Consider the following 288,358-nt stretch of genomic DNA (forward strand, 5'->3'; position numbering starts at 1 on the left):
AAATGTTTCTGCTTTCACTGGTTCTTTATTAAGAAACCAATTTCATTGAGCTGCTGCCTTCCCAACATTGCGAGGGTCACTGTTTTGGAATTGGGTCTCCAAACAACAAACCATTCTAGCACGCATTTTGCACTTTCAGCACTTTCCAAGTGATTTATTACATAGTTGCTGAAAAAATGAAGGTGCTACTTAAAAGTGCTGAGGATAAACATTCCATTGATACTTTTAGCTCATCCTAGGCTTTTGAAACTAAAATTAGGGAACTAAAATACCCAGTGTTCAGATACATTTTATCATTACTGAGAAAAGTCTGGTAATGCACTATCGACCCCAGGCTCACTTGACTAATGATGCGGTCATACTTAAAGCTGTTGCAGAGAGCATTTGGCAGTCGAGCGCAAAAAAGCTTGTGAACATGAATGTTTGCCATTTGTTCGGCTTAAACATCTTGAATCATATTGTTATTTTTTGTTATGTATTCACATTCAAAATGCTGAACATTGAACATGTAATTTGAAAGTGCCAAGGTCACAGCCGCAAAGTACAATCTTCAAAGATTGAATTATGTGAGAAGAATTCAAGGTGTTGCAAAAGTGCAAATTTAAATATTAAATTTTTTTATATTATTCAGATAGTAGAGATATTATAAACACATCTGGTACCGATGGCAAAATGACAGTGAAATGCATTCAGAAATCATTTTCATTATCGCTTGAAGGCAGTTGTGTTTTGCTGTATATCTAGTGTTTTAAATATCTGACAAATGCTGGTAAATGGTGCTCAATTAAAGAAGCTTTCAGATAATAATTGTTCAGAGATTTATTGTACGAATTACTGTACTGAAGATTCAAGTGCCCCACCAATTGAGCCCTTTTTTGGTAAAGGGTGATGCAGCACAGTCACGAAGAAAAACTTATTTTTCTCTCTTTAAAGATCTGATGACTCAAGGTAGACAATAATTAAGAATCTCACCTCAGTCTCAGAGCACGCTTCAAGTTCTGGATTTCACTGTAATGTCAGAAGGAAGAACAAAATCACTGAGAAATTTTCAATGCATGAAGTTTAGAATTCTGGATATTTCTTTGTGCTTCAATGATGCATTTTGAGATAGGAACAGGAGTAGGCCATTCAGCCAATCAAGTCCATTCCACCATTCAATTAGATCATGACTGATCTGTATCTCAACTCCATTTACCCGCCTCGGATCCCTATCCCTTGATACCATTACCTAATAAAAAATTGTCGATCTCAGTCTTGAAAATTTTAAGTGAACTAGCATCCACTGCCTTTTGGGGGAGACAAGTTCCAGTTCTCCCCTACCCTTAGTGTACAAAAGTGTTTCCTGATTTCACTCCTGACTATCACTCCATCATAAAGTCAGAAGTGGGAATGCTCGCTGATGATTGCACAGCATTCAGTTCCATTTGCAACTCCTCAGATAATGAAGTGGTCTGTGCCTGCATGCAGCAAGACCTGGACAACATTCAGGCTTGGGCTGATAAGTGGAAAGTAACATTCGTGTCACAAAAGTGCCAGGCAATGATCATCTTCAACAAGAGAGAGTCTAACCACCTCCCTTGATCTTCAATTATATTATCATCATTGCATCCTTCCATCATCAACATCTTGGGAGTCACCATCAACCAGAAACTTAACTGGACCAGCCACATAAATACTGTGGCTACAAGAGCAGGTCAGAGTCTGGGTATTCTGCAGCAATGACTCACCTCCTGACTCCCTGAAACCTTTCCATCAACTACAAGGAGTGTGGTGGACTTGCCTGGATGAGTGCAGCTCCAACAACACTAAAGAAGATAAACACCATTCAGGACAAAGCGACCCACTTGATTGGCACCCCATACACCAGCTTAAACATTCCTCCACCACCAGCGCACAGCGGCTGCATACCATCTACAAGATGCACTCGGCAAGGCTTCTTCGGCAGCACCTCCCAAACCCACAACCTCTACCACCCAGAAGGACAAAGGCAGCAGGCTCATGGGAACACTACCATCTCAGTTCCCCTCCAAGTCACACACAATCCTGACTTGGAAATATATCGCCGTTCCTTCATCATTGCTGGGTCAAAATCCTGGAACAGCGGTGTGGGAGTACCTTCACCACACAGACTACAACGGTTCAAGAAGGCAGTTCACCATCATCTTCTCAAGGGCAATTAGAAATGGGCAATAAACGTTGGCCTTGCCAGCAATGCCCACATCCTGTGTAAGAATAAATAAAATAAAAATCTCTTGGATGGCCTAGCTCTAATTTTAAGATTGTGCCCCATTGTTCTGGATACCCCCACCAGTTAAGTTTACATGGATGGATTTCTTCTTTCCACTTCTGGCATCTAGGTTACATCAGGCATGAATCAGCCAAAGTGGCTGGACATGGTCTGGCCCAGAGCAGGTTTAGGTGCTCAGTTTGAACATGGTATCAGTTGTGGTATGAATGCCGAAAACTAAATTGTTCAAATCGGAAGTGGCAATGTCAAGGAAGATCAGGTTTGTTGCTGTTGGTCAAGAATAGCTTAATTGTGGCACTAATAAAACCAAATTGAAGATCCCATTATTATCTGTCTATGTCACAGAAAAAGACTAGGATTATCTTTCCATGTTGCGTATTGAGAGCACACTGCCTTTATTGTTCATCACAGCAGCAGAGAGCATAATCTAAAAATACCCTTAAATTCTGCTGTAAAGTTTGACTTTCATGGTCCAGTTTGCTACCTATGAATAGCACTTCTAAAAATAAAACAGATGCACAAATGAAATAACATGAATAATTTTATTTTAATTTTTACAAATATTTAAAAACTTTGTGTAATTCTTTTAAACTGTTATGGTCACACCATCCTGCAGAAACATAGACCCATCATCACATTTAGACACACAAGAACATCCTTTAGATTGTTATGCTAATAGTATATCACGGCACTCTTTCATTAAGTCCTTGAATTCATAATCACGCAAACTCAGCAAATGTTTCTCTCAGTAAGAAAATAAAACACTCAGCAGCTGTGGCTACAACCGTTTCAGTGATGATAATAATAAACATGAAAACCAAGAACAACAGCCATGAGAAAGCTATGACATTCATACAGCAGGTAATAGGTTTGAGGAGAAAAAGATCCTCTGTGATTTGGTGGAAAGCTTATTTTAAAATTTTCAGAAATAAAACTTAGACTTTTTTTATTCACTGAAACCTTGTGTAGGATTTACAATCTGTCCTGTAGAATCCCTTCAATTCTATCCACACAAAACACAGTTTGTCATATTAGCATACACAATTATAATCGGTTGTGCAACAGCGGAGTAATCTAAAGTGTGCTGCAAACTTTATATGGCACCTGTCAAACAGATTAGATGATGACATTTGTCAGTACTGTTTTTTTTAAAAATAGAATTATTTATTTCTGTTATTAAATGTGAGGCACACTTACACAATATTCAGTTGCCCTTTCATTATAACTTAAAAAAATGTTTAAATCTCCTCCATCATGATGGCAAATCTATTACCCTAAGTTGTTAAAATATATTTTTTATGTTAAGTATTTGCCAGGTTTCCTGTTTCAACTTATAATCTTTTTTTCCATAATGTTTGGTTTCTAGAAATAAATTCTGGAAAGATTATAAAATTATGACATACAAAGGGCTAGAATATAGAAATCTCTGCCACAACCCATTTATTGAAAAGAGTCCATGAATTCTATTAGATAAATGCTTGAAGAAGAAGAATGCTAGAGGATATTGAGCAATTGAGTGGGATTAGACAAGATGTGCAGAAAAACACTGGTGCAGACTTGATGGGCTAAGGGATCTATTTCTGTGCTGTAACTTTATATGATTTGATGAATAGATTCAGATATTGGTTATTACACTGTCATGTTACCTTAAAAAAATATGGGACTGATTCAAAAAATGTATAAAGAATCCCATGTAGTTTTTAAATGGGGCAACCAAACATGTATTTTGATACATGTTTAATAATAGCCCAGCCTTCAGAAAGTTCCATCCAAGCATTGCCTTAAAAATTTAGAGAATTTGCCAAATCTTCTCCTCGCCCTCCCTCCTCAAATGAAAGGAAGCCAGACATTCAGTATAGTTTCCAAGTCCTGCTGGAATCTTTGAGAAACTTGGCATATATAAAGCAGATGTTTACTCCATTTTTGATAATATCAAGCACACACTACACAAGTCAAAAAAGTAATACTGCTTCATTACCAGAAAACAACAAAATGTAAAGAGAATACTTTTCCCATTTTGATTCTACTTTTACTCCCCAAGCAATAAATACACCAAAACTTCACAAATCATATTTACAGAGAAAAAAAGTTACAATAATTGAATACTATTTTATTTTCCAGCATTATGAAATTCAAAAATTCAATACTGCAAGATAGTGATGTAATAAGTGTTTATTTGTATGATAATTATATGAGCCTGTTTTTATATAAAATATAGAAAGCATAAAACTAATATATCATTAGGGCAGTGAACCTAAACCCTGAGGGAATGTTAAGAAGATTTTTTTTGTCTTCAGCAGTTGAAGTTACATCACACACAGAGATTGGAATTGGTCAGCTGTCTAATAATATTGGCAGAAGTGAGTGATTGTACAGCAACCAGGATATTAGTTTATCAACATGACAAAGACCATCTTTCTGTGGAATTAGAATCAACTATTGCACCTACCTTCACTGTCTGACAGTTGTGTGAGACAATAATGCCAGCTGGTGGTTTGAAGACCAGAAATACAAGAATATTTACAAGTCTCTTCTTTCAGTGGAGGATACTTTCTTCCAACTGTGTCACAGGCCACGAATATATCCGGCATGTCCTTCATTTCATCTCATGCAAAATAAACGATTGGGAAGTAACAGGGTGGTATTTGACGATGAAAATAACTTTCAGTGCAGACTCAGCTGAGCTCTTCCATTAAAGTGAAAGGAGAAAGTTCACTGTCATTGAAATCTGCATCACTAACAGGCACTCTCGGTTGTCCTTTAGGTGTATGTTTCACCTGTTTTCAAACTAATGATTTCAATGTCATGAAAACTCTTTCCATTAACATATTCACTATTGGATTCATGATTATACAGACTTCCATGTACTTCTGTAATAGATGTTCCAGTGCAAGAGGTAGAACGCAGGCCCTCCGAGTGGGTCAGACTGTTTCCAAACTGAATGTTGTACTGCACCCAGTGGCGTCTTAAAATAGCTTGAACCTGTCACAAGAAGAGAAAGAGATTCACATCACTTCTGTCACACCAACCTTTGCTCAGTCATCTCATCTCAATTTTTATAGGATAAATCTCGTAGAAGTTGGTCGGACTATTTGTTTCAGAACAGAACAGACCAGTTCAGATGCTGAATTCAGTCCACAGTTACAGCTAACAATTTCATTTCAAGAATAGTTCTCGAATATTATGAAGTCATTACACCATGAACAACACACTTTGAATCTCCTTTAACAGCTGTTTGGTCTTTCTTTTGTTTTGTGTAATGGTGGAAAATTTTGGAATGATTTCATAAACTGAACTTTGGGCTGGATTCTTGGTCTTCTGCTGCTCTTGTTAGTGCTCCGGAGGTGCGACAATAGCTGTGATAAGCAGATCAGGGCGGGCAGCCAGCTTCCAGTGCCCCGCCAGGACTTTCGGTGTCAATTTCGACCGGGCGTGGAGCATTACCACCCGGAAGAGGCGAGCCAGTATGCAACGCCCCTGGTTGCAACACCAGCTCGACTTTTGGCTGCCGCACGATCCATAGGGTTCCATGGAGCGCCCTGCTGGGACCGCATGTGAAAGCAGACGGTCCGAGCTGTAGCAGCAGCAGTGATGTAAGTAATGTCGACCTCAGGTGAGTGTGATTGTTTTTTTATTTGCGATTTATGTTGGCATGAGTTATTTATTGGGAATGTTTCTGGTGGGTTTTTATCAGTTTTTTTTCCCCCCAGACCTCTCAGAGCAATCCGAGGCTGGCCGTTTAGCGCGGGATTTTTGCTTGCTCAGTCAGCCTAGTGCCTAGAGAATTGTGTAACATCTCCCTGATAAAGTGCAACATCCCCACCGACAACTGGGAGCCCCTGGCCAAAGACCGCCCTAAGTGGAGGAAGTGCATCCGGGAGGGTACTGAGCACCTGGAGTCTCATCGCCGAGAGCATGCAGAAATCAAGCGCAAGCAGCGGAAAGAGCATGCGGCAAACCTGCCCCACCCACCCCTTTCCTCCAACGATTATCTGCCCCACCTGTGACAGGGACTGTGGCTCTTGTATTGAACTGATCAGCCACCTAAGGACTCATTTTTGGAGTGGAAGCAAATCTTCCTCGATTCCGAGGGACTGCCTATGATGATGATGATGATGTAATGTCTCCCTTAATGCTCTGCCTCACACTCAGGGCCCAGCTGTTGAATTTTTCTGATTGAGGCGCAAACTGTTGCCGGGCGCAAACTTTACCGCCCCGCCCCCATTAATGTCCCAAAATGAGCAGAACCAAAAATCCAGCACTTTATCTTGTCTATAGCACAAACTCCAGGGTGGAAATGTTTTTTTAAAAAAACACTAAATCTTTTTTGTTCATTTTTACTAAGGATAGTTGGTGTGTAACTATTAGAACTACTAAACTACATTTAAACCACTTCTGGATTTAAAAACCTCCAGGATTTCTACAGCCAGATATTGCAATGAATGATTAATAAGCAAGAAAATTGTTTAAAAAGAATAATGGAAAACCAAATTGTATATTTTGATTCTATTAGACAAACTTATAATTATTACATAAAGAAAATGGATGTGATGTTTTTACATTCCCTTTGGCCCTATAAACACATGTTGACGTTAATTAAGATAATAATAATGAGTGGTTTCTCACTGAAAATTGTAAATGGGCTGATACCCATTTTATCATTTTTGCCAATATTCGTGCTCCTGAAAGTGATGGAGTTGCGAGCACATTTTATGTTTCTGTACCAGTGGCAAAACCAAAACACTCATAGGTCAGCTACAGCATGCGTTACACACAAAATGATGCTCTCTCTACTGGAACAAGTATATCACAAGAAACAATCACAACTACGCTGTCTCTCTAGAAACTGTTCAATTACTCCTGCACAATCCAGATTTTCCACCAGGTTGATAATGCCATGGATAATTCTTTCCTTCTGGAATATGGCATTCCAACAAATATTTTTCTCAGAGAAGCTCAATCTTTGCAGAACTTTTCTTCTAAAGATGAAGCAGGTTGGATGGAATTATGATGGATCCGATGTACAAGGTCTGTAGAAAGAGGGGACTTGTTGGGCCCAATGGTCTTTCCTCAATTATGTTGCTAGAAATTGTTTCTGAAGGAGTATAATATAATATAATATAGGAGTATAATAATAACAGCATCACAAGATGAAAAACATCATTACCTCTCCATTGAAGAAGCAGAATATTGTTGCCACCAATAAGCCCTACAAAAGAAAGACAAGTAAAACATAATTTCATTAGCAGATACCAACTAAACAGGTTAAATATTGCAGCCTAGATTTTCTGTCTGCTCCCAGTCTATTTTTTGACGGACCTGTAGCAGGTTGACAGGGTGGAAAAGTGCTTGAGGATGTGCTCACTGCATCCCTGCCTCCTGGCACATCTCCCACCCATTGCCGGATCAGGTGGCCTATATATCGGCAGTTAAGAACGTAAGAACATAAGAAGTAGGAGCAGGAGTAGGCCATATGGCTCGTCAAGCCTGCTCCGCCATTTAATACGATCATGGCTGATCCGATCATGGACTCAGTTGTATGGAAAGCAGATGCAAATGAGGGAAATATGTCCTTCAATGACCTTCTCAGCAGTTACATCATTTTAATGTTGGACACAACAGATTTGTGTCAGGCTCAGTATTCACTGGTCAGCAGAGAGTGGCTGGGTGCAAGCATTCACAAAGTGAGGCCATGCACAGGCTAAAAAGGAGGACAGTGACTGTCTAGGCTCATACATGAAGAATGGCACATGGTGTGAAAGTGGATAGCAGCTAGCAATCATGGTACTGTCTGTCTGCCTGTATCAATTCTTTGAGGAAAGGAATGAGTGATTGGCACTCCAAATGAACAAGACTTCGCCCATTTGTAATCTCAAAAGGGGGCAATTTTAAGCAAAATAAATGGTGGGAAAAGTTAAAGTATTAAAAATCTGAATCCCAGCCCCAACCCACCTCCAACCTGCCCACATTCGGAGGCGGGACAGGGGTCTAGCTGGCAGCCAACCTGCTGCTAGAAGGCGGGTTGTCGCTTTGAATATGATAATGAGGCCTGGAAGCCAAGGATTTAATCTGCTATGCAGATTTAACTGTGGCCGGCTGGGGTTCCCGGGCCTCAGTAGCTGCAACGAGGCGAGGACAGCCTTGGAGAGCACTCCTGCTGGACCACGAAGAGCAGGAGCGCTTCCTCCCGGCCCCCAAATCCCACCATCAGCCAGCCTCGTGCAATCACCACCGGCTCCACCTCCCGGGTCTGGAATCAGAACCCCCCAGGAATCGGAACCGCCCTCCCCGAGAATCATAACTCCTCTCCAGGATCCAAACTCCCCAGCGGTCTACCGGGCCTGCTCTGGAGGGTCAGAAAATTAAAATTCCAGCCTTAAGCTCCAAAGTATCACTGCCACCAACAAACTCAACAAAATACAAAATTACAAGTTAACATCATTTTACTGGTCAGCTCAATCAGAACAATTAAATGGGTTGGATGGAAGGTGAGGCCTTTTAATAACTGTAAGAACATGTGTTTACCTGTGTCAAAGAGTGGGCGAAATTTAGAATTCAACAGAGGAGGACTAAGGGTTTAATTAAGAGGGGGAAAATAGAGTACGAGAGGAAGCTTGCAGGGAACATAAAAACTGACTGCAAAAGTATGTGAAGAGAAAAAGATTAGTGAAGACAAATGTAGGTCCCTTGCAGTCGGATTCAGGTGAATTTATAATGGGGAATAAAGAAATGGCAGACCAATTGAACAAATACTTTGGTTCTGTCTTCACGAAGGAAAACGCAAATAACCTTCCGAATGTACTCGGGGACAGTGGGTCTAGTGAGAAGGAGGAACTGAAGGATATCCTTATTAGGTGGGAAATTGTGTTAGGGAAATTGATGGGATTGAAGGCCGATAAATCCCCGGGACCTGATAGTCTGCATCTCAGAGTACTTAAGGAAGTGGTCCTAGAAATAGTGGATGCATTGGTGATCATTTTCCAACAGTCTATCGACTCTGGATCAGTTCCTATGGACGAGAGGGTAGCTAATGTAACACCACTTTTTAAAAAAGGAGGGAGAGAGAAAACGGGTAATGACAGACCGGTTAGCCTGCCATCAGTAGTGGGGAAAAAGTTGGAATCTAACATTGAAGGTGAAATAGCAACGCATTGGGAAAGCAGTGACAGGATCGGTCCATGTCAGCATGGATTTATGAAAGGGAAATCATGCTTGACGAATCTTCTGGAATTTTTTGAGGAAGTAACTAGCAGAGTGGACAAGGGAGAACCAGTGGATGTGGTGTATTTGGACTTTCAAAAGGCTTTTGACAAGGTCCCGCACAAAAGGTTGGTGTGCAAAATCAAAGCACATAGTATTGGGGGTAATGTACTGACGTGGATAGAGAACTGGTTGGCAGACAGGAAGCAGAGAGTCGGGATAAACAGGTCCTTTTCAGAATGGCAGGCAATGACTAGTGGAGTGCCGCAGGGCTCAGTGCTGGGACCGTAGCTATTTACAACATACATTAACGATTTAGATGAAGGAATTGAGTGTAATATCTCCAAGTTTGCAGATGACACTAAACTGGGTGGCGTGTGAGCTGTGAGGAGGATGCTAAGAGGCTGCAGAGTGACTTGGACAGGTTAGGTGAGTGGGCAAATGCATGGCTGATGTTGTATAATGTGGATAAATGTGAGGTTATCCATTTTGGGGCAAAAACACGAAGGCAGAATATTATCTGAATGGCGGCAGATTAGGAAAAGGGGAGGTGCAACGAGACCTGGGTGTCATGGTTCATCAGTCATTGAAAGTTGGCCTGCAAGTCCAGCAGGCGGTGAAGAAGGCAACTGCTATGTTGGCCTTCATAGTTAGGGGATTTGAGTAATGGAGCAGGGAGGTCTTACTGCAGTTGTACAGGGCCTTAGTGAGGCCTCACCTGGAATATTGTGTTCAGTTTTGGTCTCCTAATCTGAGGAAGGACATTCTTGCTATTGAGGGAGTGCAGTGAAGGTTCACCAGACTGATTCCAGGGATGGCTGGACTGACATATGAAGAGAGACTGGATCAACTGGGCCTTTATTCACTGGAGTTTAGAAGGATGAGAGGGGATCTAGTAGAACCGTATAAGATTCTGACGGGACTGGACAGGTTAGATGCGGGAAGAATGTTCCCGATGTTGGGGAAGTCCAGAACCAGGGGACATAGTCTTAGGATAAGGGGTAGACCATTTAGGACTGAGATGAGGAGAAACTTCTTCACTCAGAGAGTTGTTAACCTGTGGAATTCCCTGCCGCAGAGAGCTGTTGGTGCCAGTTCATTGGATATATTCAAGAGGAAGTTAGATATGGCTCTTATGGCTAAAGAGATCAAGGGGTATGGCGAGAAAGCAGGAAAGGGGTACTGAGGGAATGATCAGCCATGATATTATTGAATGGCGGTGCAGGCTCGAAGGGCCGAATGGCTTACTCCTGCACCTATTTTCTATATTTCTATGTTTCTAAAGTGGAGGATTGTTTGCTTATATGAAAGGCAAGTTTCAAATTGCCTACACCTGAACCTGAATCTCAATTCGCTCAGCATCCGACGGAAACTTTTGTGTTCATACTTCCTCATTCTGATGCTTAACCGAAACCTGTTGCAGCATATGATGACAAAATATGGTGAGGAATGTCACTTGGCCTCGATGTCGAGGATATATTTGAACACAATTTGCTAAAAATGCAGACGATTAATTGAAGAGTTTGTTTATTCTTTCCTGTTTGGAAATATAAGGCATCGTGGCAACACCCTCGCTCCAAACACTGGCACCTGCTTGACTACGTCATCGTCCGAGCCAGGGATCGCAAGGATCTGCGCATCACCCGAGCCATGACAGGAGCTGACGACTGCTGGACGGACCACCGCCTAATCCGATCCATCATCAAAAATAACATTGCCCCAAAGCAGAGGGGACAGCAGAAGCAGTTCCTCAAAAAAGTTAATGCCGGGGCACTTAGATACCCAGCTAAAAGAGCCCTATACAGCCGGCGCCTCACAGCCAATCTGGCGTCCCTTGATGACCCTGAGATGCTGAATGCCCATAGCTCTTGGTCTGCCCTCCAGGCCTCTATAACCAGTGCCTGTGAAGAGACACTTAGTCACTCAACCAGAAAACATCAGGACTGATTTGATGAAAATGATCACGAGATCGAAGAACTAATAGATCGCAAGCGCAAAGCATTTCTGAGCCTCAAGCAACAACACAACTTGGGAGCTGCAAAACAACATTACAGATGGCTCAAGGCTCAGGTCCAACAAAAAGCCCGGAACCTAAACAACAGGTGGTGGATGGAGAAAGCACAGGAGAAACAACAACTGGCCGACAGCCACGATATGCGAGGATTCTTCGCTGCAGTCAAGGCCACCTACGTTCCAAACTCCCAAGGCCCCACCCTACTCCTGGCCAAGAACGGGGAAAGACTCAACAAGGACACCAAGGCTGTCAGGGCCCGATGGAAGGAGCACTTTGAAGATCTCCTCAATTGAGACTCTACCTGTGAGTCGAGTGTTCTCAACTCCATCCCTCAGCATGCGACCCGCCACCAACTCAGTGAAACCCCAACGCTGCACGAGGTAGGCAAAGCCATAAAACAGCTCAAGAATAACAAGGCTTTGGGTGCGGATGGAATCCCTGCTGAGGGGCTAAAGTATGGCGGAGAGGCACTGTTGGCACGGATACATGACGTCATCTCTCTCATCTGGAGGGAGGAGAGCATGCCGGGAGATCTGAGAGATACAGTGATTGTGACCATTTTTTAAAAAGGGGACAAGTCCGGCTGCGGCAACTGCAGGGGAATCTCCCTGCTATCAGCCACTGGGAAATTTGTCGCTCGAGTTCTCCTTGATCGTCTTCTCCCTGTGGCCGAGGAGCTCCTCCTGGAATCACAATGCGGATTTCGTTCCCCACGAGGCACAACAGATATGATCTTCGCAGCGCGACAGTTGCAGGAAAAATGCAGGGAGCAGCGCCAGCCCTTATATGTGACTTTCTTTGATCTTACAACGGCCTTTGACACCGTCAATCGTGAGGGTCTATGGAGCATCCTCCTCCATTTTGGATGCCCCCAAAGTTTGTCAACATCCTTCGCCTGCTTCACGATGACATGCAGGCCCTGATCCTTACCAACGGATCCATTACAGACCCGGGGTCAAAGAGGGCTGCATCATCGCTCCAACCCTCTTCTCAATCTTCCTCGCCATCATGCTTCACCTCACAATCGACAAGCTCCCCGCTGGAGTGGAACCAAACCACAGAACCAGTGGGAAGCTGCTGAACCTACGCCGCCTCCAGGCCAGGTCCAAGATCACCCCAACCTCTGTCGTTGAGTTGCAGTATGCGGACGATGCCTGTGTCTGTGCACATTCAGAGGCTGAACTCCAGAATATAGTCAATGTATTCACTGAGGCATATGAAAGCATGGGCCTTACGCTTAACATCCGTAAGACAAAGGTCCTCCACCAGCCTGTCACCGCCGCACATCTCTGCCCTCCAATCATCAAGATCCACGGCGCGGCCCTGGACAACGTGGACCATTTCCCATATCTCGGGAGCCTCTTATCAACAAAGGCAGACATTGATGCGGAGATTCAACATCACCTCCAGTGCGCCAGTGCAGCCTTCGGCGGTCTGAGGAAAAGAGTGTTTGAAGACCAGGACCTCAAATCTATCACCAAGCTCATGGTCTACAGGGCTGTAGTAATACCCGCCCTCCTGTATGGATCTGAGGCATGGACGATGTAGAGAAGACCCCTCAAGTCGCTGGAGATATATCACTACTGACACCTGAGAGACCCTGGCCGAAGACCACCCAAGGTGGAGAAAGTACATCCGGGAGGGCGTTGAGCTCTTCAAGTCTCAACGCAAAGAGCATGAAGAGGCCAAGCGCAGGCAGCGGAAGGAGCGCGTGGCAAACCAGCCCCACCGCCCCCTTCCCTCGACGAATGTCTGTCCCACCTGTAACAGGGTCTGTGGTTTTCATATTGGGCAGTTCAGCCATCAAAGAGCTCCCTTTGGGAGTGGAAGCAAGTCCTCCTCAATTCCGAGGGACTGCCTATAATGATGATGTCCTGTATGATCCTTGTAAACGTTTAGTGCTCGCTTGCGATGTGTCTTCGTACAGGGTTGGGTGTGTGTTACAACAAGCAAACGAATCGGGGACATTGCAACCAGTCGCTTATGCATCCAGGAGCTTGTCCAAGGCAGAAAGGGCCTACAGGATGATTGAAAAAGAAGCTCTGGCATGCGTTTACGGGGTGAATAAAATGCACCAGTATCTGTTTGGGCTTAAGTTCGAGTTAGAAATTGACCATAAGCCGCTCATATCGCTATTCTCAGAGAGCAAAGGTATTAATACCAATGCCTCTGCTCGCATCCAAAGATGGGCGCTCACGCTGTCTGCATATAACTATGTAATTCGCCACAGGCCAGGCACAGAGAACTGCAGTGATGCTCTCCGTCGGCTATCATTGCCCACCACCGGGTTGGAAATGGCACAGCCTGCAGATTTGCTCTTGGTGATGGATGCATTTGAAAACGAAAAGTCACACGTGATGGCCCGCCAGATCAGGACCTGGACCAGCCAGGATCCTTTACTGTCCCTTGTAAAAAACTATGTCCTCCATGGGAGCTGGATCCCAGCGGAGATGCATGAAGAGATCAAGCCGTTCCAGCGGTGCAAATACGAAATGTCCTTACAGTCTTTTGTGGAGTAATCGTGTGGTTTTGCCTAAGAAAGGCAGGGAAACGTTCATACGCAACCTACACAGTACTCACCCAGACATAGTAATGATGAAAGCTATAGCCAGATCCCATGTGTGGTGGCCCGGCATCAACTTAGATTTGGAGTCTTGCGTGCGCCAGTGCAATACTTGCTCTCAACTGAGCAATGCACCCAGGGAGACACCGCTAAGTTTATGATCATGGCCCTCAAAACCGTGGTCTAGGATCCAAGTTGACTTCGCTGGCCCGTTTCTAGGCAAAATGTTCTTGGTTGTTGTGGACCGCTTATTCAAAGCGGATTGAGTGTAATAATGTCTGTAAGCACATCCACTGCCACCATCGACAACCTACGAGCCATGTTTGCAGCACACAGTCTACCTGATGTCCTTGTCAGCGACAACGGACTGTGCTTCACCAGCGCTGAATTCAAGGAATTCATTACCCGCAATGGGATCAAGCACGTCACATCTGCCCCGTTCAAGCCCGCATCCACCGGCCAGGCAGAATGGGCAGTCCAAACCATCAAGCAAAGCTTGAAACGCGTGTCGGAAGGCTCCCTGCAGACCCGCCTGTCCCGAGTGCTGCTCAGCTACCGCACCAGACCCCATGCACTCACCGGGGTTCTCCCAGCCGAGCTGCTCATAAAAAGGGCGCTCAAAACAAAGCTCTCTCTCGTCCACCCTTATCTCCATGATCACGTCGAGGGCAGGCGGTATCAACAAAGCATGTACCATGATCGCGCAAATTTGTCACGCGATATTGAAGTCAATGACCCTGTATTTGTACTCAACTATGGACATGGTCCCAAACGGCTTGCCAGCACTGTCATAGCCAAAGAAGGGAGTAGGGTGTTTCAGGTCAAACTCGCAAATGGACTAACTTGCAGAAAGCATTTGGACCAAACCAAACTGCGATTCACAGACAGCCACGAGCAACCTGACGAGGACACCACCAACTTCGACCCTCCGACACACACACAAGTGGCAACCGACATCACGGTTGACCATGAAGCTGAACTCATCATCCCCAGCTGCCTGGCAAGGCCAGCTGCGCAGCAACCCAGTGAAGAACCAACCAACTCACCCACACCTGCATTTGTACCGAGACGAACAACGAGGGAGCGAAAAGCCCCAGATCGTCTCACCCTGTAAATAAGTGTACTATTGACTTTGGGAGGGAGTGATGTTATGTATGCAACCCTATGTAACCAGCATTCTACTGGCACAAGAGGGCGTATCTGTTGGAGTCCCAAGGGATCCCAACATCGCTTGGGAGCACTGTATATAAGCAGGCCACCCATGCTGTACCAACACTCTGGGGTTAGAAAAAAGTGACTAAGGTCACACTTACTCACATCTGCAGTACTCAATCACATTACTTTATTCTGGACATAACACCGCCCAAGAAGATGCACCGCCAAATAAAAATAAAATAAATATTTACCTATCCATTGTCAGCTCCATCCTTTGATCCCCCGACGTGCGGTGTCCCCGGCAGGTTTTTCTGCCGGTGCACCCTCTGAAGACTGTGTGAGGCCGGCGGTGCAGCTGCCCTTAAAGGGGAGCACCCACTGTCGCAGCCGCAACGCAAAATTTTTTGTCGGCCAACTTGCTTATCGGCCGGCAAAATACTGCCCCCGGTTTCGGCCGGGCCGGCAACAGGCAGCCTGGCACCCCCTCTTCGGTGCTAGGTCACTGGCCCGGCCGAAACCCTCCCTGGTGGCCCAGTGGCCAAAGTTAAAAAAATGATCGAATCTCTCCCCTTTAACGGAGAGAGAGCGTGGTGACACACAGGCGCTGTGACGTCACCACGTTCATTGACAGCGGCGGATGGCCCCACCCATCAATTTTCAACCTGGCTTTGACGCTAAGGCCCACCCCATTATGATCAATTTCCTGTAGGACTTAGAAAAAAATTCAAAGTCCTGAAAATGGATCTACTCACCGCACCAAGAGTTCCAACAGTGAGTACCAGTTAAAAACTCAAAGGTGCGCCAGCTTTCTGGTGCTCCTGAATTTCAGCCCCACTGACAAATGCCTTATATTTTTGCTGTACTTGAAGGAGTCTCGAGTTTACGCTCTTAAAAAGGGAACTTGCCTACTACCACTAAAACAGCAAAATTAAAGTGAGAATATGGAATCTTGCGTGATTTTTACATTGTGCTAAAATGCTGTCATATTCCTCAAACGGTTGTATTATTTCATTGGACATGCATTCGTTCTTAGCCTTTCTGTGTATGACACAAATTACAAGTTAAAAAATGATCCTTACCTGATAATGCATTAATATATGCATCACATAGTCATAGACTTCTTCAGCTATTCGGCCGTCTGGCTTCCATGGGACCAGCACAAACTGGATCCCAAGCAGTGGAACTAATATCAGGGTAGCCCTGACAGCCTTCATGTAAAGGTTTGACTCTGTTCTGTGTGTGACTTTTAACTTTGTTATAAGGACACGGACAATGTTCAGCAAGAAAAACAAGTTTACCTACAGAAAAGAAAATGGATGTCAGTTAGGCCTTTTTCGATGTAACCATGTTCTGCTATCCGGCTGTCTACTTAATAGTTTCTTCGGCCCCAAGTTTCCCCAGGAGTTGCTCCAAAAAAATAGGAGCAACGAGTTTTTTTTGGATTATCTTAAAAATCGCAATTCTCCCCATTTAGTTTGCTCCAGTTTAAGTGAGTTAGTTCAGTTTCTTTTTAGTTCAGTTTTTCTTTTTCAAAAGGGGGTGTTACCAGCCACTTACGCCTGTTTTGGCCATTTAAGCAAGTTTAGCCAGCGAAAAGTTACTCCAAACTAATTTAGGCCAGCATATGTGACCACTTTTGTACGCTCAGAAAAGCCTTGCGGATACTTTAGAAATCAGCATAGGTAGCCAGAGATGTGGGGGTTGGGGGAAAGGGAAGTTAGAGGATTTTCCAAAGCACTAAAAACCTTCACAACAACATTAAAGAAACATAAGTACATTTAAAGCACCAAGCACTAAACAAAGCAGTACATTTAAAGCACCAAGCACTAAACAAAGCACAAAAATAAGTATTCAATAACAAATAAAAAATACAAGGAAACTGAGAGGACCTGCACCAAGACTTATAAAGCACTAAACAAAGCACAAAAAGTAATAAGCAATTAATTAACAAATAAAAAATAGAAGGAAACCTGCACCTAAAGCAGCAAGACCAAAGTAATAAGCAAACAATCAATCAATAACAAATAAAAAATTGAAGTCCTACCTTTATGTGAAGGGAAGGCAGTAGGCTGCTGATGAGCGAGTCCATTCGGCCAGTGCTAGGGGCGGTAAGACACACACCGGGAGGCTAGGCTCAACGCGGCATCGGTGAAGGGGGGAGGGCGGAGGGAGAGAGTAGGAGGGGGAGGGAGAAAGGAGGAGGGGGGGGAGAGGAGGAGGGGGTGGGGGGAGAGAGGAGTGGGGGGAGGGAGGGGGGAGAAAGGAGGAGGGGTGGAGAGAGGAGGAGGTGGAGAGAGGAGCAGGGGGTAGAGAGGAGGAGGGGGGGAGAGGAGGAAGGGGGGGAAGAGAGGAGGAAGGGGGGAAGAGAGGGAGAGGGGAGGAGGGTGGAGGAGGATGGGCCAAGGGAGGAGGAGGGGGGGAGGAAGATGGGAGGGGGGAGAGGAGGGGGAGCGTAGGGGGGAGGAGGAGGGGGAGAGGTGGGTGAGGAAGGAGGGAGAGCAGGGGAGAGGGGAAGAGGGGGGAAGAGGAGGGGGTAGAGGGGGGTGAGGAAGGGGGAGAGCAGGGGAGATGAGGAGGGAGGGGGGTAGAGGAGGGGGGTAGAGGAGGTGGGAGGGGGGTAGAGGAGTGGGGGAGAGGAGGGGGGTGGAGAAGAGCAGGGGGGAGGTGGAAGTACCCTCTTGATCAAATGGTACAAATCCTCTGGAAGGTCTGGAGCCAGCCCCTTGGACTTCAGTATCCTGAGGATCTTGTTCCCAGTAACAAAACGCACCTGGGCAACACCATGGGAATCCCTTAGGATCACACCAATCTGCGATGGGGTCAAGCCCTTCTTTGCCAGCTTGTAAATCTGTTCTTTTACATCAGGCACTGTTCCCTTGCAGGTCGCGGCGGGGAACCCATTCGTCCAGGGCTAGGGGCGGCGTGCTTCGGGCCCCTCCCACACAATCTGCAGAGTTTGTGGGGGTGAGGAGCTACTGCACATGTGCGCACACTCTAGTGCGCATGTGCAGAGTTCCCGGCCTGTTTTCAGCGCTGGGACCTGGCTCCGCCCCCCACTGGATGTGGTACACTACGCCGAGGCCGAAGACGTCCTGAGAAGCGGGGCAAATTCTTCGGTAAGTTTTAGGCGCGGTTTTTGTTCTAAAAAGTCGGCGCACCTCCGGGGGGCAAACTTGGGCCCTTCATACTTATGTTAGTCAATCTCCTTTTTTTTTGCTTGAGCTCTATAAATAAAGTGTACTTAGATGTCACTTAAACTTACCAGTAAGGCAGCACAAATAGGGCCATGAATTATGTACAGCAGATGAGTTTCAGAACTAATCCAGCAACTGCGCATAAGAAACAAAATTTAAAGAATAAGTAGACTGTAAATTTAAGGAATAAAATATAATAATTTTTGTTGAAATGTATAAATACCTATATATATGTATACTAAATCACTTACTTATCATTGTAATATAAGCTTCTGGCTATTGCATGTATTGTGGCAGGAATAAGTGGGAACCCTGTAAAATAGAACATTAATTAGGGTAAGTGATCAATGCTTCCCAGAGTGTAGATGTTTGACTATAACATAGTTGCTTTTGCTGATACTGTTCCCTGAAGGTTGTAGTTGGCAGATTGCAGTTTCCTTTGCGTAATGTAAAGTTAATAGATCACTGCCTAACTCATTAACCTTCAGAAATGCCACTGGATACAATGATAGTGTTTCCATAGAAACAGCTCATGACCCATTTCCTCGAATGTTGCATGGATATCAATATGAAAAATGGACATTTTGATATGCAGGCAGCTTAAATCGGTTTTGCTGTGTCGTTGCTCAGGTTTTCAGTCAGGTATGATTTGTGTTACAGAAGTCCTAGTGGCTACTGGCCACAGGTGATGCTATAGCCCACACTGGGTGGATTTTGAGCCCTTCAGCCCATCGGAGACGGCGGAATTGCCCCAGAAATGGCGAGGAATGACTTTCCACCTCATTCCCGCCATTGCTGTGTCCACAGCAATCTTCCCCCAGACCTACCACTGGGCGGCTGGAGTACAAGCCTGAGTCAGGAGGTAGGTCCCTTTAAAATCCAAACACTGTGACGTACATTAGGTCCTGTTTGCCATTTTAGGAGAGTACTAGGCAGAGTGTGTGCCCAGTATCAGCTGGCAATCCAGCCAAAGAGGGGCCCACATTTGAGTTGGCCCCTCTTTGTGCTCCTCTTTGTTGCACAAAACCAGCTCTGGGTTGCCCCCTTCCCAAGATTGATTCCTCTCATGGACCAACATTTTTCCAGCCTGGAGGCTGGCTGAGCTGCCCAATATTGGAGTAGTCAGAGCTGGAGGGCACCCCGGGGTGCCCGCTTTTCACCCACAGCTGGCTGTTCAAATGCTAATGAGAGCTGACCTACAAAGTGGACTGGGCCTCCCACCAAGACCATAGGGCGGCTGCCAGCCAAAGTCCATCCAAAGTCCATCCAGAGTGAAAATCTACCCGCTATGTCACGATGCTAACTTTACCCAAACATTTTCAACTCAACCTTTAAACTCAGTTCAGATGATTCGGCAGGCTAATAAAATAATCAATGCATGAGTTGAATCAATTACGCAATCACTCTCTAATGCTGCAATCATGGGGGTTGAAATTCACCTCCGCCCGAAATGGAGTGCACCTTTGGTTTTTTAAAGTTTTTCTCCACCACATGGGTTGCGGCGGAGATGCCATCGATATTCAGCACTTGGACGTTTTTTTTGGTCGGGGTGGAAGTAGTTGCGGCTGAGGGATGGAAGTGCCCTTACAGTGGGTCGGCCACCCTGATCACTCATCAACGCCGTGCTAATGACGTCAGTGCATCGCTGTTAAAGGGGAGAGCCGCTGCGAGGCTCGGCATACTTTTACGTTAGGTCCACTGGGACAGCAGGGAGAGTTTCAGCTGGGCCAAGAGGGGGTGCCGGGCGAACCCGGGGGCATAATTGTCGGGCCAACCTGGCAGTCAGCCGATGATAAAAAATAAAATGGCATCGCCGGTAGTGCCACCTCCCCTTTAAGGGCTGCCGCGCCGGCAACCAATGAGAAGTGCACTGACACAAAAAGCAGTCAGGGGCTCCGGCTGCCACTCCCGCGGGGCAAATCCGCAAAAAGGATATTTCCCGTGAGGCAATTTTGGGAAGGTGTCAGTAAGGGGTCGGCACATGCATGTCATGGTGGGAAAACGGGCAGAGCAGTCCCCTACACTGCTCCAATCTTGATGAAGGGCAATTTACCAAATGGCGGCCGTCCATGGAGAGTCGGTGGCCATTCCGCGCCATCCGTTGCTGCCGCTTTCAGGCAGCCAGAGGCCTTATCAGGAGGTGCAATTTCGGCCCCATGATATTTTGTGCGTTACTTCTTCCATAATTTTTTCTACAATGCTCTGTACAACTTCCCATACATGTAAAACAATTTTAAAGTACCCTTTCCCCATGCTAATCATCTTAATTGGTGTTTCACAATCCTATTATTACTTGCATTTAGTGAATCTGTATTTAATTTAAATTAAAAATGATCATTTTCAGAATCGCATGATTTTTCTTAATACTACTTGTACTCAATTAAAATTTGCAAATGCATTCCACAAACATTCCTGCAATGCAAATGAATACTTTAATACATGTTACATTTGACATATAATAAAATGACTGACATTGCACAAGTCACTTCACCACTGTACTGAGTATTCAAAAATACATACCCCATCCGAGAAGATAATACCACAGCAAGTGTTGTTTCTCAGCAAAGACGGCAACAACAATCAGTGTGTGAAGGTAAATACCTTCGCACAACATCCAGAAGTAATTGCAGCCCATTAAGTACAAATGGACGAACTGTGACACTTTACAGCTGACCTGCAAAGGACAAGAATGAAATTTGAAGTAAGACTGTGCAGGGGCACCTCACAGTGCACAAGCTGCATCTGAACTTTGAGAACCAAAGTCGGATTTTACTCCAGCACTAAATATAGAACAGGTTTGCAGCGGACCATTTTATTCAGAGAAGGCTGCGATGATAGGAAGCAGCCAGTGCTATTCAGGCAATAGTTCTTGCTTTATAATTAGCTAATGTAATGCAATGGGTCATAGTTAATTACATAGTGCCAAAACTGGAAAATGTTATGCAATTAACTGGGCAGCTCAATTAAACAAAGAGGACGACCTAAACAAACAGCAGGTAAATTTACCTTCTCTGCATTTCCATGCAGCCTAGCAACACATGGGAGCAATTCTTGATTAGGTTGACAGAAATTAATCACGGATGGTAGAAAATATGGAAACATAGTACATGGTAATGGTATTTTATAAATGTGGCTTGTGCTCATTTAAAATAATGCTTCACCAGAAATACAGGGAGTATAATATTTTCTTATATTATGGGAAAGAAAGAAAACATATGTGGTATTAAAAAGAACTACAAAGAAAATATAGTAGTAAGAGGTTAGATAACCTTATGCATCCATGTCCACATTAAACAGTAAAGCACCAGTGACTACAGAAAACAGGCCAAAGATATAAAAGTTCATATCCTCATGAACTGAACTCTCCCTATGCATAACAGAACATTTTGCAAACAAATGGATTATTTTTGAGAGAGTAAATATTCTTTGAACAGTAACACTACAAATAAATTTTAAAATCAAATTGCTCCTTCAAAACAAGTCACTTCTTGATTTGATTTGCATTTGTTGGCTTCCTATCTTTTCCTTTCGCTGTGCCAGAACTACTGATTTAATCTTAACTCTTTATGTACAATTCACAAAGCTGTTGGTATTGGGTTTTAATGAAAATAAACATAAATATGTTCAAGCAGATGTAAGAGTAATCTGTTGTTTCACTCAGACATGGTTTGCAACCCAAAGTTAAAAAATAACCAGTAAAGTGAAATCTCGCAAATAACCCGTAATGAGGCCGTTGGCAAAGCAACCAGAGAGTTGGGGAGAAATATTTTTACTCAGTGAGTTGTTATGATCTGGAATGCACCACCTGAAAGGGTGTTGGAAGCAGATTCAATATTACATAGAATTTTACAGCACAGAAACAGGCCAGTCAACCCAGCAGGTCTAAGCTTGTATTTATGCTCCACATGAGCCTCCTCCCACCTTACTACTACTCATCGGCATATTTAATTCTTTGCTCCCTCTAGCAAATTCCATATCTCACCACTCGCTGCGTAAAGACGTTTCTCCTGAATTCTTTATTGGATTTATTAGTGGCTACCTTATATTTTTGGCCTATAGTTTTAGTCTCCTCAGCAAGTGAAAACATCTTCTCTACATCTACCCTGTCAAACCCCTTCATTAAGTCTTATATCAGGTCACCTCTCAGTCTTCTCTTTTCCAGAGAAAAGAGCCCCAGCCTGTTCAGTCTTGTTTTGCTTGAGTTGATTTGCTAGCACTAAATGAGATTTCCCTGGACCTGCTTGCAGTTATAGGGTCACATTACGTAGAATCTCAATTTTGCCTGAAATTACTAAAGTTAAGATGTTGCTACTCATCTTGGCCTCTAACCAGCAATTTAGAAAAAGCAAGGCAAACTTAAAACGTGGAAAAATTGATTATGCAATAGTAACTTTCAAAAGGGATTTGGACTTGAAAGGGAAACATTTGCAGGGCTCTGGGGATAAAGCAGAGGGAGTGGGACTAATCAGATAAGCTCTTTCAAAGAGTCACAGTGGCATGATGGGCTGAATGGCCCCTTGTTGTGCTGTATGATTCTATCATTCTGTGAGATCCAGCTTACAAACACATTTATCTAATTTGAAATTGCTAATTTCAGATTGGAACAACAAGATGAACATTGTGAAAGGTATACAATACTCAGTAAACATTCACTTATGAAGAGAACATTATTTTTAGAAGGGAATCTTATCCATCAGCAATATGTACTAATTTTCATACTATAATTAAAAAATCTTTAGTTGGTTGAAAATGCATTTGAAAAATATTTTTAATGAGGCAATCCACAAAAGGAGCTAGATATTAAATGTTTTTTTTACCTCGAGGAGTAACTATAGGTTTGCTTCAAGAATAGTTAGTAGTGTATTCATTCACTGTTTTATCTGGTTAAAAATTGATTAAAAGTTGTAGGGATATTTACAGATATAAAATCATCTACAACTTCTATTCCATTAGTGGTAGGGAGTATTATCTGTGGAATACAACTGTTAGTTGTGTAGATTATAATATTAGATTAATATCCTAGAGCTTTTCTTGAATTATCGTCAGGGATCAGAGAACATTCTTTTTTTTAAACAGATATTTTTCATCATATAAATTGTACCAGTGATTATTCAGGTTCATGAAATTCAACAACTGTGGAAGATTTACAGCAATACAGATCATACACTGTCAGTCAGAAAGAGACGATTTGGCACTAAAAAGGGTTTTTTCTCATTTGATACTTTATGTTCGAAGGTGTCACCAGATTTTTCTATTTGACTTGTCAGCTAATTGGGACTTTCTGTTTGTTATCTACATACTCACTCAGGAAAGGAGCTGAGTTTCAGAGCTGTCACCAGTGGGAATGGGATGGGAGCAGGCCGACAATGGCAGTTCACCACTTACTCCCCCGTTTCCGCTGCCATCTGGCCCACTTCCATTTTGCAGTGGAAAACAAGCAAGCCCTGCTTCTGCACGAAACAGGTGGGAGCTTCCTTAAATATTCAAATTGGGGTCTTCCCTGGTTGTAGAGCCCTGATGCACACACTCTGCCCGCTGGTACTTGTGTTGAGTGGTCTAACCAGCAGTCCTTAAAGGATACTGCTCAAAAACTGGTAAATTTAAGATTTGTAAATTATTTTTGTGGGATGGGGAAAATCAGCATTAATGCTCCTTCTAGCCTCACGAAAACCATTCTCCATGATGCATGACCCTCCATAGTCCTCCTCCAGAATTCCCCCCACCCCATTTACCGACCTATAGCAGTTGGACACCATGATGGAGCCTGGATATCTGTTCCTCAACAATCAGTGAGCAGCACAAAATATGTGAGTAGCTCGCTGATGGTTTGGAAACGTGGTCCAACCGTGAAAACTTTACGGTCTACCATCCACCCAATGGCATCAATCTCCTGAAAATCAACCCTTTAATCTTCCCCTTAGGCACTAATGCCTTGTCAAAAGGCTTAAGGATTGAATGTTGTATATAGTTGCCCTATAAGCACTTTGTCAGATGTCCCTTTCTCCCAGTTGTTAAATTCTTCTCTACACCAGGTATTACTGCAGTTCACAGCAATTATCAGATGAATACTCACTGGATTACTTGCAACAAGTTTCTGATTATTTGCCACAGCTGTTAGCCAGATGATGGTGATGATGGAATTACAAACAAATGAGAAAAATAGATTTTTATGAAGCGTTATCCTCTGGCAACTTAAACTCCTATAAAAGAAAGGAAATAAATTGCTTTATGTTGGTATTAAAGAACTCATCTCAAACATTGTCATTGTTCTATGAATGTAACATTAAAATTAAATTGCTCATACCTTGCATTGCATTCAGACTAACTGCAGCCTATCTATATCTGTCAGCTTCTACAATCCAGCCTATGTTGATTTTAACATTGAAAGGACCAAACTATCCTTTTCAATTCCAGCCAGAACACCACACCCTAACCTCTGATTGTATCCCCTGTCCCAGTTGCTTGTTCATGTTGAATCTATTGGTATGCAGCCTCAGTGTTGTGTTTTCCCCTATGCTGAAGATCAATCCTGTATCCTATTTATCACCCAGATCACTTATTGCCACATCCCCGATAACTCCTGCCCCTGGCCTAACCACGCCCCATTGCTGCTGGAGCATTTATCTATGCCTTTGTCACCTTTTGCCTTGACTTTGTCACCATATATAAATTCCAACTCATCCAAAACCCTACACCTACATTCTATCCCACACTAAACCCTCCGTCAATCTTCATTGGTTCCTTGCCCCCCTTGCACTGAATTCAAAATTTGTGTCCTCATCTTTAAATCTCTCCATGACCTTTTCTCTACCTCCCTCTACAACCATCTCCAGCCAATATTTTATATCAATAAGGCACTCTGTGAATTGTGCATAAAATACAGTTTAAAGACTGGAACAAAATATTAACAGTAAAAATATATTAATTCAAGCTCTATTCGTCAAACTCACAGGTTCACCTTATTGAGGGTTAAGCTCATTTAATGGCTATAAAAAGGTTACCTAGGAGCTTGCTACAATGGCCGTTTGCAATAACAGAGGCTGTAATAATGAGGTAATTAGCAGAATTTTGCAGCAGCAAGCATTTATAGTGCTGTGATAGCGCCTCTTTCCTTCAACGCTGTTCTTCAAAGGATCTAAGTCATTGTCCGGAAACATTTTTTGTTTATACTTTCAACAGAAAACAAATCAGTTTCATAAGTGACTGTCAGAATTTTACAAATGGTTTTCTGTTACGTTTCCTCTGTAAATCTAGTTTAAGGAAATGGTGTCCCCAGATAGATCTAAGATAAACATCATTGTTTTCAATGGGAGTGAATAGTGACCTCTGACTCTTCATTGAGATGAGATTATTTAAAAAATAAATGTGGGGCCTTGGCCTGTCATTTTTTCCCATATATATTTTTTTTAATTATGACTAGTGCAAAGTCTTAACACTCTTCAGTGCCCATCTTTAATAATACCCATGTAAACTCAGCCAGATGTTTTATATTTTAGTTCATTTTCCCATTTCTTCTGTCAGACTGACTGCAGCACTGTTGTCAAGTAGCTATGGCGTAATTTATGTTTCACTTACTGTAGCTGACAATTAAAGATGTACTGCAGCATTTCTGACTATTTACAGGTCTTGAACAGCAATTCAGAGTCATTACAAAGCTTAACAGTAAACCATTCTGTAGGGACCATGAAGGAACAAACTGGCAATCTTTTCATGCAGTAGTATTAATTACTGTCAATATTGATATATAAGTCATATAATCATACATTAAGGATAAAACTAATATTTTTAAATATTACTAATATTTAGTTTCTAGGACTAGGGTAAACGTTTGCTACAATGGTCGTTTGGAATAACAGAGTCTGCAATAATGAGGTTTCAAGCAGAATTTTGCAGCAGCAAGCATTTATCGTGTTGTGATTGTGTCTGTTCGCTTCAGTGTTGTGGATCACTAAGGGATCTAAGTCATTGTCTGAAAACATTTTTTGTTTCTAGTCAAAACTAACCTGCATTGTACATAAGGTTGATACTTAAATAACTGTAAAATAAGAAAATGACATGTACTGGATATTATGCTACATAAAAAAACAGTTTTATATTTGAATACTACCTGTATCACGATATTAGCTGACCCTGTGCTTTAGCAATGTATAAACTAGTTGGCTAGTTAAACTGATTCTGTCATTTTAACACATCATAGTATTGTGTGTTCTGACTTCAACATCGATAAATATCCATATTAAGCCTCTTTTGCCAGTAACATGAACAACTAACTGTACAATACTTACTTGAAATGAAAGAATATGCCAAGAGAAATCAGCAATGAAGCCATTGACAATCCATGCCCAATCACAGCCAAATACAATAAGTTCAATGCTGTCTATTTTGGGGGAAAAACAAGAATTTTTAATTATTGATTATTGATTAGGAATAAGATCAGCTGCTTTTTATTCTCCAGTTGTACCTTTACAAAGTAACAAATTGGAGCTAGAAATTATACCTTTAGTTTTTCCTTTGTATGTGCATTACACTGAGTGTAGTTTGTCCATGTTCTGTTACTGATTGGGTGTCGAAACCATTTTCCACTTTCATCACAAATCTTTATTGCTTTTTCTATTTGAAAAACAGACAGAATAAATATCTCCCAATAAAGTAAGAAAGATCAGACAAAAACTTTCCACTGGGTTACATTGCATGAAAATGGAATTTTACCAGGATGGAGCGCTGGAAACTAATTTTAATCAGCATGCAACACTGCAGTACGAGGGAATGTTTACAGGTATAATGTGCATGTACAGTTTGCTACAATCAACTTACGGCTTGTAAAAATAAGTTACATCCACATTTGTTCTTTCCACCTGCAGTATACCTCATTGACACAGAGGGACTTCCATTAATTATCCAACAATGAATGACCTGAAGTCACAGATTAAATGTCTTAGCCTGTGTTGTAGACTATTCATAAAAATTGAAAATGAGCTGATCTAAATGAGCTAAATGGATATGATTTTCCCAATTTTCTATCGGGTACCTAATAATAAATAATGTTACAATACTTGCATTTATAAAAACCCTTCTCATGTTGAAATGTATCATCGCACTTCACTAAATTAATTACTTTTGAAGTGCAGTATATAGGCAATCTGTTATTATGTAAATAGTTAATTAAATGCTTTTTCCTTGGTTTGTATTCGTTTTACAGATAGTTCCATTCAGATTTCTCACCCTTTAAAAGAGCAATTTCTCCTAAGTTTCAAAGGTGATTTTCCAATAAAAATGATTTCTTGCTGGCAAATGAAATTTACCGTTAAGAGGATCACCAATAATACATTACAATTACAATAAAGACCACAATTTTACAAGCAAATTCATGGCACTATTCTAGTACTCAAATTATTATCAAGCCCAAATTGTGCTCCTTACATAATCGGGAATGGTATGGTCATCCGGTCTTTCTCTGCCCAACATTACTGCAAGTGTATCTCATGCTAACTGAAGATTCTGGGTTGCATTGCTATCTCTGTTAGAGACCTATTTAATGTTACTCATTAGGAGTGAAATCAATGCCTGTAGCAACAATTCAACCCTGGCTTACAATTTTTAACATGCAGAATGTTCACCATTATACAGGTTTTGCTGTAATATTAAAAGAACTGTGTTATAATCAAGATGAAGTCTAACACGCAAATAACTAGCAAAATGTACTTAAATAAAATAACCACAATCAATCTGTAGGATTTCCTTAACTCGGATAAACCTTCAAGAATGTGATCACGAAAATACGTGAGACCCAGGATAAAATACTCGGAATGATTTAGTAGCATTTGAATTTGATATTAGTCATCTGAATTTATAACTATGCTCAAAGATATAGTGCAGCAGTGTTGAATTCAAAGACCTGAGAGTTGCTTTGATGCAAATGAAAGACATTAGGGCCATCTTCCCATTCTCCTTTAGTTTCATAATAAGATTTAATCTATAAAGGAACTTTGACCTTACTACAGTAAGCAGAATCTGTCACATTAAGTAATATACTGTGCCCCATCTTCTCAAAAGTCAACACAGATTTGGAAATTGTGTCCCTGATCATTTTTTAATTGATTTTTGAGTATCATTCAAAATAACAAAATAGTGTGTTTCTCTTTTTGGAGATGAGTTTGAATTGGAATTTTGGCGAGAATTCATAAATGCTATCTCCTTTAATGTTATTGAACGTACTTGCCCAGTGAGAGTAATACAGGCAATGCACCAGTTCTACAATCATGGGATTGGCTTTAATCATTGCCGCAATAGCTATGCCTATAAGTATTCAGGATGAGATTTGTCAGCGTAGCACTATTTGTGCATTGAAATATTAAAGAAATTGGATCACTTCCTATGGTGCACATTTCCTTGCTCCTCCAATTTCAATGCAATGTGTAAAAAATACCTTGTAGCAGACTAAGGTGGCAACTGAGCCTGGATGTATATACATATGAATTATTCAGGCTTATAATGTGGTATTTAATAACATGAAAAATGCACTTTATTTCAGGTACTTTATGTGAAATGAGGGCAAAAGCACCAACACCTTGCATTTATATAACACTGTTAACATAATAAAAACATCCCAACGCACTTCACATGAGCATTATCAAACAAAATTTCACATAGAGCAAAATAAAGATATTAAAAATGGTGATCAAAAGCTTGGTCAAAGAGGTAGGTTTTAAGGATCGACATAAAGGAGGAGAAAGAGGTAGAGAAGCAGAAAGGTCGAGGAAGGGAATGCCAAAGCTTCGGGCCTAGACAGCTGAAGACATCTGGTGGAGTGTTAAAGATCGGGGATGCGCAAGAGACCAGAATTGGAGGAGCGCAAAGATCTTAGAAGGTCATGGAGACAGGCAGTGCTAATATTCTGTACATTACACTGCTCTAAAAGATATTTGCTCACTAAAGGGTTTAATGTGCTCGTAGCACACTGATTCTACATTAACAACAACAACATGAATTTAAATGAGTGTTCACTTGAAAGAGAGACACAAGTTTACTCAGGATAGGTCTGTTATGACTATGACAAAGTATTCTCCAAGAGGTAGCAACAACTGTGGTGACGGGAGGAGTTGGAAAGTTGTAAGACTCCTGGACTGAGTGCAGTTTGTCGAATTTTGCGATTGGAGGCCAGTCAGCTTACTGGCCTGACTCCTGACCTAAATTTTCCATGTGCAAAGGAGTCTAAGGGAATGTCGAGGTAGACCTAATATTGCAAAATTCTCACAGCCCTAACCCTGTGCCACAACCGCAGGTGGCCTGTGCCACAGGCATGTGCATACACAATTTTTGTTAATCACAGAATTAGGGATTATAAGTCAAATTCAGGTCAGCAATGCAGCTGTGGATTATTCAAATTTGGCCAAATATGCAGGGAGCAACAAGATCCTGAAACGACCACTTCACAGATGTGCCCCTGGAGACCATTGTGGATAGTGTGAGACAAAGGGGCCAAAATTGCCCACTGCTGGAAACTGGACGCACGCACCCCATTTCTAGTGTTTTTACTGCTGTGGTGGATGAGGTGACCTCTTGAGTGAAATTCCATTCTTTGGCTTTTTTTCAGCAGACCGGAAGTCTCTCATAATGGAGACGGTTATGTGGCGGTAAGCACACTAGAAGGGCGGAAGTTAGAGGGGGGGTATAGTGTCCGTCGCTGTCAGTCATCAGCATAGTGCTGATGATGTCATCATGGCACCATGTCACTACGGTTCTCCCCTTCACTTAAAGGGGAGAGCCTGTGTGATTTTTAAAGTTTGGTCCACTGGGCCACCAGGGAGGCTTTCAGCCGGGCTAGCAGCCTGGCACCCAAGAAGGGGTGCCAGGCTACCTGTTGGTGGCCCGGCCGAACCTGGGGGCATAATTGTCGGCCTGACATGGCAGTCGGCTGACAAAAAATAAAACATGGCAGCAGTGGCAGTGAGTCCTCCCCTTTAATGGGAGATGCACCACCATTTCAGAAGGCCACAGCCTTACTGAACCATCTGAAAAAAGTAGCTTTTGTCACCTCCCGGCGGGAGGAAGATTTTCTCGGTGGAATTTCACCATCGGCGGGGGGGGGGGGGACATGATGCACTTAGCACGGATCGGCAGCAGCGGAGCGGTGGGGGGGGGGGAGCAGGTCACCACCGGGATACCGCAGGAGCGGAATTTTGATAATGGTGGCCATTACACAAAAGGTCGGCGGTCATTGCACTCCACGGCATGACCGCCAATTTCTGGTGGTAACAGGCTTAAGGAAAGGGGCAATGTCAGCTGTAAAGTGTCCTCTCATGTTGGAAGGGGGTCCCACTAATAAATGGGTCAACTAATTTTTCTGGCTCGAAAATTGTGACAGAATCCACATCCCCCAGTTTGCCAACTTAAAATTGATCCTCCTGGATTGCCAAACATTGCAACATATAAGATGCTGAAGGGGATTGACAGGGTAGATGCTGTAAGATCATTTCCCCTAGCTGGAGTGACTAGAACAATGGGGCATAGTCTCAGGTTGGGGGGTCGGCCATTTAAGACTGAGATGAGGAGGAATTTCTTCACTCAGAGGGTTGTAAATCTATGGAATTCTCTATACCAAAAGGCTGTGGAAGCTGAGTCTATTCAATGCTGAGATAGATAGATTTCTGGGGGAATCGAGGGATAAGGGGACCGGGCGGGAAAGTGGAGCTGAGGTCAAAGGTCAACCATAATCTTATTGCATGGCGGAGCCGTTTCGCAGGGCCGTTTGGCCTACTCCCACTCTAAATTCTTATGTTCTTATTTTCGTATCATTTGGCCTTTCCCATGATCCATCCACCAATTTAAATATATTTAAATAAGGGCCAACATGTTGCAGCTCCAAATTTACTATGTTCATGCTTGCCACGTACTAGGAATAAGTTAGAATGGGAAATATAAGGTGCAGCTGTCACCGAGATCAGCTAAGGCTAGCGGAGGTGCCTTTATCTTTTGAGCTCAGTCTTTGAACTGAAGATTGGTGAAAGATCGTGATGGCGATTACTGCAGCTAGGAATGATGAAGTAATATTTTCCGTACCTGATGGATCGAAGTCTTGGAAATAGTCTGGGCAATGCTGGACAGCCACTGTCCCTGGAGGGGTATCCTCCCAGCACAGCCACCCGTCCCAGGTCCTGTTACAGGCAATGCTTGTCTCTGATGAAAGAAAGGCATGTTTGAAATGCTGTAATAAATACGAGAGAATGTTTGTAATGCATTGAGATAATTGGCTGGCAATTTTTTCCTAACAGTAGTATTGAGACAAATATCATTCTTTTCTTTTTGAAAAAAAATAATGTCTTCATGAAAATGTGTTTTGCTAAGCTTTGATATTTTACATAAAATTACATAGATTTCTACAGCACAGAAACAGGCCATTCAGCCCAACAGGTCTATGCCGGTGTTTACGCTCCACATGAGCCTCCTCCCACCTTATTTCATCTCACCCTATCAACATATCCTATTCCTTTTTCGTTCATATACTTATCTAGCTTCCCCTTAACAAACACAAGGGCAATTTTTGGTGGTCTTGTGGCCATGTGACAGAACTTACCCTATGATGTGTTGGTGGATGTCACATTGAGATGTGTTTATGACAAAATGGCTCATGGCTTTCCTGGTTGTTTTTTCTTTACAAACAAAAAAAATGTTTGCATAAATCCCTCATAAGAGTAAATAAGGAGAAACTGCTTCCACTGGCAGGAGATCAGTAACCAGAGGATACATTTTTAAGATAATTAGCAAAATAACCAGATGGGCAACGAGGAGAACATTTTTTATGCACCGACTTTTTGCAATCTGGAATACACTACCTGAAAAACTGGTGGAAGCAGATTCAATAGTAACTTTTAAAAGGGAATTGGATACATACTTGAAAAGGAAAAGTTTGCAGGGCGATGGGGAAAGGGCAGGGAAGTGGGACTAATTGGATAGCTTTTTCAAAGATTGAATGGCCTCCTTCTGTGCTGTATGATTCTATGATTCGAACATTTTTTTACAAGTATGAGAATTAAGTATCCTTGCACCACTTCATCAATCAACGTCAAGATAAGGCAATGCACAAACATGCCTTTCCCATTATTTCTCACTGCCATCAGCAATTCGAAACAACAACAACAACAACAATAACTTTTATTTATATAACACCTTTAACATAGTGAAACATCCCAAGGTGCTTCACATGAGTATTATGAGAAAAAATATTTGACACCGAGCCACATAAGGAGAAATTAGGGCACATGACCAAAAGCTTGGTCAAAGAGGTAGGTTTTAAGGAGTGACATGAAGGAGGAAAGAGAGGTTGAGAGGCGGGGAGGTTTAGGCAGGGAAATCCAGAGCTTAGGGCCTCAGTAACAGAAGGCAAGGCCGCCAATGGTTGAGCGATTATAATCAGGGATGCTCAAGACAGCATATTTAATAAATATCTTCATGCTAACCATCGGAATGCTGAGGTGAAAAATGTTGTAAATAAATTGATTTTCAAAATCTGTTTTCGGTTTCTAACTGTTTGGAGGCAGAGTCCTAATTTCTATGGTCATCTGTGGAAAGGGAAAACGAGTCAGGATACTTGGCCCAAAAAACCGTCTGTTAAATTTGCTGACAAGAGGCCTGGCACAATTACAGACCAACATGTAGCGAAACACAATAGCAAAAAACGCAAAAATAATCCCATTCAGCATACACATGCTCACTGCAGTTCTTGTAAAAATGGTAACCAGTATCATTAATGCTAATAAAACACCAAGTAAAGACAATATAAATCATCTAATCAGTAAAATATAAATCGCTTATTCACTAAAATATAAATTGCCTATTCACTAAAAGAATAAATATTTAATTAATATTTGAAAGAATAAAATGTATTTATATTTTAAAGAGAATAAAATCATTTTGCTGAGTTCTGATGTAAGGTTCATACCCAAGACATCATAGCATGTCTTTTATCTTTTCAGATGTTGACTGATCTAATCTGTTTTCCCAGAATTTTCTGGTTTTATTTCTGATTTCCAGCATTTGCAGTTTTCCCTTCTTATTGTCGGAACACAGGGGCCAAGTTTCGGCCTGAGTTGCTCCTGTTTTTTTGGAGCAACTGGTTTAGAATGGAGTATCTTAGGAATTGCAATTCTCGGCATTTAGTTGCTCCAGTTCTAGTCAGTTCGAACAGTTTCAGTTTGGAACAGATTTATTTTTCAAAAGGGGGCGTGTCCGGCCACTTACGCCCGTTTTGAAAGTTTAGGCAGTGGAAACTTACTCCAAACTAACTTAGAATGGAGTAAGTGTAGATTTTTGTACGCTCAGAAAAACCTTGTCTACACTTAGAAAATCAGGCATAGGTTACAAATCAGGTGTAGGGAATGGCGGGGGGTGCGGTTTAAAGGGAAGTTTACAAACATTAAACATTTCAGTTTTACAAATAAAGAGCCATTATCAATAATAAATGATAAATACATCAATAAATCAACTTAAATCAACCAATAAATCAATCAAAAAAAATTAATAAAAAATTTTTAAAAATTTAAAAATGAATAAATAAAACATTTTCTACTTCCGAATGCAGCATCAGGAGCCTCCAACAGTGTGCTGGGGTGCCCCGCCCCCCGCCCCCCAAGTGTGTCTCTGTCAGTGTCTCTATCTCTCTGTCTGTCTGAGTGTGTCTCTCTCATTCTCTGTCTGTCAGGGGGGGGGGGAGGGAGAGGGGGGAGTGAGGGAGGGGGAGGAGGGAGGGAGGGAGAGGAGGGGGAGAGGGAGGGAGGGAGAGGAGGGGAAGAGGGAGGGAGGGAGAGGAGGGGGAGAAAGAGGGAGGGAGAGGGTGGGACGGAATGAAGGGAGAGGAGGGGGAGAGGGAGGGAGGGGGAGAGGGAGGGAGAGGAGGAAGGAAGGGAGGGGAGTGAGGGAGGGGAGTGAGGGAGGGGGCGGAGGAAGTGAAGGGAGGGAGGGAGAGAAGGGGGGGTGTGGGGAGAGATGAGAGGGAGGCTGAATGGGCTGGGCCCGGCCCAGCCGGGCCCAAGACTTCCGGCCCAGCGCCGGATTTACAGGTAGGTGGCCAGGGGTCGCGTCGGGGGGGTGGGTCGGGTCCGGGGGGGGTCGGGTCCGGCAGTGGGGTGGTCGGGTCCAGCGGGGGTGGGGTGTCGGGTTCGGTCCAGGGGCGGGAGGGGGGGGTAGTGGGAGTTGGAGTCAGGTCGGGTCGGGCCCGGTCTGGGGGTGGGGGGGAGGGAGCAGGGTTCGGGTCCAGTCCGGGGGCGGGGGGGGATTTGGGTCCGAGGTTGGATCAGGTCCGGGGGCGGGGGATTTGGGGAGCGGGGGTCGGGTCCGGTCCAGGGGCGGGGGGTGGTGTTGGGGAGCGGGGGTCATGTCCGGTCCGGGGGTGGGGTGGAGCGGGAGTCGAGTCGGGTCGGGTCGGGTCCGGTGGGGGGGTGCGGGGTGGGGCGCGGGGGTCGGATCCGGGGGTGGGGGGGGGCGGGGAGTCGGATCGGGTCGGGTCGGGAGGAAGCAGCCTGATCCACACAGCCCCAGTGAGGCCATTCGGCCAGGGCTACGGGCTGCGTGCTTCGGACCCCTCCCACACAGTTTTGGGCGCCTGGAGCTACTGCACACGCGTGCCCACTGTAGCACGCCTATGCAAAGATCCCGGCACTGTTTTCAGCGCAGGGACCTGGCTCCGCCCCCCCCACTGCTTGTGCTGCACCGCGCCCAGCTCCAGAGGACCTGCAGGGAGCCGGAGAATCGGTAATTATTTTTTAGGTGCACTTTCTGGCGCGAAAAACGGGCGTCCAGGTCGGGACTGCGCCGTTCTAGGTGCGGCCTGAAACTTGGGCCCCCAGGAACAAGAGTAGGTTGTTTAGCCCCTTGAGCCTGCTCTGCCATTCAATTAGATGATAGCTGATCTCCACATAGAAAATAGATGCAGGAGTAGGCCATTCGGCCCTTCGAGCCAGCGCCACCATTCAATATGATCATGGCTGATCATGCAACTTCAGTACCCCATTCCTGCTTTCTCTCCATACCCCTTGATCCCTTTAGTCATAAGGGCCACATCGAACTCCTTTTTGAATATATCTAACGAACTAGCCTCAACAACTTTCTGTGGTAGAGAATTCCACAGGTTTACAACACTCTGAGTGAAGAAGTTTCTCCTCATAGAAACATAGAAACATCGAAAACAGGTGCAGGAGTCAGTCATTCGGTCCTTCGAGCCTGCACCACCATTCAATAGATCATGGCTGATCATTCCCTCAGTACCCCTTTCCTGCTTTCTCTCCATACCCCTTTATCCCTTTAGCCGTAAGGGCCATATCTAACTCCCTCTTGAATATATCCAATGAACTGGCATCAACAACTCTCTGTGGTAAGGAATTCCACATGTTAACAACTCTCTGAATGAAGAAGTTTCTCCGCATCTTAGTCCTAAATGGCCTATACCCTTATCCTAAGACTGTGTGCCCTGGTTCTGGACTTCCCCATCATCGGGAACATTCTGCCTGCATCTACCCTGTCTAGTCCTATCAGAATCTTATAAGTTTCTATGTGATCTCCTCTGATCCTTCTAAACTCCTGTGTATAAAGGTCCAGTCTCTCCTCATATGTCAGTCCCGCCATCCCGGGAATCAATCTGGTGAACCTTCGCTGCACTCCCTCAATAGCAAGAATGTCCTTCCTCAGATTAGGAGACCAAAACTGAACACAATATTCCAGGTGAGGCCTTACCAAGGCCCTGTACAACTGCAGTAAGATCTCCCTGCTCGTATACTCAAGTCCCCTAGCTACGAAGGCCAATATACCATTTGCCTTCTTCACCGCCTGCTGTACCTGCATGCCAACTTTCAATGACTGATGTACCATGACACCCAGGTCTCATTGCACCTCCCCTTTTCCTAATCTGTCTCCATTCAGATAATATTCTGCCTCCCTGTTTTTGTCACCAAAGTGGATAATCTCACATTTATCCACATTATACTACATTTGCCCACTCACCTAACCTGTCCAAGTCACCCTGCAGCCTCTTAGCATCCTCCTCACAGCTCACACCGCCACCCAGCTTAGTGTCATCTGCAAATTTGGAGATATTACCTTCAATTCCTTCGTCTAAATCATTAATGTATATTGTAAATAGCTGGGGACCCAGCACTGAACCTTTCATTTCACCACTTTATCTCCATATCGCTTGAAACCCTTACCTAACAAGAAGCTCCAATTGTTCCAGCATCCATAGTCTTTTGGAGTGGTGGGCGGGGGCACAGGAGAATTCCAGATTTTGACTACCCATTGTTTTCTTTATTTTGTTGTTCCCAAATATGATTATATGATCTGACTCAGCAGAAGATGAAATTTGGAGAACGTAATGTTGGTTTTATACAGCTGACAAGCAAAATCAATCTTTGAGTAGTTTTAATGTGTAAAAGCAATTTTTTATTCTTATTCTTTCTTGGGATATGGACATCAGGAGCAAGGCCAGCATTTATGCCCATCCCTAGTTGCTTTGAGAAGTTGATGGTGAACCTGCCTCTTGAACCGCTGCAGCACAGTGCTGCTAGGTTGGGAATTCCAGGATTTTGACCCAGCAACGAAGAAGGAACAGCGATGGTGTGTCAGTTTGCGGGTGGGGAGGGAAGGGAACTTGGAGGTTTCCATACATCTTCTGCTCTTGTCCTTCTGGGTGGCAGAGGTTGTGGGTTTAGGAGGAGCTTTCAAAGAAGTGAGTAACAGATGCCAGGAATTTCCTTGCTGCCGTAACTTCACTAAAAGTACAGTGAAAATCTAATTTACATGTGTAACCGGGGCTTCTGATACATCAATGAAGTGGGAGCAGCTCCCAGGAAATTCTCATCTCGAGTCTTTGGAATTGCAGTACCACTGCCAGAGAGCTAGTCATCCTTACAACTCCGCCATGACTTCTGCCAAAACAGATTTAGCATTTGGACCAACAATCTGATATAAGAGGGACAACAATCTGATATAAGAGGGACAACAATCTGATATAAGGACACCTATTCATAGCACATATGAATCTACGATTGTGCAGCACCCTTTCACACTAGCACACTTTTTACAGTCTTTGAAAGCTACAGTAACCAGAACTGAGAGATGTATGAAAGGCATTGTTATATAACAGTCACCAGTTTATGCTCCACACTGTCAGCTCCTCGGAGCTGACCAAGGAAATCAGAGGTCTGTGCCAGCATGGGCATGTTCCATTAAATGGCATTCTCATGCCGGTTAAGGTTTTAATGGCTCCTTACTAAAAATAAAAATGAAGGTTAAAAGGTTTGCTTTCCACCAATGATAATTGTACAGCCGCTGCTGCAAAGCCCAAGCTATGTGAGACTACCTCCCTTAGCTGGCTTCCCACCTGTTCCCTAGATTTGATTCAGGCAGCCTCACGCATGAGTTATATAACATAGCTGAAAGCACTTCCTATTGATGCTAACTCTATCGTAGAAATAGCCTGCTATATTAATATTAACTCCTCAACCATGCCTCATCCCACAAATTTTGAAGATAATCTTAACTGACCACTTTAAATTGCAGTCGCATACCTTTAATTTATCATCAATGACTGGATAGCTTTACGGCCAATGTAAAAATTTAAGTAGTGTCAATTGAGCAATGGTTGAGTAGAATGTGCTGCTGGCAGTGAGCATAACCCTGAATATAAAAACAATTACTGACATATTAGAATTGTATGCAAAGTAGTCACTTCTTTCTTTACCATTTTCTTTGCACATGGGAACCTGCATAATTTTTTGGTAACATTCAAACTGCGCAGTCATTATTTTTTGCCTGGTGAAGCCGACTTCATGGTAGCGTTCCACTGATGCACTGCTTGTACTGTTCTCGGTCACGGCTGCTGCAAACAGCTGGAAAAACAAATATATTGTTCCAGACATCATAATATGTACAGATCTGTGGAGGTGACAGTTGTTAAATTGTACTCTCATCAAGTTTTCATGCATCTCTTTGTCAGCAGAAACGTAATTTGTGCTCAATAAGTTAATTTTTTGAGAAGTTGCGTGAGTACCAGGAAATTGGCTTATTAGTTTGCTCTTTAAGACATCAGACTGTCAACCTGCCACCCCCCCAACCCCCATCAGCATTGCCCTTTTCAATGGACAAAAATAATGTTATGTAGAGATTACTGAGGGAATTCCACAGGCGTGTTGTGCCGTATTTCATTACTTCAGATATACAGGATGCACTGGCACAAATATGAACATTCGGACATCTGGTTACTAGGTAACCTCTCCTGAACAGGTATATATAAAGCTATAAGTCCATCATAACAAAGACATTGGTATTTACGGACAGATTAAAAAATGCTGGTAATGGAGGAGCCAGGGCTCAATGCATGTTTTCACAGTAAAGCTGGTGTATAAATAATGTGCATCACCTATATAAGCAATCTGTACCTTCTGTACAAATGATGCAAAGCTCCCATATCATATGCATATAACACTGACTATATTTGCATTGAGTGTACCAATGTAGAGTTCATGAAGCTCAAATGAGAAAAGCTAAAAAAAGGTTTTAATATACTTGCAAATTGGTTTATCTCCAAAAAGTTTTAAGACCTACCTTTGTAATGGAAATAAAGAACAGAATCCGAACCACCAGGTTCCCTTCCATTTAAAATATTGTCCAGAATAGTTCACTATTGAATATGGCAGCCTGTAAAAGTGATACAAAAAATAGCTTGAGTGACAAACAGCAACTGGAACACATTAAAATAACACTCATCTCAGAATAGGGATTCTACATTTTTCCTGCTTGATATCATATATCATAGGGATTCTACATTTTACCTGATTAATATCATGATACTGCTCATGCAAACACCATGAGCTCTGAATTGCAGTTTAAACTTCTAAAATATGCAGAATAATCTTTTTCTCTTTAAAATTCAGGTCACTTTGAACTTGCTGCCACTTGTCTGTTTAAGGATACATTTATATTGCCACTTATGATGTGAAGTGCTTTCTGTTTCACAGCAATGCAAAAGTGACAATGTAACTCCAGGTTGGGTCCTGATCTGACTCCGGAGAGGAACAGTGCGAAACCTTGGAAGAGACAATCTCACATCACTCAGGCTTGACACTTGATGGAGTGTAATTGCCATGTGGCGGAGTCTATCTGGATTTTGAAGTTGCTGCCTTGGACCCCCGGGCACTTTTTAAACTCATGCAGAATTTTAAATGTTTTGAGAGTCCAGGCATTCATACCTGCACTCTTCATAATTTTAAAATTTAACAGTCCGACATAAATGCATGTAAGGATACAACAGGGGAAGGCTATATAAAAACTTCATTGCTGACTGGAATTGATACACAACTATTGCTTTCAGGCTGATATAAATACACTCTCAGACAATCCTAACACAGCAGCAGAGCACACCATATATTGTCATGCTAGATAAGTATCAGATTTCGTTATTTTGAAATTAATTTTTTCTTGGTGGCCAGTATAGTACAGCAGAATAGTATGAATTCAATCCAAGGCTGTAAGCTTGGTGATCTAATAGCGGTTGTCCCCTGCTACACACACATCTGTTTTTGTCTTTCCAAGAATCCCCCATACTCCCAGTAATCATAACATGCATATTATAAAATCCACTGCATAATCCACATCTCCCACAGCTCTTTATGACCAAGCCAGTAATGTATGCACCAGTTTGCCACAGTCCCTTTGTTCCGTAGCAGCTAAAAGCAAACATTTTTATTTATGTTACATTCTAAATACATAGGCACATGCCGGCTGCATCCCAAAAACATCTTGCATATCTAAAGAAGAAAATTTGAAGCATTTATAATTACATGTGCTTATTTTACACAGTATTCCCAAATTAGATACTATTTTTAAAAATATCTTGTAAATCGCAGAGGATCAATAGCATATTTTTAAATAGGACTATTATTGTAAACATCAGAAAGTACTCCACAATGTGTGACTGATGCGCCAACAGCCAATCCTCTTCCCAAGCAAGTCTGCTCGAAACAAATTATGCTATTCATAAGACTTCTTAAATAAATGGTCATTCACAGAGTTTTTTCTCTGCCTTGTTAATGACAGAGACTAACTGCTGATACTTGGCTCATTTTGTAGCATTCTTGCCTCTGAATTAGAAATTTGTGGATTCAACTTCCCCCGGCTTAATGTTAAGAAATCAGCAATGGAGATCACATACCCATAAGTGTAGGCCTTGAGGTGTATTATTATTCTGTAGATTTTGTTTCCCACAGAGCCCAATTCTTCCCCCACCCCACAACCTTGATCTACACGTTGCATTTGAAATGCACGTTTCATCATAGGCAGTCCCTCGAAATTGAGGAAGACTTGCTTCCACTCGAAAAGTGAGTTCTTAGGTGACTGAACAGTCCAATACGGGAATTACAGTCTCTGTCACAGGTGGGACAGATAGTCATTGAAGGAAAGGGTGGGTGGGACTGGTTTACCGCACGCTCGTTCCGCTGCCTGCGCTTGTTTTCTGCATGCTCTTGTCGACGAAACTCAAGGTGTTCAGCGCCCTCCCGGATGCTGTTTCTCCACTTAGGGTGGTCTTTGGCCAGGGACTCCCAGGTGTCAGTGAGGATGTTGCATTTTATCAAGGAGGCTTTGAGGATGTCCTTGAAACGTTTCCTCTGCCCACCTGGGGCTCACTTGCCGTGTAGGAGTTCTGAGTAGAGCGCTTGTTTTGGGAGTCTTGTGTCAGGCATGCGAACAATGTGGCCCGCCCAACGGATGCATGTTTAATGATCCAGTCTTACATTTCATGCTTGGCAGATATACATATATAAATATTTTTAGATTAACAACTGGAGACCATTTTTTGTCGATATTATCTGGAAACTATTTACTGCATAATGCAAACGACACGGCGGATTGTGTATTGTCCATGTGACATTAATGGTTTCTTAATTTAGCCACAGACTGAGGAATCATCTCTTCATTTACAAGCCAAGTTCAACCCTTGAATTTGTAAAGAATTTATTGGGTTTCCCACGGAGCCATTTTTCAATTGTAGGTAAGTTATACTTGAGTAGGAGCTCTCGCAATAATGGTTCAATAAGTAGCATATGGAGGGAGTCATCGGAGAACTTGGCTGCAGCCCTCTGCCTCTGTGCAGTCATTGTCAGTGTTTGTAGCACTCCAATGTTGTAGTACACTGACAGCACTATGTTAGATTAAACGTCAAATCTCCATGGTCCCTTTAAAGATCCTGGCTGAAATCGCATCATGAATGATGTCACCAGACCTGCTTCATTTAGTTGGGCCGAGTAACGCACTGGGTGGGCTTAATAAGCCCTCTTAACATAAGTTCATTTTCAGCAGTGGGATGGAGTTAGTAGCGGGGTCGCAACCCGCCATGCTGGCCGCCCACACAGGACCCGCCGAGGTAGGTAAAATACCGACCTTAGTGTTTCCATCTAGTCAGTCTCAACGCTCATGATGGCACGCCAAGGGGTCTTTAGTGGCCTGGCAGCAGGTTACCCACTCATGCTCTTGTTCACAAAAGCTGGGGTAACCCACAAGGAGAGAAGAACGGAGGGGAAATTGGTACATTTCCTTATCGGAGGGCAGCGTACCATCAAAAAAGCTGTTAAATGTAATTAAAGATTAATTTCACATTAATAGAATAAATTGGCAATGAACATGCATTCAAAATACTTATGGGGTAGGACTAGTTTACTAGAATCTAACGTAATTTATTTCCCAATTTGAAGAGTCAAGGTATTTGGCATTGGTGTTGAAGAGAAACAAATAATAATTGGTGTGGGTCGAGGAAGAGCAGCTCATTTATAGGGTTAGCTTGACATTGTATGTGCCTTTTCTCATGCTTATAATTGTATGCTTTGGTGGAATTGATGAGTAATTCCAGCAATGGCTCCTGAAAAAAACAAAGCAATACCTCACATGTGGTCTATAACTTACTCTGCCGCTCACTTACAGTCTGTGAAATGGGAAAATATTTTTCAACAAATGTGCTAGGAGTTACTATTTTTCACAGCAGGAAGGGACTTCTGTAAGATGATAAAATGGTTTACATTCTCAAAGGGAAGCTTTCCTGTTGCCTTAATATTTCTTCCAAATAAGAAAGGGATATTGTGGAAGCCAGGAGTTGGCCTCTGGACCATGTTTGAATCAGTGTGAACATGCCGTATGGCTAACTGGAAGTTCTGCTCTACATCTGATTTGACAACCCAGCCTCTTGCTCCATCAGAACTGCTTGCATTATGGGTAGCAAGTGTCAGGCACAGGAGGGATCCTTGAGGTTGTACAAATGGCTTGCCCCATTTGTACAGTGTGGGCTAACTCTCCACTTGCCTTCAAGAAGGAGCTGGGCTGGTTCTTGGCTGGGGCAGAGATCATATTATATAAAAGGTAAGGGGATTAACAGATAACAAACGCATGATCAATGTGATCTCCTGGACTGGTTTTGATAGCCTGAGGGGGTCGGAGAGGATTTTCAAGATTTTTTTTCCTTATTGGCTTTTTTGTTTTTTGTTTCTTTCTATTGTTTTGCCTCGCCTAGGGGAGTACATGGCGGGGAGGGGGGAAGTGTTTAGTCATGATGAGCCAGACATCATGGGCTAGACTTTCCACTAAGATCAATATCACCCCAAAAATTGGGCGCTATTTCTGGCCTTTGTGATTTTTTATTTTTCAGAATCGCTGGAATATCGCCCATTTTTTTGACCGCTAATTGCGGCTTTTTATTTTGGCCAATAGCCTTATCGCTGTGAAATGGGACTTAGGATGTGAAATAGGCCGTAGCGATGTATTCAGTCATGCAAGGTTGGTGTCCATAGCAACGGCCATTCTGCCCATGCGCTTTTCTTTTTCGCAAATAACTTTTCCTGCGATTCGGGAGGTCAGGGGTCATCTGCGCATGCTCAGAAGACAAAGGGAGGGAGAAAGAGTGTTTGTGGTGGAAAGAAGAGCTTTTGTGAAGGAAGGAGTGAAGGATTGGTGATTTGTCAAGCGAAGGAGTTAGTTATCGTCAGAAATATATCAAAATTTATGGCGATGTCACACGAAGACTCGGTGGAGAGTGTGCAGGAGGTTGCGGGGAGAAGGAGGGAAAAACACTTTTCCGACGACGCGAATAAGGCATTAGTCCATGAGGTCGAGATGCGATGAGGCCAATTAACCCGGGATGAGCGTGGGAAACCTCCACCCCGGATGTATCATAAAATATGGGGCGAGATCGCCGATGTAGTGTCCTCGGTGTCCCACGATAGGCGTGAAACCGACCAGTGCTGCAAGAGGTGGAACAGCCTGGTTGTTTCCGCAAAAGTAAGTATTAAATAGATTTTAAATTGTAATGATCCATTGAATATGTAAATCTGCTGGATTGTAATGAAGCTGGATAATCTTGCGTATCTTCTCTACTAAGATTTGGACTGGGGTCGGAACCTGCGCCCTATAAGTCTAATTTTGGTACCGTTCCTTTTTGGTTAGGCTGGTGGATGGGGCACGGCTGAGCATTAAGGGGTCCGGTCACCTTTACCCAGACTGTGTCAGTCTCTGCAGCTGCTGTCACTCACTCAGAGACCCAGCTTGAACTGGGGGAGAGCTGCCCTGGCTCACTGTCTGCCCTGGGGCACTTTGGGACATTAGCTCCAGCCACATGGAGATCTTTGAGCACAGCCTATGGACAGGTTGCCCCCTCCCATAACAGTTCTGTCATTGCCGAGCTCACCAGTGATCCTGATTCCCCCCCCCCCCCGGGGACCTCCATCAGGTCAAATAAACCACCTACCTCCCGTCAGGTGCCGAATGCAACGGGCCGCGGATGGGGCTCTTACTAGAGATTGTATGGAAGATGTTTGGTGTCAAAGGATTAGTTACTAAAAATGGTTATTAAATATTTTCTCTAAGCGTAGATGTTATAACGATGCATCTATTGTGGATACAAACCGTATTAGCATATAATGTTAGAATCTGTTGTCTTTCCGTAATAGTACCTCGTCAATTAGCTTATGCCATGCTCTTGGCACATTTGCAGAGGAAGATATCTAAGAATCAGGGAGAGCAGAAGCATACTGGAGGAGGCCCTGCAGAAATACTCACTCTGATGGACTTAGAGGAACATGCTGCAGCATTAGTGGGCAGCCACAGTCGCTCTGCCACCCGTGGTGGTGCAGATCCCGCTGTTGTGCCACGTGAGTAATGTGTCAAGCAGTGGTAAACCAGTGGTAATTTAAAGTAATGTAACGGCATTTCATTATAATATATGAATGATGTCATGTTATGCATGCAGCTTCTGTACTACTCTCAGGTTAACAACATAAGAACATAAGAAATAGGATCAGGAGTAGTTCATTTGGCACCTCAAGCCCACTCCACCATTCAATAAGATCATGACTGATCTGATCATGGACTCAGCTCCATTTCTCTGCCCGCTCCCCATAACCCTTTACTCCCTTATCGCCCAAAAATATGTCTATCTCCGCCTTAAATATATTCAATGACCCAGCCTCAACAGCTCTCTGGGGCAGAGAATTCCATAAATGTACAACCATATGATGTAATCATATGTAACATCTCTCGTTCATATTTATTATAGTAGTGTTGCTCCTCATACATATGCCAGCGCAGCGCAAGCATTCTCATGTTTACCCTTCTGTTCTAATAACTTCAATTATGTTTTGCAGGTCCCGAGACTCCTGAGGGGCAAAGGGAGGCCGCTCCACGAACACCTGTGCCATTGCAGGTGATCATCACCACGGGTGCAGAGGAGACTAGTGAAGAGGAGGAATTTTCATTGGTTGTACCTGCGGCCATGTCTTCATCGACGGATGAAGTAACGGGGCCAAGCAGCTTGCAGCAGGTGACTCCAAGGCATACAGTGCCTGCACCGACCCCAAGGAGATTGAGTCAGTGAGGTAGGCATGTGCTGCAATGGGTAGATCCTAACGAGGACATGGTTGCACTGTCCAGGGAGAGCGCCAACATAGGTCGAGAGCTCCTCCAGGCGATTGGTAATTGACCGGAAACACTGGCGCAATGTCCGCACGAATAACGGAGGGCATGGAGTGGATAGTTATGGCAGGGGGCCAAACGACTGATGCTGTCCATGCTTTGCAGCATGCGATAATGTCGGGAGACGGCACTGCACCCCAAGTTGCCATCCCACCAACCGCCCGGACAGATGCGAGTCAGGAAGAAGAACTTCCTTCTGGCTCGGAAGGCGTTTCTTCTGAAACATCTTCTCCTCCAGCCACTGAGGAATTCTGCCAATGTGACCCCCCCGCCTCCACCCCCACAGCAGCAGGCCTTGAGGTTCCCTGCTGCAAGACGTATTGGTCCCGTTACTCGGGGATTGAAACAGGGGCTTATTAGAAGGGGGGGCGTCAAGGCTCAGGAAGGAGGCGTGGTCGTAGGTAGGAAGGGCAGGGTGTTGTATATAGTTGTTACTTCTTGTTAAAAATACATTTTTGTTAAATGTTCACTGTTACATTATTGTTGTGTTAAAAATATTGTTGAATGTTCGGGGTTGGGGAGGGGGGTGTTATACATGTTTGATTTTAAAATTTTCACATTCGTGTTTAACTATTAAATTATTTTGTTTAACTTTACAATTATCCTGAAGTGTCTTCGAATAATGTAAGGTAAAACATCAATTCAATGGTTGGATACAATGGCCAGGCCAAGCCAGGCAAGGATGAAATGTAACGCAATTGTAACTCTCACCAATGTAAGTTCATGCAAAGCGTTCATTTATGAGCTGCTGACACAAGAATATTGCAGCTGCGTAACTAACAAGGGGATTTTCCAGTTTGTGGAGGGGAGTGGGAATATGGGTTCATCGCCAGCCTGATTGTCCACCCCGAGGTCCTTGTCATCCTCCTCCTGGTCTTCCTCTTCTATCTCCCCTCTCTCCTGTGGTGGACCGGCAGTCCCATCTGGCAATTGTTGTCCTCTCCTGATAGCTAGGTTATACAGCATACAGCACACCACAATGAACTCAGCAACCTGCTCGGGGTAGTATTGTAGGTTGCCTCCTGAGGGGTCCAGGTATTTGAAGCGCTGCTCAAGCATTCTAATTGTCTTTTCGACAATATTGTGTGTAGCTATTTGGCTTTCATAGTAGCGCTTCTCAGCTTCCGTCTGGGGCTTATGCATGGGGGTCATGAGCCAGCATCCCCCAGCATCCAACCGTGACCTTGTGGCTGACTCTTAAACAGGTCAGAGACAGTGCTCTCACGCAAGATATCTGCAACATGGATGCTGCCTGATAAATTTGCATTTACTGTCATGATGTTGTGGTCGACAATGAGCTGTACATTCAGGGAGTGAAATCCCTTTGGCTTCCGAAACATCTCTGCATCCTGTAAAGCTGCTCGCAGGGTGATGCGCGTACAGTCTATTGCTCCCTGCACCTTGGGGAAGCTTGCTATTCACAAGAAACCCAAAGCTCTCTCAGTCTGTGCCTCCTTGGTCATAGGGAAGCTTATAAAGTCCATCCTGCATGCATAAAGGGCTTCAGTCAACTGTTGAATGGAGCAATGTGTGGCGTGCTGAGAGATACCGCAATTGTCGCCAGCTGAGGCCTGAAAGGAGCCCGATTTGTAGAAGGAAAGTGCCACAGTAACCTGAACCTCAACGGACAGTGTGGTCCTGATGGTGCTGGTTAGCTGCAGATCTCCCTTAATTAGCGAGCATATCTCACCGATAACCTCCTTTTGGAAGCGCAGCCTCCAAACGCACGTGTTATCGGACAAGTTCAAGAATGATCGCTTTTCCCTGTAAATGCATTGGGTGTAACATCTCCTCCTCTGCAGCAGTCTGCCATCTCTTTGATTGGGCACATAATGCTCTTCAGTATACCTTCTCCCATCTCTAGTCTGCAGCATGTGATTAGTAACCTATACTGGTTGAGAAATTATAGGCCCCATCACTATAAATGCCCTTAATTTGTCCTCAACAGATACAAATGTGATTAGATGATTGGCAAGAGTCAAATAGGCATTAAAGTCACTCACAAATTGATTCTCCTCATAAGCACTTGAAGCAGCCTTTCAGTGCAGATCCTCCGACTTTCAAAATGGCTTCCATAGTGCCGGGTACTGCCGAGAAATGCCGACTTAAGGTCAGATGAGTGCAGCTTTTTTTCAGAGACTTTTTCCCTGGATTCTGGGGAGGTCCCAGCAGATTGGAAAACTGCAAATGTAACGCCCCTATTTAAAAAAGGAGTCAGACAAAAAGCAGGAAACTATCGACCAGTTAGCCTAACATCTGTGCTTGGGAAAATGTTGGAGTCCATTATTAAAGAAGCAGTAACAGGACATTTGGAAAAGCAAAATTTGGTCAGGCAAAGTCAGCATGGATTTATGAAAGAGAAGTCATGTTTGACAAATTTGCAGGAATTCTTTAAGGATGTAATGAACAGGGTGGATAAAGGGGAACCAGTGGATGTGGTGTATGTGGACTTCCAGAAGGCACTTGACAAGGTGCCACACAAAAGGTTACTGCACAAGATAAAAGTTCACAGGGGTGGGAGTAATATATTAGCATGGATAGAAAATTGGCTGACAAACAGAAAACAGAGAGTCGGGATAAATGGTTCATTCTCTGGTTGGCAATCAGCAATGAGTGGGGTGCCGCAGGGATCAGTGAAGGGACCTCAACTATTTACAATCTATATTAACAACTTGGAAGAAGGGACTGAGTGCAATGTAGCCAAGTTTGCTGACGATACAAAGATGGGAGGAAAAGCAATGTGTGAGGAGGACACAAACAATCTGCAAAAGGGACATAGGCAGGATAAGTAAGTGGGCAAAAATTTGGCAGATGGAGTATAATGTTGGAAAGTGTGAGGTCATGGACTTTGGCAGAAAAAAATCAAAGAGCAAGTTATTATTTAAATGGAGAAAGATTGCAAAGTGCTGCAGTACAGCGGGACCTGGGGGTACTTGTGCATGAAACACAAAAGGATATTATGTAAGTACAGCAAGTGATCAGGAAGGCCAATGGAATCTTGGCCTTTATTGCTAAGCGGTTGGAGTATAAAAGCAGGGAAGTCTTGATACAGCTGTACAGGGGTATTGGTGAGGCCACACCTGGAATACTGCATGCAGTTTTGGTTTCCATATTTACGAAAGGATATACTTGCTTTGGAGGCAGTTCAGAAAAGGTTCACTTGGTTGATCCCGGGGATGATGGGGTTGACTTATGAGGAAAGGTTGAGTAAGTTGTGCCGCTACTCATTGGCATTCAGAAGAATGAGAGGTGATCTTATAGCAATGTATAAGATTATGAGGGGGCTTGACAAGATGGATGCAGAGAGGATGTTTGCACTGGTGGGGGAGACTAGAACTAGAGGGCATGAAATTAGAATAAAGGGCCGCCCATTTAGAACTGACATGAGGAAAAATGTCTTCTCTCAGTGGGTTGTGAATCTGTGGAATTCGCTGCCTCAGAGAGCTGTGGAAATATAGAAACATAGAAAATAAGTGCAGGAGTAGGCTATTTGACCCTTCAAGCCTGCATCGCCATTCAATAAGATCATGGCTGATCATTCCCTCAGTACCCCTTTCCTGCTTTCGCTCCATACCCCTTGATCCCCTTAGCCGTAAGGGCCATATCAAACTCCCTCTTGAATATATCCAATGAACTGGCATCAACAACTCTTTGCGGCAGGGAATTCCACAGGTTAACAACTCTCTGAGTGAAGAAGTTTCTCCTCATCTCAGTTCTAAATGGCCTACCCCTTATCCTAAGACAATGTCCCCTGGTTCTGGACTTCCCCAACATCAGGAACATTCTTCCCACATCTAGCCTGTCCAGTTCCGTCAGAATCTTATGTTTCTACGAGATCCCCTCTCATCCTTCTAAACTCCAGTGAATAAAGGCCCAGTTGATCCAGTCTCTCCTAATATGACAGTCCAGCCATCCCTGGAATCAGTCTGGTGAACCTTCGCTGCACTCCCTCAATAGCAAGAACGTCCTTCCTCAGATTAGGAGGCCAAAACTGAACACAGTATTCCAGGTGAAGCCTCACTAAGAACCTATACAACTGCAGTAAGACCTCCCTGCTCCTATACTCAAATCCCCTAGCTATGAAGGCCAACATACCATTTGCCTTCTTCACCGCCTGCTGTACCTGCATGCCAACTTTCAATGACTGATGTACCATGACACCCAGGTCTCATTGCACCTCTGCTTTTCCTAATCTGCTGCCATTCAGATAATATTCTGCCTTCGTGTTTTTGCTCCCAAAATGGATAACCTCACATTTATCCACATTTTACTGCATCTGCCATGCATTTGCCCACGCACCTAACCTGTCCAAGTCACCCTGCAGCCTCTTAGCGTCCTCCTCACAGCTCAGACCGCCACCCAGTTTAGTGTCATCTGCAAACTTGGAGATATTACACTCAATTCCTTCATCTAAATCGTTAATGTATATTGTAAATAGCTGGGATCCCAGTACTGAGCCCTGCGGCACCCCACTAGTCACTGCCTGCCATTCTGAAAAGGACCCGTTTATCCCGACTCTCTGCTTCCTGTCTGCCAACCAGTTCTCTATCTACGTCAGTATATTACCCCCAATACCATGTGCTTTGATTTTGCACACTAATCTCTTGTGCGGGACCTTGTCAAAAACCTTTTGAAAGACCAAATACACCACATCCACTGGTTCTCCCTTGTCCACTCTGCTAGTTACATCCTCAAAAAATGTCAGAACATTAGTCAAGCATGATTTCCCTTTTATAAATCCATGCTGACTTGGACCGATCCTGTCACTGCTTTCCAAATGTGCTGCTATTTCATCCTTAATGATTGATTCCAACGTTTCCCCACTACTGATGTCAGGCTAACCGGTTTATAATTACCCGTTTTCTCTCTCACTCCTTTTTTAAAAAGTGGTGTTACATTAGCTAGCCTCCAGTCCATAGGATCTGATCCAGAGTCGATAGACTGTTGAAAAATGAACAACAATGCATCCACTATTTCTAGGGCCACTTCCTTAAGTTCTCTGGGATGCAGACTATCAGGCCCCAGGGATTTATCGGCCTTCAATCCCATCCGTTTCCCTAACACAATTTCCTGCCTAATAAGGATATCCTTCAGTTCCTCCTTCTCACTAGACCCACTGTCCCCAGTACTTTCGGAAGGTTATTTCTGTCTTCCTTCGTGAAGACAGAGCCAAAGTATTTGTTCAATTGGTCTGCCATTTCTTTTGTTCCCCATTATAAATTCACCTGAATCCAACTGCAAGGGACCTACGTTTGTCCTCACTAATCTTTTTCTCTTCACATAGTTATAGAAGCTTTTGCAGTCAGTTTTTATGTTCCCTGCAAGCTTCCTCTTGTACTCTATTTTCCCCCTCTTAATTAAACCCTTAGTCCTCCTATGTTCAATTCTAAATTTCTCCCAGTCCTCAGGTTTGTTTCTTTTTCTAGCCAATTTATATGCCTCTTACTTGGTTTTAACACTATCCTTGATTTCCCTTGTTAGCCACGGTTGAGCCACCTTCCCCGTTTTATTTTTACTCCAGACAGGGATGTACAATTGCTGAAGTTCATCCATGTGATCTTTAAATGTTTGCCATTGCTTATCCACCGTCAACCCTTTAAGTATCCTTTGCCAGTCTATTCTCGGCAATTCACGCCTCATACCGTCGAAGTTACCTTTCCTTATGTTCAGGACCCTAGTTTCCGAATTAACAGTGTCACTCTCCATCTTAATAAAGAATTCTACCATATTATGGTCACTCTTCCCCAAGGGGCCTCACACAACAAGATTGCTAATTAGTCCCTTCTCATTACACATCACCCAGTCTAAGATGACCAGCTCTCTCGTTGGTTCCTCGACATATTGGTCGAGAAAACCATCCCTAATACACCCCAGGAAATCCTCCTCCACTGCATTGCTACCAGTTTGGTTCACCCAATCAATATGTAGATTAAAGTCGCCCATGATAACTGCTGTACCTTTATTTCACACATCCCTTATTTCTTGTTTGATGCTGTCTCCAACCTCACTACTACTGTTTGGTGGTCTGTACACAACTCCCATTAGCGTTTTCTGCCCATTGGTATTCCGCAGCTCCACCCATACCGATTCCACATCATCCAGGCTAATGTCCCTCCTTACTATTGCATTAATTTCCTCTTTAACCAGCAATGCCACCCTGCCTCCTTTTCCTCTCTGCCTATCCTTCATAAATGTTGAATACCCCTGGATATTGAGTTTCCAGCCTTGGTCAGCCTGGAGCCATGTCTCCGTGATGCCAATTACATCATATCTGTTAACTGCTGTCTGCGCAGTTAATTCGTCCACCTTATTCCGAATACTCCTCGCATTGAGGCACAGAGCCTTCAGGCTTGTCTTTTTAACACACTTTGCCCCTTTAGAATTTTGCTGTAATGTGGCCCTTTTTGTTTGTTGCCTTGGGTTTCTCTGCCCTCCACTTTTACTATTCTCCTTTCTATCTTTTGCTTCTGCCTCCATTTTATTTCCCTGTCTCCCTGCGTATGTTCCCATCCCCCTGCCTTATTCGTTTAACTCCTCCCCAACAACACTAGCAAACACTCCCCCGAGGACATCCCTAGGAAACTGGGACATTAAATAATTTTAAGACCGAAATAGACAGTTTCTTGAGTGATGGGGGGAAAAGAGGTTATGCGGAGCGGACGGGGAAGTGGAGCTGAGTCCATGATCAGATCAGCCATGTTCTTATTGAATGGCAGAGCAGGCTCGAGGGGTCTTATGGCCTACTCCTGCTCCTATTTCTTATGTTCTTATGAAATGCTGAAAGTTGCGGTCGCCGATAATCTGGGTGATAATCGGACACAAGTTTCCATTTCCAGCACTATTCTCGGCCTTGCATGCGGGTGACATCATATTCTTTTTTAAAAATGTAGGCCGGGCGATGCAGCACATTCCTGTGTGCTGAAAGTTGGGCCAACAATAAATGGGTGATATCGGGCGCTCGATTCCACTTTTTAGCAAAAATGGGCTATAGCCTGCATCTCAGCGCTCATATGGGCGCTAAATGGGTGATAAATGGGCGATGATGTGCTGAAAGTCTAGCCCCAGGAGTGTGGGGTGGACTTGATGGACCAGCTGCTCTTTTCTTGCCCATCACTTTTGTATGTTCCTTTAACCAATTATGTTCATAACCAATTAAGGAACTCCACAGTTAAAACAAATGCTGCATTTTGTTTATTGGATGTAAATACGATGGAAATAAAGATTACAAACCAAGGCTGAGATATACTCATATCTCAACAATTAAAGGGGAGGTGGGGAAGGGGAATAAAAATAGTATTCTTTCTAGTCGATCGCGTGGTCCCATGGAATTTCGTGGCAGCCGGTAACAGTGACTGGCTGAAAAATTGGAGACACAAACACCCTGAATTTCCCCCACTCAATGTCTACACAAAAAACTAAATAATAGTGCCCGGTTCATTTTAAGTATGTGACAATTATTCCGAAGCTACAAATGATTCTTTAAGATGATTCTGTACAAATATCTGTTCCATAGACCATTGTTCTTTGTAGTTTTCTGTAATGCATGGAAAGCAGACCACTTTAGCCAATTCTTCAGTGACACTAAAAGCTTCACAGAACACAATGTAGAAGTGTTGTCTAAAGTCAGCTGGATAACTACCAAAATGTATAGATTACAGCATCTTGGTGAATGTGTTCCATCAGCTCCAAATATCAGTATTATTGGGCTCAATTTTCCCCAGTGATTTGCGGAGTTTTTTTGGCACCCGCCACTTTTTTTTGCCTAAATTCAAGTTTCCACAAAGGTTGTGTGCCAGCGTAGCTCACTTAGTTACGATTTTTTTAGGTTCGTTTTTTTTTGTGTCACAACCTGATGTCTGTGCCAACTTACATTTTTCCTAGGATGGCGTATGTGACCACTCTCAAAAAACCTTCTGGGCACTTAAGAAAAGGCAGCGCACATTAAAATATTGGCGCAGAAAGATGTCATTGTTTTTAGGCGACGTTTTGGAGGGAGTCAGGAACACATTAAATTTGCATCATCAAGCTTAATTATTTCAAACTTAAAATGCAAAAAATGGAAGTTTAATGTAATTCTTTAATTTTGGATTTTTTTCAAAGTGCCACGGCACAACCGAACGTCTCTAAATCAGGTTCTAGGGTCGGAGCGTTGACTGGCAGAATCGCTCCCTCGTCCAGACACAGAGGGCTCGGGGCCCGGCTTCAAAAGAAGCCCGTGGGGGGTGGGGATGTGTAGATGCCAAACTGAAGGGATGGGCAGCTTTACACTATGCAGCAGCATCGAAAGAAGCCCAGGGGGTGGGGGCACGAGGAGGGATGTTTGCTGATCCCGTGTCTGGGTGAGGAAGCGACCCTCGAGCCCAATGATGAAACGCTCAGTCGGTGGCAGGGTGCTACTTGAAAAAAATCTAAAATTAAAGAATTGCATTCGACTTCGTTGCCCCAAATGTCCTCATTTGAATGCCTAGCTTCCCATTCTAAGCAAGCCTATTGCACATGCGTAGACCAGGCTGTGATCCATACTAGGGCGGCGACCTTGGGAAGAGAGAGAACAAGGAAGCTTGTCCTGCTCTTTTGAACTTCTTGCAAAGGTACAATTTAATTATGGGGACAACACTAACAACACTCGTGCAAGCCTTCTGCATGATTGTGCTGTGGAGGAGATGATTGATTCGACGTCATCGCATGAGGAATCTCAGAGCACATAGGATGATGGGCAGGAGGCCTTACCTACATCGGGCATATCAAGACAGGCGTTCATACCTGCACCAGAGTGATGCAGACTGTGTGAGAAGGCTGCGTTATCACAAAAAAGTTGTAACTGAGATCTGTGAGTTGGTCAAAGCAGACCTGCAACCTAGAAGCATCAGGAGGACTGCTTTGTCAGTTGAAGTGAAGGTTACAGTTGCACTTTCATTCTATGCATCAGAATCATTCCAGGCCACAACTGGGGATGTGTGTGCCATTTCTCAACATGCAACATATATCTGCATTCGGCAGGTGACTGCTGCCCTATATGCCCAGAGGAATGACTACATAAAGTTCCCATGACTGCCCAGGCAATGCGTGAAAGGGCTGTGGGCTTCCCTAGGATTGCTGGCTTCCCAAAGATACAGGGCTGCATTGATTATACCCACATTGCCTTGCGAGCACCTTTGGAGGATTCCAAGATGTGCAGGAACAGAAAAGGCTTCCACTCCGTTAATGTACAGCTCGTATGTGACGACATGCATCGCATCATGTCAGTTGATGCATGGTACCCTGGGAGCACCCATGACGCGTTCATGCTACACTATATCTGCCATGTTTTAGCAGCAGCCAGAAGTGCAGAGCTGGCATCTGGGAGACAAAGGAAACAGCCTAGCCACCTGGTTCATGATGCCTGGACGGAAGCTGGCTGGGAATACAGCATGTCACACATTGCGATGCGCAGCATAATAGAGAGGACCATTGGCATCTTGAAACAGCATTTCCGATGCCTGCACCATTCCGGAGGCCTACTTGCAATACTCCCCTGAGATTGTCGGTCAGTTCACTGTTGTGTGCTTCATGCTGCATAACTTAGCCATCATGAGGCAACAGCAGCTGGTAATAGAAGACCCAGCTGAGGTGAGAGTGGCTGATGATGCGGAGGATGATGCAGATGACGAGGAGGAGGAGGAGGAGGAGGAGGAGGAAGAAGAGGAAGAGGACAAGGAAGCCATGCAAAGACCTGAACCCAGAGCATGACGGCATAGGAGAGCGGGCTGTCGTGCCCCTTTAACGATTGCTCGAGCCTTGCGCCAGCAGCTCATCTATGAATACTTTTCTGCCTGAAGGCTCAGTGGCAACTATTCCACATGGACCATGTTTACTGTTTGGACCTGTTCCATAATGTTGTGTTGCCTTAATGGACCAGTAATGGAATGATTCTTTTTTACTTCAAAAAGTTGTGTTAATAATGGAACAAATAATGGAGATGATTCAGTTATAATTTAAAATATATTTTATCCAAAAGTTTAACAAACATTTGTTGTTTCTATGTTTCTGTGTTTGTACTTAACTTAACTTTAATAAAAAATATTCTTGTATCATACTTAAAGGTTTTCAATTAAGATCACTTACAAACTTTAAGATCACTTAAAGTTTTTAAGTGATCTTAGAGTTTGTAAGTGATCTTAAGGTTTGTAAGTGATCTTAAGATCACTTACAAACTTTTATACTTGTAAATTTACATAACTTACAAAAAACTTTTAATTTGTTTACAACAGTAACAACAATAATAATAACAACAGCAGCAGCAAAGAAAGGCTGCACCCATCTCTCCTCAAACTTATTCTAAGACCACCCGCTGTGCTTGGTCTTGTTGACTCCACCCCTGCCCGCACACATTGGCACAGCATTTCTCGGGTTGGTACCAAGCTTATTCTTTTGAATATTTCGGGTAATGCGCACTTCTTGAAGGGGGGTGAGGGGGCAGGCAGTAATGTGGACGGTCCGGATTGGGTCTCTTCAGAGACTGGTCTGGGAATTGGAGTGGGAGTGGCAGTTGATTCTGTCAATGGGCACGGTATCTGGGTATGTTCACTTATTGCAGCAGCTAACTCCGACATTCCCTCCCTCATGTGCCCTGACAGTGTCTCAACTACCTCCAATATAACCTCCCTCATGTTCGCCGACAGTGTATCAGCTACATTTGACATTCCCTCCCTCATGTGCCCTGACAGTGTCTCAACTACCTCCAATATAACCTCCCTCATGTTCGCCGACAGTGTATCAGCTACATTTGACATTCCCTCCCTCATGTTGACCAACAGTGTTTCAACTACCTGTAACATTCCCTCCCTCATGTTCACTGACGGCGCATCAACTACCTGCGACATTCCCTCCTCATGTGCACCAGCATGGTATCAGCTGCCTGTGACATTCCTTCCCTCATGTTCCCGGACAGTTGTTCCTTCTCCCATCAGTCCCGATACCTCATCACCCACCCCACTGATAGTATCCAGGAGGGATCGTGTAAGGTCATTGCTCTCCGCATTCATTGCCATTATTTGAACCACATATGTTCGATCCTGCACCCCAGGAGAGCGCTGTCGAGCTTTCCTTCCCCTCCTCACCCTGGGTGTGGCTCGCTGCATCCCACTGGGACCCGCAGACTCAGAGAGTAGGACCCTGAGTGTGCCTTGCTGCATCCAACTGGGACCCGCAGCCTCGGACGGTGGGGCCCTGGATGTGCCTTGCTGCATTCCACTGGGACCCGCAGCCTTGGATGGTGGGGCCCTGGGTGTGCTTCGCTGCGCCCCACTGGGACCCGCAGCCTTGGACGGTGGGACCCTCGCTGTGCCTCGCTGCGCCCCACTGCGACCCGCAGCCTTGGATGGTGGGGCCCTGGATGTGCCTTGCTGCATTCCACTGGGACCCATAGCCTTGGATGGTGGGGCCCTGGGTGTGCCTCGCTGTGCCCCACTGGGACCCGCAGCCTTGGATGGTGGGACCCTGGGTGTGCCTCGCTGCGCCCCACTGGGACCCGCAGCCTTGGATGGTGGGGCCCTGGATGTGCCTTGCTGCATTCCACTGGGACCCATAGCCTTGGATGGTGGGGCCCTGGGTGTGCCTCGCTGTGCCCCACTGGGACCCGCAGCCTTGGATGGTGGGACCCTGGGTGTGCCTCGCTGCGCCCCACTGGGACCCACAGCCTTGGATGGTGGGGCCCTGGATGTGCCTTGCTGCATTCCACTGGGACCCGCAGCCTTGGACGATGGGGCCCTGGGTGTGCCTTGCTGCATTCCACTGGGACCCACAGTCTTGGACAGTGGGGCCCTGGGTGTGCCTCACTGCGCCCCACTGGGATCCGCAGCCTTGGACGATGGGGCCCTGGGTGTGCCTTGCTGCATTCCACTGGGACCCACAGTCTTGGACAGTGGGGCCCTGGGTGTGCCTCACTGCGCCGCTCTGGGACCCGCAGCCTTGGACGGTGGGGCGCTGGATGTGCCTTGCTGCATTCCACTGGGACCCACAATCTTGGACGGTGGGGCCCTGGGTGTGCCTCGCTACGCCCCACTGGAATCCCCAGCCTCAGACTGTGAGAAAACATGGAATATCCCACCAACACACATACCTCTCAGGAAAGGGCCTGGCACCTCAATGGGCAGCACCTGCACCTCCTCCAGAGTGGGTACAACAGTGTGGGCTTCATCCATCACCTCCCCCTCCCCCTCACCCCCATACTCTTGGTCTGGAAGGTGGGATTGGAAAATGTTCTCCTCTTCAGGCTCGTCCGCTTCTGACTCTTCTTCTGCATTGGCTTCAGCCTCGTCGAGGTTGGCCTCAAGTTCTGCAAAATATAACAGAACAGACAAATGGTTAGCAGCAGAGGAAGGGGCAGGGTGGCATGCACACAAAGTGCAGGCAGCAGGGTCATTTGAAGGACCATGATGAATGAAAGCACATTGCATCAACCGAAGCATCGCTGACGGAAACATCCCCATAAACCGAAGCATGTCTAGCCCATGCAGTACTTAACATGTAGCAAAGCCAGACTGTGGAATTTGCAGGACTTACTGTCTCCCTCGAGTGTCGGCCCAGCTTGTGCACTGGTGGTTGCTTTTCTTCAGGCAGGACACATCAAGGTAGCGACCCTGTCTTCCAAGTGTGTCAGTGGATGCAGATTTGCCGGGCCTCCTCCTGTTCAAGTTCTTTCCCTTTTGTTGTGTGCCACCTTCCTCTGCAAAGATGAAAATATAACTTTTTAGAGAGGGTGTCTTTCTGCTGGATGGGACATACAGATGGTCACATTTACAATTGCAATTTCACTGAATAAATGAAAATATTAGTTACACTAACGACTTTACCAAGGTCCTGCTACTTCTTTTTGCACTGGTCTCCAAACCTCGGGGTGTTCACCATTGCACAGTAATCTTCTGCAAGTTGGTTCCAGAGTTTCTTCATTTCTTTTGGTTAAACTTTGATGTGACCTCTGCTGGTGTTCAGCTCGTGCCATCTGGCCTCAATTACATTAACTAGTGCCTCCACTTCATCCTGTAAGAAATTCTTGGGGCTAGAACCTCCACTTTTGAGCTTAGCGCTCAAAAATGGGCGTTATTTTCGGCGTGGGTGTTAAAAAAGTATTCAGGTCGCCGGCTTCTTGCCCATTCTCAAAACACCTAGTTTACATTTTTGAAAATGGGCGTTACTGCGAGCGATATCAAATGGGCGGTAGCGTTAAATTTTTCTGACCTTCTGCTGTAAAGTGTGGCCGTCCTTAGCAACGGCATGGCAATGCTCCATTCCCGCGATTCAGGAGGTCAAGGGTCACCATGACATGCACAGAAGAGGAGAGAGAGAGAGAGGTAGCTCAAAGGGACTGAAAGCGTGTGTGGCTGTGGTGTGTGCTTGTTTGGCTATTGTGGGAGGAACGATGGAGATTCACCAGCAGCAAAAAGCCCACTAAGCACCAAGAACATAGTTGGCACCGAGATTTTGTCCAACAAATAACATATAAAATGGAAGGAATAGAGGAGGCCCTGGAGTTGATAGCTAGGAACACTGGTGGCAGGGGGCTCCCAGTGGTCCCGGAGCGCCGCACTGCACCCCAAGGTGCTGCACCCCCATTGCCAACCACACATGAAAGCCAACAGCAACATCTTGCTTATAGCTCAGAGCATGCTCCCAATCTCGGGACCATCCTCTCCCATATCTATCTAAGGAGCGCATTGGCCGTCGTCCCCTGCCCCCCAACGAAGCATCGCCTGAGGACTCCTCGGCCAGGCGGCTTGGAGTCAGGAGAGTAAGGGTAAAGGGTAGCAGTGGGGAGGAGAAGCCGGGGGGCGGGGGGGGGGGGGGAAGGGAGGGTTGGTTTGTACAGAGATACTGATGATTTCAGACTAATGTTCAGTTTAAATGTTTTTTATTTAACAAAACCTTGCAGCACATTGGCTCAGATTGCTGCACCATTGCACGCTGGTAATTGCTTAATATCAAAAGGTATAATCACACTTAACTTCAACTTTAACTGTCACCAAGGTGATGCCCACCATTGATGTATGACCCGCACACCCAGCAGTGTGTCAGCCTTGTAAGTAACACCAATGTTCTTTCAGGCAAAGTGATCATTGATGAGCTCCTGACATAAGGCTCTTGCAGCTATCATGCCACCAGGCACCCTTTCATGCGGTCTACAGGGGGGGCGGGAGCATGACGTCAGCATCAGCCTGATTGTCTGGGCCGATGTCAGCATCTGCCTCCTCGTCCTCCTCTTCCTCTCTTTGGTGAGGTGGACTGTCAGGCTCATCAGGCAATTCTTGTCCCCTCCTGATAGCCAAGTTGTGTAGCATGGAGTGCACCACCACGAATTGAGCTACCTGCTCAGGGTGGAGCTCGCCTCCTGAGTGGTCCAGGCATCTGAAGCGCTGCTTCAGCACGCCAATGGTTTTCTCAACGATATTGCGAGTTGCACTGTGGCTCTCGTTGTATCGCCTCTCGGCCTCGGTGTGGGTGTCACGCAGTGGGGTCATCAGCCAGGCGGCGAGGCCATATCCTTTGTCCCCAAGCATCCAGCATTGACCTTGTGGCTCATTGTTAAACAAGTCAGATACAGTGCTCTCACGCAGGATGTGCGCATCGTGGATGCTGCGTGGAAATTGAGCTTTCACAGTTAGTATAATTTGCTGGTGGTCAACAACCAGCTGGACATTCAGGGAGTGGAATCTGTTACGGTTCCTGAAAACCTCAGCATCCTGAAAAGGTGCCTGCATCGCGATGTGCGTACAATCTATTGCTCCCTGGACCTTGGGGAAGTTTGCAATTCTGGAGAAACCTAAAGCCCTCTCACTCTGTGCCTCCCTGGTCATAGGGAAGCTGATCAAGTCCCTCCTGTGTGCGTACAGGGCTTCAGTGACCTGTCTAATGCACCAATGTGCGGCATGCTGAGAAAGTCCGCAAATGTAAGCCAGCTGTGGCCTGAAAAGAACCCGAGCCATAGAACGACACTGCCACGGTGACTTTGACCTCGACGGACAGTGCAGTTCTGATGGTGCTGGCAGGCTGCAAACTGCCCTTATCAGCTGACATACCTCAGTGATAACCTCTTTGTGGAAGCGCAGTCTCTGAAGGCAGATGGTGTCGGGCAAGTTGAGGTAAGAATGCTTCTCCTTGTACATGTGGAGGGGTGTAACGTCTGGTCCTCCTCATCTGTCTGTCACTTCGTTCATTGGGCACATAATGCAGTGCAGCGTTCCTTCTGCGATGTTGAGTCTGCTGCATGTATTTGGTCACCAAGAGAGGGTGAGAAAGGACAGGCCCCATTGCAGTAGCTCTCTGTTTTCCACCGATTGCTCACTAACGAGGAATGTCCCTACGAACACACCTCTTCAATTCCAATCAGTCACAGTGTGGTCAAGATGTTTTTAGAGATGTTCACATCAACTCCAACAACCTGCAGAGTATATCCGAACTCCACCGAGATTGAAGCACAGCAGCCTTTTAAAGGATGCGACATGTGATCTACAACATGGCGTCCATAACGCTGTGATTCATCCCGGTTAGTTCCGCTTTTTGTGCACGGTTTTTTGAGCGAGCGATATTGTGGGCGAAATGTGTGCGAGGTAGTGAAATTGACGATGGGCGATCTCCATGGCCGCTACTTTGGATAAATATGCTCTTTGCAATAAAAAACAGTCGGCAGGTGTTTATACTGAATCTCGGCGTTAATTCCGTGCAGAAAGTAACGCTGGGCAATATTATGGGCGTTGAATTCGCCCATCCTGCTGATTCCGCCCCAAAAAAGTGGGCGGGCGCTAATATTTCTTTTCAGCATTAAGCTCATGGGGAAAGTAACGCTCGACAATAAGTTTCCGAAAAATGCCCGCCAGTTTCCATTTTGTGCCAAAATGGGCAATATCTGGGCGTTATATGTCATTTCAGCGGTAAAATGGGCATTAAGTGGGCATTAAGCAGGCAAAAAAAGTGGACGTTCTAGCCCTTGGTCCTTGAGCCGTGTTGCATCTTATATTCAGCTCTGATTTTTCCACTGAGAATTAAAGTTCTCATACACAACTGGCTCTTTAAAAATGGCCGAGTGCAGACCCTGTATTGGGCATGCGCGCCCATAGCAGTCACGTCAAAAGCATCCTTTTTTTTGCGCATGCGCAGAAAGGGAAGCATCGTTTTTTCGGCGCCGACATTAGGCTCCACCTCCTCAAAGCTAAAGGACAGTCTGCGTGGCACCAATTTCAAAAAAATAGAATGTGGAAACTTGCTGGTTATTTTTTTGGAGTAGTCGGGGCCAAACGGTTTTCAGTTTGACATTTAACAGCTTTCCTGATAGATTATAAATGAGTTAATACAATGGAAAGCTTGATTTTATTAAACACAAATGTCATTTTTTTATTCCATTACTGCTAAAATGTTATAAATGGAGGATTATAGCTTTGTGGAGCATTAAAGGGACATTATCTCTTTTTATGGTTTTAGGACTTTTCTAAACTCATGCCCCAGATTATTTCAGCTCGAATATTTTAGATCTCTGTCATGGCTGAGTCCCATCTCCTTATAGAATTGAAAGTGTCAGTCCTTGCCTTGAGATCCAAGTAACCTTTTGGTAAACATCCAGGAAATATAAACAATATATGTGTCTGGTAATTGCTTTCAACTACTGGATCTCTAATGCCATCAGAGATGGGGTCTTTGACACCAACTCCTGTTTTCAAAATGAAAAATTATTATCCCAAATCATCATCATCATAGGCAGTCTCTCGAAACGAAGATGCCAAAAAAAGATGAGTTCACAGGCATTTCAATGGAGGACCCAATATTTCAGGTCCTGAACTATCCCAAATACAAGGATCCTGAATGGCGGGGATGCTTTAATGACCTCCCCCATCTTCCCATTGTACATCATTAATAGTAATGCTTTTAATAGCTGCTCATTAACACACCAATTCCATCGTTCCCATACCAATCTCCTCCTTGTTCCAGCAGCACCAGCATTTATCTGTGTTAAAAACAATGGTTGTGAATTAACTGCTGATGTCTGGTCAAACATTAAGAACTAAAGCAAAATACTGCAGATGCTGGAATCTGAAATAAAAACAGAAAATGCGGGAAAAACTCAGCAGGTCAGGGAGTATCTGTGGAGAGAGAAACAGAGTTGATGTTTCAAGTTGATGACCCTTCGGCAGAACTGGAAAAAGTTAGAGATGTAACAGGTTTTTAAGCAAGTGGAGGGGCAGGGGAAAGGGGGAGGAGAGGAATGAACAAAAGGGAAGGTCTGTGGATAGGTTGGAAGGCAGAAGAGATTAAGAGGTAAAAGAGATGATAGTGCATGGCAAAAGGAGATGGTAATGAGACAAGTTAAGAAACAATAAGGAGTCGAGATAGGGTGTAAATGGAGATGGTGGAATCATCAACAGCTGTCCTGGGAAAGAGTAAAAGAAAAGAAAAAAATGGACAGAGGTCATGGTGTGAAATTGTTGAACTCGATTTTGAGTCCAAAAGGCTGTAAAGTGCCTTATCGAAAGATGAGGTGCTGTTCCTCGAGCTTATGTTGAACTGCATTGGAACAGTATAAGGGGCCGAGGATGGAGAGATCAGAGTGGGAGTGGAGCGGAGAATTAAAGTGACAGGCGACCAGAAGCTCGGGGTCACACTTACAGACTGAATGGAAGAGTTCTGCAAAGTGGCCCCCCAATCTGCGTTTGGTCTCCCCAATGTAGAGGAGAACACATCGTGAGCAGCGAATACACAATACTACTTTGAAAGAAGTACAAGTAAATCACTGTTTCACCTGGAAGGAGTGTTTGGGGTCGTGGACAGTGGGAAGGGATGAGGTAATAGGGCAGGTGTTGCATCTTCTGGAAGATGCAGTGGGAAGGGGGGTGGATGTTGAGGGTGATTGAGGAATGGACCAATGTGTCATGGAGGGAGCGGTCCCTTCGGAATGCTGAAAGGGGAGGGGAAGGGAAGATCTGTTTGGTGGTGGGACCACGCTGGATGAGGCGCAAATGGGGGAGGATGATTCATTGAACGTGGAAGCTGGTGGGATGAAAGGTGAGGACAAGGGGGACCCCATCGTGATTCTGGGAGGGAAGGGAAGGTGTGAGAGCAGAAGTGTGGGAAATAGAATGGACACAGTCAATCAATCAATCAATCATAGGCAGTCCCTCGAAACGAGGATGACTTGCTTCCACGCCAAAAAGGGATGAGTTCACAGGTGTGTCAATGAAGGACCTAATATTCCAGGTCCCGAACTACATCCTGAAGGGTGGAAGATGCCTGTGCATTGATTTTTTTAACATGTGATGGCCGTTGCACACCAGCTACCACACGGGCTTGACAGAGCTAGGTCTTGGTTCAGTGGCAAGGATTACCCAAGACGACTGAGACCTGCTCTGCTGCACGGACCAAGTGTGCACACAATCGCAGTGTGGGCAGGCCCGTGCTGCCCCTGGGCCCTCACCTCTTCTGGCCTCGAACTCACGCCTCTCCCGGGTCCCGATCACATCCCTCGATAGTCTCTTGCCGCTCCTTCGCCCCGACCTCGCCACACCTGCTGTATCTGCCCACGCTCCACTCACCAACCTGGACCTTGATGACATCCCTCTTCGCTGCCGTTGCCCTCCTGCACCAGCTTGCGCTGTATCTTGTGTGAGAGCGCAAGCCCGCATTTCTGAACTCTTTGCTTCAGCGCAGTCTGGAGATCGAAAGGGTTAAACGTTGGAAGATTCAAGATTGGATTAAAACAGGCTGCTAGAAGATATGGTGCATTTTAGCCATTGAAATGAGTAGCTGGTCATTGTCTGTATGTTAATTATTTGAATACCTTGTTACTATTTGATGGCATCATCTGTATGTTAAACGATGTTCAGTATTTGGATGTAACTTGTGACTATAATAGTAATTCATGACATTGTCTGTATTTGAGTACCTTGTCAGAGTAGGAATCGCAGGATAGCTCAGATGAATACGTGGCTTGAGGAGTGGTGCAGAAGGGAGGGATTCAAATTCCTGGGAGATTGGAACCGGTTCTGGGGGAGGTGGGACCAGTACAAAACAGTCGGTCTGCACCTGGGCAGGACCGGAACCAATGTCCCAGGGCGAGTGTTTGCTAGTGCTGTTGGGGAGGAGTTAAACTAATATGGCAGGGGAATGAAAACCTATGCAGGGAGACAGAGGGAAGTAGAATGGGGGCAGAAGCAAAAGATAGAAAGAAGAAAAGTGAAAGTGGAGGGCAGAGAAAACCAAGGCAAAAATCAAAAAGGGCCACGTTACAGCAAAATTCTAAAGGGGCAAAGTGTGTTAAAAAGACAAGCCTGAAGGCTCTGTGGCTCAATACAAGGAGTATTCAAAATAAAGTGGATGAATTAACTGCACAGGCAACAATTAATGAATATTATATAATTGGCAACACGGAGACATGGCTCCAGGGTGACCAAGGCTGGGAACTCAACATTCAGGAAGGATAGACAGAAAGGTGGGGTAGCGTTGCTGGTTAAAAAGGAAATTAACACAATAGTGAGGAAGGACCTTAGCTTGGATGATGTGGAATCTGTATGGGTGGAGCTACGGTATACCAAAGGGCAGAACACGCTAGTGGGAGTTATGTACAGACCACCAAACAGTAGTAGTGAGGTTGGGGACAGCATCAAACAAGAAACTAGGGATGCGTGAAATAAAGGTACAGCAGTTATCATGGGCGACTTTAATCTACATATAGATTGGGCTAACCAAACTGGTAGGAGGATTTCCTAGAGTGTATTAGGGATGGTTTTCGAGACCAATATGTCGAGGAACCAATTAGAGGGCTGGCCATCTGAGACTGGGTGATGTGTAATGAGAAAGGACTAATTAGCAATCTTGTTGTGCGAGGCCCCTTGGGGAAGAGTGACCAAAATATGGTAGAATTCTTTATTAAGATGGAGAGTGATACAGTTAATTCAGAGACTACGGTCCTAAACTTAAGGAAAGGAAGCATCGATGGTATGAGACGTGAATTGGCTAGAATAGACATCCCAGAACACTTAAGGAAGTGGCCCTAGAAATAGTGGATGCATTGGTGATCATTTTCCAACAGTCTATCGACTCTGGACCAGTTCCTATGGACTGGAGGGTAGCTAATGTAACACCACTTTTTAAAAATGAAGGGAGAGAGAAAACAGGTAATTATAGGCCAGTCAGCCTGACATCAGTAGTGGGGAAAATGTTGGAATCAATTATTAATCATGAAATGGCAGTGCATTTGGAAAGCAGTGACAGGATCGGTCCAAGTCAGCATGGAATTATGAAAGGGAAATCATACTTGACTAATCTTTTGGAATTTTTTGAGGATGTAACTAGTAGAGTCGACAAGGGAGAACCAGTGGATGTGGTGTTTTTGGACTTTCAAAAGGATTTTGACAAGGTCCCACACAAGAGATTGGTGTGCAAAATTAAAGCACATGGTATTGGGGATAATGTACTGATGTGGATAGAGAACTGGCTGGCAGACAGGAAGCAGAGAGTCGGGATAAACAGGTCTTCTTCAGAATGGTGGAGTGACTAGTGGGGTGCCGCAGGGCTCAGTGCTGGGACCCCAGCTATTTACAATATATATTAATAATTTAGATGAAGGAATTGAGTGTAATATCTCCAAGTTTGCAGATGACACTAAACTGGGTAGCGGTCTGAGCTGTGGGGAGGATGCTAAGAGGCTGCAGGGTGACTTGGACAGGTTACGTGAGTGGGCAAATGCATGGCAGATGAAGTATAATGTGGATAAATGTGAGGTTATTCACTTTGGGGGCAGAAACACGAAGGCGGAATATTATCTGAATGGCGGCAGATTAGGAAAAGGGGAGGTGCAATGAGACCTGGGTGTGATGGTACATCAGTCATTGAATGTTGGAATGCAGGTACAGCAGGCGGTGAAGAAGGCAAATGGAATGTTGGCCTTCATAGCTAGGAGATTTGAGTATAGGAGCAGGGAGGTCTTACTGCAGTTGTACAGGGCCTTGGTGAGGCCTCATCTGGAATATTGTGTTCAGTTTTGGTCTCCTAATCTGAGGAAGGACGTTTTTGCTATTGAGGGAGTGTAGCGAAGGTTCACCAGACTGATTCATGGGATGGCAGGACTGACATATGAGGAGAGACTAGATCGACTGGGCCTGTACTCACTGGAGGTTAGAAGGATGAGAGGGGATCTCATAGAAACATATAACATTCTGACGGGACTGGACAGGTTAGATGCAGGAAGAATGTTCCCGATGTTGGGGTAGTCCCGAACCAGAAGACACAGTCTAAGGATAAGGGGTAAGCCACTTAGGACTGAGATGAGGAGAAACTTCTTCACTCAGAGAGTTGTTAACCTGTGGAATTCTCTACCACAGAAAGTTGTTGATGCCAGTTCATTGGATATATTCAAGAGGGAGTTAGATATGGCCCTTATGGATAAAGGGATCAAAGGGTATAGAGAGAAAGCAGGAAAGGGGTACTGAGGTGAATGATCAGCCATGATCTTATTGAATGGTGGTGCAGGCCGGAAGGGCCGAGTGGCCTACTCCTGCACCTATTTTCTCTGTTTCTATGTTAAATAATTCAGAAAGCAGTTAGCTATGATTGTCTAAATGCAAAGAAATAAGAGTTCAAAGGCTTTTTAGGTTTTAAGGGATGGAACTGGCTTTTGTCACACACACACACACACACGGACACCAGTGACACTGGAATCTCGAATTGTGTGTCACTGCTTGGAGAGCTGCCTCTGCAAGCAGAGAGTTTGTTTAGTATGAATGTCTAAATAAAAGACCCAATCCTGCCTTTACTACAACTGAATGTGTGTGTAATTCGACGTTTAAAGCAATGAAGCGAAAAGAGTAAGACAGCCTTACAACACCTTGCAGTGGTACGCTGCCACACTGTCCAGGGACCGCCGCTCGCCGCTCCTTTTATGGCTCTGACCATCCGCTGATGGTCTTTCGCTGCCACAACAACCACGGTAGAGGTGAATCCTCGGTTAAGGAAAAAGGAAGACATAGCGGAAGCACTGCTATGGAAGGTGGCATCGTCAGAACAGATGCGACGGAGGTAGAGTCGCTGAGAGAATGAAGAGTCCTTACAGGAAGTGGGGTGGAGGAAGTGTAGTCTAGGTAGCTGTGGGAGTCAGTGGGCTTCTAGTAAATGTTTGTCAATAGTCTCTCCCCAGAAATGGGGACAGAGAAAACTTGAGGAAGGGTAGGGAAGAGTTGGAGATGGACTATGTGAAGGTGAGGGAAGGGTGGAAATTGGAAGCAAAGTGAATGACATTTTCTCGTTCAGGGCCAGAGCAGGAAACAAAATCAATACAGTCATCATTGTACTGGAAAAAGTGGTGAGGGAAGGGACCTGAGTATGACTGGACAAAGAATGTTCCACATATCCCACGAAAAGGCAGGCATAGTTAGGACCCATGTGGGTTCCTATCGGAACACCTTTAATTTGGAGGAAGTGAGTGCAGTCAAAGGACGAGTTGTTCAATGTGAGAACAAGTTGAGCCCGGCGGGGGAGGGTGGTGGTGTATGGGGACTGGTTGGGCCTCTGTTCAGGGAGTATAAGTAAGTTTGTAGTACATGTGTAAAATGAAGTGCGATCCATGAACTACAGATTAATACTATAAGTATTGCTCCTGAAAAACATAATGAGTTGCTCAAACCCACCCAGTAATGTTTGTTTATTTTCCTCATTGAGTGATTTAGACTTTCATAGAGTTTCTTCTTGACAGACTTTCACAGATATTTCTCTTGAGAATGTCTGGTTTACACACACAAAACATTTTTTGAATGTCAGTCTATGCATTTGAGGACGAGTGTCTTGTGAATTCGACCCTGCTGATTGATGACAATATAGAAAGACCTTGGAGAAATCTTACTGGAGTACCAGCAGGAAAGTCAGGAATTTCCCATGGCCTAATGCTCCAACAACCTGAATCAAAACCAATTATTTTAAATAAGCAAATATCAAAGAAATATCCATGAAAACACAATCCCTCCATTTAGATCTCTGAAACACTTTAAAATACAATTCAGCTCAATTTTATATTTTGTCTGGGTTATGTGCAATCCTTGCATGACTGAAGAAGTTGCACTATTTTACAAAGTGCCATTAAAAATAACACGTGCCTTGACATTGACTACCTTCACTCTCTAATTCAATTGTATTACATATTGTAAACTCATTCAATTTAAAATTCTCTTCCTATTCTACAAAAGGCCTCACCTCACCCTATCTCTGCAACCTTCTCCAGCTCTATGCCTCTGTTCTTACTCTCTAGAATGCCCGCCTTAAACATCTTGTCACCTTTAAAAAGCTTCACAAAAATTAAGTTTCACTCATGCTTCCAATCTCTCCTTTCCTGGCTCCACCTCTATTTACTTGTGTCTATATGTAAAGCACTGCGGGCTGTTTCTTTACATGAAAGACACTCAAGGGCTGTTTCTTTACATGAAAGACACTCAACGTATTCCTTGCTTCAAATATAAACCATGTCAGCTGTGGCTGAGTTGGTAGCACATTCTCTGGAGTCAGAAGGATTGTGGGTTCAAGTCCCACTCCAGGGGCTTATGCACAAAATCTAGGCTGACACTCCAGTGCAGTACTGAGGGAGTGCTGCACTGTTGGAGGTGACGTCTTTCAGATGAGACATTAAACCAAGGCCACGTCCGCTCTCTCAGGTGGACGTAAAAAAATCCCATGGCACTATTTCGAAGAAGAGCAGGGGAGTTATCCTCGGTGTCCTGGCCAATATTTATCCCTCACTCAACATAACAAAAACAGATTATCTGGTCATTATCACATTGCTGTTTTTGGGAGTTTGCTGTGCGCAAGTTGCATTTCCCACCTTACAACAGTTACTCGACTCCAAAAAGTACTTGGCTGTAAAGTGCTTTGAGATGTGTGGTGGTCATGAAAGGTGCTATATAAATGCAAGTCTTTTTTCTTTATGTTTGCTTTCATGCTTTTATGTTTACACTTACAGGGGCAATTTATGACTGTGCAAACAACTACATTTGAACAGATGCGCTGGTTTTACCTGATTCATGTGCCATCCAATAACTTGTTTATCTAATTCAAATGTTCAGAAAAACATCGGTTGTACAACTGTTGGATCTGAAAGCTGCTAAACAGGCTGTTGTTTATGTGTATGGTTTAAAGATTTTCTACCTCATGCTTGGTTGGGGTTTTTTAAAACTTTTTTTGAAAATCACTTATTTGCTTGTTTCTTGAAGCTGCAGTTACATTTTAAATCAAATAAAACAATGGTTCACCGGCCCTCATATTGAAATGAGAACCAAAAGGATTTTTATGGGACTCTAACGTTGTGCTTGTTTAAAAAAAAGATTTTGCAAAAAGTTTTTGAAGTAAGAATAACAAAGCAGAAATATAAATAAGGAAGATGAAGAATAAATGTGCAAAACAGAAGTCAAACACTACGGATGCTGGAAATCTGAAATAAAAACAGAACATTCTGGAAATACCCAGCAGGTCAGGCAGCCTCTGTGGAGAGACAGAGGGCTGGAATTTGATGAAAGACTGCCACCATCGGTACACCACCCCAAAAAACACTAAGATTATTAAATTAAGACTGACGGAAAATTAATCAAAAAATGGAAAAAAAATTCACCCGGTGGGAAAAATCGGCGTTCTACGTTGATTCTCGGCGGAAATCCCGAGCCTCATCAAATTTAGACTGAGGCTGCAAGTTGGGCCTAGGGAGGGGGGGAAAAACAAAAAAAATATTTTTAAATAAAATAAAAAATAAAAAATCGGAAAACATTCTCAGGACCCTTTTCCACTGAATCGCTGTAAAATAATTTTTTTTTAAACTTTAACTTACCTTTTTTTGAAGGGTTTCATACCTAGCACCCAGCTGGTTTCTCGTTTTTTTTCTGCTCACCTACGGGTCACCACTTTGCCCAAACTTGGGCGGTAGTGCTTTTTTTCGGCTGTGTATGCCAGCGGTATCCCTAGTGGTATTTTGAAACCGCCAGCGGAACACTTTGACCAAACTCGCACCGGGTGGTTTTATGCTGAAAACGAAGAATACCGCCGAAAAACCCGGCGGAAATGCTCACCAAATTCCAGCTCAGAGTTAACGTTTCAGATCGATGACCTTCTGATGAAAAGTTAGCAAACTGAAATGGATGCTGCCTGACCTGCTGAGTATTTCCAGCATTTTTTATTTTTATTCAAAAAGTACACACATCTACCTGTCTCACTCTTCATTTTCGTGCAGCTTCATCCTTTGTCTTTCTCACTATTGTGAGTATCCGGGAGGGCGCTGAGCATCTCGAGTCTCATCGCCGATTGCATGCAGAAAACTAGAGCAGGCAGCGGAAAGAGCGTGCGGCAAACTAAACTCCCACTCACCCTTTCCTTCAACGACTGTCCCACCTGTGACAGAGACTGTAATTCCCGTATTGGACTGTACAGTCACCTAAGAACTCACTTTTAGAGTGGAAGCAAGTCTTCCTCGATTTCGAGGGACTGCCTATGATGATGATGAAAGTGTGAGTACTTTTACGCAAAATTCATCTTTAACACAATTTTCTACATCGACAAATGTTTTTACATGTGGAGTGCCCTCTATGTTCGAGTAGATTTAAAACACTTTACGAGTAGCATTTGAGTATTGGATTCAAGGACACAGAATAATATTCCAGAACAATTTTTTCAAGGTTGCTTGTGGTTTAAGTAGTGATCTTGTAATATTAATCTGATGCTATCTCTACGTGGCACTGAATTGATTAGCATCCAATTTGAAAACTTCAGCTAAGGTTTCCAGGTCCAATTTCAAACAAAGTATGACAGTCCCATTATTCCACTCAATTTTCTCAGCAACCCTTCAAGATACCATGCTCTTTAGAGTTTAATTATTTTTGTCTCAACAGAGCATTTGGATATCACACATCTGTGATTAATGGATGCAAAAAAAAATGGTGTCTGATGTGCAGTCCTCCCATTTCTAACCTACAACCTTTCCCTCTTTTGAACAGATTTAACAACTCTCATTCATTTGAAGTGAGACATTTTGATTGAAATATTTAATCTATTTTAATGTATCATCTAAAAGTACGCTCTTTTCCACATAGCTAGAATACCTCTCTTGGCCCTGCATATGGAGATAAGTGGAACAGGAAGCTGAGGAAGACCACGGGATCGCTGGATAAACAATGTCAAGTGTGACTTATTATAGAAAGGCTTAGAGATGTTTCAAGCGGCCAGGTTAGTTCACAATCAATAACAGTGGAGTGGACTAATTCGGTCCCATCATACTGCTGAGCTGACAGGAATTTAGTAGTGCTGTAATAGTAGTACAGGGAACTGCATATTTGTCATTTGATCATAAGTCTTACTCCTAACTTCAAATTATTGTCTCACAGAAAATATTATGAATATCTACTGAAGATAACATGAGAGATTACAATCAAACCTGTTAAATAAAGTAATATCTGTGATTCTAATTTCAAAGAGATAAAGTCCAGTACAGAGCCGGAAGCTTATAATTTTCAGCTGTTATTAATTCTTTTAATTCTTTTCACTGGCTTCAACTGAAAGAATCTAACTTATTTAAGTTTTTGGTTCATTTAAGCAGAATCATTACCATCTAGGAGAGGAAAAGAATGACATATGAAGATAACATTATGGGGTGAATCTTCGGAGTCTCCAACACAGCTAGATACCTTGTCCGCTGCCACCATTTATTGTAAAATCATGATTTTCCAATATGCACTCAGAAAAATTAGATCATATGTAAGTGTCTAGCTGACACGATTCGTTTATGTGTTAATGATATGGTTACAATGCAAACTCCATTGTCGCATTTTAGGGTTGATTTAAACTACTGGCAAAGGATAGGTGGACTGCTCACTGCAGCACACATTGAGTGACAGTTGAAATCTTGAGGGGGAGGGGTCAACCCTGGGAAGGGGCCTCAGATGTGTAAGCAGTGACCACACCAATAAAAAGTATAACATCTCCGAGACCTCTTTATGCCAGGCGGAGGGAGATCAAAATGGACCTTGTGTGTTTATCTGTGGTAAGATAATAGCTTCCTGACAGATTTACAAAAGCGTTTATTAAATGGTGTATGCTAATTTTTTGACAATTCTCAAAAACCCCAGTTTTTTTAATCTTAAAACAAATGAAATGTATGGTTTATATGAAATTCCACCTTATTAATATTTGTGTTACTTATCAATGTGATGAAGTAATTCTGTCCATCCAATGAAAAATCTTATTTAAATTAAATAATTTTTACTCTTAATGCGTCATCTCACTATTTCTCTTTCACAGTTGAGCTGTTTTTAATTTTGTCTTTCAGTTTGCGCAGTCAAAAACATTTTACCCACTATCTTTATAAATCTGAGCTAATTGCTGTCAGAATATATGAATTTCCCAAGGTATAGGTTTCCATGGAACCAAAAAGCTCAAAATCTACAATAATGGTGTATAAATGTGACCATTGCAATAATCTAGGGATGTACAACCTCTAAGAGGACTGTTCTGTGATATGTTAAAACACTGCTTCATATCACTCTCTGGCTAGGGAAAACAGAGCCTACTGATATCTGCATGGCAGAAAACATTTAATATTAACAGTCAGACAAAATGAAGTCTAACAAATTCCCAGGTGATCCAAGCCTTGTTTCACAAGGGTTCCAGTTGTTCTGCTCTGGTGCAAGACTGCCTTTTTGAGTTGGCCTTATGCTACAAGTTTAGGCAACGTCACCATCAAATTATAATGTACAGTTTGTGTTGACGTCAAGATTCATATCAACACAAAATGTATAGTATAGCTGTCTGTGATCTGTGGATATGTTTTCACACTGATATCATTATATCAATAGGGCTTCCACTACCTACGATAGAATCATGTAGGGGGGGAAATTTGGGTCATTTGTGCCTCCCGGGGGTGCTAATGGGGCGCAAACGACTTTGCGACCGGGTACGGTGCCGCTAACGACTCCCACTAAATTCAGTGGGAATTTAGCGGCAGTGCTATGATGTTGCACCCCAATCTCCTGCACCCGAAGATCATGACGTCATCGCCGAGTGCAGCGCCCCATTAGCCTCCCGGATCCTAAATTGGGTATCGCCCCTTGAAACTGCGCTGGCCGATGACAGCAACAGTCTCAGTAGAGGTGTACCAGGCGGACGACTGTTAGTGGGGCGAAAGTTAAAGGGGAGTTGGCCAGCTGCTCGTCAAAAAAATGTCGGCTTTGTTTTGCACACCGCTTTGAATGCGGCGTCCATGCCACAATCACTCAGTCCGGCACTCTACTTGAGTGAGTACCGGGCTGATCGCGAAGCACGCCCATTCCCCAGTGGTCCAGGTAGGTGTGTATAAAAGCTGCAGAGTATGCAGATTGGGCCCTTCCCTTTAATTCAGGGAAGAGCCCCTCCTACGCAGCAGCGCTATGCTGCTGAGCCGTGCGCCCGCTCCCGAGTAAAGGAAGTGGATTAGGGGCGGTAACCCCAATTTCTCGCGAGAGGCGCGACGTCTGCGCCTAGCGCAAAGTCTTGTACCTCGCGAGTGTTACTGCCCCCAAACGGGGCACACCCAAATTTAAAGCCCATAGTCTCGACAGCTCCAGAACAGTATGAAGTTGTAAATTAAAGATTTTGTTTCTATGGCAATGTTAGCATCATTGCAAAGCCCTTTTCTATTTTGCACTGATGCTAAAGTTGTTGTCTCGAGTAGGTCTTGATAGATGCAACGTGAGAACTCGCAGGCAAGATACACTCACTCTATTTGGGTTTGACAAAGCTACCTGCAGTTAATTTAAGAGTTTAGCTGATGTCGGAGCTAATGTCCTTGATTGCTAAATGTTTAAATTAAACTACTGGGAAATAGGCTCTGAGCATGCACGGTTACAGGAAAACAGCAATTTGAGCTATGCCTCGCTGGGGCCCATACTGCAACTATCAATCTGAGACTAGTCGTTACAGTATATATACAGCATACGTGAAACATTAGACAGCACAGTGAATATCTTCTGAAGTTGGCAAAGAGAAGAACACCTGAACTTTATTGTATAATAAACGTAGGGAGAGCTCTGACTGATTGTCTTTGATTAATGTCAACTTGACCCTAATTGCAGAGCGGAAAAGTGGTCCATTCCCCTTACCTTGATTATCACATGCAAAAAAAAAAATCAATAAATAAACTGCTGAACTCTACAGGAAGCTCAATTTACATTTGATTATTTCTTCACAGAAAACACATCTGTGACGCACTTGGAATTTTCAAAAATCAGAATCAACAATTTGTGAGTGAACAAAAGGTCAGAAAGTGTTTTAAAGTTGAATGGCATATGGAAACTAATTGCTGAGCTACATGGCTACAGATCACTTAAATTTAGCACCATCTTATAGATATGTAGGATTCATTCTTGTGACACGAAATGAACTCACGTTTGTTAATAAGAATTATCTGTCTCTCTGCATCTGACTCCTTGCAAACAAGCCCATCTCTACGGGCCCAAGTTTCCACAGGAGTTGTTCCTATTTTATTGGAGCAACTAGATTTTTTTGGAGTAGCCTAAAAATCGCAATTCTCCACATTTAGTTTGCTCCAGTTTCAGTGAGTTAGTTCAGTTTTGTTTTAATTTAGTTTTGTTTTTCAAAAGGGGGCGTTACCAGCCACTTACACCTGTTTTGGCAATTTAAACAAGTTTCGACAGCGAAAAGTTACTCCAAACTAACTTAAGCCAGCGTATGTGTCCATTTTTTACGCTCAGAAAAACCTTGCGGACACTTTAAAAATCAGGCGCAGGTAGCCAGAGATGGGGGGTGGGGGGGGGGGGGCGGGAAGGGAAGTTAGAGGATTTTCCAAAGCATTAAACACTTCACTTTTAACAATAAAGAACCATCATCAATATGACAGTGTTATGAAAGGAATGCTAGTTTCTTTTTAATCCCAAGCAGCGAGACTGGACAGGGTGTAGGTGCTATCAGCCTGATTAAACTGAGTAATTTTAGTAAAGATAGCTAGATATTAAAGTACTGGAAAATTTTTTAAGATTCTTTTCTCCTCCCCCCCGCCTTGTATCAAAACTCTTTACACTCCCCTGCCCCCATCAAAACTCTTCTTCTCCCCCCTGCCGGATTAAAACTTCCCCCCCCCACCCCCGCCGGATCAAAACTCTCCCCCCCCACCCCACCCCGAATCAAAACTCTTCCCCCCCCCCACCAGATCAAAACTCTTCCCCTCCCCCTCGCCATCAAAACTCTTCCCCCCGCCACCCCAATTCTTCCCCTCCCCCCACCGATCAAAAATCTTCCCCCCTTCAACCTGTCTCTTGTAGCCCTCAGCGCGGGAAGGCAGCGGCCGGCCTGTGCGGCAGGTCACTCAGCCCGGGATTGGGACAGCATGCTTTGGGCCCCTCCCACACAGCCTGCAGAGCGTCGCAGAGATTCGGGCTGCCAGGAGCTACTGCGCATGCGCGCAAACTCTAGCATGCATGTGCAGAGGTCCCGGCACTGCGCCGAGCCAGAAGACATCCCGAGAAGCTTGTAGAATTACAAGGTAAGTTTTCGGCACCCTTTTTATTCTAGAAAGTTGCCGCACCTCAAGAGTTTTGATATGGTGGGGGGGCGGGAGGGGCTGGAAACAGTTTTGATAGAAGGGGGGGTGGGTGCGCCGTTCTAAGGGTCGGTGGAAACTTGGGCCCTGTGTATTTGAAAATGTATATCATGGCTCTCAATCCTGAGGTTAACTGTTGCACACATCTGTTTTTCATTACAGTTGAAGTTTAATGATGCTTCAATGTAACAATATTATGATATGCATAGTTTATAGTTAATGAGCTTTAAATAACATGCTAAAGACATAGGCTGGAGTTAAAATGTATAAAAATTCAGCTTGTTGGACTGGGTGTAATTCTGTAAGTCTGATGTAATGCAAAAGTAAATTTCGAATTAATTTCTCATGTACATCATTTTAAATTTAATGCTTATTGAAAATAAAACTGTCCAATATGTCAAATCATCTCTAGGATAGGCAGTCTGCATTCATGTTTTACACGGGTGGTGAATTCAGCTGATGCTGGAGAACCTGCCTGCTATAAATGATTGTCCCTGTTAATCATCTTGTAAAAGCCCAGGAGCTAGATCAATACAAATGTTTACAAAATTGAATCAGCCACTGATGACACAGTGACAACAAAAGGAATTCAGAACCAAATCTGGTGTATTTGAACTCAGAAGTCCAGATGGACACCTGGGTTCCCCAGTGTTTTCAAGCTATCAGTCGTGGCTCAGTGGTGGCACTGTCACTTCTGCATAAGATGGTTGTGGGTTCAAGTCTCACTCCAGAAACTTGAACACATAATCTTCATTGCAGTACTGTGGGAGTCTGGCCCTGCACTGACAGAAGTGCTGTCTTTCAGATGAGACGTTCAACCAATGTCCCACCTGCCCTCGTAAATGGATTTAAAAGATCCCATGGCACTATTTGAAGAAAAGCGCACTTCCCCTGTGTGCTGACCAATATTTATCCTTCAACCGACATTGCTAAAAAATGATTATTTGGTTATTATCTTATTGCTGTTTGTGGGATCTGGCTGTGCACATATAACTGCCACATTTCCTACATTACAACAGTGACTACACTTCACCAAATACTTTATTGGCTGTAAAGTGCTTCAGGACATCCTGAGGTCATGAAAGGTGCTATATAAATGCACATTCTTTCTTTCTATTTCTTTCTCTCACTGATGTTGCTGTTTCTACTCAGTATATTGGGCCCAAGTTTCGAGCCGTGCCTAGAACGGTGCAGTCCCAACCTGTACGCCCGTTTTTCGCGCCACAAAGTGCGCCTAAAAAAACCTCCAGATTCTCCACCTCCCTGCAGGTCCTCTGGCCCTCGGCGCAGCGCAGCAGGAGCTGTAGGGGGCGGAGCCAGGTCCCTGCACCGAAAACAGTGCCGGGACCTCTGCACATGCGCGCTACAGTGGGCGCACAAGTGCAGTAGCTCCAGGCGCCCGAAACTGTGTGGGAGGGGCCCGAAGCACGTAGCCCTTAGCCCTGGCCGAATGGCCTCGCTGGGGCTGCGTGAATAAGGCTCCTCCCACGGCCAGCTCCTGCTTCCTGCCGACCTGACTTGACTCCCGCTTCCCGCCTCCGGACCGGACCCGACATCCGCTCCCCCACGCCCCCCGCCCCCGGACCGGACCCGACACCCGCTCCCCCACCCCCCCGCCCCCGGACTGGATCCGACCTGACCTCCTCCCCCCGACCTGACCTGACCTCCCTCTCCCTCCCTCCCCCCGACCCGGACCGAACCGAACCGACCTCCCTCCCACCACCCCCCCGACCCGACCAATGCCACCTACCTGTAAATCTGGTGCTGGGGACGGGCCTTGCCCGAAGTCTTGGGCCCGGCCCGTTCAGCCTCCCTCCCCCTTCTCCTTCTCCCCCACCAATCTCCTTCCCCCCCACCCCCCAATCTCCTTCCGCCCCCCCCAATCTCCTTCCCCCCCCAATCTCCTTCCCCCCCATCTCCTTCCCCCCCAAATCTCCTTCCCCCCCCATCTCCTTCCCCCCCAAATCTCCTTCCCCCTCATCTCCTTTCCCCCCATCTCCTTTCTCCCCCTTCTCCCCATTATCCCCTTCTCCCCCCTCCCTCTTCTCCCCCATCCCTCCCCCTTCTCCCCCATCCTTCCCCCTTCTCCCCCCTCCCCCTTCTCCCCCTTCCTTCCCCCTTCTCCCCCTTCCCTCCCCCTTCTCTCCCTCTGCTCCCCCCCTCTCTCCCTCTACCCCCTCCTCCCCCTCCCCTCGCTGTCAGAAACACAGACACTGACAAAGAGAGAATGAGAGACACACAGACAGACAGAGATAGAGACACTCACAGAGACACACTGAGGGGGGCATCCCAGCACGCTGTTGGAGGGCTCCCGGTGCTGCAGTCGGTAAGTAGAAAATGTTTCATTTATTGATTTAAAAAAAAATTATTTCTTATTAATTTTTTTTGATTGATTTATTGGTTGATTTATTGATGTATTTATCATTTATTATTGATGATGGCTCTTTATTTGTAAAGCTGAAGTGTTTAATGTTTGTAAACTTCCCTTTAAACACCCCCCCCCCACCATTCCCTACGCCTGATTTGTAACGTATGCCTGATTTTCTAAAGTGTAGACAAGGTTTTTTTGAGCGTACAAAAATCTTCACTTACTCCATTCTAAGTTAGTTTGGAGTAAGTTTTCACTCACGAAACTTTTAAATCAGGCATAAGTGGCCGGACACGCCCCCTTTTGAAAAAAAAAATTCTGTTCCAAAATGAAACTGTTCTAACTGACTAGAACTGGAGCAAACTAAATGACGAGAATTCCAATTTCTAAGATACTCCGTTCTACACCAGTTGCTCCTAAAAATCAGGAGCAAATCATGTGGAAACTTGGGGCCATATTTGCTAACCTATGTTTATCCTGCACTAATGGTCAGAGTTCAATATTTTTCTTGTGTGATTCTGCAAAATGATAAAACATCTAAACACATCCAAGGTCCACATTAAAACAAGCCCCAACGTGGAATTGCACCTTTAAGTAAAAACAGAATCCCTTCAAAGCATATACTCGTAATATCCGCACAAAGCTGTACAGTAACTAATCTGGTATAAACTTGTTTGGCGAATCAGTAAAGTTAACAAAATCATACACATTCTATGGGGAAAAGTTAACAGAACATTTTCTAGACCCATTTTACAAAAGGCACAAGGGATGTTTCAGAGGGATTTTAATCACTCTACCATTGGTGGCTATACATTCAGCTGCCCAGGCCCTAAACTCTGAAATTCCCCCCTCAACCTCTCTGCCCCTCGACATCTCTTTCCTCCTTTGAAATGGTTCTTAAAACCTACCTCTTTGACCAAGCTTTTGGTCATTTGCTCTAATATCTCATGTGGCTCGGTGTCAAATTTTGTTGAATAAAGCTCCTGTGAAGTGCCTTGGGACATTTTAATATTCTAAAGGCGCTATATAACTCCTCACATAATGAAGCAGTCTATGCCCGCATGCAGCAAGACCTGGACAACATTCAGGCTTGGCTGATAAGTGGGAAGTAATATCCATGCCAACCAAGTGCCAGGCAATGACTATCTCCAACAAGCAAGAGTCTAACCACCGCCCCTTGACATTCAACAGCATTACCATCACCGAATCCCCCACCATCAACATCCTGGGGTCAGCATTGACCAGAAACTTAACTGAACCAGCCACATAAATACTGTGACAACAAGAGCAGGTCAGAGGCTGGGTATTCTGCGGCGAGTGTCTCACCTCCTGACTCCCCAAGTCTTTCCATCATCTACGAGGCACAAATCAGGAGTGTGAGGGAATACTCTCCACTTGCCTGGATGAATGCAGCTCCAACAACACTCAAGAAGCTTGACACCATCCAGGACAAAGCAGCCCGTTTGATTGGCACTTAATCCATCACCTTAAACTCTCACTCCATCCACCACCGGCATACCGTGGCTGCGGTGTGTACCATCTACAAGATGCACTGCAGCAACTCTACTAAGACTCTTCGGCAGCATCTCTCAAAGCCACAACCTCTACCACCTAGAAGGACAAGGGAAGCAGGCGCATTGGAACACCATCACCTGCAAGTTCCCCTCCAAGTCACAATCCTGACTTAGAAATATATCGCCATTCCTTCATCGTCGCTGGGTCAAAATCCTGGAACTCCCTCCCTAACGGCACTGCGGGAGTACCTTCACCAGACAGACTGAGGCGGTTCAAAAAGGCAGCTCAAGGGTCACATCCCAGGAACTAATAAAAAATAATATATAAATAAAAGCTGTTGTTGTTGCTATTGCTTTATATGAGAAAATGAGTAAGGGCAGTCAGGTGGATCACTTTCTTATAGGAACAACCATATTCATAGGATGGGATATTATAGAGGGCGCAACATTTTATCACAAATCACACTTCAAAGCATGAAACATATGTGTGATATAATATGTAATAATAGGCTCCAGTCATACAATGATAACATTCACTCCGCAACTCAAATGAGTGTACACACCGATTATTTATTTAATGGTTTTCTCTCATAGTCATTACATTTTTCATTTTCCCTCAAGAAACTGGTTATGACATTCAGTGAACCTATCTGCCACAAATGCATTGTGTGAAGTGTTTTGACCTGATGAGGCATGATATCAAAATACAAGTATCGATATAATGCCGAACACCATTTGGCCCTGCAGAAAGCCAGCACAATATTTCTTCCTAATTTTGCTTCTGAAATACAATTTACAATTCATAATAAACTTTAAATTGCTGAGTGTATATTGATAGCAGCTATTATAATGCCATTATATTTTCCAGTCGGAAAATGTTACCTTACCCCACTCTGTTGACAGACCATCCAATGACAACAGTGTAGAGAAAAAGTATCAAAATAAAGGTGAATAATGTGAATAAAACAATATAAAACCAAGCAACATGATGTTGTCACAGTTAAAACCAAAATTTGGTAGCAAGAGTTTACATAGTATTCAAGTTAGTGATATCTGTGATTAACTGTTAAATCTAAAATTGTCCCAGGTCTCTGTGACTTTACTGTTGTTTCATGTTCTTGAGTTGTATTGTCACTTTTAAACTGGAGTGCTTGGAGTTTCGGGTATTCTATGACTTATAATCAACAGATACAGACCATGCTGATATGAAACAGAGCTGAATTCTTTGGACTGGAATTCATTGATAATCTGCAGAATCCACGATCAATGAATAGCTTCAGATTCAAACCAGAATTGTCCTAAATTTACTTATATTGCATATAAGGTAAGCTGTGTGTAATACAGGTTTATGTGCATTTTAAAAGGCTAACATTTCTTTATTTACAGTAAGGATGTTGTTAAATAGAGAAATGTGCATTCTAAATTATACACATTACCTTATGTACTATACTCAATACCTTATGTATGATACACAATAGAGGTGTAAAAGTTTTCGATTGGGGAAAGGCAAATTTTACTAAGCTGGGATGTGATTTAGCAAAAGTGGACTTGAAGGTAAATCGGTGTCAGAGCAGTGGGAGGCATTCAAGGAGGAGATAATGAAGGTCCAGAGCAAATACGTTCCCACAAAGAAAAAGGGTGGGACTCCCAAATCTAGAGCTCCCTGGATGTCAAGGAGCTTACAGGGTAGAATAAGGAAAAAAAGGGAAGCTTTTGTCAAATACCAAGAGCTCAATACTACAGAACGCTGAGAGGATTATAGAAAGTACGGGGGTGAATTAAAAAGGAAATTAGGATAGCAGAGAGGACATGAAAAATGATTGGCAAATAAAATCAAGGAAAACCTAAAGATATTTTATAAATACATAAAGAACAAGAGAATAACTAAGGAAAGAATAACGCCTATTTGAGACCAAGAAGGTAACCTACGTGTGTAGGTGGAAGACATGGGTATGGTTCTTAATGAATACTTCGCATCTGTCTTCACAGAAGAGAAGGATGATGCAGACAGTGTAGTTAAGGAGGTGTGTGAAATATTAGGTGGGATAAATTTAGAGAGAGGAAATATTCAGAGGTTTAGCATCCTTGAAAGTAGATAAATTGCCAGGCCCGGATGAAATATATCTTAAGCTGTTAAGGGAGGCAAGGGAGGAAATAGCGAAGGCTCTGACTGCCATTTTCCAATCCTCTGTGGCTACATGCATGGTGCCAGAGGACTGGAGGACTGCTAACATTGTGCCATTGTTAAAAAGGGAGAAAGGGATAGACTGAGTAATTACAGGCCAGTCAGCCTAACCTCAGTGGTGGGAAAATTATTGGCAAAAATTCTGAGGAACAGTATAAATCAAGGAGAGTCAGCATGGATTTGTTAAGTGAAGGTCATGTCTGACTAACTTGATTGAATTTTTTGAGGCGGTAACAAGGACAGTTGATGAGGGTTGTGCATTTGATGTAGTCAATATGGATTTTAGCAAGACCCTTGAAAAGGTCCCACATGGCAGGTTGATCAAAAAAGTAAAAGCCCATGGGATCTATGGGAAAGTGGCAAGTTTTTTTGACTGGAAGACTGTTTCTACTGGGGTTCGACAGGACTCAGTACTCGATCCCCTGCTTTTTGTGGTATATATCAATGCTTTAGAATTCAATGATTAAGAAGTTTGTAGATGATACAAAGATTGGCCATGTGGTTGATAGTGCAGAAGATAGCTGTAGACTGCAGGAAGATATCAGTGGACTGGTCAGGTAGGCAGAAAAATGGCAAATGGAATTCAATCCTGAGAAGTGTGAGAGAGTGCATTTGGGGAGGGCTAATTAGGCAAGGGAATACACAATAAATGGTTGGATACTGAGAAATGTAGAGAAACAGAGGGACCTAGGATGTCCACATATCCCTGAAGGTAGCCGGACAGGTTGATAAGGTGGTTAAGAAGGTATACGGGATATGATCCTTTGTGAGCCGAGGCATAGAATATAAGAGCAGGTAAGTTATGCTAGAACACTATACAACACTAGTTAAGCCACAGCTAGGATGCAGCATACAGTTCTGGTCACTGCATTACAGGAAGTCTGTAATTGAACTAGACAGGGTACAAAGGAAATTTATGAGGATGTTGCCAGGACTGGAGAATTTTAGCCATGAGGAAAGATTGGATAGGCTGGGATTGTTTTCCTTGGAACAGAGGAGGCTGAGGGTAGACTTGATTGAGGTGTATAAAATTATGAGGGGCCTAGATTGAATAAGAAGGACCTATTTCCCTCAACAGAGAGGTCCATAACCAGGGGCATAGATTTAAAGTAAATGGAAGGAGGATTAGAGGGGAGTTGAGGAGAACTTTTTTCACCAGCGGGCACTGGGAGTCGGGAACTCACTGCCTGAAAGAGGGGTAAAGTACTTGGGATATGCACTTGAAGTGCCGTAACCTGCAAGAGCAGGAAAGTGTGATTAGGCTGGATAGCTGTTTTTCGACCAGCGCAGAAATGATGGGCCGATTGGCCTTCTTCTGTGCTGTAAATTTATATGATTAAATGGGGGAGATATTGGGGTCGTTTGCCCCTCCCATTAGCTCCCCCAGACAGGGCGCAATGACTTTTCGTCGCATACGACACCACTAACAGCTCCCGTTAAATTTCACGGAAGTTTAGTGCCAGCGGCAGCCGGTAGCGCCCTGCTCCGCTGCACCAGTGATGATGTCGTCATTACCGTGCGCGCGACCCGTTTTCGTCCCAGAGTAAAACTCGGTATCATCCTCTGAAGCTGCGCTGAGCAATGCTAGTGACAGCCTCGGGGGCGCGTACATAGCAGCCAGCCGCTCGGGGGGTGCTAGTTAAAGGGGAGGTGGCGTGCACATGAATAACAAATCAGTCAACTTACTTGTCACAGCCCATTGCCTCCTTGAACGCGGGGTCTGTGCCACGATCTGGCAGCCCAGCACTCCACTTGAGTGTCGGGCTGAGGACAAGGCACCCCGCTCCCCACAAAGTCTGAAGTTTTGCCCTCCCCTTTAATGAAGGGGTGGGCACCTTCTACAATATAGCACTACACAGCCCAGTGCATAGCGCTGCACCTCACTTACTTCGCTCCCGCCTCGTTAGCGCCCAAGAGAGGAAGTGGAGCACGTTTCCTGGAATTACACTTCCTCTCGGGAGCGGTAACCCCAGTTTCGCGAGCGGGGACCTCCGCACCTGGCACGAAAAGTCCCACCTCGCAGATGTTACCATCCCCAAACAGGGTGCTACGTAATTTCCTGACCTATGATTCTAAACTATGTACAGTGTATAGTTTATCTTGAATATTCTATATAGCAAATATGTGTACAATATTTTTTATACCTGTAGAATATAGATGTAAAATGGGCAACAGAGAACAGTTAGTTCTTAAAGGCATATCGCTGGAATCTTACAATGGATGTTGAACATTACGGAATGCAAAATAACAGGTTTAAGCACTCGATGCTATGTTGTCAGACCTTATAAAATCTGGTGAGAGAAATTATCCCAAAAATGCGACTCAGAATACCAATGAAGTGTGTCAAAAATGTATACCTGCAGTAGTTTCATAGAAACATAGAAAATAGGTGCAGGAGCAGGCCATTCAGCCCTTCTAGCCTGCACCGCCATTCAATGAGTTCATGGCTGAACATGAAACTTCAGTACCCCCTTCCTGCTTTCTCACCATACACCTTGATCCCCCGAGTAGTAAGGACTTCATCTAACTCCCTTTTGAATATATTTAGTGAATTGGCCTCAACTACTTTCTGTGGTAGAGAATTCCACAGGTTCACCACTCTCTGGGTGAAGAAGTTTCTCCTCATCTCGGTCCTAAATGGCTTACCCCTTATCCTCAGACTGTGACCCCTGGTTCTGGACTTCCACAACATTGGGAACATTCTTCCTGCATCTAACCTGTCTAAACCCGTCAGAATTTTAAACGTTTCTATGAGGTTCCCTCTCATTTTTCTGAACTACAGTGAATACAAGCCCAGTTGATCCAGTCTTTCTTGATAGGTCAGTCCCACCATCCCGGGAATCAGTCTGGTGAATCTTCGCTGCACTCCCTCAATAGCAAGAATGTCCTTCCTCAAGTTAGGAGACAAAAACTGTACACAATACTCCAGGTGTGGCCTCACCAAGGCCCTGTACAACTGTAGCAACACCTCCCTGCCCCTGTACTCAAATCCCCTCGCTATGAAGGCCAACATGCCATTTGCTTTCTTAACCGCCTGCTGTACCTGCATGCCAACCTTCAATGACTGATGTACCATGACACCCAGGTCTCGTTGCACCTTCCCTTTTCCTAATCTGTCACCATTCAGATAATAGTCTGTCTCTCTGTTTTTACCACCAAAGTGGATAACCTCACATTTATCCACATTATACTTCATCTGCCATGCATTTGCCCACTCACCTAACCTATCCAAGTCACTCTGCAGCCTCATAGCATCCTCCTCGCAGCTCACACTGCCACCCAACTTAGTGTCATCCGCAAATTTGGAGATACTGCATTTAATCCCCTCGTCTAAATTATTAATGTACAATGTAAACAGCTGGGGCCCCAGCACAGAACCTTGCGGTACCCCACTAGTCACTGCCTGCCATTCTGAAAAGTACCCATTTACTCCTACTCTTTGCTTCCTGTCTGACAACCAGTTCTCAATCCACGTCAGCACACTACCCCCAATCCCATGTGGTTTAACTTTGCACATTAATCTCTTGAATGGGACCTTGTCGAAAGCCTTCTGAAAGTCCAAATATACCACATCAACTGGTTCTCCTTTGTCCACTTTACTGGAAACATCCTCAAAAAATTCCAGAAGATTTGTCAAGCATGATTTCCCTTTCACAAATCCATGCTGACTTGGACCTATCATGTCACCATTTTCCAAATGCGCTGCTATGACATCCTTAATAATTGATTCCATCATTTTACCCACGACTGAGGTCAGGCTGACTGGTCTATAATTCCCTGTTTTCTCTCTCCCTCCTTTTTTAAAAAGTGGGGTTACGTTGGCTACCCTCCACTCGATAGGAACTGATCCAGAGTCAATGGAATGTTGGAAAATGACTGTCAATGCATCCGCTATTTCCAAGGCCACCTCCTTAAGTACTCTGGGATGCAGTCCATCAGGCCCTGGGGATTTATCGGCCTTCAATCCCATCAATTTCCCCATACAATTTCCCGACTAATAAAGATTTCCCTCAGTTCCTCCTCCTTACTAGACCCTCTGACCCCTTTTATATCTGGAAGGTTGTTTGTGTCCTCCTTAGTGAATACCGAACCAAAGTACTTGTTCAATTGGTCTGCCATTTCTTTGTTCCCCGTTATGACTTCCCCTGATTCTGACTGCAGGGGACCTACGTTTGTCTTTACTAACCTTTTTCTCTTTACATACCTATAGAAACTTTTGCAATCCGCCTTAATGTTCCCTGCAAGCTTCTTCTCGTACTCCATTTTCCCTGCCCTAATCAAACCCTTTGTCCTCCTCTGCTGAGTTCTAAATTTCTCCCAGTCCCTGGGTTCGCTGCTATTTCTGGACAATTTGTATGCCTCTTCCTTGGCTTTAATACTATCTCTGATTTCCCTTAATAGCCACGGTTGAGCCACCTTCCCTTTTTTATTTTTATGCCAGACAGGAATGTACAATTGTTGTAATTCATCCATGCAGTCTCTAAATGTCTGCCATTGCCCATCCACAGTCAACCCTTTAAGTATCATTCGCCAATCTATCCTAGCCAATTCACGCCTCATACCTTCAAAGTTACCCTTCTTTAAGTTCTGGACCATGGTCTCCATCCTAATGCAGAATTTCACCATATTATGGTCACTCTTCCCCAAGGGGCCTTGCACAATGAGATTGCTAATTAATCCTCTCTCATTACACAACACCCAGTCTAAGATGGCCTCCCCCTAGTTGGTTCCTCGACATATTGGTCTAGAAAACCATCCCTTATGCACTCCAGGAAATCCTCCTCCACCGTATTGCTTCCAGTTTGGCTAGCCCAATCTATGTGCATATTAAAGTCACCCATTATAACTGCTACACCTTTATTGCATGCACCCCTAATTTCCTGTTTGATGCCCTCCCCAACATCACTACTACTGTTTGGAGGTCTGTGCACAACTCCCACTAACGTTTTTTGCCCTTTGGTGTTCTGCAGCTCTACCCATATAGATTCCACATCATCCAAGCTAATGTCTTTCCTAACTATTGCATTAATCTCCTCTTTAACCAGCAATGCTACCCCACCTCCTTTTCCTTTTATTCTATCCTTCCTGAATGTTGAATACCCCTGGATGTTGAGTTCCCAGCCCTGATCATCCTGGAGCCACGTCTCCGTAATCCCAATCACATCATATTTGTTAACATCTATTTGCACAGTTAATTCATCCACCTTATTGCGGATACTCCTTGCATTAAGACACAAAGCCTTCAGGCTTGTTTTTTTAACACCCTTTGTCCTTTTAGAATTTTGCTGTACAGTGGCCCTTTTTGTTCTTTGCCTTAGGTTTCTCTGCCCTTCACTTTTCCTCATCTCCTTTCTGTCTTTTGCTTTTGCCTCCTTTTTGTCTCCCTCTGTCTCCCTGCATTGGTTCCCATCCCCCTGCCATATTAGTTTAACTCCTCCCCAACAGCACTAGCAAACACTCCCCCTAGGACATTGGTTCCGGTCCTGCCCACCTCCCCCAGAACCGGTTCCAATGCCCCAGGAATTTGAATCCCTCTCTGCTGCACCACTGCTCAAGCCACGTATTCATTTGTGCTATCCTGCGATTCCTACTCTGAATAGCACGTGGTACTGGTAGCAATCCCGAGATTACTACTTTTGAGGTCCTACTTTTTAATTTAGCTCCTAGCTCCTTAAATTCGTTTCGTAGGACCTCATCCCTTTTTTTACCTATGTCGTTGGTACCAATGTGCACCACGACAACTGGCTGTTTTCCCTCCCATTTCAGAATGTCCTGCACCCGCTCCGAGACATCCTTGACCCTTGCACCAGGGAGGCAACATACCATCCTGGAGTCTCGGTTGCGGCCGCATTAACGCCTATCTATTCCCCTCACCATTGAATCCCCTATCACTATCGCGCTCCCACTCTTTTTCCTGCCCTCCTGTGCAGCAGAGCCAGCCACGGTGCCATGAACTTGGTTGCTGCTGCCCTCCCCTGATGAGTCATCCCCCCCAACAGTACTCAAAGCGGTGTATCTCCTGCCATGACTTAACCCTTAGATACACTTAAATTGGCAACAACAATGTTAAAAGTTATTGACTAATATAAAAAGAAAAAGAAAAACTACTCACCAATCACCAGCCAATCACTTACCCCCTAGGCTGTGATGTCACCTTTCTGTTTCTTTCTACTTCTTTTTTGCCTTCTCCCTGTAGCTGCACCGGCACGCCTCACCAACGAACTCCCGACGCCTCTCGCGGCCTTTTATAGGCCTCCGACCCCGGACTCACGCCTCACCAACGAACTCCCGACGCCTCTCGCGGCCTTTTATAGGCCTCCGACCCCGGACTCACGCCTCACAACGAACTCCCGACGCCTCTCGCGGCCTTTTATAGGCCTCCGACCCCAGACTCACGCCTCACCAACGAACTCCCGACGCCTCTCGCGGCCTTTTATCAGCCTCCGACCCCGGACTCACGCCTCACCAACGAACTCCCGACGCCTCTCGCGGCCTTTTATAGGCCTCCGACCCCGGACTCACGCCTCACCAATGAACTCCTGACGCCTCTCGCGGCCTTTTATAGGCCTCCGACCCCAGACTCACGCCTCACCAGCTTGGTTCCACAATTTGCCACTTGTGTTGCTGAGATTTCATCAGTTTATTATACTGCAGACTTTTCAAATATTATTGCATTATAAGTCAATCTCTGCTGAAAGTGTGATTGCTGAAGTATGGGTCTGAGGCATAACAGGAACAGGAGAAAGGCAGGACTGTTTAAATCTATACTGGTTGCACTCCTGTGGCATTGCACATGAGCAGTCAGGACCAATATGAATTGTTCAGGCCAAACTGGAGCTTAATGTAACCAATGTGGGGGAGGGGAGGAGGCAAATAGGAGAGGGGGGAGAGGGGAAAGTGGGGAAAAGGAGTGGGGAGAGGCAGAGGAAGAGAAGCAAGAATGATGGGGAAAGAGGGAAGGTGGGAGAGGAGTTGAAGTAGAATGAAGGGGATGGAGAAGACAGTGGGGTAGGAAAGAAGAAAGGAGGGAAAGAGCAGGGAACAGCAGAAGGGGAGAGGAATGGAAAAGAGTCAGGGAGGAGCCAGATGGTTTGGGAACAGAGGAGGAGGGGAGCTAAAGAGGAGTGGCGGGACTGAAAAATGAGCACTGGGAAGCCTTCAAAGAGGAGATAATTAGGGTATAGACAAGACACATTCCGATGAGGTGGAGAGGAAGCGTATCCAAAGCTAGAACTCCCTGGCTGACTATAGATATAGAGATGATTATGAAACAGAAAAATATTTATGATAAATGTTCATAATGCAATAGAGAACCAAGCTGAATACAAAAAGTACAGAGAAGAGCTGAAAAAGGAAATAAGAGAGGCAAAGTGAGTTGATGAGAATGGATTAGCAGGTGACATGAAAGGGAACCCAAAATATTATGGGGCTAAATTAGATAACCCACAAAAACAGGCATGGGGATCATGATAGGTGATTATTCCATGCCAGTTCATCGCGATGAAGACAGCACATTAAATTTGTGCTGCCTGCTGTTTGAAATTATTGTTGTGAGTATTCAGCACGACCTGTGCTGTTCATTCACTGCATCAGCAGAGCGCCTGATATCGCAAGTGGCTGGCGCTACTTAAAGGCAGCCGTTTCCTATTAAAGGGGAGACACATTGTGGCTACAAGAATAGGTAGAAGTTTTTTGAAAAGCGAATCTGTGCTGTGATACTTTGAGGAATGTTGCACTCCCTCTATGGCAATTATATCCTTTCTTAGGTAAGGAGACCAAAACTGCACACAATACTCCAGGTAGTCTCACCAAGGCCCTGTATAACTGTAGTAAGACATCCTTGCTCCTCTACTCAAATCCTCTTGCAATGAAGGCCAACATACCATTTGCCTTCCTAACTGCTTGCTGCACCTGCATGTTTGCTTTCAATGACTGGTGTACAAGGACACCCAGGTCCCTCTGTACATCCGACACTTCCCAAGCCATCACCATTTAAATAATACTTTGTCCTTATGTTTTTCCTACCAAAGTGGATAACTTCACATTTATCCACATTATACTGCATCTGCCATGTGTTTACCAACTCACTCAACCTATCTAAATCACCTTGCAGCTACTTTGCATCCTCCTCACAACTCACAATCCCTTCTAGTTTTGTGTCATCAGCAAACTTGGAAATATTACATTTGGTTCCCTCATCCAAATCATTTATATATATTGTGAATAGCTGGGGCCCAAGCACTGATCCCTGTGGTATCCCACTAGTCACTGCCCATCACCCCGAAAAGACCTGTTTATTCCTACTCTCTGTTTCCTGTCAGTTAACCAATTTTCAATCTATGCTAATACATTACTCCCAATCCTATATTCTTTAATTTTGCAAACTAACTTCTTATGTGGGACTTTATCAAAGGCCTTCTGAAAATCCAAATACACTACATCTACTGGTTCTCCCTTATCTATTCTGTCAGTTACATCCACAAAAAGACTCCAGTAGGTTTGTCAAACGTGATTTTCCTTTTATAAATCCATGTTGACTTTGTTTAATACCATTGATATTATCTAAGTGTGCCGTTATCACATCCTTTATAATAGACTCCAGCATTTTCCCTACTACTGATGACAGGCTAACCGGTCTGTAGTTCCCCGTTTTCTTTCTCCCTTCTTTTTTAAATAGTTGGGTTACATTTGCCACCATTCAATCTGCAGGAACTGAGCCATAATCTATCAAATTTTGGAAGATGACAACCAATGCATCTACTATTTCCATGGTGTGATATATTGACAGAGCACAGCACACACAGCTCCTAACATGGCAGGCAGCTCTCTCGGAAGCCTCCGGAATCTGCCTGGTTCTGTTTAATTATTAAGTCTGCAGTTGCAGTACACAATACATCCACATCCACAGTGTGGAGCTACAAACATTACAAGCTTACAGACATTACACTTTTCCCTACTTAATGAAGAAGTTATTATAACAAACATTATACGTAACTTTCATGTTTATACATAACACAGGATATAGAGTTATTTTTTTTTCCATATTTACAAATTTAACTTTACCATGTGTTTTCTGTTTCAAAGGTGTTGAATCTAAACTCATTCGAGGCTCATCCTGAGGAACGTTTTCCTCCATGGAATTTCCTTGATTTTCATTTGAATTCACTCTAACTTCAGGCTCTTTGTTTTCTTGACTCGGACTCAGACTTTCATTCTGATTCTCTCCTGAATTTGTTTCCAGTACATTGGATTTGGGATTTGCTACTGGTGTATCAAAACTATCTGATGAGTCAGAAATAATTGAATCATTCCCACCTTCAACTCCTTCCATGTCTGCAGGTAAAATATGATCAATATGAACAAATCTAACCTGTCCATTATCATACATCTTTACCAAATATGTGCGAGGACCACATATCTTCACCACTCTTCCTGGTAATCACTTTAACCATTTATGGTGATGGTTCTTCACTCTCACCTTCTGGTTTAATTTCACACTTCTCTCTTTTACTCTACCTCTATAATGATCCTCTTTCTGTCTTAATTGTGTCTCTTCTAAAGCTGTGCCAAATTTTGTTTTAACAAGGAGAATCTGGTTCGTGGCTGTCGTTTGAGAAACACCTCTGCTGGTGTTCGGCCCGCGGTTATATGAGGAGTATTTCGATATGTAATCAAAAAATTAACCTATTTGTGATCCAATGACAACTGTCGTTTCCTTGGATTTGGATCTAACATTTGTTTTATGAGGGCACGTTTTACAATTTGTACAGTGCGCTCTGCTGCACCATTCAAAGTAGGATGGTATGGTGGAACCTTGGTATGTTTTACACCATTTTTGCTTGTGAATTGTGCAAATTCTTCTGAACGAAATTGTGGTCCATTATCCGAAACAATTTCTTCAGGGAGGCCAAATGAAGAAAATAATTTTCATAAAATGTCCAATGTTTTACTTGTTATTTTCCACATTGGAAATACCTCAACCCACTTTGAATGGCTATCAATCACAATGAACAATTGTTGCCCTTCTAACTTAGCAAAATCAATATGTAGCCTTTGCCACACCCTGGGAGGCTATTTCCATGGCTGTAATGGTACTGATGGTGGTTGCTTGCTTACCGATTGACATGTCGTACACTAACTCACGATGTACACTATATCTATATCTTTATTAAAACTTGGCCACCATAAATAATTGCGTGCAAAACTCTTGGTCAAGCACATTCCCAGGTGCTGGTCATGGAGGTCTCCTAATAATTTGGACCTGAATTTATTTGGTATAACCACTCTTGCATCCCACATGATATAATCTTTATCGACTGATAATTCATTCCTTCGAATGAAGAATGGATGTTTACCTTTGTCTGTTACCTGGTTTGGCCATCCATTTTCAATGTACACATACACCTTTGACATCACTGGGTCACATTTGGTTGCTCTACCAATCTCCTCAGCTGTGACTGGCAGTTCATCAACGTATGAAAAATAAAACACTTCTTCCCTATCGGTGTGACTTGTGATGGGGAAGGCAATCTAGACATTGCATCAGTATTACTGTGATCAGCTGATCGTCTGTATTCAATGTCATATGTATATGCTGACAAAATCAAAGCCCATCTCTGCATTCGAGCTGCAGCTAACGTTGGAACTGGGGACTTTGGATGGAGGATTGCTGTTAGGAGCTTATGGTCCGTAGCAATGGTAAACTTACGACCATACAAGTATTTGTGAAACTTCTTGACCCCAAAAATTAATGCCAAAGTTTCCCTTTCAATGTGCGCATAATTACTCTCACTGGCACTGAGAGTGTGTGAAGCAAAAGCAATTGGTCTCTCCTCCCCATTACGTGATACATGAGAGATCACTGCCCCAACTGCATAAGGAGAGGCATCACAGGCTAGCTTAATCTCCTTGGATATGTCATAGTGAACTAACATGGTGCTCTCTACCAATTTGCTTTTACACTCCTTGAATGCAGTATCGCTTTCTTTTGACCACTTCCAATGGACCTGTTTTTTCAAAAGTTCTTTCAGTGGAGATAATACTGTAGCCAAATTTGGTAGGAACTTCCCATAATAGTTCAAAAGACCCAAGAATGAACGAAGTTCAGTGACATTCCTGGGAGTGGGTGCATTTCTAATTGCATCCAATTTTTCCACGGTTGGATGTAAACCATCTTTGTCTACTCTGTATCCTAAGTACTAAACTGAGTTTTTAAATAACTCACACTTACGAGCAGACACTTGTACTCTGTGCTTCTCTAGCCGTTTGAGGACTTCATTCAATATGTTATTATGAATTTGCCTATTTGGTGCTGAAATTAGTATGTCATCCAAATAACATACTACCCCTTCAATACCTTGCAAAATCTGGTTCATCACCCTTGGAATATGGCAGGGGCGGAAGACATTCCAAACGGTAGCCTATTAAATTGATATCGGCCTAGATGAGTATTTATAGTCAAACATGACTTGGACTCCTCATCTAGTTCAAGCTGTAAGTAGGCATTCATAAGATCCAGTTTTGAGAAGATCTGACCACCTGTCAGTGTTGTGAACAAATCTTCTATATTCGGCAATGTACTGGGGACATTGCTCTCTAGAACCTGGTTTACGGTTACTTTATAATCACCACACAATCTTACCTTACCATCGGACTTAGGTACAACAACAATGGGTGTAGCCCAATTACATCGATATCTATCTTACAAATAATGTTCTCAGTCTCTAGTCTTTTGAGTTCTTGCTCAACTTTCTACTTGAGTGCATATGGTATGGAACATGGCTTGTAGTAAACCGATCTAGCATCATTCTGTACCCTGGCACTCGCCTTGAAGCCTTGGATTGGACTGCCTGTTTCGCAGAGCACCTTCGGAGACTTCTTGATAACCTCATCCGTTGATGAAAATCTCGCTTCCACACAGAAAATCTTACTCCAATTCAGCTTCAGTGAGCTCAACCAATTTCTTCCAAGTAAGGCAAACTTGTCTCCTTTCACTACTATTAGAGGCAAGTTCTGAAATTGATCTTTATATTTCACCGGTACGGTACGACCTACCACAGGAATTTTCTCTCCCGAGTAGCCTTGCAGCTCTATCTTGGATTTCTCCAGTTGAAAATAAAACAATTTGTCGCGGTATAGTGACTCCGGTACTACACTCACGGATGCACCCGTGTCAAGTTCCATTGGTATCTTGAATCCCGCAACATCTATGTGGATCTTGATGCTTTCCGAATCGCTGTCCGTTAACCTTGTGCTCCTGATGACGTGCAACTCTAACATCTCCTCATCCTGTTGTTGTTCTTCCATGATATGTAGTTTCTTGGGATTTCTACTCATAGCTTTGAACGCTGGACTCATAGCTTTGAAAGCTGATTTACCCTTCAGTCGGCATGCCTTCACAAGATGCCCAGTCTTCCTGCAGAAGAAATACACTGCCTTCATGTATGGACAACTTTGAGCAATGTGTTGTCCCAGGCACCTATAGCACGACTTCGATGCTCTGTTAGAATTTCCAGTTTCTGAGACTTTGGGCCCCCACCATCTTTTACTTTGAACCTGCAGGTGATTTACCTCGGTTGACTGACGACCGTAATCATTATTTAGTTCTCGGGGATATTGTTCGGCCATGCTCATCGATCTCGCTGTCTGACAAGCAATCTCAAAAGTCAAGTCATCCGTCACCAATAACTTCCTTCTTATCGCATCATTTTTCACCCCACAAACAAAACGATCCCGTAATGCTCGGTTTTGAAAGTTTCCAAATTACAGTGCATCGATAGCTTTTTTAATGCAACGATGTAATCACTGATATTTCCATCAATCTTTTGATTCCGAATCCCGAAACGATAGCTTTCAGCAATTTCTAATGGTTTGAGGTTATAGTGCTGCTCCAGCTTCGTTAAAATCTCTTTAAGCGTTGTGTCCTTTGGCTCGTCAGGCACAACCAGATTTACAAGGGTTTCGTACAATGCTGGACCCGCCTCCGATAAGAAGATTGCTTTCTGATGTTCCAACACAGCCCGGTTCTGGACTGCATTGTCTGGAACTTCGATTATGTTATTTTCAGTGAAATACATTTCTAGCTGATCCACATATGCTTTAAAATGTTCCTGGTCATGTCTATATTCCCCCAAATGTCCGATTGCACCTGCCATTTTAATCTCTAGCTGTTCACACCGTGTGCTGTATTTTACCTCGGATTTTGTAGCTTTTTTCCAAATACAGAAACTTCCAAAGTCTCTCTGTCAGCTGGCTGAATCCTTCCCCAACAAAATTTAAGCTTTAAATCATCTGAAAAATCCCATCTTATCGCCAAATGTGATATATTCACAGAGCACAGCACACACAGCTCCTAACATGGCAGGCAGCTCTCTTGGAAGCCTCTGGAATCTGCCTGGTTTTGTTTAATTATTAACTCTGCACAATACGTCCACATCCACAGTGTGGAGCTACAACATTACAAGCTTACAGACATTAGACATGGCTACATCTCTTAGTACTCTGGGATGCAGACCATCAGGCCCTGGGGATTTATCTGCCTTCAGTCCCATTAGTTTCTCCAGTACTATTGTCTTACTAATTATAATTTCCTTTGATTCCTCTTACTCACTAGACCTTTGGTTCCCGAGCATTTCTGGGACATTATTTGTGTCCTCTTCCGTGAAGACAGAACCGAAGTATTTATTTAATTTTTCTGCCATTTCCTTGTTCCCCATTACAAATTCTCCTGTTTCTGTCTGTAAAGGACCTACATTTGTCTTCACTAATCTTTTTCTTTTTATGTACTTGTAGAAACTTTTGCAGTCGGTTTTTATGTTCCTTGCAAGTTTACTCTCATGCCCTATTTTTTTCCTCTTAATCAATCATAACAGGAGGCTTCAGGAAAGAACTGGAGGAGGACAAGCGCGCCTGTACATTTTAACCCCCATGGAGGAGACAGTTGTGACCATCATTGGAAGGGGCATCGCTGAGGCTGTGGCCATTGGCAGGGCTGGAGGGATCGATGATGAGGGTATCTGCAGAGCTAATCCTCCTTCTCTCTTTCCACTTCTTTCACAACCCACCATTTCTTCTGACTCACAGGGTGTCCATGGTTTAATCACTCACTTCTTACTTTCTCCTCTCCCCTCAAGAACTGGAACCTTCCCAGTCAGAGGAGGACGAGGAAGAAGACACTCGATCTTACACTTGCAGATACCAACTCAGAGACTGAAAATCTGCATAATTTAAAGGACAGGATAGAGGAGAGATCTGCATGTGGTGAGATACCAGGCACAAGCGCGCAGGAGCCAGAGCGAGGGGAAAGAAAAGCGCAGGTGCCAGCTCATCAGATGACGAGGTCACACACTAGACCTGCTCTAGAAGAGTCAGATGAGGATTTTGAGGGGGCAAGCTACAGAAGAAGGCTGATGGGTGTACACCAAATGCACGGTGCATTGGATAGCCTGTCAGAAAGCCTGCGCACAATGTTAAGGAGCATGGAGGAGTCCAGTATGAACTTAGCACAGGGCTTATGCAGTCCTTGATGGTCGATGTTTCAGCTTCCATTACATAGAAACATAGAAACATAGAAAATAGGAGCGGTATTAGGCCATTCGGCTGTTCGAGCCTGCACCGCCATTCAATATGATCATGGCTGATCCTCTATCTCAACACCATATTCCTGCTTTTTCCCATACCTCTTAATGCCTTTTGTGTCTAGAAATCTGTCTATCTCCCTCTTAAATATATTCAGAGAATTGGCCTCCACAGCCTTCTGTAGTAGAGAATTCCACTGGTTCACCACCCTCTGAGTGAAGAAATTTCTCCTCATCTCAGTCCTAAATTTCCTGCTCCATATCCTGAGACTGTGACCCCTTGTTCTAGACTTCCCAGCCAGGGAAACATGCTCTCCACATCCATTCTGTCCAGCCCAGTCAGAATTGTATACGTTTCAATGAGATCCCCTCTCATTCTTCTAAATTCTAGTGAATACAGGGCTGGTCGACCCAATATCTCCTCATAAGACAGTCCTGTCATCCCAGGAATCAGTCTGGTGAACCTTCGTTGCACTCCCTCTATGGCAATTATATCCTGTCTTAGGTAAGGAGACCAAAACTGCACACAATACTCCAGGTGTGGTCTCACCAAGGCCCTGTATAACTGTAGTAAGACATCCTTGCTCCTGTACTCAAATCCTCTTGCAATGAAGGCCAACATACCATTTGCCTTCCCAACTGCTTGCTGCACCTGCATGTTTGCTTTTAATGACTGGTGTACAAGGACACCCAGGTCCCTTTGTACATTGACATTTCCCAATCTATCACCATTTAAATAATATGTTGCCTTTATGTTTTTCCTACCAAAGTGGATAACTTCACATTTATCTACATTATACGGCATCTGCCGTGTGTTTGCCCATTCACTCAACCTATCTAAATCGCCTTGCAGCGTCTTTGCATCCTCCTCACAACTCATAATCCCACCTAGTTTGTTTCATCAGCAAACTTGGAAACATTTGGTTCTCTCATCCAAATCATTTATATATATTGTGAATAGCTGGGGCCCAAGCACTGATCCCTGTGGTCACTGCCCACCACCCAAAAAAGACCCATTTATTCCTACTCTCTCTTTTCTGTCAGTTAACCAATTTTCAATCCATGCCAGTATATTACCCCCAATCCTATGTGCTTTAATTTTGCACACTAACCTCTTATGTGGGACTTTATCAAAGGCCTTATGAAAATCCAAATATACTACATCCACTGGTTCTCCCTTATCTATTCTATCAGTTACATCCTCAAAAAGACTCCAGTAGGTTTGTCAAATACGATTTTCCTTTCATAAATCCATGTTGACTTTGTCTAATCCCGTTGATAGTTTCTAAGTGTGCCATTATCACATCCTTTATAATAGACTGTAACATTTTCCCTACTACTGATGTTAGGCTACCCGGTCTGTAGTACCCTGTTTTCTCTCACCCTCCTTTTTTAAATAGTGGGGTTACATTTCACACCCTCCAATCTGTAGGAACTGTTCCATAATCTATAGAATTTTGGAAGATGACAACCAATGCATCCATTATTTCCATGGCCACATCTTTTAGTACTTGGGATGCAGATTATCAGGCCCTGAGGATTTATCGGCTTTCAGTCCCATTAGTTTCTCCAACACTATTTTCTTACTAATAATCATTTCCTTTCATTCCTCTTGCTCCCTTGGTTCCCTAGCATTTCTGGAAAGTTATTTGTGTCCTCTTCCATGAAGACAGAACCAAAGTATTTATTCAATTGTTCTGCCATTTCCTTGTTCCCCATTATAAATTCTCCCGTTTCTGACTATAAAGGACCTACATTTATCTTCACTAATCTTTTTCTTTTTACATACGTGTAGAAACATTTGCAGTTGGTTTTTATGTTCCTTGCAAGTTTACTCTCATACTTTATTTTTCCCCTCTTAATCAATCTCTTGATCCTTTTTTGCTGAATTCTAAACTGCTCCCAATTCTCAGGCTTGCTACTTTTGTGGCAACTTTGTATGACTCCTCTTTGGATCTAGTACTATCCTTAATTTATTTTGTTAGCCATGGTTGGAACACTTTTCCTTTTGTGTTTTTGCGCCAGAAAGGAATGTATAACTGTTGCAATTCATGCATTCGTTCCTTAAATGTTAGCCATTGCTTATCCACCATCATGCCTTTTAATGAATCTTCCCAATCTATCATAGCCAATTCATTCCACATACCTTCGTAGTTTCCTTTGTTTAGATTTAGGACCCTAGTTTCAAATTGGACTACTTCACTTTCCATCTTAATAAAGAATTCAATCATGTTATGGTCACTCTTCACTAAAGGACCCCACACAACAACACTGTTAATTAACCCCTTCTCATTGCACAATACCCAATCTAGGATAGCCTGTTCCCTAGTAGGCTCTTCAATGTACTGGTCTAAAAAAAAATCTCGTACACACTTTAGGAATTCATCCTCCACAGTATTATTGCTAATTTGGTATGGCCAGTCTATATGTAGATTAAAGTCACCTACGATTACTGCAGTACCTTTGTTACATGCATCTCTAATTTCCTGTTTGATGGTGTCCCGTACGTTACCACTATGGTTTAGAGCTCTATAGACAACTCCCACCAATGTTTTCTGCCGCTTGGTGCTCCTTAGCTCCAACCACACTGATTCGATATGTCGATTTTCTGAATATCCTTTCTCACTATTATTCTGATTTCATCCTTTACTAACAATGCCACACCGCCCTCTTTTCGTTTTTGCCTGCCCTTCCTAGATATCGAATATCCTTGGATATTCAGTTCCCAACCCTGGTCACCCTGCAACCGTGCCTCCGTAATTGCAACAATATCGTATCCGTTTACATCTATTTGCGCTGTTAATTCCTCTACCTTATTAAAAATGCTTTGTGCATTCAGATACAGTGCTTTTAGATTTGTCTTATTAACATTATTAGAAACATAATAGGAGCAGGAGTAGGCCATTTGGCCCTTCGAGCCTGCACCACCATTCAATACGATCATGGCTGATCATGCAACTTCAGTGCCGCATTCGTGCTTTCTCTCCACATCCTTTGATCCCTTTAGCCATAAGGGCCATATCTAACTCCCTTTTGAATATATCTAACGAACTGGCCTCAACAACTTTCTGTGATAGAGAATTCCACAGGTTCACAATTCTCTGAGTGAAGAAGTTTCTCTTCACTCAGTCCTAAATGGCTTACCCCTTATCCTTAGACTGTGACCCCTGGTTCTGGACCGCCCCAACATCGGGAACATTCTTCCTGCATTTAACCTTCCCAATCCCGTCAGAATGTTATATTTTTCTATGGGATCTTCTCTCATTCTTCTCAATTCCAGTGAATATAAGCCTAGTCGATCCAGTCTTTCTTCATATGCCTTCCCGGGAATCAGTCTGGTGAACCTTCGCTGCACTCCCTCAAGAGCAAGAATGTCCTTCCTCAGATTAGGAGATCAAAACTGTACACAATATTCAAGGTGTGGCCTTACCAAGGCCCTGTACAACTGCAATAAGAGCACCCTGCTCCTATACTCAAATCCTCTCGCTATGAAGGCCAACATGCCACTTGCCTTCCTCACCGCCTGCCGTACCTGCATGCCAACTTTCAATGATTGATGTACCATGACACCCAGGTCTCGTTACACCTCCCCTTTTCCTAATCTGTCACCATTCAGATAACTTTCTGCCTCCCTGTTTTTGAAAACCTCAGATTTATCTACATTATATTGCATCTGCCATGCATTTGCCCACTCACCTAACCTGTCCAAATCACCCTGCAGCCTCTTAGCATCCTCCTCACAGCTCACACTGCCACCTAGCTTAGTGTCATCTGCAAACTTGGAGATATTACACTCAATTCTTTCATCCAAATCATTAATGTATATTGTAAATAGCTGGGGGCCCAGCACTGAACCTTGCGGTACCCCACTAGTCACTGCCTGCCATTCTGAATAGTACCCATTTATTCCTACTCTTTGCTTCCTGTCAGCCAACCAGTTCTCTATCCACGTCAATACATTACCCCCAATACCATGTGCTTTAATTTTGCACACTAATCTCTTGTGTGGGACCTTGTCAATAGCCTTTTGAAAGTCCAAATAAACCACATCCACTGGTTCTCCCTTGTCCACTCTACTAGTTACATCCTCAAAAAATTCTAGAAGATTTGTCAAGCATGATTTCCCTTTCATAAATCCATGCTGACTTGGACCGATCCTGTCACTGCTTTCCAAATGCGCTACTATTACGTCTTTAATAATTGATTCCAACATTTTCCCCATTACCGATGTCAGGCTAACCGGTTTATAATTCCCTGTTTTCTCTCTTCAAGTGGAGTTCCATTAGCTACCCTCCAATCCATAGAAACTGATCCAGAGTCTATAGAATGTTAGAAAATGACCACCAATGCATCCACTATTTCTAAGGCCACTTCCTTAAGTACTCTGGGATGCAGACTATCAGGCCCTGGGGATTTATCGGCCTTCAATCCCATCAATTTCCCTAACAAAATTTCCTGACTAATAAGGATTTCCTTCAGTTCCTCCTTCTCGCTCGACCCTCGGTCCCCTAGTATTTCCAGAAGGTTATTTGTGTCTTCCTCAGTGAAGACAGAACCAAAGTATTTGTTCAATTGGTCTGCCATTTCTTTGTTCCCCATGATAAACTCACCTGATTCTGACTGCAAGGGACCTACATTTGTCTTCACGAAACGTGTTAGACATGTTAACATTTTTTTGTACTATAGCCCTATTGTCTTATCGCTATTTTTTCATACCTGGACACTATTTGTTAGTGCCCTCTTTTGTTTGTATGCTCTGTCCTTTCCAGACATAATCTGGTTATCCTTACCACAATCACTTTCCTGCATTGCTTACTTTTCTTTTCTGTTTAGCATTCTAGATTTCTCTCCACTGGGACCCTCACCCCACCCCACCCCCCCTTATTCAATTTAAAGCCCTATCTATGGGCTCAATTTTGGCAATGACTTGCTCCAATTTTTTTGGAGTAAGTTGGTTTTTCTGGCGTAATTTAAAAAACGCCACTTTCCCCAATCAACATACTCCAGAGTAACTCAGTTAGGGACGATTTTTTTTAGTTGAGTTTTTTTTTCCAAAGGGGGCATTCCCAGCCACTTACGCCAGTTTTGGCATTTGTGCCACTTTGGCCAGCTAAAACTTACTTCAAATCGACTTAGGTCAGCCTTTGTGGCCAGCTCTGAAAAACCTTGCGAGCAGTTAAGAAATCGGCGAAGGTTAGTACATTTAAAGCACCAAGACTGACAAAGCACTAAACAAAGCACAAAAAGTAATAAGCAATCAATCAATAACAAATAAAAAATGGAAATCCTACCTTTATGCAAGCAACAAGTTTTTTTTTTTAAGTTCCAACCACTTGGGTTTTATTCAAAATAAACATTTTGGAATACAATATGTCACAGGGCTGCCATTCTCAAGGACAGTAGTTGTTAGCTCATCAAGACGGTTGGTCCTTTTTATTTTTTGCCTTCAACCTTCCCCGTTCCTTTCTTGTTGTGCTTCTTGGCGGCTCAAATCGCCAGAAACAAATTGCTCATGGGCCGGTGTGGGAGACCATTCGGCCAGGGAGAGAGAGGGTGAACATCGGGGCGTCCCTTTGGCCAGGGATAAGGGCGATGTGCATCGGGTCCTGCTGACAGTTTGCAGGACATGCTGGGACGGCGAGGAGCATGCGCGCAGACTCCACTGTGCATGCGGACAGCTGCCGCAGTGTTTTCGGCGCAGGGCTGTAGCTCCGCCCCCTCACTTCACCATGGATGCCGTGCCAGGACCCGGGGCACTCGGCAGAGGGGCCAGGATACTCAGTAAGTTTTCTGGCGCCGTTTTGAGTACACAAAGTCAGCGCATCTCGGCTGAGTGCGCCGAAAAACGGGATTGTGGAAAATCTAGCCCTACCTCCCTGGTTATTCAATTCACTAGAACTCTGGTCCCAGCATAGTTCGGGTGTAGTCAATCCCCATGGAACAGCTATCTCGTTCCCGAGTATTGATGCCAGTGCCCCATGAATCAAAATCCACTTCTCCCACACCAACCTCTGAACCACGCATTCATCTCCCTGATTCTATTGACCCTATGCCAATTTGCTCGTGGCTCAAGTAATAATCCAGATATTATTACCTTTGTGGTTCTGCTTTTCCATTTAGTCCCTACCCTCTCAAACTATCTCAGCAGAATCTCTTTCTTAGTCCTACCTATGTCACTGGTACCTATGTGTACATGTACATTACAACACCAAAAACTTGCATTGCTGCACAGACAGCTTCCATCTAAGATCTGAGTACTGCAGTGGAAGCTCAGACTGCTGCCTTGCAATTTCAGATTGTTGCCATCATGGCGCTGGATATCACTGTTCAAAGTGGCTTCCAGGGAATCACAGCAACCAATCATTCTGTTCTCCAGAGGCGCCACCCCGGGAAAGTGGAAGTGGCTCCATGGAATATGAACCTGTTGTCTTCTCTCAGGATGACAGCATTCCTGCTCCCCCCCTACAACTCTGTCAGTGCCCATGCTGCTGCCTGTCAGCCAGCTTAACCAGACTGCTGCAGCCAAGGCTGTGATGGTGCAGTCTGAAGCCGGGCCCTCTAGCAGAGCTGCTTGAGGTCATCCAACAAGGCCACCTGCAGTCTCCTCAATTGAAGTTAAACAGCCTTCCCCCACCGTTGCTTCAGCCACTGGGGACACGCCTTGTAGCATCACTCGGACAGGCAAAGGAACATGGAAGTTAGGCACTAAGGAAATTCACAAGGATGATTAGTATAATTTTATATTGATTATTTCATGATTGAATTTATAAAATTGGATTGGAAAGTGCATTTTCTGGAGGTTTTTATTTTTGTGTTGTCAGAAAGAAACAATGTGATGGTCTGTGATAGAGGAGAGCTAAGGAGTGTGGGATTGTTGGTGAATGGGGAGGTGGGGTTGAGGTTACCAGTATCGCTTGTGAAGCCCAGGAATAAAAGGGCTGTCTACATTGTAACCTCCCTTCCTCTTCCTCCACTTCTAGTTGTACGTCCACCTCTTGTACTTCCTCCATTTTCTCCTCCTCCTCTTTCTCGTGTTCGTGCTCCTCAGTTTCTCACCTGAGAGGTGGTGGCAAGGACTGTTCCCTCCTAATGGCCAGGTTGTGCAGCATGCAGCCTATTACTATAAATCTTGAGTACTGCAGGACATCTCCAGAGCAGTCCACACAGTGGAAACATTGCTTGAGAATGATGACTGTGTGCTCTATAATGTTCCTTGTGGTAGCATGGCTCTCATTGTCAGCCTGCTGTTTGCATGTGTGTGCGTTCTGGACTGGAGTCATGAGCCACATCATGAATGGATAATCCTTCTCACCCAGTAGCCAGCCTTTGACTTGCCATGGTGGGTCAAATACAGGTGTCAGAGAGGAATGCACAGAATGAAGGAATGATGACAACTGCCAGGATAACGGGCATTCACCTCCATGACGTGCTGCCTGTGATCGCACACCGGCTGCACATTGAGGGAGTGGAATCCCTTTCAGTTCATGAAAATGGTCAAGTTCACATAAGGATCAGGCAAGTTAATGTACATGCAGTCAATGGCACACTCCACCATGGGGAAGCCTGCAATCCATGCAAATTCCCATGCTCGCAATGTCTGCATGTCTCTGGCAAGAGAAAACAAGATTAAAATATTTTTCTTTGTATAGGAGAACCTCAGTGACCTCCCTTATAAAGCAGTGCACTGCAAACTACGAGATGTTGCTTATATCTCCAGTAGCAGCTTGAATGGAGCTAGTCGCATATAAATTAAGAGCCATGGTCACCTTGACAGCCATAGACAATGCTATCCTTACCCTGCTTTGAGGTTGCAGTTGTGGTTGCAGTAATTGGCAGATTTCAGTCACGACCTCTTCAGTGAAGCAAAGACGTCTCAGGCATTGGTCCTCACTTTAGTTTTAGTTTAAATAAGAGAATTACTTCCTAAAGACCCTCGGCAGATATGGCCTCCTGCTGAGAGCCCTGCTCGCCATCCCCCACCCACCCCCCCCACCCCCACCCCCATCTCATTCCTCTTCTAGCAGCTTGTCCTGCTCTGCTCTTCATTCTCCCAGTCATTGCTCAATTCCAAGAGGAAGCTTTAGAGGTCAGTCATGTCTGGAAGCAACTTGTTTCAGCACAAGATTTTAAATAACCAAAAAATAACCACGTATCGCCTCACAAACGGGCATTACAGGTCCAATTTGGACCCCATAAATAGTAAAAGGGTAGCCAAAAGAAGGGTAGGACCAATTAGAGACCAAAAATGAGATCTTCTTGTGGAGTCAAAGGGCATAGCTGAGTTATTAAATGAGTATTTTGCATCTGTCTTCACTAAAGAAGAGGATGCTGCCAATGCCACAGTAAAGGAGGAGTTGGTAGAGAAATTGGATAGGATAAAAATGGATGGTTTTCAATTTGTTCCTGGGTTGTGAGCATCGCTGGCAAGGCCAGTATTTATTGCCCATCCCTAATTGCCCTTGAGAAGGTGGTAGTGAGCTTTCTTCTGGAACCGCTGCAGTGCGTGTGGTAAAGGTTCTCCCATAGTGCTGTTAGGGAGGGATGCTGAAAGACTACAAGTGGAGCCAGAGCAATATGAAGTTGATGGCAACGAACGCTGCCTTAGGGTTCTTGTTGGTCAGTGGGAGGCTACACTGAATGGTCGTGTGTGGAGCTCTGCTGGGGTACTTACAAAGGCAGCTTCAAAAATAGCAGAAGAGTTCCTGAAAGAGGACACTGTAAGGTGAGCAGAGAAGCACAGGCCACTTGTCATCCATTTTATTTTTCTGGATGCTGGCTTAACTGTGGTATGACTATGTCAGCCAAAGGGGAGAGCCTGGCAATAACTTTCTCAGCAAGGGGTCAGTCAACAATGCTAACAGAGGGAAAGCTGTAGGTGCCACCTTACAGCTCGTCGGTTGTGAGTGATATTTATCAGCTCCCACACTGAGCTGGCTGACAGTCATAGCTGGGGGAGGGGGTTGTGTGGGGGGGAGGTGGTTGAGGCAATCCCAGTGTGGGCCAGCTACTGGCCAGAGTTTTTTTGTGTGCTTAAGAGGAGCACCCCTGATCCTCCTGGCCCACCAAAAAAAAATTCAACAACTTTCCTAGGCCTTTTTCTGAGTGGCTTCCAGCGGTCCCTTTAAGGGCCGTTATTTAGCCCCATCAACGCCTGCTCCCAATGGACAGGGCATGCACAGCACATGCTCCACCCATTTGTACCTCAAAATTGCCATGTCATGGGACCCCGATTTGCATATTACAAATGGCTTCCTGCTTGAAACAGGCGAGCGCTGGCGCCTCACAAATTGAGCCTCCTCGGGGAAATCCCCTCCGTACCTTTCAGTTCTGCATGGAGGGGATTCCTGTACAGGCTGCTCTTGCACACTCTCCACTCTGCCGTCCAGACACACCATGGCACACCATCTTGTCATCTGGAGGAAGCGGGGGTCCCCAATGGAGTGCACTCTATGCGGGAGTCCTCCCTTTATTTATTGGGGACTTGGCCTGGAGGGTGTTGCACGGAACAGTCTCGTGCAATCGTTTTTTAAGTCAGTTCACGGACTCCCAGGCCGCCTACAATTTCTGCAGTTTGGACAAGTCTGTGTTCCATGTCTATGGTCAATGTTTGAGGTTGCAGCCCCTCTTCCAATATTTGAAGGGGCTGCTCCTCAAATTCTGGTTGCACTTCAGTCCCACACTCCTGATCTTTAGGCACCCTGTGCGGAGGGGAGAGGGCAGGTCGGAATGCCTCCTCCTGGGCTTACTGTTGGGCATGGCCAAGGTGGCCATTAACCAGTCCAGTTAGCGGGCGGTCGAGTGGGTCGTTCAGCCCGACTGCCTGCCTCTTTTCCACGGTTACATCAGAGCCAGGGTGTCCCTGGAGATGGAGCACGCAGTGTCCACCGGTATGCTCGCGGCTTTTCGTGAGAGGTGGGCACCGGAGAGACTGGAGTGCATCATCACCCCCGGCAACCAAATTTTAATTTGATCGATTATTGTTTAAAAAGTTTTATTGGTTAAGTTGTTGCCCCTTTAATAAGGGGGCACTTGATTATTGTTTTACAAAAATAGTTGAAACAGGCGAGCATCCATCCTCCCATCTCAGGACCCTACCAAGATGACAGCTGTCAGAGTACCAGCGTAAATGGGGCAGTACGTGACCCAATGCCACTTTTGGTCCACTGTTTATATCTGGCAGAGAAATCAAAGCTGCCCCTACCGTCTCTTATATGTAGATACTTTATTGAACCATATGATTATTTGGAAGGTGCAGTGCACACAATTTACTGATATTCTTGCTGCATCATATCCCTGGTAATGATCAATTATTTTGTTTTGTTAATTGAATAGGATCCAAGTTTGTAACTGTAAGAGCCGTAAGCATACTGTAAGAGGTTATTGGGCTGCATAGTGTTTTGGGAACAAAACTACATTGTGTTTCTAAATTAAAGTCTTTCCGAGTGACATTCACAGACCCAGTATATCCTACAGCCCACTGATCTTTCTGTAACACTCATCAATTTATAGATGCATAGTGCAGGATAAAACCTTACATGGCCATCTGAAAAATACTCTTTCTGTACAGTGACTCGAACCACATGAAAATATCGGAAAGAAACTAATTTGGCATCTAATTTACAATTTCTTGTTTCAAGTGCACATACTAATAATGACTATGAATTTGGATATTTATGAAGTTAACTGTAGCTCATCCTAAGTTGTTGCCTAATACAAAGTTGAATTGCAGCTATTCTAAGAGGCTTAAACTAAAGGATACACTGACCTATGCAGGCATTTCAAAAAGGTTCTAGCTAAAATATCACCGCATTTAGCTTTCAATGCAGCTTCTCTTGTATTATTTGAATGTACTGAAAGTGAGAGCTTCTCTAGCAATGACTTCTTTTCCCACATCATCACCTCCGGAGTCCCCCCAGAGGTTCCCTTCCTCTACCTCGGTTACATGCTGCCCTTTTGTGAAATCACCCACAGAAGTGGAATCAGTTTCTATTCATATGATGTTGACACCCAGCCCTACCATTCCACCACCTTCTCTGGCCATTGACTCAGTCTGAAACAGACTGTTCACAACCCCAGCTCTCAGTTCACAACCCCAGCTCTCAGTTCACAACCCCAGCTCTCAGTTCAACCCCATGCTCAGTCTTCAACTCCATTTCTTCTGCCTCACAAAGACTGTCTCTCTAACATCAGCCACCTCCGTCCCTATCGCAGGCTATCTGCAGCGGAAACCCTCATTTGTGCCTTGATCACCTGCAGATTCGATTATGCCAAAACTGATTTGGTTGGTCTACCATCCTCCACCCTCCAAACTTCTGCTGATCCAAAACTCTGCTGCCCATATACTATCTCACACTAAGTCACACTCGCCCAACACATCCATCCTTGCTCACCTACACTTGCTCACGGTCTCCATATGACCTAAAAAATGTAATTCTCATCCTTGTGTTTAAATCCCTCTATGGCTTCGCCCCTCCTATCTCTGTAATCTCCTTCAGCCCCACAATCCCCTCCCCTGAACTGTCTGTTCCTTTGACTCCGACTTTTCGTATTCCTCCCACCCGCAGCTTCCCCCGACCCTCGACCCCCGCCACCCCCACCACCACCACCACACACTTTGCCCCAAGCTGTGCTTTCAACTACCTGGGCTGCACAATCTGGAATTCTCTCCCTCACCTCCCTTGAGATGTTTTAAAATCAATCTCTTTAACCATATTGTTGTTCACTTCTCCTAATCTACCCTTCATTTCCTTATGCCTTTGTGAAGTGTCTTAGGACATTTTCTATATTAAATGAGTGCAATAAATTCAAGTTTCTGTTGTATTTACATTTCTGCTGCCTTTATTCAACCTACATGTCAGATTTGTTTCATCTTGTGTCAATAACATGTTATAAATCACTGCCATCTGATTTGATTCACCTTACTGAATAATAAATAATTAATCAGCAGATACACAAAGCTATGTAACAACCAGAACCAGAGTGAAATGCTGGAACAGCCTTTAAAGTATGTTCAGGAGTTAACTTATGATGTTTAAGTGGACTCAATGTTTAAAGGTTCATTCAGTATTTGTTGAAGAATACCGCAGGATAAATGGTCACTGAAAAAAGACAACCTTGTAGGTAACTTATAAACCAAAATTAGAAGTGCAACATTTATTTTCAATAAATGTACCTTGATGTGGAACCCCTTCATCAAAATTCTACAGCTAGCATTGAAACCTGCTTGTCTTTGCTTGTCATTAGCTCCGAGAATTCCTCCCCCTTCCTTTGGCCACTACTGCAGTTGTACTGAAATGCAGTGCATGATGGCTAGCTCATGATAATATGTTGAAATAAATAAATCTCTATGGGATCTTCATAAGGGAAATGATACAAATTCTCCAATAGTTTTCAAATAACTAGTCTCTCACTGAAAGTAGCGACCATTCTGTTCTTACGCGGGAAAGAAAATTGTGCATAATTTAGGGAAAAACAGGACGAACAACAGACATTCATCCATTAATCCAGTAGGAGAAAGAAGCTATTGAGATACTGGGATCCTGCTCAGCTGAGGTGATAGAGGAACAAGACATGGGAGGTCCTGCACCCACAGTTGTTTTGTGCAGGACAATGCTAGTTATCTGAAATTCATACTCTAAGGAGATCCTTACATGAACAGAACAGTAAGGAAACAATGGATTGCAGGAAACGTGTTGCACTTCTCATTCTCTTTCTCCACAGTAGCTGGAAGCAGAGGAGAAAAGAGAAATGGACGTATATAGAATTACATAGACAGTGGCAGGACCATCAACAGCATGAACTGCCAGCAAAAAGTCACCCACACCATCATCCACCTCTTAGTCACAATTACCAACCCAGATTGAGTCTCTCTGGGGGTGAGGGGAAATATCAGCCCTTGGCTGAAGAACATTTGGATGATGATGTCAGTGATCTCAGAAAAGAAGAATACTAGTAGAGCATCAAACTCATATGAAGGTATACCAAAGAAAATTTACAGCAGGTGGCAGGGTTGGTGGCCAAGTTTTGGCAACATCGAGAAGGCTTCCTAACAATGCAGAGCAGCCTGGTCCAAGTGACAGCTGCAAGAATCTCTACTAACAGCCCACAGAACATAGAAGCCTGGAGGCAAGTCATCACCACCAACGCGGAAAGTAGAGAGCAATATCTACCAGATATCCACAGTACCATTTAGGAGGGTTTTCAAGATATTTGGATACTCTTTCTAGTGGATTAATATATATTTGTATTTCCATAACGCCTGTTTTCCTGTAGATCTGTTGGGAGCAATATACATTTAAGGGGAACCTAGATAAGAGAGACGATGCAGACATTGTAGTTAAGGAAAAGTAGTGTATAATATTAGATGAGATAAAAATAGTGAAAGGGAAAGTAATAATTGATTTAGCACCTTTGACAGTAGATAAATCGCCAGGCTCGGATGAAATGTATCCCAAGCTGTTGAGAAAAGCAAGGGGGGAAATAGCGGCGGCTCTGACCATCATTTTCCGATCCTCTTTGGCTACAGGTGTGGTGCCAGAGGACTGGAGGACTGCTAACATTGTACTGTTGTTTAAAAATGGAGAAAAGGATAGACCAAATAATTATAGGTCAGTCAGCCTAACCTCGGAGGTGGGCCAACTATTGGCAAAAAATCTGAGAGATAATATTAATAATCATTTAGAATGGCATGGATTAATCAAGCACAGTCAGTATGGATTTGTTAAAAGGTTGTGTCTGACTAACTTGATTACATTTTTTGAGGAGGTAACAAGGAGGGTCAATGAGGGTAGTGCATTTGATGTAGTCGACATGGATTTTAAAAAGGCTTTTGACAAGGTCCCACATGGCAAACAGGTCGGAAAAGGAAAAGCCCATGGGATCTAAGGGAAAGTGGCAAGTTAGAGTCAAAATTTGCTCAATGGCAGGAAGCAAAAGGTAATGGTCAATGGGTATTTTTGTGTCAGGAAGGCTGTTTCCACTGGGGTTCTGCAGGGCTGAGTACTAGGTCTCTTGCTTTTTGTCGTATATATCTGTCATGTATGTATGCTTGGGGTTACTAGTCACCAGGTCATTGGGCTGTATGCACGTGTGTGCAGCCCAGGTATAAAAGGCAAGCCATCTTGTAATGTAATCATTTTGGGCCCTAATAAAGCAGAGCCAGGTTTGTACCTGCGTTAGTTTACAGTATTCAGTCTTATTACATACATAACATTTGGCGACGAGGTAACCTAAGAACCTTTGCATGCAAAAATGAGCACAATTGGAATTCTGGAGAGATTTGTGGAGGGAGAGGACTGGGCAGATTTTATAGCTCGCCTGAACCAGTACTTCGTGGCAAACAAAATGGAGAAACCCACTGATGCAGTTAGGCGCAGGGCGGTCTTCCTCACGGTTTGCGGTCCTAAAATCTTGACTCATAAAGAATCTTCTCTCGCCTGCATGTCCAATGGACAAGGACTATGAGGAATTGTGTGCTCTGGTATGTGACCATCTCAAACCAGAAGAAGGCATCATCATCTCACGATAGCGATTCTACCAGCACATTCGTTCTGAAAGCCAGAATGTGTCGAAATTCGTTGCCAACCTAAGACGTCTAGCTGGACTGTGTAAGTTCGAAAACGCATTGGGAGACATGCTGTGGGACTTCTTTGTAATCGGCATCAACCACGAGGTGATCCTGTGTAAGCTACTGGTGGCGGAGACGCTGGACTTGAGCAAGGCCATCAAGCTTGCCCAGGCATGCATGACAACGGACAAACACTTAAAGCTGATATCATCAGAAAATCTGAACTGGGCAAGTACTGTAAACAAGATTGTATTGTCGTTTGGCAGAGCTGCATATGGCAGGGCCTACTCGACTGCATATGCAAAGCCTGTGCCTGCCCAAAGTCTGCCAATGGGAATGAATCCGATTTCACCGTGTTGGCGTCGTGGGGGCAATCATCGACCTCATCAGTGTATGTTTAAACAGTACATTTGTAAAGGCTATTTGAGACGGGGGCATCTCCAGCGCATGTGGTCGCAACTGAGCAAACGTTCTTCGATACACCATGTGGAGGATGATGACCAGTATAGCATGGTTCCAGATATGCAATCCGAGATACCAGGGGAGGAAGTGTATGGACTGTATTAGTTCCTAAGAGCCAACCGATAATGATTAATGTGAAACTAAACGGTGTGCTGGTACCGATGGAATTGGACACGGGTGCATGTCAATCAATATTGAGCCAGAGAATATTCGACAAGCTGTGGGACACTAAGGCTGTGAGGCCTAAGCTGAGTCCAGCCAATGCCAAGTTGCGTACGTACACTAAAGAACTCATAACGGTGATTGGCAGTGCAGTAGTCAAGATGTCGTATGATGTTGCAGTTCATGATTTACCATTATGGATTGGCAATGGTCCAATGCTGTTCGGCAGGAATTGGCTAGAAAAAATCAAATGGAATTGGAATGATATCAAAGCATTATCGTCGGAGGATGATACTCCATGTGCTCAATTGCTGAGCAAGTTCCCCTCGCTGTTTGAACCAGGCATCAGCAATTTCACGGGAGCCAAGGTGCAGATCCATGTGGACTCGGATGCAAGACCCGTCCATCATAAAGCTCAAGCGGTTCCATACATGATGAGGAAGAAGGTCGAAATCGAACTGGACAGACTCCAGCGTGAAGGGGTTATATCACCGGTCGAATTTAACGAATGGGCCAGCCTCATTGTTCCTGTGTTGAAAAGTGATGGCACTGTCAGGATTTGTGGAGACTACAAGGCTACGATTAACCGAGTTTCGAAACAGGATCAAAACACATTACCAAAGGCTGATGACCTGTTTGCAACGCTAGCCAGGGGAAGTCATTCACTAAACTGGATCTGACATTGGCCTACATGACACAGGAGCTTGTCGAGACATCGAAGAAACTTACGTGCATCAACACTCATAAAGGACTGTTTATCTACAACAGGTGTTCTTTCGGAATTCGCTCGGCTGCAGCCATATTTCAGAGGAACATGGAGAGTCTACTGAAGTCTGTTCCTAGAACTGTTGTGTTCCAAGATGACATCCTGGTCACAGGTCGTGACACTGCTGAACATCTGAATAACCTGGAAGAGGTTCTACATCATCTGGACAAAGTGGGATTCAGACTGAAACGTTTGAAGTGCATCTTCATGGCACCGGAAGTCGAATTCCTGGGGAGGAAAATTGCTGCTGACGGCATCAGGCCTATGGACTCGAAAACCAAAGCCATCAAAAACGCACCCAAACCTCAGAATGTGACGGTGCTGCGTTCGTTCCTTGGTCTACTCAACTACTTCGGTAATTTCCTACCCAGATTGAGCACTTTATTAGAGCCATTGCACATGTTGCTCAGAAAAGGCGACAACTGGGTTTGGGGTGCGTGTCAAGATAGAGCTTTTGAGAAAGTTACAAATCTGCTTTGCTCTAACAAGCTGCTGGTGCATTATGATCCGTACAAGCGTCTAGTATTGGCCTGTGATGCTTCGTCATATGGAATTGGTTGCGTGCTCCAATAAGCTAATGAGTCGGGTAAACTACAACCTGTTGCATATGCTTCTAAAAGTTTGTCAAAGGTGGAAAGAGCCTACAGCAAGGTAGAAAAAGAAGCATTAGCCTGTGTGTATGGGGTTAAAAAGATGCATCAGTACCTGTTTGGTCTTCGGTTTAACTGGAAACAGATCACAAGCCATTGTTTTCAGAAAACAAAGGTATCAATACCAATGCATCGTCCCGCATCCAGAGATGGGCACTGACATTATCTGCCTATGATTATGTCATTCACCATAGACTTGGCACTGAGAATTGTGCCGATGCGCTGTGCCATCTGCCATGGCCCATACCGGAGGTGGAGATGCCACAACCTGCAGACCTACTGTTAGCCATGGATGCTTTTGAAAGTGAAGGAACCCCTGTCACGGCTCAACAAGTTAAGACCTGGACTAGCCAGGACCCAATATTATCAGTTGTGAAACGTTGTGTCCTTAGTGGTAATTGGTCTGCCATTACCCAAGCATATGGGGGATGAGACCAAACCTTACAACTGTCGCAAAGACGAACTATCCATTCAGTCAGATTGTTTACTATGGGGTAATCATGTTGTTATGCCTTAGAAAGGCAGAGAGAAATTTGTACATGATCTACATAGCACTTATCCCAGTATTGTCATGAAGAGAGCCATTGCCAGGTCTCATGTATGGTGGCCTGGAATTGACTCTGATCTGGAATCATGTGTGCATCAGTGCAACACTTGCATGCAGCTAAGTAAAGCACCAGCAGAATCGCCGCTGAGTTTGTGGTCATGGCTATCTGAACCATGGTCCAGGATCCACATCGACTTTGCAGGTCCCTTCCTGAGAAAGATGTTTTTAGTTGTGGTAAATGCATATTCCAAGTGGATAGCATGTATAATCATGTCATCCAGTACATCCACAGCTACCATTGAGAGCTTTTGTGTCATGTTTGCCACTCATGGTCTGCCCAACATTGTTGTAAGCGACAATGGATCTTGCTTCACTAGTCTGGAGTTTCAAGAGTTCATGAAACTCAATGGTATCAAACATGTGAGTTCAACACCATTCAAACCCGCATCTAATGGTCAAGCAGAGCGTGCTGTCCAAACCATCAAGCAGAGTATGAAACGTGTAACTCAAGGTTCACTGCAGACTCGCTTGTCATGCATATTGCTTAGTTACAGAACATGACCCCACACGCTTACCGGGGTCTCCCCTGCTGAACTATTGATGAAGAGAGGTCTCAAGACCAAGCTCTATCTTGTCCACCCTGACTTGAATGATCATGTTGAATACAGATGTCAAAGTCATCAATGATATCATGATCACGCTGCTGTGCCACGCGACATTTCTGTCAACGATCCTGTGTATGTACTAATTTATGGTCAAGGTCCCAAGTGGATCGCCGGTACTGTTACAGCCAAGGAGGGTACCAGAATGTTTATTGTCAAGCTCAAGAATGGGCAAACATGAAGGAAACATGTTGATCAGATAAAGCTGCAACACACGGATGAACTGGAACCGTCTGAGGAAGACACAATCAGTGACCAACCAACCTACCCTCAGTCATCAGAGGACTCCGCTGTCATCAATGAATCTGGACTTTCAATCCCTGACATGGTCATTGTCACTCCCATCAGATCGGCTACCCAGCCCCCAGTCACAACAGACTCAGAATGCTCGCCCAAGGCTGGAATTGAACTGAGTCGATCAACTCGGGAGCGGAAAGCCCCAGACGGTCTCAAGTTGTAAAAAGACTGTTACTAATATCTTAAAGGGGGATGTTGTCATGTATGTATGCTTGGGGTAACTAGCCGCCAGGTGGCGCGACTGTCGGAGGACATTGGGCTGTGTGTGCAACCCAGGTATAAAAGGCAAGCCATCTTGTAATGTAATCACTTTGGACCCTAATAAAGCAGAGCCAGGTTTGTACCTGTGTTAGTTTATACTATTCAGTCTATCGAGTTATTACATACATAACAATATCAATAATTTAGATTTCAATGTAGGGGCATGATTAAGAAGTTTGCAGATGATACAAAAATTGGCCATGTGGTTGATACTGGTTGAAGCTGTAGATTGCAGGAAGCTATCAGTGGACTGTTCAGGTTGACAGAAAAGTGTCAAATGGCATTCAATCCAGAGAAGTGTGAGGTAATGCATTTGGGGAGGGCTAATAAGGCAAGTGAATGCACAATAAATGGTAGGATACTAAGAAGTGTAGAGGAACTGAGGGACCTTGAAGTGCATGTCCACAGATCTCTAAAGGTAGCAGGACAGGCAGATAAAGTCGTGAAGAAGTCTTGCGGGATGCTTTTCTTTATTAGCCGAGGTAGAGAATATAACAGCAAGAAGGTTATGCTTGAATTGTATAAAACACTAGTTAGACCAAAGCTAGAGTACTGCCTGCAGTTCTGGTCATCACATTACAGGAAAGATGTCATTGCACTAGAGAGAGTGCAGAGGATATTTACGAGGATGTTGCCCGGACTGAAGAATTTTCGCTATGAGGAAAGATTGGATAAGCTGGGGTTGTTTCCTTTGGAACTGAGAAGAGGTGCATAAAATCATGAGGAGCCTAGATAGAGTGGATAGGAAGGAGCTATTTCCTCTCGCAGTGAGGTCAGTAACCAGGGGGCATAGATTTGCAGTAATTGGTTGAAGGATTAGTGGGGAATTGAGAAGTTTTTTCACCTAAAGGGTGGTGTGTGTCTGGAACTCATTACTGAAAGGGTGGTAGAGGCAGAAGCACTCATCACATTTAAAAAGTACTTGGATATGCACGTGGAGTGCAGTAACCTACAAGGTTACGGATCAAGAGTTGGAAAGTGGGAGAAGGCTGGACAGCTCTTCTTCGACGACTGCCGCAGATTCGTTGGGCCAAATGGCTTCCTTCTGTGCTGTAAATTTCTAAGATTCTTTAACACATGAATGGGAAAGGAATGGAAGGTTATGCTGATAAGGTTAGATGAAGAGGAGTGGGGGAGACTTGTGTGCAGCATAGACACTGGCATGGACCAGTTGGACCAAATGGCCTATTTCAGTGCTGTGTATTCAATGCAATAGCCTGATGCAGAGAGAGGAGATGGCTTTGAAGATTCTGCCTTCCAAAAGCACCAGAGTTTTCCATTCAGTCCTTTCAGATACCATCATAGATAAAAGAATTTCAGCAAGCTAAGGCTGTGGAGATTCCAAAGCCAGAAAAGAAGTCTGTTGTGGGCTCATCCCTTGACTCAAAGGTCCTGAGACAGTCATATGGAGCAGCAGTCCACATCTCAGATCCCAAACCTTCAAGTTGCATTTAGAAGTGCTAAACTAGGAATGAGGATGAAGCAAAAGTCACAATGATAGTACACAGTACTTCTAAGTATCTTTTTAGTTATCAAGTTTCAGAACTCTTGTATGATTGTTGTTGTAAGAAATATGGTTATGATGCTCATGATTTTTCTGTTGAAAACATGAACTTGCACTGGAAGTAAGATGTTTGTGGACTTGGGGCCCTCAGGAGCTTCAGTTTTTAATGATGAAGGCCCATTGATCTAAATTATGTGGAGCATGCTGGTTATTGTAGATGTTGAATAACTATAATTTGATCAGATGTTGTTGAAAGCCTTTCTAATAAGTTTGTCACAGAGCGCTCTCTCTCAGCAGCTGTCTGTGACCCTGCAATGCCCTCTGCATGTCCAAGTTCTTCAACTTTTGAGTCTGTTTACATTTCAAGAATTTCAATTTCCAGGTTTTTCTAAAGAGCAACATTGTAAAGGAGACTGACAGGCAGAAACCTGTAATCGCACAGAGTTAGGCATTAAGGGAGTGAAATTCCTTTTGTTTCACATAATGATTTGGTTTGACATTAGGGGCTTGGTTACATGAATGCAATATGTAGCTGCAAACACTTGTGTAAGCCCAGCAATCCTACTCACTCAATTGTCTATCTCCGGTCAGCAGAATTCATGAGACAATGTTAGAAGCATACTCTTGAGAGTCCCCAGCCCTATCTGGGCACTCCCATCTTCCCTTTGGCATTCCAATGGTCTCTTCAATTTGAATTTGAATGTGAGTTTGTGCCTTTTTGTGGCATTTCGCTGCTTCACTGGTGTTCCTCCTTAGTGGTGTTAACAGTCACAGTACATATGATAACTCTTGTCTGAAAGAAGGTTTCCCCTTCTGGACTGCCGAAGGATAAATAAATCCTGACAGTTCTCCGCGTATTGGAGACTGACAGGCAGAAACCTGTAATCGCACATGAGTTAGGCATTAAGGGAGTGAAATTCCTTTTGTTTCACATAATGATTTGGTTTGACATTAGGGGCTTGGTTACATGAATGCAATATGCAGCTGCAAACACTTGTGGAAGCCCAGAAATCCTGCTCACTCAATTGTCTTTCTCCTGTTAAATGTAATGAGCCGGGTTGCCCTGGCAAAAAGGAGATTTATAACTTGCCTCATGCAATAATGAGCAGCAAACTGACTGGCCTGGCTGAAGTTGCCTGTTGCCACTTGGAATGAGCCTCTGGCCAGAAAGCCAAGTGTAGTAATGACTTTCTGAGCCATAGTAAATGCTGTACTGTTTCCTCAGGTGGTTTGCTGATTTCCCTCTAGGATGCAGCGACATTCTACCGCAGCCTCTGTGCAGATAACTCTGGGGACATATTCAAACAAAATCGTCTATGTCTATAACTCCCTGATGGCTGGTTATCTGCAGAAGGATCTATTTGTTTTGTGATCCTGCCTCATAAGACTGGTCTCTCCAATTCTCTGCTATATATAGATTGGGGTTACCAAACTGGTAGCAATACGGTGGAGGAGGATTTCCTGGAGTGTATTAGGGATGGTTTTCTAGACCAATATGTCGAGGAACCAACGAGAGGGCTGGCCATCCTAGACTGGGTGATGTGTAATGAGCAAGGACTAATTAGCAATCTTGTTGTGTGAGGCCCCTTGGGGAAAAGTGATCATAATATGGTAGAATTCTTTATTAAGATGGAGAGTGACACAGTTAATTCAGAGACTACAGCCCTGAACTTAAGGAAAGGTAACTTCGATGGTATGAGATGTGAATTGACTAGAATTAACTAGCGAATGATACTTAAAGGGTTGACGGTGGATAGGCAATGGCAGACATTTAAATATCACATGAATGAACTTCAACAATTGTACATCTCTGTCCGGAGTAAAAATAAAATGGGGAAGATGGCTCAACCGTGGCCAACAAGGGAAATTAGGAATAGTGTTCAATCCAAGGAAGAGGCATATAAATTGGCCAGAAAAACCAGCAAACCTGAGGACTGGGAGAAATTTAGAATCCAGCAGAGGAGGACAAAGTGTTTAATTAGGAGGGGGAAAATAGAGTATGAGAGGAAGCTTGCTAGGAACATAAAAACTTCTATAGATATGTGAAGAGAAAGACATTAATGAAGACAAATGTAGGTCTTTTGCAGTCTGAATCAGGTGAATTTATAATGGGGAACAGAGAAATGACAGACCAATTGAACAAATACTTTGGTTCAGTCTTTACGAATGAAGACAAAAATAACCTTCCGGAAATACTCGGGGACAGAGGATCTAGCGAGAAGGAGGAACTGTAGGAAATCCTTATTAGTCAGGAAATTGTGTTAGGGAAATTGATGGGATTGAAGGCCGATAAATCGCCAGGGTCTGATAGTCTGCATCCCAGAGTACTTAAGGAAGTGGCCCGAGAAATAGTGGATGCATTGGTGATCATTTTCCAACAGTCTATCAACTCTGGATCAGTTCCTATGGACTGGCGGGTAGCTAATGTAACACCACTTTTTAAAAAAGGAGGGAGAGAGAAAACGGGGAATTATAGACCGGTTAGCCTGACATCGGTTGTGGGGAAAATGTTGGAATCAATTATTAAAGAAGAAATAGCAGCACATTTGGAAAGCAGTGACAGGATCAGTCCAAGTCTGCATGGATTTATGAAAGGAAAATCATACTTGACAAATCTTCTAGAATTTTTTGAGGATGTAACTAGTAGAGTGGACAAGAAAGAACCAATGGATGTGGTGTATTTGGACTTTCAAAAAGCTTTTGACAAGGTCCCACACAAGAGATTGGTGTGCAAAATTAAAGCACATGGTTCTGGGGGTAATGTACTGATGTGGATAGAGAACTGGTTGGCAGACAGGAAGCAGAGAGTCGGGATAAACGGGTCCTTTTCAGAATGACAGGCAGTGACTAGTGGGGTGCCACAGGGCTCAGTGCTGGGACCCCAGTTATTTACAATATACATCAATGATTTAGATATAGGAATTGAGTGTAGTATCTCCAAGTTTACAGATGACACTAAGCTGGGTGGCGGTGTGAGCTGTGAGGAGGATGCTAAGAGATTGCAGGGTGACTTGGACAGGTTAGGTGAGTGGGCAAATGCATGGCAGATGCAGTATAATGTGGATAAATGTGAGGTTATCCACTTTGGTGGCAAAAACATGAAGGCAGAATATTATCTGAATGGTGGCAGATTAGGAAAAGGAGAGGTGCAACGAGACCTTGGTGTCATGGTACATCAGTCATTGAAAGTTGGCATGCAGGTACAGCAGGCGGTGAAGAAGGCAAAGATTTGAGTTTAGGAGCAGGGAAGTCTTTCTGCAGTTGTATAGGGCCTTAGTGAGGCCTCATCTGGAATATTGTTTTCAGTTTTGGTCTCCTAATCTGAGGAAGGACATTATTGCTATTGAGGGAGTGCAGCGAAGGTTCACCAGACTGATTCCCAGGATGGCAAGACTGACATGTGAGGAGAGACTGGATCGACTGGGCCTGTATTCACTGGAGTTTAGAAGAATGAGAGGGGATCTCATAGAAACATATAAAATTCTGACGGGACTGGACAGGTTAGATGCAGGAAGAATGTTCCCGATGTTGGCGAAGTCCAGAACCAAGGGTCACAGTCTAAGAATAAGGGGTAAGTCATTTAGAACTGAGATGAGGAGAAACTTCTTCACTCAGAGAGTTGTGAACCTGTGGAATTCTCTACCGCAGAGAGTTGTTGATGCCAGTTTGTTAGATATATTCAAGAGGGAATTAGATATGTGGCAAAAGGGATGAAGGGGTATGGAGAGAAAGCAGGAAAGGGGTACTGAGGTGAATGATCAACCATGATCTTATTGAATGGTGGTGCAGGCTCGAAGGGCCGAATGGCCTACTCCTGCACCTATTTTCTGTGTTTCTATTTCCTTACTTTTCCAGGTACAGAGGTGTAAGAAGGTTGGGGCGAATCAGCGGCGAGTGTTTGTGGCGAGATGCGGTAAATGTTTATGCCAGAGGAGCGGTGAGAGATGACCCTCCTTCAACATGTACAGTATATTTTAGCCTAATTTCCTTCATAAAAAAATTTTGAAAATTGACTTCCTTATGATTTTTGAGCCTTCAAAATAAATAGCAAAACATTTTTTGACTAAAGAGCAATCCAAAGTAAGATCTGCATCTAACAGTGTTAACCTTTGAGATCTAATGATTTAATCCTGGTCTAAACTAATTATTTGTATCTCAACATTTTAGCTAGGTTTGGAAACATCTTACACCTTACTTCCAGCGGAATTAAGAACAGAACCAACAGATCACGTCGAAATCCCAAATTCCAACCCCTTTCCCCAATAAGAACATAAGAAATTGGAGCAGGAGTAGGCCATCTGGCCCCTCGAGCCTGCTCCGCCATTCAATAAGATCATGACTGATTTGATCTTGACCTCAACTCCACTTCCCTGCCCACTCCCTATAACCCTTGACTCCCTTATCTTTCAAAAATATCTCTATCTCCACCTTAAATATAGATCTGCCAGGTTTACTCCCTACCAAACCAACAGGCCTATGTTTTTTTTATACTTAATCAAAATATTGAAAAAGAATAGTTTACTGAATAAATTGGTTACAATGCAAGGATCCTAATTACTGTCTAGAGCAAGTGAAAAAAAGTTAATAAGTAAAATAAACTTACATAGAATATACTGTACAGAAACAAGCCGTCTATGCCAATGTTTATGTTCCACATGAGCCTCCTTCCACTCTACTTACTTCATCTCACACTATCATCCTATTATTTGTCTGTTCACCCTGACTAAGCACTCGACACTGTATTGAGAGCTTCGGAGCAGTCACCTCTGGACTATCTTTTTAAAAACCCTGTGGAGAAGGCATTAAGCAACCTTTCCCAAACCATAATTCCAAGGCTTTTTTTTGTGTTCATTTATTTCCTTCTCGCATCTTTACTGCCTGTAATGTACTTCAATGAGGTATATACTTTGAACACAAATAAAAAGGTAAGTTCGAACAAATTACTTAGAATTTTAATTATATTTAATGGCTAAGCCACTGATGGTGTGCTTGAGAGGAAAATAGTTCCTGTACCAACATTAACATCAATGGCGTGAAATGTTTCTTTATTCATGTGTCACAGCTGCTCGACTTTCGTTCAGCTTGCTTTTGAAGTTAAACTTTGTGAGGTCAACCTTGGAGATGCATCACCCACCTATGCCATCACATCTGGAATTCTTCTGAGAATGGTTGATGCTGCATGTCATCTGCAATCTGCTCCATGATAAAGCCCATATGCAGTGAGACTTTTAAGGAGCTCTTTCATAGTGCTCAACAAAAATATATTCCAGTGAAAAAGAAGGGCGGTAAGAGAAGGGATAACCAGCCGTGGATAACCAAGGAAATAAAGGAGAGTATCAAATTAAAAACCAATGCGTATAAGGTGGCCAAAGTTAGTGGGAAACTCGAAGATTGGGAACATTTTAAACGACAGCAAAGAATGACTAAGAAAGCAATAAAGAAAGGAAAGATAGATTACGAAAGTAAACTTGCGCAAAACATAAAAACAGATAGTAAAAGCTTTTACAGATATATAAAACGTAAAAGAGTGACTAAAGTAAATGTTGGTCCCTTAGAAGATGAGAAGGGGGATTTAATAATGGGAAATGTGGAAATGGCTGAGACCTTAAACAATTATTTTGCTTCGGTCTTCACAGTGGAAGACACAAAAACCATGCTAAAAATTGCTGGTCACGGGAATGTGGGAAGGGAGGACCTTGAGACAATCACTATCACTAGGGGGGTAATGCTGGACAGGCTAATGGAACTCAAGGTAGACAAGTCCCCTGGTCCTGATGAAATGCATCCCAGTGTATTAAAAGAGATGGCGGAAGTTATAGCAGATGCATTCGTTATAATCTACCAAAATTCTCTGGACGCTGGGGAGGTACCATCGGATTGGAAAGCAACTAATACAACACCTCTATTTAAAAAAGGGGGCAGACAAAAGGCAGCTAACTATAGGCTGGTTAGTTTAACGTCTGTAGTGGGGAAAATGCTTGAAGCTATCATTAAGGAAGAAATAGCGCGACATCTAGATAGGAATAGTGCAATCAAGCAGACGCAACATGGATTCATGAAGGGGAAATCATGTTTTAACTAATTTACTAGAATTCTTTGAGGATATAATGAGCATGGTGGATAGAGGTGTACCGATGGATGTGGTGTATTTAGATTTCCAAAAGGCATTCGATAAAGTGCCACACAAAAGGTTGCTGCAGAAGATAAAGGTACGTGGAGTCAGAGGAAATGTATTAGCATGGATCGAGAATTGGCTGGCTAACAGAAAGCAGAGTCGGGATAAATGGGACCTTTTCAGGTTGGAAATCGGTGGTCAGTGTGCCACAGGGATCGATGCTGGGACCACAACTGTTTACAATATACATAGATGACCTGGAAGAGGGGACAGAGTGTAGTGTAACAAAATTTGCAAATGACACAAAGATTAGTGGGAAAGCGGGTTGTGTAGAGGACACAGAGAGGCTGCAAAGAGATTTAGATAGGTTAAACGAATGGGCTAAGGTTTGGCAGATGGAATACAATGTCGGAAAATGTGAGGTCATCCACCTTGGGGAAAAAAAACAGTAAAAGGGAATATTATTTGAATGGGGAGAAATTACAACTTGCTGCGGTGCCGAGGGACCTGGGGGTCCTTGTGCATGAATCCCAAAAAGTTAGTTTGCAGGTGCAGCAGGTAATCAGGAAGGCGAATGGAATGTTGGCCTTCATTCTGAGAGGGATGGAGTACAAAAGCAGGGAGATCCTGCTGCAACTGTACAGGGTATTGGTGAGGCCGCACCTGGAGTATTGCGTGCAGTTTTGGTCACCTTACTTAAGGAAGGATATACTAGCTTTGGAGGGGGTACAGAGACGATTCACTCGGCTGATTCCGGAGATGAGGGGGCTACCTTATGATGATAGATTGAGTAGACTGGGTCTTTACTCGTTGGAGTTCAGAAGGATGAGGGGTGATCTTATACAAACATTTAAAATAATGAAAGGGATAAACAAGATAGAGGCAGAGAGGTTGTTTCCACTGGACCAAGATAGAGACTAGAACTAGGGGGCACAGCCTCAAAATACGGGGGAGCCAATTTAAAACCGAGTTGAGAAGGAATTTCTTCTCTCAGAGGGTTGTGAATCTGTGGAATTCTCTGCCCAAGGAAGCAGTTGAGGCTAGCTCATTGAATGTATTCAAATCACAGATAGATATATTTTAAACCAATAAGGGAATTAAGGGTTACGGGGAGCGGGCAGGTAAGTGGAGCTGAGTCCACGGCCAGATCAGCCATGATCTTGTTGAATGGCGGAGCAGGCTCAAGGGGCTGGATGGCCTACTCCTGTTCCTAATTCTTATGTTCTTATTATGTTCTTACGGCTAAGGGGATCAAGGGCCATGGAGAGAAAGCAGGAAATGGGTCCTGAGGGAATGATCAGCCATGATCTTGTTGAATGGCGGTGCAGGCTCGAAGGGCCGAATGGCCTACTCCTGCACCTATTTTCTATGTTTCTATGTTTCTATGAGATGTTGTTTAAAACATAGCAGGGAACCAAAATTTGGAAACCTTTACTGGGCTGCTATGTAACACCCCCCCTAATCAGAGCAAGCATCTAAACTTTTGGCTAAGGATGCTAATGGTGTGTTTTACCAAGACCCTGGTAGGACTGTGTAACCTTATTTTATCAGTCTTTGCCTCTTGCCCTCAGATTCCTCATAAGCAGCTATGGCTGCAGTAGATAGCCTTGCTCCCCCAGCGGCCATCCATCCAGTCTTCATGGCCCTTCAAATGTTTGAGTACTGGGCTGATTGCGTAGGATCATGGCTGCCGTCGTTGACAAGGTAAGTTTGTTTTCCTTTGCAGAGCCTGCAACAATGATTCTTCCCTTTAAGGAAGGGAAGGAGCCTTTCAATGCGGAAGCACTGCATGGCCCAGTGCGCAGCACTGCTGAACTCACCGCCCCGCCTGCTGCCGATTGCGCTCTAAGAAGGAATTGGAATGCTTGATTTAACTCTCCAATTCTTTTCTGGAGCGCAAATGCCAAATGTTTTAAAAGTTTGAAATGATTAGCGCCTGGCGCTAATTTTTTTAAATTTTAAAAGCAAATGCCCCAAATGGAGCGATACTCAATTCCACCCCACAAGTCTGAAGGGTTGTTCCGGCTCTAAATGTATTATGGTGGCCTAACCTTCATTTATATTTCATTGGGACCTCAATGAGCCTAGCGTATGGCGGATGTACATGTTCTGAGCAACACAGGCACTTGCGGGACTTATTGTTACGTGCTGTGTACACAGAGTGCTGAACAGGCCTCAGGTTTCAGCATCCCATAATGCGAAGAGCAGGTGCCCAATGCACAGCAGTACTACGGACACTAAAGATCATAGTATTGGTTCCATACTGTAGTTAATGAGTAACTGTTGGTCCTATAAGAACATAAGAAATAAGAATAGGAGTAGGCCATACGGCCCCTCGAGCCTGTTCCGCCATTCAATAAGATCATGGCTGATCTGATCTTGGCCTCAACTCCACGTTCTTGCCTGTTCCCCATAAACCTTGACTCCCCTATGATGTACTTTCCAAATCAAATATGAGGGTGCAGGTTAACAAAAATAGAAAATATTGGGGACACTCATCTGGTCAGGCAGCATCTGTAAAGAAAGGGAAAATAGTGACGTTTCAGGCATTGCCCTGGATAATGGTGCGGCTTTCAGTTCGTAGCAGATTGGTCTGTATCTGGAAACTGCCTTTCTGTTATAAGCAGAGTAAATGCATTGCGAGAAAGCTTGAATTATAACAAGCATGTTAAGCTTGAATTTGTTTTCAAATCATTATAGTGTCCATTTCATATTTTGCCTATTTCAATATTATTGCTTGCCATGTTTAATGTGACTCTTTATGTGATTTTTGTCTGAAGAAAGAAATTCCCACTATCAATATAGATCAACTGGCAGAGTTAGGTACTCTGTTATTACCCATGAGCTTTGGCTAGTCTCAGATTGGAGCTAAAAAATCAGCAGTTTCTTATTATCATCTCACCAAAATCTTTATGAGAAGAAGCTGCTGCCTTTTAGTGCACGGCGACAATTTAACAACAAGGCCCTGTCATGTTTTGGGATTTTTTTGATCAATATTGCCACAGAAAAGATTTGGAGTAAAAGATTTGTGTTTAATGTTATGTTTTAAAGCACATTGTACTCACACAAGTTTTAAAAAGAAAATACAGTGAGATGAATTGTAGTTATATTATAATGAACTAGGTTTTGATCTTGATTCCCCAAAGACTGTAAATGATAAGCAATTTGATTTGCCTGTCCTGGCCACTCATAAACACCTCCCATTGTGTTAGGAGGTCCCTGGTTCGAGAAACTCAGCAGGGATTGTGTATCATAGGCTTTCCTTTTGAGTTGTGAACACTGGGAAATAGTCACGTTTTTCAACAGAAACCTGCGAGGACAGTCAGGTACAGCAAAAGCTGCAAGAGGGTTAGAGTGCAGGAGAGTAGTTATTAAGTTATTTTGTTTAATATGGGGAAGTGGAGCATGTTCAGTAATTTGCAAGAAATATTGTACTGTTTGAATGAAGTGAGTCCAATGATAAATGTTGCTGGTTATTTTCTGCATGCCGGCTATGAATTAAAGCAACTTAAGAATTTGTACCCAACCTTGTCTCACCAGATATTTTCCTTGGTCCACAATTGAAAAGATTGGAGCGGCATGTGCGAAAGGCACAATATCTGGTTCAGATCATATGGCTATAGTATTGTTACACCCCTGGGTTAAGCTATGGTATAATTAGATATTAGGCAATGCCTATCCCGGCACATAAAGGGGATCCACTTACGAGAGCAATTGATGCCACTGAACCCAAAGGAATACACAAGACACAACCTTAAGCTTCTAATGGTCCCCAGAACACTGGGACTCAAGGCAGACTGAGGCTTTGCAACTAATTACAGAGATGGATCAAAAGAAAGGAATAAATGTTGCAAATCTAAAATAGACAATGAAATCTCTTGAAGTGTAAACGTACTTCTGGTGAATTAATCATTCACAACAGTACCCAAAATATTATCCTACCTTCCAAATGCTTATTGATCAGTTGAAGATTCCAGCTTTTTTTTAACAGCAGCAAAATTCTTCCATCAACAGCCCAAGAAAATAAAGGGGGAGAAATTGGTCCTCAATTTGGGAGCTGGTGACTGCAAGGTATCTAGGGCACGCGTCTGATCAAGAGTTAGGACCCTTGGATATACTAATCAGGATATTAGTGCCTGTTTTAGGATCCTGCTACCAAATTTTGCATAAACCGAATGGAACACATGTGGAGCGCATGTTCCACTCGGTTTTTCTGGGTCAACAGCAGCCTAACCAGCCTAACCAGATCTTAAAGGAACTGCTGGAGGCTGCCAGCGAAGGGAGCCAGGAGGAGCTTCTCATGGCTCCATTACAATACTGTGGGTCACTGCTGCCCCAGTCTCACCCCCTTTCCCATTCACCTCCTTCCCCCACCCCCTACAGCCAGGCTTTACCTACGAATACTTTAATTCACATCCACAGCTCACCAGTTTTATGTAAATAAGGCTCAGGGCCCAATTTGCATCAAACTTCAGGGCAACTTCTTCGGGCGCGCATTCCAGATGTGATGCTCGCTTTTCACCGGTTTCTGCCTCAGTGTGTGAGGAGGACACAAAAAATCTGCAAAAGGACATAGACAGGCTAAGTGAATGGGCAAAAATTTGGCAGATGGAGTATAATGTTGGAAAGTGTCAGGTCATGCACTTTGGCAGAGAAAATCAAAGAGCAAGTTATTATTTAAATGGAGAAAGATTGCAAAGTGCTGCAGTACAACGAGACCTGGGGGTCCTTGTGCATGAAACACAAAAGGATAGTATGCAGGTACAGCAAGTGATCAGGAAGGCCAAAAGTATCCTGGCCTTTATTGCAAAGGGGATGGATTATAAAAACAGGGAAGTCTTGCTACAGCTATACAAGGTATTCGTGAGGCCACATCTGGAATACTGCGTGCAGTTTTGGTTTCCATATTTTCGAAAGGATATACTTGCTTTGGAGGCAGTTCAGAGAAGGTTCACTAAGTTGATTCTGGGGGTGAGGGGTTTGACTTGTAAGGAAAGGTTGAGTAGGTTGGGCCACTACTCATTGGAATTCAGAAGAATGAGAGGTGATCTTATCGAAACGTATAAGATTATATGAGGGGGCTTGACAAAGTGGATGCAGAGAGGATGTTTCCACTGATGGGGAAGACTAGAACTAGTGAGCATGATCTTAGAATAAGGGGCCGCCCATTTAAAACAGAGATGAGGAGAAATTTCTTCTCTCAGAGGGTTGTAAATCAGGAATTCCCTGCCTCAGAGAGCTGTGGAAGCTGGGACATTGAATAAATTTATGACAGAAATAGACAGTTTCTTAAACGATAAGGGGATAAGGGGTTATGGGGAGTGGGCAGGGAACTGGAGTTGAGTCCATGATCAGATCAGCCATGATCTTATTGAATGGCGGAGCAGGTTCGAGGGGCCGTATGGCCTACTCCTGATCCTATTTCTTATGTTCTTATGTTACACCAATTTCACCTTCACAATGCTCGAGCAAGGGAGTAACTTTTTATAACCCATCCTATTGGCATTTTTAAAACAATTGGACATTTCTTATTTTCAAACTCTTTTACCCTTTCACGCAGTTTTGTGCGTTTAAGTAGTCTTAGGCAGAAGTCCATTCAAATACTCTCCTGGCCGACTTTCCATTTTCCACCCAATAAAATTCAGCTCGTTCAAACATCTGCTGTCCATATCCTATTCCACATCAAGTCCTGCCCAGCCATTACCATTCTCCTTTCGAAACTACATTGGCTCCTGATCCCCCAATGCCTCCAATTTAAAATTTTCAGCCTCATGCTGATGCCCTTTCATAGCATCACCCTTCCCTATCTCATAACCTCCTCCAGCAATACAACCTCCTGCCTCCCCACCAAACGCTCTGTTCCTCTGACTCTGATCTTCTGTGCATCCCTTCCCCCTCACCCATTCCCCCACCATGCCTTCAGCCACCTAGGCCCCATGCTCTGAAATTGCCACCCTAAACCCCTACTCCTCCTTTATGACCTTCCTTAAAACCCAACTGAGCCTTTGATCAGTCCTCCTAATTTCTTCTTTGGCTTGGCGTTCATATTTTTTCCTTGCACCTCCATGAAGTACCTCGAGTCATTTTGCTACATTAAAGGCACTATGCAAATGCAAGCTGTTGTTCTTCTTGATTATATCTTTTGCACTAATGTTCCTGTGCCTACCTTAACAATTTGCATATAGTTTTATAGATTGTAAATCTAAGTCAAATTAATTATTGGAATGAGCACAGTGCATGCAGCAATGGCATTGAGATGAATAATATCAGGGGGAATAAATATATCGCAATCAATGTTAAGATATGACTATTATTGTTTTTTATTCTTTTTGGTAGGAATTTACATATTGCATGTATAGTTATGTTATAACAGCATGTTGCAGTTTCAGAACTGGTTTGCCAACATTAGGAATAAACCCTGACTTAGTACAGGTTAGTCACCACTAACAGGGACGGTTGAGTTCCTATTTCAAAACTGCCAGAGCCTATGAAAACACTCCTGCCAAATAAATATGCACGGGTGTTACTCTACGAATAGATTTTAGTTACTTTATACGCTGTGCTAATGAACGAAATACAGTTCAAAAACATTTTCAATGGTATTTGCCATAAAACAAACCTTGTGGTGCACCCTTGAGGCAGCAACTTGTACTCCAATACAACTGGGAACGCCTGACTATTTGATGGTCAAGAGTTAAAAGTTCATATCCCAAGCAAGGCAGCTACAGATTTACCTCATCGGAAACAAGTCAACATTTGCTTCTATTACAAGGCAATCTAGGGCTTTTACCAATGCTTTGCAGAGTGCATTCTGCAATTTCTTTAATTTTCTTTCTGCAAATGATTTTGATCATAAGAAATACCTTATCTATAATTGGCCTCTCATTGTTTTTTTTCTTAACGCGTGCTTAATCTTCGTTGTTACTCCAGTCATGTAATACCGAAACTTAAGCGTGCCAAAAGAATAAGAATACTTATCAAAGCATTATTATTATTTTAAGTACAATAAATTAAAGTAAGCAAGAGTTCAAATTTGATTGCCAACATTGCTGAATGATTGTAGACATATAACTCCGGCACGGCAGGCTGTTATCCCTGTGCAATGACCCTCTTTCCTTCTCCTTCTTTGCTGCCTTCCATTGTGTTTGGCCGGAAGTTAATAACTTAACTGGAGAGGCTTTAAAATCCGAGGGATGAGACGAATGATGCCTGGTTCGGAAGACGCCGCCAGCAGCATCAAAATAGATTTAACTATATGGTCATTCTTGTCAGCAGTAAATGCTTTAAACTTGGGCGGAATGCAAAGCTGGACGTGACTTATTTGTTTTTTAATAAATATGTCGATATTTAATGCAACGAAAGGTGACAAAAAATGTTATGGCACTGCATATGCTGCTATTCTGCAGATGCTTGCAATATATTTAGAGATATTATAGTTTAGACTTTATCATAAGATTAGGTTAGTTAATATCTTAAAGATGGGCGATTCGTTAGTTGTGTTTTTTTTTAGCAATGACTGATGATCCTGATGGTGCGGGAGTCCCATGCTGGTTGCTATATGTTGTTAAAGTCTTATTCTGCCAGAACAGAGGGACATGAGGTCTGGGGTCTAAAATAGAAAGGTATGTTACAACCTCAGCCGCAACTCTCGCTTCCAGGAGTCAACCCTTGACGTCTACAGCAAACGAAAAAAAAACACAGCACATTTTCCCCTAATAAAACATGCAAACAATATACCCCCCCCCCCCGCCTCAAATTAACTCTAATGCTAAGGAAGAAGTTTGCTGGTAGACTGAGTGTGAGGTATGAAAACACCACTCGCTTCGCTCACACAGGGGACTGCAGTTATTTTTGCAGATGCTAATTCCGCTGTGGGAAGATCAGCCAACATGCTCTGTATAATATATCAGGAGATGGCTTTCGTGGGAGATTTTTGTGCTCCGGATAAATCTGGTATTAGGTGACAGAACAAACAAGAGTGGGTTGTACTTACCAACCAGAGCTGGACTGAGGTCCCAGTCCAATAGTCCTCAGGAATGGGGGGAGTCCGTGAGCGTCTCTTCCAGCTGCCAATAGCTCGTCCTCCTGTGTGGGATGGGGAAAGTGAGGGGGTGTCGAGAGGTAATCCAGATCAAGGGCTGCCTGGCACCGTGCTGTACACTCCCAGAGAGTGCAAGCTCCTCTCGGGCTGTCTGCTTTAAGTTAACTGCTAAAAACGCTGTCAGGGAGTGAGTGATCAGGACAAGAGCATCATCATTACAGGAAAGCCTCCAGCTTCCTGTTACATCACTCTCACCCCGCCTTCAGCTCACTGGGGCTGAAACCTGAGCTTTATTCGGTAGCCCCTCTGCATAGCTACATGCAACCCCCTACCCGCTCCACACCCTACCCGCTCCGTAAGCTGCGCTGGTCCTGTCACATCCATTCAGGGCAAACCAGCCTGCCCGCACATTATCAGCTCGGATTCCAGATCAGGACAATTATAGATTCATACCAATAAACTTCACCGGAACACAACTATTGCTGAAAGGAAAGTCTTTAACGAGAGGACTGGTTTTAAGGTCATGTTCCCTTGCCGGTGGAGCGCAGCACACACACACACACACACGGACTGGGACAAAGTTGAGATGGAGGACATGCCAACACAGTGCGGGGTCGCTGGAAATCCCGTCATTGCCATCGGCTGGAAATATTAATATACAAAAACTATCAACATCACAAACAATATATTGGCTTAAACAATCAAAAGTATAAATATAGAAGTCAAGAAGAATAGGCTGAAAGGTGAAGCAGTCAGTTGGGAGGGTGTTTCGTGTCGTCAATGGGCAATAACCTACTTTGGTCTTTTCAACCTGTTTGAAGGATGTTCAATACTATAAGGAATATATTGCATAAGCTGCGCGAAAAAAAAACATGTTCCATTTTGTAAGAGTCACAAAAACCCAGCGCGGTTCCTGTTCCAGTCAATGCTATAATACCCATAATACTCAGACAGATAACACTCTACACTGTTTGCGAGGGGCAAAGTCCAGAATGCCCAAGGCAGTAGGCAGCAGTGCTCCCCACACCGTGAGACCAGGTTCCAGCACTGAGCAGTCTTGACACGGTCACTGCCCGGTGACAGGAGGAGAGTTACTGAGTCCACGGGCAAGATTCGCTGACAAGGGCTCCCACTGGAGAGGTACAGCAGCTTACGCCGACCTCCAGCGCTTTCCCTTAGACACGTGCCATTGATTCCAACACCATGTAGTGTACTAAAGAAAAGCAACTATCACTGAACAACCACTGAAAGTCCAGCAAATCAACAGAACGTTTCACCCGAATTATGTTTAGAGAAATATCCGAATCACCGATTCTCCCCGCCGGCTTGGACCACGAGGCCAACCTGAAGGGGCAGTTAGAGCGCGTTGTCTACATAAGGCGAGTCCGTGCAGTCTAATCGATTGGCGCCCATCTCCACTGTCGTCCATCTCCATTGGTGTCTATGTCCACCGATGCCCATCTTTCCCGGTGCCTATCTCTCCCAGTGCTCATCTCTCCCGGTCTCCATCTCTCCAGGTGCCCATCTCTCCTGGTGTCCATCGCTACTGGTTGGTGTTGATGTAGCCTTTATCTCCTATCGAAATATTTGGTTTTCTATTTGCAATTGGACATTTCTAAACGGCCTATCTAATTCTAAAAATGAAATATATGATCAAGGGAATCTCGACTAAACCGGCAGATGCTGGTGTTTGGATGTCTTGGCCTCGTATTGTTCTGTATGAGAAGTTAGCACGGTTTCAGAGTAGGTCAGAGTTGTGAAGTGTTGGGGGCAATGCCGCAGACATTCAGTGCTACCGACTGTGATAAGTAATGTGACGACTGACTCATCCGAACAGCCAGCAACACTCCCCAACATCGAAACCATGTCGGAAAGGCCCCCATTCATACATTACAGCACTTGGGCAACACCGAAAGCATCAAAGGCAGTGACAAATGCCACACGCTTGATTGCTACCCATTCCGCAGTTACATTTTTACACAAAGGTTTGAGCGGTGTATAGGGCTTATCTGGTCCATTTTCAGATGTAGTTTCTGTACTAAACTATGTCAATCTTATTATTTCAATGTACAATTCGAGTATCTGAAGCAATATTGGTATATTTCCTGCCCTCCAAATCATTGGCACGAGGGATGTCACTGACTCGGGAGCTGCTGCTCTCCACGTCCCTCCACACTGTGCAGTGCTGTCTATAGTCACTAAACGATAATCTGGCTTTAAGGATATCAACTCGATACACTTGGAGTCTGGCTAGACCATAATCTGTTCCCAGTTCACCACTGCCTCACCAGCTGTAGTTTTCAAACACTAACTTGCCTTTCGCAGAACTAGAGGGAGAGGCTCGGGATGCGAATGCTTTAAACTGCAACATTTACTAAAAAACATTAACATTGTTGACCAGTCTACGGATACTTCAGAGGAATATTTCCATTCCCTATATCAGTGCAAGATCTATCAATCTATTTTACTCAGGAATTAAATTAGCTGCATTCCAATCGTTTTTGTAAAACACCGGTGCACGAAAAAGATTGGATTTAATAGGGGGAAAGGAATGTATCATTTATTTATTTTTTAAATTAATAATCCCATCAGAAAGTGGCGCTTTGACAGCTTTCTTTCTACCAGGTGGAAATGTCACAAAACTTCACCAGTCCGCTCCTGGCAGAAGAGGATTTACAAATGCAGGTGACTGGCGCCTCCTAGTGTCGCCTGTTCGAATGACACAAGACGCCACTTCCCAAACCTCAGTCACACGCGCTTCTTTATACTGGAGTTGTTATTTGGAATTATTTTGTTGACAGCATGCTTTTATTTTTATTTTTTTAATTCCCAACTTGTTTAAATATTCTCTAGCACTCGAATTTCCGATTTACTGAGCTTTTTTCTGTTTAGCTTCCACCCTGTCCTTCTGTGCACCCTTAATTAGTACTTGATAAATTGTCCGAAAATTGTTTATTGTTTTGGTGCTCTTTTAAAAGTAAAAATAAAATTGAGAAAAAAGAATTGAAGTATGAGAATGTGCTAAACTCATGTCTAAACCAGCTTCTTCTACAAAATGAAACAAAGAAAGCAGAGAAAGAGAATGAGAGTAACGTCTGGACATGGCTGAGAGCACGTCATGAGATACTGACCAATATGGTGAACTCTATTGTCATTGACTAGTAGAATGTCTAGACATACCCACCATTAGCTTTCCTTAAAGCATTGTATTGCGAATACAATTTTAACGCTTTCTGCCACAAACAACATTTATGTGAAGTTTCTTGTGTCCGTTCTCCCTCTTCTTTCTGAAAGTCTGAAGCGCATGAGCTATGGCTGAGTTTTCCAAACCCTGTCGGTACCTTTCACATGTTGTTGTTCCTTTCACTTGTTCCACCCTGCACAAGCCCTCACCCAAATACATTTGTTCTCATTCTCATCTTCAAAATTAAATCTTATTTTAAGTCAAATTGATAGATTATTTTTTTTCTTTGGACTCAAAAAATACTGTGCGCCTGACGTGGAACTTTGTTGCCTGGGAGCTCATACTGAGGATTTAGGGACCCACCCATCACAGTTTGTCACCCATTAAGATTGAGAGTCATCCATAAAATATGCTTATCAAAATTAGTCTTCTTCCCAAAAATTAAAAGTTAATTCCTTGTTAAAGACAATAAAGAGAAATTGTTGAAACCCTCATCCATGCTCTTGTTACATCCAGACTCAACTATTTCTGGGCTGGCCTCCATCTTCCACCCTCTGTAAACTTGAGCTTATCCAAAACTCTGCTGCCAGTATCCTAACTCGCACCATCCCATTCATCCATCACTCCAATGCTCACTGACCTACATAGGCTCGTTGTCCTGTGACCCCTCAATTTTAAAATTCTCATCCTTGTGTTCAATTGTCTCTCCCTTCCCTATCTCGGTAACCTCCACCAGTCCTACAACTCTTCAAGGATTCTGCATTTCTCCAATTCTGGCCTCTTCTGCATCCCTGATTTTCTTCACCCCACCATTGGTGACCATGCCTTCAGATGTTTAGGCCCTAAGCTCTGGAATTCTCACCCTAAACTTCTCTGCCTCACCAATCAAGCCATCTCTATAGATGGAGAACAAGGGAGGGCCCAATATTTACCCCTTGGGTACATCCCTTCAAACCCTTCTTCAATCTGAACAACATGCATTAACCCAAATCTTTTAGTTTCCTGTCCATCAACCAACTTTCTATCCATGTTTTAACATTTCTTCCAATTACTGACATGTGAATTTTGAAAACATATTATCAAACATCTTTTAAAAATTCATATGCACTACCTACATTGCATTCATTTTATCTATAAAATTACTCAGTCCTACAAAATACTCCATTAAATTTATAAAATACAATTTGCCTTTAATAAATCCTTGCCGACTATCCTTGATTATCCCATGCATCTCTAAATGCTTGTTAATTTGATCTTGAATTATGGATTTCAAGAATTTTCCCATAGACTAACTGGTTTGGTTTATCCTCTCTCATTGACTACCCTCCATATCTACAGCACAATTTGAATTTGGCCTGTGAATGCTCACATAAGTTATAAAACTGAGTAATGCATTGGTCAAACCCTTTATCTCTTTTCCTGCTCAATAGCATAATATAGCTGATGTTACTGCACTGGTGCATTTCCCAAGGGGTAACTGAAATCCATCCTAGATGTCACTTAGTGACAATGGATTCCAATGTTTTGATGTGTGACGTGCTTGGAAAATGTAAGTGTGGCAAAGCTTCCAATTATACGTTACAGCTTGAAACTATGCCCTACTTAATTATGTGTATGCATCAGATGCAATGAAAGTGTTACAAGATTGTGTGAGGGCATGGCATGGGAGAGCAGTACATGTGGAACAAGCTGGCAGGCTAGATTTTGAGGCTCCTATCTCTACATGGTATCTCTGCTTACCTTGCCATATGTCTTACGGTATGCTGCGTTGTGCATCTGTCCAAGGGACCTGCAGTTACTATGCACAGCATTGAACCTGGTCACAGCTTCCTGCCAGCATAATGTCAGCTTGTGGGGTGGGTACTACCCTGTAGTGCCAAACAGGGTAAACCCTTGTCACACCCATCTTTGCAGCAACATGTCCACATCACCAACCATTAAACAGAGAGTTGAGGACTGTGCTGCTATGTTCCTTGTCCTCGACAATTGGATTTGCCTTGTTTTGCTGTTTTTCCTGCCATTTTGTTCCCCCCTACCCTCCATACAGCTTTTGGAAAGGCTGATAAGTATATATTTAAAACTGTACTCAGACTTTCTAAAGCTTTAAAAAGTTTTGGTCCTCCCCTCCCAATGCAGCCAATTATTTTTATCTATAAACTGCTGCGTTGCACTAGATATCCTAGCCCCTCCATCAGTGCACTCCAATAGGCATAAAGATCGTATTCTAATAATTTAAATGACCTGAGCTTTAAGTTCGGCACATTGATCTGGCTCCATTATTTCATCATTGCGTAAATGAGATGCAGCCACTTCCATAAATGATTTAAATGGAGAGAACTTGGATTTGTATAGTACCTTTCATGACCTCAGGATGTCCCAAAGCGTTTTACTGCAAGTTTTTAAAAATGTTTTAATTATAGTCATTTTTGTAATGTAGTGAAGGGGTAAATTAAATTGTAAATGTTATTGTTCTGTCCCTCTAAATATTGGATAATACAGGGCTTTCAGTGAGAGGTAATGATCAAATCTCAGGATTCTGATGATGTCAACATGATTAAAACTAAGGCTCAGAAATTGCTGGAATGGTGCATCTTGTGCCGTGAGTTTTTCCTCACCCTTCAGATCGCTCTGTATTTGTGCTACAAATTGCTGGAAATATGAATTGATAATGGTGCAGCAATGTCAACGGTGTATCTAAAATCTCATGAATATCATGCCCAATGCCCCATCGCCTTGACCAAGGAAACAAAAGGATAGAGAAAAAAGAGCAAACAACAGAGAAGGAAATGGGATGAATTAGAGTCAATTTAGATACAGAAAGAGAAATAAAGTGAAGAAAAGTGAGAGAGTGGAATAAGAGAGAGAGAAAAAAGAGACAGGAAGGAAAAGTAAGAAAAACATTAAAAAGAACAAGCAAAAGAAGAGAACATTGTAACGCAGTTGTGTTTGGGAATTGTTGTATTGGTCCTTCAGCAGTTAATAATAAGTGACCGACGGGGTAAGTGTGTGAAATGTACAAACATTCTTACTCAAATATTGTATTCAAAAATTATTTTCTGTAAGAAATCTATCTAATTTGCATCTCTGAGTGTCAAAATAACTTTCCATCCTGAAAATGATTACCTTTCGACACTAACAGGAGTGTGGACGGCAAGCCTGATGCAAAAATACTGTCAAGGCAGATTTTTTTAAAGTTTAAAAACCTCTAAAAACAATTCCCTACCTGATGGAGTGAGTCTCCACAACATCATTTGTTCCTTTTCTGTGACTCCAAGGTTGAGTTTCATGTGGGGACCATAAATCATGGCATTAACAGGGTCCTTATTGGTACACTCATAATAAAGGATGAAACTGAGTACTGTGTACAATGAGCAAGTGTTACCTTAGCTCCTTTAATAAGACTCCAGAGTGCAGGTACCTCGTAGGTGGCCTGTTTATATACAGTGCTCCCAAAGGATGCTGGGATCCCTTGGGACTCCAACAGGTGGGCCCTCTGGTGGCCAAGGGTCATGCAGGTTACACAGGGTTAAATACATTACACTTATGACATGAATTACATAAAAACATAGAAACATAGAAAATAGGTGCAGGAGTAGGCCATTTGGCCCTTCGAGCCTGCACCGCCATTCAATGAGTTCATGGCTAAATATGCAACTTCAGTACCCCATTCCTGCTTTCTCGCCATACCCCTTGATCCCCCGAGTAGTAAGGACGACATTTAACTCCTTTTTGAATATATTTAGTGAATTGGCCTCAACGACTTTCTGTGGTAGAGAATTCCACAGGTTCACCACTCTCTGGGTGAAGAAGTTTCTCCTCATCTCGGTCCTAAATGGCTTACCCCTTATCCTTAGACTGTGACCCCTGGTTCTGGACTTCCCCAACATTGGGAACATTCTTCCTGATCTAATCTGTCTAAACCCGTCAGAATTTTAAACGTTTCTGTGAGATCCCCTCTCATTCTTCTGAACTCCAGTGAATACAAGCCCAGTTGATCCAGTCTTTCTTGATAGGTCAGTCTCACCATCCCGGGAATCAGTCTGGTGAACCTTTGCTGCACTCCCTCAATAGCAAGAATGTCCTTCCTCAAGTTAGGAGACCAAAACTGTACACAATACTCCAGGTGTGGCCTCACCAAGGCCCTGTACAACTGTAGCAACACCTCCCTGCCCCTGTACTCAAATCCCCTCACTATAAAGGCCAACATGCCATTTGCTTTCTTAACCGCCTGCTGTACCATGCCAACCTTCAATGACAGCCAGGTCTTGTAACCACCAAAGTAGATAACCTCACATTTATCCACATTATACTTCATCTGCCATGCATTTTCCCACTCACCTAATCTATCCAAGTCACTCTGCAGACTCATAGCATCCGCCTCGCAGCTCACACTGCCACCCAACTTAGTGTCATCCACAAATTTGGAGATACTACATTTTAATCCCCTCGTCTAAATCATTAATGTACAATGTAAACTGCTGGGGCCCCAGCACAGAACTTTGCGGTACCCCACTAGTCACTGCCTGCCATTCTGAAAAGTACCCATTTACTCCTACTCTTTGCTTCCTGTCTGCCAACCATTTCTCATTCCATGTCAGCACACTACCCCCAATCCCATGTGCTTTAACTTTGCACATTAATCTCTTGTGTGGGACCTTGTCGAAAGCCTTCTGAAAGTCCAAATATACCACATCAACTGGTTCCCCCTTGTCCACTCTACTGGAAACATCCTCAAAAAATTCCAGATTTGTCAAGCATGATTTCCCTTTCACAAATTCATGCTGACTTGGATCTATCACGTCACCTCTTTCCAAATGCGCTGCTGTGACATCCTTAATAATTGATTCCATCATGTTACCCACTACCGATGTCAGGCTGACTGGTCTATAATTCCCCGTTTTCTCTCTCCCTCCTTTTTTAAAAAGTGGGGTTACATTGGCTACCCTCCACTCCATAGGAACTGATCCAGAGTCTATTGCATGTTGGAAAATGACTGTCAATGCATCCGCTATTTCCAAGGCCACCTCCTTAAGTACTCTAGCATGCAGACCATCAGGCCCTGGGGATTTATCGTCCTTCCATCCCATCAATTTCCCCAACACAATTTCCCGACTAATAAGGATTTCCCTCAGTTCCTCCTCCTTACTGGACCCTCTGACCCCTTTTATATCCGGAAGGTTGTTTGTGTACTTCTTAGTGAATACTGAACCAAAGTACTTGTTCAATTGGTCTGCCATTTCTTTGTTCCCAGTTATGACTTCCCCTGATTCTGACTGCAGGGGACCTACGTCTTTACTAACCTTTTTCTCTTTACATATCTACAGAAGCTTTTGCAGTCCATTTTAATGTTCCCTGCAAGCCTCCTCTCGTACTCTATTTTCCCTGCCCTAATCAAACTCTTTATCCTCCTCTGCTGAGTTCTAAATTTCTCCCAGTCCCCAGGTTCGCTGCTATTTCTGGCCAATTTGTATGCCACTTTCTTGGCTTTGATATGATCCCTGACTTCCCTTGATAGCCACGGTTGAACCACCTTCCCTTTTTTATTTTTGCGCCAGACAGGAATGTACAATTGTTGTAGTTCATCCATGCGGTCTCTAAATGTCTGCCATTGCCCATCCACTGTCAACCCCTTAAGTATCATTCGCCAATCTATCCTAGCCAATTCACGCCTCATACCTTCAAAGTTACCCTTCTCTAAGTTCTGGACCATGGTCTCTGAATTAACTGTTTCATTCTCCACCCTGATGTAGAATTCCACCATATTATGGTCACTCTTCCCCAAGGGGCCTCAAATGGCTGCGGCGGGAATTATTTGCATTTATAGTGCAAATTCAGCAATTTCATGACATGCAGTGAATGGCAAGGTTGCAATGTTTTCGGTTTTGTCGAGGCTACCGGCGGAGAGATGCAAATTGTCCAGCAACTTGTGACTGATGCTGCAGCTCTTCCTTGCCACAAATTTTTTTATTTTTTGCAAACTAATAATGGTGGATCCCGTTAATTCACCATTATTTTTCCAACAAATTCTGGGCCTAAGGTTCAATTACTTTTCGTCCCTGTCATACAATTTTTATTCCTTATAATATATACAAGATAGTGCTTGCATTTATTCAGCTTGTTCTAGTTGCATACTGCTTTATGTGCACAGTATTGATCTTCAGCCGTTGAGACATAGAATTCATGAATGACATAGCTGATAGAATTCTATAGAATAGATTGATATCAGAGCATAATGTACACAGCATCTGTTGAATGGCAATACCACTATACTGACTTCTTGTGGTGTCAAATTATATGAAAATATAGGTCCTGGAATATATTGTAAAAAATCAATTCAATATTTCTGACGCAGTGATACTACTAATTTACACTATTATACCAGGTACAATAGGTTAAAGTGTTCAAGCTGTTTTCAGAGAATTAATTTACCATTGGCAGATTTATCTTTCACTGAAAGTATTATTGTGCGTATGGTAGATTGGGAAATCTCACGCAAATTCAAGCGACTGAACATTTACATGCACAATATAAAGCATCTTACTGCTGAGTCATCACTAAAACTCTTTCCAATTTCCACTTAGTTTACCACCTACTTTCAAGCTTGGGAGCTTTTTTAAACTTTCCTGCCTTAATTTTCTATTCTGCTTCACACCCTCCTTTTCATCAGCATCATAGGAGCTGTCATTTAACATTCAAATTCCTGTTCCAGCACTATAAAATCCTGAATTGCTTATATATAACTGCACAGATCCATTATTCTGCGAAACAACGTTCGTCAAAAATGGAACAAAGGCTGCTTTAAAAACATTTATGTTCCCACACCACTCACCTTGTTAATACTTGTTTATAATTTTCCTTTTATTCATATTCTCCTCCTCCATTCTTTCAGTTCCTCACATCATAGGTACTATTCATAAGAACATAAGAACAGAAGAAATATGAGCAGGAGAAAGCCATACGGCCCCTCGAGCCTGCTCCGTCATTTATTACGATCGTGGCTGATCCGATCATGGACTCAGGTCCACATCCCTGCCCACTCTCCATAACCCCTTATTCCCTTATCGTTTCAGAAACTCTCTATTTCTGTCCTAAATTTATTCAATGACCCAGCTTCCACAGCTCTCTGAGGCAACAAATTCCACAGATCCATAACCCTCTGAGAGAAGAAATTTCTCCTCATCTCAGTTTTAAATGGGCGGCCCCTTATTCTAAGATTATGCCCTCTAGTTCTAGTCTCCCCCATCTGTGGAAACATCCTCTCTGCATCCACCTTGTCAAGCCCCCTCATAATCTTCGATGTTTCGATAAGATCACCTTCATTCTTCTGAATTCCAATGAGCAAAGGCCCAACCTGTTGTGTACGGAGAATGAGTCAGACTGAACACTGTGAGCTCACAGTAAAGTGTGAACGTAATCTTTTAATACAGGTCTCCAGAGTGCCTCTTCAACCTGTGAAGCCTCCTTAAATACCTGTGCTCCCAAAGGATTATGGGATCCCTTGGGACTCTAGGGGATGAGCCCCCTGGTGGCTGTACAGAGTAAATACAAGTCCACATATATAACAACACTCCCCCTCAAAGTCAATAGTGTAACTATTTACAATGTGTGTCGATCTGGGCCCTTCTTGCCCTGGTTAATCGTCTCGTTGTGAAAGTTGGTATTGTTGAATCATTTGTTGGGCCCTCGCTGGGCTGCTGTGCAGCTGGCCTTGCTGGGCTGCCTGGTGTGTTGGGCCCTGCTGGGCTGCTGTGGATGATGGGTTCTGCTTCGTGGTCAACCGTGGTGCCGGTTGCCATTGCTGTGTATGTTGGGGGATCAAAAAAGGTAGGGTCCAAGGTGGGTTGCTCAGGATAGTCCGTGATTCTGAGTTTGATTTGGTCCAAGTGTTTCCGGTGAATGAGTCCATTTGAAAGTTTGATCCGAAACACCCTGCTCCCCTCTTTGGCCACGACAGTGAACATAAGAACATAAGAACATAAGAATTAGGAACAGGAGTAGGCCATCTAGCCCCTCGAGTCTGCTCTGCCATTGAATAAGATCATGGCTGATCTGGCCGTGGACTCAGCTCCACTTACCCGTCCTCTCGCCGTAACCTTAATTCCCTTATTGGTTAAAAATCTATCTATCTGTGACTTGAATACATTCAATGAGCTAGCCTCAACTGCTTCCTTGGGCAAAGAATTCCACAGATTCACAACCCTCTGGGAGAAGAAATTCCTTCTCAACTCGGTTTTAAATTGGCTCCCCTGTATTTTGAGGCTGTGCCCCCTAGTTCTAGTCTCCCCTACCAGTGGAAACAACCTTTCTGCCTCTATCTTGTCTATCCCTTTCATGATTTTAAATGTTTCTATAAGATCACCCCTCATCCTTCTGAACTCCAACGAGTAAAGACCCAGTCTACTCAATCTATCATCATAAGGTAACCCCCTCATCTCTGAAATCAGCCTAGTGAATCGTCTCTGTACCCCCTCCAAAGCCAGTATATCCTTCCTTAAGTAAGGTGACCAAAACTGCAGGCAGTACTCCAGGTGCAGCCTTACCAATACCTTATACAGTTGCAGGAGGACCTCCCTGCTTTTGTACTCCATCTTTCTCGCAATAGAAACATAGAAACATAGAAACATAGAAAATAGGTGCAGGAGTAGGCCATTCGCCCCTTCTAGCCTGCACCGCCATTCAATGAGTTCATGGCTGAACATGCAACTTCAGTACCCCATTCCTGCTTTCTCGCCATACCCCTTGATCCCCCTTGTAGTAAGGACTTCATCTAACTCCTTTTTGAATATATTTAGTGAATTGGCCTCAACAAATTTCTGTGGTAGAGAATTCCACAGGTTCACCACTCTCTGGGTGAAGAAGTTTCTCCTCACCTCGATCCTAGAAGGCCAATGAAGGCCAACATTCCATTCACCTTCCTGATTACCTGCTGCACCTGCAAACTAACTTTTTGGGATTCATGCACAAGGACCCCCAGGTCCCTCTGCACCTCAGCATGTTGTAATTTCTCCCCATTCAAATAATATTCCCTTTTACTGTTTTTTTTCCCAAGGTGGATGACCTCACACTTTCAGACATTGTATTCCATCTGCCAAACCTTAGCCCATTCGCTTAACCTATCCAAATCTCTTTGCAGCCTCTCTCTGTCCTCTACACAACCCGCTTTTCCACTAATCTTTGTGTCATCTGCAAATTTTGTTACACTACACTCAGCCCCCTCTTCCCGGTCATCTATGTATATTGTAAACAGTTGTGGTCCCAGCACCGATCCCTGTGGCACACCACTAACCACCGATTTCCAACCCGAAAAGGACCCATTTATCCCGACTTTCTGCTTTCTGTTCGCCAGCCAATTCTCTATCCATGCTAATACATTTCCTCTGACTCCGCGTACCTCTCTCTTCTGCAGTAACCTTTTGTGTGGCACCTTATCAAATGCCTTTTGGAAATCTAAATACACCACATCCATCGGTACACCTCTATCCACCATGCTCGTTATATCCGGGAAGCCACTTGGGACCTTGTCCATAATTTAATACAAATACAGGATCATTGATTTCAATCTCACGTGACATATTTGCGCTATCATGGTACGCACTTTGTTGAAGCCGCCTGCTGTCTACCTGCTCATGTAGATCAGGGTGAATTAACGAGAGCCTCGTCTTAATTGCTCTTTTCATGAGCAGTTCAGCAGGTGGGATCCAAGTGAGTGAGTGGGGTCTCGTGCGGTAGCTAAGCAGGACTTGGGATAGCTGAGTCTGCAGTGAGCCTTCAGTTACCCTCTTCAAGCCTTGCTTGATGGTTTGCATTGCTCTCTCTGCCTGACCATTGGACGCTGGTTTAAACAGGGCAGATGTGACATGGTTGATCCCATTACAGGTCATGAATTCTTTGAACTCAGCACTGGTAAAACATGGCCCGTTGTCGCTCACCAGGACATCGGGTAAACCGTATGTGACAAACATGGCCCGCAGGCTTTCAGTGGGGTCAGCGGATGACATTATCTCACATTCAATCCACTTGGAGTATGCATCTACAACCACAAGGAAAATTTAATCCAAGAACGGGCCTGCATAGTCAACGTGTACCCTAGACCACGGTCTGGGGGCCAAGACCATAAACTTAGCGGCGCCTCCCTGGGTACATTGCTTAACTGTGAGCATGCAGGAGGGAGGGCTTTCGTTTCCTGAATAATTGGGACCGCTTCTGGGGTAGGTGGGACCTATACAAGTCGGACAGGTTACACCTCAACAGAGACGGGACCAATATTCTCGCGGGTGGTTTTGATAGTACGGTTGGGAGTGCTTTAAACTAGCTTGGCAGGGGGATGGGAACCCAGAAGAGGGCTCTGAGCTAGTTAGAGTGGGTGAGAGCTCAGATAACAGGACCCCAAGAAAGAATGCAAAAGGCAGGAGGCAACAGAGCAGAGTAGCACTGGGGTAAGTGTAAACCACAAGGTGATAAGAAAGGACAATATGTATGAATATAAAAGGGCTGCAGGAGGGGTCAAAACTAAAAATCATGGTTTAAAAACTAGTATTAAAACACTTTACCTAAACGCACGCAGCATTCGAAACAAAATAAATGAGTTGACGGCACAAATCATTGCAAATGGGTATGATTTGGTGGCCATTACAGAAACGTGGTTGCAGGTTGGCCAAGACTGGGAATTAAACATACAGGGGTATCTGACAATTCGGAAAGATAGGCAAGAAGGGAAAGGAGGTGGGGTAGCTCTGTTAATAAAGGATGCTATCAGGGCAGTTGTGAGAGACGATATTGGCTCTAATGAACAAAATGTTGAATCATTGTGGGTGGAGATTAGAGATAGTAAGGGGAAAAAGTCACTGGTGGGCGTAGTTTATAGGCCCCCAAATAATAACTTCACGGTGGGGCGGACAATAATCAAGGGAATAATGGAGGCATGTGAAAAAGGAACGGCAGTAATCATGGCGGATTTTAACCTACATATCGATTGGTCAAATCAAATCGCATGGGGTAGCCTTGAGGAGGAATTCATCGAATGCATACGGGATTGTTTCTTAGAACAGTATGTTACAGAACCTACAAGGGAGCAAACTATCTTAGATCTGGTCCTGTGTAATGAGACAGGAATAATAAATGATCTCCTCGTAAAAGATCCTCTCGGAATGAGTGATCACAGTATGGTTGAATTTGTAATCCAGACTGAGGGTGAGGAAGTAGTGTCTCAAATGAGCGTACTATGCTTAAACAAAGGGGACTACAGTGGGATGAGGGCAGAGTTGGCTAAAGTAGACTGGAAACACAGACTAAATGGTGCCACAATTGAGGAACAGTGGAGGACTTTTAAGGAGCTCTTTCATAGTGCTCAACAAAAATATATTCCAGTGAAAAAGAAGGGCGGTAAGAGAAGGGATAAGCAGGTGTGGATAACCAAGGAAATAAAGGAGAGTATCAAATTAAAAACTGGCGTATAAGGTGGCCAAGGTTAGTGGGAAAATAGAAGATTGGGAAAATGTTAAACGACAGCAAAGAATGACTAAGAAAGCAATAAAGAAAGGAAAGATAGATTATGAAAGTAAACTTGCGCAAAACTTAAAAACAGATAGTAAAAGCTTTTACTGATATATAAAACGGAAAAGAGTGACTAAAGTAAATGTTGGTCCCTTAGAAGATAGAAGGGGGATTTAATAATGGGAAATGTGGAAATGGCTGAGACCTTAAACAATTATTTTGTTTCGGTCTTCACAGTGGAAGACACAAAAGCCATGCCAAAAATTGCTGGTCACGGGAATGTGGGAAGGGAGGATATTGAGACAATCACTATCACTAGGGGGGTAGTGCTGGACAGGCTAATGGGACTCAAGGTAGACAAGTCCCCTGGTCCTGATGAAATGCATCCCAAGGTATTAAAAGAGATGGCGGAAGTTATAGCAGATGCATTCGTTATAATCTACCAAAATTCTCTGGACTCTGGGGAGGTACCATCAGATTGGAAAGCAGCTAATGTAACGCCTCTATTTAAAAAAAGGGGCAGACAAAAGGCAGCTAACTATCGGCCGGTTAGTTTAACATCTGTAGTGGGGAAAATGCTTGAAGCTATCATTAAGGAAGAAATAGGCCTATCTCCTGCAGCCCTAGATAGGAATAGTGCAATCAAGCAGACGCAACATGGATTCATGAAGGGGAAATCATGTTTAACTAATTTACTGGAATTCTTTGAGGATATAACGAGCATGGTGGATAGAGGTGTACCGATGGATGTGGTGTATTTAGATTTCCAAAAGGCATTCGATAAAGTGCCACACAAAAGGTTACTGTAGAAGATAAAGGTACATGGAGTCAGAGGAAATGTATTAGCATGGATCGAGAATTGGCTGGCTAACAGAAAGCAGAGAGTTGGGATCAATGGGTCCTTTTCAGGTTGGAAATTGGTGGTCAGTGGTGTGCCACAGGGATCGGTGCTGGGACCACAACTGTTGACAATATACATAGATGACCTGGAAGAGGGGACAGAGTGTAATGAAACAAAATTTGCAGATGACACAGAGATTAGTGGGAAAGCGGGTTGTGTAGAAGACACAGAGAGGCTGCAAAGAGATTTGGATAGGTTCAGCGAATGGGCTAAGGTTTGGCAGATGGAATACAATGTCGGAAAATGTGAGGTCATCCACCTTGGAAAAAAAAACAGTAAAAGGGAATATTATTTGAATGGGGAGAAATTACAACATGCTGTGGTGCAGAGGGACCTGGGGGTGCCTGAATCCCTAAAAGTTAGTTTGCAGGTGCAGCAGGTAATCAGGAAGACAAATGGAATGTTGGCCTTCATTGCGAAAGGGTTGGAGTACAAAAGCAGGGAGGTCCTGCTGCAACTGTACAGGGTATTGGTGAGGCCGCACCTGAAGTACTGCGTGCAGTTTTGGTCACCTTACTTAAGGAATGATATACTAGCTTTGGAGGGGTTACAGAGACGATTTACTAGGCTGATACCGGAGATGAGGGGGTTACCTTATGATGATAGATTGATTAGACTGGGTCTTTACTCATTGTAGTTCAGGAGGATGAGGGGTGATCTTAGATAATCATTTAAAATAATGAAAGGGATAGACAAGATAGAGGCAGAGAGATTGTTTCCACTGGTCGGGGAAACTAGAACTAGGGGGCCTCAAAATAAGGGGGAGCCAATTTAAAACCGAGTTGAGAAGGAATTTCTTCTCCCAGACGGTTGTGAATCTGTGGAATTCTCTTCCCAAGGAAGCTGTTGAGGCTAGCTCATTGAATGTATTCAAATCACAGAGAGATAGATTTTTAACCAATAAGAGAATTAAGGGTTACGGGGAACGGGCGGGTAAGTGGAGCTGAGTCCACAGCCAGATAAGCCATGATCTTGTTGAATGGCGGAGCAGGCTCGAGGGGCTGGATGGCCTATTCCTGTTCTTAATTCTTATGCTCTTCAAACGGCTAAGAGGATCAAGGGCTATGGAGTGAAAGCAGGAAATGGGTACTGAGGGAATGATCAGCCATGATCTTGTTGAATGGCGGTGCAGGCTCGAAGGGCCGAATGGCCTACTCCTGCACCTATTTTCTATGTTTCTATGTTTCTATGTTTCTATTACATCTGTGAAAGCAGGACTCTAAGTCCACATCGATACCAGGCCACCACACGTGGGATCTGGCTATCGCTTTCATCATTACGATGCCTGGGTGGGTACTGTGGAGGTCATTGATGAAGGTGTCTCTGCCCTTCTTGGGGATCATGACTCAATTGTCCCACAGAAGGCAGTCTGCATGTATAGACATTTCATCTTTGCGCCGCTGGAACGGCTTTATCTCTTTCTGCATTTCCACTGGGACACTGGACCAGCTCCCGTGAAGCACACAGCTTTTGACTGGAGATAATAAGGGGTCCTGGCTTGTCCAGCCAGGGTATGAAAAAGTCTCTGAGCATGTGCTCCAAATGTCCTTCAAATTTGCAATGTCCTGCAAGGCGTCTTAGCTCGGCGACATAACTCACCACTTCCTGGCCTTCAAACCTTTTGTAGATGTAGAACTGGTATCTCGCCATCAGAACGCTTTCCTTCGGGTTCAAATGCTCTCGGACCAGTGTGCACAAATCATCGTACGATTTCTCCGTAGGTTTCGCTGGACTGAGCAGATTCTTCATGAGGCCATACGTTGGTGCCCCACAGACAGTGAGGAGATCGCCCTTCGTTTGGCAGCACGCTCTCTTTCCCATCTAGCTCGTTGGCCACGAAGTATTGGTCGAGTCACTCCACAAAAGTTTCCCAATCATCTCCCTCTGAAAATTTCTCCACGATGCCCACTGTTTTCTGCATCTTTGGGTTCACTATCTCTATCGCATCGCCAGTTGTCGTGTATGGAGGAAGAGTCAGACTGAACACTGTGATCTCAAAGTAAAGTGTGACAGTCTTTTATTGCAGGTCTCCAGAGTGCCTCTCCAAGCTATGAAACCTCCTTAAATACCTGTGCTCCCAAGGGATTATGGGATCCCTTGGGATTCCAGGGGATGAGCCCTCTGGTGCCTGTACAGAGTAAATACAAGTCCACATATATAACACAACCGACTCAATCTTTCCTCATACGCCAACCCCCTCATCTCTGGGATCAACCTTGTGAATCTTCTCTGAACTGCTTCCAAAGCAAGTATATACTTTCGTAAATATGGAAACCAAAACTGCATGCAGTATTCCAGGTGTAGCCTCACCATTACCCTGTACAACTGTAGCAAGACTTCCCTGCTTTTATACTCCATTCCCTTTGCAATGAAGGCTAAGATACCATTGGCCTTCCTGATCAATTGCTGTACCTGCATACTAACCTTTTGTGTTTCATGCACAAGTATCCCCAGGTCCTGCTGTACTGCAGCACTTTGCAATCTTGCTCCATTTAAATAAGAACTTACTCTTTGATTTTTTCTGCCAAAGTGCATGACCTCACACTTTCCAACATTATAATCCATCTGCCAAATTTTTGCCCACTCACTTCGCCTGTCTATGTCCTTTTGTCGATTTTTTGTGTCCTCCTCACACATTGCTTTTCCTCTCATCTTTGTATCATCGACAAACTTGGCTACATTACAATTGGTGCCTTCTTCCAAGTCATTAATATAGATTGTAAATAGTTGAGGTCCCAGTACTGATCTCTGCGGCACCCCACTGATTACTGATTGCCAACCCAAGAATGAACCATTTATCCCTACTCTCTGTTTTCTGTTAGTTAGCCAATCCTCGATCCATGCCATACCCCCAACCCCATGAACTTTTATCTTATGCAGTAACCTTTTATGTGAAGGGTCAGACTGGTGACCTTCTCCCAAGCACCTGCCAGTGCCACTCTACAAATGACAAGCTATAATTGTATGAAGACAGCCCAATGTGAAACATCAATTTTCCCTTCCGACAAGAATCCACCTGGCCTCAGCTCAAAACATCCCCGAATTGGGATGACACAACTATATAAATCTGATTTTAAACAACTTTTTTTGTCTGTGCCAGCCTTTTGTAGGTGATTGAATTATATTGCACAAAAGGCAGAAAGATATTCAGTGTCTTACCAGAACGTACATAACGGGTTCTTTTTTCCTGCATGTGCTTATTAAAATCAGAACATTTCTGAGAGAGAGAGAGCCCTCTGCTGTCCAACTACACACTGAACATTTCACAGCAAATGCAATGTATCTGTGCATTCAATAAATAAGAATTTTTAATCTTGCTTTTTTAGACTGTGTGTGCATATGGAAGTTACCAGACAGAAGTTCTGATATCAGCACGTTGGGGCCAAGTTTCGGCCTGAGTTGCTCCTGTTTTTTTGGAGCAACTGGTTTAGAATGGAGTATCTTTAGAAATTGCAATTCTCGGCATTTAGTTTGCTCCAGTTTGAGTCAGTTAGAACAGTTTCAGTTTGGAACAGAATTTTGTTTTCAAAAGGGGGCGTGTCCGGCCACTTACGCCTGTTTTGAAAGTTTAGGCAGTAAAAACTTACTCCAAACTAACTTAGAATGGAGTAAGTGTAGATTTTTGTACGCTCAGAAAAACCTTGTCGACACTTAGAAAATCAGGCGTAGGTTACAAACCAGGCATAGGGAATGGCGGGGATGGAGGGGGGTTTAAAAGGAAGTTTACAAACATTAAACACTTCAGTTTTACAAATAAAGAGCCACATCAATAATAAATAATAAATACATCAATAAAGCAACCAATAAATCAACCAAAAAAATTAATAAAAAATAAAAAAAAATTAAAAATCAATAAATAAAACATTTTCTACTTACCGACTGCAGCACCGGGAGTCCTCCAACAGCATGCTGGGATGCCCCCCCCCCCCAGTGTGTCTCTGTCAGTGTCTCTATCTCTCTGTCTGTCTGTGTGTGTGTCTCTCACTCTCTGTCTGTCAGTGTCTGTGTTTCTGACAGCGAAGGGAGGGGGGTGGGGGAGTGGGAGAAGGGGGGTGAGGGGGAGAGGGGGAGGAAGAAGGAGGGAGGTAGAGTGGGGTGGGGGGAGGTGGGGAGGGGGGAGTGGGGGCTGAGGGGAGGGGGAGAGGGGAGGGGGGATCGCGGAGGTCGGGGGGGTCACGGAGGTCGGGGGGGTGATCGCGGAGGTTGTCACGGAGGGGGGGCCCCGGAGGTCAGGGGGAGGGGAGTCGCAGAGGTGGGGGGGGAGTCGCAGAGGTCGAGGGGGAGGAGTCGTGGAGGTCGAGGGGGGGTATTCGTGGAGGTCGGGGGGGGGGCGCGGAGGTCGGGGGGGTATTCGTGGAGGTCGGGGGGGGCGCGGAGGTCGGGGGGGGAGGGGAGTCGCAGAGTTTGGGGGGGAGTCGCGGAGGTCGAGGGGGGGGAGTCGTGGAGATCGAGGGGGGGAGCCGTGGAGGTCGGGGGGGGAGTCACAGAGGTCGGGGGAGGAGACGTGGAGGTCGGTGGGGGAATCGCGGAGGTCGGGTGGTGAAGAGAGTCGCAGCGGTCGGGCGCCGGGAGGGGGGAAGAGAGTCGCGGAGGTCGGGCGCAGGGGGGGGAAGAGAGTCGCGGAGATCGGGCGCAGGGGGGGGAAGAGAGTCGCGGAGGTCAGACGCGGGGGTGGGAAGAGAGTCACGGAGGTCGGCAGGGGGGTTGCGGAGGTCGGGGGGGGAGAGTCACGGAGGTCGGGTCGCCGGGGTGGGGGGGAGCGGAGGTCGGGTCGCCGGGGGGCGGGGGGGAGCGGAGGTCAGGGAGGAGAGCGGAGGTCGGGTCGGGTCGGGGGGGGGAGCGGAGGTCGGGTCACCGGTGGGCGGGGGGGAGCGGAGGTCGGGTCGGCGGGGGGGGGGGAGCGGAGGTCGGGTCGCCGGGGGGCGGGGGGGGAACGGAGGTCGGGTCACCGGGGGGGGGTGGGGGAGCGGAGGTCGGGTCGCCGGAGCGGGGGGGGGCTGGGGGGAGAGCGGGGGTCGTGTCAGGTCCAGTCCGGGGAGCGGGAGTCAAGTCGGGTCGGGTCGGGTCGGATGGGAGGAGCCTTATTCACGCAGCCCCAGTGAGGCCATTCGGCCAGGGCTAGGGGCTGTTTGCTTCGGGCCCCTCCCACAGTTTTGGGCGCCTGAAGCTACTGCACATGCGCGCCCACTGTAGCGCGCATGTGCAGAGGTCCCGGCACTGTTTTCAGCGCAGGGACCTGGCTCCGCCCCCCACAGCTCATGCAGCGCAGCGCCCAGCTCCAGAGGATCTGCAGGGAGCCGGAGAAAAAGTGAGTTTTTTTCAGGCGCACTTTGTGGCACGAAAAACAGGCGTCTAGGAACGGCGCAGCCCAAAACTTGAGCCCTATATTTCTGTAATATTATAGTATTTCATTTCAAATACCTTAATATTCAGAATCTATCAGAAAATGCTGTAAAATACCTGTAAATGTGAGGTTGAAATTTCTTTCTGATTTGTTGAGTAATTATATTTGATGAATCAGTGAATAGGCTTAATGAACACATTTTTAAACTTTAGGGAAAAAACTTCCAGTTGACATTTGTGTTGTTCAAAACTCTTCAAAAGATCGTGGCATACTTGCACTATTAAATACTATGTACTATGTTAACGTCTGTAATGTATGTACATAAGGTCTGCCCATCAACAGGGGGCACTATCGTTGGAGGTCCTAGGGTCATAGGTACACTCGTGCTGGGCCCAGTATATAACCTGAACTTCAGCTTTGTATCTGCACTTCTGGAAACCATTAAAGACTGACAGGTTACACCTAGTCACTGGTTCACAGTACGGAGTTCATTGTAGCATTTCATACACCATAACTGGCGACGAGGCAAATACGAACCCACGCAAAAGTATGGTGAGCACAGCATGATCAAGTACTGTTGGAATTCTCGAGAGATTCAATGAGGAAGAGGATTGGGGAGATTTCACGGACCATCTTGACCAGTATTTCGTGGCAAGCAACCTAAGCAGAAACAAGGATGCAGAGAAGCGCAGGGCAGTTCTTCTCACCATTTGTGGCTCCACAATCTATGCACTCATCAAGAATCTGCTCTCACACATTCTTCCTACAGAAAAGGATTACAAAGAACTGTGTGCTCTAGTTCGGGAACATCTTAAACCCACGGAAGGAATTCTCATATCCAGATATTGCTTCTAGATGCATGTTTGTCCAGAAGGCCAGGACATAGCGGCATTTGTTGCCGACCTGAGACGTCTTGCAGGGCCTTGCAAATTTGGGCCTGCATTGGAAGACATGCTGTGTGACTTTTTCATGATCGGGGTCAACCATGAGGCAATCTTAAGTAAGCTGCTAGCTGCGGAGATGCTGGACCTCAGCAAGGTCAACACCATCGCCCAGGCTTGCATGTCCATGCAGAAAGCACGAAGCAGATATCGCGACAAAACAGGAATTCCACAGCAAGTACTGTGTACAAAATTGTATCGATGGCCGGCAGAGCTGTACATGGCAGGGCCTACTCGAATGAGTCTGCAAGACTGTGAGCCGCTCAACGTTCGCCATTGAGGGCCTACACGACTGCGCATGTGAGAACGGGAGCCGATCAAAGCCCGCCATCGGACGCAAATCCGAGCTCAACGTGTTGGCATTGCGGGAGTAATCACTGACCCCATCAGTGCTGCTTCAAGCAGTGTGTATGCAGAGGGTGTGTGAAGACGGGGCATCTTCAGCAGACGTGTCCACAGCAGAGCAAGCGAGCTGCGACACACCACTTAGATGATGATCAATCCAGCGTGGATCTGGCGATGCAGCCCGAGGCATTGGAAAGCTCCAAGGAGGAAGTGTATAGTGTACGTGCGTTCCCAACAAAGAGCCAATCGATAATGATGGAGGTAAAATTACTAACAAAGAGCCAATCGATAATGATGGAGGTAACATTAAATGGCGTGCCGGTATCCATGGAATTAGACATGGGTGCGAGTCAATCGATAATGAGCTAGAGGACTTTCGAAAAGCTGTGGGAGACCAAGGCAGAGAGACCCAAGCTGAGTCCGATAAATGCGAAGTTGTGTACCGACACCAAAGAGCTCATACTAGTAATCAGTAGTGCAGCAATAAGAGGGTCGTACGAGGGAGCGATTCATGTTCTACCATTATGGATTATCCCAGGCAACAGCCCATCGTTATTCGGCAGGAGTTGGCTCGAGAAAATAAAATGGAAATGGTACGATATCAAAGCTTTTTCATCAGCGGATGATGATTTATGTACTCAAGTGCTGAGCAAATTTCCCTCACTGTTTGAACAGGAAATTGGCAGCTTCAAGGGAGCCAAGGTGCAGATTCACCTAGGCCCAGACGCAAGGCCCATCCATCACAAAGTCAGGGCGGTCCCGCACATGATGAGAGAAAAGGTCGAGCTCGAATTGGACAGGCTACAACGTGAGGGGGTCATCTCCCTGGTCGAATTTAATGAATGGGCCAGTCCCATTGTTCTGGTGTTAAAGAGCGATGGCACGGTCAGGATTTGTGGAGACTACAAGGTCACGATCAACCGAGTTTCGAAACAAGATCAGTACCCGCTACTGAAAGCTGATGACCTGTTTAAAACGCTAGCCGGGGAAAATCGTTCACCAAATTGGATCTAACGTCAGCCTACATGACACAGGAACTGGTTGAATCATCAAAGAAACTTACGTGCATCAACACGCACAAAGGACTGTTTATTTACAACAGGTGCCCTTTTGGTATTTGTTTGGTGGCAGCCATATTTCAGAGAAATATGGAGAGCCTATTGAAATCCGTCCCCAGGACCGTGGTATTCCATGACGACATCCTAGTCACAGGTCATGACACCGCCGAGCACCTGCACAATCTGGAAGAGATTCTGCATCGTCTGGACAAAGTGGAACTCAGGCTGAAACGTTCGAAGTGCGTTTTCATGGCACCAGAGGTCGAATTCCTTGGACGAAAGATTGCTGTAGACGGAATCAGGTCTACAGACGCGAAAACAGAGGCCATTAAAAATGCGCCAGGCGTCAGAATGTGACGGAGTTGCATTCGTTCCTGGGTCTTCTCAACTACTTCGGTAACTTCTTACCCAAATTGAGCACAGTCTTAGAGCCTTTGCACAAGCTGCTCAGGAAAGGAGATGACTGGGTGTGGGGTGAACTTCAAGACAGAGCCTTTGAGAAGGCTAGAAATCGGTTGTGTTCCCACAAGCTACTGGTACTGTATGACTCATGCAAGTGTCTAGTTTTGACCTGTGATGCATAGAAACATAGAAACATAGAAAATGGATGCAGGAGTAGGCCATTTGGCCCTTCGAGCCTGCACCACCATTCAATAAGATCATGGCTGATCATTCACCTCAGTACCCCTTTCCTGCTTCCTCTCCATATCCCTTGATCCCTTTAGCCGTAAGGGCCCTATCTAACTCCTTCTTGAATATATCCAATGAACTGGCATCAACAACTCTCTGCAGAATAGAATTCCACAGGTTAACAACTCTCTGAGTGAAGAGGTTTCTCCTCATCTCAGTCCTAAATGGCTTACCCCTTATCTTTAGACTGTGACCCCTGGTTCTGGACTCCCCCAACATTGGGACCATTTTTCCTGCATCTAACCTGTCCAATCCCGTCAGAATGTTATATGTTTCTATGAGATCCCCTCTCATTCTTCTAAACTCCAGTGAATTCAGGCCCAGTCGATCCACTCTCTCCTCATTAGTCAGTCCTGCCATCCCGGGAATCAGTCTGGTAAACCTTCGCTGTATTCCCTCAATAGCAAGAATGTCCTTCCTCAGATTAGGAGACCAAAACTGAGCACAATATTCCAGGTGAGGCCTCACCAAGGCCCTGTACAGCTGCAGCAAGACCTCCCTGCTCCTGTACTCAAATCCCCTAGCTATGAAGGCCAACATGCCATTTGCCTTCTTCACCGCCTGCTGCACCTGCATGCCAACCTTCAATGACTGATGTACCATGACACCCAGGTCTCGTTGCACCTCCCCTTTTCCTAATCTGCCGCCATTCAGATAATATTCTGCCTTCATGTTTTTGCCACCAAAGTGGATAACCTCACATTTAGCCACATTATACTGCATCTGCCATGCATTTGCCCACTCACCTAACCTGTCCAAGTCATCCTGTAGCCTCTTAGCATCCTCTTCACAGCTCACACCATCACCCAGCTTTGTGTCATCTGCAAATCATCAAGCAGAGCCTGAAACACGTAACTCACGGTTCATTGCAGACATGCTTGTCATGCATACTGCTCAGTTACAGGACAAGGCCACACACGCTCACCGGGTCCCACCTGCGGAACTATGATGAAGAGAGGCCTCAAACCCAGGCTCTCTCTCGTCCATCCCAACAACGATCATGTCGAAATCCGACGTCAACGGCAGCAGTGGTATCACGACTGCGCCACAGTGTCACGCGACATATCTGTAAATGACCCAGTGTATGTACTTAACCATGGTCAAGGACCCAAGTGGCTCCCGGGCAATGTTACGTATAAGGAGGGTAACCGGTTGTATATGGTTAAGCTCAAGAATGGGCAGATATGCAGGAAACACATTGATCAAATCAAGCTAACGAACTGACGATCCGGAACAGTTGGAAGAAGACACCGCGAGCTAAGACGACCAACCAACTCACGACCAGCCATCAGAAGAACCACTGTGGTCAACGCCCAGCCCCAAGTCGTGAAAGACTCGGAAAGCACGGGATTGTACTGAAACGGTCAACCAGGGAGGGAAGGGCTCCAGACCGTCTGAAATTGTAATATGGGCTTGTGCCAAGAACTGGGGGGGAAATTATGTAATGTATGTACATAAGGTCTGCCCATCAACAGGGGGCACTACCGTCAGAGGTCCTATGGTCATAGATACACTCGTGCTGGGCCCGGTATATAACCTGAACTTCACCTTTGTATCTTCATTTCTGGAAGCCATTAAAGACTGACCAGGTTACACCTAGTCACTGGCTCACAGTACGGAGTTCATTGTATCATTTCATTCACCACAACTTCATCTGCAGTTTTTGGTTTACAAGATAGAAATTCTTATTGGCACAGATTCTTCCTTTAATAAGTTGCCTAGACCTGGGATGTACAAGGTATAGTAAAGCTGTTTTGTCAAATCATTGCAGAGGGAAACAACCTAGCAGATGTAAGATGCAAGGTTTTGGATTTTACATTATCGCCAATAAAATACCACTAAAAAGAAAAAAAAAATCCCAGATGAAATTATTCTGTACATATATATTGGGTTCACTTATGTTACAATCCTGTTCCTACACTTGTTTACAAGTACAAACAGTAATGTATTGTGTTACTGGCACAGTTGTTTCAAGTTAGAAGACACTGGGCCAACAATTTCAGCCTCCCCGGGTCTGTACAGAGTTCCTACAGACCCAGGAAGGCAATTGAAATGCGGGTTTCCAGCGCGCAATGCGCATGCGCTGGAAACCGGCATTTCCGATCTGTCAAGTTTCTGGCTTGGCTGCTGGCCGCATCTCGGGAGCAAGGACATTTATGTGGAAATTTCCGATATTTACGCTTACAAATGTCCTCAAAAATCTTGCGCTTGAAAAAGCAGGCGCATAGCCTACTTTTACAGGCGCAAGTGTTTTCAAAACCACAAAAACATAAAAAAATAAAGTTATTAAAACATATTTTATCATTTAAAACCCTCCCCACAATTGTAAGTTTATTTTAAAAACTTTTTTAAAAATTGGGAAATTATTTTTTTAAAGACATTAATAACTTTAATTTAAATGAATGTAGTGTAATTATTTTCTATTTTTTAGTAGTGTTTTGGGTGTTTGGGGCTATATTTTGGGTGTTTCTGGCTCTATCACAGTAATAGGAGTTAAGGACACTGCGGAACTCCTATTACTATAATACTTTACCTGATTGGCTGCCCAGAGCCATGTGACTCCAGCTGTAGGCCTGTGCACGCGACTGGTAGTCAGGAGAGGCCTCAACATCAGAAAGTCAAATGTGGTCAGCAGCTTAAGGTAGGTACGTATTTTTTCTCTAAAATGCCCACGGGAAGGCCAAAATGGAATTTCAGGGCCATTATACAATCAGTGGGGTGGAGCTGTGGTCATAGACTCTGTTGCGTATGCAGAGGAGGGGGCAATTTAAGTGACCATTCTTCTTGTGTCTTGGTGGCTGGGCCGAACAGGATATTTTCTCCCAACTTGAGTAAGCTGGCCTTAAGACTCGAGTGTGGTCTTGGTGGATCATTAGAAAAGGGGTTGCAAATATGTGCCCAGTTCCGCATGTAGTCAGTATTACCCATCTCAATTAGCAAATTTACCATGGGCAGTTAATCCTCAGGTTTTTGTTTGTGGGAAGAGTGCTAGCCTGCAACACATTATAAAGAATTAAAATAAGGGGAATGCATCTTCACTTCCACTTCTTATTCCCGCCAGCTCTGTGGGATTCTGAGTGAGGTTGCCAAATTAAGCAGTGTTCTAACGTTTAGCCACTAGGAATCCAGATGAGACTGCCTAAACATCATTCCACATTGGATCCTTAGAGACTTCATCTCCGAATCTGAACTGATGTTCCTGAAGTGAAACGCCTATTTAAACTGATAGTTTATTTCATGCAACTTCAATTATTCAACATAACAATCTCTAGTCTTTCCCTTTGGTTGGTGTACACTTTAATGCTGTGATTGTATCAGTTAAAGCAGAGCTCTCAATTTCACCATCACTTTGTCCTCTTTACACCTACGTTTGACAGCAGGTGCTGTCTTAGTTGCCCACTTAGTTGCCATTGATAACTTTTTAATCAATAAATCTCTGAACTGCATACGATTTAACATTCTGATTCTCACAGGAGAGTGCCAGGTCACCATGATCATTGCCGCAGGAAACTTCTGTTGTGATTACATCAGTGGTTTTCAAATGATTCTATGTGGAGGAACCCTCTGCAAAAATTGGCCTGGATTTGGCGATCAGCGGCGATGGAACAACGTTCGCTGTTCATTACAGTAACAGCTGGCCACAGACATTTCACGGGCTTTTGGGTGTAGACTTACTGTCATTGGGTGCCTGATCCAGCGCAGCGCCCTCTACAGAGGATCTGTGGCAACTGTGAGCAGATTAAACAACTATGAGGCTCTTCAACCAATCAGATTGAAAAAGCCTCACTGGGAAACGTTGGGTCTGATTTTGATTTTGCGACCCACTTGGGGGAGAGAGGTGTGGGTGGCGGCTGTCCATAGCACACGTGAAACTCAAAACAAGTGCAGCGCATCTGTCAGTGGCTTTTTAACTCAGCCATTTCATTATAATTTTACGTCCGGGTTTCCCGTCCAATCAGTGGCAATGGGTGTGATGTGGACACATATGACACAATTTCAATTCCAGTATTTAAAGGGACAATCCAAACATGCAAGTTGAAGGAGTTTGGAGTTGGACAGAAAAGAGAAAAAAGTGGCAGAATAGATCCCACATGGGCAAAGGCTGCACCTCGTTTCAGTGACACCTCCCTGCATGTGCTGCTAGGTGCTGCGAGGATTCGGAGCGAGATACTCTTCCCTACCAATGGGAAGAAGAATCCTGCAGCTGAATCCAAGAAGGCGTGATTGGAGGTTGCGGAGAAGGTCAGCAGCAGGAGTGTGGGAGGACGCTCCTGGAATCAGTGCCAGAAGCATTTAATGATCTAAGCAGGTTGTGAAAGGTGACACACAGCTGAAAGAATTCACTTACATCCTGCTGTGGGTATCACTCTGCTTTGTCAAGCTTACTCCAGCACATCCAGCAGGCAGTGACTAGTGGGGTACTGCAAGGTTCTGTGCTGGAGCCCCAGATATTTACACTGTACATTAATGATTTAGACAAGGGGATTAAATGTAGTATCTCCAAATTTGCGGATGACACTAAGTTGGGTGGCAGTGTGAGCTGCAAGGAGGATGCTATGAGGCTGCAGAGTGACTTGGATAGGTTAGGTGAGTGGGCAAATGCATGGCAGATGAAGTATAATGTGGATAAATGTGAGGTTATCCACTTTGGTTTAGTCCAAAGGTGCCTAATAGTGAGATATTTCTATCCACATTTCTCCTCCAAAAGTCTAACACAGTTCCCTTTTAAATTCCAGACACATGTCCATTGAGTAGGGGGTCTCAGAATTTTGTGAATCCTACATCAGAGAGCTGTCGATACTCAGTTTTTGAGTATAATCAAGACAGAGATTGATAGATTTTTGGATATAAGGGATATGAGGATAATGCTGGGTGGTGGAGTTAGTGGTAGAAGATAAGCCATGATCTTATTGAATGGAGGAGCAGTCTTCAAGGGCCAAGTGGCCTACTCCTATTCCTATTTTTTATGTTCTTACTCTTTGTTCCCCATCTACACTGGCCATGGACACCGAAACTCCACTGATCTCCAGAGCCTCCTCTCTCTCTTTGGTGTTCTGCACTCTCTTCTCCTGCAAGGAGGGAAAGAAGAGACATATGAATGAGTGTAATAGCATGTGTTCATCCGATGGATAGAGTATATTTGGTGACTATGAGGGAGAAGCATGCCACTGCATAAGGATGAGGGTGAGTGGGAGTGGTGGATGGATAGATGTGTGGAAATGCATCGAAAGTGAAGGATGGGTGTACCTGCAAGATAAGTGGGTGTGAGCAGTGATACATAGAAACATAGAAAATAGGTGCAGGAGTAGGCCATTCAGCCTTTCTAGCCTGCACCGCCATTCAATGAGTTCATGGCTGAACATGCAACTTCAGTACCCCCTTCCTGCTTTCTCGCCATACCCCTTGATCCCCCGAGTAGTAAGGACTTCATCTAACTCCCTTTTGAATATATTTAGTGAATTGGCCTCAACTACTTTCTGTGGTAGAGAATTGCACAGGTTCACCACTCTCTGGGTGAAGAAGTTTCTCCTCATCTCGGTCCTAAATGGCTTACCCCTTATCCTTAGACTGTGACCCCTGGTTCTGGACTTCCCCAACATTGGGAACATTCTTCCTGCATCTAACCTATTTAAACCCGTCAAAATTTTAAACGTTTCTATGAGGTCCCCTCTCATTCTTCTGAACTCCAGTGAATACAAGCCCAGTTGATCCAGTCTTTCTTGATAGGTCAGTCCCACCATCCCGGGAATCAGTCTGGTGAATCTTCGCTGCACTCCCTCAATAGCAAGAATGTCTTTCCTCAAGTTAGGAGACCAAAACTGTACACAATATTCAAGGTGTGGCCTCACCAAGGCCCTGTACAACTGCAGTAAGACCTCCCTGCTCCTATACTCAAATCCTCTCGCTATGAAGGCGAACATGCCAGTTGCCTTTTTCACCACCTGCTGTACCTGCATGCCAACATTCAATGATTGATGTACCATGACACCCAGGTCTCGTTGCACCTCCCCTTTTCCTAATCTGTCACCATTCAGATAATAATCTGTCTTCCTGTTTTTACCACCAAAGTGGATAACCTCACATTTATCTACATTATAACACATCTGCCATGCATTTGCCCATGCACCTAACCTGTCCAAGTCACCCTGCAGCCTCTTAGCATCCTCCTCACAACTCACAATGCCTCCCAGCTTAGTCTCATCTGCAAACTTGGAGATATTAAATTTAATTCCTTCTTCTAAATCATTAATGTATACTGTAAATAGCTGGGGCCCCAGCACTGAACCTTGCGGTACCCCACTAGTCACTGCCTGCCATTCTGAAAAGGACCCATTTATTCCTACTCTTTGCTTCCTGTCTGCCAACCAGTTCTCTATCCATGTCAATACATTACCCCCAATACCATGTGCTTTAATTTTGCACACTAATCTCTTGTGTGGGACCTTGTCAAAAGCCTTTTGGAAGTCAAAATACATCACATCCACTGCCTCCCCCTTGTCCACTCTACTAGTTTCATCCTCAAAAAATTCTAGAAGATTTGTCAAGCATAATTTCCCTTTCATAAATCCATGCTGACTTGGACCGATTCTGTCACTGCTTTCCAAATGCGCTGCTATTTCATCTTTAATAATTGATTCCAACATTTTCCCCACTACCGATGTCAGGCTGACCAGTCTATAATTCCCTGTTTTCTCTCTCCCTCCTTTTTTTTAAAGTGGGGTTACATTAGCTACCCTCCAGTCCAAAGGAACTGGTCCAGAGTCCAGAGAATGTTGGAAAATTATCACCAATGCATCCACTATTTCTAGGGCCACTTCCTTAAGTACTCTGGGATGCAGACTATCAGGCCCCAGGGATTTATCGCCCTTCAATCCCATCAATTTCCCGAACACAATTTCTCAACTAATAAGGATTTCCTTCAGTTCCTTCTTCTCACTAGAACCTCGGTCCCCTAGTATTTCCGGAAGGTTATTTGTGTCTTCCTTAGTGAAGTCAGAACCAAAATATTTGTTCAATTGGTCTGCCATTTCTTTGTTCCCCATTATAAATTCACCTGTAGGGGACCTGCATTTGTCTTCACTAAGCTTTTTCTCTTCACGTATCTGTAGAAGCTTTTGCAGTCAGTTTTTATGTTCCCTGCAAGCTTACTCGCATATTCTATTTTCCCCCTCCTAATTAAACCCTTTGTCCTCCTTTGCTGAATTCTAAATTTCTCCCAGTCCTCAGGTTTGCTGCTTTTTTTTGGCCAATTTATATGCCTCATCCTTGGATTTAACACTATACCTAATTTCCCTTGTAAGCCACGGTTGAGCCACCTTCCCCGTTTTATTTTTACGCCAGAGAGGGATGTACAATTGTTGAAGTTCTCTATGTGATCTTTATATGTCTGCCATTGCCTATCCACCGTCAACCCTTTAAGTATCATTCGCCACTCTATCCTAGCGAAATCACGTCTCATACCGTCGAAGTTACCTTTCTTTAAGTTCAGGGCTCTAATCTTTGAATTAACTGTGTCACTCTTCATCTTAATGAAGAATTCTACCATATTATGGTCACTCTTCCCCAAGGGGCCTCGCACAACAAGATTGCTAATTAATCCTCTCTCATTACACAACACCCAGTCTAGGATGGCCAGCTCTCTAGTTGGTTCCTCGACATATTGGTCTAGAAAACCATCCCTTATACACTCCAGGAAATCCTCCTCCACCGTATTTCTACCAGTTTGTTTAGTCCAATCTATATGTAGATTAAAGTCACCCATGATAACTGCTGTACCTTTATTGCACGCATCCCTAATTTCCTGTTTGATGCCATCCCCAACCTCACTATGACTGTTTGGTGGTATGTACACAACTCCCACTAGCGTTTTCTGCCCTTTGGTGTTCCGCAGATCTACCCATACAGATTCCACATCATCCACGCTAATGTCCTTCCTTAATATTGCGTTAATCTCCTCTTTAACCAGCAACGCTACCCCACCTCCTTTTCCTTTCTGTCTATCTTTCCTGAATATTGAATACCCTTGGATATTGAGTTTCCAGCCTTGGTCACCCTCGAGCCATGTCTCAGCAATCCCAATTATATCATATCCGTTAACAGCTATCTGCGCAGTTAATTCACCCACCTTATTGCGAATGCGCCTCGCTTTGAGAGTCAAGAGCCTTCAGGCTTGTTTTTTTAACACTCTTTGTCCTTTTAGAATTAAGTTGTAATGTGGCCCTTTTTGATTTTTGCCTTTGATTTTTCTGCCCTCCACTTTTATTTTTCTCCTTTATACCTTTTTCTTTTGACCCCATTTTACTTCCCTCTGTCTCCCTGCATAGGTTCCCATCCCCCTGCCCTATTAGCTTAAATCCTCCCCAACAGCATTAGAAAACACTCCCCCTCAGACATTGGTTCCAGTCCTGCCCAGGTGCAGAACATCCGGTTTGTACTGATCCCACCTCCCCCAGAACTGGTTCCAATGTCCCAGGAATTTGAATCCCTCCTTCTTACACAATTCCTCAAGCTACGTATTCATTTTAACTTTCCTGCTATTTCTACTCTGAGTAGCACATAGCACTGGTAGCAATCCTGAGATTACTACCTTTGAGATCCTGCTTTTTAATTTAACTCCTAGCTCCCTAAATTGTAGGAGGTCATCCCGTTTTTTACCTATATTGTTGGTACCTATATGCACCACGACAACTAGCTGTTCACCCTCCCCCTCCAGTATGCCTTGCAGCCGCTCCAATTCCTTTGTAATAAAAGCTAATATACCATTTGCTTTCCTAATTGCTCACTGTAACTTTTTATAATTTGGATACAAGGTCACCCAGGTCTCTCTGAATATCAACATTCCCCAGACTCTCACCGTTTAAAAAATATTCAGCTTTTTTAATTTTCCTATCAAAGTGGATAATTTCACACTTCTCCACATTATACTCCAACTGCTATGTTCTTTCCCACTCACTGGCCTGAATTTTCCCATTGCTGAGCATGTGGGTTTGTGGGAGGATCAGCGGTTAAAAGCGCAGACTTCCATCTTTCATTGGGGCGTGGTTCGAGGTGCGTGACCTCATTGAAGGTGTTAACTACTCATTTACAGACCCTTAACTGCCTTTTTCACGTCAGGTTTGAACTTTAATTGGTTGTGCACAGGATTCACATACTTCAGGAACCTCGCCTGCTAAGTTGCCTGGCTGTTGTGCGAGTTCATTAAGTGACAGGTGGAAAAGCACATAACTACTCACACATCACACCTGTTTACTTGCCGAAGGAAAAGGCTCTGGTTGACATCATTTTGTGCAGAGATTTAGTTTTCAGGAGTTTGCAGGTGATTTCTGGAACCTCTGAAGCCACTCTCACTACATTGCTAGTCACTCTCAGTACATTGGAGGATTGTGTCTCTCATCTTCACTTTACCTGGCATCTATTAGAGCAGCATGAGTACCGCTTATGCTGTCTCACCTTGAACCTCAGAATTGGACCAAGATAAGTCCCTAACAGCACTGTGGCAGTACCTTCACCAAACAGACTGCAATGGTTCAAGAAGGTGGCTCACCACCTTCGACTAGCGTATTTGCTGCTCCATGCAGATGGCCAACCTTTCCATGAAGCAGCACATCGTCACCATCGCTTGCGAGATGGTGCTGTTCATGTTGGAGATGGACTCCTCCATGCTCTCTACATTCACACACATCGCGGTTTCAAAACCTGCCAGAGCCTCGCACAATTGTTGCTGCTCCTCCAAGGTTATGCCACTCCTTCATAGTCTTCCTCTACAGATGTAGCCCATCCATCCCTTACACTCATTCCATCACTCTCACTTGAAAGTGCCACATAAAAGGTTACTGCACAAGATAAACGTTCATTGGGTTGGGGGTAATATATTAGCATGGATAGAGAATTTGCTAACTAACAGAGAACAGAGAGTCGGGATAAATGGTTCATTCTCTGGTTGGCAACCAGTAACTAGTGGGGTGCCGCAGGGATCAGTGCTGGGACCGCAACTATTTACAATCTACATTAACGACTTGGAAGAAAGGACAGAGTGCAACGTAGCCAAGTTTGCTGATGATACAAAGATGGGAGGAAAAGCAATGTGTGAGGAGGACACAAAAAATCTGCAAAAGGACATAGACAGGTGTAATGTCTGTAAGCTTGTAATTTTTATAGCTCCACACTGTGGATGTGGACGTATTGTGTACTGCAACTGCAGAGTTAATAATAAACAGAACCAGGCAGATTCTGGAGGCTTCCGAGGGAGCTGCCTGCCATGGTAGGAGCTGTGTGTACTGTGCTCTGTGAAGATATCACATTTGGCGATGAGATGGGATTTCTCGGATGATTTAAAGCTTAAATTTTGTTGGGGAAGGATTCAGCCAGCCGACAGAGAGACTTTGGAAGTTTCTGTCTTGGAAAAAAGCTACAAAATCCGAGGTAAAATACAGCACACAGTGTGAACAGCTAGAGATTAAATCGGACATTTGGGGGAATGTAGACACGACCGGGAACATTTTAAAGCATATGTGGATTGGCTGGTAATGTATTTCATTGCAAATAAGATAATCGAAGTTCCAGACAATGCAGTCTAGAACCAGGCTGTGTTGGAACGTAAGAGAGCGAACTTCTTATCGGAGGCGGGACCGGCATTGTACGAAACCCTTGTAAAACTGCTAGTGCCTGACGAGCCAAAGGACACAACGCTTAAAGAGATTTTAATGAAGCTGGAGCAGCACTATAACCCCAAACCATTAGTAATTGCTGAAAGCTATCGTTTCGGGATTCGGAAGCAAAAGTCTGATGTTTGTATCAGTGAATACATCGCAGCATTAAAAAAGTTATTGATGCACTATAATTTTGGAAACTTTCAAAACCGAGCATTACGGGATCGTTTTGTTTGTGTGGTGAAAAATGATTCGATCAGAAGGAAGTTATTGATGACGGATGAATTGAGATTGCTTGTCAGACAGCGAGGTCGATGGGCATGGCCGAACAATATTTCCGAGAATTAAACAATAATTGCGGTCATCAGTCAACCGAGGTAAATCACCTGCAGGTTCAAAGTAAAAGATGGTGGGGGCCCAAAGTCCCAGAAACTAGAAATTCTAACAAAGCGTCGAAGTCGTGCTATAGGTGCCTGGGACAACACATTGCTCAAAGTTGTCCATACGTGAAGGCAGAGTGATTCTTTTGCAGAAAGACTGGGCATCTGGCGAAGGCATGCCGACTGAAGGGTAAACCAGCTTTTAAAGCTATGAGTCCAGCGTTCAAAGCTATGAGTAGAAATCCCAAGAGACTACATAGCATGGAAGAACAACAGGATGAGGAGATGTTAGAGTTACACATCATCAGGAGCACGAGGTTAACGGACAACGATTCGGAAAGCATCAAAATCCACATACCGTATATACTCGCGTATCATGCGACTTTTGAAGACCTAAATTGTAACCTAAATTTGGGGGGTCGCATGATACGCGAGATACAAAATTTGAGGGTGTGAAGTGCTGGCCAAGATTAGGCTGTTAGGCTGTTAAGCAGACCGTATCCACGCTGAATCTCGGCAGGTATCTCCTGGGCTGGATTGCAGCCTCTATTGTCGCTTGTACTGTATCGGGGGGGATGAGAGAGAGTCGCGGAGGTCGGGGGAGGAGAGAGAGTCGCGGAGGTCGGGGGGGGGGGGGAGGAAAGAGACTGGACCGGATCCGACCTGACCCCCGCTCTCCCTACCCCGGCGACCCGACCTCCGCTCCCCCAACTCCCCCCCCACCCGGCAACCCGACCTCCGCTTCCCCCCGGTGACCCAACCCGACCTCCTCTTCACCCCCCCCCACCCCCCCGGCGACCCGACCTCCGCCACCCACAACTCCCTCTGAAGTTTGCTGCATTATTAGAGGCTCCATCTATCTCAGCCCAATCTTCTTTTACCCGCAAACACAGTAGAGGCTGTGGCTGAACGACGCTAGTCAAGCCAGCTGGAACGATTGCTGTATCGGTGTTCGATTCGCGAACAGCTTTCACAGCAGAATCCACTCGATGTTTCATGTTAAGGTCTGTATTCGATCTCAAAAAAGTGACTCGCATGATACATGAGATATATGGTAAAATCATGTTTTGGGGACGAAAATTTAGGGGTCGCATGATACGCGAGATCGCAGGATACGCGAGTATATACGGTAGATGTTGCGGGATTCAAGATACCAATGAAAATTGACACGGGTGCATCCGTGAGTGCAGTACCGGAGTCACTATACCACGACAAATTGCGTGATTTTCAACTGGAGAAATCCAAGATAGAGCTGCAAGGCTACTCGGGAGAGAAAATTCCTATGGCAGGTCTTATCACCGTACCAGTGAGATATAAAGATCAATTTCAGAACTTGCCTCTAATAGAGGTGTACCGATGGATGTGGTGTATTTAGATTTCCAAAGGCATTCGATAAGGTGCCACACAAAAGGTTACTGCAGAAGATAGAGGTACGCAGAATCAGAGGAAATGTATTAGCATGGATAGAGAATTGGCTGGCGAACAGAAAGCAGAGAGTCGGGATAAATGGGTCCTTTTCGAGTTGGAAATCGGTGGTTAGTGGTGTGCCACAGGGATCGGTGCTGGGACCACAACTGTTTACAATATACATAGATGACCTGGAAGAGGGGACAGAGTCTAGTATAACAAAATTTGCAGATGACACGAAGATTAGTGGAAAAGCGAGTTGTGTAGAGGACACAGAGAGGCTGCAAAGAGATTTGGATAGGTTAAGCGAATGGGCTAAGGTTTGCCAGATGGAATACAATTGCGGAAAGTGTGAGGTCATCCACCTTGGGGAAAAAAACAGTAAAAGGGAATATTATTTGAATGGGGAGAAATTACACATGCTGAGGTGCAGAGGGACCTGGGGGTCCTTGTGCATGAATCCCAAAAAGTTAGTTTGCAGGTGCAGCAGGTAATCAGGAAGGCGAATGGAATGTTGGCCTTCATTGCGAGAGGGATGGAGTACAAAAGCAGGGAGGTCCTGCTGCAACTGTATAGGGTATTGGTAAGGACACACCTGGAGTACTGCGTGCAGTTTTGGTCACCTTACTTAAGGAAGGATATACTGGCTTTGGAGGGGGTACAGAGACGATTCACTAGGCTGATTCCGGAGATGAGGGGGTTACCTTATGATGAGCAGTTCGAGCAGTCAGTCGAGGAGGCGGGAGCTCGGAGCAGCGCGAGTCCGGGGTCGGCGAGAGGCCTATAAAGGCCAGCGGGAGTCGAGCAGTTCGAGCAGTCAGTCGAGGAGTCGGGAGCTCGGAGCAGCGCGAGTACGGGGTCGGCGAGAGGCGTGCCGATGCAGCTACAGGGAGAAGGCAAAGAAAGAAACAAAGGTGACGTCACAGCCTAGGGGGTAAGTGATTGGCTGCTGATTGGTGAGTAGTTTTTCTTTTTCTTCTTATATCAGTGAGTAACTTTTAACATTGTTGTTGCTAATTTAAGTGTATCTAAGGGTTCAGTCATGGCAGGAGAGCTCGGTCGGGTGTTATGCTCCTCCTGTACCATGTGGGAACTCAGGGACACTTCCGGTGTCCCTGACGACTATATTTGCAGGAAGTGTATCCACCTCCAGCTCCTGACTGACCGCGTTGCGGAGTTGGAGCTGAGGGTGGATTCGCTCTGGAGCATCCACGATGCTGAGAATGACGTGAGTATCACGTGTAGTGAGTTGGTCTTTCCACAGGGAAAGGGTCCACAGCCAGCTAGGGAATGGAAGACCAGCAGGAAGAATAGTGCAAGGAAGGTAGTGCAGGGGTCCCCTGTGGTCATCCCCCTGCAAAACAGATACACTGTTTTGAGTACTGTTGAGGGGGATGACTCATCAGGGGAGGGCAGCAGCAGCCAAGTTCATGGCACCGTGGCTGGCTCTGCTGCACAGGAGGGCAAGAAAAAGAGTGGGACAGCAATAGTGATAGGGGATTCAATGGTGAGGGGAATAGATAGACGTTTCTGCGGCCGCGACCGAGACTCCAGGATGGTATGTTGCCTCCCTGGTGCAAGGGTCAAGGATGTCTCGGAGCGGGTGCAGGACATTCTGAAATGGGAGGGAGAACAGCCAGTTGTCGTGGTGCACATTGGTACCAACGACATAGGTAAAAAAAGGGATGAGGTACTACGAAACGAATTTAAGGAGCTAGGAGCTAAATTAAAAAGTAGGACCTCAAAAGTAGTAATCTTGGGATTGCTACCAGTGCCACGTGATAGTCAGAGTAGGAATCGCAGGATAGCGCAGATGAATACGTGGCTTGAGCAGTGGTGCAGCAGGGAGGGATTCAAATTCCTGGGGCATTGGGACCGGTTCTGGGGGAGGTGGGACCAGTACAAACCGGACGGTCTGCACCTGGGCAGGACCGGAACCAATGTCCTCGGGGGAGTGATTGCTAGTGCTGTTGGGGAGGAGTTAAACTAATATGGCAGGGGGATGGGAACCAATGCAGGGAGACAGAGGGAAACAAAAAGGAGGCAAAAGCAAAAGACAGAAAGGAGATGAGGAAAAGTGGAGGGCGGAGAAACCCAAGGCAAAGAACAAAAAGGGCCACTGTACAGCAAAATTCTAAAAGGACAAAGGGTGTTAAAAAAACAAGCCTGAAGGCTTTGTGTCTTAATGCAAGGAGTATCCGCAATAAGGTGGATGAATTAATTGTGCAAATAGATGTTAATAAATATGATGTGATTGGGATTACGGAGACGTGGCTCCAGGATGATCAGGGCTGGGAACTCAACATTCAGGGGTATTCAACATTCAGGAAGGATAGAATAAAAGGAAAAGGAGGTGGGGTAGCATTGTTGGTTAAAGAGGAGATTAATGCAATAGTTAGGAAAGACATTAGCTTGGATGATGTGGAATCTATATGGGTAGAGCTGCAGAACACCAAAGGGCAAAAAACGTTAGTAGGAGTTGTGTACAGACCTCCAAACAGTAATAGGGATGTTGGGGAGGGCATCAAACAGGAAATTAGGGGTGCATGCAATAAAGGTGTAGCAGTTATAATGGGTGACTTTAATATGCACATAGATTGGGCTAGCCAAACTGGAAGCAATACGGTGGAGGAGGATTTCCTGGAGTGCATAAGGGATGGTTTTCTAGACCAATATGTTGAGGAACCAACTAGGGGGGAGGCCATCTTAGACTGGGTGTTGTGTAATGAGAGAGGATTAATTAGCAATCTCATTGTGCGAGGCCCCTTGGGGAAGAGTGACCATAATATGGTGGAATTCTGCATTAGGATGGAGAATGAAACAGTAAATTCAGAGACCATGGTCCAGAACTTAAAGAAGGGTAACTTTGAAGGTATGAGGTGTGAATTGGCTAGGATAGATTGGCGAATGATACTTAGGGGGTTGACTGTGGATGGGCAATGGCAGACATTTAGAGACCGCATGGATGAATTACAACGATTGCACATTCCTGTCTGGCGTAAAAATAAAAAAGGGAAGGTGGCTCAACCGTGGCTATCTAGGGAAATCAGGGATAGTATTAAAGCCAAGGAAGTGGCATACAAATTGGCCAGAAATAGCAGCGAACCTGGGGACTGGGAGAAATTTAGAACTCAGCAGAGGAGGACAAAGGGTTTGATTAGGGCAGGGAAAATGGAGTACGAGAAGAAGCTTGCAGGGAACATTAAGGTGGATTGCAAAAGTTTCTATAGGTATGTAAAGAGAAAAAGGTTAGTAAAGACAAACGTAGGTCCCCTGCAGTCAAAATCAGGGGAAGTCACAACGGGGAACAAAGAAATGGCAGACCAATTGAACAAGTACTTTGGTTCGCTATTCACTAAGGAGGATACAAACAACCTTCCGGATATAAAAGGGGTCAGAGGGTCTAGTAAGGAGGGGGAACTGAAGGAAATCTTTATTAGTCGGGAAATTGTGTTGGGGAAATTGATGGGATTGAAGGCCGATAAATCCCCAGGGCCTGATGGACTGCATCCCAGAGTACTTAAGGAGGTGGCCTTGGAAATAGCGGATGCATTGACAGTCATTTTCCAACATTCCATTGACTCTGGATCAGTTCCTATGCAGTGGAGGGTAGCCAATGTAACCCCACTTTTTAAAAAAGGAGGGAGAGAGAAAACAGGGAATTATAGACCGGTCAGCCTGACCTCAGTAGTGGGTAAAATGATGGAATCAATTATTAAGGATGTCATAGCAGTGCATCTGGAAAATGGTGACATGATAGGTCCAAGTCAGCATGGATTTGTGAAAGGGAAATCATGCTTGACAAATCTTCTGGAATTTTTTGAGGATGTTTCCAGTAAAGTGGACAAAGGAGAACCAGTTGATGTGGTATATTTGGACTTTCAGAAGGCTTTCGACAAGGTCCCACACAAGAGATTAATGTGCAAAGTTAAAGCACATGGGATTGGGGGTAGTGTGCTGACGTGGATTGAGAACTGGTTGTCAGACAGGAAGCAAAGAGTAGGAGTAAACGGGTACTTTTCAGAATGGCAGGCAGTGACTTGTGGGGTGCCGCAAGGTTCTGTGCTGGGGCCCCAGCTGTTTACATTGTACATTAATGATTTAGACGAGGGGATTAAATGCAGTATCTCCAAATTTGCGGATGACACTAAGTTGGGTGGCAGTGTGAGCTGCGAGGAGGATGCTATGAGGCTGCAGAGTGACTTGGATAGGTTAGGTGAGTGGGCAAATGCATGGCAGATGAAGTATAATGTGGATAAATGTGAGGTTATCCACTTTGGTGGTAAAAACAGAGAGACAGACTATTATCTGAATGGTGACAGATTAGGAAAAGGGAAGGTGCAACGAGACCTGGGTGTCATGGTACATCAGTCATTGAAGGTTAGCATGCAGGTACAGCAGGCGGTTAAGAAAGCAAATGGCATGTTGGCCTTCATAGCGAGGGGATTTGAATACAGGGGCAGGGAGGTGTTGCTACAGTTGTACAGGGCCTTGGTGAGGCCACACCTGGAGTATTGTGTACAGTTTTGGTCTCCTAACTTGAGGAAGGACATTCTTGCTATTGAGGGAGTGCAGCGAAGATTCAGCAGACTGATTCCCGGGATGGCGGGACTGACCTATCAAGAAAGACTGGATCAACTGGGCTTGTATTCACTGGAGTTCAGAAGAATGAGAGGGGACCTCATAGAAACGTTTAAAATTCTGACGGGTTTAGACAGGTTAGATGCAGGAAGAATGTTCCCAATGTTGGGGAAGTCCAGAACCAGGGGTCACAGTCTGAGGATAAGGGGTAAGTCATTTAGGACCGAGATGAGGAGAAACGTCTTCACCCAGAGAGTGGTGAACCTGTGGAATTCTCTACCACAGAAAGTAGTTGAGGCCAATTCACTAAATATATTCAAAAGGGAGTTAGATGAAGTCCTTACTACTCGGGGGATCAAGGGTTATGGCGAGAAAGCAGGAAGGGGGTACTGAAGTTTCATGTTCAGCCATGAACTCATTGAATGGCGGTGCAGTCTAGAAGGGCTGAATGGCCTGCTCCTGCACCTATTTTCTATGTCTATGTTTCTATGATAGATTGAGTAGACTGGGTCTTTACTCATTGGAGTTCAGAAGGATGAGGGGTGATCTTATAGAAACATTTAAAATCATGAAAGGGATAGACAAGATAGAGGCAGAGAGGTTGTTTCCACTGGTAGGGGAGACTAGAACTAGGGGGCACAGCCTCAAAATACGGGGGAGCCAATTTAAAACCGAGTTGAGAAGGAATTTCTTCTCCCAGAGGGTTGTGAATCTGTGGAATTCTCTGCCCAAAGATGCAGTTGAGGCTATCTTATTGAATGTATTCAAGTCACAGATAGATTGATTTTTAACCAATAAGGGAATTAAGGGTTACGGCGACAGGGCGGGTAAGTGGAGCTGAGTCCACGGCCAGATGAGCCATGATCTTATTAAAGGCGGAGCAGGCTCGAGGGGCTAGATGGCCTACTCCTGTTCCTAATTCTTAATAGTAGTGAAAGTAGACAAGTCTGCCTTACTAGGAAGAAATTAGTTGTGCTCACTGAAGCTGGAATAGAGTAAGATTTTCTGTGTGGAAGCGAGATTTTCATCAATGGATGAGGTTATCAAGAAGTATCCGAAGGTGTTCTTCAAAACAGGCAGTCCGATCCAAGGCTTCAAGGCGAGTGTCAGGGTACAGAAGGATGCTAGATCGGTTTACTACCAGCCACGTTCCGTACCATATGCACTCAAGGAGAAAGTTGAGCAAGAACTCAAAAGACTAGAGACTGAGAACATTATTTGTAAGATAGATCGATGTAATTGGGCTACACCCATTGTTGTTGTACCTAAGTCTGATGGTAAGGTAAGATTGTGTGGTGATTATAAAGTAACCGAAAACCAGGTTCTAGAGGGCAATGTCCCCAGTACATTGCCGAATATAGAAGATTTGTTCACAACACTGACAGGTGGTCAGGTCTTCTCAAAACTGGATCTTACGAATGCCTACTTACAGCTTGAACTAGATGAGGAGTCCAAGTTATGTTTGACTATAAATACTCATCTAGGCCTATATCAATTTAATAGGCTATCATTTGGAGTGTCTTCTGCCCCTGCCATATTCCAAGGGGTGATGAACCAGATTTTGCAAGGTATTGAAGGGGTAGTATGTTATTTGGATGACCTACTAATTTCAGCACCAAATAGGCAAATTCATAATAACATATTGAATGAAGTCCTCAAATGGCTAGAGAAGCACAGAGTATGAGTGCTCGTAAGTATGAGTTATTTAAAAACTCAGTGGAGTACTTAGGGTACAGAGTAGACAAAGATGGTTTACATCCAACGATGGAAAAATTGGATGCAATTAGAAATGCACCCACTCCCTGGAATGTTATTGAACTTCGTTCATTCTTGGGTCTTTTGAGCTATTATGGGAAGTTCCCACCAAATTTGGCTACAGTGTTACATCTACTGAATGAACTTTTGAAAAAATCAGGTCCATTGGAAGCGGTCAAAAGAAAGCGATACTGCATTCAAGGAGTGTAAAAGCAAATTGGTAGAGAGCACCATGTTAGTTGACTATGACATATCGAAGGAGATTAAGCTAGCATGTGATGCCTCTCCATATGGAGTTGGGGCAGTGATCTCTCATGTATCACGTCATGGCGAGGAGAGACCAATTGCTTTTGCTTCACGCACTCTCAGTGCCAGTGAGAGTAATTATAAGCAAATTGAAAGGGAAGCTTTGGCATTAATTTTTGGGGTCAAGAAGTTTCACAAATACTTGTATGGTCGTAAGTTTACCATTGTTATGGACCATAAGCCCCGAACAGCAATCCTCCATCCAAAGTCCCCAGTTCCAACATTAGCTGCAGCCCGAATGCAGACATGGGCTTTGATTTTGTCAGCATATATATATGATATTGAATTCAGACAATTAGCTGATCACAGTAATACTGATGCTGTGTCAAATTACCTTCCCCATCACAAGTTACACCTGATAGGGAAGAAGTGTTTTATTTTTCATACATTGATGAACTGCCAGTCACAGCTGAAGAGATTGGTAGAGCAACCAAACATGACCCAGTGATGTCAAAGGTGTATGAGTATATTGCAAATGGATGGCCAAACCAGGTAATAGCCAAAGACACACATCCATTCTTCATTCGTCGGAATGAATTATCAGTCGATAAAGATTGTATCATGTGGGGTGCAAGAGTGGTTATACCAATAAATTCAGGTCCAAATTATTAGGAGACCTCCATGACCAGCACCTGGGAATGTGCTTGACCAAGAGTTTTGCACGCAGTTATTTATGGTGGCCAGGTCTTGATAAAGATATAGAGTACATCGTGAGTCAGTGTACGACATGTCAATTGGTAAGCAAGCAACCACCACCAGTACCATTACAGCCATGGAAATGGCCTCCCAGGGTGTGGCAAAGGCTACATATTGATTTTGCTGAGTTAGAAGGACAACAATTGTTCATTGTGATTGATAGCCATTTGAAAATAGTTGAGGTGTTCCCAATGTGGAAAATAACAACAAGTAAAATATTGGACATTTTGCGAAAATTATTTTCCTCATTTGGCCACCCTGAAGAGATTGTTTCGGATAATGGACCACAATTTCGTTCGGAAGAATTTGCACAATTCACGAGCAAAAATGGTGTGAAACATACCAAGGTTCCACCATACCATCCTGCTTCGAATGGTGCAGCAGAACACACTACACAAATTGTAAAACGTGCCCTCATAAAACAAGTGTTAGATCCAAATCCAAGGAAATTACAGTTGTCATTGGATCACAAATTGGCTAATTTTTTGATTACATAATGAAATACTCCTCATACAACTACTGGTAGAACACCAGCAGAGTTGTTTCTCAAACGACAGCCACGAACCAGATTCGCCTTGATAAAACCAAATTTGGCACAGTCCGTAGAAGAGACACAATTAAGGCAGAAAGAGAATCATGATAGAGGTAGAGTAAAAGAGAGAAGTGTGAAATTAAACCAGAAGGTGATAGTGAAGAACCATCGCCATAAATGGTTAAAGTGGTTACCAGGAAGAGTAGTGAAGATATGTGGTCCTCGCACATATTTGTTGAAGATGTTTGATAATGGACAGGTTAGGTTTGTTCATATTGATCATATTTTACCTACAGATTTAGAAGGAGTTGAAGGTGGGAATGATTCAATTATTTCTGACTCATCAGATAGTTTTGATATACCAGTAGCAAATCCTAAATCCCATGCACTGGAAACAAATCCAGGAGAGAATCAGAATGAAAGTCTGAGTCCGAGTCAGGAAAACAAAGAGCCTGAAATTAGAATGAGTTCAAATGAAAATCAAGAAATTCCGTGGAGGAAAATGTTCCTCAGGATGAGCCTCGAATAAGCATGAAATCAACACCATGTTTGGAAGGTTCTGTTCGAGAGTGAAGGTATCCTCTTCGAAACAGAAAACGAGTGGTAAAGTTAAATTTGTAAATATGGAAAAAAAAATGTCTATATCCTGTGTTATGTACAAAAATGAAAATTATGTGAGATGTTTGTTGTAATAACTTCTTCATTCAGGATGGAGAAGTGTAATGTCTTTAAGCTTGTAATGTTTGCAGCTCCACACTGTGGGTGTGGACGTATTGTGTACTGAAACTGCAGAGTTAATAATAAACAGAACCAGGCAGATTCCGGAGGCTTCCGAGGGAGCTGCCTGACTTGTTAGGAGCTGTGTGTGCTGTGCTCTGTGAAGGTATCACAACAGGCTAAGTGAGTGGGCAAAAATTTGGTAGATGGAGTATAATGTTGGAAAGTGTGAGGTCATGCACTTTGGCAGAAAAAAAATCAAAGAGCCAGTTATTATTTAAATGGAGAAAGATTGCAAAGTGATTTTACATATGTCAATGGTCTAAAGGCCTGGAAGTGGCGAGCTACTTCACCGAACTAAGGCGCCTTGTAAGACATTGCGAATTCGACGGATTCCTGGAGCAAATGTTAAGAGACTTTTTTATACTTGGCATTGGCATCCTCCGCAAACTATTGACTGTTGAAACACCGAACCTGAGCAAAGTTATAACGATAGCCCAGGCATTTATGTCCACCATCGATAACACCAAACAAATTTTGCAGCATAAAGATGTTTCGACAAGTACTGTACAGAAAGTAACATCGTTTTCAGGCAGGAATGCACAGGGCAGAATGTACACGCCTACAGCTGCATGATCTCAGATGACTCAGATTCTGCCATGAAGCATTAATGCGAGGCAATTTGATACCTTGTTGGCACTGCGGAGGTGATCATCGAGCCCATCAATGCCGCTTAAAACATTATGTGTGCAAAAGCTGTGGAACAATGGGACACTTCTAGCGAATGTGCAGACAAGCTGCAAACCCTCCAAACCAACACGTTGCAGAGGAAGACCAATCCATGGCGGATCAAACTGAACTAGAGACTGAAACCGAGGAGTCAGAAGTGTATGAGGTACACACCTTCACCACAAAATGTCCACCGATCAAGTTAAAAGTTGAACTGAAAGGAATTCCAGTATCCATGGAATTGGACATGGGTGCGAGTTAGTCCATCATGAACAAAAAGGCCTTCGACAGGCTGTGGTGCAACAAGGCACACGGGCCCAAGCTGAGCCATCTTCATACCAAGCTGAGAACTTACACTAAAGAGCTGATCCCTGTAATTGGCAGTGCAGCAGTAAAAGTCTCCAATGATGGAGCAGTGCATGAACTACCATTATGGATTGTACCAGGAGATGGCCCCACACTGTTCGGCAGAAGCTGGCTGGGAAAAATTCGCTGGAACTGAGACAACATCCGAGCGCTTTCGTCCGTCGACGATGCCTCGTGTGCCCAGGTTCTGAGCAAATTTCCATCGTTGCTTGAGCCAGGCATCGGAAGTTTCTCGGGGGCGAAGCTGCAGATCCACTTGATTCATGATACACGACCCATCCATCACAAGGCACAGGCGGAGCCATATATGATGCGAGAGAAAGTGGAGATCGAGCTGGACAGGCTGCAATGAGAGGGCATCATTGCGCCGGTGGAGTTCAACGAGTGGGCCAGTCCGATTGTTCTGGTTCTCAAGTGCGATGGCACGGTCAGAATTTGTGGGGATTATAAAGTAACGATTAACCGTTTTTCGCTTCAGGACCAGTACCCGCTACCCAAGGCAGACGACCTATTTGCGACGCTGGCAGGAGGGAAGACATTCACCAAGTTGGACCTGACCTTGGCCTACATGACGCAGCAGCTGGCGGAATCTTCAAAAGGCCTCACTTGCGTCAACATGCACAAAGGTCTGTTCATCTACAATAGATGCCCATTTGGGATTCGATCATCCATGGCTATTTTTCAAAGGAACATGGAGAGCCTGCTAAAGTCGATTCCGTGCACCGTGGTTTTCCAGGACGACATACTGATCACAGGTTGTGACACCATCGAACACTTGCAGAACCTGGAAGAGGTTCTCAGTCGGCTAGATCATGTGGGACTCAGGTTGAAATACTCGAAGTATGTTTTCCTGGCACCAGAGGTCGAGCTCTTAGGTAGAAGAATCACAGCAGATGGCATCAGATGCCAAGACGGAGGCTATCAAGCACTCGCCGAGACCACAGAATGTGACGGAGCTGCGGTCATTCCTGGGACTCCTCAATTATTTTGGTAATTTACTACCTGGGTTAAGCACCTTGCTAGAACCTCTACACATGTTGCTACGCAAGGGAGATGACTGGGTATGGGGGAAATTACAAGAGACAGCTTTTGATAAAGCCCGATATCTGTTATATTCCAACAAACTGCTTGTCCTGTATGATCCCTGTAACTATTTAGTGCTAGCTTGCGATGCATCTTCGAACGGGGTCAGGTGTGTGTTACAACAAGCAAACGAATCGGGAATATTGCAACCGGTCGCTTATGCGTCCAGTAGTTTGTCCAAGGCCGAAAGTGCCTACAGCATGATTGAAAAAGAAACTCTGGCATGCGTTTACGGGGTTAAAAAAATGCATCAGTATCTGTTTGGGCTTAGTTAGAAACTGACCATAAGCCGCTCATATCACTATTCTCAGAGGGCAAAGGTATCAATACCAACGCCTCTGCTCGCATCCGAAGATGGCCACTCATGCTGTCTGCCTATAACTATCTAATTCGCCACAGGCCAGGCACAGAGAACTGTGCTGACACCCTCAGTCGGCTACCATTGCCCACCACCGGGGTGGAAACGGCACAGCCTGCAGACTTGCTCTTGGTGATGGATGCATTTGAAAACGAAAAGTCACCCATTACCACCCGCCAGATCAGTACCTGGACCAGGCAAGATCCTTTACTGTCCCTTATAAAAAAACTGTGTCCTCCATGGGAGCTGGTCCAGCGTCCCAGCGGAGCTGCATGAAGGGATCAAGCTGTTCCAGCAGTGTAAAGACGAAATGTCCATACAGACGGACTGTCTTTTGTGGTGTAATCGGGTGGTTTTGCCCAAAAAAGGCAGGGAAACGTTCATATGCGACCTACACAGTACCCACTCAGGCATAGTAATGATGAAAGCTATAGCCAGATCCCATGTGTGGTGGCCTGGCATCGACTCAGATGCACCCAGGGAGGCACCACTAAGTTTGTGGTCATGACCCTCCAAACCATGGTCGAGGATCCACGTTGACTTCGCTGGCCCGTTTCTAGGCAAAATGTTCTTGGTTGTTGTGGATGCTTATTCAAAATGGATTGAGTGTGTAATAATGTCTGTAAGCATGTCCACTGCCACCATCGAAAACCTACGAGCCATGTTTGCCACACACCACCTGCCTGAAGCCCTTGTCAGCGACAACAGGCCATGTTTCACCAGTGCTGAATTCAAGGAATTCATGACCCGCAATGGGATCAAGCACATCACATCTACCTTGTTCAAGCCCACATCCAATGGCCAAGCATAACGGCCAGTCCAAACCATCAAGCAAAGCTTGAAACGCATGTTGGAAGGGTCCCCGCAGACCTGCCTATTCCGATTCCTGCTCAGCTACCGCACTAGACCCCTCTCGCTCACCGGAGTTCCCCCAGCCGAGCTGATCATGATCAAAACAAGGTTCTCTCTAGTCCACCCTGATCTCCATGATCATGTCAAGGGTAGGCGGCATCAACAAAGCATGTACCATGATCCCTTGGCCGCACTGTATTTAAGCAGGCCTCCCATGCTGTACGAGCACTCTGGAGTTAGAATAAAGAGACTAAGGTCACACTTACTCACATCTACAGTACTCAATCACATTGCTTTATTCAAGACATAACAGTATGTGTATCTGAGCTGGTGCTGGTCTGCTGATGGTGCACCCTCAGACAGTGGAGCTTGCTCTAAGGAGTCACCTTCCTCCTCTATCTGGACAGTGTGGCGAGAGGGGGCAGGGGTACTTAATGGACCTGTGGAAGAGTAAAGACAAAATCAGAAATGTAATGATAAGATTGCGCAACGTTACCATTATGCACATGATGACATCTCACTAGCTGCTTACATCAAGTCACCATGAGTGACTGTAATATGCCATGTGGCTGTATGATATTTAATGCTGTCACCAGGCTGCTGGGAGGCCCTCTGCTCTCCATCTCCCACCACCAGCAGCTCCACAACTCCAGTGCTTTGTAGCATTTCCTCCTCTGCTGGAGTCATATTGGACCACCTCCAATTCGCTGTGTCTCCCTGTTCTGAGCGCTCTTCTCCTGCAAGGCAGAAAAGAAGAGAACTTCGACTGAGAGTGATGGAATGAGTGTAAGGGATGGATGGGCTACACATATAGAGGGTGACTATGAAGGAGTGGCGTGACATTGACAAATGGCCTCCTTCTGTGGCGTTACTTCCTATGCTTGAAAAGAAAAAAGAAAGACTTGCATTTATATAGCGCCTTTCACAACCACTGAACATCTCAAAGCGCTTTACTGCCAATGAAGCTTTGGAAATGTAGCCACTATTGTAATGTTGTAATGTAGGATTGTATTAGGATGAAGGTGCATGTCAGTGGTGGTTCGTCAGATGAGGATGTGAGTAGGTGCATAGAGAGTGAGGAATGGATGCACTTTGCAAGGTAGATTGGTGTGAAGATTGATATGCAAAAGTAGGCTTGGGAAGGCAGAGTGATTGGGTTGGAGTGACACACATATCAGGATATAATTGAATGTGACATTGCATTCATCTTTCCTGACCTCATGAGATCATTAAATTTCTTGCGACACTGGATCCAGGACTGCCTGATAACATCACTGCTGCTGACCTCCTCTGCGATCTCCAGCCATGACCTCTTGGTGTCTCTGGCTGCACTTGTGCACCCATCCCCAAGGAGCAGGACCTCCCTGTGTGCTCTGACTCCCTGGACCAGGACTTCCATGGAGGCATCAGAGAATCTGGGCGCAGCTTTCTGTCGCTGTGACTCCATGTCTGCTTGGACCCACACTAATCTCTGTGATATCGAGCAATTGCCACCTCTCCGAACCACCTTTATGGCTCCTCCAACAACCTTCAACTGCGATGTGTGCAAGGCTCCTGAGCTGAAAATGAGTCATCAGTGATGTCGGCAGACCCGTTCCATTTAATTGGGTCGGAAAACCCACATGACTTTCAGTTAATGTAATTAAGTTAAATGTGTAGTGTAGAATGTGCTGTTAAAAATGGCGACCAGCGACACAGCTCGCACGCACTCTCAGGTAACGATTCCGGCCATTTAATCTGTCTATCTCCCTTTGCAGCCTCTTTGCATCCTCCTCACAGCTTACTTTCCCACCTAACTTTGTATCATCAGCAAACTTGGACACATTATATTTGGTCCCCTCATCTAAGTCATTAATATAGATTGTAAATAGCTAAGGCCCAAGCACTGATCTTTACAACACCTCACTATTGACATAATTGCTGGCTCCAGCAAACAAACCATCAATCACCTGTCTTATGCATATGTTTGCAGCAGATCCCTGGGAGGATCTGGAGGCAAAAATTTGAGGCCGGTGGTGGCTTTGACAGCCACTGGCAACCAGGTCCAATAGGCAGTAGGTCTTCTTCTCGGAGACTGCATTTGTCTGCCACCACCTGATGTGACATCCTGAGCCTCCTGAGACACTGGTGTTCAGACATAGCACGGAAACTGAGCCTCTGCCTGTCGACCCTATTTTGTGAGTAGTGCCTCCTGCGAGCTGCATCTCTCTGCCTGTCCCCTGTTTGCCCGTCGCCTCTCTGCTAGTCGCCTCTCTGCTGGTCCTCTCTCTGCTTGTTCTCTCTCTGTTGGTCTTCTCTCTGCTGTTCCTCTCTCTGCTGGTCGCCTCTCTGTTGGTCCACTCTGATGATCGCCTCTCTGCTGGCCCTCTCTCTACTGGTCCTCTCTCTGCTGGTCACCCCTCTGCTGGTCCTCTCTCTGATGATTGTCTTTCTGCTGGTGCTCTCTCTGCTGGTCCTCCTTCTGCTGGTCCCCTCTGCTGGTCTCCTCTGCTGGTCCTGGTCCCCTCTGCTGGTCCTCTCTCTGCTGGTCCCCTCTCTGCTGGTCCTCTCTCTGCTGGTCCCTGCTCTGCTGTGCAGCTACAGGTCTTTGAGAAGAAGGCTGCCACAGGTGCTGTTGCTCGTCAAAATTGGTTCTCATCTGAGGTTGAATCTAAGGCCACATAAGCGGATGTGATAGAGCAAACCTCCAAAGTGTAGAAAGTCACCTCTAAATTGTACAAAGTAACCTGTAAGCATAAGTACTGTGAACAAACCCTTTCCTATTAGCAGGCAAGAAATCTGGAACATTCGGTCCGATTTATTGCATAACGTTGAGCGCTGATAACCTCACCGTAACTCTCAACACAAAATCTATATGGGGAGGCAGAAGATGTGGGTATGATTCTGAATAAATACTTTGCATCTGTTTTCACAAAAGAGAGGGGCGATGCAGACTTTGCAATGAGGGAGGAGGAGTGTGAAATATTAGATGAGATAAACATAGTGAGAGAGGAAGTATTAAGGGGCTTAGCAGCTTTGAAAGTGGATAAATCCCCAGGCCCAGATGAAATGTATCCCAGGCCAAGAGAAGAAAAAGTGGAAATAGCAGAGGCTCTGACTATCATTTTCTAGTCTTCTCTGGCTACAGGTGTGGTGCCAGAGGATTGGAGGCCTGCTAATGTTGTACCTTTGTTTAAAAAAAGAGAAAGGGATAGCTTGAGTAATTACAGGCCAGTCAGTCTAACCTCAGTGGTGGGAAATTATTGGAAAAATTCTGAGGGACAGGATAAATCTTCATTTGGAAAGAAATGGATTAATCAAGGACAGTCAGCATTGAAACAGAAAATAGGAGCAGTAGTAGGCCATTCGGCCCTTCGAGTCTGCACCATCATTCAATGTGATTGTAGCTGATCCTCTATCTCAACACCATATTCCCGCTTTCTCCCCATACCCCTTGATGCCTTTTGTTTTGATAAATCTATCTATCTCCCTGCTTAAGCTTTTTAACCTCTTCTTGGATATGCTGTGCCAGATTGGTAATTTCTTCCGAGTTATCCGGGATGTATGTACAACATTCGGCCCCGATGAGAGCACAGGTTCCCCCTTTTTCTGCCAACACATAGTCAAGGGCCATCCGATTTTGCAGAGCTACTGTGCGGAGGGCTACCATCTCTGCATTAACCTTAACTAGGGCTTCAGCTGTATCGTTGGCCACCTGTTCCAGGACGGGGACCATGTTAATGGATTCCCTTGCCAATTTACCTGCTCCATACCAGGGAAGCGCAATGGCCCAGAATCTTTTGGTCTCTATGATGGCTCGCCTGGCTCTCCGGTGGAGGTCCTTCAGAGAACCCAGGTAACACATGTAGGGTACGATATAGGCCAGATAACAAGAACCTGTCCATTCGCGGGGCAACCAGGGATAGGCCCTGTGACCGCACACAAAATGAGTCCCGTTGTAGGGCGTATACTTATTTATTGCTGGGGGGTCCCATTGGACCGAAAAGTCACCATTTCCGTTTAATGACGGGCGTGTCACCCAACCCCCTTTGGCAGATAAGGTAAGGCTATATGTGCAGTTACTGTACCCCACAATAGGATCTTCCGGTCGTCCCTGCCTTGTGAGACATAGCCCCCCTCCCTGTCCTTGTTCTCAGGAACGGTGGTAGATAGGAATCACTATAGGTTGATCGTCTCCACCCACTACACTGTTCTGGATTATACCCATGACTTTTAAGTTTTATTATGGTGCTGCCGTCTGCCTCTATGGCATAAGAGCCAACGCATGTGGATCCTGTTCTAACTCCAAACATCCAGCTGGCCGTCTCATTATCACTAAATGGGATTGATTGTAGGGGGATTCCTTCCTCCGAGCGTGTGGGGACATGGGCACAGACCCAACAGCTGGCAACATTGGCTTTCTTGGCATAGGTGTATGACATGTACAAAGAGGTGTTCACATACAACTCTCTCTTGGTCCATGGGGGTACTCTGGCCTGAGTCCTCCTGAGGCTACATATTACAATTACACAAAAAAGCAAACTGCACATAATGTTGCGTAACACATTCACCTTGGATCGTCTTTATTTCTTCCGGCATTTTCTGCTGATGCGTCCCCCTTCAGTTTCCTAGAATGTGTATGAAGGCAGGGTTATTTGTTTTGTGCTGGGGTCGTTGGATTCATATTCTTTGAGCTGAGTCGAATGTTTCCATCGGCCAACCCCACCCATATCTATGCAGGTGCACGTATCTCCGCTAATTAGGACTTCAAATGGGCCAGACCAACGGGGAGCAAACCCTGTTCGTCCTGGCAGACATTTTACCATTACCTTCGCACCTACCTGTGGGACCTCCCCCTGGTCCTCCAATTCCTTCTGTTCGCCCCTGACTGCTTGCCGTTCCCTCACTTCCTTCCTCAATTCCTTAAGTTGCTTACTCAGTTCCAAGACGTACTTTCGAATCCGATCCCTCAGGGCTCCTACATCGGATCCCCCAGTTATGATTCCTTCCGGCAGGTGCATCACCCTGCCTGTCATCAACTCATATGGAGTTAATCCCGTCACTCGGTTAGGAATTGCCCTTTGTCTCATCAAGATTGTGGGTAGTAAATCCGCCCAAGCTTGTCCCGTCTCTTGGATGGCCTTTGCTCGGGCTGTTTTAAGTGTCTTGTTCATACGTTCTACCATCCCAGAGCTTTGTGGGTGGTAGGGGATATGAAACTTCTGTCTAATACCCAACATAGCACACACCTCCTTCATTATTTGTCCGGTAAAATGGGTTCCCTGGTCGGAATCGATTTGGATAGGGATGCCCCAACATAAGATTATTTCCTTTGCTAATATTCGGGCCACCGTGATTGCGATGCAGTTTCGGGTGGCGAACGCTTCTACCCACCATGTAAACTGATCTATTATTACCAGACAGTATTTCTTGCTCCTTGAGGATGGTAAAGGTCCCGTGAAGTCTATCTGTATACACTCCCATGGCCCCCTTGGTCGTGGTTGGTGAGCCATTCTAACCTCAACGGCCTTTCCTGGGTTGTGCTGGGCACACGTGACACATTGCTGACAGTACTTAGCTACGTCCCGTCCCAGTCCTGGTCACCACCAATCCCCAGTTATGTTTCTTATCATGACGTTCCGTCCGATATGACTGATGCCGTGGTATAGTTCCATGATCATTTGTCTAATACAAGCCGGGGCTATCACCTTCCCATCTTTCCTCTATACGAATTGCAAATTGCTTCCTTTCTGTCGTGGGGCATTGTTTTTGGCCCCTGCGGCAGTTGGTGTCCCAAGTACTGTACCTCCTTCAATCCGTTCTGAGCTTTCTTGGGGTTTACCTTAAATCCCGCTTTCTTTAACACTTCTAGGGTTTCTATTAGAGCCCCCATATGTCCTCTCTTGTCTTCTGAGGCAACCAACAGATCGTCCACATATTGGAGGATGGTACTTCGGTAGAGGGCTAAATCTACGGTCTCCAAGGCTCGACTCATAGTTTGGTGAAATATGACCGGACTGTTGTGAAAACCCTGGGGCACTCGTGTCCAAGTGTACTGCCTATCCCCGACCGTGAATGCGAATTTATCTTGGGACTCCTGGGCTAATGGTATGGACTAAAATCCATTAGCTATATCTAAGACCGTGAATATTTTATGTTCTGGTTTCAGTCCATTAAATATGGTCGCTGGGCTTGCTACGACGGGGTGCTGGCGGGGAGTTACTTTATTTAACGCCGTATAGTTTATGGTCAATCGGTATGACCCATCTGGTTTCTTTACGGGTCAGGTTGGCGAGTTCGTAGTGCTTTCGGCTTCCCGAAGGACACCGCTCCGCAAGAGGTCCTGCACTATTTGTTTTACGGCCTCTTAGGCTTCAGGTTTAATGGGGTATTGCTTATGAGGAATGTGTTCGGGCCCAGGAATGACCACTGGCTTGGTCTTTACCAGCCCACAATCCTGCTTTGATTGAGCCCACACTTCCCTCATTTGTTCGCATAATGGGCCGTAGTCTCCTGCTGTATCCCAATCTCAGGTGAGAAGTTGCACACTTCCGACCCTTGCGTGATTGTGCAAATTAGTCTGTTCCCCGTACATCGTGATTTTGCGTCCTCCCTTATTTCTCCAAACTATTCTCTTATTCTGTGGGTCTATTATTGCCCCGAACTGTTCCAGGAGGCCGATCCCCAATATGGTCCCTTCTGCAGTTGGGCATACATAAAATTGTGCCGGGATCAGAATACCGGCTATCTCCAATAGAATTACTTCACTCTGGTGGGCTTTGGTGGCAAATCCTCCCACGCCAGTTATATGGACTACATGTTTAGTTGTGGGTAAGGGAATATCTGTCATGGATACCGATGCTCCGGTATCCACTAACATATCACACTGCCGCCCCCTAACAGTGCTGTTCTGTGAATACGCGGATCCTCTCCCTGCCCCACAGGGGCTGCTGGCCTTCAGTCTCTTCCTAAGTCCCTCAGCACTGTGATTAGCTGCTGTCGGTTCATCTCCTCTACTCTGAGGCCGGACTGACTATTTTTTTTCTCCTTGGGCGCCCAACATTTATCAGTGGCATGTCCCCTTTTCCTGTAATTGTCACATCGGATGGTTGGTCTTTTGGGGCCCCTACAGTCGCCGGCAAAATGACCCGTCTTGCCACAGTTGTAGCATTCCCCTCGGCCAGCACTCTGACTACTCTTAGCCGCGGCCACTTCTTGATTGATTCTCCCAGAGTTAATATGGCATGCCCACTGAACAGCTTGGTCATAGGTATCCGTGACTACCACCCCCATTTTTAAGATCTTGTGATGGTCGGCCGAAAGGCCGTCCTTAAACATTTTCTCGAAGACTGGGTCGTCTCTGTTCGGGGCCGCCTGTCCCGAGGATTCTTGGTATTGGACCCATAACCTCTCTCCATAGTCATTGGCGTTTTCTCCCTTTTTCTGGCGGGTCTGCATTATCAATCCCCAATTTGGAGTGGATGCTCCCATTAAGGCCTGTACAGCCTGGACGAAGCTCGTTCTGGCAGCATCCCGTTGTGCCCTTGTGGCACCCATGGCAGATATCCATGTGCCGTCACTGTGAGGGGGTGCTAGCCCTGTCCATCGGTCCTTTGGACATTTAACCCAAACTATTTGGTGGACATCTCACTCATGCATATCATGGGTCTCATACAATTCTTCTAACTTTTGCCAAAATTCTACATTTCTCTTCCGTGGTTGTAGACTCCCCAAATCCTGATTCATCATTTGTTTTTCTGTGGGGGTGAAAGTGTAGTATTGATATCGGGGGTTCCCTCCCTGTATGCCCTGGGTTACCCTAAGAGGGGCTGCCCTTTCTGTATTTACTGAATTTGACCTTCCATACTAAAAGTACTCCGGCTTTCTTTGCCTTTTTCTGTTTCTGTTTCTCCCACCAATTCTTTTGTTCCTTGGGGACAGCCGAGGGATCCCACCCGTCTTTAATCATTTGATCTATTAAGCCCTTCTGGTCATCTGCATAGAACCTACTAAGAGACCCTCCCGGCCCCCATTCAAGGTCTTCCCCTGACTCCATAATGTGATCTGACCTTCCCTCGCTTCCTCTGCGAATGAGTCTCTTCACGCGGGCCTTCTTCTACTCTGTCACTTATTTATTGCGATGGGATTATCCCTCAACTCTCACACCAGTTCATGCGTATCACACAGTCACTCACAGGTTTCCGCCGTCACTTTGTCCTCCCGGTGTTCCCTTCGACCTTAATCCTTGGCCATCACATGGGGCATTTGCCCTCTTAATTCTGGCTCAAGTTAGGTGATTGAGATAGTTTGTGACAATTGAAGTGACGGGGACACTCGTTTCTCTTACACACCACTTATCTTACTTATATTCTACTTTATCTTAATTTCTACTCACTGTGTCTGTTATCAAACCTCTCCGAGTCTCACTTGTTCGCTGGCCTCATGCCTGCCAGTTCGACGTTCCAATTTCTGGGATGCGTGAAATCCGACCTTATCCCCGTACGTTCGAGTCTCGGTCAGGAGGGCTTACCAGTACACCTTGCTCGCAGTGCCAAAACTGTTGGGGGAAAACCCTGAGATAGAAATAAATCTACTCCGAGACTACATTAGAGAGTTTGAAAACACACACAGTTTATTAATACAAGGTACCAGGGGAGTTGTATGTAGGCTACAACTCAACTTGGGTTTACAAAAAATGAGTATTTAAAGTCGTAAACCGCAAAGATCACATGTCATTGCTTCTACATCTGTCATTGCAAAAAAGTTGACGCAACGAGTTTTTCTTTCGTCTTTGTCCTGCTTACTTCCTCATCTTCGGCCAGCGTCTGGTGTGATTGGTTTCTTTCTTGCTCTGCGTCTTGTGACCTTTTCGCAATTGCTTATCTCATTCTGTCATAGTATATTTTCTGAAGCACAGCAATTTCGCACTAACGCAATTAACCCTTCACTCTCTCTTAAATATATTCAGTGACTTGGCCTCCACAGCCTTCTGTGGTAGAGAATTCCACAGGTTCATCACCCTCTGAGTGAAAAAAATTCTCCTCATGTCGGTCCTAAATTTCCTACCCCCTATCCTGAGACTCTGATCCCTTGTTCTAGACTTCCCAACCAGGGTAAACATCCTCCCCGCATCCAGTCTATTCAACCCAGTCAGAATTTTATACATTTCAATGAGATTCCCTCTCATTCTTCTGAACTCGAGTGAATACCGATCTATTCGACCCAATCTCTCCTCATACGACAGTCCTGCCATCCCAGGAATCAGTCTGGTGAACCTTCGCTGCACTCCCTCTATGGCAAGTATACCCTTTCTTAGGTAAGGAGACCAAAACTGCACACAATACTCCAAGTGCGGTCTCACCAAGGCCCTGTATAACTGTAGTAAGACATCCTTGTTCCTGTACTCAAATCCTCTTGCAATGAAGGCCAACATACCATTTGCCTTTCTAACTGTTTGATGCACTGCATGTTTGCTTTCAATGACTGATGTACAAGGTCACCCAGGTCCCTCTGTACATTGACACTTTCCAAGCCATCACCATTGTCTTTATGTTTTTCCTACCAAAGTGGATAACTTCACATTTATCCACGTTATACTGCATCTGCCATGTGTTTGCCCACTCACTCAACCTATTTAAATCGTCTTGCAGCATCTTTGCATCCTCCTCACAACTCACAATCCCACCTAGTTTTGTGTCATCAGCAAACTTGGAAATATTACATTTGATTCCCTCACTCAAATAATTTATATTTATTGTGAATAGCTGGGGCCCAAGCATTGATCCCTGTGGTACCCCACTAGTCACTTCCCGCCACCCTGAAAAAGACCCATTTATTCCTACCCTTTGTTTCCTGTCAGTTAACCAATTTTCAATCCATGCAAATACATTACTCCCAATCCTATGTGCTTTAATTTTGCACACTAATCTCTTATGTGGGACTTTATCAAAGGCTCTCTGAAAATCCAAATACACTACATCCACTGGTTCTCCCTTATCTATTCTGTCAGTTACATCCTCAAAAAACTCCAGTAGGTTTGTCAAACATGATTTTACTTTCATAAATCCATGTTGACTTTGTTTAATCCCATTGATATTATCTAAGTGCGCATTATCACATCCTTTATTATAGACTCTAGCATTTTCCCGACTACTGATGTTAGGCTATCCAGTCTGTCATTCCCGTTTTCTCTTTCCCTCCTTTTTTAAATAGTGGGGTTACATTTGCCACCCTCTAATCTGTTGGAACTGTTCCATAATCTATAGAATTTTGGAAGCTGACAACCAATACATCTACTATTTACATGGCTACCTCTTTTAGTACTCTTGGATGCAGATCATCAGGCCCTGGGGATTTATCGGCTTTTAGTCCCATTAGTTTTTCCAGCACTATTTTCTCACTAATAATCATTTCCTTTAATTACTTTTGCTCACTAGACGCTTGGTTCCCTAGTATTTCTGAGGCGTTATTTGTGTCCTCTTCCGTGAAGACAGAACCAAAGTATTTATTTAATTGTTCTGCCATTTCCTTGTCCCCATTACAAATTCTCCCGTTTCTATCTGTAAAGGACCTACATTTGTCTTCACTGATCTTTTACTTTTTACATACTTGTAGAAACTTTGCAGTCGGTTTTTATGTTCCTTGCAAGTTTACTCTCATACTCTATTTTTCCCCTCTTAATCAATCTCTTGGTCCTTTTTTTCTGAATTCTAAACTGCTCCCAATCCTCAGGATTGCTAATTTTTCTGGCAACTTTGTATAACTCCTCTTTGGATCTAATACTATCCTTAATTTCTTTTGTCAGCCATGGTTGGGCCACTTTTCCTTTTGTGTTTTTACGCCAGAAAGGAATGTATAACTGGATTTGTTAAGGGAAGGTCGTGTCTGACTAACTTGATTGAATTTTTTAAGGTAACCAGGAGGGTCGATGAGGGCAGTGCATATGATGTAGTGTATATGGATTTTAGCAAAGCTTTGGATAAGGTCCCACATGGCAGATTTGTCACGAAAGTAAAAGCCCATGGGATCCAGGGCAAAGTGGCAAGTTGGATCCAAAATTGGTTCAGAGGCAGGAAGCAGAGGGTAATGGTTGATGGGTATTTTTGTGACTGGAAGGCTTTATCCAGTGGGGTTCTGGAGGGCTCAGTGCTGGGTTTCTTGCTTTTTGTGGTATATATCAATGACTTGGACTTGAGTGTTGGGGGTCTGATTAAGAAGTTTGCAGATGACACTAAAATAGGCTGTGTGGTTGATAATGAAGAAGAAAGCTGCCGACTGCAGGAAGATTATTTCCTTATTAGTCAGGAAATGGTGTTCGGGAAATTGATGGCATTGAAGTCCGATAAATCCCCAAGGCCTGATAGTCTGCATCCCAGAGTACTTAAGGAAGTGGCCCTAGAAATAGTAGATGCCTTGGTGGTCATTTTCCAACATTCCATGGACTCTGGATCAGTTCCTATGGATTGGAGGGTAGCTAATGTAACCCCACTTTTTAAAAAAGGAGGGAGAGAGAAAACAGGGAATTATAGATCGGTTAGCCCGACATCAGTAATGGGGAAAATGCTGGAATCAATTATTAAAGATGTAGTAACAGCACATTTGGAAAGCAGTGACCGGATCGGTCCAAGTCAGCATGGATTTATGAAAGGAAAATCATGCTTGATAAATCTTCTAGAATTTTTTGAGGATGTAACTAGTAGAGTGGATAAGGGAGAACCAGTGAATGTGGTGTATTTGGACTTTCAAAAGGCTTTTTGACAAGGTCCCACAAAAGAGATTAGTGTGCAAAATTAAGGCACATGGGATTGGGAGTAATGTATTGACGTGGATAGAGAACTGTTTGCCAGACAGGAAGCAAAGAGTAGGAATAAACGGGTCTTTTTCAGAATGGCAGATAGTGACTGCTGGGGTACCGCAAGGTTTAGTGCTGGGACCCTAGCTATTTACAATATATATTAATGATTTAGACTGAATGTAATATCTCGAAGTTTGCAGATGACACAAAGCTGGGTGGCAGTGTGAGCTGTGAGGAGGATGCTAAGAGGCTGTGGGGTGACTTGGACAGGTTAGGTGAGTGGGCAAATGCAATATAATGTGGATAAATCTGAGATTATCCACTTTTGTGGCAAAAACAGGAAGGCAGATTATTATCTGAATGGTGAGATTAGTAAAAGAGGAGGTGCGATGAGATCTGGGTATCATGGTACATCAATCACTGAAAGTAGGCATGCAGGTACAGCAGGTAGTAAAGAAAGCAAATGGCATGTTGGCTTTCATAGTGAGAGGATTTGAGTATAGGAGCAGAGAGGGCTTACTGCAATTTTACAGAGCCTTGGTGATACCACACCTTGAGTATTGTGTGCAGTTTTGGTCTCCTAATTTGAGGAAGGACATTCTTACTATTGAGGGAGTGGAGCGAAGGTTCACCAGACTGATTCCCAGGATGGCAGGACTGACATATGAAGAAAGACTGGATCGACTAGGCTTATATTCACTGGATCTCATGGAAGCATATAAAATTTTGATGGGATTGGACAGGTTAGATGCAGGAAGAATGTTCCCGATGTTAGGGAAGTCCAGAACCAGGGGTCACAGTCTAAGGATAAGGGGTAAGCCATATAGGACCAAGATGAGGAGTAACTTTTTCACCCAGAGAATTATGAACCTATGGAATTCTGTACCACAGAAAGTTGTTGAGTCCAGTTCGTTGGATATATTCAAAAGGGAGTTAGATGTGGCCCTTACGGCTAAAGGGATCGGGGGTATGGAGAGAAGGCAGGAGTGGGGTACTGAAGTTACATGATCAGCCATGATCATATTAAATGGTGGTGCAAGCTCAAAGTGCCGAATGGCCTGCTCCTACACCTATTTTGTACATTTCTATGTTTCTATATCAATGTACTGGTCAGGTGGGCAGAACAGTGGCAAATGGAACTCAATCCGGATAAGTGTGAGGTAATGCATTTGAGTTGTATAACAAGGCAAGGGATTACACATTAAATGGTATGACACTGAAAAGTGTAGAGGAACAAAGGGAACTTGGAATGCAGATCCACAGATCCCTAAAGGTAGCAGGCCAGATCGATAAGGTGGTTAAGAAGGCATATGGAATATCTGCCTTTATTAGTTGAGGCATGGAATAAAAAATCCCTGGAGGATGAGACTGGGGAATTAATAATGGAGAACAGGGAAATGGCAGAGACGTTGAACAAATATTTTGTATCGATCTTCAAGTAGCAGACACTAAAAACATCCCACTTGTGAATAATCAAGGGGCTATAGGGAGGGAGAAACTTAATACAATCACTATCACTAATGAAGTAGTAATGGTAAAATAATGGGACTAAAGGCGGACAAGTCCCCTGGACCTAAAGGCTTACATCCTAGGGTCTTAAGAGAAGTGGCTGCAGAGATAGTGGATGCATTGTTTGTAATCTACCAAAATTCCCTGGATTCTGGGGTGGTCCCAGCAGATTGGAAAACCACAAATGTAATGCCTTTATTTAAAAAAAGAAAGCACACAATAAGCAGGAAACTACAGACCAGTTAGCTTAACATCTGCCATTGGAAAAATGCTGGAGTTCATTATTAAGGAAGCAGTAGCATGACATTTGGAAAAGCATGATTCAATCAAGCAGTGTCAGCATGATTTTATGACAGGGAATCAAGTTTAACAAATCCATGTGCACCACATCAACCGCATTGCCCTTAGAATAGATAGAGGTTTGGTTAAATAACAGAAAATAGAGAGTTGGGATAAATGGGTCATTTTCCGGTTGGCAAACTGTGTCTAGTGGGGTGCCGTAGGGATCAGTGCTGGGTCATCAATTATTTACAATCTATATTAATGACTTGGATGAAGGAACCGAGTGTAATGTAGCTAAGTTTACTGATGATACAAAGATGTGTGGGAAAGCAAATTGTGAGGACACAACAAATCTGAAAAGGGATATAGACAGGTTAAGTGAGCAAAAATTTGGCAGATGGAGTATAATGTGGGAAAATGTGAGGTTATCCACTTTGGCAGAAATAATAGAAAAACAAATTATCATTTAATTGGAGAAAAATTGCTGCAGTACAGAGAGACCTGGGGGTTCTTGTGCATGAAACACAAAAAGGTAGTTTTCAAGTACAGCAAGTAATCAGGAAGGCAAATGGACTGTTGGACTTTATTGCAAGGGGGATAGAGTATAAAAGCAACTGTACAGGGTATTGATGAGACCACAGCTGGAGTACTGCTTGCAGTTTTGGTCTCCGTATTTAAGGAAGGATATACTTGCATTGGAGGCTGTTCAGAGAAGGTTCACTATGTTGATTCCGGAGATGAAGGGGTTGGCCTATACACATTAGAGTTCAGAAGAATGAGAGGTGATCTTATTGAAACTTATGATAATGAGGGGGCTCGACAAGTGGATGCAGAGAGGATATTTCCATTCACAGGGGAAACTAAAACTAGGGGACATAGTCTTAGAATAAGGGGCTGCCTTTTAAAACTGAGATGAGGAGATATTTGTTCTCTCAGAGAGTTGTAAATCTATGGAATTCTCTGCCCCAGGGAGCTGTGGAAGGTGGGTCATTGAGTAGATTTAAGGCGGAAATAGGCAGATATTTGAGTGAAAAGGGAGTAAAGGGTTATGGGGAGCGGGAAGTGGAGCTGAGTCCACAAATGGCAGAGCAGGCTCGAGGAGCCAAATGGCTTACTCCTGCTCCTATTTCTTATGTTCTTATGTTCCTAAAAGCAAGGTGATTATGGTTGAACTGTATAAAACACTGGTTAAGTTGCAGCTGGAATACTGTGTGCTGAAAAGGGTGTAAAGGAGATTTACAAGAATGTTGCCTGGACTGGAGAATTTTGGCTATGAGGAAAGATTGCAGATGCTGGGTCTGCTTTCTTTGAAACAGAGGGGCTGAGGGGAGACCTGATTGAGGTGTATAAAATTATGAGAGGCCTAGAGTCGATAGGAAGGGCCTGTTTTCCTCGGCAGAGGGTCAACCTCCAGGGGACGTAGATTTAAAGTAATTGGGGGGAGGTTTGAAAGAGATATGAAGGGAAATTTCTTCACCCAGAGTGTAGTCTGGAACTCACTGCCTGAAAAGGTGGTAGAGGCAGAAACCCTCACCACATTTAAACAATACTTGGGTGTGCATTTAAAAATGCTGTAACCTACAGGGCTACAGACCAAGAGCTGGAAAGTGGGATTAGGCTGAATAGCTCTTGGTCGGACGGTGCGGACACGATGGGCCAAAATGGCCTCCTTCCATGCTGTAAATTTCTATGATTCTATGAAAATTTGACCGTTGACACACTCTAATGAATCCCCATCCTAATTGGGAAAAGACAATGCCAGCTACCCAAAATGACCAATAAGTCAACAGTTAAAGAAATAATCAGAAATCCAATGACACACAGACTTGAATCTGATAACTGCAGGAATCACTTCAATGATCTCCTAGGGACCAGAGATTTCAGTTTAATAGCCTATGGATTAAATGGATTAAGATTCGACTGACACGTGTGCTATTGTGCTCTATTACAACCAGCTGATACAATAATCTGATCAGGAAAGGTTGCTAAAAACCCTTCAAAGAAGATAGTAACTGCAGTCAGGTCAGTGAGGAATGTTCATTATGAGACTTTGATTTTATTGTCTGGATGGATTATAAAAATAACGTAAAGAAATGTTAAGCTATTTACATTTGGTCAAATTTTGCTACAATCATTTAAATGCTTTAAAACAATTAAATAATTTTAACAAAGGTAGAGTTTTCCTGATAGCTCAATTGATAAAGGTAACATGTAATCAAACCATAGAGAGGTCTGTACTGAGTTAACCTGATGTCAGCTGAGTCAGTGGTAGGACCTTAGAGAAATTAGCCTCAGCACGAGTGAGTAACGGAGTGTAAAATTGGCCACGGTTCCTGTTCATGATTGTTATCCAGTGACACCCACTGGCAGTGCACATTTGTGGACATTTTGAGTGAATATATGATCTGGTTTCGATATGAGACCTCCATTGAATGGAAGGTTATAGCAGAATCCACCATTTAGACTCACACATGGCCACTTCTGCAAGTTATTGAGAGATGATCATGCCCGTAGAACCATGTGGCAGCAGAAGTTAATGCTTTCAGGGGAAATTCAGGGAAATTCTTATTGCCTTAACACTTCCTCGTGTTTCTCAATAATCTTTGATTAAAAGCCTAGAACATTAAATAAAGCTAAAACATAATGGATTATGAAGTACTTTATGTCACAAAAGCATAGCAGCTTTGCTTAACTACCATATTAATGTTTTTGTGATTAATACAGAAAGGCAAGATTTTTTGACACAGTTAACATGACATCTCTAACCAGATATGTATAGGTATTAAAAAAGAATGAATTAGTTCAGGCTGGAATACAAAGTTGTGTAATTTTTTTTCAGAATTTGTTATTTGTTCCAATCCTATGCATTCTTATACTGAATTATATTATTTAAAACATGCTTAATCCACAGAAACATCATCTTGAACTGTGAACCACTACTATTAATAACATTGTAATTTTGTTTTTAAAAAGATGGCAATCATATAAAGGCAAAATGTTATGACTTAGATAAGCCAACATCTTCAAACTCCTGACCAAAGAGTAACCTATTTTCATTGGGCTCAATTTTCCCGAAAGCTTTTTTTTGGCGTACTAGAAGAGTTACGCCTGTATTTTGAGTGTCCAAGTATGCCAAAATAAAATGTTCTAAGTTTCCCCGTTTGATTTCTTAATTTTGACACAGTCTAACCTGTGCTTTAGTTTTGGGGGTGGAGCCTTGATCTGCGCCAAAAAGATTGGGTTGCTATGGTAACCAGGGACATAATGCGGACTGAGGCTGGAAAGTGACACAGCTCAGCTCGCAACCTACACAAGCACATTAAAATACATTACAGCAATGTCACAAGCACATTAAAATACATTACAGCAATGTCACAAGCACATTAAAATACATTACAGCAACTTACCTCCATTAAATTATTAAAGTTCCCCCCCCCCCCCGCCCCTATCCCGAGCTGAACGGCCTCCCGGTCCATTCCCCCGCCCCTATCCCAGGCCGAATGGCCTCCTCCCTTCCGGTCCCTGCACCTAACTATACCCGAAAGGCTTCCTCCCTTCTCTCCCCCTCTCTCCCACTTCTCCTACTGCTGCTATCCGGGCATCTGCTGCACTTGCTTGCGCCGATTTCCTTAACTCTCCAGGTTTTTCTACAGAGGCTACATACGCTGGCCTAAGAAGAACTGGAATAACTCTCAGCTGGCCAAACTTGCCTAATTGGCCAGAATTGGCGTAGATGGCAGGTTACGCCCCCTTTGGCTGAAAAAAAAAGTACCCAAAAAAATCGTAACTAACCGAGTTACACTGGTGCAAGTTGAGCGGGGAAACTGTGTTTTTTAAATTTGGGCCAAAAAAAGCAGCCTGCGCAAAAAAAAGGCGCAAATCACTGGGGAAAATTGAGCCCATAAAATGGTACTTACACTCATTTACTCTGCACAAACATATGCAGGGAGGTTTCTTGTTACATTACAAATAGTTTCCAGTGTACAGTAGCAGAGTCAAACGGGTCTCAATGATTTTATAACAATGTTTAAAATGAGAAAGGACCGATGTGCTGAGCTAAGAAAAGAACAGATGAGCACTCAGTTTACACTAACTGTAAACATATGGACTGGGATTTTACGTTTCTGTGCTTTCCAGCACATTAAAATGAACGGGGCTGGCCATACAGTCAACTTATTAAACCACAAACACCAGAATTATATATAAGGTTGCAGTGTTCAGTAAGAAGTGTTTGGCAGATCTTTTTTGTTTGTATGCTGGACGATCAATGTGATGATGGAATTTGCATTGAAATGTACAATTTCACTGTAAAAATATTATTACATCACCTGTTCTCTGACAGTACAGACAGTGCTGATTAAAAAAAAAACAGCAGAAAATCTGATCTGCCGCCTCTGGTGAATAAAAAATTTGTTGGCTATTATTTTTCAATGCTTTTATCCAGGAGTACTGGCTATGCACAGCATATGGTGCAAGTTACGAAACAATTTGTTACAGCCAGCTCCTTAAAAGCCCTGTGACATCTTGAAATTTGCATCTTTCTGACATTGCCTTCTATGGTGGATGTGAGCATGCAGATATTGACAACATGCTACTGTGTTCACTAACATTGCTTTTGCAAACAAGAAAACAGACTAAACATGGCCGTTTAAAAGTGAAGAGTGTGGCATCTTCAGTTCAAGCGTAATTTAAATTCCAAGAGATAGCAAGGCTCCTTGTGACAATCTGATTCTCTTCAGTTTGAACGTTTCCTGTATTTTCAGCCAATTTTAGGGCTATTGCCTTTTGGTTCCTGAAAGTTAAAATAAAGTAATTTAAGTGTGAGATTTACTTAAATCTGCTTGTAGAAATGTTCAACATGTTTTCTTTATGGCACTTAATGTATACAATATGTTCAGTAAAACTGGGAAGGATGTAGCATGGGTCCTTCTGTAGGCTTCATTCAGGATACTTTATTTCTGTGACATTCAGAAACTGAAGACATCATAATGAAATGTATCAAAGCAGCAACTAACAAGCAAGGCACGCAAATCACTTACCTGAGTTAAAAAATTGTATTTATGAATGAAGCCAAACTTCCACACTTAAAATAGATCTTTGTGGAGTATTCCAAAATAGTCCTTCAGTACAGAATGGTGGTTAAAGGGGAACGAGTGTTCAGGGGAGTAGTTTTTTCTTCAATACTCTTTTTATTAAAGAAAATAATACACTGACTAAATTACTTTGCCTTTTTTTGGTTTGACATCAATTTTATTGCTGTTGAAGTCTCTCAAATAGAATCTCCCTCCTTGTTATGTTGTTCCCGTGATGTAAAGTTCTCACGTGTCCTGGAGCAGCTCCACTGTGAGCAGTGGATAATGTGACTGCAAGCTGACCTGAGGGCTGTTCTCAAACCACCTGACTGAAGAAAGCCACCTGACACGATGGACTGAGAAACCAGGCTGGCTTGAAGGTGTGCTCGCCACCGTTTGCAATGAAGTCACTTCAGGGTATTTCCCGTAACTGGCAATGCCAGAGTGGTCCATCGAAGAGGGGGCCTCGGTGGTAAAAGATTTTCTCTGACCTTAATATGGTTATGACATCAGAAACATAACAGGAAGTGTTCCTTTGATTGGAATAGCTTTACAATATTGCTACAAATAACAAACATAGGAATTAGACTAGGAATTGTTCGCTCCACGTCAACAAGAAAACCAGCATTTACATTGAGTTTATAAAAGGGGAGAAATGCTTTGAACAAAATGTACTCCTGCAGGACTTTCAATCCTCTTTAATAGTGAAATGAAGAGTATGGTGCTTGAAAACAAAACAAGTATTAATTATATTGGAACAGTAGGAATTTTCACTCTTTAGCTATGTGTTTATATGTAGTATTCTATCAGTCTAGCTTTTAAATTATTTTAAAAGGTCATCCTCCAACATAACAAAACAGATTATCTGGTCATTATCACATTGCTGTTTGTGAGAGCTTGCTATGTGTGAATTGGCTGCTGCGTTTCTCACATTACAACAGTGACTACACTTCAAATGTACATCATTGGCTGTAAAGCGATTTGAGACGTCCGGTGGTCGTGAAATATGCTATATAAATCCAAGTCTTTCTTTCTTTTTGTGTCACATCCCATATACACCGTTTGTGAGCCACTGGACTTGGAAGTGATCTGTCTGAAATTTGCAGTCTATGAGGGGATAAGGGATCTATTGAAGTGGGTTGGGAGGGAAGAGACTGACTGGAGAAAAGCTTTCAATAATAACCTCTGCTATTGACATTTACATTTGCCACTTTTGCTTTTCCTTTAAAAAAAAAGCTAGCAGTTTGCAGGCAACAATTTTCACCCGTTCAGCTAATTAAATTACTGGTGTCCTGAAGGCTCTAGTGACAGAATGCTGAACTATTATTTTGAGACCTAGGTCTGAACATTCAAAATTAGCTACTCCCACAGGGTGACTTTCACTGATTCCCAGCCACTAAAATTACAACTTTTCACTTAATGTAATGTATCAGTAGAGGGAGCTGTTACTTTTTTGGTTCAATGTCCATCCAGTACATGGATTTCCAAAAAGCGTTTGACAAAGTGCCACATAATAGGCTTGGCAGAAAAATTGAAGTCCATGGAATAAAAGGGACAGTGGCAGCCATGATACGAAATTGAGAGTAGTGGTGAATGGAAATAGAGAGTAGTGGTGAATGGTTGTTTATCGGACTGGATGAAGGTATATGGTGGTGTTCCCCAGGGGTCGGTTCTAGGACCACTACGTTTCTTGATATGTACTAATGACTTGGACATGGGTGTACAGGGCACAATTTCAAAACTTACAGATGATACAAAGCTTGGAAGTATAGTGAACAGTGAGGAGGAGAGCGATAAACTTCAGGAAGATATAGACAGGCTGGTGAAATGGACAGACACATAGCAGATGAAATTTAACGGAAAGTAGTCGCGGATGCATCGTGCGATTATGGGTGCATAGGGGAGTGTGTCACGGAGCGTGGATGCACTTGCTGTGAGTGTGGCGGAGGCCGCCTCCAGCGTTGCCCATGTCTCTCAGCAGTCCACTGAGACCATCACTGCCTAGCTAAACCGGGAAACGGCCTCAACAAGCGACAAGTGACAGCACATGCCATGGTTGACATGACATCACAGGCCAAAGCCACGCAAGGTCTTCGTGATGTCATGCAGACACTGGGTGCTGACATGTAATCTCAGACTGCAGCGGTTGAAGCGCAGACTGCATCGTTTCAGGCGCTCCCTGCATTTATGCAGTCTCAGAGTGCTGCCTTGCAAACAGTGTCTGCCGCTATCCTCTCTGTCTTCCTCACAGTTGGACGGGGAACAGACGGTACAGAAGCAGGTCAGCAATCTGTGGGGGAACATATTGCTCTTGATGCTCTGGTACTGCCCCAGCGGAGTGTCAGTATGCCGCAGGAAATGGAAGGTGCTGTCCTTCCTCATGATCACAGCATTCCAGCTCCTGCCACTGCCAGTCCGCCTTTGCACCCGACACAGCCTGTACCCCAGCCATCCCTCACTGCTGCCGCCCATCCTGAGGTGGTGCAGTCAGCAGTTGGGCCTTCCATGCCCACAGCTGATCCAGGGCATCCTCTGAGGCCACTGTCCTAGACAGACAGCAGCCCTCAAGCAACCCTGCTATCGGCACTGAGAAATGATTGAGGAGCAGTACGGAGGGGGATGAGGCAGAGCGGTGGGAAATGCCAATGGAAAATCCACTGATGAACGGTGTCCCCATGGGTCCCATGTACATAATGGTGTCAATTTTCTTCATCTGTTTTATAATTTAAAGGTGCGTGTGCTCCTTTTTGTATTATTTGAAGGTGTGGTGCTTTCATGAAAAAGTCTAAGGTCTGATGTTTCTTTTTTTTTGAAGGGGTGGCTGCTCCATGTTGATTTATTTGAGGGTGTGGGGTTTTTGGGGATGTTACAGCTGTGTGTTAAATAAAGTGTTACTTTGACTGTCTCCTTCAGCCTTTGGTGTATAACTGTGGGCTTGTCATGGAGATGTGGCATTAACGTGGCAAAATGCGCAGTCATTATTAGCTGCACTCCTCAGCTCCCTCCATTAAAGCAAAGTGCTCCCTTATGAGCCGCCACCAAATAGCCTGCCACCGCTAACATTTGCACAATGCCTCCTCTGTGGCTACTGTTGGTCCTTGTCGTCTTGTTGGACATTCGGGTCACTAGCAGCCTCCTATTTCTGTTCGTCCTCCTCCTCCCCATCCCCCTTGGCAAAGCCTGGGCCCTCATGATGGCCAAATTGTGCAGCATGCAGCACATCACAATGAATAGTGAGACCTGTTGAGGGGAGTATTGAAGGCTGCCTCCAGAGCGGTCCAGGCATCGGAATCACTGCTTCAGCAGCACTATTGTCTGCTCTATGATGCTGCGGGTGGAGGCATGGCTCTCAATATAGCGCTGCTCCGGCTCTGTGGTGGGGATGCGGAGGGGGTTCATTAGCCAGATGGCCAGGCCGTATCCTTGTCCCAGAGTAGCCAGCCTCGGCCTTGCTGTGGGGGAAACAGTAGAGGTACCATGCTCTCTTGCAGGATCAAGGCATCATGTGCGCTTCCAGGATAGCGAGCATTGACTGCGAGGATGCGATGCATGTGGTCGCACACCAGCTGCACATTTAGGGAGCGGTATCCCTTTCTGTTTCTGAAGACCTCTGCACTCTGGAATGGTGCTCGCAAGGCTATGTGCGTTCAGTTAATTGCTCCTTGCACCCTCGGGAAGCCCACATGAGTACTCATCTTGTTTCTCCATGGTCATCGGGAAGGTAAAGAAGTCCATTTGATGGGTGTAGAGAGCCTGTGTGACATCGCGGATGCAGCGATGTGCTGCAAATTGTGAGAGCTGCATAAGTCCCCTTTTGTCGCCAGGAAGGAGTCGGAGGCATAGAAGGTGAGTGCCACCATGACCTTCACTGCAATGGGCAGAGCAATCCTGGTGCCAATGTGAGGCTGCAGGTCTTCCTGCAGGAGATGGCATATCTCTGTAACAACTTCCTTTTGAAAGCGCAGCCTTCTGACACACTGCTCCTCGGACAATTCCAGGCTGCCATCGGTAAAGCCGTGGGGGGTAAAGCCTCATGCTCCGATGTCTGGGGCTCTCCTCCTTCGGCCAGCGACATCGCCAACAGCCCTGCTCGCTTCACAATGCCTTGCTAGAATGCAATGTTGGGGAACTAGTAATGGCCCATTAAAGTTTTAGAAATCACTTTTTCTCAAATTCTACTGTTATGTCCGTCTGCCGCTGCAAACTCAGAGGCTCACCACCATGCTGTGTGTAAACATTGCACTGACTGTGACCTCCGAGGGAAACACTTCCTCATCCCTTTAAGTAGCCACTAGTTAATGATTCTGCAAGCCTGTACTGATTGTTTTTTCAGACGTTGTTATTGGAGGGCACTTAATGAGGTGCACACACCCAATTTAGCGACCGGGGCGCAAGCATACGCGTTGCACCAGGACTGATGTCATGATCGGAGTGATTGTCAGCAGCCAGGCACTAGCAGTTTGTGCCCCCGGTAAACTTCTAATGAATTTTCCGTCAGGGCGCTAAAAGCTGCGCACCCAGTCAGTAAGCTCGGACGCTCGCATTCATGCCCCCTCTGGCCGCTAACTGAGGCTATAGACAACTGAAAATCCAGCCCTTGGTGTATAATAGTATATTTGTACAGCATAATTACTATTAATTTTAAAGTTTGTGCTGTTCATTATATTCACTAAGTCAGAATCTTCTGCTATATTTAACTTTGGGGGTGAAATTAGATAGTGCAAAAAAACAGGCGCAGGCATCGTGATGTGAGCTATGCCCGTGCCCATTCAAAAAGTGCAGACAGCTTGTCAATTTGGTGCTACCTGCTAATTAACATGATAGGAGCGCTCAGCCCAGCAAGGAACGGCTGCTGAAAAGGTTGTGCGCTCAGCAGGGAGCCGAAGTTCGCGAGCTAGCCTGCTCCTCTTAAAGGCAGTCTGCATCTCTTAAAGCTGAGCTGCCTCTGCACATAAATATTTTTAAATCCTTCAGAACTAAGCTGTCTGCAGCTCTTAAAGTTGACCTGTCTTCTGCATATAAAAATTGCTAAAAGTGCTTCAGCACTAACACAAATGGCTCAACAGGCCAGAGAAAGGTTACCCAGGGTATCGGACACAGCACTCCAGCTTTATGCAGGGGGCCAACACTGCAAGAGAGGTGCACGATCCACAAGGGGTCAGGAGGCCCACCAGAAAGAATAATGTGAGACCTGATCGCCAAAGCCATCACTTACAACCGTATCGCCCCAGGATCTGGCTCCAGTGCCCAAAGAAGTTTCATGACCTCAGACAAGTGGTCAAGGTCAGTGAATGCATCTTCAAAAGCCGTCTTCTACCAACTGCACTATTAGACTCACACACTGCTCAATGCAGGACACCCCCGGCCATCACTCACCTGTCAACCATCTCTATTAAACACGAGGCACACCTCACAATCCTATCTTAACCTAATCCCCTTGAAGGAGATGGTGCTGGCCATTCTTGGCAGGGGCATTGCTGAGCCCTTCGCCAGAGGCGAGGTTGACGGAATACAAGATGCTGGTATCCTCATACGTTATCCTCCTTCTCACATCCATCTTCCCCCTCAGCCCACAATTTCTTCTGATGTACAAGCTGCACAAGGGAAAAGCATGCACCTCTTGGTTTCTCCTCCTCCCTTCACCACAAGCCTACCTTTGTGCTTTCATAATTTCAAAAACCCAAGAAGTCAAGCCTGCTCAACCAGTAGAAGAGGAGGAGAAGGAGGAAGAGGAAGAAGAAAAAGTAGCACCGTCACTTGATTTCACATTCCCAGCCACCAAGTCCTCGAGGTTGTCATGCAAGGCCATCTGCAATGTCCCCCACTGAAAGTCAGCAGCCTTCCACTAGCCATTCTGTAACCATTGCGAAGGCACAATCAAGAAACTCACTAAGGAAATGCACAAGGATGATTCATTGATTTTTTTAAGTATTATTGGAAGCATATATGGATAAAGTTGAATTGGAAAGTTTGCTTTGTGGGGGCTTTTATTTCAGCATTGTGGCCAAGAGGACTCTGTGATGGTCAGCAACAGAGGGAAGGTAAGATGCCGGACAAATGTTGAAAGGGGAACTGGGATTGTGTTCACTGGTACCGCAGGTGGGTGATTTGATCGCGGATATCCCGGCCAGAGTGGGGCTGTCTGGGTTGCCTCCAATGTTCCCTTCAAGCTGCAGTCTGGAGCTCCCGCACAGCTGGCTCACTGGCTTTTAAATGCAAAAACCATACACGTGCAGATTTTTGAATGGGTCGTGCAGTCCATTAAAGGTTCTGCACAGCCCAAAGGAAAATTAGACAGAACTTTGGTTGCCTCCTTCCTTCTGCTTTTTTCTCCTCTGCTTCCTCTTCCGTCTGTGAGCAGCTTCTCTGCTTGGCTGCCTCTGCTCCATCTCCAAGTGATACTGCAGCCCAATGGGTATTAAAAGTAGAGCCACCAGGACTGGGAACAAGTGGTCTTCTCAGAGACTTTCCTTTAACAGCCAGATCTTTGCAAATGTCCAGCAACATGCCTTGCATACTTTGCTAACTTTTTAAATGTATCACACCAAGCCACGACTCCAATAAAATGTAAAAAAAAGTCCAAAAACAAAAATCTAAACTTACCTGAAAGTTGTGTGTGTCCCTTTAAGAAATGCTGGCAGTGTCTATGTTGTACTGCTGTATGCACGTTCTTCCATGTGTGGTTTGGATAGTGTGGTATTAAGAGTGGCGACATTGAAAATCACAGATCGTGCGTCAATTCAGGCGTTGTACATCAATTGACGTCACGATCTGCAACATTTAAATATGTGCGTTGAGCGCAGGCAATGGCAGCACTGCCAACCTGCCCAAAATGGCAATTGCATGTTCCGCGTCGGACGCTGGTGAAAGTGAGGCGGCCTTCATTTTTTTCTGCAAAACCAGTTTTAAAAGCCGGCACTAAGAGGCCCAATTTCTAGCCAATATCTCCACCAGCTTCTATTACTGTATTAAGCAGCACAAGAACAGAGGTTCTTGGTTCACTGCATATACCTTTTCTGCAGGACCGACGACACATCTGTTTGCTGTCAAAATTGTTCTGATTTCCTCCACATCCACTATAGATAAAGGTCTCGCAGTTGTCAATGTAATGGTTGTAGAAGTATTTGTTTATGGATGCATTGCAGTCACCTTTGTCTGCAGGGGCCATACAGAAGGTTGGGAGATCAGAACGCAAATCTGTTGAGGCAAAGATAATAGAGCAATTAAGCCTGGCATACTTGATGTCCAGAAAGTAACACCAAAATGATTTTCAATTCCAAGATAAATTGTGGTCTATGTGATATTCTCCAAGCTGCAGTGATCATCTACTGCCCCCATTGTGCGGTAGAAATTCAATCATCAATCTGCCATTTTTAATATCACACAGTCACTTTGGAGACGCCCAGGAGGACCACACAGCTTCAGGGAGGATTCTTGTGGTTCTGCCACTAACTTTTGCTGCCTCAGTTAAAACACTCCGGGGGCAATTTTAGCCCCAGTAGCACTTCTGAGAGCCGTTAACAGGGCGGAGGAGACTTTTCAACTGGGGGAGGGGGGTACTAGCCGGGAGTTTGCGGAGGTGCTGGCATGGTAGTGTCGCGCCCCATGGGTTGCAAAGCTGGTCAACATTCGATCTCAGCGCGCTCCTTAAAGGGGAGAGCCCAGCGCCCCAGGCCGTCATCTTTTTTATATTGCCGAATCTTGGGTTAGCTCTACAATGGCGGCCTAGCATGGGTGCCAGACTGCAGGTCCAGTCCCACGTAGTGGAGGGGTGTTGCTACATGGACCGCTTCCCTCAGTGCCCCGGTAACCGCCCCAAATGGTTCCTTTGAGGGGCGGTAAGCCGAATTCAGCAGCGAGGCGGGATTTCTGTGCTGTGGGCAGGAAGTCCCGGCCCCAGATGGTTACTGCCCCCAATCGGGACGCAGGCAATTTTGCCTTTTTTCCCACATTAAACATTCCTGATTTTTAAAATTACTTTCAAATGTATTTTTAATTACTTCTTTGCAACAGGTTGCAGTATTTTACATTGTAAAATAGAACAAGGCCCCGATTTTAACTGAGGTGGGAGTTGTCCGGGTGGGCGGTTCGAAGCGGAGAACAAACTGCCCCGACCTCTGCAGCGTAAGGCCCACAAAATCTTAATACCTGCCCAAAACTGTCAGGAAGTGGCAGTCCAGCCAATTGTCCTTTCTCCTTATAGTTATCCATACTACCCTGTTTCCCAGCCAACTTACAATATCTGACTGTTTTTCCTTTATATTTAATAGCGTTTGTTAGCTTCCTCATCAACTAAGCTGGCTTTCTCTCTGCTAAGTCCTCAGTCTCTCTAACCTCCTCGGTGCTCGATTAAAAGATTTTGAAACGTTTAAAATGATGGAATATACCAATACAGACCAACTTCCCCCCCAGACCCAATTCTTTCAGTCCCAACTCCTTTAAATAAAAGAAAAGTACTTGGATGCTCAGCCAAAATCTCACTCCAATGTAAATTTCACTCCCAGTCTCTGGAGACAAAGCATGCAGCTAACAAATGTGCATGCAGTCACTATTTTGTTCTGGTGGTGAGTTGGAGGAGCTCTCAACTGCCTATGCAGGTCAGTAAAGAAGTTTTCACACTCTGTTGGCTTATACTGACCTAACCCCACTTTCTGAACAACAGTACAAGATGTTCCAGACAGGGACCAATTTTACAAAATAATCGTCTGTGCATGGATGTGCTCATTGCATATGCATGGCATGATCCCAGCGAGATTCTCGCGATCAAGAGACATGGAGCAAACCCACACAATTTCAGGAGAGATCGCGGAGCAGAATTCTCTGTAGTGTGCCAAGCATTGTACAGTCTTCTGCTATCTGTTTACATTTCAACATGTGCTACCTCTTACCCCTCTTCAAAAGGATGAAGGAATACCAGCATTGAAATCTAGGGCTAACAGTCTGACTCTGTACCAACTGAGTTTTGGACACAAAATGACAGGCTTACAATTCCTCTATAATTATGCATTTAATGGAACAAACTTAAGAATAAATAAGGGGAATTTTGACTGTTGAATGCTTTTACAGTCAAAGTAATACATTCTAAATTGCTGTTACTGAATATCTGCTATAATGTTCCTATCCTTTCATTAAACTGCATCCATCTGATTAGGAAAATTCTCTTCCAATGTGCAATTGAAGAAGGGGTGCAGTGAGGAAGATTAGAGTTAACAGCAGTTTTCTGTTAATTCTGCGATGATGATTGCTGGCTGGCTGACAGCAAGGTCACTTTGTAAGATGCTTAGGCTGTGGTAATTTCTGAAAAATTACCAGCAAGTCTTGAAGATGACTTTCAGATAGCCATCCCTTAATAATATGAGAACGTGATGTGGTTTGAAAAATGCTAGAAGCTCTACATGGTGTGATGATTGTGTTCACAAATAACTGTCTCGATAAGGTGAAAATGAATGCATAATCAATTTTGAGTTAAGGTATAGCATTGATTGAAAAGCCAATTCCACAGACTGAAGAAAGACCATTTTGATCAGGAATATGGCCACATACACGCTAAACTGAGGATCATTCCCTCAATTTAAGCCATAGTCCACAACAAATACAATGGATATGTTGTTAAGGCCCCTCATTTACATAACAGACTTAATGCCTGTTTTAGGTGGCCCCCAAGGATTCCTGAAAAATAGCCTTAGCCAATTTCTGGTTGGACATTTTTCAGACGTCCTTGGGGTGCAGGACATTGTAGATTCATAGAATAGTACAACACAGAAGGAGGCCATTTGGCCCTCAGAGTCTGCGTGGCTCTTTCAAAGAGCAAACCAGTTCGTCCCACTTCTCCACTCTTTCCCCATATCCCTGTAATTCTTTCTCCTTCAAGTATTTTTCCAATTCCCTTTTGAAGGCTATTACTGAATCTGTATCTCACCCTATCAGGCAGTACATTCCAAATCCTAACCACTCATTGCGTAAAAACGTTTTCCTCATGACATCTGCGGTTCTTTTCCCAATCACCTTAAAATCTGTGCCCTCTCATTATCAACCCTTCAGCCATTGTACACGGTTTTTCTTTATTTACTCTATCTAAACCCTTCATGATTTAGAACACTATCAAATCTCCTCTTAGCCTGTGCTGCTCTAAGGAGAACAACACTAGCTTCTCCAGTCTATCCATATAACTGTAATCCCTCATCCCTGGAACCACTCTCATAAATCTCTTCTGTACCCTCTCCAAAGCCTTCACGTCCTTCCTGAAGTGTGATGCCCAGAATTGGACACAATACTCCAGCTGGAGCCGAACTAGTGTTTTATAAAGGTTTGGCATAACTTCTTGGCTTTTGTAATCTATACCTTGATTTATAAAGCTCAGGGGCCAAAATTGATGATGTCCCACAGGTGCCCGTTTTTCGGCGGTATTCGGGCGATCCGTGGTTTTTCATCGCCCGCTGCCGCTACAATCCTCCTGTGCAACTTTGATGGAAATGTAGTGGGCGCTAGCGGGAGTGGCGTGTAGTGGGCGGTGCAGGTCACGAGACTCGGCAAAGATCCGAGGCCGAGTTCTGTGCATGTGCAATTTATTTTTAATGCGCATACGCAATTTTTTTTAATGCGCATGCACGATTTTTAATTAAGGTCATTGAAATTTTTCCTGGGGGAGTGGGCTACAGATTGGTAAGTGAGTGTGAAGCTCAGGATCACAAAGGGCTTGGTGAGTGGGCTGTGATTTGGTGAGTGAATGTGGAGCTCAGGACCACAAGGGGCTGGGGGAGTGGGAAGGAGGAATGGTGAGTGAGTGTGGAGATCAGGACCACAAGGGGCTGGGGGAGTGGCTTGGGGATTGGTGAGTGAGTGTGGAGCTCAGGACCATAAGGGGCTGGGCGAGTGGGCTGGAGATTGGTAAAATAAAATTATTGATCTCAATTGGACTGTGTTGGAAGAGCTGAGAGTGTGTAATTCCAAGTGGATCTGAGAAACATTTTCATGAGAAGGATCCGTACCATCCGCTTAAGATCGGCTAAAATCAGGTAAGACCTTACTTTTCAGGACAGTATTTAGGGTGGGCAGTAAATGGATCTTAGTGATGAAATTTGTGTTTTTGGGGCCTTCTCTGATGGGCGGGCAGTATGGACTACCGCCGGCGGTAAATATCTCATGAATTTACCGCCGGTAGGAATATTTTTTTTGATCAAATTCGCATTTCTGGGCAGTAAGTGGGCGGTAATATGATGAATTTCCAGCCTTTGGATCCCATAGATTTTGATCCCGTCCAAAAAGCGACCATTCCCCACAACTCTCTGTTTACTATCCCTTAGCTAATTTTGTATCCATGCTGCGACTGCACTTTTTTATACCATCGGCTTCAATTTTGTCAACAAGCCTAATAAATGGTACTTTATCAAATGCATTTTGAAAGTCTATAAACACGTCAACTGCACTGCCCTCATCCACCCTCTCTGTTACCTTATTAAAAGTCTCAACTAAGTCAGCCAAACATAATTTCCCTGAAGAAATCGATGCTGTTTCTCCTTTATTAGTCCATGTTTGTCCAAAAGGCTGTTAATTTTCTCCTGGATAATTGTTTCTAAAATCTTCCCCACCACCGACTTTAAACTGACTGGCCTGTAATTGCCAGGTTTATCCTTCTCCCCTTTTTTGAACAAGGGTGTGACATTTGCAATCCTCTAGTCCTTGACACCGCCCCTGTATCTAAGAAGGATCAGAAAATTGTGGCCAGCACCTCCGCGATTTCTACCCTTAATTCCTTCAGCAGTGTAGGAACTGTTGGAAGTGTTGGTTGATCATTCCACATATGAATGCCATTTAAATTAAATTATTAAATGCTGCAGCTGAAATGGATGTTCACATATCACCCAAACTGATGATGTTTATTTCTCAAGCTACTCACATGTCCTTCCGAAAGGGGTGATTTCAATAGGATTCAAAAGCTGGTGAGTTCCATAACAGGCGGGCTATCTACATAAGAACATAAGAACTAGTAGGCCACCTGACCCCTCGAGCCTGCTCCGCCATTTAATAAGATCATGGCTGATCTGATCATGGACTCAGCTCCACTTCCCTGCCCGCTCCCCATAACCCTTTATTCCCTTATCGCTCAAAAATTTGTCTATCTCCGTCTTAAATATATTCAATGACCCAGTCTCCACAGCTCTCTGGGGCAGAGAATTCCATAGATTTACAACCCTCTGAGAGAAGAAATTCCTGCTCATCTCAGTTCTAAATGGATGGCCCCTTATTCTGAGAGGGCTCAATTTTCCCCAGTGATTTGTGCCGTTTTCTTTGGCCTCAGTTAAAAAATACAAGTTTCCCAAATCAATGTGCGCCAGTGTAACTCAGTTAGTAACGATTTTTTTAGGTTTGTTCTTTTGATGTGTCATAGGGGACATAACCTGCCACCCGTGCCAATTCTGGCCAGTTAAGCAAGTTTACTCCAATTTTTCTTAGGACGGCATATGTGGCCTCTGGAAAAACCTTCTGGTGAGTTAAGAAAATGGGCGCAGATAAGTAAATCAGCGCAGCAGATGCCCGGACAACAACAGCAGAGAGGTGAGAGAGAGAGTGGAAGAAAGGGGGGGAAGCCTTTCAGGCATAGTTAGGTGCCAGGACCCGGAGGGAGGAGGAAGTTTGGCCTGGGATAGGTGCAGAGACCGGAAGGCCAGTCAGGGATAGGTGCAGGGACCGGGACCGGGAGGCCATTTGGCCAGGGATAGATGCGGGGACGGGGAGGGGAGAGACCGTTCGGCCAGGGATAGGTGCGGGGACAAGCATCGTGAGGCCATTCGACCTGGGATAGGAACGGGGACGGGACCGGCATCGGTGGGGGGGGGGGGCGGAGATAGACTTTTGTCATTACACTTTAATAATTTAATGGAGGTAAGTTGCTCGAATGCTTAATGTGCTTGTGCAGGTTGCTGTGAGCTGGCTGCATGTTTCACTTTCCAACCTCAGGCCGCATTGTGTCCCTGGGTAACGTGGTAACCTGATCTTTTGGCGCAGATCTTGGGCTCCACCCCCAAAACTAAATGACAGGCTAGGCTTTGCCAAAAAAAAGAATTCAAACGGGGAAACTTGGATGATTTTTTTTTGCCATACTTGGGCCCCACAAAAATGGGCATAACTCTTCAAGTACGCCAAAAAACAGCTTTGGGGAAAATTGAGCCCTATATCCCCTAGTTTTAGTTTCCCCTATGAGTGGAAATATCCTCTCTGCATCCACCTTGTCGAGCCCCCTCATTATCTTATAAGTTTCAGTAAGATCACCTCTCATTCTTCGGAACTCCAATGAGTATAGGCCCAATCTATTCAACCTATCTTCATAAGTCAACCTCCTCATCTCCGAATCAACTTTGTGAACTTTCTCTGAACAGTCTCTAATGCAAGTATGTCCTTCCTTAAATATGGAAACCAAAACTGTATGCAGTACTCGAGGTGTGGCCTCACCAATACCCTGTACAATTGCAGCAGGACTTCTCTGCTTTTATACTCCATCCCCCTGGCAATAAAGGCTAACATTCCATTTGCCTTTCTGATTACTTGCTGTACCTGCATACTAACTTTTGGGGAACACTCTGTACTGAAGCACATTGCAATTTTTCACCAATTAAATTAAAATTTGTTTTCTATTTTTTCTGCCAAAGTGCAAAACCTCACATGTTCCCACATTATACTCCATCTGCCAAATCTTTGCCCAATCACTTAGCCTGTCTATATCCCTTTGCAGATTTTTTGTGTCCTCACAATTTGCTTTCCCACCCATCTTTGTAGCAAACTTGGCTACATTACACTCGGTCCCTTCATCCAAGTCAGTAATATAGATTGTAAATAGTTGAGGACCTAGCACCGATCGCTGCGACACCCCACTAGTTATTGTTTGTCAATTGCAAAATGAACCATTTAGCCCAACTCTCTGTTTTCTGGCAGAGTTGTTCTGTTCAGTGGAGAATTCCTGTTGTGTATGGAGAAAAGTCAGACTGAACAATGTGAGCTCAAAGTAAAGTGTGACCTTAGTCTTTTATTGCAGGTCTTCAAAGTGCCTCTCTAACCTGTGAAGCCTTCTTAAATACCTGTGCTCCCAAGGGATTATGGGATCCCTTGGGACTCCGGGGAATGAGCCCTCTGGTGGCTGTACAAGTAAATACAAGTCCACATATATAACAACATTCCACCGCAAAGACAATAGTGTAACTATTTACAATGTGAGTCAATCTGGGGCCCTTCTTGCCCTGGTTGATCGTCTCGGTGTGAAAGCTGGTGTTGTTGAATCATTTGTTGGGCCCTCGCTGGGCTGATGTGCAGCTGGCCTTGCTGGGCTGCCTGGTGTGTTGGACCCTGCAGGGCTGCTGTGGATGATGGGTTCTGCTTCGTGCTCAACCGTGGTGTCGGTTGCCACTGTGTGTATGTTGGGGGATCAAAAAAGGTAGGGTTCAAGGTGGGTTGCTCAGGATAGTCCCTGAATCTGGGTTTGATTTGGTCCAAGTGTTTCTGGTGAATGAGTCCATTTGAAAGTTTGACCCGAAACACCCTGCTCCCCTCTTTGGACACGGCAGTGCCGGGAAGCCACTTGGGACCTTGTCCATAATTTAATACAAATACAGGATATTGACTTCAATCTCGCATGACACATTTACGCTATCATAGTATGCACTTTGTTGAAGCTGCCTGCTTGCTACCTTTTCATGTAGATCAGGGTGAACTAACAAGAGCCTTGCCTTAAGTGCTCTTTTCATGAGCAGTTCAGCAGGTGGGATCCCAGTGAGCGAGTGGGGTCTCGTGCGGTAGCTAAGCAGCACTCGGGATAGGCGAGTCTGCAATGAGTCTTCAGTTACCCTCTTCAAGCCTTGCTTGATGGTTTGCACTGCTCTCTCTGCCTGACCATTGGATGCTGGTTTAAACGGGGCAGATGTGACATGTTTCATCCCGTTACGGGTCATGAATTCTTTGAACTCAGCACTGGTAAAACATGGCCCGTTGTCGCTCACCAGGACATCGGGTAAGCCGTGTGTGGCAAACATGGCCCGCAGGCCTTCAGTGATGGCACCGGACGTGCTTGCCGACATTATCTCACATTCAATCCACTTGGAGTACACGTCTACAACCACATGGAGCATTTTATCCAAGAACGGGCCTGCATAGTCGACGTGTACCCTAGACCACAGTTTGGAGGGCCAAGACCATAAACTTAGCGGTGCCTCCCTAGGTGCATTGCTTAACTGTGAGCATGTATTACATCTGTGAATGCAGGATTCTTAGTCCGCATCGATACTGGGCCACCACATGTGGGATCTGGCTATCGTTTTCATCATTACGATGCCTGGGTGGGTAATGTGGAGGTCATTGATGAAGGTGTCTCTGCCCTTCTTGGGGACCACTACTCGATTGCCCCACAGAAGGAAGTCTGCCTGTATAGACATTTCATCTCTGCGCTGCTGGAACGGCTTTATCTCTTCCTGCATTTCCACTGGGACACTGAACCAGCTCCCGTGAAGCACACAGCTTTTGACTAGAGATAATAATAAGGGGTCCTGGCTTGTCCAGGTTTTGATCTGCCGGGCAGTGATGGGTGATTGCTCACTCTCAAATGCTTCCATAACCATGGCTAGACCTGCCGGCTGCGCCATTTCAACCACTGTGGTGAGCAATGGCAGCCTACTGAGAGCATCGGAGCAGTTTTCTGTGCCTGGCCTTTGGTGGATAGCGTAGTTGTATGCGGACAACGTGAGCGCCCATCTCTGGATGCGGGCCGATGCGTTGGTATTTATCCCTTTACTCTCGGAAAACAGGGATATAAGTGGCTTATGGTCAGTTTCTAATTCAAATTTTAGCCCAAACACTTATTGATGCATTTTCTTTACCCCATAGACACACGCTAACGCTTCTTTTTCAATCATGCTGTAGGCTCTCTCGGCCTTAGACATAAACAACCGGTTGCAGTTTCCCGAAATCATTAGCTTATTGCAATACACACCCGATGCCATATGACGACGAATCACACGCTCGTACCAAATGCTTACATGGATCATACAACACAAGCAATTTGTTTGAGCATAACAATTTTCTCGCTTTTACAAAGGCATTTTCTTGGCTTTTGCCCCAAAGCCATTCGTCCCCTTTTCATAGTAAGACATGTAATGTTCTAGCAGGGTGCTGAGACCCAGTAACAAGTTACCAAAGTAGTTCAAGAGTCCCAGAAACGACCGCAGTTCCATCACATTCTGTAGCCTCGGTGCATTCTCGATTGCCTCCATCTTCGCGTTGGTGGGCCTGATGCCGTCCGCCGCAATCCTCCTTCCCAGGAACTCCACTTCAGGCACCAGGAAAACGCACTTCGAGCATTTTAACCTGAGTCCTACACGGTTGAGTCGACTAAGTACCTCCTCCAGGTTCTGCAGGTGCTCGACTGTGTTCCGACCTGTGACCAAGATGTCGTCCTAGAAGACCACGGTGTGCGGGACTGACTTCAGTAAATTTTCCATGTTTCTCTGGAATATCGCTACCACTGATCGGATTCCAAACGGGCATCTGTTATAAACAAAAAGTCCTTTGTGCGTGTTGATGCAGGTGAGGGCCTTCGATGATTCCTCCACTTCCTGCGTCATGTAGGCTGAAGTCAGATCCAGCTTAGTGAACGTCTTTCCTCCCGCCAGCATTGCAAAGACGTCGTCGGCTTTTGGTAGTGGGTATTGGTCCTGCAGGGAGAAACGATTGATAGTTACTTTGTAATCGCCGCAGATTCTGACGGTGCCGTCTCCCTTGAGGACTGGCCTACTTGCGGAATTCGATTGGTGAAATGATGCCCTCTCGGTGCAGCCGGTCGAGCTCGATCTCTACCCTTTCTCTCATCATGTACGGTACTGCTCTCGCCTTGTGATGGATGGGTCGCGCCCCCGGAATTAGGTGGATCTGCACTTTTGCGCCTTGGAATTTCCCAATGTGTGGTTCGAACAGCAAAGGAAATTTGTTAAGACCTGGGCACACGAAGTGTCGTCAGCGGGCGATAGCGCTCAGACGTCGTCCTAGTTCCAGCGTATCTTTCCCAGCCAGCTCCTGCCGAGCAGCGTGGGACCATCACCCGGTACCACCCAGAGTGGTAGCTTGTGCACTGCTCCATCGTAGGAGACCTTTACGGTAGCACTGCCGATTACAGGATCAGTTCTTTGGTGTAAGTTCTTAGTCTCGTGCGAACTGGAGTTAAGATTGGCCTTGAGGCCTTGTTGCACCACAACCTTTCGAAAGTCTTTTTGCCCATGATGGACTGGCTCGCGCCCGTGTCCAGCTCCATTGACACTGGAGTCCATTTAATTCAACATTCAGCATTATCGGGGGACACTTCGTGGTGAATGTGTGCACCCCATGTACCTCTGCCTCCTCTATCTGAGGCTCTGGTTCATAGTGATCCTCCGTGGATATGTCCTCCTCTGCAACGTGGCAGTTTGCAGGTTTAACAAGCTTATCAGCTCACCTGCACACTCATTGGAGGTGTCCCATTGTTCCACAGCCCTTGCAAATGTATCCTTTGAATCGGCATGAATGGAAACAATGATCACCCCCGCGGCGCCAACAAGGTGTTAATGGCCTTGCATTCATCACCCTTGATGGTAGACTCAGACATTTGCGGATGTGTAGCTGCAGGTATGTGTGACCTGCCCTGTACGTTATGATTTGAAAACAACATCACTTTGTTCACAGTACTTATAGCAGCACTTGTGTGCTGAGAGATTTGCTTAGTATCGTCACTGGTGGCAATGAACGCCTGGGCTTTCGCTATGGCCTTACTCAAGGTTGGGTCTCTACAGTCAAAAGCTTGCGAAGTATGGTTTCGTGGCCAATGCCAAGTACGAAAATGTCTCTGAGCATGTGTTCCAAATGTCCTTCAAAATCGCAATGACCTGCAAGGCGTCTCAGCTCGGCGACATAACTCGCCACTTCCTGGTCTTCAGACCTTTTGTAGGTGTAGAACAGGTACCTCGCCATCAGAACGCTTTCCTTCGAGTTCAAATGCTCTCGGACCAGTGCGCACAAGTCGTCTTACGATTTCTCTGTGGGTTTCGCTGGAGTGAGCAGATTCTTCATGAGGCCATACGTTGGTGCCCCACAGACAGTGAGGAGGATCGCTCTATGTTTGGCAGCGCTCTCTTCCTCATCTAGCTCGTTGGCCACTAACTATTGGTCGAGTCACTCCACAAAAGTTTCCCAATCATCTCCCTCCGAAAATTTCTCCAGGATGCCCACTGTTCTCTGCATCTTTGGGTTCGCTGTATGTATCTCATCGCCAGTTGTTGTGTATGGAGAAAGAGTCAGACTGAACACTGTGAACTCAAAGTAAAGTGTGACCGTAGTCTTTTATTGCAGGTCTCCAGAGTGCCTCTCCAACCTGTGAAGTCTTTTTAAATACCTTTGCTCCCAAGGGATTAGGGGATCCCTTGGGACTCCTAGGAATGAGCCCTCTGGTAGCTGTACAGAGTAAATACAAGTTCACATATATAACAATTCCTACCAGAGCAGTGAATTCCTGCCAAATGTCACCTTTTTACTGGCCAGGTTAAAATGATCACAAATGAGTTTGGGCTTGCAAATGTATTAACACCTCCACTACCACAGCTGATAAAGAAGCGTTTGTCAGCTAATATTGCCAACAATGGGTGAATATCTTGAAATATTGTGTACTGACAACATAATTTGATGCTTGAGTGTCAAAGGAGTTGAATTAACAACAGTATTGGAACAAAAACACCCTACAAATTTACAGACAAAAATGGGGGAGCTATTTTTGTAGGCTGCATCTATTTGTACTAACTGAAAGGCAGCCGGTTCTCTGATTGGCTCTCCATTTTCACATGACCTATTGCTGATTGGTCCCCTTGGAGGATATGCCACACCCTGAAGTTCTTCTGGAATGTGTAACTGGAACCGCCCAGCCCAAATTCTGACTAACTTTCCAATTTGTAATTCGATACATTTTGACTTCAGAAGCCACAGAGGATAGATTTCCCCAAATGGCACCACGTTCCAGTCGAAGTCCTCCCCACCCTCCATAGATGGGGCATTGTGTGCGGATTGTTAACAGATTTATTGGGTATGAAGTGAATATTGACAGTGTCGTGACTTTTGGATTTCATCCACTCCAACAATGTCCCTTATAACACATGCACCGAGCTTGCACGCACTAGGGGGTTGGAAGGACGTGATCCGTCTTCTCTGAGTTCCCTCTCTCCCCTCTGATCCCCTCCCCCAAGCTCGCTCTGTTGCTCCCCCCAGCTCCTCCCTACCCTCAATGTCTCTCTACTCACGGAGCACTTTACGGTGCAGCTTGACACTTCACTCAAACTGGCGCTGAATGAGAAATGAACTACTCTTGGCTGGCCCACCTCTCACTCTCCCCGCCAGCCCACCTTTCGCTCTCCCCACCTCTCGCTCTCCCCACCTCTCGCTCTCCCCGCTGGCCCACCTCTCGCTCTCCTCGCCGGCCCACCTCTCGCTCTCCCCGCTGCCTCTCCCTCTCCCCGCTGCCTCTCCCTCTCCCCGCTGCCTCTCCCTCTCCCCATCGCCTTTCTCTCCACGCTGCCTCTTGCTCTCTCCGCAGCCTCTCGCTCTCCCCACCGCCCCGCTTCTCACTCTCCCCGCCGGCCCACCTCTCGCTCTCCCCACCGCCCCGCTTCTCACTCTCCCCGCCGGCCCACCTCTCGCTCGCCCCACCGCCCCGCTTCTCACTCTCCCCGCCGGCCCACCTCTCGCTCGCCCCACCACCCCGCTTCTCGCTCTCCCCACCGCCCCGCTTCTCGCTCTCCCCGCCGGCCCACCTCTCGCTCTCCCCACCACCCCGCTTCTCACTCTCCCCGCCGGCCCACCTCTCGCTCTCCCCACCACCCCGCTTCTCACTCTCCCCGCCGGCCCACCTCTCGCTCTCCCCACCGCCCCGCTTCTCACTCTCCCCGCCGGCCCACCTCTCGCTCGTCCCACCACCCCGCTTCTCGCTCGTCCCACCACCCCGCTTCTCGCTCGTCCCACCACCCCGCTTCTCGCTCTCCCCACCACCCCGCTTCTCGCTCTCCCCACCACCCCGCTTCTCGCTCTCCCCACCACCCCGCTTCTCGCTCTCCCCGCCGGCCCACCTCTCGCTCGCCCCACCACCCCGCTTCTCGCTCTCCCCACCACCCCGCTTCTCGCTCACCCCACCACCCCGCTTCTCACTCACCCCGCTTCCTGCACTCTTCACTCAAACTTTCGCTCAAACTGGTCCTGGCTGCTGCTGCCTGATCGGAGGCTGGGGGCTGCTGGAGCCTCAGGACTGCTGATGGAGCGGAGGCAATGGAGGCAACATGTGAGTCCGGTTCCGGATGGTTTCGGATTGAGCGTCGGGGGGGTCAGGGGGAGGAGGACACATGCACAAAAAGAGTTAATGGGAATTGTGTTGGGGCGGAGGGGGGGAGGGGGGGTGGCGGATTCGGTGATATTTTTCCTAATTTAGTGCAAATAGTTACTCTGTTTTTTGTATTGAGAAACCAAAGTGAAGTGCCAAGGCCCATAATGTAGAACATCACCAAATTTGAACAGAGGAAGAGAGAAGATAATACATTATGAAAATATGGGAATAGGTGTAAGCCATTTAGCCCCTCGAGCCTGTTCAGTCATACAATGAGATCATGGCTGATCTGTGACTGAACTCCATACACCCACCTTTGGCCCATATTCCTTAATACCTTGGGTTAACAAAAATCTATCAATCTCAAATTTAAAGTTAACAATTCACCCAGCATCAATTGCCATTTGTGGAAGAGTGTTCCAAAGTTCTACCACCCTTTGCATGTAGAAGTGTTTCCTAACTTCACAACTGAAAGGCCTGGCTCTAATTTTTAGGCCATGTCCCCGAGTCCTAGGGCTGCAATATTTGTGTTAATCATGAAAGTTGCCGGTGTCACTGGTAACTGGAGTTAATGGCCGCCACCTTAAACCGAGTAAATTTGTCTAGGAGGCTGGAGAATGGTTGCACAGTGCTTACCTTGTCCAGGCATCACCCTCCTGGGGCGTATGTGGAGACGTCTGAGGCGAAGTTCCCGTCCTGCAGTGCCGTTCGAACTTCGCACAGTCTCTGAGAGCGAGGCTGTGGAGCTCGCAAGGAATTGTGGGTGATTATAAGGGCTATGAATTAAAGGGGCAAGGCACTCAGATCTAATACAAATTAAAATGCAGTCAAAAAAAATGAAGTTCCAAATAAGGTTATTCAGCTCTTGAAGCTGAATTCCTTTCCGAACCTTAATAAAATGGAAAAGTGCTTCAGCACTAACATAAATGATTCAGCAAGTCAGTGAAGGGGCATATATGGTCTCGCAAGCAGCAGTCCAACTTTGTGCAAAGGGTCAACACTACAAGACAGGCCTTCTACCCACAGGGGCTAGGAAGCCCTCCAGAAATAAGGATGTGGGACTACAGCACCGGGGCCATCACTGCCAGCTGTGTCGCCCCCACCACCTGGCTCCAGTGCCCAAAGAAGCCTATGACCTCAGACCACTGGTCAAAGTCAGTGAATGCATCTTCAAAAGCCATCTCCTAACAACTGTACCACTAGCCTCACACACTGCTCAATTCCTGACCCCCACTCCCAATCACTCACCTACCAACAATCTGCACCAATCACAAGCCACATCTCCCATTTCTAGCTTCACCTCACCCCTTTGACTGAGACGGTGCTGGCCACCTTGGCAGGGGGCATGGCTGAGCCCTTGGTCAGCGGCTTGGGCTGAAAGGATAAAAGATGCTGCTATCCTCATACATTATCCTCCTTCCGGCATGCACCTCTTGCTTTCCTTCTGCCTTCCTTGTTTCACATACCCAAGAAATGCAGCCTGCCCAGCCAGCAGTTGACCAAGAAAAGGGAAAGGAAGATGATTGATTTGACACTCCCAACCACCAGCTCCTTAAGGTCCACCAGCAATTTGCACTCCACTGAAAATCAGCAGCCTTCCATCAGCCATGCAGCAGCCACTGGGATAGCACTGGGGTGGCTTTTATTTCAGCATCATGGCCAAGAGGACGCTGTGATGGTCAGTAACAGAGGGAAGGTAAGTGTAGGGCTAAGGTTGAAAGGGGAATTGGGTTTGCAGTCACTCGAACTGCAGGCAGATGATTCCAAGGGCAGAAAGGTGCTCTCTGGGATGCATCCTCCTCTTCTGGTTTTTCTTCTTCTGTGTCTTCCTCTTCCATCTGTGAGTGGATGCTGTAAATTTGAAATGAAAGCATAAAATGCTGGAAGTACTAAGCAGGTCAGGCAGCATCTCGGCCTGAGACCTGTACTCAATTTCTCTCTCCACAGATATTGCCTGACCTGCTGAGTATTTGCAGCATTTTCTGTCTTCTCAGAGGCCTTCCTTTACCATCCAAGGTTTTTCAAGCATCCAGCCGCACGCCTTACACACATAAAAAAAACTTTTAACATCTATTGCGGCATGCTACTATTTCATTAAATCAAGAAAACACAGTCCAAAAGCTTAAATCCAAACTTACCTGAATGATGATGTTTGCCCCTTTAAGAAGTATTGACATAGTTTATCTGGCTGAACTGAGCGCGAGGGTCGAAGTTCAGACTGGTGACGTCAATTCGGTGTTGCACGCCGATGGACGTCACCACGCCATTTTCTTCTCCAGGGCGCTGCCAGTTACCAGCTGTGCAAAGGGAACGTCGAAAATGGAGGACGCCACGGGACCCACCACAGCTGGCTAAAGAGCGGCAGCTGCCGGCAGCGGGTGGCATAAAGCCCCTGAATTTTTCGCCTCGAGACTCCTCAACCAGCAGAAACAGTTTCTTTCTATTTACTCTATCAGTTCCTGTTAATATTTTGAAAACTTCGCTCAAATCATCCCTTAATCTTCTAAATTAAAGGGAATACAACCTTAGTTTGTGTAATCTCCTTGTAGTTTAACCCTTGGGAGTACAGGAAATTCCAAGTTTGGGTTTTAAACACCTTACGATTGTGGAAGTAATGGGAAAGAGTCAGACTAGGATATTCTGCAGCAAGGAAGATCAAGCAGCTTACAAGGAAGAAACAGAAAAGTTCAGAGGAGTATTGTATTTCACAACTCCCACATGCATGTGAACGAGAATATGTTTCCTTCATTTAAAGATTTTACCCCCCCCCCGAAAGGAATTCTTAAGAAAAAAAATGGTCGGAAACTTTAGATGTCGCATGTGAAAGAAGAGTAAAAAGAGATGTGGCAATTCGGGGATCAATGAAATGATTTCTGCAGAAGCCACTGAGCTAATCAATGGTATCAAAGGCTACACAGAATTAGCAGTGCACAGGGCCCAGAATGTCCTACATCACACAATGTGTTATTTCTCATTGCACAATGTAAATCATTATCATGGTATAAAAATGTGGTCATTAACATTCCGGACATTTCAATGAAACTTTCTTTGCAAGGAAAACAAACAGCTTCAGATTTTTAAAAAATCAAAATATTTTCCTTCCCAGCATTTTAACTATTTTAAAAAAATGAAACAATAACCTCTTTTGGTACTTGCTGCTGTGTATGGAACTGGTTAAATTGTAGTCGGGATTCATTCTACAATATATTCACCCATCAGATTGCGCAAATCCTCCTCCTCATCATCATCATCATAGGCAGTCCCTTGAAATCGAGGAAGACTTGCTTTCACTCTAAAAGTAAGTTCTTAGATGACTGAACAGTCCAATATGAGAATTACAGTCTCTGTCACAGGTGGGACAGACAGTCGTTGAAGGAAAGGGTGGGTGGGGAGTCTGGTTTACCGCACGCTCCTTCCGCTGCCTGCGCTTGTTTTCTGCATGCTCTCGGCGACGAGATTCATGGTACTCAGCGCCCTCCTTGATGCACTTCCTCTACTTAGAGCGGTCTTTAGCCAGGGATGTTGTATTTTATCAAGGAGGCTTTGAGGGTGTCCTTGAAACGTTTCCTCTGCCCACCTGGGGCTCGCTTGCCATGTAGGAGTTCCGAGTTGTGCGTTTGCTTTGGGAGTCTCATGTCAACATGTGAACAATGTGGTCCGCCCAATGGAGCTGATCGAGTGTGGTCAGTGCTTCGATGCTGGGGATGTTGGCCTGAACGAGGACACCAACGTTGGTGTGTCTGTCCTCCCAGGAGATTTGCAGGATCTTGCGGAGAAAACACTGATGGTATTTTTCCAGTGATGTGAGGTATCTACTGTCTATAGTCCACGTCTCTGTGCCATATAGGAAGGCAGATATCATTTCAGCCCTGTAGACCATGAACTTGGGGGCAGATTTGAGGGCCTGATCTTCGAACATTCTCTTCCTCAGGTGGCCAAAGGCTGCACTGGCGCACTGGAGGCGGTGTTGAACCTCCTCGTCAATGTCTGCCCTTGCTGATAATAGGCTCCCGAGGTATGGAAAGTGGTCCATGTTGTTCAGGGTCGCGCCGTGGATCTTGATGACTGGGGGGCAGTGCTGTGTGGCGGGGTCAGGTTGGTGGAGGACCTTTGTCCTTCTTACGGATGTTTAGTGTAAGGCCCATCCTTTCGTATGCCTCGGTGAAGATGTTGACTATGACTTGGAGTTCAGCCTCTGAATGTGTGCAGGTGCAAGAGACATCCGTGTACTATAGCTTGACGACAGAGGATGGGACGGGGTCTTGGATCTGGCCTGAAGGCGACGAAGGTTGAACAGGTTTCCACTGGTTCAATAGTTTAGTTCCACTCAGTGGGGAGCTTGTTGAGTGTGAGGTGGAGCATTGCAGCGAGGAAGATCGAGAAGAGGGTTAGCGCAATGATGAAGCCCTGCTTGACCCCGGTCCGGACGTTAATTGGGTCTGTGGTGGATCCATTGGTCAGGATCACGGCTTGCATGTCGTCATGGAGCAGGCGGAGGATGGCGACAATCTTTTGGGGGCAGCCAAGGGAGGAGGACGCTCCATAGTCCCTCACGGTTAACAGTGTCAAAGGCCTTTGTAAGGTCAAAGAAGGCCATGTAAAAGGGTTGGTGCTGTTCCCTGCATTTCTCTTGCAGTTGTTGCACTGTAAAGATCATGTCCATTGTACCCCGCACTGTGACTTCGGGAGGAGCTCCTCAGCCACAGGGAGAAGACAGTTGAAGAGGATTCTAGCGATGACCTTCCCAGTGGCTGATAACAGGGAGATTCCTCTATAGTTGCCGCAGTCGGACTTGTCTTCTTTTTTAAAGATGATCACGATTACTGTATCTCTGAGATCTCCCGGCATGCTCTTCTCCTTCCAGATGAGAGAGATGAGGTCATGCATTCGTGCCAATAATGCATTTCCGCCATACGTTAGTGCCTCAGCGGGGATTCCATCCGCTCCTGATGCCTTTTTGTTGTTGAGCTGACTCATGGGCTTTTCTACCTCATGCAGGGCTGGGGTATTGCTTAGATGGTGGCGGGTAACATGCTGCGGGATGAAGTCGAGGACACTCGTGTCGAAGGCAAAGACTCGATTAAGGAGATCTTCGAAGTGCTCTTTCCAGCGGGTCCTGACTACTTCGGTGTCCTTGATGAGTGTCTCCCCGTTCTTGGCCAGCAGTGGGGTGGGACCTTAGGTGCTTGGGCCGTAGGTGGACTTGACTGCAGTGAAGAATACTCGCACATAGCTGTCGGCCAGCTGCTGAATCTCCTGAGTTTTCTCCACCCACCATCTATTCTTTAGGCCGCGGGTTTTTTGCTGGACTTCGGTCTTAATCCGTCTGTAAAGCTGTTTTGCTGCTCCCGAGTTGGGTTGTTGTTTTAGGTTCAGAAATGCCCTGCGCTTGCGATTTATTAGCTTTTGGATCTCCTGGTCATTCTCATCAAACCAGTCCTGGTGTTTCCTGGTTGAGTGACCGAGCATCTCTTCGCAGGCACTGGTTATAGTGGCCTGGAGGGCAGACCAAGCACTGTGGGCATTCTGCGTCTCAGGATCATCAAGGGTCGCCAGGTTAGCAGTAAGGCGCTGACTGTATAGGACTCATTTAGCTGGGTCTTTGAGTGCCCCGACATTCATTTTTTTGCAACACTGCTTCTGCTGCCATCGCCACTTTGAGGCTATATTGATGTTGATGATGGAGCAGATTAAGCGGTGGACCATCCAGCAGTCATCAGCTCCTAACATGGCGCGGGTGATGAGCACATCCTTGCGATCCCTGACTCGAACGATGACATAGTCGAGCAGGTGCCAGTGTTTGGAGCGAGGGTATTGCCACAATGCCTTGTATTTGTCCCTCTGGCGGAACAAGGTGTTAGTGATGACAAGGTCGTGTTCTAGGCATTTTGTTAGGAGCAGGGTACCGCTGGAGTTGGTTTTCTCTACCCCTCTCTGCCGATCATGCCTCCCCAGAGGTCTGTGTACTTACCGACTCTGGCGTTGAAGTCGCTGAGGAGGATCAGTTTGTCGTCCGTAGGGACGTGGGACAGGGATTGTTGGAGGCTGGAGTAAAATCCCTCCTTGGCCTCATCTGTTGTGTCGACTGTTGGCCGTACGCACTGATGACTGTGGTGCATTGATTCTGGGATAGGGTGTGTCGGAGAGTCATGAGACGTTCGCTAACCCCGCAGGGGGAGTCTCTGAGGCGGTTGACCAGCTCGTTCTTGATGGCGAAACCGACTCCGTGAAGCCGCCGCTCTTCCTCTGGTTTCCCTTTCCAGAAGAAGGTGTAACCTCCACCTTGTTATTTGAGCTGGCCTTCCCCTGTCTGCTGGGTCTTGCTTAGGTCGGCGATGTCGAAGTCGAAGCATCTGAGTTCCCGGGTAACAATAGCGGTGCGGCATTCCGGTCTGTCACAATTGGAGTTGTCCATGAGGGTCCTGACGTTCCAAGTCCCGAACTTCATTTTGAGGGGTGGAAGATGCCTGTGCGTGAGTTCTTTTATTGTGGGGTGGCCATTGCACACCGGCTACCACATGGGCTTAGCAGAGCGAGGTCTTGGCCCACTGGCAAGGGGGTCCAAGACGACTGGAGACTAGGCACTACTGTATGAGCCTTGATGCCTACAGTGGGATGTGAGCTGTAAGATCGACACTGAGCAGTGCCTTTAGGAGGGATGGTGAGAAATCCAAGGTGTGGAGAGTGAGAGTAAGAGTTTTGAGACAATGCTTCACTCTCCCAGATATTGGTCCTTGGCTGAGGGCAGGCACTGGGGCCTCACTCGTGCTTATTAGCTACAAAGCAGGTGTAGCTAAAAAGCAAATCCTCAGCTCTCTTGGCAGCTCACATTAAAACTAACAGCAGTGTTTAAAGTACTGCAACAGAAAGAGAAGCCAGAGAAGTGGATTCCTGTTACTATCACTTACATGCCTGGCAGCCATATAAGATACCATTGCAAGTATCACTGTAGCTGTGTCCAACACCCCCCCACTGCCCCCGCCACCGTCCCACCACCACTCCCCCTCCCGCCATCCCATGGTAATTAGTACAATTCCTGTTGCAATGGAGCAATATAAAGTAAACTTATTGCGGAGACTCCTAATTGTAATTTTGTGGCGTATTCGAAATACTATACAATTTAGAGGGGAGCTGCAATCGCACATACTGGGTGATGCCACTAGAAAGTAGCCAAACCATATCTGGAAATTTAAGAGGTGATTCCATGCTCTCAATGGGGAGCTGCGCTTGCAGGGAGTGTGGGTTGGGGAATCAAGGTGACGATGGTGTTGTGTCTCATCTTCACTGTAAGCATGGCTCCTCGCTGGGAGTGCAGCATCACAGAATCACCTCCTTAATGTACTAATAAAATACAACCAGCAGCACAGCCCAGAAATCCCTCCTGCCTTATAGACTAACCACCCTTTCAGCTGGTATAAAGAAGGTTACGGCCATGGAAGGGGTGTTTCCATTGTCGCCCATCAGACTGTTTAATCAGCCTGCGAATCCTTCCACTATTTCACACAATTGTCCAAGGGGAAGAATGTGAAGATATGAAAACAACAACAATCAGAATAGGACGATAAGGACATAAGAAATAGGAGCAGGATTAGGCCATTCAGCCCCTCGAGACTGCTCCGCCATTCGATAAGATCATTGGTGATCTTGTACCTCAACTCCACTTTCCTGCACTATCCCCATATCCCTTGATTTCCTTAATATTCAAAAATCTATCAATCTCTGTCTTGCATATACTCAATGACTGAGTCTCCACAGCCGTACAGATGTATGAATTGTGCACACGTTTATTTTCTGTGGAGGGGGGAGGGAAATAAAACCAGCCAACAGGATTATTCACAAAAAATACATTTCAGTTCATATATTATGAGTAACCACAGAAACCACAACATCTGTGGAGTAAACATGTCATCTTGTTTTGATCTGTGGTATTTTCCGCTGACCTCATTCAGTCATATCCTGAGTATGACCTCAACCACAGCTTACCTCACTTGGTCATAACTCACTGGGCATCATTTTAGTTTTAATCACAGAGCAAAAAACAGGTGATAGCGAATCAGCAGCGTGTTTTCACCTTGCCTGCTCTTCTTTCCCATTGCTAACCCTCAGTGCTAACCTCAACTGATGCTAACTCTGTGCTTCATGCATGGACCTGATGCTCGAAAGCTTCAGAGCCAGGAATTAAAACAAAATTGGTTGATAGATATAAGACAAATAAGGTTCACTTAATATTCAGTTAGAACCACTCCAGTGGACAAGTGAGGCATTGCTTGCTTCAGATTTACTGTTGGTACAGGAATGATACCTGTACTATTTTAATACAGACCCCACCACTTATAGCGGAAGTATTGGTGTCAATGAGATGTGTCCGCTATATGTAGTGGATGTTGTAACCAAGGAATTTTAAAAGAGTTGTTGGGTACAACAGAGTACTCTCCTCCTTCCAAAGCCCATGATAAAGTTTCGGGGCGGGAATCCTCGAGTACCTGACGGCTGAGATCCCGGAGCTGGCGGGTAACACGAAGGACAACAAGAAGTCGTGCATCATCCCCACAACAAGTCTGTAACAAGGGCTCATGGGAGGTGTGGAAGTGCTGGGGGTGGAGGGGGGGAACACTGAAAGTGGTGGGGCCCGAGGGGAAGGGAATAAAAGTGGGGGGCTGCCATTGCACATTTGAATGAGTACAAGGAGTTCCAATGACAGTCAATTTTTTCCCTTGTCCTTAAATAATGTAACTGTGAAAGGGTCACCAAGAACCATGAAAGGACTCGATGGTAATCGCACTTTAACGAGGTGCAAACAGCTGAGCAAAAAAAATGCTTCTGTCTGAACTAACTGTAACAGTCATCATGATTAATATGTTTTAAGCGGTACTTTATAATCACTGCCTATGGTATTGGCAAATGGGCATTACCATTTGCCTAATATAGACGGCTGTGCGGGATAAGAAAAGATGATGGGTATTGTAGTGCAATTGAACAGGGTGGAGTTCCAGTAGCACCGTGCACCATTTTGAAACTGGGGAAAGTACAGTTCTACACAGGTTTAATTAGACACAAGTATAAGGGGCCGAAATTGCCCCCTGCCCGAAACGGGGCGCTCCCACACCATGTTATGTGTTTTTACTGCTGCGGTGGTTTAGGAGGTCACCTCCTGAGTGCCATTCCGCTGTTTGTTTTTTTCACTTGGATCCAGAAGTCGCTCTTAATGGGGGCGGTGACTCCACTAGAGGGGCGGATACGCGGCGGTGGCAACATCTGAGGGGTGGAAATTGGGGGCGGTGCGGAGTGGCCACCGTGATGACGTCATCACAGCTCTCCCCTTCACTTAAAGGGGATAGCCTTCATGATTTCAAAACCTCAGCCCACTGGGCCACTAGGGAGGGTTTCGGCTGTGCCAGCAGTCTGGCACCCAAGAGCGGTTGCCAGGCTGCCTGTTAGCGGCCCAGCCGAACCCGAGGGCATAACTGTCGGGCCGACATTTTAGTCAGCCGAAAAGAAACACATGGTGTCAGCGGCAGTAGGTCCTCCCCTTTAAGAGAAGCTGCACAGCTGTTGCAGTTGGCCACAGCCTCACTGGACCATCAGGAAAAAGCAGGTTTTGGCACCGCCGGGCGGGTTGAAGATTTTCAGAGTGGAATTTCGCCTGTCGGGGGGTAGATCGGCAGTGCACACTGTGATGACGCACTTAATATGGATCGGTAGCAGCGGTGCGGTAGGGGGTGATCGGGGCACCCCCGGGGTAACACGGGAGCGGAATTTTGATAATGGCAGCCATTACATGAAAAGTCGACGGCCATTGCGCTCTGCAGCGTGGCTGCTGCTTTATGGTGTTAATAGGCCTTCATAAAAGGGGCAATTTCGGCCCCTCGACCTCTGCTTGGTGGCCTCTGAATGGGTGAAATTTCTAAAAGTAGAAAAAGCTTTCTATCATTAGAAAGTTGACAGCAGCAATTATTCCTTTTATGAATGGAGAAGTGTGTGTAATCTCATGCATTATAACCACAATCATATTTCACACTGATTAAGGCAGGTGGCTTGGTAATTAAGGTTTAATTGCCATTAAAATAGCAGTATCTCTTTCTTGGAGTGCTTTCAGACCTATATTGATTGAAATCTCAAGCACAAGAAAGGACATTGTATCTAGTTTGAATTTATACAATTATTTATTTATAAATATTATTGTTACACTCAATAATCTATTTGCAGATACTTCCATTCCTAAATTGTCCCAACTCTGTATAAAGCACTGACTACTCCTCACTGCTGAATAAATAGTTAGTCCATATGAATGGCTTCAGAAATGCTGTGGCAAGTATAATGCACGTTAATTAAGTTAAAAATGGGCACATGTGCACTGTCTTGCCAAACTGATAGGACAACTGAAGAACAGGATCGCTAGTTGAGACCATCAATCATCTTGCTTATCTACTTGCTGCACAGTGCATACCTCAGACAAAACCTCTGTAGATTTTTCTCTTGATTCCACAGAGGTAAGTCAAGGGAGAGTAACCCGGGTGAACCCAAAATTGCCCATTTCCTGCCTTATTGACCAAACACTGATCTGTTTCTGCAGCCTCTCCCACTGCTATGGCCGCCAAGCACAACAGTCCTCAATCAAAACTGAGGATAACTTTCAGACACATTTCAGTGCTCCCTCTTGCCAAATAAAACATGCAGATGGCAGTTCATGCAAAGGTCATTTCTTTTTCTTACTCCTTTCCTTCTCTGAAAATGTTCTCCCTTCCCTGTGAAGGGTATAGAGGGTGTGGAATTCTTGAAATGCATTCAAGAAAATTTTTTCAGTCAGTATGTAGCAAGCCCAACACGAGAGGGGGCAGTCTTGGATATAGTTTTGGGGAATGAAGCTGGGCAGGTTGAAGGGCTTTTAGTGGGAGAGCACTTGGGTGCCAGTGACCATAATTCAGTCAGATTCAAGTTGGTTATGGATAAGGACAAGAATAGGCCTGGAATAAAAGTTCTGAATTGTGGAAAAACTAATTTTGCTAAGCTAAGGAGTGATTTGGCTATACTGCACTGGAAACAGCAACTTGTGGGTAAATCAGTGTCAGAACAGTGGGAGGCTTTGAAGGAGGAGATCCGGAAGGCTCAGGCCAAACATGTGCCCTTAAAGAAAAAGGCTGGGAAAAATAATTTTAGAGCCCCCTGGATGTCTAGGGACTTACAGGGGAGGATTAAGAAAAAAAGGGACGCTTATGTCATATACCAATGGCTAAATACTTTAGAATCTTTAGAGGAATATAGAAAGTTAAGAGGCAAAATTAAAAAGGATATTAGGAATGCGAAGGGAGAGCACGAGAAATTCTTGGCCAATAAAATTAAGGAAAACCCTAAGATGTTCTATAAATATATTAAGAGTAAGAGCGTAACTAAAAAAGGGTAGGGCCTATTAGAGACCATGAGGGTAATCTTTGTGTGGAGGCGGAAGATGTTGGTAGGATTCTTAACAAATACTTTGCATCTGTTTTCACAAAGGAAAGGGGTAATGCAGATACTGCTATCGAGTAGGAGTGTGATATTCTGGATGAAATAAATATAGTGACAGAGGAAGTATTAAGGGGTTTAGCAGTTTTGAAAGTAGATAAGTCTCCAGGCCCGGAAGAAATGCATCCCAGGCTGTTGAGCGAAGTAAAAGAGGAAATAGCAGAGGCCTTGACCATCATTTTCCAGTTCTCTTTGGATCTGGGCATGGTGCCAGAGGATTGGAGGACTGCCAATGTAGTACCCTTGTTTAAGAAGGGAAAAGGGGATAGGCTGAGTAATTACAGGCCTGTCAGCCTAACCTCAGTGGTGGGAAAATTATTGGAAAAAATCCTGAAAGACAGGATAAATCTGCATTTGGAAAGGCAAGGATTAATTAGGGACAGTCAGCATGGATTTGTTAAGGGAAGATCGTGTTTGACGAACCTGATTGAATTTTTTGAGGAGGTAACCAAGAGGATCAATGAGGGTAGTGCATATGATGTAGTATATATGGACTTTGGCAAGGCCTTTGATAAGGTCCCACATGGTAGACTGGTCATGAAGGTTAAAGCCCATGGGATACAGGGCAAAGTGGCAAGTTGGATCCAAAATTGGCTTGGAGGTAGGAAGCAAAGGGTAATGATTGATGGATGTTTTTGTGACTGGAAAAATGTTTCCAGTGGGGTTCCAAAGGGCTCAGTACTGGGCCCCTTGCTTTTTGTGGTATATATCAATGATTTTGATTTGAATATAGGGAGTATGATTAAGAAGTTTGCAGATGACACTAACATTGGCTGTGTGGTTGATAATGAAGAGGAAAGTCATGGGCTGCAGGAGAATATCAATCTACTGGTCAGGTGGGCAGAGCAGTGGCAAATGGAATTTAATTCAAAGAAGTGTGATGTGATGCACTTTGGGAGGGCTAATAAGGAAAGGGTATTCACATTAAGCAGTAGGCCATTTAATAGTGTAGATGAACAAAAGGACTGTCCACAGATTCCTGAAAGTAGCATGTCAGGTGGATAAGGTGGCTAAGAAGGCATATTGAATGCTTGCCTTTATTGGCCGAGGCATAGAATATAAGAGCAGGGAGGTTATGCTTAAATTGTATAATACACTTGTTAGGCCAAGGCTGGAGTACTGTGTGCAGTTCTGGTCGCCATATTATAGGAAGGATGTGATTGCACTAGAAAGGGTGCAGAGGAGATTTACTAGGATGCTGCCTGGAATGGAGAATCTTAGTTATGAGGACAGATTGAATAGGCTGGGTTTGTTCTCATTGGAACAGAGGAGGTTGAGAGGAGTACAAAATATTGAGGGGCCTAGACATAGTGGATAGTAAGGGTCTATTTCCATTGATGGAGGGGTCTATTATGAGGGGGCAAAGTTTTAAGGTGGTTGGTGGAAGATTTAGAGGGGATTTGAGGGAGGGCTTCTTTATGCAGAGGGTTGTGGGGATCTGGAACTCGCTGCCTGGAAGACTGGTGGATGCAGAAACCCTCACCACTTTTAAGAGATGGTTGGATGGGCACTTAAAGTATAGTAACCTGCAGGGTTACGGACCTAGAGCTGGTAATTGAGATTAGACTGGATGACCTTTTGTTGGATGGTGCAGATATAATGGTAAGTACTGCAGGGAATAGAATACAGCCAGGGTGATCTCCTGGACTAGTTTCGATTGGCTGAATGGGTCGGAGAGGAATTTTTTTCTCCCTAAATTGGCTTGGGTTTTTATCTGGCTTTTGCCTCTCCCAGGAGATCACATGGTCCGGTTACGGGTGGAGTGTAGAATTGTTTCAGTATAAGGGGTATCGCCGTTGTGTGAGGTAGACTGGTTGGGCTGGGTGCTTTTTGGCTTTCCGTCATTGTTCATAAGTTTATATGTAACATTTAGGGCTGTTCACTAAGGGCCGTGTGGCTCTTTGTCGGCCGGCGCGGACACGATGGTCCAAAATAGTCTCCTTCTGCGCTGTAAATTTCTATGTTTCTATGTTTCACAAAAAACATCTCTTAACAGCTGATGCATGCCTTTGCCTATAAATCTGGGATCGAGGATATCGTTGGATGTGGATTATCTGCTTCTGGTGTAACCTAACCTTCCTGACATCCCTCCTTTGCTATTCTTCCTCTGGCTTCAAATCATATCAATATAAAAGGCTTTCTATAGAAATGCCCATGGTGCTAATGTAATTCATACCAGGGAGTAAACTCTTCACTGGCTGAAGTCATACCTAGCACAAAGGAAAATGTTTGTGGTTGTTGGAGGTCAATCATCACAGCTCCAGGACATCGCTGTCAGAGTTCTTCAGGGAAGTGTCCTAGACCCAACCATATTCAGCTGCTTCATCAATCACCTTCCCTCCATCATAAGTCAGAAGTGGAGATGTTCGCTGATGATTGGCAGTGTTCAGTTCCATCTGCAACTTCTCAGAAAATGAAGCAGTCCATGCCTGCAAGACCGGACGACATCAGGCTTAAGCTGATAAGTGGCAAGTAACATGCGCACCACACAAGTGCCAGGCAATGACTATCTCCAACAAGCGAGAGTCCAATCACCGCCACTTGACATGCAACGGCATTAACATCGCCGAATCCCCCACCATCAACATCCTGGGGACCACCATTGACAAGAAACTTAACTGGACCAGCCACATACATACTATGACAACAAGAGCAGGTCAGAGGCTGGGTATTCTGCAGCGAGTCAGGAGTGTGATGGAATACTCTCCACTTGCCTGGATGAGTGCAGTTCCAACAACACACAAGCTCGACACAATCCAGATCAAAGCAGCCCGCTTGATTGGCACCCCATCCACCACCTTCAACATTCACTCTCTCCACCACTGGCGCACTGTGGCTGCAGTGTGTACCATCCATATGATGCACTGCAGCATCTCGTCAGCTTCTTCGGCAGCACCTCCCAAACCCGCAATCTCTACCACCTAGAAGGATAAGGGCAGCAGGCGCATGGGAACACCATCACCTGGAAGTTCCCCTCCAAATCACACACCATGCCGACTTGGAAATATATCGCTGTTCCTTCAATCGTCACTTGGTCAAAATCCTGGAACTGCCTCCCTAACAGCACTGTCGGAGTACCTTCACCACAAGGACTGCAGCGGTTCAAGAAAGCGACTCACCACCATCTTCTCAAGGACAATTAGGGATGGGCAATAAATGCTAGCCTTGCCAGGAATGCCCACATCTCTGGAATGAATAAAAAAAATGTCCGAACTGCAATCCTAGCGCTGAGTTCAGCCAGGTAAACAATGTCAGCACCTCTTAAAGGGACAGACATCATCATTCAGGTAAGTTTGGATTTAAGCTTTTGGACTGGGTTTTCTTGATTTAATGAAGTAGTGGCTTGCTGCAATAGATATTAAATGTTTTCTGAAGCATGCAGGGAGTGCTGCTGTATGCTTGAAAGACCTCGGATGGTAAAGGAAGGCATTGCTGAAACTCTTGGCACAAACAGTTTGAAATTAAAAAACGAAAACAAAAAAATGTTGCTCTTCTGCAGGCTCCAAAAATCTATTTTGTTAAATGACAGCTACATGATAGATGTTGGCTTCCTGTCAACAGGCAATCTAGCAACTTGGCAGTCCCTCAGAATCGAGGAAGACTTGCTTCCACTCTTAATATGAGTTCTTAGGTGGCTGTACAGTCCAATACGAGAACCACAGTCTCTATCATGGGTGGGACAGACAGTCGTTGAGGGAATGGGTGGGTGGGACTGGTTTGCCGCATACTCTTTCCGCTGCCTGCGCTTGATTTCTGCACGCTCTCGGCGACGAGCCTCGAAGTGCTCAGCGTCCTCCTGGATGTGCTTCCTCCACTTAGGGCAGTCTTTGGCCAGGGACTCCCAGGTGTCAGTGGGGATGTTGCACTTTATCAGGGAAGCTTTGAGGGTGTCCTTGTAATGTTTTGGTCACCTTACTTAAGGAAGGATATTCTAGCCTTGGAGCGGGTACAGAATCGATTCACTAGGCTGATTCCGGAGATGAGGGGGTTACCTTATGATGATAGATTGAGTAGGCTGGGTCTTTACTCGTTGGAGTTCAGAAGGATGAGGGGTGATCTTATAGAAACATTTAAAATAATGAAAGGGATAGACAAGATAGAGGCAGAGAGGTTGTTTCCACAGGTTGGGGAGACTAGAACTAGGGGGCACAGCCTCAAAATTCGGGGGAGCCAATTTAAAACCGAGTTGAGAAGGAATTTCTTCTCCCAGAGGGTTGTGAATCTGTGGAATTCTCTGCCCAAGGAAACAGTTGAGGCTAGCTCATTGAATGTATTCAAATCACAGATCGATAGATTTTTAACCAATAAGTGAATTAAGGGTTATGGGGAGCGGGCGGGTAAGTGGAGCTGAGTCCACGGCCAGATCAGCCATGATCTTGTTGAATGGCGGAGCAGGCTCGAGGGGCTAGATGGCCTCCTCCTGTTCCTAATTCTTATGTATTATGTTCTTATGTTTCCGCTGCCCAACTTTGGCTCGTTTGCCGTGAAGGAGCTCCGAGTAGAGCTCTTGCTTTGTGAGTCTCGTATCTGGCATGCGAACTATGTGGCCTGCCCAGAGGAGCTGATCAAGTGTGGTCAGTGCTTTGATGCTGGGGATGTTGGCCTGGTCAAGGACACTAATGTTGGTGCGTCTGTCCTCCTAAGGGATTTGTAGGATCTTGCGGAGACACCGTTGGTGGTATTCCTCCAGCGATTTGAGGTGTCTACTGCACATGGTCCTTGTTTCTGAACCATACAGGATTGCAGGTATTACTACAGCCCTGTATACTATGAGCTTGGTGACAGTTTAGAGGGCCTGGTCTTCAAACACTCTTTTCTTCAGGCGGCCAAAGGCTGCACTGGTGCTCTGGAGGCAGCATTGGATCTCGTCGTCAATGTCTGCTCTTGTTGATAGGAGGCTTCCAAGATATGGGAAGTGGTCCACGTTGTCCATGGCCGTGCCATGGATCTTGATGACTGGGGGACAGCGCTGTGCGGTGAGGACAGGCTGGAGGAGGACCTTTGTCTACGGATGTTTAGTGTAAGGCCCATGTTTCCGTACGCCTCAGTAAATACGCCGACTATGTCCTGGAGTTCAGCCTCTGTATGTGCGCAGACGCAGGCATCGTCCGCGTACTGTTGCTCAACGACAGAGGTTGGGGTGGTCTTGGACCGGTTTATAAGAGCAGGCAGAATGCACTTCACATATATATCAGAAAATTGCATTCATACTCATTTAAATATGGTTCAATATAATTAGAATATTTAAAATAAGCTTTCGTGTTGTTGGAGCTGCACTCATCCAGGTAAGTGGAGAATATTCCATCACAATCCTGACTTGTGCCTTGTCAATGGTGAAAAGGCTTTTGGGAGTCAGGAGGTGGGACATTCACTGCAGAATACCGAGCTTCTGACCTGCTCTTGTGGCCACAGTATTTATGTGGCTGATCCAGTTAAGTTTCTGGTCAATGGTGGCCCCCAGGATGTTGATGGTGGGGGATTTGGTGATGGTAATGCCATTGCATGTCAAGTGGCAGTGATTGGGCTCTCGCTTGTTGGAGATAGTCATTGCCTTGCATTTGTGTGGCGCGAATGTTATTTGCCACTTATCAGCCCAAGCCTGAATGTTGCCCAGGTCTTGCTGCATGCAGGCATGGGCTGCTCTATTATCTGGGCAGTTGCGAATGAAACTGAACACTGTGCAATCATCAGCGAACATCCCCACTTCTGACCTTATGATGGAGGGAAGGTTATTAAGAAGCAGCTGAAGACGGTTGGGCCTAGGACACTGCCCTGAGAAACTCCTACAGTGATGTCCTGGGTCTCCGATGATTGCCCTCCAACAACCACAACTATTTTCCTTTGTGCTACGTATGACTCCAGCCAGTGGAGTTTTCCCCCTGATTCCCACTGACTTCAGTTTTACTAGGGATCCTTGATACCATACTTGGTTAAATGCTGCCTTGATGTCAAGGGCAGTCACTCTCACTTCACCTCTGGAATTCAGCTCTTTTGTCCATGTTTGGACTAAGCAGTTAAATGCTTAAATCCGGACGTTGCTGTTAGTGATACAAGGCTACAGACCAAGAGCTGAAAAGTGGGATTAGGCTGGATAGCTCTTTTTCGACCTACATAGACATGACGGGTCGAATGGCCTCCTTCTGTGCTGTAAATTTCTATGACTCTATGCGATGTGAATTATATTCCCTACTTTTTACTTCCTGCTTTGCCATCTGTGAGAATTCTTCAAACTGATTGATCAGCTTGCCTGCTGTTTTTGCCCTGTTGTTGGACGCCACAGATCCACTGTAGAAGGTGCCAAATTCAAACTGACATCGGAAAAGAGAAAGTCTGTGCTCTAGAGCCCGCTAAAACTTTGTGGGCTGCTTTTTCGAGGTCAACGGCAAGTGAGATCCCTTCTACCGCTGACTGCAAAATCCGACCTAGTATCTTACACCTGTCTAAGCTTCAATATTTTAAGATTATCTTGAACAGTCACTAACTGTTAAGAGAACAAGCTTGAAGTGAAACGATTCAGAATGAACTCACTTACCTTTTGTTTTGTTGCATACTTTCTGGCAATCCTGCTCAGTTCTGAAGTTGTTCTTGTTTCCAAAGCAGCCCCCATAAATAAACTCTTCACACTGTTTTGTCTGCGTATTATAGAAATACCGATAAAAAAGCCCTCGACATGGTCCAACATCAGCTTCCATACGGCATGGGTTTCTTCGATCTGTTAATGATATATATTTTTATACTATTACTATCACAATACAAAAGGTTCAAAGTTTTCTAGTGCTGTGTTTACACTCAGTAGCATCCACATTCAGGAGAAGTAATTCAATTGGTACTATCTACTATTCATTTTGAGTAACTTCATAGCAATTAAACCTTAGCCATCTTCATTGCTTCAGTAAATGCAGAAACAGCAGTTAACATTCAGGCTATCCATTGCAGATAGACATATGTCCCTACCATAAATTAAATAAAATATATCTAATCAGTTTTGCCAAAATATAATTTTTTTTAAATAAAAATCATAATTTAACATTTTAGTACCAAAAAGGGTTTTGTATTAAAGGATCATTTGAGACAACAGCAACAACTTGCATTTATTCACATGGAAGCAACTTGAGGCGCTTGACAGAGGCATAAGGAAAAAAATGGACCCTGAGCCAACAAAGAAGATATTAGTAGTAGTGGTCAAAATCTTGGTCAGATAGGTGGGACTTAAGGGCTCAAGTTTCGGCCTGAGTTGCTCCTATTTTTTTGGAGCAACTAGTTTAGAATAGAGCATCCTAGAACTTGCAATTCTCAACATTTAGTTTGCTCCAGCTCTAGTGAATTAGAATAGATTCATTTTAGAACAGATTTTTTTTTTCAAAAAGGGGCCTGTTTTGCAAGTTTAAGCAGAGAAAACTTACTCCAAACTAACTTAAAATGGAGTAAGTGTAGATTTTTGTACGCTCAGAAAAACCTTGCCTACACTTATAAATCAGGCGTAAGGAACGAGAGATGGGGGGAGGGGAGGGAAGTTTACTAACATTAAACACTTCACTTTTACAAATAAAGAGCCACCATCAATAATAAATGAAAATAAATCAATAAATCAACCAATCAATCAAAAAAATTAAAAAATTTAAAAAATAATTAAAAAATCAATCAATAAATAAAAAATTACGTTTCTACTCACCTACTGAAGCACCGGGAGCCCTCCAACAGCATGCTGGGACGCCCCCCCCCCCCCCCCGCCCCCCAGTGCCTCTCTCTCTGTCTCTGTGAGTGTGTCTCTCTCTCTGTCTTTGTCAGTGTCTCTCTCTCTGTCTCTGTCAGTGTCTCTCTGTGTTTCTGACAGCGAGGGGTGGGGGGAGAGAGGGTGGAGGGGGGGAGGAGGAGTGAGGGGGTGGAGGAGGGGTAGGGAGGGGGGAGAAGAGGGGGAGGGAAGGGGAGAGGAGGGGAGGGAGAGAGGAGCTGGGAGGAGGAAGGAAGAGTGGAGGAGGGGGAGGGAGGGAGGGGGAGAGGAGGGGAGAAGAGGAGTGGGGGAGAGGAGGAGGGAGCAAGAGGGGAGAGGAGGGGGAGAGGAGGGGGGAGGAGGAAAGAGGTGGTGGAGGAGGGGGAGGGAGGAGGGAGAGGAGGGGGGAGCAAGGAGGGAGGAGGGGGGGAGGAGGGAGGGAGAGGGAGAGGAGGGGGGAGGTGGGAGGAAGGGGAAGGGCTGAACCGGAGGGAGGGGGGAGGCTGAACGGGAGAGGGGTGAGAATGAACGGGAAGGTGGGGGAGCTGAATGGGAGGGAGTGAGGACGGAAGAGTCTGAACATGACGGGGGAGGGGAGGATGAACTGGCGGGGTGGGGATGATGAACGGGGGAGGAGTTGAACGGGAGGGAGGGAGGGAGGGAGGGAGGGGGAGGCTGAACGGGAGGGGGGATGAACGGGAGGGAGCGGGGGTGGAGCTGAACGGGAGGGAGGGAGGGGGGGAGCTGAACGGGGACAGGGGGGGGGGGGCTGAACCGTTTTTACAGAGGGCGGAAAATTGGGTCCTAAGAAGGGTCTTAAAGGAGGAGAAGGAGATGAACAGACATATGGGCTTAGGGATAGAATTGCAGCGCATGGGACATAGGCAGCTGAAGGCATGGCCACCAGTGGTGGGGTAGAGGTTGCTGCATTTAGTTGTCATGCTTTCATATATGTTACTAGCAATCAATTATATTGGATCTATGGCTTCTGAAGGTAAGACTGAGCTCTTTTGTGGAGACATAAATAGAATGATTTACCCGACTGGTTTTCACCTACTTAGCTGCCGGTTATAGAGAGGACAAGGCAAAGCAAAGCTGCCACATGATTTACTTAGACCAAAAGCTGTGGGTGGTTACTACTAGGATCTTATGGATTACTTGCTGTGCTTCATTATGCTGTTAGATATTGTGCAAGAATCCAAGCAAAGGAATCTGCAACAGGAAAGAATTAGAGATGCTCATGATCACCATAACTTTTTAATCACTAAACCATTAGAGACTCAGCACACACCAGGGATCAGTGCCTTTAACAGTAAACCAGGGAATCAGGACTCATGTCTAAAGAGTAGGGTCATTCCTGACTCAACCTGCCATTTAGCAACAAATCTGGACAAGCACCAAACCATAGGAAGAAATTGAAATGCCAAGTAAAAAATAATAATGCAATGAATGTAAAGTTGCTGGGTAATGATGAATACCTGGAGAGTAGTGATGATTAACAATGAATCTTTATGTGGCCTTATCTTAACTAACTCAGTAACTGCTTTCAGCTTCTTCATTATCATTGTTTCAATTGCTCAACATTTTCCCCAGGAAATGAATGCTAGTAAAATGATTTATTCAACTAATAGGGAAATAATTAGCAAAGTATTTTATACCCATACTTTAAAAATTGTGAATTTAGTCACTTAATGTGTGAAAATAGACATTATTTTTTGTTTGTTTTGTTGTGGCTGAAGAAGCTTAACCCCAATAAATGGTACTTCATGCAGTTGAGGCCGCTATTGATAAAACTGTAGCCTAAACACAAGGAATAAAAATGTAACTGAACTGATAGAAACTAAGGGCTCAATTTTCCCCAAAGCATTTTTTTGGCATACTTGAAGAGTTACGCCCCCAAAAAAATTATAATTTTCCCCGTTGGATTTCTTCATTTTGGCCTGGCGTAACCTGACCTTTAGTTTTGGGGGTGGAGTATTGATCTGCGCCAAAAAGGTCGGGCTGCCATGGTAACCAGGGACACAATGCAAGCTGAGGCTGCAAAGTGAAAAATACAGCCAGCTCCCAACACATTAAAAGAATTGAAAAACACATAGTAGCAACTTACCTCCAACCCTGCCCGAAGGGTTTGCCTTGCCTTGCTGTCCAGTCTCTCTCTCTCTCTCTCTCTCTCTCCCGTGTGTGAGTGAACCGGGAACCGAGAATGGTACCGGACAGCCTCTCTTGTGTGTGTGAGTGAACCGGGAACCGAGAATGGGAATGGACAGCCTCTCTTGTGTGTGTGAGTGAACTGGAGACCAAGAATGGGACCGGACAGCCTTCAGATGGGGTTGGAAGTAAGTTGCTGCTATGTACTTTTCAATTATTTTCGTGTGTCCGGGCACCTGCTGCGCCGATTTCCTTACCTGCGCCGATTTCCTTACCTGCGCCGATTTCCTAAAGTCTCCGCAAGGTTTTTCTGGAGAGGCCACATATGCTAGCCTAAGCCGAACTGGAGTAACTCTCAGCTGGCCAAACTTCCCTAAATGGTCAGAATTGGCGTAGGTGGCTGGTTACGCCCCCTTTGGCTGAAAAAAAAAACAAACCTAAAAAAAATCGTAACTGAGTTACGCTGGTGCAAATTGATTGGGGAAACTGGTTTTTTAACTTTGGCAAAAAGAGCAGCCTGCTCAAAAAAAAATAGCACAAATCACTGCGGAAAATTGAGCCCTATAGGAGGGCAGAAGGAGACTCGGTTTAACGTCTTATCTGAAAGATAGCACCTCTGATAGTGCAGTGCTCCCTCAGTTCTGCATTGGAGTGTCAGCTTAGATGTTGTACTCAAGGCTCTGGAATGGGACTTGAAACCATGACATTCTGACTCAGAGACGAAAGTGCTGCCACTGAACCATGGCTGACACCCAAGACAACAATGCTTAACTATCTTGGAGCACTGCCTATAAATTGCTCTTCACCATGTCCACTCCAATTGCCATTATTTCAGTTCAATCACTGTTGTGCAGTTACAAAGTTAATACTGGAATAAACGATCTTCTGCTTCACTTCTCGTGTCCAATCATTCACTTTTAGCTGTGTAGCTTTTCCACAATCCTGCAGAAAGCTATAATATTCCACTATTGGGAATTTTCTTCGAGATTCCCCTGTAGGACACATCGTAACTTCGGCAGAAGATCATCAGAGACCCCGTTTATGTCACCTAAACAAGCTTTCTGCCAATCTTCCACTGATGTTATGGCGCCAATTGGTAAAGAAGCCTTAAGGAAATGCCACTACTGCACTTTTTACAGCAGGTGGATGGAGTTAAAAATCGTTCTGATGGAAATGATCAGTACCTCTGAACCCGAGAAAATATCTCATTTGTACCAATGACGAAAGAACCCTTAAAACAAACAGCAGTTAACAGAAACCACTTTGAATTTGCCAGTATAGACCCAGCTAAAATTTCACATGAAAAGATATATAAGTTCAAATTTTTATGATTGCAACAGGATGGTTCTTAGATCCGTTGTCGCAATTGTTGTTTAGCCCTATAGTCAGTGGCATATACACAATTATATCAGTTCTGAACACTGCATCGTAACCTCTGCATCAGCAATGCAAGCTGAATTCATGCTTTAAATAATGTACAGCCCTTAATGAATAGTAGGAACGATTTTGAGATCTCAGTGAAGCAGAGCAGAGAATGGCTAACTGCTAATTCAGTTAGTCAAAAATACACTGCAGAATGACCTCAAGGTTCTGGGGTCAGCTTTTTGAATAATTAGCAGATGCTCTCAGCACAGCTTTGGTTTGTACTGGCAGTTAGTCTAATGGGCAATGTGGGAATTTAAAGGGATGTGACTAACTAAAAGTCAATGGCGCGGATTTTGCAGTCAGCGACAGTGACGGCGCTCGCCGCTGGTGTTGCGTATGCGTAAATAACTGACAAACTGAGCAAGGAGAAATGTAACTTAACCTCAATGTGCTTTTATACAACCCAAAATGGTGTCCCAAACTGGCATGAACCAGCATGAGTAAAGCAACTGAGAATAGCTCCCACAGGGTCTTAATGTCCATCCAATGAGCTGTAACAAATAAATAGAGTATGAACACAATATATTTCTCCCTTTTTAAAACCACAGTCTATGTATGGACAAATTCCCTGAGATAGCCAGGTCGTGTTCTGATATGCTGAGACCGGCGTGGAACTTGCGGTGTTTGATCGAGGTTGGGAAACAGAATGGTGCCTCTATGCCATCCTGTTGGCGTTCCGAAATTTGGGATGCGAGTGTGGTTATCTTCATGCTAGGTTTGGCTGGGGGTTTGAGAATGTCCAGAGCTCAGCGGGTGTCTTCCCCATGAGCGAGTGTTTTGTCGAACAGTATGTGTGGAGAATGGTCTGAACCGCTTCATCGAATGTTTGGCCTGCTGAGAGGTTGGCTTTCAAACCCTCTTTGATGATGCGGTTAAAACGCTCAACACCACCGTTGCTTTGAGGATTGTACCGAGCAGTAATACGATGCTCGATAGCATGACAAGTGAGGAAATCTGTGAACTGGTCGGACACAAACTGTGGTCCGTTGTTAGTGATTAGGACCTCTGGGAGGCCCCACTTCATGAACATACACTGCAGAATAGTGACGATCATTGATGAGGTCACTGAACTTGTTGTAGCGATTTTGGGCCATTTGGAATGCAGGTCCTGTACTACAACAAGGAAATGCTGGTGCTGTAGAGCTGCCTCAACTGGACCAAAGATATCTAACTGAAGTTGTTGCCATGGTTTTTGTGGCCATGGAATGGGCTTCATTGGCACTGGTCGGATGATTGTGGCCTTTTTGCTCAGACTGCATGCTTCACAGTGCGAGACAAACTCCTCGATGCGAGTGTCAATCCCAGGCCACCATACTGAATCACGACATCTCGCTTCATGCGGACAATGCCAGGGTGTCCATCGTGTGCCAATGAGAGAACGCGCTGTTGAAGCGACTTGGGAATTACTGCTCTATCACCACAAGCTAGGCAGCATTGTTCAAAATGGAAAATTCATCACGAAGTCTGTGGAAGGTTTTCAGCTCTTCCGGAATTTGCTTAAGGCACTCAGTCTGAAGGAAGAGGCACACGTGCTGGAGCGTAGCATGACTCTGTGATTTAGATTTGAGTTTGTCACAGGAGACAAGGTTTCTGATGGACTGAGTGATGATCAACGTGACATATGTGTTGTCATCTGTGAACAAGTCAACGCCAGAGTCCAAAACAGGTGTCGAGCGGCTAAGCATATCAGCTACGTGGTTGCAACTGCCAGCAATGTACTGTACATAAAAGTTATACTGATGAAAGCGATCTGACCATCGGCTGATTTGTAGTGGTCTGTGCCCAGATCCAGTTGTAGCAAGTAGCGTAGTTAGCGCTTGGTGATCCGTACGGAGGGTAAATTTCCTGCCATAGAGGTAGATGTGCCAGCGTTCATATGCGTAGATGCAAGCGTTCCCCTGTAGAGTATTTACGTTCTGCAGACGAGAGCGTGCGAGAGGCGAAGGTGACTGGGCGTTCCAGGCCGTCAATCCATTGCGAGAGCACAGCACCCAAGGCGGTGCCTGATACATCCGTGGTGACATATGTAAACGGCATTCAGATCAAAGTGCGCGAGGATAGGAGGGGATGTGATTTTCTCCTTATGCGTGGTGAATGCCTGAGCCTGGAATCTGTCCATTCCCAAGGGACGTCCTTGCGCAGCAACTTGCGAAGTGGTTCGACAATGTGTGCATAGTGCGGGACGAACTTCAGATAGAAGCTGCAAGTGCCGAGGAATGATGAAAGTTCTTTGACATTGGTAGCCTCCTGCATTTGCTGGACATCGTCAATGTTGTCAAGTGTCGGCTTGACACCTTGTGCTGTGACTCTGTCACCCAGAAAGTTTATTTCTCCAGCAGCGAATATACACTTAATTGGCAGTAAGTGTAATGTTATATGTAGTAAGTCTAGCCATAACTGTGTGAAGTCGCTGGTCGTGTTCTTCCATTGTCCGTCCATGGATGACGATATCGTCAAGCAGATGCCTGCTCCCTCTATGCCTGCTATCATAGTAGTGACAGCCTTCTGAAATGCACTTGGTGCAGAAGATAGTCCATAGGGCATGCGTCGATACTGATACAGACCATCATGCGTCGTGAATGCCGTGAGCGGTTTGCTGTCCTCCGCTAGGTGTATTTGCAGGTAACTGCGGCGCAAGTCGAGTTTCGTAAAGTCTATTGAGCTGTGGAATTCTGAAGACAGTTCGTCGATGTTAGGAAGAGGATACTTGTTGGGGATGATGACCTTGTTGATCTCTTTCAGGTCGATGCATAGGCAGATCTCCCCATTTTTACGCTGAGCAATGACTAAGTTCAAAATCCAGGGTGAGGAGTCGATGCTCTCAATGATTCCCTGAGATTCGAGTCGCATTAATTCTGCGGATACTTGCGAACTGCGAATGGGAGACGGCGAAGTCGCTGCGTAACCGGTTTGACAGAAGGGTCAACGTGGGGACCATGGCAGAATTTTGTTGTCCCTCCAAACCCTGTGAAGATTAAGGGCTACTGCTTGTCAAAGTCCACCGAGTGCACAGGTGTACCCGTTGAGTCGTAAACTTTGAACCCAGGCTTGTCAAAAAGGTCAACACCCATGAGGCTTCATCCCTTCGCAGCATGAAAGGAAACGTTCTCCAACGTTATGTCCTTGCGGTATATCGGGACAGATATGAACCCAAGTACCTCAATTTTGAAGTCAGAGTACGCATGTAGAATTGAAGTTGCGGGCTGCAGTTGACAATGCATAAAGTGGGTTTTAAACACAGCCTCGCTCAAAATGGAGACTTTGGCTCCAAGGTCAATGAGGAGTCAGATGGGCATGCCGTCAATGTTTACCTCACAATCCTTGAATTTGCCCGGACCGATATGCAAAATGTCATTAACGGTGTAAACCATACTGGGTTCATCACTATCGGGGTTGTTCACATGTCGAATATGCTGCAATGTGCGACAGACACTAGCAAAATGGTTCTTCTTAAAACATGCAGAACATTTCTTCCCATGTGCAGGGCAGTTAGGACTCTTTGCTGAATGTGATTTGTCTCCACAGTTAAAACAGTGGAAGTTAAGCCCGCGATCCCTAGTGGGTGGCTTATTACTAGTCCTGGGTCTCTGCTGTAATTTCCACTTTGGACAAATGCCTTGCACTTGGACTGTAGCTGCAGTCTGCTGCACAGGGGGAGCAGGGGATCTGATTGCTTTTGAATCGGAAAGCACTGATTCAATTTGAATGGTCAAATTAGTTGCTTTATCCAATGACAATTTGTCATCCTCCATTAGCAAGCATTCTGTTTTCTGAATAATTTGATCCCTGATCATTTCTTCTGCGAGTGCTCCAAAGTTACATGTAGCAGCCGGTTCAGTTAATGAAATGATGTACTGTTTGATTGGTTCACCGTTCCCTTGCCCCCTTTTACGAAATTGTTATCTCTCCAACAGGATACTTTTCTTTGGCCCAAAATAGTTCTCTAGGGCGCTTACCGTTTTGTTGTAGGACCCCATGTCTTCGATTTGGCCAAAGATGTGTTGGCCTTTGGTGCCGAGGTAGTGGATAGGTATTGCACAGCAGTGAGCTGGTGTCACGTTGTCACCGTCTAACCCACTTGCTGTGATGTTGGTAGAAAAACCTTTTATCCATCTCGGCCACGGAATTGGAGGGTCCCCGGGTGTGGAGAGGAGAGACGGGAGGGTAGGGAGGTTAATTTGAATCATCCTCATCGCTGAACTATGTTGTGTATGTAAATAACTGACAAACTGAGCCAGGAGAAATGTAACCTAATCTCACTGTGCTTTTATACAACCCAAAATGGTGTCCCAAACCGGCATGAACCAGCATGAGTGCAGCAACTGTGAATAGCTCCCAAGGGGTCCTAATGCCCATCCAGTGAGCTGTAACAAATAAATAGAGTATGAACACAACAGCTGGCTGAGAAGAAAGTGGCCCACAAATATTTGGCAACCGCTATGCGTCAAGTTCACCTCTTTCGGTGTGACTTTCCATCTAGCACCATCTATAGGGAATTTGTCATGGATAGGGGAGCAAATACTCGTTCAGCCTTTATAAAGAGTCAAATGGATCTTAAATGTTTGTCAATATTTGCCAAGAGCCAAATAATGACAGGCCAAAAGGAAATTAAAGGAAACCCAATGTGAAGGCATTAAACAGAATCTATGGGAAATGGCAGAGCAACACATTACCTATACCTATTTGATGGCTGATAAAGTGGATGCATTGCTGCATGGGTCTAGGGCAATGGCACGAGAGGTATCATATGTGCCAGAAGCTGGTGGCAGTGCTCAATGGTTTGTACAGTACATGGCTGTCATCTAAGGTGTTCTGCTCTCTCTCTCAAGGATCTTACCGACTGGGAAACGTTCTGTGCCCTGCTGAGCTGATGCCTCCTTTCAACGATGAAAGAGATGAACATAGTTCCTTGCAAGCAATGATTCTGCAATTGCCTAATTTAACATACATTGCCAGTGGTGGCTTGGGAGGATCCAGTTATGCAAAAGTTTCACACAGCAGTAACCTTCACACCATAGGAAATTCCAGGTACAAGTTGTCCGCAGATTGACCTCTAGAAGATGCCACAGCTATGGCAGTTTCTTTTGTGAGGCCGAGACACTGAAGACAGGTCTCTCTGGCAGGCCCAGGAAGGACCGTCTGGGCTAATACATGAGGGTCATGTGATGGGTGTGTATGCTATGCATGAGGTCCAGTTGAATCTGCCTTTCTTATCCCTTTAGCAACTGCTGTTCCTCCTCTAAATACAGCAACACAATTAAAACCCCCAAAGGAATTCCCACCCTGCACACTTTACTTTACTACAAGTGAAACAGTACCTAGAAGCAAGACTGTTGTAAGAAAAAGTTCAAAATAAAAATCAGACCTAAGTAGCAACACAATTTAACGGTCCAATAAAAATACAGATAAAGCAATATAAGAAGTGGAAAAAATGCTAACTTTCCAGTACTACCTATCTTTAGGAAGCCAACTTTTAAATGCCAAGTCTAATCTGTGCCGGTCTTGGTCCCACCCCTAAAATTGTGGAGCCCATTTTTAGGTATCCCGGGTGGGCGCCGAAATCAGGCATTAGGTCCCTTAAATATGTTACTGAGGAGACTAACGCCTGTTGAAGGACCCCTTTTCAAAATTAGTCAACGATGAGTGGGACAAACGTTGATCCGTCTCACTCATGATTTTTCAGTGGCCTCTGAAACCGCCAATGAAAGATACGTGTAAAAAGATTTTGTTGAAAAAGCCCTTCCTGTGGACCTAGGAGGGGCAAGACCATTCCCCTGACTCCACAGACGTCGAGACATCCCCCTCCCTCCCCGGTGTCCACTCTCCCCTCCCTCCCCAGAGTGCGCTCCCCCCTTCTTCCTTCTCGGAGTGGGTTCCCCCTCTCCCTCCCCAGAGTCCACTCCAACACCTACCCCGAACTTACCTGAGAGCCACTGCTGCTGAGGTTGGCGGACCTAAATTGAAGTTTCCCATTGGAACGAGCTGCCTGTGGAGGTGTGACCAGTGCCAGCAGTTGGCCCTGAGTATGCTGATGAGGCCTGAGGATCAATTCCTTTCGATCCTCGGGCTTCGTGGTTCGGGCACACACTAATCACGCAGCACCGAGTCTGGGCCCGAAAACAGTCCCAGACATATTTTTATCTCTATAACTTTATGACTATAGTGAATCGTTTCTTTGTATCTAACTGGCAGTGTATAGTTGCTTTCAACAGAGTTAATCTTTTCACCATCAATTATAGACCAATGCTAAAATTCTAGTTTTGTGTACGCTGGGAATAAAAGTGAAGTAATAGGAAATCAATAAGTAGCATGAATTAACTAAGGATGAATACTTGGGTGGGAACGATAATTAACTATTAATATTTATGTGATATTATGTCAACTGGCTTAATGCGTGCTCCACTTATTCAGCATATTCCCCTGACAAATAATGTCAGCATAACAATCATGCAAAACTAATAAAGCAAGCAATAGGGAAATTATTTACACCTCCTAGCTTAAAACTGTGTTTACATAGTTTTAGAGAATCATATTCATATATATTTAAAAGTCAATGTTGGGTTTGAAAAGGATACCCTAAAAACATACGATAAGTTGTGCTAGTCATTAGTCTGTGCAAGTTGCTCTTTTTTATACATGTAAAGATTTTGGCTTCTCTTTCAGACATACAACTGCAATGCACTTCAGCTGCCAAAATTTAAGTCGAGCAATTTAAAAGTTTAGTCACTGTGCCATAAATCAAGTTGTTTTGCTCGACCAACTTCGTGGAATGCCAGATGAATTTTCTGTTCCTGAATGTGTTGCCATGGGTTTCAGAGTTTGTGTTGATCCAGCCTCTCCTGTCTATTAAAATGTTTCACACTGTAAGTTCCAACATTATTGTCCTGCTTCAATAATGTGTTAGCAGAGAGAAAGCAAATGGTCAGCAGAAATAAGTTAGTGGTTGGTGCTCCTCTGGGAGGAAGCAAATAACTAGACTGGAATTATCAGCAATATTTTTGAATGATATTATACTGATCAGTCAGTACAGAAATACTTTCAGGCAAAAAAACCTTACGATTACAACAAAATTTCAAACAAAGTGTGCATAACACGAGCTACTACAGAGGAAAGGGAGAGAAATTAGCGATGGACAATTTTCCTATTGTGATAAAATGAATGGTCTCATCATTTAAAAACAAATTTCAATCATTGCAGTATTTTTAAATATCTCAGTATCATGTGTTATGTGGCTAGAAAATTCCAACATCATTCAATATAATAATTTGAAAATCCAATGATTCCAAATGTGCCTTGGTGTAACTGTTTGCTGCATGTAACTGGTGGGTTGGTCATCAAGGCAGAAAACATCAGGTTAGGGTGATATATTTAGCAGTGAGTCCCAACAGCGTTGTCTATAATGAAGCAAGGACAAGCTGTCCAGCTGAAAAGAGCAATTAGAGATATTCATATAGCTGTTCTCATGTGACTTCAACAGCTTTGAGATTGGTTAAATGTGACATCAGTGGTTTGGTCACTAACATCAATACTTTATGTATTGGCTAGGCTGTTATCTGCTCACAACACATATGTTACTATTTCTGTAGATAACCCAATAGATATATTAAATGTGTATCTTCCAGCACATTTCCTAGGTCTTTTTCTCTTGGAAACATTAAGAGAATATATGCAAAATTGTATTTTGCTAATGCAAGTCGCACAGTACAAAATAACTTTTTTTGTCATTGTCTATGGAACTCTAAACACTTTTCGATTTGAACTTGGAGAAGGTTGGTTGGGGTTGTGGCAACTGCGAAACACACTCACTTGCCTAAATGTCAGGCCTGGGGTGTTTAAATTCCCAGGCCTCATTTAAATGCCATTTCCCACCTATTCTGGGCAGGCTGAGGGCACAGAATGGTTGCTGGTAGGGGAAGATTGAGTGACAAAGGGTGGTCCACCAACTTCCAGGTAAGTGGTGGGGAGTGTCTGGTGGGATGGAAAACGGAATTCTGGGGCTGGGGAAGCCAAGGCATTCCTTGTGGGGCCCACAAGAGAAACTTTATGACTTACCTGGAGGACCTCTACTTCCTTCCCACCAGCTCCCGACCTGATTCAGCCTGGCGGGAAGGCCACAGAACCTTCCCCGCTCAAGCCCCAGATTAAATGCCATTGGGTGCATATGACGTAATAGGACTCTGATTTACATACATTCATGAGGCTCTTGGCTGCTTTAGGCGGCTGCCTCACCTGCCTACAGAACCTTGCAAGTTAATATTGGAGATGGCCGGAAAGGACCGAGTTCCGAGTGGGTAATTATCAATTCATTTTTAACTGCACGTGTGCCAGTTTTTCACCAGACAGCTGGGTTAAAATGAGCATTTTCCCCGAGGCCTGGGAAACCCGCCAGTCCACAGCTATATTTAAAATGATGAATCACCATGAGGCACCTCATTATAATATTTAAAGTGCCAACCGCCTCATGCGAGCAGGTTGGTTGCTCGCCCCCACTCCTATCTCCATTAAAACTGGAAGTACACGGATTGGAGGTGGGTTGGGTTGTGATTCAGATTTTTAATTCTTTAACCTCCCACCGACCCCAACCACCTATTTTTTGGGGCTAAAGTTGCCCCAAACAAAGATTGGATTAACAAGAGAGAAAAAAGAGGCAGAAAGTGGAAGTTTAAAATCACCAACAACTATTAAAATCTGAAGGAATGAGACTCCTCACTTGTAATAGTAAATTTTCAGTGCCAGAGAGATTTTTTGGCAGTAATCTCGTCATTAAAAGATTGGAATGAACAAGACTTAGCCCGAAGGAATAAAACCCCCGCGGGATTAGGAGTCCAACCATGGCTAACAAGAAGTTAAAGAAAGTATTAGATTAAAGAAAGCAGCTTATAATGTTGCCAGAAAGAGTAGTAAGCTTGAGGGTTGGGGGGATTATAGAATTCAGCAAAGGATGTCCAAGAAATTGATAAAAAAAAGAGAAAAGAGAATATGAGAGTAAGCTAGCAAGGGACATTCAAACAGATTGTAAAAGCTTCTATAAACAGGTAAAAAGGAAGGGATTAGTGAAAGTAAATGTGGGTCCCTAAGAGGTAGAGACAGGAGAAATTATAATGTGGAATAAGGAAACAACAGAGACATTAAACAAATACTTTGCATCTGTCTTAATAATAGAAGACACAGATAATATTCCGGATATAGTGGGTAACTAAAGGTCTAGCGAGAATGAGGAACATGAATACATTAGCATTAGTAAAGAAATAGTGCTGGAGACAATAATGGCACTAAAAGTCGACAATCCCCTGGACCTGATGGCCTACATTCTAGGAGTTTAAAAGACGTAACTGCAGAGATGCATGGGTTTTGATCTTCCAGAATTCCCTAGATTCTAGAACGGTCCCCATGGATTGAAAGGTAGAAAACATAAACCTGCTATTCAAGAAAGGAGGGAGAGAGAAAACAGGGAACTGTAGACAAGTTAGCTTGACATCAGTAGTAGAGAAAATGCTAGAATCCATTGTTAGGGATGTGGTAACAGGGCACTTAAAAAAATCATAAAATGATTAGGCAGAGTCAATACCCGACCCTTATCTGAAGCTGCTGTACCATTTATTCATGAATAACGGTGAGCGCCATTAGTCTCACTGTTATATTGACTGCAAATTCTGGCCCGTTATTTACTACTTCCTCACATACCACTAAAATAATAGGCCAGATTTTGCAATAGAAATAAAGGTGAGGCTAACAGCGCTCATCATATTAAAGAGTAAATTGGACAGCAACTTTTGGCCACCGCATATTGCAGTTAATCGTGAAGTCAGGAAGTTGCTGTCCAAGATATCCAAGGAGAGGAGGGTGTGATTACGAGTCAGGAAGGTATGGGGACCCAGGATGCAGTGATAGAGGAGCCTCGGCCCTTGACACTGTCCAACAGGGAGGAGGTAAAGGACTGCAGGGAGGATGAGCAAACTGACCAGGGCACTGTAGTACAGGGGACCATCCAGAATGAAGGAATGTGGTAGTGGTAGGGGACAGTATAGTCAGGGGGATAGATGCAGTTTTCTGCAGCCGCAACAAGTAGTTCCGGAGATTCCGGAGATTGTGCTGCCACCTCGCGGCTGGAGAAAAACTTGAAGTGGGATGGGGAAGATCCAGTTGTCGCGTTCCATGTAGGAACCAATGATATAGGTAGAACTAAAAATGAGGTTCTGCTGAGGGAGTTTGAGAGTCTAAACTAATCAGCAGAATCTCAAGGGTAATAATCTCTGGATTACTACCTGAGCCACACGCAAATTAGCATAGGGTCAAGCAGATCAGAGAGTTAAACATGTAGCTCAAAGAGTGGCGTGGGAGGAAGGGGTTTCAATTCATGGGGCACTGGCACCAGTACTGGGAAAAGAGGGAACTGTTCGGTCGAGACGGGCTCCACACGGGCTGGGACCAGCGTCCTGGTGAATCGAATAACTGTAGATAGGGCTTTAAACTAAAAAATGGGGGGATGGGTCAGGTGAAGGGAAATGTAGATATCTAAAGAGAAAGGTCAATGCAATAGAGCAATGTAGCGATTTTGGGTAAAAATAAGCAGAATGTGACAGGAAGGGACAAAAAGTTTAATGGTAGCAGTGCAGCTGAGAATAAGGTCAAAGCAGAGAATAATGGTAAAAAATTAAAGTAAAGGCTCATTATCTGAATGCACAAAGCATTCGCAACAAGAGAGAAGAACTAGTGGCATGAATTGAGATAAATGGGTTTGATCTAATGCAGCGGATTTTTGGGTCTTCTGTGCTCTGTTTTTCGCCCCGGAGTAGCAGCAGTGGTGGCAGTGAGGTCTTCTGGGCGGGCGGTCAGCCTCCAGCGCCCAGCAGGGATCCTCGGGTCCAGTTTTGCGGTGGCGCGGAGCAGCACCACCTGGAAGGGCTGCACCAGTGTGCAATGCCCCTGGTTGCGACACTAGCGTGAATTTTGACGCACACCCGATCCGTACGGCCCGCATCATGCTCCGCAGTGACTGCCTGTAAATATGGGAGGTACAACTGTACCGACTGCAGTGAAGTAAGTAATGGACTCCGAAGGTAAATGTGATTGTTTTTTCTTTTAATTTATTTTGCACTTTATGTTGTGGTGGCGTGGGCAATGTTTTGGGAATATTTTTGTGGGTTTCTTTTAGTTTTTTTTTCTCCCAGGCGTCTCTCGGAGCGCTCTCGGGCTAGCTCTTTAGCTAGGGATTTTTCCATGCTAGCGCCCAAGAGAAGTGTGCAACACCTCCCTTAGCACTGCAACCCCTGACTCAGGGCCCAGCTGCCCAATTTTACTTACTGAGACACAAACTGTTTATGGGCGCAAACTTTACCGATCCACCGCCATTACCGCCCCAAAATCATCAAAGCTGAAAATCCAGCCCTATCTATCTCAGCCTTGAATGTATTCAGCGACTCAGCATCCATAGCCCTCTGGGCAGAGAATTCCAAAGATTCACAGCCCTCTGAGTGAATAAATTCCTCCTCATCTCTGTCTTACCCCTTATTCTGTGGCTGCGCCCCCTAGGTCTAGACACTCCTGCCAGGGGAAACAACTTCTCAGCATCTACCCTGTCAATCTCTTTCAGAATCTTGTATGTTTCAATGAGATCACCTCTCATTCTTCTCAACTCCAGAGAGTATAGGCCCATTCTACACACTCTGTTATCATAAGACAGCCCTCTCATCCTAGGAATCAATCGAGTGAACCTTCATTGCACTGTCTCCAAGGTAAGTATAACCTTCATTAGATAAAGAGACCAAAACTGTGCACAGTACTCCAGGTGTGGTCTCACCAAGGCCCTGTCCAATTAAGAACATAAGAACATAAGAAACAGTAACAGGAGTAGGCCATATGGCCCCTCGAGCCTGCTCCGCCATTCAATAAGATTATGGCAGATCTGATCAGTCAGAGAGGCTTCAGTTCGGGGTGCTGGTGAGGCCTATAAAGGCCCAGCGGCAGAGCAGAGGTGGCGGCAGTCAGAGAGGCAGGAGTTCATAAGAACATAAGAATTAGGAACAGGAGTAGGCCATCTAGCCCCTCGAGCCTGCTCCGCCATTGGTTAAAAATCTATCTATCTGTGACTTGAATACATTCAATGAGCTAGCCTCAACTGCTTCCTTGGGCAGAGAATTCCACAGATTCACAACCCTCTGGGAGAAGAAATTCCTTCTCAACTCGGTTTTAAATTGGCTTCCCCGTATTTTGAGGCTGTGCCCCCTAGTTCTAGTCTCCCTGACCAGTGGAAACAACCTCTCTGCCTCTATCTTGTCGATCCCTTTCATTATTTTAAATGTTTCTATAAGATCACCCCTCATCCTTCTGAACTCCAACGAGTAAAGACCCAGTCTACTCAATCTATCATCATAAGATAACCCCCTCATCTCCGGAATCAGCCTAGTGAATCGTCTCTGTACCCACTCCAAGGCTAGTATATCCTTCCTTAAGTAACATGACCAAACCTGCACGCAGTACTCCAGGTGCGGCCTTACCAATACCCTGTACAATTGCAGCAGGACCTCCCTGCTTTTGTACTCCATCCCTCTCGCAATGAAGGTCAACATTCCATTCGCCTTCCTGATTACCTGCTGAACCTGCAAGCTAACTTTTTGGGATTCATGTACAAGGACCCTCAGGTCCCTCTGCACCGCAGCATGTTGTAATTTCTCCCCATTCAAATAATATTCCCTTTTACTGTTTTTTTTTCCAACGTGGATGACCTCACATTTTCTGACATTGTATTCCATCTGCCAAACCTTAGCCCATTCGCTTAACCTATCTAAATCTCTTTGCAGCCTCTCTGTGTCCTCTACACAACCCGCTTTCCCACTAATCTTTGTGTCATCTGCAAATTTTGTTACACTACACTCTGTCCCCTCTTCCAGGTCATCTATGTATATTGTAAACAGTTGTGGTCCCAGCACCGATCCCTGTGGCACACCACTAACCACCGATTTCCAACCCGAAAAGGACCCATTTATCCCAACTCTCTGCTTTCTGTTAGCCAGCCAATTCTCGATCCATGCTAATACATTTCCTTTGACTCCGCGTACCTTTATCTTCTACAGTAACCTTTTGTGTGGTACCTTATCGAATGCCTTTTGGAAATCTAAATACACCACATACATTGGTACACCTCTATCCACCATGCTCGTTATATCCTCAAAGAATTCCAGTAAATTAGTTAAACATGATTTCCCCTTCATGAATCCATGTTGCGTCTGCTTGATTGCACTATTCCGATCTAGATGTCCCGCTATTTCTTCCTTAATGATAGCTTCAAGCATTTTCCCCACTACAGATGTTAAACTAACCGGCCTATAGTCACCTGCCTTTTGTCTGCCCCCTTTTTTAAACAGAGGCGTTACATTAGCTGCTTTCTAATCCGCTGGTACCTCCCCAGAGTCCAGATAATTTTGGTAGATTATAACGAATGCATCTGCTATAACTTCCGCCATCTCTTTTAATACCCTGCGATGCATTTCATCAGGACCAGGGGACTTGACTACCATGAGTCCCATTAGCCTGTCCAGCACTACCCCACCTAGTGATAGTGATTATCTCAAGGTCCTCCCTTCCCACATTCCCGTGACCAGCAATTTTTGGCATGGTTTTTGTATCTTCCACTGTGAAGACTGAAGCAAAATAATTGTTTACGGTCTCAGCCATTTCCACATTTCCCATTATTAAATCCCCCTTCTCATCTTCTATGGGACCAACATTAACTTTAGTCACTCTTTTCCGTTTTATATATGGGTAAAAGCTTTTACTATCTGTTTTTATGTTTTGCGCAAGTTTACTTTCATAATCTATCTTTCCTTTCTTTAGTGCTTTCTTAGTCATTCTTTGCTGTCGTTTAAAATGTTCCCAATCTTCTAGTTTCCCACTAACCTTGGCCACCTTATACACATTGGTTTTTAATTTGATACTCTCCTTTATTTCCTTGGTTATCCACGGCTGGTTATCCCTTCTCTTACCGCCCTTCTTTTTCACTGGAATATATTTTTGTTGAGCACTATGAAAGAGCTCCTTAAATGTCTTCCACTGTTTCTCAATTGTGCCACCGTTTAGTCTGTGTTCCCAGTCTACTTTAGCCAACTCTGCCCTCATCCCACTGTAGTCCCCTTTGTTTAAGCATAGTACGCTCATTTGAGACACGACTTCCTCACCCTCAATCTATATTACAAATTCAACCACACTGTGATCACTCATTCCGAGAGGATCTTTGACTAGGAGATCGTTTATTATTCCTGACTCATTACACAGGACCAGATCTAAGAATGCTTGCTCCCTTGTAGGTTCTGTAACATACTGTTCTAAGAAACAATCCCATATGCAATCTATGAATTCCTCCTCCAGGCTACCCCGTGCGATTTGATTTGACCAATCGATATGTAGGTTAAAATCCCCCATAATGACTGCCGTTCCTTTTTCACATGCCTCCATTATTCCCTTGATTATTGTCCGCCCCACCGTGAAGTTATTATTTGGGGGCCTCTAAACTATGCCCACCAGTGACTTTTTCCCCTTACTATCTCTAATCTTCACCCACAATGATTCAACATTTTGTTCATTAGAGCCAATATCATCTCTCACAACTGCCCTGATATCATCTTTTATTAACAGAGCTACCCCTCCTCCTTTCCCTTCTTGTCTATCCTTCAGAATTGTCAGATACCCCTGTATGTTTAATTCCTAGTCTTGGCCACCCTGCAACCACGTTTCTGTAATGGCCACCAAATCATACCCATTTGTAATGATTTGTGCCATCAACTCATTTACTTTATTTCGAATGCTGAGTGCGTTTAGGTAGAGTGTTTTAATACTAGTTTTGAAACCATGATTTTTAGTTTTGACCCCTCCTGCAGCCCCTTTATATTCATACATATTGTCCCTTCCTATCACCTTGTGGTTTACACTTACCCCAGTGCTACTCTGCTCTGTTGCCTCCTGCCTTTTGCATTCTTTCTTGGGGTCCTGTTCATCTGAGCTCTCACCCACTCTAACTAGCTCAGAGCCCTCTCCTGGGTTCCGAATACTCCCCGCATTGAAGCACAGAGCTTTCAGGCTTGCCTTTTTGTTACACTTTGACCCTTTAGAATTTTGCTGTACAGTGGCCCTTTTTGTTTTTTGCCTTGGGTTTCTCTGCCCTCCACTTTTACTCATCTGCTTTCTGTCTTTTGCTTCTGTCTCCATTTTGTTTCCCTCTGTCTCCCTGCATTGCTTCCCATCCCCCTGCCATATTAGTTTAACTCCTCGCCAACAGCACGAGCAATCACTCCCCCTAGGACATTGGTTCCGGTCCTGCCTAGGTCCGATCTGTACTGGTCCCACCTCCCCCAGAACTGGTTCCAATGCCCCAGGAATTTGAATCCCTCCTGCTGCACCACTGCTCAAGCCACGTATTCATCTGAGCTATCCTGTGATTCCTACTCTGACTAGCAAGTGGCACTGGTCGCAATCCTGAGATTACTAATTTTGAGATCCTACTTTTTAATTTAGCTCCTAGCTCCCTAAATTCGTCTCGTATGACCTCATCCTGTTTTTTACCTATATTGTTGGTACCTATATGCACCACGACAAATGGCTGTTCACCCTCCCTTTTCAGAATGTCCTGCACCCGCTCCGAGACATCCTTGACCCTTGCACCAGGGAGGCAACATACCATCCTGGAGTCTCGGTTGCGGCCACAGAAACGTCTATCTATTCCTCTTACAATCGAATCCCCTATCACTATCACTCTCCCACTCTTTTCTTGCCCTCCTGTGCAGCAGAGCCAGCCACGGTGCCGTGAACCTGGCTGCTGCTGCTCTCCTCTGATGAGTCATCCCCCTCAACAGTACCCAAAGCGGTGTATCTGTTTTGCAGGGGATGACCGCAGGGGACCCCTGCACTACCTTCCTTGCACTGCTCTTCCTGTTGGTCTTCCAGTCCCTATCTGGCGTTGGTGAGGCCAATAAAGGTCCAGCGGCAGAACAGAGGCGGCGGCAGTCGGAGAGGCGGGAGTTCGGGGCATTGGTGAGACCGATAATGGCCCAACGGCAGAGCAGAGGGGTAGCAGTCGGAGAGGCGGGAGTTCGGGGCATTGGTGAGACCGATAATGGCCCAGCGGCAGAGCAGAGGGGCGGCAGTCGGAGAGGCGGGAGTTCGGGGCATTGGTGAGACCAATAATGGCCCAGCGGCAGAGCAGAGGGGCGGCAGTCGGAGAGGCGGGAGTTCAGGGCATTGGTGAGACCGATAATGGCCCAGCGGCAGAGCAGAGGGGCGGCAGTCGGAGAGGCGGGAGTTCGGGGCATTGGTGAGACCGATAATGGCCCAGCGGCAGAGCAGAGGGGCGGCAGTCGGAGAGGCCTACCGGTGCAGCTGCAGCAGGAGGAGAAGGCAAAAAAGAAGTAGAAAGAAATCAAAAGGTGATGTCACAGCCAAAGGGGTAAGTGATTGGCTGGTGATTGGTAACTCACTTTTCTTTTTACTTTTCTTTATCAGTAAGTAACCTTTAGCATTGTTGTTGCCAAATTAAGTTTATCTAAGGGTTAAGTCATGACAAGACAGCTCGGAAACGTGCTATGCTCCTCCTGTACTATGTGGGAAGTCAGGGACGCCTCCGGTGTCCCTGATGACTACGTGTGCGGGAAGTGCAGCCTGATGGATCGCATTGCGGCACTGGAGCTGCGGGTGGATGAACTCTGGAGCATCGGCGATGCTGAGAATGACGTGAATAACACGTTTAGCGAGTTGATCTTACCGCAGGTCAAGGGTACATAGCCAGAAAGTAAATGGGTGACCAACAGGAAGAGCAGTGCAAGAAAGGTAGTGCAGGGCTCCCCTGCCGTCATCCCCCTGCAAAACAGATACACCGCTTTGGGTACTGTTGAGGGGAATGACTCATCAGGGGGGAGCAGCAGCAGCCAAATTCATGGCACCGTAAGTGACTCTGCTGCACAGCAAGGCAGGAAAAAGAATGAGAGAGCTATAGCGATAGGGGATTTGATTGTAAGGGGAATAGATAGGCGTTTCTGCAGCCGCAACCGAGACTCCAGGAAGATATGTTGCCTCCCTGGTGTAAGGGTCAAGGATGTCTTGGAGCAGGTGCAGGACATTCTGAAAAGGGAGGGTGAACAGCCAGTTGTCGTGGTGCATATAGGTACTAAAGATATAGGTCCTACCACCGGGATGAGGTCCTACAATACGAATTTAGGGAGCTAGGAGCTAAATTAAAAAGTAGAACCTCAAAGGTAGTAATCTCAGGATTGCTACCAGTGCCACGTGCTAATCACAGTAGGGTTCGCAGGATAGCTCACATGAATACGTGAGGAGTGCTGTTGGGGAGGAGTTAAACTAACATGGCAGGGGGATGGGAACCTATGCAGGGAGACAGAGGGAAATAAAATGGAGGCAGAAGCAAAAGATAGAAAGGAGAATAGTAAAAGTGGAGGGCAGAGAAACCCAAGGCAAAAGACAAAAAGGGCCACATTACAGCAAAATTCTAAAGAGGCAAAGTGTGTTAAAAAGACAAGCCTGAAGGCTCTGTGCCTGAATGCGAGGAGTATTCGGAATAAGGTAGACGAATTAACTGCGCAGATAGCAGTTAACGGATATGATGTAATTGGCATCACGGAGACATGGCTCCAGGGTGACCAAGGCTGGGAACAACATCCAGGGGTAATCAACATTTAGGAAGAATAGGCAGAGAGGAAAAGGAGGCGGGGTGGCGTTGCTGGTTAAAGAGGAAATGAATGCAATAGTAAGGAAGGACATTAGCCTAGATGATGTGGAATCGGTTTGGGTGGAGCTACGGAATACCAAACGGCAGAAAACGCTAGTGGGAGTTGTGTATAGACCACCAAACAGTAGTAGTAAGGTTGGGGACTGCATCAAACAAGAAATAAGAGATGTGTGCAATAAAGGTACAGCAGTTATCATGGGCGACTTTGATCTACATATTGATTGGGCTAACTAAACTGGTAGCAATGCGGTGGAGGAGGATTTCCTGGAGTGTATTAAGGATGGTTTTCTCGACCAATATGTTGAGGAACCAACTAGAGAGCTGGCCATCGTAAACTGGGTGCAGTGTAATGAGAAGGGACTAATTAGCAATCTTGTTGTGCGAGGCCCCTTCGGGAAGAGTGACCATAATATGGTAGAATTCTTTATTAAGATGGAGTTAATTAGGAAACTAGAGTCCTGAACTTAAGGAAAGGTAACTTCGACAATATGAGGGGTGAATTGGCTAGAATAGACTGGCAAAGGATACTTATAGGGTTGACGGTGGATAAGCAATGGCAAACATTTAAAGATCACATGGATGAACTTCAGCAAATGTACATCCCTATCTGGAGTAAAAATAAAATGGGGAAGGTGGCTCAATCGTGGCTACAACGGAAATTAAGGATCGTGTTAAAACCAAGGAAGAGACATATAAATTGGCTAGAAAAAGCAACAAACCTGAGGACTGGGAGAAATTTAGAATTCAACAGAGGAGGACTAAGGGTTTAATTAAGAGGCGGAAAATAGAGTACGAGAGCAAGCTTGCAAGGAACATAAAAACTGACTGCAAAAGCTTCTATCAATATGTGAAGAGAAAAAGATTAGTGAAGACAAACGTAGGTCCCTTGCAGTCGGATTCAGGTGAATTTATAATGGGGAACAAGGAAATGGCAGACCAATTGAACAAATACTTTGGTTCTGTCTTCACGAAGGAAGACACAAATAACCTTCCGAATGTACTAGGGACAGTGGGTCTAGTGAGAAGAAGGAACTGAAGGATATCCTTATTAGTCAGGAAATTGTGTTTGGGAAATTGATGGGATTGAAGGCCGATAAATCCCCGGGGCCTGATAGTCTGCATCCCACAGTACTTAAGGAAGTGGCCCTAGAAATAGTGGACGCATTGGTGATCTTTTTCCAACAGTTTATCGACTCTGGATCAGTTCTATGGACTGGAGGGTAGCTAATGTAAAACCACTTTTTAAAAAAGGAGGGAGAGAGAAAACGGGTAATTATAGATCGGTTAGCCTGACATCAGTAGTGGGGAAAATGTTGGAATCAATCATTAAGGATGAAATAGCAGCGCATTTGGAAAGCAGTGACAGGATTGGTCCAAGTCAGCATGGATTTATGAAAGGGAAATCGTGCTTGACGAATTTTCTGGAATTTTTTGAGGATGTAACTAGCAGAGTGGACAAGGGAGAACCAGTTGATATGGTGTATTTGGACTTTCAAAAGACATTTGACAAGGTCCCGCACAAGAGATTGGTGTGCAAAATCAAAGCGCATGGTATTGGGGATAATGTACTGACGGGATAGAGAACTGTTTGGCAGACAGGAAGCAGAGAGTCGGGATAAACGGGTCCTTTTCAGGATGGCAGCCAGTGACTAGTGGGGTGCCGCAGGGCTCAGTGCTGGGACCCCAGCTCTTTACAATATACATTAACGATTCAGATGAAGAAATTGAGTGTAATACCTCCAAGTTTGCAGATGACACTAAACTGGTTGGCGATGTGAGCTGTGAGGAGGACGCAGGGTGACTTGGACAGATTAGGTGAGTGGGCAAGTGCATGGCAGATGTAGTATAATGTGGATAAATATGAGGTTATCCATTTTGGGGGCAAAAACACGAAGGCAGAATATTATCTGAATGGCGGCAGATTAGGAAAAGGGGAGGTGTAACGAGACCTGGGTGTCATGGTTCATCAGTTATTGAAAGTTGGCATGCAGGTACAGCAGGCGGTGAAGAAGGCAAATGGTATGTTGGCCTTCATAGCTAGGGGATTTGAGTATAGGAGCAGGGAGGTCTTACTGCAGTTGTACAGGGCCTTAGTGAGGCCTCACCTGGAATATTGTGTTCAGTTTTGGTCTCCTAATCTGAGGAAGGACGTTCTTGCTATTGAGGAAGTGCAGCGAAGGTTCACCAGATTGATTCCAGGGATGGCTGGACTGTCATATGAGGAGAGACTGGATCAACTGGGCCTTTATACACTGAAGTTTAGAAGTATGAGAGGGGATCGCATAGAAACGTATAAGATTCTGACGGGACTGGACAGGTTAGATGCGAGAAGAATGTTCCCGATGTTGGGGAAGTTCAGAACCAGGGGACATAGTCTTAGGATAAGGGCTAGGCCATTTAGGACTGAGATGCGGAGAAACTTCTTCACTCAGAGAGTTGTTAACCTGTGGAATTCCCTGCCGCAGAGAGTTGTTGATGCCAGTTCATTGGACATATTCAAGAGGGAGTTAGATATGGCCCTTACGGCTAAGGGGATCAAGGGGTATGGAGAGAAAGCAGGAAAGGGGTACTGAGGGAATGATCAGCCATGATCTTATTGAATGGCGATGCAGGCTCAAAGGGCCAAATGGCCTACTCATGTACCTTTTTTCTATGTTTCTATGTTTCTATGATCATGGACTCAGGTCCACTTCCCTGCCTGCTCTCCATAACCCCTTATCCCTTTATCATTTCAGAAGCTGTCTATTGCAGCAAGACTTCCATTCTGTTATACTCCAACCCCCTTGAAATAAAGGACAACATGCCACTTGCCTTCCTTATTGCTTGTGGTACCTGCATGCTAGCTTTCTGTGTTTCATGCACCATGACACCCAAATTTCTTTTAACACCAACATTTAAACACTTCTCACCATTTAAAAAATATTCTGCTTTTCTATTCTTCCTACCAAAGTAAATAATCTCACATTTCCCTACATTATACTCCATCTGCCATCTTACTGCCTACTCACTTTGTCGATCTCTATCCCTTTGTAGACACTTTGTATTCTCCTCACAGCTTACTGTCCCATCTAGCTTTGCATCGTCAGCAAACTTGGATACATTACACTCAGTTCCTTCATCTAGGTCATTAATATAGATTGTAAATAGCTGAGGCATCAGCACTGATCCTTGCAGCACCCACCGAGGAGGTCATCGGGCAGGCCGATGAGGAGGCAGCAGTGGTGAGGTGAGCGGGGCACACAGGGCTAGAATTTGGCCAGCCTAATGCACATTTATCGGCGATATTTTGCCTTTTTTGTCGTTAAAAGATACTTACCAAATTTGGTCAAAGGTTAAGAATGCCGGTTTTGAAATATCGTCGAAAAGCGGATCGCCAAACGTAGAAATCCCCCAAAAATACGACTGCCTAAATTTGGCCATTTGACAAACCCGTACTTGGGTGAAAAAACAACGCATGAGAAAAGCAGGCGTTGTAGCCCCAGAAACAGCGGTAGGCAGGAAGACGTACAATAAAGATAAGTTGAAGTTTTTATTTTAAAATTATTTTTCAGTGATTCATTACTAAACTGTATTGTGAATGTTTTCTGATTTTTTTTTTGTGTTTTCTTCCCTCCCTGGGTCTGTATTTTTGCCATTAATCGACCTCGCGTTAAAGTTGGTGAGGGCCGTGGAATCCACCACGAATCCTCCAGCAACGCCAATTTTTATCAACAGGCATATTTTGGGGCCAAATTTAACCCTTAAAAAATAGCAACATTTTTATTCTTATTTTTTCCCCAAAATGACATTAAAAACCAAATATCGACAGCTGGCCAAATTCTACACTGCTTACCCTGTTCACACTGGTCCCAGATGCCCTGCAAAGGGCGCTGCGCTTTTTGGATGGTTGGCTGACAGGACCTTCAAAAGTCCATAGAAAGTCTGTAGGCAAGTGTAATAATGGCTGGTACCATTTGTTTATCGGCCTAATAACATCTCGATACCCAGATTCAAGGCAGTGTGCATTATATTCAAACAATCACAATGAGGTAAATGAGCTTACCCTTCACTTTACACTTTGCCAGACATTTCTTTTTGGTTTCAAAATTGTTTTCATTTCCATTACATCCACCGTAGATAAATTCTTCGCATTTCTGTGTGAATATGTTGAAGTAATATCTTTTGTTTAAACCTTTGCAGCGCCCACCATCAGCCTTCAGTGTGCATATTTCATGGCCGTACACCAGCTTCTGCCGCTTGCGATCTGCATGAGAAAAAAGTAAATATTATTCTTACTGGATTTAAGTAAATTAAATATTGATTTCAAGTGAAAGTTCCATTTGGTCATGTTTTTCACACAAGATTATATGTGAAATTTTGTTTGAATTTTCCTAAGTCTTATGTCTAATTTCACAATTCTAAAATATCAGGAAAACCTCCCTACCATTGAAAATGTCATCTTTGTCCATTATGAGCATTGTAAATTAGATCTAATCTGATCCCACACAATTCTGGTGAACAGATACTTGCTATTACTGTAGTCATTTGTTTCCACTTTCTTTCTTTATTGTTGAGACATCGACTGACTTCAAAATGGTGTAATTTATTTTTCCTATTTCCAGAATACTGTCAATTTCCACTGGATAGAGCTTAACCCTTAACCTGCTGAATTAACTTGAATGGCATATGCTTAATTCCAACAAAAAATGGGACAAGCATACTGGAATGTAGAAACTGAACAAGCACTAAAGGATTTTAGCTTGTTTCATCACAACCTTTATACTGTTGTAGGTACGTTTCTGTGGTTTAAATTGCAAACTACAATTCTGAACAACTTTAAATCAGTTGCAATATTTCAAAATAATAAAAATTGTAGTACTTTTTAAAATCGTAAACACTTGCAAAATTCTCCTTACAGTTTAAAGGTGAAAGGATTTGCCCTTTCCTTTTAAGAGACTGACTTGCATTCGTATTTTTATTACAGTGGTGGCAGTATTTTGAGGTTATAGAATCATACAGTGCAGAAGTTCATCGTGCCTGTGCCGGCTCTTTGAAAGAATTATCCAGTTCGCCCCACTCCCTTGCTCTTTCCCCATTTCCCTGTAAATTTTTCCTTTTTGAGTAATTATCCAATTCCCCTTTGAAAGTTACTCCTGAATCTGCTTCCACCTCCCTTTCAAACAATGCATTCCAAATCATAATAAGTTATTGTATAAAAAGAGGTCACCTCATCTCCCCTCTATTGAGACATTTTCATCATTTTTTAAATTTCTTTCAATAAATGTTGGGCTCCTTCTTATCAATAGTGATGTAAACCTGGCAATGGTAGTTATTAGTCACTTGTTGTAAAAAACAAAATTAAAATGTTACTGTATTGGTGAGAGCTGGGCCCTAGAAAACTGTTACCTCATCAAAAAACTCAATCAAGTTAGTTAAACATGATTTGCCTTTAACAAATCCGTGCTGGCTTTCCTTAATTAATCCACACTCGTCCAAGTGACTGTTAATTTTGTCCTGTGTTGACTCCAGATAGAAAAACACAGGAAACTGATTAGAAATGGGATTGCCTACATTCCTAAAGACTGCAGGGTAGAAATTCAGGCCCGCTGGAAACCTGGCGCTCCTACCATTTTTTAAGTGTTTTTTCCGCTGCAATGGATGAGGTGGCCTCTTTCGCGAAATTTAGCTCTTTGTCATTTTATTTCAGGCAGACTGGAACTCGGTCATAAAGGGGGTGGAAGTGGGGCGTTAAGCAGAAGATCGACAACGAGAGGGGCGGAAGTGAAGGCGGGACGGAGTCACTACCGCTGTCAATCATCAGCAGAGCGTTGATGACATCATGACGTGTGCGCGTCACCACGGCTCTCCCATTCACTTAAAGGGAGCGCCTTCACCATTTTAAAACTTCGGTCCACTAGGCTACCAGGGAGGGTTTTGGCCAGGGCAGCCTGGCACCCAAGAGGGGGTGCTAGGCTGCCTGTTGGCGGCCCGGCCGAACCCAGGAGCATAATTGTTGGCCCGGCCTGGCAATCAGCCGACAAAAAAAAACATGCCGATCGTGGCAGCCATGTCCCACATACAGAAAACAAGGTGCACCGACAGAAAAGGCTTTCGGGGGCACAGCGCAGCGGATCAAAGATTTTCACGCTGGATTTGGCTGGAGCTGAGGGAGATCGGCGGTGCGCGCTTTGATTACGCTTTTCAAGATGGCTACTGCTAGATTGGCAGTTCCATAAGGAACTCCTCATTGCTTCACCTCTATCTGTGGGAATCTACTGCTATCCTTTACCCTCTCTCTCCCAAATCTTGAAAAGATGGATCAATTTGAGGTTTTAATGTGGAGTAAATTGCACAATTGAAAATTTGCAGGGGACAAAATTAAGCCTCCCGAAAAGGCCACTTACCGCCAGAAAGCGGCGGCCAAGCTGATTTGCGGTCCAATGGCCACCGCTAGCGAAATTCACCTTGGTGGATTTTCCGGTGGTTCCCACTTCCGCCCCACTGCTGCCGACCAGTTCTAAGTGCATAATCAAAGTGCGCACCGCCAATCTCCCGCACCTCTAGCCAAATTCAGTGTGAAAAATCTCCTCACTTCCACTGTACATGTTTGGCCCCATTATTTGGTGCATTTTAGCTTTAACTACAAGTTAACTGCAAGTTAACTCTTATGTTAAACTGCCATTGCCCATCCCCACCCTATGCCTGCACTCTGCTTCTCACACTGAGCTGCTGAATCTCTTTCTAAATTTGGTTTCCGAATACCTGGACTTCTTTGGATATCAAGGCTATGCTCCTGCACTGGACTATACCATAAGACTCATCTGCTGTGACTGATTCTGCTGCTAAGATTTTTAAGTAACTTTGGCGATCAACAGCCCTTCCCCAACTGTTGCTGTTTCTCTGCTGAGCTGGATGACTTATTGTACTGTTTTTCAGCTTTGTTGGTTGCTGGCTAGTGGGTTACATTTCTCCATCACTTCTAACTTCACTACAATTTCGTCATCATCTTTCAGCACGACAATCGATTCTGCACATCTCCTGGATCCTCATTCCAATGGTAATAACCTCCATCCTCTAATTCTCTACCCTTCAAATAGTTTCTGGATTTCACTCGCCCACTACACCTCTCTCTAAACTTGAATAACAGTTCATCGACGCTCCATGTCGACTCCATCCTACATACATCAACTTTATCCCCCCACGGGACCTCTGACTTTAACTCTGGACTCCCTCCTATTGTTTCTACCAGGAAATATATATCCCAATAATTGCTACAGAACCAGGCCTATGTAATTTGAGTTTTTCCCTGTGTCCATTTGCGTGCGCATTTTGGCTGCCGCTCCGGACCCGAGCTGTCCATTTCCATTTCCAACTTCTTCTCCTCCTTTTTCTTTTCTCTCTATTCCTCCTTGGCCGCACTCCCCTGTCGTCAGGCCTCCTTTCATCTCTCCTCTTTTGTGTACTCTGCCCTCCCAAATCCCTACCGCAACTCTTCATTACTCTTCGACTTCCTACTGTCCCGGTTGCTGCACTGATCGAGACACTGGTTGCTGCCTCCTGACGAGCAGCAACCCCAACTGTCCAATCCCACTCTCTCACCAACTTTCGCGGCCACTGGAGGCTAATCTCGCCAATCTTCTCCCCGTCCAATTTACCCTACCAGTGTTGGCCCTGTGGATGCTGGCAGTGAGACAGCCATCACTGACCCTCTCTGCATCGCCCCCCCAGAATGTCCTTTCACTTGTGAATATGGCCCTTGCCATTCATGAGCTTATCGTGGATGATTGCATCAACATCATGGCCCTGATGGAAACCTGGCTAAGACGTGATGATACCCTGACTGAAGCCTCCCGACCTGACTGAATCTTCCACCATTTGCCCCACCCAGACCACTGTGGCTCTCATCACCAAATCACACCTCGGTCTAGCCCCCTACTCCTCTGGCACTCTCTCTTCCTTTGAGTATCTCACCTTATTCCACCCCTCATCTCTCATTTAAAATTCTCATTCTCTACCACCACCCAAGCACTATAAAAATGTTATTACCGAGATATCTTCACTGCTTTCCTCCTTCAACCTCTGCACTGAACGACCTGTCATCCTCAGTGATTTCGACCTCCATCTTGATTCATCATGCTCTCTCTCCTAAGTTCACTACCCTCCTATCCTCCCTTTATCTCCCCCTCCGTGTAAACTCCCCAACCCATTTTCATGGTCACCACCTTGATCTTGCCATCTCTTGTAACCTCACTACTCCCATCGTCAATTGCAGAGGAAGCCCTCTCTGACGACTTTCTTGTATCACTCTGCATCCACATTCTTCTTTGCCCCATGTCAACCCTATTTCCTTCTGTCTCTGCCCTGGAAAAACTCTCTCCCAACTCACTTACAACTGCACTTACAAAATCCCAACTGTCAAGCCTTTGGCTCTCAATTCAATACGACATTTCTGCAGCTACCGATCTGCTCAAACACACCCTCACCACCACCTTTGATGCCCTAGTTCCTATTAAAATCATTACTCTCTCTCACCCTGGCCATTCCCCTGGTACAGCCCTCATCTCCACTCCCTTAACTCCAAGGGATGCAGACTTGAACGGATATGGCAGACAATTGGTTTAGCTATTCACTGCCAGATCTGGCTAACATAGAAACATAGAAAATAGGTTCAGGAGTAGGCCATTCGGCCCTTCGAGCCTGCACCGCCATTCAATGAGTTCATGGCTGAACATGCAACCTCAGTACCCCATTCCTGCTTTCTCGCCATACCCCTTGATCCCCCTAGTAGTAAGGACTATATCTAACTCCTTTTTGAATATATTTAGTGAATTGACCTCAACAACTTTCTGTGGCAGAGAATTCCACAGGTTCATCACTCTCTGGGTGAAGAAGTTTCTCCTCATCTCAGTCCTAAATGGCTTACCCCTTATCCTTAGACTGTGACCCCTGGTTCTGGACTTCCCCAACATTGGGAACATTCTTCCTGCATCTAACCTGTCTAAACCCGTCAGAATTTTAAATGTTTCTATGAGATCCCCTCTCATTCTTCTGAACTCCAGTGAATATAAGCCCAGTTGATCCAGTCTTTCTTGATATGTCAGTCCTGCCATCCCGGGAATCAGTCTGGTGAATCTTTGCTGCACTCCCTCAATAGCAAGAATGTCCTTCCTCAAGTTAGGAGACCAAAACTGTACACAATACTCCAGGTGTGGCCTCACCAAGGCCCTGTACAACTGCAGCAATACCTTCCTGCCCCTGTACTCAAATCCACTCGCTATGAAGGCCAACATGCCATGTGCTTTCTTAACCACCTGCTGTACCTGCATGCCAACCTTCAATGACTGATGTACCATGACACCCAGGTCTCGTTGCACCTCCCCTTTTCCTAATCTGTCACCATTCAGATAATTGTCTGTCTCTCTGTTTTTACCACCAAAGTGGATAACCTCACATTTCTCCACATTATACTTCATCTGCCATGCATTTGTCCACTCACCTAACCTATCCAAGTCACTCTGCAGCCTCATAGCATCCTCCTCGCAGCTCACACTGCCACCCAACTTAGTGTCATCCGCAAATTTGGAGATACTACATTTAATCCCCTCGTCCAAATCATTAATGTACAATGTAAACAGCTGGGGCCCCAGCACAGAACCTTGCGGTACCCCACTAGTCACTGCCTGCCATTCTGAACAGTACCCATTTACTCCTACTCTTTGCTATGTGGCTAGACCACATAAAGCATTATCGGGTCCTGCTCTCATCTGCTCACTACTCCAGGATCATTCTGGAATGCAAAGACAACCCCCAGCTTCTTTTCTCTACTGTTAACTGTCTTCTTAAACTCCTCTCCACTGTCTCCTCCACCCACACCTGCAACAACAAGTGTAAGGAGCTCATGGACTTCTTTGTCTAAAAGATTGAGACCATCTGATCAGCTGCCTCTGCCTCTTCCCTTCCTTCCCCTAGCCCACAGGGCCACATTTCCTCTAAGGCTCGCCCCTGCCCTAGCTCTGATCTCATATCTCTCTCCAGTTTCTCTCCGATCTCCCCTCATGACCTCTCCACGGTCACCTTCTCCAAAATACCCACAATGCTCTCTCGACGCTATTCCCACTAAACTGTTGGCCACCCAACTTCCTTTGCTGGTTCCCCTGTTAACTGATATTGTTAATGGTTCTCTCTCCTCAGATACTGTCCCCTTCTCCTTCAAATCGACCATTATCCTCAAAAAAACAGCCCTTGTACCTCCGTCTTTGCAAACTACTACCCATCTCAAACCTCCCTTTTCTCTCCAAATTCCTTGGACGTGTCGTCGCCTCCGAAATCTTTGCCCATTTTTCCCGGAACTCCATGTTGGGGAAGTCCAGAACCAGGGGTCACAGTCTAAGGATAAGGGGTAAGCCATTTAGGACCGAGATGAGGAGAAACTTCTTCACCCGGAGAGTGGTGAACCTGTGAAATTCTCCACCACAGAAAGTTGTTGAGGCCAATTCACTAAATATATTCAAAAAGGAGTTAGATGTAGTCCTTACTACTAGGGGGATCAAGGGGTATGGCGACAAAGCAGGAATGGGGTACTGAAGTTGCATGTTCAGCCATGAACTCATTGAATGGCGGTGCAGGCTAGAAGGGCCGAATGGCCTACTCCTGCACCTATTTTCTATGTTTCTATGTTTCTATGTTTGATTCCCTCCAATCAAGTTTCTGCCCCTGCCACAGTACCAAAATGGCTCTCATCAAAGTCATAAATTACATCCATTGTGAATGTGACAAAGGTAAACTTTCCCTCCTCATCCTTCTCGTCCTGACTGCAGCCTTTGACATGGTTAACCACTCCATCCTTTTCCAACGCCTCTCCACCATCGTCCAGCTGTTTGGGATTGCATTCGCCTGAATCGATTCTGATCTATCTAATCGTAGCCAGAGGATCACCTATAATATCTTCTCTTCCCGCTCCCACATCATTACCTCTGGTGTCTCCCAAGGATCTATCCTTGGCCCCCTCCTATTTCTCAACCAAATGCTGTCAGTTTCCACATCTACGCTGAAGACAACCAACTCTACCTCACTCCACTTCTCTCAAGGCCTCCAATTGTCAGACAGCTTGTTTGACATCCAAGACTGGATTAGCAGAAATGTTATTCAATACTGGAAAGCCCAAAGTAACTTTCTTCCATCCCCGCCACAAACTCCGATCTCTAGCCACTGATTCCATCCCTCTCCCTCGCATCTGTCTGAGGCTGAACCAGACTGTTCGCAACCTTGGTGTTATATTTGATCCTGAAATGAGCTTCTAGCCACATATCCATGCCATAACTAAGACCACCTAGTTCCACCTCTGTAACATCGCCCGTCTCCGCCCCTGCCTCAGCTCATCTGCTGCTGAAACCCTCACTCATATCTTTGTAACCTCTAGATTTGATTATTCCAATGCACTCCTGGCTGGCCTCCCATATTCTACCCTGCATAAATTTGAGGTCATCCAAAAACTCGGCTGCCCTTGTGCTAATTTGCACCAAGTTCGGTTCACCTATCACCCCTGTGCTCGCTGACCTACATTGTCTCCCGGTTAAGCAACACGTACATTTTAAAATTCTCATCCTTGTTTTCAAATCCCTCCATAGCCTTGCCCCTCTCTATCTCTGTCATTTCCCCCAGCCCCACATCCCCCAAGATATCTGCGATCCTCTAATTCTGGCCTCTTGAGCATCCCTGATTTTAATCGCTCAACCACTGGTGACTGTGCCTTCAGCTGCCTAGGCCCCAAGCTCTGGAATTCCCTCCCTAAAACTCTCCTCCTCTCTACCTCTCTTTCCTCCCTTAAGATGCTTCTTAAAACCTACCTCTTTGATCAAGCTTTTGGTCATCTGCCCTAATTTTTCCTTATGTGACTCGGCATCAAATTTTGTTTTATAACACTCCTGTGAAGTGCCTTAGGACATTCTATTATGTTAAAGGTGCTATATAAATACAAGTTGTTGTTAGTGTTGTTCATATTAGTCAACAATGTGCAGAATACTAAGCAGTATCCAATTCACGCTGGAGATACGCATTCAACAAACTACAACCATATCAATTTAGGATGAGTGTTGTGGAATATTAAGAAAATCCTCATACCTTGTGGTATAAGTCTTCCAAGTTCCTGTATACTTTTGGTAGAGATACTATTAGCACATTGCACACAAGTTCCCCTAATACAGCTTTTCTGGACATGCCAATATCTCAGAGAACTATCTCACTGGAAATTGTATTCATTACAATCTTCCGCACCTTACACAAATGTTAAAGTTGTCTACCTACTAGTTGACAACATTGAGCACAGACATCACTTGCTGTAAGGTTGGAAATCATTTGCTCTAAGTTTGGAGATGAACCTATTAAATTTTGAGGGAAAGACAAAATTAATTTTGGAGATAACAAATTGTTTAACTTTAAAAGTTACAGATTGAGAGGAAAGTCACAAGGCCAGAAATGACTGGTTATAAGTAAATACCATGTCTCGTCCAATTCCTGGTTGGTTAGTGACATCCTACCCACATTTTTATTTCAGTGCTGGGAATGAAGTCATTTTCTAACTTCAAAAATGTCCTAAGTGCAAGGCACACTATATAATGGAATTCAGAAATCCTGATCGTTCATCTCTAGACAGAGGTTTTACATTCTAATGAATGTGCTATTCCTGCTTGTGTATTGAAAACATGTTCATATCGCACAACAATATCACAAAAGTAAATTAAGATCTCTTGTACTTGGATTATATCTGAGCAGCTCCATGTACACAAAATCTAACTAAAAGAATACGAAGATCATGCATTTATATACAGGTCGTACCTTTCACAACCTCAGGACATCCCAATTATAATGTACATATCCATTATAGTACAAAATCGTAACAGCACAATGTATGAAGGTCCTATATGTTTTTTAAGTGTCAACATTGGTTACAGTGACTTAGTCGACACCGAACCCATCTGACATAAATTGACATAGTTCATTCTGTTTCCATGGATTACTCGAACTGGTCAGAACTGAGTGCATGTTAGAGTGAATCCCATGTTTTGCACAGCTGACATTCAATCAAAGTAAATGGATTTTGTGCCTTGATCAGCAACATATAGCATATATAATTTATAGTTAGAAAAAATGGAAGAACTCAATTTATCCACCGTTCCCATTCGTTTTTCCAGTCAGTATGGCATTGCTGCTGTGTAGCAAAATGTAAGACAGCAGAGGTATGTAACTGAATACAAATCCATCACTGCTTCGCTTGGGGGAAGCTCTGACACATCCGAGATAATTATCAAAGTCTCCTTCAAATCGACCATTATGCTAAAAAAAACAGCCCTTGACCCTCCGTCTTTGCAAACTACTGCCCATCTCCAACCTCCCTTTTCTCTCCACATTCCTTGGACGTGTCGTCGCCTCCGAAATCCTTGCCCATTTTTTCCGGAACTCCATGCTTGATTCCCTCCAATCAAGTTTCTGCCCCTGCCACAGTACCAAAATGGCTCTCATCAAAGTCATAAATTACATCCATTGTGAATGTGACAAAGGTAAACTTTCCCTCCTCATCCTTCTCGACCTGACTGCAGCCTTTGACATGGTTAACCACTCCATCCTTTTCCAACGCCTCTCCACCATCGTCCAGCTGTTTGGGATTGCATTTGCCTGAATCCATTCTGATCTATCTAATCGTAGCCAGAGGATCACCTATAATAGCTTCTCGTCCCGCTCCCACATCATTACCTCTGGTGTCTCCCAAGGATCTATCCTTGGCCCCCTCCTATTTCTCAACCAAATGCTGTCAGTTTCCACATCTACGCTGAAGACAACCAACTCTACCTCACTCCACTTCTCTCAAGGCCTCCAATTGTCAGACAGCTTGTTTGACATCCAAGACTGGATTAGCAGAAATGTTATTCAATACTGGAAAGCCCAAAGTAACTTTCTTCCATCCCCGCCACAAACTCCGATCTCTAGCCACTGATTCCATCCCTCTCCCTCGCATCTGTCTGAGGCTGAACCAGACTGTTCGCAACCTTGGTGTTATATTTGGTCCTGAAATGAGCTTCTAGCCACATATCCATGCCATAACTAAGACCACCTAGTTCCACCTCTGTAACATTGCCCGTCTCCGCCCCTGCCTCAGCTCATCTGCTGCTGAAACCCTCACTCATGTCTTTGTAACCTCTAGATTTGATTATTCCAATGCACTCCTGGCTGGCCTCCCATATTCTACCCTGCATAAATTTGAGGTCATCCAAAAACTCGGCTGCCCTTGTCCTAATTTGCACCAAGTTCGGTTCACCTATCACCCCTGTGCTCGCTGACCTACATTGTCTCCCGGTTAAGCAACACGTACATTTTAAAATTCTCATCCTTGTTTTCAAATCCCTCCATAGCCTTGCCACTCCCTATCTCTGTCTTTTCCCCCAGCCCCACATCCCCCAAGATATCTGCGATCCTCTAATTCTGGCCTCTTGAGCATCCCTGATTTTAATCGCTCAACCACTGGTGACTGTGCCTTCAGCTGCCTAGGCCCCAAGCTCTGGAATTCCCTCCCTAAAACTCTCCTCCTCTCTACCTCTCTTTCCTCCCTTAAGATGCTTCTTAAAACCTACCTCTTTGATCAAGCTTTTGGTCATCTGCCCTAATTTTTCCTTATGTGGCTCGGCGTCAAATTTTGTTTTATAACACTCCTGTGAAGTGCCTTAGGACATTTTATTATGTTAAAGGTGCTATATAAATACAAGTTGTTGTTAGTGTTGTTCATATTAGTCAACAATGTGCAGAATACTAAGCAGTATCCAATTCATGCTGGAGATACGCATTCAACAAACTACAACCATATCAATTTAGGATGAGTGTTGTGGAATATTAAGAAAATCCTCATGCCTTGTGGTATAAGTCTTCCAAGTTCCTGTATACTTTTGGTAGGGACACTATTAGCACATTGCACACAAGTTCCCCTAATACAGCTTTTCTGGACATGCCAATATCTCAGAGAACTATCTCACTGGAAATTGTATTCATTACAATCTTCCGCACCTTACACAAATGTTAAAGTTGTCTACCTACTAGTTGACAACATTGAGCACAGACATCACTTGCTGTAAGGTTGGAGATAAACCTATTAAATTTTGAGGGAAAGACAAAATTAATTTTGGAGATAACGAACTGTTTAACTTTAAAAGTTACAAATTGAGAGGAAAGGCACAAGGCCAGAAATGACTGGTTATAAGTAAATGCCATGTCTCGTCCAATTCCTGGTTGGTTAGTGACATCCTACCCATATTTTTATTTCAGTGCTGGGAATGAGGTCATTTTCTAACTTCAAAAATGTCCTAAGTGCAAGGCACACTATATAATGGAATTCAGAAATCCTGATCGTTCATCTCTAGACAGAGGTTTTAATGAATGTGCTATTCCTGCTTGTGTATTGAAAACATGTTCATATCGCACAACAATACCACAAAAGTAAAATAAGATCTCTTGTACTTGGATTATATCTGAGCAGCTCCATGTACACAAAATCTAACTAAAAGAATACGAAGATCATGCATTTATATACAGGTCGTACCTTTCACAACCTCAGGGCATCCCAATTATAATGTACATATCCATTATAGTACAAAATCGTAACAGCACAATGTATGAAGGTCCTATATGTTTTTTAAGTGTCAACATTGGTTGCAGTGACTTAGTCGACACCGAACCCATCTGACATAAATTGACATAGTTCATCCTTTTTCCATGGATTACTCGAACTGGTCAGAACTGAGTGCATGTTAGAGTGAATCCCATGTTTTGTACAGCTGACATTCAATCAAAGTAAATGGATTTTTTGCCTTGATCAGCAACATATAGCATATATAATTTATAGTTAGAAAAAATGGAAGAACTCAATTTATCCACCGTTCCCATTCGTTTTTCCAGTCAGTATGGCATTGCTGCTGTGTAGCAAAATGTAAGACCAGCAGAGGTATGTAACTGAATACAAATCCATCACTGCTTCGCTTGGTGGAAGCTCTGACAGATCCGAGACAATGATCAAAGTCCTGTGCAAACAAATATTTATTTTACCTGTTCCGCATGTCTGTGTGGAAAAAATTACATCATAGTGATGGTTAATATCAGATCTGCATCATAGGGCCCAAGTTTTGAGCCGCGCCTAGAACGGCGCAGTCCCGACCTGGACGCCCGTTTTTCGCGCCACAAAGTGCGCCCAAAAAAACCCTCCGTATTCTCCACCCCCCTGCAGGTCCTCTGGCCCTCGGCGCAGCGCAGCAGGAGCTGTAGGGGGCGGAGCTAGGTCCCTGCGCTGAAAACAGTGCCGGGACCTCTGCACATGCGTGCTACAGTGGGCACGCAAGTGCAGTAGCTCCAGGCGCCCGAAACTGTGTGGGAGGGGCCCGAAGCACGCAGCCCCAACACCCGCTACCCCCGCCCCCGACCGGACCCGACACCCGCTCCCCCCCACCCCGACCGGACACGACACCCGCTCCCCCCCCCCCCAATCTCCTTCCCTCCCACCCAATTTCCTTCCCCCTCCATCTCCTTTCTCCCCCTTCTCCCCCCCTCCCCCCTTCTCCCCCATCCCTCCCCCTTCTCCCCCATCCCCCCCCTTTTCCCCCCCTCCCCCTTCTCCCCATCCCTCCCCTTTCTCCCCTTCCCTCCCCCTTCTCCCCCTTCCCTCCCCCTTCCCTCCATCTGCTCCCCCTCCTCTCTCCCTCTACCCCCCTCCTCCCCCTCCCCTCGCTGTCAGAAACACAGACACTGACAGACAGAGAATGAGAGACACACAGACAGACAGAGAGATAGAGACACTGACAGAGACACACTGAGGGGGGCATCCCAGCACGCTGTTGGAGGGCTCCCGGTGCTGCAGTCGGTAAGTAGAAAATGTTTTATTTATTGATTTAAAAAAAAAATTATTTCTTATTAATTTTTTTTGATTGATTTATTGGTTGATTTATTGATGTATTTATCATTTATTATTGATGATGGCTCTTTATTTGTAAAACTGAAGTGTTTAATGTTTGTAAACTTCCCTTTAAACACCCTCCCCCCACCATTCCCTACGCCTGATTTGCAACCTACGCCTGATTTTCTAAAGTACAGACAAGGTTTTTTCGAGCGTACAAAAATCTTCACTTACTCCATTCTAAGTTAGTTTGCAGTAAGTTTTCACTCACGAAACTTTGAAATCAGGTGTAAGTGGCCGGACACGCCCCCTTTTGAAAAAAAATTCTGTTCCAAAGTGAAACTGTTCTACCTGACTAGAACTGCAGAAAACTAAATGTGGAGAATTCCGATTTCTAAGATACTCCGTTCTACACCAGTTGCTCCTAAAAATCAGGAGCAAATCATGTGGAAACTTGGGGCCATAGTTTCACTCTTGTTTTTGCAGGGTAAAAACAATAGCAGCCACTGAATAAAATCATTTGGATCTTTCAAAATGTAAAACTCTTCCAGGTCAACATACTTTTAAACTGAATAATATATAACCCTGAATAAATTATAGCCCAAAAATACAAGACAAATTTGTACAGTCTTTGCCAACTGCACCTTATCAGTACCTGGTTCTTCTACATAATAATTCTGAGTCACTTTCCCAGGCATTGATTCTATAGTTACTCAGTAACAGTATTTTTGTAACTGTATGATTTTTCTGTGGAAGTTAATTATACTCTGTGAACCAAATTATTACATTTTTAGATATCAAGGAATGGTTCCGTGAATTGTACCAATGTTCCACACATTCCAGCCCCAACCTCTTTGTCCTTGGGATCAACAATTTAATATTTCACTGAAAAAAAGAAGTACTTTAACAAATACATATTTACCTCATTGCTGCTAACAACCAATGTTACATAGGGGAGGAAATTGCGTAGCACCCCGTTTGGGGGCGTTGACAGCCGTGAGGTAAGAGTTGCTGTGCCAGACGTGGACATCCCACCCCGCTCGCGATATTGGGGGTGGGGGGTTACCGCCGCCCCCCCGCGCAAGCAAGTGGAGCGCAAAATAACGGGCTTCACTTGCTCTGTAATGCGCGAGGGGCGGAAGCAAATGGAGAAGGGCACAGCGCTACGTGCTGGGACGCGTAGTGCTGCCGTGTAGAAGGGGCTCTCCCCTTCGTTAAAGGGGAGGGCCAAGCTGCCGACTCTGTGGGTCCCTATCTGGACCACCAGGGAGTGGGGTGCCGTGGTATCAGCCCATCACTCAAGCGGAGTACCGGGCTGCAAGATTGCGGTATGGACCCCGCCTTCCACGTGACCGGTAAGTTGGCCAATTTTTTTTGTGTGAGCGAAACCTCCCCTTCAGGCATTGATTCTATGTCTGTGAGTTCAGGAGAGTCCGTGAGTTCGGGAGTCCGTGAGTTCGGGAGTCCAAGAGTTCCAGAGTCCGTGAGTTCGGGAGTCCGAGAGTTCGGGAGTCCGTGAGTTCGGGAGAGTCCGAGAGTTCGGCAGTCCGTGAGTTAGGGATTCCGAGAGTTCCAGAGTCCGTGAGTTCGGGAGTCCGAAAGTTCGGGAGTCCGTGAGTTCGGGAGAGTCCGAGAGTTCGGGAGTCCGTGAGTTCGGGAGAGTCCGAGAGTTCGGGAGTCCGTGAGTTCGGGAGTCCGAGAGTTCCAGAGTCCGTGAGTTCGGGAGTCCGAGAGTTCGGGAGTCCGTGAGTTCTGGAGAGTCCGAGAGTTCGGGAGTCCGTGAGTTAGGGATTCCGAGAGTTCCAGAGTCCGTGAGTTCGGGAGTCCGAGAGTTCGGGAGTCCGTGAGTTCGGGAGAGTCCGAGAGTTCGGGAATCCGTGAGTTCGGGAGAGTCCGAGAGTTCGGGAGTCCGTGAGTTTGGGAGTCCGAGAGTTCGGGAGTCCGTGAGTTCGGGAGAGTCCGAGAGTTCGGGAGTCCGTGAGTTCGGGAGTCCGAGAGTTCGGGAGTCCGTGAGTTCGGGAGTCCAAGAGTTCGGGAGTCCGTGAGTTCGGGAGTCCGTGAGTTCGGGAGAGTCCGAGAGTTCGGGAGTCCGTGAGTTCGGGAGAGTCCGAGAGTTCGGGAGTCCGTGAGTTCGGGAGTCCGTGAGTTCGGGAGTCCGAGAGTTCGGGAGTCCGTGAGTTCGGGAGTCCGGGAGTTTGGGAGAGTCTGAGAGTTCGGGAGATCGGGAGCGGCCCCGACCTCGGTGAGTTCGGGAGTTCAGGAGTCCGAGGAGCAGGAGGGCCAGAGGTAGGCGAGGAGTTCACTTCTGGCGAGGATCTCACAGCCCTTATCCGGGCTGGTAAGTGGTTGGCTGTTTGATTGGTAAGTATCTCTCTTTTTTCTCTTTTTCTTTTTAATTCGATTTTAAATGAGATAAGTCTAATTAGAGGGATAGCAAGGAACCTCAGTCCTGTGGCGTGCACATCCTGTGGCATGTGGGAAGTCCTGGTCGCTTTGCACGGCCTAGACAACCATGTGTGCAGGAGGTGTCTCCAGCTTCAACTACTCGAGCTCTGTGTTTCGGAGCTTGAGCAGCTGCTGGAGTCAATACGGTGCATCTGCGAGGCTGAGAGTTACGTGGATAGCACATTTCAGGAGGTGGTCACCCTGCAGCTTAAAAGCTAGCAGGCAGAGGGGAAGTGGGTGAACACCAGACGGAGGAAGAACGCTAGACAGTTAGTTCAGGAGTCCCCCCATGAGTCCATTTCGCTTTCAAACCGATATTCTCTTCTGAGCACCGGTGAGGGTGATGCTGCCTCTGTGGAGTACAGCCAGAGCGAAGGCCAAGGGACCACGGGTGGCTCAGCTACACAAGGCGGAGGGACGAAGAATAAGAGAGCTGTAGTGATAGGGGATTCTATAGTTAGGGTAACAGAGAGGCGTTTCTGTGACCGTAGACGTGACTCCAGAATGGTGTGCTGCCTCCCTGGTGCCAGGGTCAAAGATGTCACAGAGCAGACTTAGGGCATTATTGGGGGAGAGGATAAACAGCTAGAGGTCGTGGTCTATATCGGGACCAACGACATAGGCAGAAAGAGGGATGAGGTCCTACAGGCAGAATTTAGGGAGCTAGGAAGAAAATTAAAGGGTAGGACCTTAAAGTTAGTAATCTCCGGGTAACTACCGATGCCACGTGCAAATGAATACAAGAATAGAAGGATAGAAAGGATGAACGCATGGCTGGAGAGTTGGTGTAGGAGGGAGGGCTTTAAATTCCTGAGGCATTGGGACCGCTTCTGGGGGAGATGGGACTTGTACAAACCGGACGGGTTGCACCTCAACAGCGCTGGGACCAATATCCTCGTGGGGAGTTTTGCTCGAACTGTTGGGGAGAGTTTAAACTAGCTTGACAGTGGGATGGAAACCTGAGAACAAATTCAATGGGGAAGGAAGTAAAGCTGAAACTGAATAGCAAGAATTTAGAAAGCGAATCTGTAAGACAGAGGAAACAAGGGTCAGTAAGTAGTAATCAAGATAGTCTTCCTGTGCTAAATGGTATATACTTTAATGTAAGGAGTATAGCGAATAAGGCGGATGAGCTAAGAGCACAGGTAATCACTTGGGAGTATGACATTATAGCCATTACCGAGACATGGCTGAAAGAGGGGCAGGTTTGGCAATTCAATATTCTTGGTTACAGGATTTTTAGACAGGGGAGGGGGTTAAAAATGGACTGGAGTTTGCGGTATTGATTAAAGAAACTATTACAGCGGTGAGGAGGGATGATATGTTAGAGGGGTCATCAAATGAGGCCATATGGGTTGAATTGAAAAATAAAAAAGGGGCAATCACACTGCTGGGCATGTATTATAGACCTCCAAACATTGGGAGGAAGATAGAGGAGCAAATATGTAGGCAAATTGCTGTGAAGTCCAAAAGCCATAGGGCAGTAATAGTAGGGGATTTTAACTATCCTAATATTGATTGGAACAAATATAGTGTGAAGGGTATAGAGGGTGCAGAATTCTTAAAATGCATTCAAGAGAACTTTTTTAGTCAGTATGTAACAAGCTCAACATGAGAGGGGGCGGTTTTGGATTTAGTTTTGGGGAATGAAGCTGGGCAGGTGGAAGGGGTATTAATGGGAGAGCACTTGTGTGCCAATGACCATTATTCAGTCAGATTCCAGTTAGTTATGGATAAGGACAAGGATAGACCGAGAATAAAAGTCCCAAATTGGGGAAAAGGTAACTTTACTAAGTTGAGGAGTGATTTGGCCACATTGGGCTGGAAACAGCTACTTGTGGGTAAATCAGTGTCGGAGACATTCAAGGAGGAGATCCAGAAGGCTCAGGCTAAACATGTGCCCTTAAAGAAAAAGGGTAGTAATAACAATTCTAGAGTCCCCTGGATGTCTAGGTACTTTCAGGGGAGGATAAAGAAAAAAAGGCAAGCTTATGCAGCCATGATCTTATTGAATGGTGGTGCAGGCTCGAAGGGCCAAATGGCCTACTCCTGCACCTATTTTCTATGTTTCTATGTTTCTTATGTCATATACCGACAGCTGAATACTATAGGCTAGACTTTCCACTTTTGTGCAGATCATCCAAAAATGGGCATTATTTCCGGTGTGGGCGGTAAATATGGGTTTTCAGATCACTGGATTATTGGCCATTTTCAAACCCCCTAGTTTCCATATTATAAAATGGGCATTACCACAAGCGATCTGAAATGGGCGTTAGCGTTAAATCTCTCTGACCTTCTGCTGTAAAGTGTCACCGTCCTTAGCAACGGCATGGCAACGCTCGTTTCCCTTGTTTCAGGAGGTCAGGGAGTCATCATTTCATGCGCAGAAGAGGAGACAGCGAGAGGGAGCAGAGAAGAAATGAAGGCGTGTGTGGGTGCTTGTTTGGCTGCTTTGGGAGGTAGGAGGGAGAATTACAACCTTAATACAAAATTGTGAGAAAAAAGTTAGCTGTTACCAGCCAGATATTTTCTCTAATTTGGTGCCTATAGTGGAGGGAGTGGATTAGGTGACACAGCACGCTGTGGAGACTGATGCTGGCGAGAGCAGTGATACAGTGGGAGAGGAATTGGATGACGTGAGCGAGGAGGTTCTCGGATGAGGCAAATGCCTCCCTTATGCCGGAGGTCAAGACACACTGGGGTGATTTGACACAGGGAGGACGTGGGAAGCTCACCCCAAAGGCCTACCAGAAGATATGGGCTGAGATAGCAGAGGTGGTCTCGTCAGCGACCAACGAGGTGCGTGAGGGCAACCAATGCCGCAAGAGATGGAACGGCCTTGTCGGATCCGCCAGAATAAGTATAACATTTATTTGCATGTTCTTATATATTTATATAATTTGATTTCTAAGTGTCAGCAGTGATTAAAATCAAATGTGAGGTCTTTCACTTTTACCCGGGAATGTTGTATTCAAAGCCTGTGTTCATAGTGTACGTCTTCAGATAAAGAATGATAATTATCATAATAATCATGATTACATCTGTTGCTTGTCTGTTGTATCAGTTTCTGTGACCGTACCTAGCAATGATATTACGCAATGATCTCATGCCATGTCATCCTGTTGGTACCTTTTACAGAAGAAGGTTTCAAGGAATAGGGCCGAGCAGAGGCGAACAGGTGGGGGGCCACCAGTCATCATTGACATCACCGATATATAACATGGAAGGGATGGCGGAGCCCTGGAGGTGATAGCCAGGAACACAGGTGACAGAGGCCTCCCAGTGGTCCCGGAGCATGGCACTGCACCCCAAAGTGCCGCACCCTATTGCCAACGACACATGCGAGACCGAAGCAACATCTTGCTACTGGATCGGAGAAGGTTCCCACCTTGGGTCCCCCCACTCCCATATCCGTGCCTTTATCCCCCCCCAATGAGGCACCGCCTGAGGAGCTCCTCGGCCCGGCGGCGTGGAGTCAGGAGGGGAAGGGGTAGAGGTGGGGAGAAGGGGGGGAGAAGGAAAGTGAGGTACATGTCGGCAGGTGATGGCTTCGTTATATCTCCATCTCGGTGTATGAAATTTGTTGTGAGGTATGGTGTGAGGGGGGAGAGAGCCACCCTGTTGGTTTGCATTTGTGTTCTGTGTTGCTGGAAATGTTGACCATTTGATTGATGTCAATTTTATAAAATATATTGTGGGGTGTTTTTGACAGTTATACTTATGATTTCAGACAAATGGTCGGATTAAATGTTTCTTATTTAACATAACCTCGTTGCGCATTGTCTCAGATAGCTGCACTGTTCCTTAACATGAAAGGGTATAATTAAACTTAACTTGAATCAACTTAAACTTTAACTGGCACCAAGGTGATGCCCACCATTGATGTCTGAGCTGCACACACAGCAGTGTGTCAGCTTTGTCAATAACAGCAACATTCTTTCCGGCAAAGCGCTCATTTATGAGCTGCTGACGTAAGAGTCTTGCAGCTATGTAGCCACCACGGGCTCATTCCTGTGGTCTGGAGGGGGGCGTGGGTATGGTTGCACAGTCAGCCAGATTATCTGGCCCGAGTCCAGCGTCCACCTCCTCGTCCTCCTCTTCCTCTCTCTCCTGAGGTGGACCGTCAGTCCCTTCATGCAATTCCTGCCCCCTCCTGATAGCCAAGTTGTGCAGCATGGAGCACACGACCACGAATTGAGCTACCTAATCAGGGTTGTATTGTAGCTCCCCTCCCGAGTGCTCCAGGCATCTAATGCGCTGCTTAAGCACACCAATGGTTTTCTGGACCACATTGCGTGTGGCTCTGTGGCTCTCGTTGTATCGTTTCTCGGCTTCGGTGTGGGTGTCATGCAGGGGGATCATCAGCCAGGTGGCGAAGCCATATCGTTTGTCACCAAGCATCCAGTATTGACCTTGTGGCTGACTGGTAAACATGTCAGATACGGCGCTCTCATGCAGGATGTGAGCCTCATCGATGCTGTCTGGAAATTTGGCATTCACTGCGATAATTATCTGCTTGTAGTCGACAATGAGTTGGACTTTCAGGGAGTGAAATCCTTTTCGGTTGCGAAAAACCTCTGCGTCCTGAAAAGGTGCCCGCATGACGATGTGCGTACATGCACCTTGGGGAAGTTAGCAATTCGGTAGAATCCTAGGGGCGCTAACAGGAGGTGCAAACAACCCGAATTTTTCCCCCATAGTATTTACAGCACAAAAACAAGTCATTCGGCGCAACAGGTCGATACCGGTTTTAATGCTCCACATGAGCCTCCTCCCACCTTACTTCTTCTAACCCTATCATCATTTCCTTCTATTCCTTTCCCCGTAATGTAATTATCTAGCCTCCACTTAAATGCATCTATACTAGTCGCCTCAACTCCTCCATGAGGTAGAAAGTTCCACATTCTAACCATTCTCTGAGTAAAGAAGTTTCTCCTGAATTCCTTATTGGACTTAATGGTGACAATCTTATATTTATGGTCCCTAGTTTTGAACTCCCCCCACAAGTGGAAACAACTTCTCTACATCTACCCTATCAAACCACGTCATAATTTCAAAGACCTCTATCAGGTTACCTCTCAGCCTTCTCTTATCTACAGAAAAGAGCACCAGCTTGTTCAGTCTTTCCTGATAGTTGTAAACTTTCAGTTCTGTTATCGTCCTCGTAAATGTTTTTCGCACCTTCTCCAGAACCTCCATATCATTTTTATAATATGGAGACTGGAACTGAACACAGTACTCTAAGTGTGGTCCAACCAAAGTTCTATACAAGTTTAACATAAATTCTGTGCTTTTGAATTCTATTCCTCTGGAAATGGACCCTAGTGCTTTGTCTTGGGAAAATGCTGGAGTACATTATTAAGGAAGTAGTAGCGGGACATTTGGAAAAGCAAAATTCAATTAAGCAGGTTCAGCATGGTTTTATGAAAAGGAACTAGTGGGGTGCCACAGGGATCAGTGCTGGAGCCTCAACTATTTACAATCTATTTTAATGACTTGGAAAAAGGGACCAAGTGTAATGTTGCCAAGTTTGTTGATGTTACAAAAATGAGTGGGAAAGCAAATTGTGAGGACAAAAAAATCTGCAAAGGGATATCGACAGGCTAAGTGAGTGGGCAAAAATTTGGCAGATTGAGTATAATGTGAGAAAATATGAGGTTATCCACTTTGGCAGAAAAAATGGAAAAGCAAATTAGAATTTAAATGGAGAAACATTGCAAAGTGCCGCAGTACAGAGGGACCTGGGGGTGCTTGTGCATGAAACACAAAAAGTGAGTATGCAGGTACAGTAAATAATCAGGAAGGCAAATGGAATGTTGGCTTTTTTTTGCAAGGATGATAGAGTATAAAAGCAGATAAGTCCTGCTACAACTATACAGGGTATTGGTGAGGCCATACCTGGAGTACTGCATACAGTCTTGGTCTCCGTATTTAAGGAAGGATATACTTGCATTGGAGGCTCACTAGGTTGATTCCGGAGATGAGGGGGCTGACTTATGAAGGTAGGTTGAGTAGGTTGGGCCTATACTCATTGGAGTTCAGAAGAATGAGAGGTGATCTTATTGAAACATATAAAATAATGAGGGGGCTAGACAAGGTGGATGCAGAGAGGATATTTCCACTCATGGGGGAAACTAAAACTAGGGGACATTGTCTCAGTATAAGGGGCCACCCATTTAAAACTGAGATGAGGAGGAATTTCTTCTCTCAGAGGGTTGTAAATCTATGGCATTCTCTGCTCCAGAGGGCAATGGAGGCTGGGTCATTGAATATATTTAAGGCAGAGATAGACAGACTTTTGAGTGATAAGGGAGTAAAGGGTTGTGGGGAGCGGGCAGGGAAGTGGAGCCGAGCAAATGATCACATCAACCATGATCTTATTAAATGGCAGAGCAGGCTTGAGGGGCCAGGTGGCCTACTCCTGCTCCTATTTCGTATGTTCTTATGTTTCCATTTGTATTGCTCCTTTTAATGATATGTGTACCTTTATCCCTAGATCCCTTTGCTCCTCTACCATATTTAGACTTATTTTTCAAGGAGTAAGCAGCACCCTTACTTCTCTGCACCACCTCACACTTATCTATATTGAAATTAATTTTCCATTTACATGCACATTCTGCAGGTTTGTTATTGTCTTTTACTTTGTTAGAGTCTTCCTCAGTATTAACTATACCCGACCCCCAAATACCCCCCACACACCAAATTTGGTGTTTAGATGCTTCATTGGGTAAGTTCAATAATTAAATTAATAAATGATGCTGGTTGAAAATATATAGAAAGCACAAAATATGCACATTAGTACAAAATACAAAGATTTAAATAAATCTTAGTTATTTGGAATATTGTTTTAATGAGAACAGGCCAAAAACTGTGACAATTACCAAAGGAGCCATCAGCAGTTTGTTCAGATATTTCTGGAGCACTATACTGATGAAAAGTATTAACTACTATTTCCTACATTACAACTACTTCATTGGCTATAAAGCGCTTTGGGTCGTCCCGAAGTCTTGAAAGGCGCTATATAAATGCAAATCTTCCCTTTTCTTTTTATTTCGCACATGTCAAATATAGCTCACATGGACAGTGAAATTAACTTTGAAAACCTTGTAATAATAACTATACAATTGAATTCTAAGTGTAAAGTATTGCACCAGCGTGTGTTGGTTAGTCCACTATACTGTTATTATATTTCAAAAAACCCAAAGATGATGGATTGTGGTAACTTGTAACCCGCTGCCTTTTTCTTGCCGTTCTGTGTTATGCTCGGTTAAAAGTATGGGACAGTGGGAAAGCCGGCTCTTGAGATCTTTACTTGGAGTTGATTTTTTTCCGGCTGCACAGTACGTGCACCAGTGTCCTACTGCTCTAACTTTTCTCCTTGTGTGCTTGCAGACCGTACTTCCATCAGCACTGCCTTAGGGAGTTCACTGTTAAAGCACGTCCAACAGCGTTCCACCCAAAATTCCTGGCCAAAGGCTTTACATATTTCAGAACACTTCGCGCGATCAGTGACCCACTCATACTGATTCGCTGCGCAAGTTTGATCGCAACGAGGATCCAAAGTCAGCAACGATTTCCCCACACAGTCCTTACCTGGTGCACGGACAGTCGCGCCGCAGTCCACAACGAGTAGGAGCGCAGTCACTGTCAGCAGACTGAAGAACATGATGGAGTTGAGAATGGGGCTGCGGTGGGGATGGTCGCTATCACCTCGCTATCACTCAGGATGGCCGAGATTGCTGGAAGTCGGCGCCGATCTGCGCTTCTCTTGTTCGGTTCTTGCTCTCGAAGTTTTCTGAAGTAAGGTCCCACCTACTTCCGGCTGCTGGATGACTCCACACTGTGAAGCAGGACTCCTGCCCCTTCTGTGTCCAAACAAAAGCCAGAAAGTTATCACATCCTGTGATACATACAGTAATCATTACAGGCGAAGGTGACACCAAGACATGTCATCGGTTCGTGTACGTTATTACTGGTCGACAAAGAACAGCTCAAATGAAGTGTGAAAGTTTCCGTAATAGCAGTAATTTTTCTTGAGAAATCACCACACACGCAACATGTTTTTCTTGCTTAGCATTTGGATACAGCTGCACTCGAAAGGATTTTTGAAATTATGCAACATCCATGCTAGTGCAAATATATCAACTAAACTGACAAGGAGATTTCTGTTTTGAATAGGTTTTGAATTCCTCCAAAATAGATTATTTGGATATGTGACATGAGCATCAACTTCTGATGGTAAAAGTATCAGCGGTATGGGGGAAGGGATATGGATTGCTACATTTTTATTTAAATGACTGCTGTAGACTTGAACTGTGATCCTCTTTTGACTCATCATCATTGGCAGTTCCTCGGAATCGAGGAAGACTTCCTTTCGCTTTAAAAATGAATCCTTAGGTGGTTGAACAGTCCAATACGAGAACCACAGTCCCTGTCACAGGTGGGACAGATAGTCGTTGAGGGAAAGGAGGGTGGGACAGGTTTGCCGCACGCTCTTTCCGCTGCCTGCGCTTGATTTCTGCATGCTCTCGGCGATGAGACTTGAGGTGCTCAGCGCCCTCCCAGATGCACTTCCTCCACTCAGGGCAGTCTTTAGCCAGGGACTCCCAGGTGGCGGTGGGGATGTTGCACTTTATGAAGGAGGCTTTGAGGGTGTCCTTGTAACGTTTCCTCTGCCCACCTTTGGCTCACTTGCCGTGAAGGAGTTTTGAATAGAGCGCTGGTCTGGGTGCCTCATGTCTGGCATGCGAACGATGTGGTTTGCCCAGCGGAGCTGATCAAGTGTGGTCAACTACACTATCAAACACCCCATACATTGGGTATGGAAGTTTTCAAATATCCTTAGTGTTGCCCTTGAGTGCTTCACCACTGAGCAAGTGTGACCTGTGATTAATGAATGACATGGATGCATTTCATGTGAATTTATTTTTGCACAGCACTAAACTGCCCATCTCTGTCATTTGCATGTATGGGCTTAGTCTTGATATTTGTAAATTTATTGCCAAAGATACAGATCATGAGCAAGTGTGAGTCACTCATCATCATAGGCGGTCCCTCGAAATCAAGGAAGACTTGCTTCCACTCTAAAGGTGAGTTCTTAGGTGACTGAACAGTCCAATGCGGGAATTACATTCTCTGTCACAGGTGGGACAGACAGTGGTTGAAGGAAAGGGTGGATGGGAAGACTGATTTGCCACACGCTGCCTGCGCTTGCTTTCTGCATGCTCTCGGCGACGAGACTTGAGGTGCTCAGCGCCCTCACAGATGCTCTTCCTCCACTTAGGGCGGCGTCATGTATGTACTTTTAGGATCACTAGCCACTAGATGGCGTCACTGTTGGAGGCCATTGCGCTGCATACACGAGTGTGCAGCTCAAGTATAAAAGGCCAGTCATTTTGTATATTAGTCACTTTGGGCCTTAATAAAGTAGAGCTAAGGTCAGGCTAACAGTTATTGCATACACAACATTTGGCAACGAGGCAACAAGAACCTTTGCATGCACAATTGGATTGTTGGAGCGATTTGTGGAAGGAGAACATTGGGCAGACTTTGTGAGCTGTTTGAGCCAGTTCTTTGTTGCCAACAAAATGGAGGAGGTCAGCAACGCAGATCAGCACCGGGTGGTGTTCCTCACGATTTGTGTTCCAAAAATTGATGGTCTGATAAAGAATCTACTCCTGCCTGTGAGTCCAACAGAGAAGATGTATGATGAATTGTGTACACTGGTACAGGACCACCTTAAGCCAGACAAAGGCATCATAGAAACATAGAAACATAGAAAATAGGTGCAGGAGTAGGCCATTCGGCCCTTCTAGCCTGCACCGCCATTCAATGAGTTCATGGCTGAACATTCAACTTCAGTACCCCATTCCTGCTTTCTCGCCATACCCCTTGATCCCCCTAGCAGTAAGGACCTCATCTAACTCCTTTTTGAATATATCTCGAGATACAGATTTTACATGCACGTTCGTTCAGAGGGCCAGAATGCGGCGAAATTCGTTGCCGACCTGAGACGTCTAGCGGGACCGTGCAAGTTCGGGGTTGTGTTGGCAGACATGCTGTGGGACTTCTTTGTAATTGGCATCAACCACGTGGTGATCCTGCGTAAACTACTGGCGGTGGAGACGTTGGACTTGAACAGGGCCATCACGATCGCTCAGTCATGCATGACGACGGATAGAAGTCTAAAGCAGATATCAGTGAAAAATCAAAATTCGGCAAGTACTGTAAATATGATTGATTCAGCGTTCGGCAGAGCGGTGCATGGCAGGGCCTACCCGACTGCGTACGCAAAACCTGTGGCTGCCCAAAGTCCGCCAGTGGGACTGCATCCGATTTCTCCATGTTGGCGTTGTGGGGGAAATTACCAGCACCAGCAGTGCCGATTTAAGCAATATAGTTGCAAAGGCTGTCTGAGAATGAGGCATCTCCAGCGTAAATGTCTGCAGATGAGCAACCGTGCTGTGACACACCATGTGGAGGATGATGGTCAGACTAGCGCGGA

The 288,358-nt window shown here is 44.8% G+C and overlaps 2 protein-coding genes across 3 annotated transcripts; both read right to left on the minus strand.

Annotated features, from left to right (window-relative positions):
• Positions 1–4,409: 4,409 nt before the first annotated feature.
• Positions 4,410–130,775, minus strand: LOC139258749 (calcitonin gene-related peptide type 1 receptor-like). Of its 2 annotated transcripts, none has more exons than XM_070874813.1 (13): positions 130,568–130,775; positions 38,964–39,056; positions 38,101–38,248; positions 31,434–31,550; positions 26,872–26,984; positions 26,660–26,751; positions 24,448–24,574; positions 20,895–21,048; positions 18,626–18,686; positions 18,443–18,509; positions 16,260–16,478; positions 7,416–7,457; positions 4,410–5,230 (listed from the first exon to the last, which is right to left on the minus strand). In XM_070874813.1, the coding sequence occupies exons 2-13, from the start codon at positions 39,012–39,014 to the stop codon at positions 5,009–5,011; spliced, it is 1,413 nt and encodes a 470-aa protein (XP_070730914.1). In that variant the 5' UTR covers positions 39,015–39,056; positions 130,568–130,775; the 3' UTR covers positions 4,410–5,008. The 2 variants fall into 2 exon arrangements, with proteins under 2 accessions (XP_070730914.1, XP_070730915.1); XM_070874814.1 differs by lacking the exon at positions 130,568–130,775 and adding an exon at positions 57,469–57,566.
• A 65,260-nt stretch (positions 130,776–196,035) lies between these two features.
• On the minus strand, positions 196,036–285,674 carry LOC139258775 (carboxypeptidase inhibitor SmCI-like). Its single transcript, XM_070874815.1, has 5 exons — positions 285,448–285,674; positions 262,546–262,746; positions 236,021–236,200; positions 204,630–204,815; positions 196,036–197,338 (listed from the first exon to the last, which is right to left on the minus strand). Exons 1-5 carry the CDS (start codon positions 285,518–285,520, stop codon positions 197,322–197,324), a joined length of 657 nt encoding a protein of 218 aa, XP_070730916.1. The 5' UTR covers positions 285,521–285,674; the 3' UTR covers positions 196,036–197,321.
• Between the last annotated feature and the right edge of the window lie 2,684 nt (positions 285,675–288,358).

The sequence above is a fragment of the Pristiophorus japonicus genome, chromosome 3 (genome assembly GCF_044704955.1).
Source record: "Pristiophorus japonicus isolate sPriJap1 chromosome 3, sPriJap1.hap1, whole genome shotgun sequence".
NCBI classification, from domain to species: Eukaryota; Metazoa; Chordata; class Chondrichthyes; family Pristiophoridae; genus Pristiophorus; species Pristiophorus japonicus.

What these genes read in the sequence shown, in the direction of transcription:
- LOC139258775 (XM_070874815.1), bottom strand. Translation starts at nt 285,520, where the DNA reads ATGTTCTTCAGTCTGCTGACAGTGACTGCGCTCCTACTCGTTGTGGAC. An exon ending in CGCGACTGTCCGTGCACCAG is followed by an intron (nt 262,747 to 285,447) that starts GTAAGGACTGTG and finishes TTTCTCATGCAG; the next exon opens with ATCGCAAGCGGCAGAAGCTG. An exon ending in GGCAAAGTGTAAAGTGAAGG is followed by an intron (nt 236,201 to 262,545) that starts GTAAGCTCATTT and finishes TATCATTAACAG; the next exon opens with ATCGAAGAAACCCATGCCGT.
- LOC139258749 (XM_070874813.1), bottom strand. Translation starts at nt 39,014, where the DNA reads ATGGAAGGGAACCTGGTGGTTCGGATTCTGTTCTTTATTTCCATTACA. An exon ending in CCAAGACTTCGATCCATCAG is followed by an intron (nt 26,985 to 31,433) that starts GTACGGAAAATA and finishes TTTTTCAAATAG; the next exon opens with AAAAAGCAATAAAGATTTGT. An exon ending in AGCTTATATTACAATGATAA is followed by an intron (nt 18,510 to 18,625) that starts GTAAGTGATTTA and finishes TCTTATGCGCAG; the next exon opens with TTGCTGGATTAGTTCTGAAA.